The sequence below is a fragment of the Seriola dumerili genome, unplaced genomic scaffold, assembly GCF_002260705.1.
Source record: "Seriola dumerili isolate Sdu_G_001 unplaced genomic scaffold, Sdu_1.0 BDQW01000242.1, whole genome shotgun sequence".
Classification (NCBI taxonomy): domain Eukaryota; kingdom Metazoa; phylum Chordata; class Actinopteri; order Carangiformes; family Carangidae; genus Seriola; species Seriola dumerili.
Window position 1 is genome coordinate 7,061,080 of NW_019174497.1, and position 288,358 is coordinate 7,349,437.

The 288,358-nt window shown below is 41.3% G+C and overlaps 4 protein-coding genes across 14 annotated transcripts in view; 2 read left to right on the forward strand and 2 right to left on the reverse strand.

The window, feature by feature from the left end:
- The first annotated feature begins 14,369 nt into the window (after window positions 1-14,369).
- On the forward strand, window positions 14,370-170,974 carry plekha7 (pleckstrin homology domain containing A7). Of its 6 annotated transcripts, none has more exons than XM_022756028.1 (27): window positions 14,370-14,539; window positions 14,684-14,760; window positions 14,920-14,977; window positions 93,893-93,976; window positions 117,310-117,427; window positions 126,206-126,310; window positions 128,121-128,193; window positions 132,660-132,760; window positions 143,330-143,511; window positions 146,519-147,061; window positions 147,247-147,802; window positions 149,566-149,649; window positions 153,305-153,358; window positions 154,856-154,921; window positions 157,099-157,179; window positions 157,827-157,976; window positions 158,454-158,555; window positions 158,796-158,907; window positions 159,431-159,561; window positions 159,716-159,910; window positions 160,041-160,137; window positions 160,879-160,961; window positions 161,529-161,792; window positions 165,995-166,174; window positions 167,477-167,610; window positions 167,875-168,008; window positions 170,293-170,974. In XM_022756028.1, the coding sequence occupies exons 1-27, from the start codon at window positions 14,457-14,459 to the stop codon at window positions 170,313-170,315; spliced, it is 3,870 nt and encodes a 1,289-aa protein (XP_022611749.1). In that variant the 5' UTR covers window positions 14,370-14,456; the 3' UTR covers window positions 170,316-170,974. The 6 variants fall into 6 exon arrangements, with proteins under 6 accessions (XP_022611749.1, XP_022611750.1, XP_022611752.1 ...); XM_022756029.1 differs by having other exon boundaries at window positions 143,390-143,511; XM_022756031.1 differs by lacking the exon at window positions 158,454-158,555.
- A 100-nt stretch (window positions 170,975-171,074) lies between these two features.
- On the reverse strand, window positions 171,075-182,794 carry LOC111229628 (NLR family CARD domain-containing protein 3-like). Of its 4 annotated transcripts, none has more exons than XM_022756034.1 (11): window positions 182,721-182,794; window positions 181,360-181,412; window positions 180,994-181,146; window positions 180,073-180,228; window positions 179,768-179,822; window positions 179,355-179,583; window positions 176,338-178,162; window positions 175,631-175,798; window positions 175,371-175,538; window positions 175,215-175,264; window positions 171,075-174,127 (listed from the first exon to the last, which is right to left on the reverse strand). In XM_022756034.1, exons 3-11 carry the CDS (start codon window positions 181,119-181,121, stop codon window positions 173,583-173,585), a joined length of 3,324 nt encoding a protein of 1,107 aa, XP_022611755.1. In that variant the 5' UTR covers window positions 181,122-181,146; window positions 181,360-181,412; window positions 182,721-182,794; the 3' UTR covers window positions 171,075-173,582. The 4 variants fall into 4 exon arrangements, with proteins under 4 accessions (XP_022611755.1, XP_022611756.1, XP_022611757.1 ...); XM_022756035.1 differs by having other exon boundaries at window positions 180,994-181,149; XM_022756036.1 differs by having other exon boundaries at window positions 180,994-181,149; window positions 181,360-181,428; window positions 182,721-182,738.
- An 884-nt stretch (window positions 182,795-183,678) lies between these two features.
- cunh11orf58 (chromosome unknown C11orf58 homolog) lies at window positions 183,679-189,315 on the reverse strand. The gene is made up of 5 exons (XM_022756288.1): window positions 189,181-189,315; window positions 187,061-187,144; window positions 186,840-186,900; window positions 186,508-186,617; window positions 183,679-184,310 (listed from the first exon to the last, which is right to left on the reverse strand). The coding sequence occupies exons 1-5, from the start codon at window positions 189,232-189,234 to the stop codon at window positions 184,077-184,079; spliced, it is 543 nt and encodes a 180-aa protein (XP_022612009.1). The 5' UTR covers window positions 189,235-189,315; the 3' UTR covers window positions 183,679-184,076.
- Window positions 189,316-191,830: 2,515 nt separating this feature from the next.
- The window catches only part of LOC111229733 (transcription factor SOX-6-like), a 116,923-nt gene continuing 20,395 nt past the window's right edge, over window positions 191,831-288,358 (forward strand). For 2 of the 3 annotated variants that reach the window (XM_022756198.1, XM_022756200.1), the window contains exons 1-10: window positions 191,831-192,295; window positions 211,199-211,268; window positions 233,972-234,191; window positions 236,942-237,152; window positions 255,217-255,306; window positions 266,427-266,599; window positions 269,482-269,550; window positions 279,155-279,275; window positions 280,540-280,622; window positions 288,113-288,262. In XM_022756198.1, coding sequence (XP_022611919.1) covers window positions 233,973-234,191; window positions 236,942-237,152; window positions 255,217-255,306; window positions 266,427-266,599; window positions 269,482-269,550; window positions 279,155-279,275; window positions 280,540-280,622; window positions 288,113-288,262 — 1,116 coding nt within the window. In that variant the 5' untranslated portion in view covers window positions 191,831-192,295; window positions 211,199-211,268; window position 233,972. The remainder of the gene's footprint in view (window positions 192,296-211,198; window positions 211,269-233,971; window positions 234,192-236,941; window positions 237,153-255,216; window positions 255,307-266,426; window positions 266,600-269,481; window positions 269,551-279,154; window positions 279,276-280,539; window positions 280,623-288,112; window positions 288,263-288,358) is intronic. The other variant, XM_022756199.1, reaches the window with a different exon arrangement.

Here is a 288,358-nt window from a genome sequence, read left to right on the forward strand (position 1 = left end):
AAGAGACAATTTGTTTAGGAATTTCTGCAGCAGGGTTGTTGAAGTGTTTCATCAGACAAATGAGCACAGAGGTTTCTCAGTGCAGAGAGGAATGTGTAATCATCGGCTAAAATTAAAATGGGTTTTTCATGTGACATGACTGCTGTGTTCCCTTGAGCCTGTTAGTCAGTGTGAATACAAACAAAGCTCTTGAAAGATAGAGTGCGACACTCAAATTAGCTGCACGGACGTTATCCATCACATTCTATCATCCACATGCAAAGCCATCATGAGTGAAGAGAGAAAGAGTACGAACGGTAAATGGTAAGAGCTCAAAGTCCAGCAGACAAGAGGCTGTTCAGTCGACTCATTACATTACAATAAGTTAGCCACCACTGGCTGTCAATCTAAAACTCAGTATATATATATGAAGATTGACATTTAACTCACTCTTTATTTTAGTCAGTGTAACATGTAGACACAGCTGCTGCTGCTGCTGCTGCTGCACATATTAAAAGCTCTTACTGAACTCACGTGCTCCAGATCTCATCTTTCCAAATTGTTGCAGTCAGTCTAAAAGGCTCTGTGTGTCAAGTTTTGCTGTGATTTGCCAGGGCTGGAATATACTGGCTGTGACTCAACCCAGTACAAAGGGACTCAGTGGTGTTTGATTTGTAGTGTTCAATAACACAGTTTCTCCTCTGTCCAGAAACTGACAGTATAGGCAGATGTTTGAAGGGAGTTATTTGTTAACTGTTTACAAAGTGGGCTATGAATTAAAAAGTGACAAAAGTGAATGTAAATGAATGTGATCCAATGTTATTACCAAGAATCTTATCTGTGCTGTGCAAACTACTGCTATTATCCCAAAACCTCAGCTTAGGCCAATAGATTTATTGCATGATTTCATATTTTCCATCTCCCTTGTTTTATTCATTCACAATTCAAACTCTTCTTCAAAAATAACCCAAAGACAACTTGTGTTTTACTTTGTTGTACTTTTTACAGTAAAATCACACTTTTGCCTAAGACAAAAAAAAAAAATTTGATCTCAAAATTCAGCTGGTTTTATTGCGCTGTTCTGATATGTCTGATTTCATCCCTGGCTGGTTGCTTTTGTTTTTGTCCAGTGGCAAACAGCTGAACTGAAAAACTGATTTAACAAGTGCAGATTTTTCCTGCAGAAACAGCCTTCAGCTCTCAACAAACTGACATGTGTCTTCATGGAAAACACTATTTTTGGCTGGACTGCATCAGCAGTTATAGGGCCAGCCCTATAATCACGCACGTCCGTGACTGACTGACTGACTGACTGATAGAGTTGAGTGCTCATAGTGCCACCATTTGTCAGCTGAATGCCACGTGATTGAGTTGGAGTTTCCCCATTGGTCGTGCTTTCCTAAAATGAGCAGTTTCTATTAGGGGGGGCAGTCTTGTTAACAATGCATTTGTTACTAGATGTAGAGACTTGTTTCTTCCAAAAAAAGGACCTAGAACAAATCCAGCAACTTTTTGGACAAATGATAGCCACTTAGAAGAGAGTTGCCATTGAGCAGCAGTTTCTTGACCAGACTGAGGCTGTGAGCTGTGTGACAGAATAAGAAAGGTATTGTTTTGCCTCTAACTTTCTCTCTGAATGATCATTTTACAAGTAAATATAGCTGAAATCACAGCACAGTCTTTGTCTTTAACCAATGTGTTTGGTGATTTTGTCAGACGACATGACTGTCATAAACTCCGGATTTTAGCAGCAGCTTTTGAAATGACTTGGAAGTTAACACAATATTAATGGGCCGTGTTTCAGTCACTATTTCAAACAGAGAAACAGAAAAACTTGTGAGAACAGCTTCATTGTGTATTCAGCTGAATTAAATTATGTTATATGTGAGCACAGAGGGAAGAGAGATTTTCATTCTTGATTGATCTGTTGACTTTTTTTTTCATTAATCATTTAATTTAGTCATTAAATGTCATTAAATTGTAAAAAAGGAAATGCACAAGGTGACATCTCCTAACCTGTTGTAGTTTATAAATGTCCCTGGAAATTCTTCAGGATTCACTAGAGTTCCTAAAATAAGTTTCTTGTCAAAAATAGTTGCTTGAGCCAGTTGAAGCCTCAGTACACATGCATCTGGATGGTACCACCTCTGCCTCATTTGAGCCAAGAAAACCCCTGAAAGTGTAAAATATGTTGGAAATGACAAGAAAGTATTGCCTGTAGCAATAGCCTCTGTAAAGTTCCTCTGTTGTTTAGTCTTTTTTGTATATTGTAGACATTCATTGAAATTTGTCAGCTGGAAGATGACACCTGATGTCCAGTAGAGGGAGACAGAGTAATACAGAAAATGTCCCAGATGGTTTTAACAGGTTTTGACAAGAGGCTCAGTTTGATTTTCTAGCAATTTTCAGTTTTCAGCAACAGTGATTTAAATAAAAGAAAAAAAGAAAAACATTAAAATGACAAATTTAAATTATTAAATTATTTATTTCTGTTTACTTGAAGCTGATAAAAGAAACTATGTATATGTATTACATACGTATTATTTTGACAGCGATGTCTGTGACAGAATATTGTCAAGTCAAAGTTCCTTTAGTAGCTTTTTCCAGAGTCTTTGAGCATAACACACAGGCTTCTTCAGTAAATGGGACCTGCTCAGGTGTCATCACAGGATCCAACTGGAACTTTGGTCATGTGACACTATAGGAAATCCTTGGAAAGCCCTGGTAAAAGCTAGAAAATGAACCCTGTTCTCTTATTACTCAGTACCTCAAGATTGATATACGAACTGTCAGCTTTATTTTTGATTTTTTTATTTACATGCAATACAGTTAAAAAAAAACGGATTTCTTTAGCAAAAAAATGTATTTTTTAGTTGTTGAAAGTGAAAAATTAGGATTGAACTAACCATCTCTATATAACTAGATAGAACAAGAGGAGTCTTTTGCACTGTAAGAGTGTTTTTGTGTCTCTGATTGTTGTTTGGAGTCTAAAGGTTAGGCTCTGAATCCACCAGTCTCCCTCAGGTGATGAATGTAGTTTTTAAAATTAGGAAGCCTGAGCAGAAAGGGGAAAGGGTGAAGCTCTGTCAGGCCTGCAGGCTCTTACACAAGTCACAAGCTCTAGTATGGAGCCGAGCCATGCATTATTCACCCTGTATTTACATAAGGCACAATGGGGAAAACTGTGCCAAAAATGTGTACAGCTTAACTGTGTGTGTGTGTGTGTGTGTGTGTCTTATGAGCAGTGAGTGAGCATTTCTCTGAATTTCTATGCCACCTGAGGTTTTTGCTGGTCTGCCAACGAATGCTCACGTAATATGGACGAAACAAAACTCAAACACTTCCCTGAATCCCTGAAAGAGAGAAAGAGAGACTGTCTGATAAAGAATTATAATGTTTCTGCACGTTTATCTTTTCACCTCAGTCTCTCTGTCCGAAGGCTCTGTTGTCTGAGGGCTTGGAGCCAAACCAGGCTTTGTGGTATTGTTAAATAAACACAGGTTGGATTGGCCATGAATTATTTCAGAATTCCTTCACTGTGATGAAACAGTTGGGCGTCATACACTGTTCCAACAAATAACAATTATAAGACTTCAAATGCTACTTCAATTTTTTCAATTTCAATCATTGTCTCCTCTTGTGGTAAATTGGAAAGAATGTGAGTCAAATTGCTCAGTGACCTACAATCAGTGTTGGAGTGGTGAACTACATCTAATTAAACTAGTAGTTTAGCTACATTTTGCAGTAACTTGCTGGTAGTTCAACTACATTCATATGTGCATAGTGATTCAAGTAGTTAAGTTACTTTTTTTTTTGTTGCCATTTTTGTCGTTAGCTCCTGAAACTGGATGAATGAAGGATGAATCTTTGCTTCTCTACTGTAATTGACCAGCTCCACCACTGTGAGGGCAGCGCAGGCAACGCATTTGTCAGGCGGTCACCACCACCACACACTTGACCTTTGTGTAGTGCACGTTCAAAAGCCAAGGATGAGTGTTGCTCAGCGCTCACACAGTAAAAACATCATCATGGATAAACACTCCAGCACTTAATGAGGTGTGTTATTTTTTGGTTTATGTGTGACCTGTGAACAAGTAGACATTTTTTTTAAAGAATAAATGGCACTGTATTAATTTTGTATTATATTTTGTTATAATTTCATATCACATGTACATTGTCAATTTCATCAATTTTACAAAGTAGTTTGAACATCTTTAGCTTTAGCTTTAGTCAACTAAAGTAGATTCCTCCCTCTGGTGGTTTTGCCGCTGTTGAACGCCTTCCAATGTGAAGTAATTGGTAGCTTGCAAAGCTATGTTTTCAAAGTAGCTTCCCCAACACTCCCTACAATACAAGTTAAAGGCAAATAATAATTTGAAATAATCATTGTTTTGTTCTGGTTGGTTTGCCAGATGGGTTGAGTTTGTGTGATACATCTGGTGACCAGATCAGGTGATGAGATGAATCCGATTGAGCACACTTTTATAAATATATATATATATATATATATTTATATATATTCGTTATAAAGTGTAATAAGATGTCATCTCCATCTTCTGTTAAGTTGGCAGGTTCATACCATTCAAGGTTTTCCTCTGTTAATGCTTTGAGTTACTAAAATCACTGTAAATGAACTTTCACTCGGTGTAGAAATGAAGCCATGACACCAGTGCTCCCCCCATGTACCGCTGTTGATACTCGGCTGGGTGAGATTTTTTGTGTGAAACATCTAAATCACTGAGGCAAATTACAGGGAAACATTCAGTCCTCAGTGATTGAGATCTTGCAGATTAACCCTGTTTTCCCAAATCAGACTCTGGCATGGCTTACATCTTGTAAATAGGTCAGTTGTTGTTTGCTGTATTTACGGTAATTGTTTTCCCAATGAATTTCCTGATCATTTTATTCTGGATTGATTCAAATGTGACCAACTATAGTGCATCAACATTCATTAATACTACTACTACTAGCCTACTTACAAGAAATTAAAAAATAATACTAATAAAATAACTTATCTGAAGCTTTTATTTATATTTCACTCATTACAATTAATGCCCATCAGTGTTTGGGTCTAACCACTCATTAACAAAAATGGCCAAAATGTAATAGTGACTGATAATAAGATATTGAGGCAATATGGACATCCTCTATGGTAGTTTTACTGTAAGTTGTTCTTTTTGTAAATAAATGAGTTGCAACCTGATTACTTCATGAACTATTCATAAAGTCAGTCTAACATTTGATTTTGTGGACTGTGTGTAATGTCTAATGTGTGTAAACTCACCACTGTAGGAACAGCACAGACTCAGTTGTTTTGTTTTGTTTTTCTGGATCAAATTTCAGATAATACATGACATTACATTACATACACAAACTTATTTTTCAGTTCATCACACTGAAAAATGATCACTTCGGCAACTTATCTTCATGCTTGAAACAACACTGTTAAGCATAATGAAAACTAGAATTACCACCTCACAGTTGAATGCCTCCGCCATTCAGACTAGTTTCAGGTTACATCCCTGTAAAGAGTCCCTGTTAGACCAAAGTCGAATCAGTTTGTCCTCGAAATATTGTGTTCACATGGCCAACACCATGTTTTCTGAGGACACTGTGACCTTGACCTTTGACATTTGACCTTTAGCCACCAAAATCTAATCAAATTTGTACAAAATTTGAAGAAATTCCCTCAAGGCATTACTGAGATATCAGGTCCACAAGAATGGGACGAACGGACAATAATAAATGGACGTAATAAAAACCAAAAAACCAAACACCAATGCAGATAACATCAAACTGTCTGAGGGAAATGTAAAGTTAAATATATATTATGCCTGTTATTCATTTTTATTACTAAATATTTTTTGGAGGCAGAACAGATGGATATTAGTTGTGGTTGTGGTTGTGGTTTGATGGATGTGATGATATTGATGATATTGATGATATTGATACAGGTCAAATGTGAAGGCTATGGCCACATATCTCGTGATTGACCCACTATCCAACCTAACCAACGAGAAGGATCCAGAGGAATCCTGGCCACATGTGCCAGAGGACCGTCTGTTCAGTCACCAGGATTCAAGTCCACACAGTAAAAATGAATAAATAACGAAGTATACAATCTGCAAACATTATTGAAGTATTGAATACGATTTCGATAAGTGAGCGAAAAATTAAGGTAAAACTTACAAGGTTATTTATGTATTCTTGTTTTTCTGCTAACATATAAGCCAAATAATGGCACAGTTGTTTTACAGTAGTTCCTCTGCTGTGCACTGTAGGGAGTTCTCCCCTGACTGCTGGACACTTCATGATTGCAGTGGACCGGGCCATCCTGAAGGGCACTGTCCCGGATTTTGGCAATGTCCTTGACCTTATATTAGCAACATACCACTGCCTCAACATCAGTTATTTACCAGAACTGGCAGCCACTGTGGAATCCATGCAGAAGTAAAACATGAAACAACATAACAGCATGACGCATCATTGCTCACTCATTCTCTCTCACACCAAAGAGTGGAGGTATGGACACCTTTCTGACGCACAATGATTACTCCCGCCGATGATGACAACAAGACAATCGAGATGAAAGGATTATAGTCGACATTCCTTTTCACATCATGCTCTCATGCTTTTGTTGGGGTTGTAAATCCAGTGAAACCCTTCCTTTCCAGCGGAGTGCTTTCACCCCTCCGTGGACTCCCAAACCTTCTTTCAGCCAGGCTGCGGCATGTTTACTTCAGCCCAGTGTAAATGACAACTCTCAACTCTCGGTCGACTCTGAGCCATGTGTGAGCTGTTTTTCGTGTATGGCCTAATGTTGAAACGACACACAGCTGCACAATAGCCGAGTACCCAATTACTTTGAACCCCTAAAATTTGGACACTATGTGTTTAAAGGGCTTTATCTCCCACACAGTTCTTTCAATGTTGATGTTAACCCACTCAAATTAAAGCTGAGACTCTGCACTTTAATATAATGTTCATTATTGTATTTCAAACTGAGAGAGTAGAAGGCATCACAAATGCACACTCGCTCACACACTCCCTTTCATACACAAACGCTTCACAGATATAACCGAGTATGTTCCACAAACCATTTCCAGTTGAATTTGTTCATTTTGATATTAGTTTTTATGCTAATTTGAAATTTTTAGATGTTCAAATGTGCCATTGTAGGTTCATTCTGCTTCATTATAATTATTCTAAAAATATATAATTGTTTTTTTTAAATCTATTTGTATTATTGATTGTATCTTGGATAGTTAAAGTTGATGTTTTTATAATTGTTTTTGATTATGTTATGGCCAAAGTTGTTTTTTTCCCAGGGGCAGAAAATCACAGCTGTTGTTCCCACATTGATTCACTACCAGCAACTTTTAAGGAGCAATATTCTCTTTCATGTTACTCAATGAATGACTTGATGTTGTGAATCAATTAACACACCTTAAATATTGATATGACTACTTTGACCATTCAGTTTGTTTTTTTATTGGCATTACATACACTTTAGTGATAACTGGGTCTTCAAGTGCGTAAAAATATATAAATTTCAAACAGATGCAAACTGTGAATACTTTCTCGCCTGTAGGTGGCGCAGGTTGGATTGGAACTGCAAGTCCAGCACTGAAGGTCAGAAACTTCTGGCACTTGAACCAAACAACTGATGTCAGTAGCTTGATGGGTTGAGTCCGGCATCAGGTGCTTCTGTGTGTCTTTATCGGTATGAGGCATAAAAACACAAGCCGGGTTCATTTTTCTTTAGCTTTTCTTTTTTCTTTTTTTTTTTTTTTTTGGCATTGACATCCCATAATTTTCTCCCTTTCATTTACCTTCATCAGAAAACTCTGTTCCACTTCTCAAATGTAACATTTTCTTATTTTTCACTTACATATACTTCTTTCACCTGCTGTTTCTAATTGCAGCACTCTCTAATGGCAGTCAAAATGAGCCCCTGTAGGTTAAAGCACTAAAACAGTATGTATGTAAATTTATTGTTAATGCAGTCTTCTTTGTTGCTGTTTCTAGAAGTGGGGTTTTAAAGACCACACAATAGCCCTTTTCTGAAAAGGAAACAGAGCTTAGAATAAAGAGCTCAATGAAAACAAGACTAGCTAAAAACCTGTTATATGGCTGGACCACGTGTATGGTCAAATCCTGATTTTATAACTGTGATGTCAATGTTATGTTCTCTCCCTTCCTCTCTCCTGCTCTCTCTGCTCACTGTCTTATGATAAGTTATTCCTCTGCCTCCTTGAGTAATAATGATACATTTAATGTAAGTGGCTTATTTGCTGTAACAGAAGCGAGGCGTAGTGAACTGGAGGCGCTCCTCCGTTTACCTGCAGTTCCCGAGCAACCAGGAAACCAGGGCGGCTGGGTGACTGCCTGTAACTAGAGGTGTGGCCCTAACCCCTAGATTGGCACCGTTCCAGCCATGTACCAGGTTTATACCCAGTGTTGTTGCACTAAGTTGGCAACACTGCAGGCTGTGAACACCCCCTAATAGAAACTGTCTGTGCCAAACCATTTTGAAAGAGAAACAGCCAATAGGGAAAGTCCAACTCAGTCACGTGGCATTCGGCTGACCAATGGCGGAACTATGATCAGTCAGTTAGTCAGGGACATTTAGATTATAGGGCTGGACCCGCTGTTGGGGTCCAGCCAAATACTCTTATTCCTGTAGGGTGAGGGTCAAACCGTATCTGTCAGCATAACTACACAACAAAATCCTGATTATAGACGTGGATTTTGCTTCTGTTGTCAGTTTTCTTTCATATACCATCACACCTTTCTGCTCTGTCACATGAAACAGGCAGAATTCTCTCGTAATTATTCTCAGGCCAAAAACCTGTTCATAAAGTGGGAAATTGAAAATGTTTCAGGTCCCTTCACACACATCTGCATTTTTATCCCTCTTCTGGTTCTGTGTAGCAAGAAGCTCACCGTGTTTGCAGTGCGTGTGTGTGTGTGTGTGTGTGTGTGTGTGTGTGTGTGTGTGTGTGTGTGTGTGTGTGTGTGTGTGTGTGTGTGTGTGTGTGTATGTGTGTGTGTGTCTCAGCTGTCTCAGTTTCTGTGTTTGCGTTCTTTGTTTTCTCTTGTGTCTTTCAGCAGCTTCACACACACAACTGGAGATAGTGGATGTCCTGGTGTGTGTGTGTGTGTGTGTGTGTGTGTGTGTGTGTGTGTGTGTGTGTGTGTGTGTGTGTGTGTATGTGTGTTTAAAGCAGGATCTGTGAAGCAGGGAAGCAACAGGCTTAAGCTGATAAACACACCAACTAGCTGCTGTCTGCTTTGTGAAATATATTGTTAAATAGTGTAAAATGAGGCTGTTGTTTTCAAAGAGAGCAGTCAGTAATACGTTCCCCTGCCAGATCCTTGTAGGAATCAAAATGCTGTTCCTGGCATTGGAAAAAAGACAGAAAATTCAGTGATTGAGCACAGGAAGACAAGACAAACAGATGAAATGTCTGGAGTAAAAAACATGTTCACATGATGGAAAATGGTGAAATGCATGAAATGAAATTCAAAATAATTGAGATAGCCCTGATCCGGGGCGTGAAGTCATAGGGTAAGGGAGAGTGGCAATCACCACAATACTGTGTTTTTATGTTGCATGTGTCTTTGTGCATTAGGCATTATGTGCACTAATGTTGAAGAGAGAGTGAGAGAGAGAGAGAGAAAGAGAGAGAGAGAGAGAGTAAGACTGTGCAGAGGTCAGGATTTCTCTCTGGTTGGACCTATATATAATAATAATATAAATTGATACTGTACATCAGTGTGCATAAGCATGTCCCTGCATACAACCTCATATTATTTAAAACTATTATTTAACAATTGTCACATTTCTTTGTCTTAACTTGGAACTGCAGTGAGGAAGCCATGTTTTGTAGACCATATGAAAAAAGAACAACAGCACATGCAACACTCCTTTAATGAGCTTACTATCAATAATATGATTTATATTTAAATTAACAATGGATCAAATGACGATGTGTAACGGGTGTTGTTTATAGTGACAAACCAACAGATGATTATGACCTGACTCTGCAGTTCTCAGGTCTGTGGAGCATTTCAAGTGGTCAAAAAATCACTTCATGCAGCTTTAAGCCCAACTGGTCATTATCTGATTATGCAAATGTTGTGTTTTGTAGTGTTGTCAATTTATCAGTGAAGAAATTAAATACTAATTGAAAATATGGAACTGCTTACAAACATTATTGATGTAAAGAAATTTGAAAATAAATGAGAAACTCTTGTGTAGTATTAGTACAGTTTGGAGTTATAGCACATTTCAGTCCTGCATTTGAAAGTTTTAGTTGTGGGATGAATGTTCTGTTTACATTTGGATAAGAAACTGTGCCTTTAAGTCTGGAATTTATGTATACATAGTTGTGTGTGTGTGTGTGTGTGTGTGTGTGTGTGTGTGTGTGTCCGTGTGTCCGTGTGTCCGTGTGTCCGTGTGTGTAAGTGTTTTGGTTTGCGAATCTGCAGAACGAGTTCAACTTTAGAGCAGCAAGCACCTGAACACACACACACACACACACACACACACACACACACACACACACACTGCAGCACTAGTAGGTTTGATATACTAATGTGTTGGCCCATGATATCATAACTTGGCTGGATACGTCTCTCATTGTTCTTTCTAGTATGTGAGCACTTTATCTTTTCACACAAATACACTGGAATGGTAGAAGAAGAAGAAGAAGAAGAAGAAAAAAAAAATTCCATGGGCTCTCAGCGGTCGGGCTGTGTGTGTGTCGACCTCTACCTGCCCTTCAGCTCACTCTGCCTTGTCAGGAGTTTCTTTTGTTGTTGTTGAGGTGCCTCCAAACTGCGCGCTGCCAACTGAAACCAAACAAAGGGGGGAGAGGAAATCAAACACAGGCACACAAAAGTCACCAGATGTGAAAAATATGTTCACTGCTGGTAAGATCAGGCTGTTTTGGATAATTGGTCAAATTAAGCCTGACGATGGGCTGTCGGGAAGTCTGGCCGATCTGCCTGCTGAAAACAGGAGTCAAGCTGAAATTGAGAAACTACAAATGATTACATAACAAGGAAATCACAATCAAAAAAAGGAGAAAGCTGTGCTGCAGAAATGCTTTGTGTGTTTTCCATTAGAATCCCATGCTCCAGGGAGTGTTAAATGAAGAGCCTTGTGATGAATATCAACAGTCTTTCTGGTCTTCACACTGCGTTCCACCCTTTTGGAAATTACTGTTTTTGGCGAGGAAATTCCTGCCGACCGTGAACTTAACAACAACTCAGGTGAACTGTTTTTGTTCCAAGAGTGGATTTCAAAATAATAGGGCTCCATGGAAAACGTGTCAGGATGTTGTGATGAGCACGCCACCACACGTCTCCGGGTTATGGAGTCACTCTGGAAAAATGAAATTCCAGTGAGCTCAGAGCGACTGAGAGCAAACTGTGTCTGACAGCTGACAGAGGCTCTTATTTACATTAATGAGCCACTGGGGAAAACCAACAATAACATGTTTGCTGCGTGTAAACATTAGTCTGACTGACATACCAGCAGGCTGACGTTGCTGTTGGATATTGGCCTCCCACTGACTTAAAAGTATTGCCTTATGATATTCTAGTGCCTGAATGTTTGAATGCTGCTTCATGTTACAGGTCTGTAATTTTCTATTCATTTACTATAAAATCCCCTGCTGAGAACTTTGTAAACTGATAGAAATTAAAGGGAAATACTGGCTGGTTTAGTTGGTAAATTTTCCATTTACTTCATTGCAATGAATTGCTTGTAAACCAGATAGTCTTTTAGTAATTGCAAATAGGGAAATATGAAATAAATCATATGGTGAGTAGAGATTTCAATACAAAAATAACTTTCTCTACATTTCCCCTACATTTCATACCAAGTTATAGTTCTTGCCAGGTAACTTAAATCATTAGCTAATTACAGTCACCAAGTGTCACCGGTGCTTCATTGTTTGCAGTTTTATGTACTTTTGTTCTTTATTTTACAAAATGAAAGAGTCACATTTCTTTTAAATTATTAGATAGCAGACCATCAGAATTTCAAGTGAAGTTTACTTTTCAAAATATGAAAATTTTAATTTTAGAAACAAAGAAGAGGTTTCTGTCAAAACTTCACTCACCTCCAAGGTGCACGGGGAAAGCAAAAAGTCTAAAGAGGTCAAAACTCCAGCAACACTTGAAGTAAACACAAGAATTTCTTGTTAGACTGATGTGTTTTAGCTTGTGGGGTCGTCCTGAAAGGGTCATCTTTTATACTTTTAAGAATTATAGAGGCATTTTTATTTATCTATTTTCATTTATTATTTATCATAGTAGTGAAGCAAGAAAGGGTGACAATCCAACCCTTAAATCAACAAAATGCCACATTACCATAATTTTTCATAGTGATGTCTATTGTTGGACTCTTAAATATCCTCCCTCATTACACTTCTCTTTGATATCCAAATTAAAGGGATCGTTGCCAACCATGTTTAAGTTAACTGTGTTAAAAAAGAATATCTGCTTATACAATACTGATCCCAGTATGGGCCTCCCAAATCCAATCAGCTGTAAACTGCAGCACCTGCTCAAGTCATCACTTGCAAGTAGGCTACTGTGTGTTTAAACTGCACAGAGTTAGTCGGATCAATAGATATAATAAAGGAATTGGTTTCTAAAAGACCATTCTGGTTCTCATTTTGTGCATTCATGTCACAAAAGTTTCTCATAATGTCACATTTTTTCCAAATCATGCAGTTGGGAAAAAAATGACACAAATTATGACAGAATGACAAAGACAATCTCAACGAGGAAAAAAGAAAAAGAAAATGAATGCTTTAACAGGTTCAGTTCAGTCTTCAAATTCCCATACATTTACTACTGTCTGGGCTTGACTTTATTTGGTTTTATTTTCATTGCAACAAAACGAATCCACTGCTTTAATCCTACCTCTGCACATCAAGTCTCTAACAAGAGGCTGACTTGGCTGAGAATCAACTTGTGTTGCAGAGCACTTAAAATCAAAGCTTTTCTTAATGAGGTTCCTAATTGGTTGAAGGAAATCTTTAATCTCATAATCAGTCACCTCCCACTTAAATCACCTAAATGCTAAGGTGGCACGCGAGTCCAAATTCAGCACATTTTTCACTCACTCTTCCTAATCACTGCCGGGAAAAACACCGGTCAAGGCAGCTGCTCCTCTCTTCTCTTTTCTCACTATGGAATCCCACTGTTGTGATGCCTTCAAGTGCTGTCGAAAATCTCGTAACTATTTGAATCTCAGAAAGTTGTCTCCACTGATGTCTCAGTTGCAGAGGAGGATTTTTCTGTATTTCATGTATATACACGAGACTTTTCAAGATTTTTTATACTATTCTATAGCCTATGGTTTCATGTATTCAGACTGGGCACATAGTGACTGGATAACGATATGCATTATCTTTATTGAGTGAGCGAAAACAAACTTAAACTGAATAATATATTTTTAACCAAAAAGCTAAGACACCATATAAGAAACACCCGATTAAAACCCCAATTTAGAAATACAAACTAATCTAAATCACTAATTTCAGCATCCATTGAGTGATGATAGCTTTTAGTGAGCTCATTATGCCAGTTGAGTCATTATATGTCCACTTGGCCTCAGAAAATTAAATGATGTGTTGAGTCAGATTTAACAATACATTAATTTGAAAAATGCATTTGTGCGAAGCAACTTACATCTTACCTGTGCACACTGGTGCATACACATATCAGGGGCAATGTGGGGTTCAGCATGTTTGAAACGTGGACACAGGAGGGAAGGCAAATCAAACCACCAACCCTCTCATTATCACTCACAGATTTCTAAAATGTTTACTGACAAACATGGGCACAACAGCAAATTACTCCTCCATGTGCAGGGATGGTAAACCTGATTTAATTTGCATCATCAGGCCTATTGAGAGTATATCTGTTTTCATACACAACTGAAGCACCCCCACCACACACCTTCATTAATTGATCAGATATCAGATGCATTCTTAATAAAAAAGTCTTTTGGGCACTCTTATTATTGCACATAACTGGATACATTTTGTAAATGAAAATTGAATAGCACATAATAATGAACTACTATTTCTGTGGCTTTTAAATTATTACTCTTTATTTACATATATTTACAGTCAAATTTAGTTTTATTTTAAGTCATTATAAACCTCAAAATATTCAGAAACATAAATATCCACATAACAGAGCAAGCCAAACAAACAAAAAAAATTAATAAAGCTTTGTTGGCAGCTAATGTAACACAGAGTGATTCAAAACCAGTGCATTGTGTAATAATTGTTTTCCAGACATGGCAGAGACCTTCTTCAGCCTCGATGGTCAGATTTACGGGCTTTAGAGAAGTCCCTGAAGGCAGCGCTGGCACTGGCGGTGATCGTTGAGCTCCCCGGAGACTCCATGGAGAGGGAATGAGATGAAATAGGACTTCAGACCGGATCATGGCGGCGCCTCTCGGGCGGGACACCTTACCTGAACACTGGTCTTACGGTGTCTGCGGGGACGGCAGGGTCTTCTTCATCAAGTGAGTGGGATAACGAGCGCTTTATCGCTCCGTCTCTTTCGGTTTGACGGGAGTTGGCGGGGTCTGCTGGTGTTTCCTTCCCGGTGGTGTAACAGGTGTTTTTCTCCCCCCCCCCCCTCCCTTTCTCTCTGTCTGTGTCTGCAGCGATGAGACGCGGACCACCACCTGGCTGCATCCCCGCTCCGGTGAACCGGTAAACTCGGGACACATGATCCGCTCAGGTAGCTAGCTAGACTGGTTATGCGGGGCTGGTTGACCTGCGTTAATTTTCTGTTTACTTTCATGTTTGTGTTCGCTGCTAACTTCAGTGTACATTCAGGGCCCGGCCCAACGGGAGAAAACTTTCAGGTGTCACGAACAAATCTGTGTTTTTATTTCAGACCTACCTGGGGGATGGGAGGAAGGTTTTACGGACGAAGGGGCCAGTTACTTCATAAAGTAAGTACCTCATGTCAACTGCTGCTGCCTGTTATTGCTACGGTCACCTGCGCATTACCTGAAGTTACCGTGCAGCTTAATATGGCTCCTGCCTCTAATTCCCCGCTACTCGCAGGGCTAATTACCGCAGGGACAGTGTGGATTTAAACGGGTGTGACTGGTACTAACCTACTGACCCTATAATGACCCCTCCGCTGTGTTTGAGATGCAGGTGTCAGCTGTATGTTTCTCATGTGCTGCCTTGTCACATTTAGGTCGGTTATTGGTTGCTCTTACAGTATTTCCTCTTTGCCATTTGTGATCTTATACACAGGGGTTAATATGATGTAGATGATTGTATGTGCTACCTTCTTTGGCTCAACTTCATTTTTAAATTATTCTCTTGTTTTGCTCAATTCCCAGAACCACTTTGAATACTTGTTTTGCATACAGCCGTAGCTTGTTTACACATATTTGTCTGTGTATTACTGAATCCTGACCAATGCTGCACACCAACATTTAAGAATAACAGGTACCAAAATATTAGGTGATCTTTTTAAAATTTTGCATCAGGGGTGCAACTGACAATTATTTTCATTGTCGCTTAACCCTTTAAAATACACCCGCCCCCCCTAGGACACTTTGGCCTTGGTAGAGCTACTTTAAGTGTGTTTTGGTCTGTACTGGACTCACTCAACACAACCTTGACAAATTGTTTGAAAGCTCTATTTCTCCTGATTCTACCTGTGCAAAGCATTTCAGGATCCACATATTCCTGCAGCAGCTGTTGTCACAGAATTGGTTCAGACTTCCGGCTGTGGCTCCAAAATGTTTACACACAAAAGGTACTACAGGCCTTGTCCTCCCTTTTTATGCTAATTAAAATTAAAATTCTGGTTTGTAACTGTGCATCTGTCTCCAGTTTACCTCATAAATACTGCAACTGTTTCTTCAAAGCAATTTGTTGTTACTTATTGGTTGACGTAGATGCTGATACTGATATACTGGATAGTATATGTATGCAGTGAATAGGCCTGAATGATTTACTGGTTACTGTCTAACAGAATACACAGTTATGTAAGTCAAAGCAGAACCTTCCACCACAGCCCTCCTGTAAAAAACAAGCCCATAGGTCCTCTGTGCAGCAGGTTATTATGACCCGTAGTTACATTTTGTTGCTAGGCGACATCTAGTGGCTGTAGTAATTTTTACAGGAGCAAAGGGAAAAGTGCGGTGACGTAGTATAAAGAGCGACAAACACAGGAATATCACCCAGGAGAGTGGTGTTTGATTTCCATGTCAAAGTTAACAGTTTATATCGAGTCTTTTATACAAGTTAACCACCTTCTTATTATTGTTACCATGACAACAAAGGTTGTCAAATGTTAAGGAAGTACTTATTTTAACCCAAACTCTGATCTTTTCCTAAACCTAACCAAGCATTGACCGTTTATTATTGTAACCATGGCGATGAAGGTCCGGTACGCCGCTGTTGGTACAGACTGCGTGTTTATTATTGTAACCATGTAGGGGCGGTGTTTCAGGAAACGCTCCTATGGGTCTTACCAGAGGGTTGAAAGGGTTGGAGAACTTGTAATTTTGCTCTGAAGATTTCAGTAGCAGCTTGCAGTGTTTATATGCAGTGCAATTTTTAGTGTAATTTGTTTGCAGTTTGAATTATCAGTGTCAAAAATGCAACATATCCAATATCAAAGTAATTCACCAGAGGGTTCAGAAAATACAAACTGTTGTGAAGTGATGCTTAAATTGACTTAAATTGGAATGGGATTATGTGTTTATCTTTTTCTTCCCTTCTGTTTTCCTTATTTGCTCCTTATGTCTTGTTGCTATTTATTTTTTTATACATTTATTTTTTATCTTTGATCGTTGTTGGACTCATCTTTCTTCCCTATTCCCCTTTTTGTAATTTCCTCTTTGATTTTGGATGGTATAACTTTCAAAGACACAGTTGAAACAGATTCAGGAATAGTGCTGCTTAAAGCCATGATTTCTCTCCAGCTAAGTAAAGTTGATCATTATTTTTGTATGATTATTTATTTTACATAATTATCTCCTGGGCCTATACACTTATTGTATACCATTGCAAACTCATGGGGTGCGTCTTTTCTTCTCATTATGACTCATGTATGCAAATGCCTCATTGTATACTATAATGTGCTGTGTCAAAACTAATAAAATGTCCCACAGCACAGAGGGACAAGTGTTCAGAACAGTCCTCTGAGTTTAATATTTTGCAGTATACATTTGGACTTAGTCATACCTTGACATACCCGGTTGGCATTCATGTTTTCTTCTGTGTGTGGGTTTGTTTGTAAGAGTCCTTGGTGGATAATTGATTACCAGCTGTGTCAGTGAGCGGTTGGTGTTGTTTTCACCTTGTGACCGTGTGTGTGTCATCATGGTTAAATGTGGTCCTGGAATCACCTGCTGTAGCAGGAACTGCCACAGAGGTGCTTTTCAATACTTTTGTAACTGTTTGTATGTCTGTCAACAAATTTTGTCACTGCAATAGCGTCACAACCGTGCAAGATACAGTTGTGAATCTTTACAGGTGTGTAGTTGAGATCGAAATGAAGGCTAAGTTTGAAGATGGCCGTGGTCCAACCCATGAGTACTGAGTACTCATGTAATAATGTAGTAATGACTCCTGAACGTCAACATGTTGCCAGGCGTTGTGGCTGGTGTGGTCCCATCACAGAATGATCTGTAGTTTCTCTGCTTGTTGAATAATCATGTGTTTCTACTGAAGTGTCTGTAGAGGGAACTTTAACATTGTGACTGTTAGATTTGACGAGTTGATCAGTCAATCTGCTGTTTTCAGGTCCTACCATTTCCTTAAAACTCCCTCAGTGGGCTTTAGTGTTTTATAGCTTGTCTCTGCTGAGCTATTGTGCTGACAGAGATTTAAGTGTCTTTGCAGATAAGAGAGGGCAAGGGTTGGTTATGTTGTTGTTGATGCTTCAGCACAGAGTTTTTTTAAAAATTTTTTTTTTTTAGGGTGAAGCAGTTTTAGATTCAGAGTAAATACTGTCAGAATTCAGGCTGATTGCAAAGTAGCTTGTTGTGTTAGATGTTGTTAATTAAAATTCCTCTGAACCAATCCTTATTTGCTGTCCTGTTTTGCAGTGATGTATGACTCAGACGGTGTGTGTGCGTGCGTGCGTGCATGCGTGCGTGCGTGTGTGTCTTTTTGCTGGCACTCGTTGAAAAAATACATGAAACATGCAATTACTGTGTTTCTTTTTCAATGAATCCTGCCATTTATGCCATTCATTTTCCCTTGTTTAGCCTGATCATCTACCCAAAACATACTCCACAGTCTAATTGGCCATCAAGCACTTACCAGGCAGTTGTTGGTTTGTCAGATTTAATGTGATGTTTGGCTGAAATGTTAGCAACAAGTTAATCAACAGATTAGTAATTGAAAAACCTTTGTCTGGTCGAGGTTATGAAATGTGAGGATTTCTTGATTTTTATATCATGTATTGTTTTAAAATGAGTCGCTTGTATAAAATGAGTTTTGAAATATTTGTCTCAAAAGGCAAATAAACAAATAAATCAATATTACAACTTTGCTATTTAAAACAAGACGGTTGAATTCTTGTTCATAAGTATAAATATGGGAAAACTGAGATTAAATTAGTTTATTCTATAAATACATACAAGTCAAAACTGAGACTGAATTGATGCTGACTTAAAGTTAGGCTGGTCGTTAAGGTCTTGTTTAGGGCTGGGTAATTAACCCAAAAAGTATCAAAAGCAACATTTAGGACCTCTCATTGACTTAATCTTGTTCATGTCGGTTCATTCCGTTAATACTTACCCCAGTGCGTGCGTTTATGAACGCCCCCCTTAAAAATATTCTACCTTGTACGGCGTTCACTCAAAGTGAAGCTGGAGATATGGATGACAGGAGTGCAAACAGTGAGCCTCAGTCTACAGCCACGCTAATATGTTTTATGTATTTTATATGTTTTAACGGAGACTTTCAGAAATGCTGCTAGACCTTTTTTTTAGTTCGTTATTTTTAGTAAACTCCCGCCTCGCCTTGTGATTGGGTCTTAACTAAAGACCCAATCTAAACTGGTCACAACTACCAGACAGTGGTGAATACAACATGGATAGCGACCAAAGGTAACAGCACTAATTTGTTTACTCACCTGGAACACAGTCACATTGCCAAATATGAAGAGCACATGGCTCAAAAAAAGAGAGAGACCGATAAACACCACAGTAATCATTCATTAAAGCTTAAAATAATTGTGATAATGGTTTGAGGTCGTATCGTCCAGCCCTAGTCTTGTTATGCACCAGACTTACAGGTAAATATATTGCATATATTTGGCTTGCATCTTGATTTAAGAATAGCTTCATGTCTTCTTTCATATTCAGCAACTTCAGGTGTGAGAGGAAATCCAGAGCGGGGACACTTGTTTTCTGTGTCCTTCTCCAAACTTTTAATCGGCTTATGAATGGTATTTCTTGAACAGAAATAACAAGGTGAAGTAATAACAACCTTGAAATCCAATATCCTATTCACATCGAAGGGGGACTATTTATCTAGAGGCCATGTTTGCATAACAGTCCCCCAGGGCTCCACTGCTGTCTGTTCTGGAGCCTCTTCTATCTGAAAAATGTTTTTCATGTTTTTATTACCAGTAAAAAGAACAGCACAGCTCCCCCTGTGTCTCTGTGTGTTTTTCACTGCCCTTGCTCACTCACAGAGTTCTCGGAAGCAACTTATTCTGAGAAAAAGAAGCTCGGTTTTCTTCTTATCTCAGGACAGTGTCTGTTGATGATGTTGTATGTTACAGTGGACTGGGGATGGTTTCTCTGATGTTTTCTTAAAATCATCATTTCAATGCTGTTAAGAGTAAGATCCTCTTTAGATCTTTCTTATCTCTCATTTCAGATAAATATTTTTTGTTTAAGTGACGACGAGCTGACCACTTGAAGCACACCTTGATCTCCATATTACAGCTGCAGCTATTGCTTTCATTTCTAATGCATCTTATAATCCATCAACTTAACTTTTCTGTCAATCAGTTTCTTTAAATGAATTTCAGCCACAGGGTGAGGCAGAGCTCCTCTTTGAATTAACTTTCTGTTTGATCACTGTCATTGATGCGGACAACACTGATCCAGTTTATATCTAACTGCAACTGACGTAGACTCTGTTGCAACGTCCTGCTCTTAATAATTACTGAATGAATAAATGAATGAATGAATGAAATCAAAAGTAGTAAAAACACAAAAGACCCTAAACGCCTATAACCATTGTGGTCCTGTTAGTAACAAACAGGAAAACAAGAACAACATAGGGCTCGGGCTGAGTATCGCTCAAAAATCTTCGATATCCGCACTTACACCAGTATGTTGAATTCAATACAGATTCTTATCAATGTTTTTTGATACCAATTTAATCAAATTTGAGCAAACAAAAGAATTAAAGCACACATAATGCAAATTTTAGTTTTATGTTTGAGTGTGTAAAGAGATCGGGCTTAAAAGTGTTTGTATAAATAAACAGCCAATCACCAGCATTACTAGATCTTTGTCCAAGCATGCTGCATGCTTATTGGCTCACTGACGCTGATGAGATTTACTCATTTATTTCGTAAGCATCAAATGACGAGGCATTTTTCAATCCTCGATTGTGTGAAACCAATTCGGTCAGTCCGTAAAAATGTATCAAAGTTCGATACCCAACCCTACATAGAACAACTGCATAGATACCAACGATTGCAAACAATACCTGGAGTGGTGAAGTAGCGTGACCTGCATGTTCTGAGGTCACTTCTTCATGAAAGTCAGTTCATGAATTACTGAGAAACCACTGTGAAGTGACGAAGGCAGGTTTTGGCTTAAAGGAAGGTTGCTCCATAGAACAGCTGCAGACTAAAAGGATGAATTTTTACCCATCAAGGTTAAACTGAAACAGATAAAATTAGTTACACTACTCTTGTTGGTTAGCTGTGAGTATCTTTTAATGAATGAAAAGCCATTACTGCAAAGCAGACACCTGACCAATCAGACAGTCGCTGATGCACCTCATCTTGCGATCAATTTGGTTAGATGTTAGTCTACCACTCAACTGGCTTCGTAAACATGTCCTTTGCTTGTGTGTTTCAGGAAAGCAAAATCATTTCTCCTGACGTTAGTGGGTTGTTTTATTTCACTGATGCCTCCAGTACAATGCGCTACACAAAAACAGCTCTGCTCTTGTTCTTTGCCTGGGCTTGCTTTAATAATCCCCACTCATGTCCCCCTGTGGACAAGTGCGACGTAAGTATGAGTTTGGTTTGTTTGACAACTTCTTCCTCCGCGGGCTAAACCCACTCTCACATACCTCTCTTCAGAGATGAGGTATTACTTAGTGTGCGTATGACGTGTGTTTGTCTAAGAGTCTGACTCTTTGTGCCTCTGTCTTGTGTTTGCTCACACTCATACCTACGTAGATGCACACAGACAAGATGCGTGACTCGCTTCCCTCTGAGGGGCCTCCAGATGGGTCCCCCCCCCCCTTATCCTGCAGCCACTCCCAGCAGGGGGCTCCTGGTGCAGGGGGGTGGGGGCAGAGCCGATCAGATCCAAGGAGGGATAAACCTCCTGCAGGAACGTCTGCATGACTGGCTTCACTGAAGGGGATTGAAGGAAGGCAGGGGGGAGAAGGAGGGAGAAAAACACACACACACACGCGCACACACACATGCACACTGTAATGCAAAAAGTGACAGAGCTAAACTGAGAACAAGGGATATCAGAGATGACTGTTGGTAGTAGAGGACAGCTGGTTCAGCCCTACAGGCCTCAGCTCTGTCCTTAGTCATTATCCCACAGCTCCACTAATCTAGAAAGGTGAGAGAGACATGGTCCGTGCCCTGCTTAAAGGCACAATGACTAAGAATTGATCAACAGTCCAATCCATGCTCCAAACAAATAGGAGGCAGCATATTATCTGAAAGTTGGGGTCTATCGTGAGAAACAAGGAAATGCACTTTGGTCTTTGGCGTACTAGGACAGTGAACCTTCATGAAATCCATACGTTTTTACCAGCCCTCTCTTTGTACCTGTCATTCGAAGTGTTCAGCGAGCGTGTTCTGCTCACTGACTAATCAGAACCAGGTTTCAACCGCCACCCTCACCTTGAGCTAACGTTAGCTTGAATAAATCTAACCTCAGCGTAGGGCAGTTGTTGACATGTTGCTGAACCTGCATGGATTGGGAATGACATTTTCCACACAGGTTTACCTTGCATTCTGATTATGTAACTGGTAGGTTGTTTTCTGTGGTGAGTGTTAGACTCCTGATGATGATTTCACATCCCACTCTGCCCCATCAGAAAGACAGGGAAGATGTAATTGTGGCAGGAGTAGAGGATGAGCCACGGGAGATCGAGGAAGGTGAGGGAGAGGGAGAGCAGCTGCAGCAGCATCGATAGCTGAGCTTGAGAAAAGAGTGGAGGAATGTCGCCAAGAGAGGACGACCGCAACGCAGGTTAATAGCTACTCACAGTTACTACTTCTTCATCCTCTCATGTTGGACTAAGGGCAGACTGGATGCTGCAGTGACTCACTGTTGCCTCTTGATGTACAAAGTGGTTTTATGAGACGTGACAGGCAGGGACTAGCTGGTTAGCATTCAGCTTCTCACGTGAAGAGTTTCTTCTTTCCTCTGTTTAATGTTATTGTAAATCACTGAATATCTTTGGCATTTTGACTGTTGCGGGGAAGGCAGTTTGGGTTCTGAGAAATTGTTGACATTTTCACTATTTTGTGACATTTTATGACAAAATGATTAAATGATCAATGGGGGAAAAATCTACAGGATAATTAATGAAAAAACAACAAAAAACAAACGAGTTGCAGCTTTACCTTATCGCCAGATTCCTCTTAAATATGTTGAAGTGGATTGAACAAGAAGCCAAGTATGTTTCATTTATTTTATGTTACACAAGTACACAACTGTGTTTAAGCCCTACATCTCATTCATCTTCTGATTTAACAGTTTGGGTTGAGGAATGAATGAACCTGTTACTTCTAACCTGTGGAACTCTAAATCATCTGCTATGTGGCAAAAGCCGATATTTCCCAAATGAAACATGAGAGCAATGTGATGTAATGCTGTCAGCCAGAGCAAGAGATCACGTTCTTTTAGTATTATATATATATATATATATATATATATATTTAACTTGAATGAAAACAAAGGATGTCACTGATGTCATTTTGGACAATAAAGTTTGTTAAACTATATCCTGCTTTCATTACAAATCTTTTTCACAAATGTTTTTTATATATATATTTTATTTATATATATATATATTTATATCGGCCGATATATCGATATCAGAATATTTTTACTCACTAATATTGGCCTCGACCCCAAATATCCTATATTGGTTGGGCTCTAATTAAAAGCACCACAAATCACATCGGATCAAAAAGAAAATGCAAGATTGATAAGCTAGCAATAAAGAAATACACAGTAGATTAAAATTCTTCATAAAATCAATCAATAAAAAAATGTATGCCTTAATATTCCAACCAAATAAATAGTGAGGAGTCACTGACAGCTACTGTAGATTGTCTTGTCTCTTTATCCAAATTTAAATAAAGTTTTCTTGCAGCTCATAGTAGTTTCTTCTGAATGGCAGTGACACTGAATGACTCAGGGGTTTGCGGTCGTGCAGAGGTAATGCTCTTGGCAGAAACCTGAAATTGGTTGTGTGGTGATTTGAGCGCTGCATGATTGGCAGCGTACGCACAATGATAGTATCACAAAGCCGTGACAAAGAGGCTTATCTCAAAGAAGCTTACAATAATGTCAGGAGTATGGCCCTGCATGACTTAAAGCATTAAGTCTCTGTGTTATACTGACTGTAGATGCCGTCAGGACCACTGTTTTTGTGAATGACTTTCTTACACGTTTTAGAAGGTTTTGCTGAGCAGGTAATCTTTTTTTGTCGGCAAAGTGAGGGTTATATTTTTTAGGATTCAGGCCTTCAGACTGTTCGGCTCGACTGCAGTTTTGGTTGAAAAGACAAAATAGTATGACTTTTAATATTTTGAAAAATACACTGTCTGATTCTCTTTCCTCAGTGCACACTAGGATAGCACTGAATTACAATATCATGAAGCATTCAACCAATAGGAAAAATTACAAAATTACCGAAGAGTCCTGGCAGAAAATATTGCTCTGTCCCTGCAAAGGTGTATCACAGATGTGAGTTGGGCCATGTATAATCTTGATTTCGTGTAAGAGGCGTTTGGCCAGTAGGTGAACTCAGCACTGAATGGACCTAAATATAGATGTGCAGAGAGAAGGTCATGCTGCATTGGATTGAATCCACCTGAACAGCTGCTTTTGAGGTTTTTATTTATTTATTTATTTTATTTTGAAAGGACTTCATCTAATAGGTTACCTTGAAAAACATTTTTTTCTCTATGTGAACCTACTAATAGAACTGATGGCTCATATTAAAGGCGGAAGCACACAGGGTTGGTTTGTGCTCGCCGTCTAACGCTCTTTGTCCTCAAAAGAAAAAAGAGGCTTTGTTTTGCAGTGGAGCCATAGCTAAACCAAAGAACCAACAGTTCCCTGGCAGACAAATAAAGGCTGGAAGAGAAAGCTTTGTCAACAATAGCTTTTCTGTTGTTTTCATTGGTTGAAGGTGCTAACCAGTTTCTGTGTTTGCTTTCGGAACAGCAGGAAAGTTAAAGATTATTTCTAGTAAATGTCAGCCCAAGGACAGTGTTTATATCTAATGTTGTCTTCACTGGCTGTACTCCATACTTAATGATGTTCCCTCCAGATATTTGCTTCCAACACCTGCTTCCCCCACAAAGGACTCTGTTCAGAAACATATGCCAGGATTGTATTTAGCGTTTTTTTTTCCAGACATACTTTCACCTCTCTTGACTGTCATTCAGCTGACTTTAGATTACGAAGGTAAATTAGTAACTTCCAGAAGTGTCAGGTAAATAATTTCCTCACTCTCTTCTGGCTTCATTTCATCTGTTCCCACACACCTTAAAGCTTTTATGTGAAGTCCAGATTGCCAGAATTTTCTTTTTTTTTTTTTTTTTTTTAAACTTGTACAATATGACTTTGACTGCACTTGAAGTTTTAAATGTCACCTGCTGTAGACCTGGAGTGTCATGTAATGCTAAATGGAACACACTTCAGACTTTTTGGTGAATTAAAAAGTCACAGCTGTGTATTGATGCTTGTGGTTTGGCTGGATTGAATAGTTTCACATCACTTTGTTCTGCCAAGTAAAAGCCAAAAGAATAAACACCCTGCAGGAATGTCGGCTCATGACTGAAGTGAATATTTGACGTTTGTTCGCCTTAGAAGGTGAGACCAAGTAAAAGTTTTAAGGAGGATGAGGGAGTGTTTTTTTTTTTTTTTTTGTAGTGAATGACTTTGGAAATAAGATGAGTACATTTTCATCAAATCTAGGAACCTTCCCAAGAGATAGCATCTGCTGAGGCAGCTTCTCTCTCACTTACCCTTTCCCTCTCTTTCACACACTCGCTCTTCCCTCCACGCTCTGTTTCACACACTGTCTGTCGAAAAATCACTGATTTTTGGGCAGTCGTGTTCCCTCACTCTTCTCTCCTGCGTTTTATATGTCTTCAACTGTACCTTCACCTTCCAACTTTTCCTCTCTCTCTCATTTATTTTTCTGTTTTCTCTCTGAGAGGTCAAGAAAACTTGAGACATTTGGAGAGGCATTCCTCAAGTCAGTCCCGAAAGCCAGGACCAGGGTTTTGATCTACAGCTGTGTATCATGATTACAGTTTCAACATTTCAAGGTCCCATATAGTATAAAGTAGATAGATAAAGTAGATGTCCATGTCTTCTTTGATCATAAAGCAGGTGTAGATTCTAGTCCCGTTACAGTTTCATAACGAACCGAAAATATTTTACTATTTCAAACAGCTAAAACCTTATTTCATCGTAGAGCTACGCATAGCGCAGTGATTTGCTCAATCCCTCCTTGCCTGCTTTCTCTCTCACACAGGCACATTGACAACGGACCAACAATAACGCATACATATTCATTTTCATAGAGCGGGGAAGTGAGATCCGATCACAAGTGGTCACTGGAGACACATGTTAATATCAGGTGTGAACCCTCGTGCTTAAAGTGTGATCAGATCACTGAAGACGCATGTAAATGGCAGGTCTGAACAGGGCCACTGACAGTCTGACTAACATAACAATGTTAAATCACAGTATCAGCATTAAATCTAAAACTGAAGGCGTGGCCACCGTTCCCAGAAACACCACATTTTTAATAATGAGATGTAATTTCGTTGTGTGAAATTACATCATTGAATTGAGTGCAATGAAATCACGCAGATACACATGAATGTTTTAGACGCTTCTGATCTAAAGACAAAGAATCATAAATTAGAAATTGAAGCTGTGAGCTTCAGCTGCAGGTATCAGGACGCTCAGTGTAGGTAAGACAAGATGAGAGCAGTGAGTCAATGTTTATGTCTGACTCACTGTATTCATACTGAAAGGCCACAGGGACTCAGTCAGCATCACCACTGGCTAATGATTTATTAACAGTACTTTGTTTGTGTGTGTGTGTGTGTGTGTGTGTACTTAGACACATTCTTCTTTCATTGGTTCATAATACTGAACAAACTGAGATAAAGGAGAAACTGCTTGATTTAAAAGGCTTCTATTCTCTTTACTTCTCTTTAATAGTTTCATCTTAAGAAAAAGCTGTGTACAATTTCTTAATTATTCCACACTTAATATTAACAGCCTTGAAATTCAGCCAGGACTGGGGCTTGTATTTCAGCTGTACCTGATAAATAGCACTTCAGTTTTTCTTGCATTAATGTGTTGTTGCTGAAATGTAGTTAGAGAGTTTGTATTCTTAAAGTAACATTAATGAGAAGCGTCTTTGTTCATTGATCACATCTGACATTTTAGAACAAATTTCTTTTAATCATGTCTGCTTCTTATCTTGTGTCCGATATTTTACCTGTAGACAACAGACTGAGCATTAAAACCTTATGATGGAAAAATGTTGTGTTGTGTTGATTATGCATGCATGGATTTTCTGTACAACCGGTGGTCCTGCATTGTGAAATATTGATCTCTTCCCAGTGTGAGTAATCAACCCATGGGAGTACAGTAGTATAACTTAAAACCATCATCCTCAACCTAATATTTAGTGTCAGTGACAGTTGGTTTGTTGGTTTCTGAAGAGCTTTTTCTGAAGCTGTAAGTTGGCTGCTCTGCCAACGCCATCATGGCAGTGCATGATTAACTCCCGGCTAATCCAAAAATGGCCAAAGAGGTAGGGGCATGTGTGGGGCCGAGACTTCGATGCATGCCATTTAATAACTGTGGCAAGCACACACTCCATTTAGAATCGTTAGTTACAGCTGGCTAATTCATTTGATTGCTAATTAGCTGGTTAACAAGCTAAGATAACAAGCTAGGTATGATGAGAGCAGACACTGATACCTGCTAATGAGTGCTAACATTTAAATAGATATAATACTAGAATTTCACTCACCTCAAAAAACAGGAGCACTGACTGAGCTCCAACATCACTAACACATCCAAGAGGTCACGTTCAGTGACTTGAATTAGCTGAGGTCACACCTAGTAGACAGGTAGCGGCAAGACATTGAGTGGCTTGCCAACTGTGAAAGCACCCACCTGTCTCTCAAAAAAACGTCTGTAAAACTTAAACAGTTGTCATGAAGGGGAAAATAAGCTACGGAAAGAAGTATTTTGTACTAGGCTGTAAACATATTTATTTCTCCTGTAAAGTTGGACATTTTAACATGGAAGTCTATGGGGATTGACTCACATATGGAGTCAGCCTCAAGTGGCCATTAGAGGAACTGCAGTTTCTGGCACTTCTGTGTTGGCGTCATTGTTCAGCCCTGGACGTTGCTGCTTGGTTTGCTGAAAGCTTTTGTCCTAATTCTGATGTTTTAGTCACTAATGGCAGTTTCAGCCGCCAAGCCATCAGTCCGTCTTTTCCTTATCCCTGCTCACAATAGAACCATGTAATGAATAAATTGCTTGTGGAAATTTGCTGCTGATGCAGCTGTAAAGGGAAATATGTTTTTGGCTTTTTTTCCATTTGTACTATTATTTTTACTGTTTTTTCACAGCTGTTTCCCCTTGTTTCCTGTCTTCGTGCTAAGCTAAGTTATCAATTATCTATCACCACTATTAGCACACCTATTGATCTTTTCATCATCAACAGGAAAGCAAATAAGCATAGTTTCAAAAATGAATTGTTCTAAAGTGGAGTACAGTCTGATTTGTACATTTTATTATTGTCAAATAAATATCTTCTATCTCTTGCCCCTTTTCTATTGTCAACCAAACATAAAGTCTGTTTAAATCCATTTGGAAAAGATTCATTTGTCCTGAGTAGGTGGTAATTACTGAACTGTTGTTTTTTTGGTGTCATTGTGAAAGGTAGTGTTAATGACTTTTCCTCTCAACCACAGTTTATTTTCTTCACTGAGTAGCAGCTGTTTTTCTCATCAGTGCTGTAAACGCTGTGGTACTGATCCAGTGAGTTACTTCTGTGTCTCAGTTTATTTGTAGTTAATGTTGCAGATGGTTCGATTGAATGTTTACAGTTTCATCTGTGTTTGTAGAAGTGGAAACAGGAGGTTATTACTGCTACGAACACTCCCATACTAGTTCTATACACTCCAGTAGACTTCGCTCTGACTATTAGATGATGCTCTGCACACGCTGACATTTGCATCAAGTGTGTCGTAACAAAACACCTCCCTGTGGTTGATATGTCCGCACTGTGGTTGCTTGTTTCTTCTAATCCTCTTCAAACGGAGGCATTATTTGTGGAGACTTTTCTCTCTCTTGCCCCCCCCCTTCCTCTACGTCTTTCTCTCCTCACACTGTTATAGACACAAACATTACTCTATACACTCAATTTAGTCCACCATATGCAGATGTGTGTGTATGTGTGTTCAATACCTTCTTTGAAGTTAGTCTGAAAATTGATGTCTTGAATATTTAACCTTGCCCCGGGGCTGCAGTATTAATCCACAGACTCTCACAGAGGATCTGAATACAGCACAGATCTGTCAGGATGATATGTGCTTTATCGTGATGCTTGGTGGGAATGTGAAGGATTGTGGGACAACAATGGGAGTAAGTAGTTAATAGCCACTCGCATCCGAAAAGCTAATCAGAAAGTAATTAAGAGCCTCCCAGCATCATCCGAGATCTCATGAATGTGTTATTGGGAAGAAATGGCACAAAATGATTTTTAAAATGACAACTAGAAAAAGAAACAACATCTCCTATGAAAAGGATTATTTTCCACACCATGACCATGATAACGATATGTCTTCTGTGAACAAAGTGGCAAAAAACTTGTAGCTTGATCTTTGCTAAATGGTAATCCTGTGATATTCTTCTTGTTCTGAATGCACTTGCGTTTCTCAGTAGCAACTCTTCTCTTTGTCGAGTCAGTAGGTCGTGGCGCAGAGTTGAAAAGTTAAGTGCCTTCTTTCTATCATTAGAAATAAAAAAGGAACACCACTTTAGATAATGGTGAAAAGTCGAGTTTCCGTGACAAGTTGTCCTTCAAATAAATGTCAGTCCTGCACGTCCGTACAGAGAGAGGACACTCACACACATATACCATCTATTAAAATATCGGCCACGTCATGAAGAAAGCAGATTTGTGTGCACAACTACCTTGTTTCTCCTGATCGAGTGGGAACAGCTGCATCTGATTTCCTGCGTGTCAAAGGAGAAAGCAGAGTTATGCATGTTATTTCCCTCTCACTGTACTTTATCAACAGCTATTTTACATTTCAGAGAACATTAACCATTTACTGCTTCCTGTGTGTTCACTCTCAGTCTTAGTGTTTAATTCAAACTTGCAAAATTGGATTGTGAGAGTGACAGTGTTCACTGTGAGTCTGTGTGTGTGTCTGTGTGTGTGTGTGTGTGTGTGTGTGTGAGCACAGATATCTGCAGAGATGAAAGGATTGAGCTACATTTTTTACCCCCCATCTATCTACCTGCCCCACTGCCTGTTTGGTTGCTATGGTTACACCTGCCTCCACACTACCAGCATTAAAAATGTGTTTTTCTTTTTCTTTAAGTCCTGATGTCCTTTAAACATGTTTCTCTACTTCAGATTGCAGTTTAGCAAGTCATTACCACTGTCTTCTTTTTTCCTGGTGGCCATCATAGATGTGACATTAGCACTTTGGCATCAACACATCACACTCCATATGTCAGGAAGAACTGAAGAACCCTCCTGGATGAGAGGTGAAAGTTCTTCGAAACGCCCTTCTTGGATAATAATGACCTGATGAGAATCTTCACAGACATATGTCAAGACAAAGGTGCAACACAAATTGAAAGCTTTACTCTGATGATACACAAAGATGACAGCTCAAACACTTATTAAGTTGGACCTTTCTTTATCCGCTCACCATAAGCACCTGGACTGGAGTTCAGCAAATTGACCAAGCTGTAAAGCTTCAGGTTCGGGTTGTATTATTTTCAAATGTAACATAATAAGAATTGTTCTTCTCTCTCTCTCTCTCTCTCTCTCTCTCTCTCTCTCTCTCTCTCCCTCTCCCCCCTTAACTAATCCTCTGTGCCGACAAATGTCATGTGGTTAAAATAGATAAATTATGCCGTCTTCCCACAGGGAAGAGAGAGAGAACATAGTCGATGTATAAATTAGCATGACAAGCTAGCGATCATATAATATACAAATAAAAGAAAAAACTACCAACAAAATGTTTTCTTAAATTTGTTTATTGGATTTTGTACGACACAGAAATGTCAAAAGGTTGCATTATAAGTTTAATTGTACATGAACAATGTTATAGAAAAAGAAAAAGTAATATCAAAAGAAAAGAAAAGAAAACTAAACAGAAAATGTATACGCTGGTCACCAAGTAATCATTATATATAAATATAAAATTCACAAGATAGAAGGGAAAAAAAAGGAACATCCCAAACCCATTAAGGGTGCATTAAAGTGGCTGGAGACTTGATTAAAGCTGTTGAACTGGAATAGCAGCAAAGGTCCCCATGTTTTATTAAATTTGGCAAGTGAACCGTTAATAGTACATCTCATTTTTTTCATTTTACAAAGTAAAAAATGTCCTTGATCCATAAAGAATGGGGGGGGGTGGGGGGGGGGGTTACAGGTGATTTCCACTTCAGTAAAATCCGATGTCTGGCTAATAAGGTAACAAGCAACAGGGGAGTTTCTTAAAAAGCCAAATGATTGAGGGAAGCCCGTTGCATTGTGGAAATGTAATGACCTTATGACAATAGATAACCTCACTGGCTATGTACAGTGTAGAGATTTTTGCGATAGCAAAAAAAAAAAAGTTACAAGAACAATGCTAAAACCATCTACGGTGGATTTGATTCTCTTCCTCCACAGCTCTGATCGAGCCTGCAGAAAGGTGTGTTCTTCCTGGATTGTAACCCAGTGGACTGTTGTCAGGTTCAGCTGGAAGAGATGTTTTGAATCTACCAGCCAGGCTGGAAAAGTTGATCCATTATTGGCTGCAAATGTGTTATTTTTGGATGCTATTCTGTTACATGCTGGTAGTTGACTGCCATGTGTGTTTTGCCACCAAAACTACGGCTTAGTGGCTACTACCTGTATATGTGTTGTGCTGCTGGGCCATGGCGCCTTATTTTGTGTTGGTTTATTGCCATTAGTCATTTTGAGATGTGAGGAAAAAGTTCCCAAAGCAAACGTTGGACTTTGTCTTTGAAGAAGAACTATCACAGTATAGTGTTGGTTTCAGGATCTGAAAGGTTGAGGTATGGGCTGGGTTCTGATCTCGCTTTTAGACCTGTGTAAAACCCAAACATACAGACAGGTGACAAATGGAAGAAAAAACGCAACACAATGTGTATTGGAATCTGATGCCTCCATATAGGACACGAGGAGTGTATTGAATGCAGAATGAGTATGAGATTTATGTGTGTATAGGAGTTTTTCGACAGTGGCATTCATTTTGTTTGACAGAATAATCTCAACTCAAGGTCCGTTTACCAGCTGGTTTTAGGGCTTTTTAAAGGATCTTCATCTAGTGAATGGAAATGGTTCAAGTGTCATCATGTGACCCATACATACATGGAACGTCGGTGAGGTTTACATGGTCTGTGGTGTTGGGCAGGAACGGCCTTGATTGGGTGAATACCTCGACAGTATCAGCCTCAGCATATGCTTCGCTCTCTTTGTGTTCATCGTGCTTTTGACGAACATGGAGCCAATGAAATGAATCCTTTGAGCTACCTGTGTTTCATCATGATTTTTTCCCCCTCTAACCATGTGTCATTTTTCTGTTCAGCCTTACTTCCTGTGGCTGTGAACAGTTGCGACATCTCACCCTCTCGCAGTCTTGTAAAGGATTAAATTCACTTCTGCTTTGCACACCACTGAGTGCTCTCTTATGTTCTCTGCCTTCCCTCGCATCCTTTGATTTTTTTTTTTTTTTTTTTTTTTTCAATCTTCCTCTCTTATCTGACTCTCTAAATAGTAGTTGCGTAACACTTGTGAATACAAGTCACACCACAAGGAATGAACATGAAACAGGCTCGCGGTTCACGAAGGAAGCGTGGCAGAGTAAACAAATCAACATGATCTCTGTCGCCCAGCTGGCTCTGACCACAGGGACTTAAATGTAATGATGAAAAATGTGTTTTTATATCTCCTCTGAATTTGCTGCTCAGATTGCCACATGTCCTTGGTTTCACCTTTTGTGCACTCAAAGTGTGGCTGAATCAAATATCCATATCAAGAAACTGTATAGTGGTTTTTGTAAATAGAAAAGGCGCAGTGTAGTGCAGTAAATCACTGAATTTCCTCTCCAGACATGTTTTAAACTATGTAAAAATGCTCTCTTTGATATTTAATATTTTTTTTACATGGTTTTCCCACATAAAAACTTAAAAAAAAAAAAAAATCAAAAACTGTGGCTGGAAGCACATCTACGCTCACTTCCTTATTGAGAGATTCTGGCTCAGGCCTTGTGCCCCGCCGACCACCGCAGGTGAAAGAGCAGAGAGTATCAAGACGGTTAGAGGACGAGGAGTCTGTTGAGACCAGAACCAGAGACTAGCAGACGTATCAGAACAGTTAGCATAGTTATCATCTTTTATTTGTTTATGTTGTTTGTTAGCTTGTAACTGGCAGTGGCTGACACACTGTTAGCGGTTTTGCTAATGCTAACTCTCCTCTTTGTACTGACATGGTTTCAGATACATAAGTCAATGCAGTTCAAGGTGGAAACACTCAGTCATAGCGTTGACTGATTATTTCAAAAAGAACATCATATGGACATATTAAAAAGGTTTATTTTCATTGGAGGGGGTCTTTAAAGAATTTGCATACAAATTTCAGATATTTTATAAAGAGGCTGTTTTTATTTCAGATGTGTACAGTGGTGTTTTCTCCATGAAAAGTCTGGTACAGCAGCACATGGCGTGCTATGAAAACAACAAACTTCAGATAAGGGAAAAATGCTTGAAATGTCGAGCCTACAAATGGAAACATTGCCCAGAAGCTTTCTGCACTCGTTGAATTTCTCCACACGACAAGCCCACGCATCTCCACAGTGTCGTCTCGCTCTTCTCCACATGACTGGACCAAAAGAAAAGCTTGGCATTGGAAAGTGTAGGGGGTCCATCTGTGCTCCACACTGAGCAAAAGAGGACAGACACAAAGGAGGGATTGAAGGACCCACGATGCAAACAGCAAGTGAGAGAAACAACAAGATGGTTGATACAATGTTGTGGCCCTCAAAGTCTGGCTGGTCGTGGGAGACAGTAGCACTTCTGTCAGTGTAAGGAGGAGGGCGAGACTGCCAGGGCCAGGCCACCAAAACATTAGTGATGCAGCTCAGAGAGAAATCATGTGAGGAGCACTGGGGAGGTCGGAGACAAATAGGACAGGGGGAAGAAGGGTTGACACTGGATGGGAGGGAACAGTGGTGAGAGAGGAGCATGAAGAGATAAGTCAATGTTTAAATACCTGAAAGCAGTGAAAGAGAGAGACTCAACATGTCTGCTAGGCTCTTCCCAGTGTCGTTTAATTGAGATTCTCCTAATTGTAAAATTGGGAGAGAGAGCAGCGGACAGTGTAGCAGGACGACATTCACAGGTGATGAAGAAATCCTGCGAAAAACAGAAGCTAAATCAAAAGTGATCCGCAACTACAAGTGAGAGAGGTTTCAGAGAGACAAAGTCTCCAATCATCCAGCAAAGAGGTTGCTTTGTTGTGGAAGGATGGGTACCTGCTGCAGCCGTGACCCCACACAGGAGGCCGGCCACGAGCTGGTCCCCATCAAACGTCACGCCGCCTGGCCAAGGACGGCCAAGGTGGTCACTAACCTTGACGATCATGAATTCTCCACGTGGGATCTGACGTGTGACATGAGGTAAGCCCACCATGAAACACTGATCCTCAGCACAATGCGGCTAACCGCTGACATCTGTAAGTGTCAGTTTATGGCGGCAGATGTTTTCAGGCGCCGCACCAAGTGGATTACAGCTCGTTAGCTTCTGTGTATCCAGCAGAAACTCAGTTCCCTTTGGTACAGTGCGTAGACGCGAAATAAAACAAGTTGTGTGTGCCGTAGTTTGTCAGCTTTATGGGATTGTAACGGGACACAAGAGACATAAAAGTAGACACACACTGTGTAAGTTGTGGGTGCATCTGTTAGTGAGCTTTATGCTGCTCCAAATGTACACAACTGAATGTGCACACATCCAAAAACACACACACATACACTGAGCGCCAGTTGTGGTTGTGTCAGGGTTTTACTGTAAACACAAACACATACACACTTGCACTGATCCCCAGCTGAATGCAAACATAAGTTTAATTCAGCTTGACAAGGGGTGTATGACAGCTTTACTGGCATGCTCAGCACTGTCCTCAGCCTCACTCAGCTGGGCAGACTGTAAAGAAGGTGGATTGACTCCTGCTGTGGGACACAAGCAACCCTGAGGAAACGGATGACAGAGGAGGACATATTGTCCTAGACATGATTGACTATTACCTGCATTAATCTCTCATTGTCTTGCAGCCAAAGTTGTGACTGAATTCTTAAATCCACACTGAACCTATCATCAGTTTGGCAGACACCCAAGCAAAGTGTTTCTTGTTTTCAGTGCTCGGATGGCTAAACAGAAGCTTTTCTTAAAAATAGATGCTGTTTGTTGTACAATGTAAGAAAAAAAAATCTGGGCCAGATGGAATCTTAAAAAACTGCCCCCAGAAACAATTTGAATTTCAAAACACCTGTGTGAGGATTTGCATCAAACCCAAGTAGCACTATTTTACATTTAGAAAGCTGAACATAGTGAATATGCAGGCTATACTGAGAGGCTAAATGTGCCAGCCAGCTTGATGACCCAGCTCGAGTGTGAGGTTTATTTATTCTTAATCAAACACAGTGGATGGAAATGGAAGTGTGGCAGAGAGCTGCAGCAGCAGTAAGTGTTTTCTTTTATGCAGATATATGAAAGGTAAATGAATGTTCTCTCTTGTTCTCTTTTTCAAAAGCAGGTTTCAAATGATCCAAATGCATAAAAATATTTCATGAAACTAGGAACTTATTTTCAAAATTTAAAATGACAAATTATTCAGTTTGCTTTATTCAATTAATAATATTTGTATTGTGACTCAATATTCTTTTGTGAATCAAACTACTATGATTTTTAAATGTTTAAATTAACACCTTAATCCAGCAAATTAATATTGCATGTCTATAGTGAAAAGTATTTTGACATTTAAGCCTTTATGGTCTCCAAAACTCCATTGCAGCTCAATAATGTCCTTTAATTAAACAACAAAACACACTGTTTGTCTATGCCCTCTAGAAAAACACTTTGAAGCATTTTCAGATATATAGGATTAGAATAGTCTCAATATTATTTGTGTGAACAGATCGACAATCTGTGTGTAAATATGCAATTTGTAAATATAAAACACCTTCCACAAATACAAAAAATACATTTGCAAACTCACAAAAATATCTTGCAAATACACAAACAAATTCTACTAATAAGAAAATATATGTGAATACATTTAATTAATGTACAAATAAATTAAAAATGTTTGTGAATATCTTCCTCACATTTACAACTTTCAAGCAGGCATTTGTGAATCTTCTGTTTGTAATTTGAAAAAGCATCTGTTTGAGTTTTGGGACAATATTTATGTCAATCTGAAGGAAAACCACTTTCAGAGAGCACGTGATCGCCTGCTGACGGCGCCATGTTTGCTTTTCAAAGTATTCAATTAGCAGTTTTTTTTGTTTTTTTCTCCAAATAATGAGCGACAAGTAACTTGCACTATATTAATTGTTGTAAGATAGGACAAGTGACAGCACCCTGTTTGAAGGTCCCATATAGTATAAAGGTCTCTGTCCATGTGTTCTTTGATTATAGATCAGGTCTAGCTTCTATATTAATACTGTGAAAGTATCAAAGCCTCAGTCCACAGAGAAATGCCACAGCCTGTGTTCAGAAACTGAGCCTTAAAACCAGCTGTCAGGACTTCTGGAACTTTGTGATGTCACAACAAAGCAGTCACTGCTCTCAGCGATGCCCCAAGCCCCGCCCACCTGGACCCACCATCCAACCTTGCAGGACTTGGTTTCTCTGAGTGTTCTGCTATATTTTTGTGTGATCACTCCGAAATCAGTGAGCCAATCAGAAGAGAGAATCAGAGCCTCCTCTCTTCTGATTGGCTCACTGACCTGTTGTTACTAGAGCTCCAGAGAGAAGCCTGAGAGAGGAGATGAAAAACTACATTGAGATAGTTTTTGGTTCTTTAAACCACAAATATATGATCATATGATCAGTCGTGCTTATGAAATGACCTATTCCAATTTTACTGTTGATTGTTAATATGTAGACTTAGCTAACATTAGCTACTAAACTGACATCTGTTGGGGCTGTTGTTTGCTGGTTGTTTCTAAGAATACTCAGTTATTGCTGAAATATTAAGTAATCGCACACAAACCCAGTTTAAATTGTAGATGTTCAGCTGACAACCCTATTCACTGTAACTCAGGTGTTCAGCACACCTTGTTAGTAATCGACCAGACCCTGCATAAATTCTTCACTGTGAAAATGTGTGAAAGCAGAAATATTGCAGTAAATATTTAAACCAGTGGCTGACACCTCACAACACGATGGTTTCATGTGTGACATCGGAAACGCTTTGTTCTCTGCTCTCTGGTGGAGGGAGTGGCTCTCTGGAGGCATCTAACTCTGTCAGCTTGAGTGTTTGTCATGGGCAGAGAACTGTTGCTTTTGTATCTGGAGACGTTAATTATTCAGGAGGAGGATTCAGCTACTTAATTCTTTGTTGATGTGACACCACTGCTCATTACTGTAAAAATCAAAATGGGAAGGACTTGATAAGGGTAGATTAGACCTTTGTTATCATAATGGTCAGAACGATGAACATCTGTTTAGCAGCCATTTGTGCAGCATAAAAGAAACAGATCAATAAATACAAGCAAATATAAACTCAACTTTCATTATGATTTCTCACATTCACCCACCCCTGGCACCCCTGTGTAAATCTGTCTGACTCACCCACAATAAAAATATTGATTTAATCATGACACAAATGGGAACTGGTTGTCATCAAGTCTCCCTGAGGGGTTCAACCTGGTTAGATGTCAGATTTGTTTATGTAGTCACTTCAGCATATGAACAAAGTCCCCGCTGTAGTCGTTCTCGTGTGTGGGTGCTGACAAATTCCTGTGGAAGATCAAGACTTCACTGACTCATTCTCCAGTTTCTCCAGAGGCACGTTTATTTATATAAAACACATCACACATAAAGACAATTAAATGATATTCATACCTCATAAAAAGACATTTAATATAGAAACACAGCATAAGATTCTCAGAATATAGATTTAAAAAGATACGAGAAACAAAAAGATGAGTGTAGCATGCAAGCACTGGGTTGGTAATGGGTGAATTAGAAGTAATCGCAATTATTTTTAACCTGCTTTTAAAGGTGACTAGGTCTTTTATCCTCTAGATGTTTGTTCCAACTTTGTCTTATAAGTAAATGCAGCTTCTTGGTGTTTTGTATGGTTGAGAGAACAGTTAGCAGACGGCTAGCAGATGATCTGAGAGCGTCAGGACTCGAGCAACAAGCTTCTGAAAGAGGTGAAGTTGCCTAAGAGTGTTTTTCAGGAGGACCTGACTGTTAAAGTTATATGTCGTGAAAATACAAGTGTGGATAATTTTTTTTTTTTTAAAAAGAAAAAAGTCTTAGTCTCCCCATAATCCTCTGATTCTATCCTCTTGTTCTAAGAGCATAGTAGGCAGAAAAAGAATCTCAATACTCTAGAAATGGTAATGTCGGTCCGTCAGTCTGTCAGTCTATCAGTCTGTCAGTCTGTCAGTCTGTCAGTCTGCCTGTCTGCCTGTCTGCCTGTCTATCCACCACTTTGTTCCAGACTGAAACATTTCAATAACTGTCAGATGGATTGCCATGAAAATTTGTTCCCAGGTTCCGAGATGATGAATTCTACTGACTTTGGTAAACCCCTCCCTTTTCTCCATGGACTTTAAATAAAGATGGATGTAGCCTTGGTGACATCACCCACAGATTTCTGAGGAGTGATTTTGACACTTTGACACACTGTTGCCACCTTGGGCAGTGCCTGACTCCACCTAACTCCTGGTTAATACAAAAATGGCTAAATAGGTGGGGGTCATGACAGAGAAAGTTAGTTATAGAGACTAAAACTGCTTTTGTACCAGGCTGTAAACGCATTTATTTCTGCTCTAAAGTTGGACATTTTAACATGGGAGACTATGGGGATTGACTCACTGCTGGAATCAGACCCTAGTGGCCATTTGAGGAACTGCAGTTTTATCACTTTTTCGTTGGCTTAATTTTTCAGCCCCAGAGGATGCTGCTTGCTTTTCTCTGGCACCTCTATGAGGTTGACATTTTGGATTTGCAACAACTTTTGTGACCCCTTCAGTTGCGCCTGCACAATACTTTGGTTTATGACCAAATGCATGTAGAACAAATTAGATTCCCATCAGCCTCAGCTTATTTTGATACACAAAGATGTGTGAGTTATTACCACACAAGTAGGGATGGGAATTGATAAGATTTTATTTATACCAATACCATTATCGATTCTGCTTCTTGGGTTGATTTTTTTTCCCTTGATGATTCCTGATTTCCTGTGTGATTAAATAAAACAGGCCTGCACAGGTTTTCAGCGTCAGTGCAACCGTTTTATTATCTGTGAATGTGAACATAGTGTAGTAAGAGTAAGAGTAGGAGAAAAGCATGCATGCATCTGTTTCTTCCTCTCCGCCATGACTCCTTGTTTACAGCAGCATAACATATGAGTTTAACATCATTGTTTTGCATTGTTCCACTGTCAGGAAAACATGCTGGCATTGATAAAAGGAATTGATAAACTCAGTCCTGATGGGACAGACAATTTGGACTGATATGATAGATAGCAGATGGAGAAAGGGACAGTTTTTGCATGGGCTGTACAGTTGCTCTGCTCATGAAAACTGTTGTAGAAATTCTAATTACCTCTGTCAGAAATTAGAAGTTACAAAAAACATTACTGGCACTTTGACAGGTGGCTGTTTTACATTATAATTATTGCAATATCTGCAGAGGATGTTTCTGCATTATCGATACAGAATTGATACAGTTGCCTGCAACACTCCAAAAAGCCTCTCATGTACTGTATGTCGTGCAAAAATAGTTCACCAAGCAACCGAGACACAGAAACATCAGTCACACGTTTCAGTGTCAGTGTTTTTGCCTGACAGGCTGTCTACTCATTGGCCTGCCTGCTTGGTATTCAGGCCGTGAATCAGCTCCTTGGTTGCCGCCGAGCTCTGTGTGTTTGACTGAATCAGGTTAGCAGTAAAAAGCAGTCCATTAGTAAAAGAACTGCTTTTGTCCAGTCCCCTGGGGTATTGTAATGATAAACCAAACACTGTGGCAGCAGCCAGTTAGATAGAGACATGTTTTTTTTTTTCCAGTTTCATTCCGTGAATTTTTACACCTCAGAATCTATAAAAGTGATAACAGGATGTTTTGAAGTAGACTTTTTAAAATCTTGACTGTACAGCATACAGCGTTCACAAAGGTAACAAAATAGTGGCTGTTCAAATATGAATGACCACTATAACGCACCATATTGCTACCATGTAGTATGTAGTATATGTACGCTTAGTTAGGGGTGGACGATTTGGCCAAAAGATCATATCACAATCTTTTTAGGTTGAATCCCGATCCACCATCTGAATCATGAGTCTCCCCACAGATTTTATTGAGTTTGTGACCACATGACTAGTCACTTCAACTCAAAGGCCCAACTCACAAATCTTTGCATTCTGGTTCCGCTCTGATTTTATTCTGAAAGTTCTGACCAGAAAATGTGATTTGTATCTTTCCATCGCTTTAACACTTTTTTTTTTTTGATGTTTGTCTACTCGCTGCTACTCTTTGCCTTGCCTTGTGTTTGCCTGCCTGGCAGGTCTCTTGTCCAGCAGACAGACTGCAACTCCACCATCTTGGACTGCAGCTGGTTACAGTGGTTCTTGTTGTGCTCTGGTGGAGAACTGATACATGTGCCTCTATGCCAAGCTTGCAGAGGCTCCAGAGCAGAACAAGGACCGGCGTCTCCAGCTGCAGTTAGCGGGCTCGCTGTTAAACATTTAACTTTGGGCTGGTAAGCAGTGACTGAACTTGAATGAATATCTAAATATAGCACCTTTTAACGACTCAATCTGTTCGATTTATCTGAAAAGTAGATGCTATGCCAAAGTAAGATTGTCAGTGCTGTAAGATCGTCAGATCGCCCACCCCTTCCTGCCAGTTTATTAGTCACACATAGCTAAAAAATAATGTTGTGCAATAAATCCAGCTTCATGAAGATTAGATTATTCAGTTGTTGTTGAACCTGTTTTAAAGAGGTGTTAGTTCAACAATTAGTTTACTTTTGAGGCTATACATATTTGTCTGCCCTTATTGATATAAGTAAAGAGGACAAAATGTTGAAGAAACTCTGAGTGTAACACAACAGAATTAAACAGCACACATTCACACTACAGCCTTCATCATGACCACAAGGACTGTTGTATGAACTGCATCAGCTGTGTTTAGGTGTACTTAACTGTCAACTGAGTGACTGACATGTATTTGCTGACTGTCAGCTTGTAAGCTGTCATAATGCAGTGTATGATGTGGAGCAGCAACTGCTCATTAACTGCTCATTAACTGATCGATCCGTCTGTCAGTAAAATGTCAGAAAATTGTCAAAAATGACCCTCTGTTATTTTCGGTTTGACATATTCATGTTGCTTGTTTTATCTGCCAAACTTAAGCAAAAGGTGTTTAGTTTACAATGATGTGAAACAGAGAAAGTGCACCGGAGAGGTTCACATCAGCAAAGATTTGTCTGATCTTTTCAGCTATAGTACAATTCCTGCTCCTCTATTCATCCAGCATGTTATCTATAGATGGCACTGACACACAGTGATGCAAAATCTATTTCACTCACTCACCTCAGGAGATAATGGGTGTGTTGCACATGACTTAAGTAAAGTTGGTTGTAAAGCACTTCTGAGTCATCAGTTTTGTAATGAGGATCTGTATGGTACCTTTTTTTTTGAAAGGCTGCAGTCACCATCTCCATGCAGCTATTCTGGTATTGACTCTAGGACATAATGTGTTTGCTTTACTGATTGCTGCACATGCAAGGTATAATGATAAATGCAGGTTGCTTCTGCTGATGTATTTTGTGACCAAATGTGTATTAGCATTTCATTGCACACAATGGCTCAAACTGGTGCATATAGAATTCATCCATATGAAGTAGGAATGAGTAGGGAAACGGTTTGAAAGAAATTGTGTGTAAATTAATTAGTTGGTTCGTGGTCCATTTGATGAAACCGTAAAAGTTTTATTTCCACCCCCAGTCTGAGACAAAACTCCCATTTCCCTGATTGAAGTGCTGAAGATTTGCTCTGTTTGTCTTCATGAAACTATCTGTCACGGCCACTTCTTCACTCACAAGAGGTGGTGAATTGGAAACGTTGTAGAGAAATAAAAACTTCCTAACAGCTTGAGTGTGTAATTTATGCAAGAAACCTGGAGTTAGAACAACAGAATTCTGGCACTTCTTGCTGCTGTGATATATTTTGGTACAAATCATCACAGACTGGCTGGATTGGTAAACATGAATATGCAGTTGATTGATTTCTGGTTTAAAACTTTTCACATACTTACTTTACTTCTCGTTGTTAGTCCTCCCACATTTAAATTAGCCTACACCTTACATCGTCTCTATTTCATCAAAGGACAATCAGATGTAGAGTTTAGCTTTATTATTAAATAATAGCATATATATGGTGCTCCACTGCAAATAAAAAAAAAAAAAAAATACTGATTGTTGATTATAAATTGTGATTGGCCTGTGACCCCAGTCCAGGCAGCACACTCCACGCACCCTGAATGACAGGCACACAGAAAGGCCTGGTAAAGAGACAGACAGAGACAAAACTTTATGCAAGGTGCACTGGCAAACTGATGCTGTGGGGTTTATCTTGGTGCTCCTGATGACCAGTCCAACTGTGACAGATGGGTCCGTTGTCAATGTGTTTGAGAGAGAGAGAGACGGAGGGGGGAGGAAGGGCTGAGTGAATCAATGCGCTGTGCACAGCTCTACAATGAAATAAGATTTTACTCAATTGAAATAGGAAACAAAAAAGAATAGAAAATCAGGACGTGGGGTGGCGGGCTGCCACAAATAAATCAATGTATGGGTCTGTTTCATCTTTGACTGATGTGCATGAACCATTTATTCCACCCTGAGTAATGTCTGCAGGTACTTGTTCAGGCTTAAGGCTGAATGCAGCCACAGTAACCTTTACTAATAAGATAGAGCAGCCTTTATGTGGCCTGAAACTCAGTAAAGCACTTGCTGCTGATGGTTAAACTCTTTGCTTTGAGCACAAGGTCCTAACTGAAGGTGACTGAGATGAACTTATCAACATTTGCCTTTAGTCTGATCTTCTCTCAGAGAATGATGTTCAGAGCAACTTTAGTTAGAAAGTCAACCTGAAACAATGAAATCGAGGGGGAGAAAAATAGAATATTGAAAAGTGAGGAAGATATGCCTTTGGATCCATTAAAGAAAAGAATACATTGTCGTTATAAATTGTATGTTACAGATATGCATTTGTCCCAGTTTTTGGCATTTTAAATAGAAAGTACAGATGTCTTTTTATGTGTTCTCTGTCTTTTAGTGACTGTTGGAGACATTTAAAGCGATGAACCAAGACTTCTCCACTAAGCAGTTCTGCCTTTTCAATTTGCCTGCGATTAAAAGTCAAATATTGACCTTCACTGGATGACCATGTGACATTTCCAAACAATGGGGAGGCGATGACAGAAAAGATGAGCGAGTGGAGAATTCCCCCGATTTTTTCCTCAAAGCTAAAGGCTTTGCTGAGCCTGAATGCTTCCAGAAACACTCTTGGCCTTTGTTCAGGTGTAATTCTCCCTGCCTTCTCTTACAGTGGTGCAATTTTGAATGCCTCATTACCACAGCCGCCACCCAAAAACAGGCTCATTATAGCGCACACTGAATGGTCTTTTAAAAAATGACACCACTTAACAAATCCTATGTGCAATTTAATCAACAGAGAAAGTATTTGTTCTCGAAACCTTACTGTATTTATCCTGTCTTAAGTTGTAAACACATGATTACTTATTTTGCACTTTTGGTGTTATTGTAATATTTCTGCTCTGTTCTTTTATTGTCTTTATCTCAGTCATACAGTTTTATTATTCTACTGATGATAACCCCTATATATCTGTCTGTCTGACCTCCTCAGTGACACGTTTTCACACTTAAGCGGAAATAGTAAAGCTCAACCTTGAATTTCCATTCGTGTCACCACTGCCAGTGATGGACTGACAGTGAGCTCTTCTTCTGTTCCTGGCAGTAACTGTCGGGCCATTCACTGACAGTGCCCTTTGAAGGCTAACTGAAAGGGGTCACTTTTGGGTGGGGAGGTTGAGCTGCCTCGTTCCTCACTCGGAGAGAAGCAGCGAGGGACCGGTCATTACCATTTCAAAGAGAGTCAAAGTGAATCCAGTTCATAAAGCAGAATAAAGGAGATACATACGATATAATACCTTTTTATAGTATTAGTTCAGATGCAAAGTTAAAGGATTGCAAATGATATCATTTTCAGATGCTCTTATCTACAGCACATCAAAAAGGGCATGGTTTTCAGATACCACTGCAGAGTCAATAAGCATTGTGAGAGCAAATGAATCTTCATCTTTTGTTTAATTGTCTCCATTGGTGTAAAGAGATAATATTCAGTGTGCAATCACTGGTAGTATTTAGAGAAGCTGTGGTAATGTTAGTAATTTGTAAGGCATGATTTTAATGTCTGCTTCCTATAAAGGGCAATTTTTCATGTTCCAGCTTCAGAAAGTATTCAGACACCTTCACTTTTTGCATAATTTATTGTGTTGTAGGTGTAATGTCTATATTAACCCATCCATCCCCTTAATGTCAATGTGAAAACATGTTTTTAGAAATTGAAATGTCTCATTCACAGAACTTGTGGTCAGGTGCATCCTGTTTGAATGAATGTTTGTATTTATCTACCACCTTTCATGCAAATAATGCAGCTTTACAATGGGGAAATTAAATTGATTGGACATAGTTTAGTGAGGCACATAAGGTCCCACAATTCACACTGAATGTCAAGACAAGAACCAAACCATAAAGTCCAAGAGCTCTCTGCAGACCTCTTCGATAAAACTGTGGGGAGACATATATCAGGGCAAGAGTATAAAATCATTTCTAAAGTTGTGAGTGTTCCCAGGAGAACAGTGGTCTCAATAACTGTGAAGTGGAAGAAGTTTGAAAATGCACAGAATGTTCCCAGAGTTGGCTGTCTGACCAAACTGAGTAACTAACAAAGGATTGCAACTAACAGAGCTTCAGAGGTCCTCTGCACAGATGGGAGATCCTGCCTGAAGGATGACCATCTCAGGAGCTCTCCATCAGTCAGGCCTTTATGGTAGACTGGCAGCTAGACGGAAGCCACTTAGAATAAAAGGGATGACAACCAACTTGGAGTTTGCCAGACAGCATTTAAAGGAAGAAGAGACAAAAACTGAATCCTTTGCAGAGCTCCAAACACTGTCTGGCGAACACCCAACACTGCTCATCACCTGACTAACACCATCCATAAGGTGAAGCATGGTGGTAGCAGCATCATGGTACGGGGGACCTGAGACTGAGGCGATGGTTCACCTTTCAGCATGACAATGACCTGAAGCACACAGCCAGGAAAATGATGGAGTAGTTTCAGGACAAGGCTCTGTCTGTCCTTGAGTGGCCCAGCCAAAGCCCAGGTTTAAACCCCATAAAACATCTGTGGAGAGGCCTGAAGAAGGCAGCTCACAGACACTTCCCAGCCAATGTGACAGAGCTTGAGAGGATCTGTCAGGAATAATGGGATAAACTGACCAAATCCAGGTGTGCAAAGCTTGTAGAAACTTCCCCAAAAAGACTTGAAACTGTAACTGCTGCCAAAGGAGCCTCCTCAAAGGACTGGATTAAGGGTCTGAATACTGAGAGATTTTAGTTTTTGATGTTAAATTAATTTGAAAAAAATTCCCAAAAATGTTTTCACTTTGTCATTACGTGCTAATGCGTGTAGATTGATGGAAAAATGTAGTTTTATCTATTTACAATTAAATCTTACACCAAAAAGTGTGTGCTTAAAGTGAAGGGTCTGAATAGTTTCTGAAACCACTATAGAATAATACAACAGAATAAAATCCACTCCAGTCTAATTTAAGTAATTTTATTAGAATTACAGTAGCAAGAAGTAGAGTTTTCAATTACCCTAGCAGAATGACTAGAATAATTATGCAAGTAAAATACATTTTAGAAATAGGTGTTTCGATACAGTGAGTGTTTGAAGGGATTTTTTTTCCTTCCAAGATAAGATCACATTAGAAGTAATAGAGAGGAGGAATGAGCCGATGGAAATGATTTCAGCGCTTGAATAGATTAGATTCAACGTTGATGGAGGGAGCAGAAAATGAACCTGCTGCCCTGTCTGCAGCAGAACTGCAGGGTTACAGACACACAGCAGCCCCAAATAAGCAAATGCTGTCTGATAGCGATGTGTGACCGGGGCAATACTACAGATTATCTCAGGCATATAAACTCTGCACATCTCCAGTTCCATCAAATTCATTAATTTTTTGATTAGTCATTAAGATCATTTGTTCCCCAATGAAAGCTTCATTTAAACAGATGAAATAGGCTGTTTGTGGCCACCATGTGTCTAGGATTTGAAAGTTTCTTTGGACACCTCACTGTTGTACAAATAAGACACACAGCAGTACATGCTGCTATCACCCAAACCGTGTCAGTTGGGTTTTGACTGATAGAACATCAAAACTGTATTCTACTGAAGTCAGTTTTGTACCTGTTCACTGAATCTGAATTTAGAAAGAGCACATACTCCGGCTCACCTGGTAGAGCTCATACCATTTAGGCTCAGTCCTTAATGCAGCAGCCGGGTTCCAATCTAACCCGGGCCTTCATCCCCTCCCTCTCTCTCCCCCAACTTTCCTGTCTCTCTCTCACTCTCCCTATCACAATAAAGGCAAAAATGTCCCAAAAAGTAACTTAAAGAAATGGCAAAAACTCCAAAATCCCATTGAGACTTGCTATTGTTGGTTGACAAGGCAGAGATACCAAAGCTGACAGCTGAGATTACCCAATCATTAACTAATTATTAGCATCCCTAGTTTTGTTCATACATCTGACACATATTTATACAAAAAGTGACAGAATTGATGCCACTTTCATGCCTCTGCGCCGTCGACAGCCAGGGCCAGAGGTATTATGTTTTCGAGTTGTCCGTATGTACGTACCATTCTCACGAACGCGATATCTCAGTAAAGTCTTGAGGGAATTTCTTTAAATTTTGCACATGCATTGACTTGGACTCAAGGATAAACTGATTAGATTATGGTGGTCAAAGGTCAAAGGTGCAGTGGCCTCACAAAATACGTCGGGAACTCAACTATGGAATTCCTTTACATTCAGCACAAATGTCCACTGGGAGTGAAGGATGAACTGATTAGATTTGGTGGTCAAAGGTCAAGGTCAGTGTGACCAAACAAAACACTTTATTATAATGAAATGTCACACAAATGTTTAATATTTTATATGACTCTGGATAAACAGGGATGTAATCTGAAACTAGTCTGAGTAGGGGGGGGGGGGCATACAACCACGAGGTGGTAATTCTAGTTTTTTCTTTGTTAAAAAGAGGTGGTGTAGTGATTAGAGAGCTCCTTCTTCACCAACAGCAGTAGTTTTGGCCACCGACAGCTTCCCTGCAAGTTCTCACACAAGGATCAATGTGGCGTTATGTTTCCGCTTTCTTATTTCTGAAACACAGTATTATAGCTGCAGGAACTGAGCGAGCTGTCGAGGGGTTTGGGGTTTGGGAACTGATCAGGATCTGGTGGTGCCGTTAGCGACCTTTCGCTCCAAACCCAGACCAATCAGTCAAGCTCTGAGTGACAGCTGGGTTTCAGAAGAAAAAAAATGAAAAAACGCCTTGACGCACAGAAGTTCCACAGCAAATACAGTCACTCAAGTTTCTGTGTGTGATGAAAATTCTTAAGTAAAAAGCATTTTTTTTTGCCAGGATACAGTGAACTCTCCAGTCTGTCTGTGTGGCTGTAAAAACTCCTGAACCTGAGCCACTTTGTAGAGCAGGAATGCTTAAGTGCTTTGATTATCATGAGAGGAGAGTCCTGCCATTTCTCTCCTTTGTGTATTAGATTCTGAGTGCATAAAGGGATGTGTGTTATTTTTGGTGTGAAGTATTGTGCTGTGTGCTGGAGCGGAGAAATATGATGCACATTAGTCTGCTATTGTGCCAGCAGCTGATCTCATTACGACGGTCCACACCTAATAAGCTACACCCATTCAAACCTTCACACATACATTCCTACATCTGCAGTGTCTGTGATGCAATTATCCTTTGTATCTGTTAACGTGTCCCACAGGTTGATAGGCTGCTGTTCATATTCTATTCCCCTTGTTGTATCTCATCACTGTTTACTGCTGCGACGCCCCAATTTTCTCAACAGAACAGAATCATTACAGTCTCATTCTGTCTTTGTGGACCACGCATGCCTCGCATACCAATAGAGCTGTTCACTGTGTGTGTGTGAGTGACGAGCTTGTTGTCAGTTTTGCCAATCAAATATGATATAGCGTCAGAGAGACGTTATCAATAGAGGCAATAAAACTTGAAAAAAGTGTAACAGCTAAGCTACATTTCCTTTTCATCTCGAGCTGAACAGATGGTTTTTATATTAAGAGCGCTGTGTTAAAGGCCTGTGATTTTAATCATAACTGGTATTGTCAACAGTGTTAACAAGCATATAACAAATATTGTCCTGAAATGTTAAATTTTAAATCAGCGGTTTGCAAAGTAGGGTCCGGGGACCCTCAGGGGTCCTTGAGGGGGTTCCTGGGGAGTAATTCATTTTCATAACACAGTGAAAGAATGTACGGTTTCAAACACTTTCGGTAATGAAATATCTAAAAGCAGAACTCTTCTCAGCTGGGGGTCTGAGGTCTGAGAACCTCTGCTGAAAACGATCGTCACTGCCACTAGATGTCACACTAGACCACCAAAATCTCAGACCTAAACAAATGCTTCGTCGGCCGCGCCTCCGGCCTTCGTTCCGACAGTCAGTAAAAACTTTAAAAACTTCTCGGATGTCTCCTTCTTTGTCGGAGGAACTTTTTAGCCGAAAACATGGTTTCTTCAGTGGAGGAAATTCTTGAAGGTCGCTATCGCCTTGTGTGTCCCTGCGTCTTTATAAACATTGGGGAGAGCCAACGGTGTAACAGGAGGGACTCACATGCGCTAACATGAACACCTACATGCACACGCTGCCAGACCGGCTACCAAAACAAAGAAGAGAGAAACTCGGATTACAACGCACACAGAGACTTTGTTCAGGACGCCAGTACTCCACTATGTGTATGCTATGCATGCTGTGTGCTGCTGTATTATTGTTTAAAATCTCGTTTACAGAACCTTTAAACCCGCTCTTGAAAAATAGCAAAGTTTATTTTGAAGCACAGTTTCAATATTCTTTTCATGTAGCAATTATGCGATTATGACGGGTTCACTGTTTTTAATACCGTTTCACCACTTACCTAATACCCTCAACATTTCAGCTCTACCTTACTCTGCTCCTTAACATGACAAATGTCGCTAACAGACAAGTTGTCTCGTTTCCTCTTAATATTCTTCTGTTGTTTGATTTGACGACGCTGGGATGAGCCTCAGGGTGTGACTCCTGTTGTTCAGCACCAAAGCGCGCCACGCTAATCAGATACAGGGAGACAAATCAAATCCAGCAAATCCAAATCTTTTGAAGAAACATGTCTTTGCATTTCTCTCTGCACTCTGGATCGGATCCAGCATATGAAGGATTTCTCCTAATTGTGGTGTCGTACTTTTAGCTGGTGAGATGGAGAGATGCGAGGCCTCAAGACACGATGAAAGGAAAGAGCTCAGAGGAGGTGTATTAATAGTAGGGCTGCGTCTTGTGTGTTGTGTGTGTGTGTGAGACTGAAGATTGAAGAATCTGGATCAAAAGGTCCCCTGGGATATTGACACACACACACACACACACACACACATATGCGCGTGCACACACAACACACATGGATACACACAGAAGTTATTGCGTCATTCGAGCCAGCAAAGCTTCTCCCAAGACAGTTGAGCACGTTCTTGAATTATATGAGGCAGATAATAGTCCATCCACTAGTGGAGTTCATCCAGCTTTTCTCAGTGACAACACATGTAGCCCTCCATCCTCAAACACACATACATGAGGATACATATCTCCTGTTTCCATAGCCCCTCTCCGGACTCATAAATATACTTTTTTTCCAATGATTTTTTTCTTTGCTATCTGTTCATTTTTCATCTAGAGACATGCAGCTCATGCTGGCCAGCTCAATGATTGATCAAATCCTCCTGAGAAAACTAATATGGAGTCCCACCAGGTGGTGACTGAGCACAGGCGAGGTGGAGGAAAGGAAGGAGCTAGAGAGTCTGTGTGAGATTGTATCTCATTTTAGAAAAGGAGAGAGTGTGCACGGGAGAAAGTGCGGAAAAAAAAAAAAAAAAAAAAAAAAAAAAAAAAAGGCCTAAATGAAACTTGCTCTTGGCAACTTTTTACAATAGTAGTGGGAGTAATTGCTTAAATTTTGCAGGACCTAAGCAGAATTTCTGCTTTTTTAGCTGCTGGTGAGGGGGGGTGATAGGTATAGGAGGGGTTTACTGAGTCCATGTCTTAATGGATGATGTGCTCACTAGAGTTTTGTGTTTGAAATATTTTACAGTTTTTTTGTGATTTCTGAGGGAGAGACAGGCAAATAAATGATGTCAGGTCCTGGAAGCTTTTACTGCCAAAAACAGAGACTGGGCTGCAGAGTCAGATTTTAAAGCCAGAAATCTCAAGTTATCACTAAATCAATGGTATTGATCAACAATTAGGTCTGTTATGTTTGTGCTGGTGGGCAGTAGTTTGCCCTCAGAGAGAGATGGAGAGAAGGAAAGAGTGCAGGGGAGTCTTCTTCTTTTTTTTTTTTTTTAAGTATTTTTTTCAGAAGTAAAGGCCCAGATGTGACCTTGACAGTGGACATAAGGAGGTGTGTGTGTGTGTGTGTGTGTGTGTGTGTGTGTGTGTGCGTGTGTGCATTTTAAAGGTGAGTGGCGATGGAGGGGTTTAGGCTGTAAAAGCGTGATAAGCTGAACCACAGGCCCAATCACACTCCTGCCATCTCACCCACTGACATAATGATTCAATACCGCTGTCAACTGTCTGCAAGACGACATCTGCTGAATGTGTGTGACGCATGTGCATGTATGTGTTTGTGTGTCCTTGTGCATTTATCTGTCATCTCTTTGCATGTGTGTGGATGGATGAAAGTGTACATTAATAGTGAGGCCGTGCAGAAGATTGTTTGTGCATGGGTGGATTGGCGAGCAGGTGGAGTCAGTCCACCTGCCTCTTCAGACAGGGAGAGCAAAGGCAGAGACAGAGGAGGGTGGAGACAGGGAAGGTAGCAGGGTCCCCTGTGTTTCCTAACCCTGATTAGATTGTGCTGGAATTAAATTTCACAACAAAAACAAACAGCGGGAGACGGGCAGGCCCAACACCCCCTCCTCTCCTCTCTACCTTCTTTTCATCCCTCCCCTGCCCTCCCCTCCCCTCCTCTCCCCTCCCCTCCCCTCTCCTTGCTTTTGCTTCTCAGCCACCTTCCTCTTTTTTTTCCTACCTGTTTTTCTCTTTTTGTGTTCTCACCACAGCAAAGGGGTATGAATTACACCTCAGATGATGATGATGATGATGATGATGATGATGTCCCTTCAGGCGATGCTCATAAATTCAAGTCTGTATGATGTCAGAGGTCAGCAGGCATGGATGTTCGACTCCTCCCACACAGTATCTGGCAAACTGTGTCAGATGTAGAGCAGTTACCAGTTTAACCCTGTTAATACTTCTACTAATGGCACTAACCAAAACATCTGGAGACCTTTGATTCAAAATTAAATGTGCATAACTATAATATGAAGAAAACCAGCTACCAGAGAACTGATTCATCTTTCTAAAAAAAACTATTTCGGCAGTAACCCACAATTATTTTCATTACCAATGAATCTGCTTTTTATTTTCTTGATTAATTGATGAAAGCTCCATATTTTAAACTTGTCCTGTGTTTTATTTGAAGTGTTGATCCATAAGAAGATATATGTTTTGGTTTTAAAAAACAAAAAACATCTCAAAGTAGTTTCACATCTCCTCTCTCGGGATTCTCTCTGGAGCTCTAGTAACAACAGGCCGGAGAGCCAATCAGAAGAGAGGAGGCTCTGAGCTTCTCTTCTGATTGGCTGACTGTTTTCTGAGTGATCAAATAAAAATATAGCAGATTTCAGGTAAACACTCAGAGAAACCAAATCCTGCAAGGTTGGATGGTGGGTCCAGGTGGGCGGGGCTTTGGTTATGGCTGAGAGTGGTGACTGCTTTGTTGTGACATAACAAAGTTCCAGAAGTCCTGACGGCTGGTTTTAAGGCTCAGTTTCTGAATACAGGCTGTGTGCATTTCTCTGTGGACTGAGGCTTTGATACTTTGACTGTATATATAGAACCTAGACCTGCTTTATAATCAAACAACACATGGACATCTACCTTTATACAACATGGGACCTTTAATGGTGATAAGATGACACTCTTAAGCTGCTTTTTTCTTTGTTTTGTTCATGACAAAAGCAACTGTTTGTCAGTTTTACTTTTGAAAATATCCATGATCAAAATAGTTCCTGATAATCTTTTCTGCTATTGAAGCGATGTGTCCTTGCGACTCCCCTCTATCACCCATACGTCAATAAGCCATGAATAGTTCCATCAATGAGTGACCTTTAGATTGTTACATGTGAATAGTTTTCAGAAGCCAAAGAGAAAAAACTGCTCACAGATACGCTAAGGTCAAAGAAAAGTCAGAAAAACTTTTGTTCCCGTTGATCACCTCGTGGCCTCCATGTTGGAAGCCACTGTACGTGACTTTTTGTGTTCCTTGCTCGCCATATTGAGAAATCGATTGGTATGATTGTTACTGTTACTTCTGTTGGACTCTCTGTGAAATATCTTGAGGGAAGATCTGCTCCATCAGTGTGTTTTTATTGGATAAAATGAGTTGAATTCTGCCTGAGCTGGACACTTATGAAAGCTTCATGATGCTTTTTGATAATGACTAAAGGTTGTCTGGCAGGTGACGAATGCCATGACCAAACTTTCCCATGCTGTGTTGGTGTTTTTTTCCACAGCTGATTGGAAACAGTCTCTTGCAGATGTGACTGCCAGAGGCTTGTGAAATGAGCCCCTGCTCTCATTAGGCTGAGTGATTCTCACTTCACACGGGACAGTGATGCAAGATGATAGTAAGAGTGTCAACGCAGGGTGTAAGATCTCCTACATGAGTGAGTAGACATGCTCCAAAGGGAAAAGCTCAACCGGTAAACATTCACTTTTCCACTTATTATCTGGGAAGACTTCCTGTCACGCTTCTGCGCTAATTAACAACTTTTATCATCAAATTATCAGGGTTGGGAAACTAATCCAGTGGCTACATGGTTTTAGCTTTTCAAACCACTGCATTCCTGTGCGAGCCCTCTTTTTATATCAGATTACATGTCTGGACTTTGACCTGCTCTGAGTGAAGCTGTCATTTTGCCAGCACCGCGGCCGTGTCACTCTCCGTTCCCCAGATGCGGCAGAGTCGTCCTTGCAACAGGGTCACGGCGGTGCTTTGCTTAGTAGGGCACTGGAGTAGTCCAGCTCTCCGGGGAGACAGCACAGCTCTGTTTAGCTGCACAGAGGTGACCTCTCACCTGCAGGCCTCATGTGCTGATTGGGAGGTTTAAGTCAGGCTGTGAATAACCTGCTGTGGATGAAAACAGACCGACTGTGTCTGCTTTCAGCTCGCGTTTCTGTTTATCTGTCTGGCTTCTCTTCCCATCAGAGCTTCCTGTACTGCACCTTCTCTGTCTCTTTAATTTGTTTTTTTTTTAGCTTTTTCCAGATGGACTGCGTTTACATGCAATCGATAATGTGACTTATTAAATATTCTGTGCAACTTTTAGGCCTGAACAGTGTCAATATCATGATATTATCAGTAGCAAGATAGTATCTCTGTGGTATCAGTGTATGTCAGGACATGGCAAAGGTTTGCAAAATCACTTATAATGGTGATTTTCTGCAAGCGCAAAAAAGGCCAAAATTTAATTTGGCAATGCCTGGTTAATGATTATAACATAAAATACATGATATATAAATTAAACTGAGATGACAGTCCGTTTCTCAGTTTGCCATTTTTCTTTGCGTTAGTGAGAGAAATATATGTTGGGTGGAGGAAACAAGCAAACTGAAGACATTAGGCTTTGAGAAATTCTGGCGGCCATTTTTCACCAGTTTCCTACATTTTATACACAAAACGTTAGATTTATTAATTGGGAAAATAATTTCAGATGAATCACATGGAAGTAGTCGTTGCAGTTGTTGCAGCTTTAGTTATGAAGATATCAGATGAAACTCTTGACCAATACAAAACAAAACATGCTTGGTTGTTACAGACCCCGACAAAAATCGCATCATCATTTTCATATTTTTTTTAGTGAAAGTGAAAAAATGACCAATGTCACTAAAATCGTCACTTATATCCCAATCGCGAATAACTGCCAAAATAATTGCAATATGATCTTTTTTTGCACATCGCTCAGCCCTGCTTATTAGTTTATTAGTTTATACTTGTACTCAATGTAAGATTGTGAAAACAGTATGGTTCTGTTATTGGGACAGAAAGTTTCACATGATGAGCCCCAACCTTAGCGCCTGGGGTTATTAAGTTTTATCATCTGATCTGCATCTTCCTGATTGAACGAGTCTGTGTGACAGCGACTGTTAAATGCAATTAAACAGGTGCAGGTTTAAATGTTGATTCTGGCCTCAGTTTGCAAAACCAGAGTACTCAACATATTTTACTGTGATTATGTAACCACACCTGACTGCAGTCATAATTGCCCTGGCAAAGGTAAGAGCATGTAAGGTGTTAACATTCAGCTCTTAAACTCTACTGTAATCGCATTGTTTGTGGTTACAGTGTAATTACTTCACTCTCGATCACTGTGCCCCCCCCCCCCCCCCCCTTCTCTCTCTCTCTCTCTCTCTCTCTCTCTCTCTCTCTCAAGTCAACTTTTATTTACTCTACACAGCCCAAAATCACAAAATTGCCTCAAGGGGCTCAACAATCTGTACAGCATACGACACCCTCTGTCCTTCGACCCCTGGAATCGGACCAGGAAAAACTCCCCAAAAAACCCTTTAACGGGTGGAGGAAGAGCAACTGAGGAGAGATCCTCCTCGTGGACGCACAGACATGCGGTAGATGTCGTGCGTACAGAAGAGAGGACAGCATTGTCTCTGTCTCCCTTCCTCCTCTCAGCGGTGTGTATCCTGCCAGATTAGCATGAGGCGGGAAAAGGAATGCAGCTCCGCTCTGTTTACCTCTCCCTCGTTCTCTCTCACTCTTTCCTCTGATACTCTCACTCTCTCACTGCCACCTCCCGCGTCTCTCTCTCTCTCCCACTCTCTCTCTCTCTCTCTCTCTCTCTCTCTCTGTGAGTATGCTCAGTCATTCAGCTCCGTGCACCGCTGTTGTTTCGTGAGGCTGGAGAGCCGGTGGGGAGCCTGTGGTTGGGGAAATAAGCGCTTGTGCCGGCACTGGCTACCTCAGAGACAAACTAGACACAGAGGAGGGACGCCGGGACTGTGGATTTTCACCTGCTTGTGTCAAGAAGAGATGGATTTGGGGTGCCTGTGAACTTTGGAGAGAATATACTGCACGTGTAATAGACATAAACAGCTCCTATTTGGCAGCAGGGGTTGCTGGAGGAGAGGAAGTCTCTGAAATCTGCTGCTTATCCTGAACACGGTCTGATGTAGATCTGCGCCCGAGAGGTCGGAACAACCCCTGGAAGTGTGAGTGACATCACTGAGATGTAAGGTGGAGATACGCGTGATTTAACAGGCAAAAGATAGAGCTCAGCAAGGTTAACCTCAAAGACATCTGTTCTACCTGATCACACCTGAGACGTGAGGGGGAAATGACTGGCTCGAGGCGGGATTAAAGGAGCAACCTGTGATGTCAGACTTCACCTGGGGCAGTTGTCTGAGACTCTGCTGAATAGCTGTGGTGGTGTTGAGGGGGAGGGAGGGAGGGAGGGAGGGAGGTGGGGGAGGCAGCGGGAGCAGGCTTCATTTTCCAGGTGTGTAAACCACATCAGACTTGACTCACCTGACATCATCTCCTCTCTCTTGTTTGGGCTCAGCCCCCCTCGTCTCATTCTTTCAGTAATCCCTGCTCTCAAACCCACCGCCGCCTCTCGTTTTCTCGCCATGGAGCCGCTGGAGAGAGGAGACGCTGATTAATGTTACTCCCAGCAGCCTGAGTCTGATTCCACGGCACTAGAAATAGAAAGCAGAGAAGAAACAGCCTGTGAACACTTGTGAACTGTCATCACGTGAAACAAGAGAAGCACCATGTGGAATCAGTCCGGATACTGCAATCACATACCTCACGCCGGATATCCCTTCTACCATGCACCCTGCAGGTAATCTATCAATACGCGTACCCAAACTCTGCCTCTACTTTGCTGCAACTTGTTAAAGTCGCTTACCTCTTGTTTTGAAGGCAGTTTGCTCAAGTTTTCATTATTTTTGCATTATATGGTGATTAAATTGATTCTGATCACTTTAATCTTTGGTGTCCATCAAGGATCCACACGTGGACTGCTATTTTTTTTAATTTTTTTTGCATTTTGGAAAATTGTTATTGCCATTAGGGACAGCTGTTGATCCAGTGAGTCTGGTTTGTTGTAGATCAAGGCAGGAAGTTTTAGTATTTTCCAAAGCTGAGGTTGGGACCAAACTGGTTTGTCTGGAATATTGTTTTTAACAGAACCAGGAAACTGGTTTTACCTGTGCAGAATAATAGTCGGTGAATAGGCAGGTTTGTTGGTCAATGTGACAAAAGAGGAAGACAGTGGTGCAACACTGATCTGATGTTAACCTAAAAACACTCCCACAGGAAAAGTGTCAAATGAACAAATGACTATAACCTGTTTTTGTCTTGTCTTAAAAACACTAGATTCCAACAGAGATTACATAAGATTTTACTGGACCTCTTCCATTATGTCCACCCCCCCACCCCCCACCCCACCCCCACCCCCTTGCAGCAGTAATGACATCATTACATTTATCACACGGTTTCAGATGTGACCCACTCTCAAATGAACACCATCAATCCTCATTCCCTGGGGGGAGAGCAGACCCCTGCCTACGCCTCTTTTTCTGTCGGATACTGTAATAGTCTCCAACCTCTAAAGGCTGCTGGAGCTCAACCACCAGAATACTGATTCACCATTGTTAGTTATTTATAAAACCCCTGTGTGTTTCAGTATAATGAGGAGATATTTTAAACATGAATAACATGATAAATGACAAACATGTAACATGATAGCTGCTTTTGTGCTATTGTGTATGTGAGTTCACGTGCATTATAAAAACTTGGTACTTGTATATTTTTGTCTTTCCATGTTGTGCATATAGTTCATGTGAATTTGCTAGTCAGCCACAGGAGCAGTAGGGGTGGTCTGCACCAGGGGGGGCATAGGGATTTAGCTGATGAGTGAGTCACACTTCAGACCACTGGGCAGGTCAATGACCTGTCAGATCAGCCAGCTCACGGCAGAGAGAGAGAGAGAGAGAGAGAGAGAGAGAGAGAGAGAGAGAGAGAGAGAGAGAGAGAGAGAGAGGTAGAGAGTACACAGGAATCCAGGAAAGAGCCCTGAGCTCCAAAACAAACTAACCATCGCTATTCCACTCCCACTCCAGTCTCTTATGGTGAAGCACTCTGACTCACACTATGAATGTTCCACCTGTAGCCTAATCACCTCCTGGATTCAAGTCATTTTTTTTACATTTTGCTGCATAAATGCGACATCTGACGTGCTTAAGATGCAGTAGAGATAAACTGGATGGCTGCAGGGGATTCTCTTCTTCTTTCACTGCTTATTCTTGTAAACAAACGAGTGTCCTCCTCGTTGCTTCATTGTCATTTGTTGTGTGTTTCCCATCGTCTCATCTTGATTTTTAATCCTCTTTTTGGATTTACTGTCCTTTGAGGGGATTTTCTGTTCACCTGCACATGCTTCCATATTGGAAAACTGACTGCTGTGTAAAATATTAAGGTTAACAGCGAGGAAAGAAAAGAGGAAAAATCTTTTTTTTTATATATACTCTTTATTTTATTTCTTAAGTAGCACTCCCTTACAGTAGTTATTTCACAGAAATGAACAAAAGGAGGTAACCACTTTGTGATAGCTACTGTATATGTCCTTCCCACCCACCTCTCAGGAAAAAAATCTTCTTAGTTTTCAGTTAGGGTTAAAGGTCCTTTATAGTCTAAAGGTAGATGTCCATGTGTTGTTTGATTATAGATCAGGTCTAGGTTCTATATTAATACTGTGAAAGTATCAAAGCCTCAGTCCACAGAGAAATGCACAGGATTTGGTTTCTCTGAGTATTTACCTAAAATCTGACATATTTTTATTGGATCATTCGGAGTGAGCCAATCAAAAGAGAGCCTCCTCTCTTCTGATTGGCTCACAGACCTGTTGTCACTAGAGCTCCAGAGAGAAGCCTGAGAGAGGAGATGTAAAACTACACTGAGATGGTTTTTGGTTCTTAAAGCCACAAATATATCTTCTTATGGATCAACACTTCAAGTAAAACACAGGAGAAGTGTAAAATATGGAGCTTTTAAGGGAAGTTTTTTTAGGACATGAGGAAGAGAACTCCACCTAAATAGGTCCTTGTTTATCTTGGGGAAAGAAGTGATAAGGCTTCAATATTGCATTTGCCACTCCAATAAAATGATAAAGTTTTATTTATGAGCACCTCTCTTAACTGTCAAACCGCCGCTCATGTCAATTCAAAATGCGTTTTTTGTAAATAATTAATGTTAAAAATGAAAATAACACATTGCACGAGAGAGATAGAAGCACTGGCAGGATAATGAAGCTCGCTCTGTGAACTCAGTAAAAGTTCAGCAATCCCTCGCTCATGCCGCTCTAGTTAATGATTCCCTCACCTGTCAACAGGCGCGCCATTGACACCGCCTGCTGGACTCCACCTCCATTCTTCTGCTTAATCCACAGTGTTTACATTCAGGTGACAGGTCGTTCATTCGCTGTTTGAGGAAGTCCTTAGCCGGACTCCGTTGTTTGGTTCTGCAAATCCAGCATAAGCCAGCAGCGTCAGTCAACCATGGAGGCTTGAGGTGAGCGTGAAAGCTTAATGAGGCCCTGCGTGTGTTTGCCTCAGAGTATAGATTGTATTTGTGTGTGTGTGTGTGTGTGTGTGTGTGTGTGGTCATAGCGTGGCGGGCTGGTAATTGAGTGTCGTGCTTGCTGATTGGGTGTGTCTGCTGTGTTTGACCTATTGATCAAAGGTGTCAATATGGTGGAAATATGTGTCAAGTGTCAGAAATTCTACTGTGATATGATTTCACAGATGAATGAGTTATTAGTATTTCCATACTGTATGTTGCAGTGCTTACAGAGAGTATTCAGTGGGTAGAACCAGAGAAAATACACAACAATGACGGGGAGTGACGTCTCAAAGGTCATGGCACAGATTCAAACTCGCAACACTGCGTGTGCAGAGTTACCCAGATACCCCAGAGGTGTGTGCTTTCAAGCTTCATGAGAGGATTTCACTCTGTATATACTGTTCTGTGTGTGTGTGTGTGTGTGTGTGTGTGTGTGTGTGTGTGCGCACGCGTGTGTGCGCAGGGCTCTCAGCCTCACGACGGCTCAGGGATGTAAATGGATTTGGGCTGGTGGCACAGCAGGGGGTGAACAGAGCAGATTGTCTGAAAGCCTTTGCCTCATTCCTACACACACACACACACACACACACACACACGCAGACATGCACATGCATACAGTACACTGCTATGCTTGTTCCTACACCTTTACATATACACGCACACACACACAATCATTTCATAATGCAACTTTCAACAACTCATAAACGACTGGTTTAACTTAAAAGCCGCTCTTAACCTCTCTCAAATCTTTAAAAGTGTGTATGTGTGTGTGTGTGTGTCTGTGATCGCCTGCTAATCTCTAAACGTGGACGGAATAATGTGTGTGACAAATGAAACTCAGCAAGAAGAAAATCTATTACAGTGGTGCCATCCCTGTCAGCTTTAGTTTAGGTCATGAAATAAATTTGCGTAAAAGGACTCCTTGCCTGTGAAGGAATGAAGATGAAGCTTTGAGTGTTTAACTTCATGTGAAGGCAGAGCAGAGAGGAGAGTGTGACAGGTAATAAAGAGAGAGACAGTCTAATGATACGAGAGGTTGTAAGGTGAATGAGTGGGGGGGGGGAAAGAATGAAAATGGATGCTCCTGATGATTCAGATGACTCTTTTTCACATTTTTCCTCTGTGAACTATCAAATATTACCATATTTGCTCTTTATCACAAGCCACAGTGCTCCGCAGTAGGTGGTTCAAATGAGCATTGATTGAGATATTCTTGCCCAGTGTGTTCAGGGCAAGAAAAATGGCGGCGTTTGTAATAAGGAAACAGCTGAATACTTGGCCTGCAGCAGTGTAAATGTTGGCACAGTGCAGCCAGGAATTAGATAATGTGCCGACCTCACATTACCAACCTGCATAAACTGTCGATAAGACGATTGAGAGCAAAGATTATTTTTGGACAAAGAAATTGAGAAAACAAACTTAGATGCTTAAATCAACCAAAAATCTGATTATGTGTGTGACCAAAAGTTGATTTACCAACCTGATACACACTCACACTTGAATGCCTCTTGTATTTTCTGTTTTGGAATAGCACAGGAAATATGCAAAGAAAAGGGCACAGTAAAAACATCTGACCAAGCATCTTATCTCTGGAGCCTCCAGGAGAACCTGTCATTCGGTCTCTAGCTGTCCTCTCCTCCTCCGGAGCGTTGGCACTGAAGGGTGGATGCGACTGACACTTAGACAAAATGAATTCCCCACAAGTCACTCTGAGGGTTGGCGCCCTTATGTCACAAAGTGTCCGGCTGTCACAGCAGCACGCTCGGATGGAGCTGCACCGAAGAGAGACAGCTGTCATGGCTGTGGTTTCTTTGACACTGCGGTTTGTCTCTGGCAGCGGTGATTTGGCACGAAGATGCGCGAGTTAACTGGCAGTGTTCGAAACAAAGTCTGAAACCACAGGAACGCAGCACTCCTGGTTTCTCATTGAACAGGAAGATGAAAGCGACAAAAGCCGCTGCAGAAGGAAAATATAAGACCTTATACGTTGTAAAGACAAGACAGACAGAGAGGTGATGTATCAAGAGGTAACAATTCATTATTGTTCGACATTTACTGGTTTCATGTTGCGTTTGTAGTGATGAGAGACTTCCTGATAGACCGAAAACTTACAAAAGTACCAAACATTTGCCCTTCCAGCTTCTCACATGTGAGGATTTGCTCTTTTCTTTGTTTTGTATCATTATAATTTGAACATGTTTTGGACTGTTTGTGAGACTCATTTGGGCTGTGGGAAAGAGTGACCTCACCCATAGGTTTCTGAAGAGCTGTTGTGAAGCTCAGAGTGAGCTGCTTCACCAGTTTTTGGCTTCATTTTTCAGCCCTGGAAGTTGCTGCTTGTCTTTTTTTGCACAATTTTGCACAAAGACTGAATTAATCTAAAATTTAAAAAAAGAAAAGAAAAGAAAAAAGAATCAAATATTTGATCAATAAAGAAAAGATGCCTGACCAGTTGTAGCTTTAATCAACTTATTCTACAAAAAAATTGTTGTCCAGTAATAATTCTGAGCTATTTTGAATAAAAATAAAATATGTGTTTGTTTGGTTTTTTAAGTTTTACTGATAAGAACTTATATTAAAAATATTAGCAGTAACTTGATATTGATGCCACCCATAGCACCAGTGGTGATCATAGACTCTGGGGGGCCCCGGGCAAAGAAGCCCATAGAAGAAAGCCCTCCCCCACATGCAGACTATTGGCAGATGCTGCAATTTACAGATGTTCCCTGAATGCCTTCTGTGCAGGCGATGAGTAGACACTAGCTACAGCACACATCATCAGGGGTTTTGGGGCAACAGCAGTGCACTTAATGGGTTTCTTTATGGGAGGATAGTTGTCATTGCAAGATGTGTCAATATGAGGGGCCATCAGGGGCCCTTTTCTAGCCCGAAGCATTTGCCTGGTTTGCCTCTCCTGGCGGTGCGCCTCTGCATATCACCGTGACCTGCAGTGTAAAGTATTTTAAACGGAATCAGAAGATTTTGATCAGTGTATTATCAGAGTGTGAATTTGCACAATGAAGATTTAAATTAGTTCCATTATGTGGATGATTTAGCTGCTTCTCTGGAGTTGGTCTAACATTGTTTTTGTTGGGCCTAAATACTGCGTAGTGTTCACATCGGTCGAAGAGCCACAGAGCCGCCTGTGGGGGGAAGAACGTAAACCCGGAATTCTAATTAAAACATAAATGACGTGGCTGACATTTTTTTCTAATGTCAGCAATTTCCCTGCGCTCATTAGTCAGATTAACTCAGTTTACAGACAGTACATTGTGCTCGGACAGGGTGGTAAATTAGCATGATGTTCAACCCTACGAGCTCATTTCACATTCTTAGATGGGACACTGCCCAAATGTCATCCTTCTTGTAATGCTAGACTTGTTCTCGTTTCAGCCTGCCGCATTCATGAGAAGTGGGAGGAAATAAAAGCAAGCAAAGTTGTTTCCGTTACATAGCAGGGACATGGGAGAGTTCACTGAAGGTTTGGTGGCTAAATCCCGCCCAGAAATCTGCTGGTGGCGAGTGTAATCTGTGTGTGATTTTTAGTTTTTTTTTTTTTTTTTTTTTTTAAAGCTTCATCAGCTGTAGTGTGTGTGCCGTGGCAGGAGTGAGAGGATCAGGGCCGGAGGGTAGAAAACAGCTGTGAACGTGAACAGTTTGAATTACAGCGAGGATGAGAAGATATCTCTACCATCCTGTAAAACTGCCCCTAAAATCTTGCAGGATATGGGTTCATTAGAGTCAAATGGTGGCGTGCAGATGGAGGGACGGTAGCCGGAGCACCTCTCCAAGGCTGCTGGCTTCAAACGCTTCACATCTGTTGATTTTGGCTGAACTGGAGAGCAGCAGAGATGCTGAGTACTTGTTGGGGAAATGTGGGCGTCTGTTTGGGCCTCGGCCTCAGAAGGTAGGAGAGAACCAGAGTCAATTGTCAAGAGCAATATCGGTGCACATCAGGATTCCTGGTGTCAGTGGAGATGTGTATGAGTCATGTAGGCAGTGTATAGTAATCGTTCAACAGTGCAAATCTTGGCTGGCTCTTTACCTTCATTATCTTTCATCATTACATTATTGCAAATTATTATCTTCTTTTGAATCGCTTCTAAAAACACATTTCTCTTTTGAAGAATCTCTTCAATATTTCACATATTTTTACATTTCTCATATTTATTTTTCTTGTTTTCCTTCTGAAGACGTGTTTTCTTCACCTTATCCCCTCAGTTCTCACTCATTTGTCTGCATGTGTTTGTTGCTTGTTTTGTAGTTTTATCCTTGTGAAGCACTTTGTTAGCTGTGGTTGTGATAAGTGCTGTATAAGTAAACTTTATTACTATTATTATTATAGAGGTGTGTGTTTAAATGAAAGGCAAACAGTAACAATAGATGGTGAGAAACTATGAGGAAAGTGTATCTTCAATGAGAGACACAGATATTTATATTTTAAAAATCCTTTTATCCACTCAGCCCTTTGTAGGAGAAAACACAGCACGGCCTCATATTACATCACTTTTGATGATGGATAATCGCCATATTCAGATTTAGTAACTTTCATGGTTAACACTCCTTGCTTGTGTGCGACCACGGTAAACTGATGTGCCACAGTTTATTTTTAAACAAAGTGAGGACCACAGTGAAGAAGACTACACGTGAAACCTGAGAACTTGTTGGCAGGGTTTGTGTTATATGCTGTATAACAGCTGATATTAGCCTATTGGCGGTATTAGTGTTGGCCAATAGAAATATCAGAAATAGATACTTACAATTGCGATAGGAGTCATTGTTTCTGTTGGAATGGTCATTTTTAAATCTTTTTTACTGAAAGAAATATTAAAAAAAGATGATGATGTGATTGTTGTTGGGGTTTGTACCAAAGCAGCTTGTTCCTTTACATCTGTAGAATGTGATTTGTAGGCCGGGGCGTCTCTGTACCAACACAACGCTTCATTTATGGTCTGTTGTGACACACAAATCGCAGCTCCTGTGATTTGGATATTGCACTTGCCATATTGTGATTTTGATCACTATCAGAAATATCAGTATATTCATGTGTGAGGTCATTCAGAAACAGTGTCCCCATCACACAGTTTGTCCACCAGCGAAGCACTGACGGGTTTTCAGACAGTAAAGTTCAGGTTCAAAGTTCCAGGAAACCTAATGCGTGTTCATGTTAAAAAACTGATATTGACCAATATATTAATTAGTAATTCAATTTTCTTAATTCTCAAATGCTTTTGGTATCATCTTCAAAAGTCCAGTTTCAGTCTCACTCCAGTTTGTATTAGGGATGCAATGATCCCAACCCTGTAAGGATAAGTGGTATGGATGATGAATGAATGAATGAGTGATCCCATGCTTCACCGTCAGGGTATTTGTAAATTCTGAATTCGCATCTGATTTATGTGCTCTTTGTAAATTGAAAATCCTTGTATCACATGATGTGAAACTCAGTTGGACCATTGTCGATAACAGGAGCTTGTAACTACGCGTAACTTATGAAATAGAGACGTTCATTCATTCTTTAAAAGCTTTTTTGCTCAAATACGTTTGTGAAAGTTTTAGAGCAACTTTTTTTTAAGGTAAAATGTCTCATCTGGTCGACTCCTGAAACTATTGATAAGTTCATTAATGGTACAGATCCAGTGTTCATAATCGCTGCATTAATTCATTCATTGTCAGTGTGTAGAGCAGTGCTGTGTAAAGTAATTTAGATTGTGAATGCACATTCATTCTGTTTTGTCTCATTCTTTTGTAACTCAAGGGTTACAGTCTCAGGGGAAATTAGACTAAATTGTATTTTTTTGATGTAGTTATCTTATTAAAGAGTGACTGGTGTTCACACACTGATAATGTAGATGGAGTCCACAGAGTCTGCGCTCTCTGCAGAGTAGCAGTTTTATCAGTGATGTGGGCTGGAGAAGAAGCCATCCCATGCTTCCATCACAGAGCTGGAGGTGTGGGATTTTAGATATCAGCCTGCTCCCCATTCTCTAACTGTGTGTCTCTGAAACCCTTTGAGCTCGCCAATCCCTCAGGTCTCACATTACATCCCAGCTGGCCCAGTCCCTGTCGGCAGCACAGCTCTAATCCCTGCCTAATCTGAGACAGCTTTATGTGTAATCAAAGAATCAACTGTACATGCATGGAGAGGCGGGGCTGTGAGAAACACACACACACACACACACACACACACACACACACACACACACACACACACACACACACATGCACACATACATGTTACACACTATATGGTTCCCATTTTGATTTTTGTATAATGTTGACTTTGTAGCCTTCAACAGACTCAGTAATAGATTTGAATGGAGGTCCACTAAGTGACCGTGCTGTCTGTACCTCATATGACCTTGTCTGTTTGCAGTATATACTTACAGACATGTGAAACCCCAGTCCACAACTGCCGTTAATGCAGGTTGACTCATCATTTCTTTATATAAATGCTCAAGAGTTGGTACTTGCCAGTGCTGTCCACTCTTCAGCATAACCAGGACTGACTGTACTGACTGTACTGACCAATGAATATTTTATAGTCATAAACACCATCATTGCACCTGATTTCAAGTGAGTACTTCATGTTTTTGTTAAATACAAATGTTCACTTTACCCTCAACATTTCCTCTCATGTCTGTACTTCCAGGACAAAGCTGGAGTGTGGATGTGTTTAGTCTAGTTAGAATTAAAACTATAAATAAAGGGCAACAGCAAATTTGGCTCTGTCCAACGTGAAAAATAATGGCAGTCAAAACTTCACTGTCTCTCATGTTAACCTGGCAATTATCTTGTTGTCCATCAGTTGGCTGCTTCCACATCCATCAGACCTGCGGCATCATTAATCATCATTCTTTTGGACTCATTTTAAAATTAAGTACAATGTTTCCTTTCCTTTTAGCTCTGCGGAGGACTCCTGTTCAGTCTCTGTTCAGTATTTTTGGAACCATAAGCGACTCTTTTACATTAGAGAGCAATTTGATTCAGTGTTAATATCAAAATGTATGAAATCTGGTTTAAAGATGAATTTCACATGTGTTTAAATGTTTAAATGTCTGAAGTTTGGTGGACACCCGTCAGGTGTATATGCCGTATAAAACCATTACAGCTATTTTTATGTGTGCTTTCGTGAAGCCCATGTTAGTATGTTTGGCACATCCGCTGCAGAGAAAAACAGTTAAGTAGGACAAATGGGACAAACCCAAACACATTTCCATTGCATGTTTTTCACTTCCCACATTGACAGCTCCAAATAAGAAGAAACAATTGTCTCGCTACAGTCTCAGCGGACCCGGCGAGGGAAGCGTGGGCTGGACCAGAACTGGAGAGATTCTCCTTAGTGTCAGTGGGCAGAGCGGATTCCTCTCTCCACCCCCTAATGAGGCATAAAGTGCCATTGTATACCTGCGTTTTGCCACGGAGGTCCATACCTTCTAATATTTCAGCAGCGGTTGCTCCTAAAAATAGATTCAGAGCATTGTATCCAGTAAATTAAAAAAAAGAACATGTGCAACCTGAGATTCAAATGATTCAGAGATGGATTTATTTTTAGTGGCTCAGTTTCTCTGCTGCGTTCTAAAACTTTTTTTTTTTTTACTGCAGTTTAAAGGCACATTTGCTTCCGAGGTTATGAATGCTGCTGCAGGTCTGTGCGTCCCTGGTGGCGGAGGAAATGTTCACGTCTTTTGAAGCCAAGTTTCAGTGAAGTGATGAATGATGCCGTAGTGGCCAGCAGTGCAAATCTAACACTGATAAAAGCAGTAATTTCTGCTAGTTTTACTTTGAATCATGACTTAAAGTTAATTTTGGATTTTATACTTTCTTGTCTGAAGAAATGTGAGGGTTCATATTTGGATTGTAGCCTGCTGCTGTCTTTAACTTCATCTTGTAAGTAGAACGGACTTGTTTCATTCAGATTAGTGCAGCTGACTACAAACTATCAATTTACATACAAAAAAACTGGAATACTGTTATTTTCATGGATTACACAAGTAGCTGATGGAGGATGCACACAGCCCACAAACATTTCTGCTGTTTTCTCAGAACCTTCTGCAAAATTTCACACAGCCCCGTCTCACCAACAATCACTCTGCCATTCCATGAGATTTATTTTCTAATTCTCTGGCTTCCTCCTTCTTACTCTTCTCCCACTGTGACTCACAGCCTTATTTTGCAGTATAGTGCTGATCTTACATCTTTTTTTCTACATGGGCTTCACAGCAGATAAAGCACGTTGGCAGCACAACAGCAACAGCTGTGAGTCCATGTCTGTCCTGGATCTGTTTGGCCACAGTACTGCATCCACAAATGTGGTGACAGAGCTCACACCCCAATACACAGGAATAGATTTAAAGTGTTAAGAGATGCTTTGGTTTGCAATCGCGCATGGAAGCATGGCTGAAGCGTGAGCTGAGGCAGCTGCAGACAAGACAGCGTATTTGTCCTTAAGACAGACGTCAGGTGGACTGAAAAGCGTGTGAAGTGTAAACATCTTATTTGCTCTGGTACGTTTGTGTTAAGGAAGATCAGTGCGGTTGCGCTGCTAAACTTTTAAGTGATATATTTTACCCTCTATTAGAGGTTGGATTTTCACTCCTGTCCCATCCCACTCCCACAAAAATAATCCTGTCCTGCCCCAATCCCATGACAGAATTAAAAAACCTGTCCCGCCCAATCCCGGAAGAATGACTCCTGTCTCATCCTGTCCCATTAGGGGGACTGTGACTCCATTGTTGGTGGTGGCATTTTTCCGTCAGATGGTGGTGGGCGGTGCCGTGTGTGAGCGATGTGCATGCAGAGACTCGTGCAGTTTACAGGGGGAGACTGTAACCAAGGTTCTGTAGCTATAGTTTACAGATGTCCCCTAAACGCGTCACATGGCACTGCACTCAGAGAAGCCTCTAGTCTCCACGTGTGAAGCGCAGCCAGCAACCCAGACCGCTGTGGCCAAAACTTATGTTTCATTTAAAAAGAGTGAAATAAGGTTCTGATGTCAGATTTGTTGGATTTGTTTGTTCGGTTCTCGGTGGCTGCACCACGTGTCGTCAGTCCACACGTCATGCACCAGTCAGGTGGCTGCCTCCAGCCAACCAGCCACCAGAGCAGACAGGAGAGAATAAAAAAGAATTTAAAAAAAAAAAAGACAAGAGAATGACTAGTATTGTGTTAAAGATAAAAGAAATGGCATTTATTAATATCAGAACTGCACATCTATTTATAAAGATTGACCTATTTATGATTGCTGTCCCGCCCGCTCCTGACATGTGATGAAAAGTGAAATTGACTTCCATCCTGCTGGAATCCTGAAAAATTGTCAGCCTCTACTCTCTGTCGCGCTGGGACAGATTACACCATATTTGTTATAAGTCAGAAATTTGTTCAACATTATTCTGTGCCATGACAGACATTTTAGATGAGGGACCCCGACCAATCATGACTTTCCGTCTTTCACAACTTGCATGATGTACATAGGTGATCTTTCAGGTTCCAGGGACACCACCAACTGACAACAAGTGATGTCATTCGTAAAACTATGATGAAAATGTAATCATGGTTTTAAGCAACTGTGATACCCAACACTCCTTTTTCTTGTTCCTGACGCCCCATGTCGGGCGGGTAGTGCTGTTATCAGGCTGGTATTTGGTAGATCAATACAGTTTATAAGACAGCTGGCCAAAATTGAAACACCACATAAGTGTCTGACAGCCTGAGCCTTGATTGTTCAGACAGTCATGTCGAGTTTGTGACCCTCCTCGAACCGATCAGAAATAAATTCTGCCCAGTTCTATAAATCAGTTCTGTAATGAGTCTGGGTTGAGTAAAGACGGGCAGGTCGTCACTGCTGATCATATATAATATTTAACCAGCCCAGGTAACCACCTCCAGGCTCTGATTCTGAATTTCTCTTGAAGGTTTTGGGATTTATCGTCATCACTCATTGAAATTTCAACGGGCTGATCAGTTTGGGTTTGTTTATTCTGTTTGTACGGAGCATTTCTAATCTGTTTGGGCTTTTAAACCCATTATAATCTGCAAATTAGGCTCCTTGTAAATGTACCTAGTAAGTGTATACTCTGTATTCAAGTGTCTTGTTATGTTCAGAGCCTGAGGTGAAGCTCAGAGAGTTTCATTAATATTTGCTTTGTTACTGCTCTGAGATGTGGTGTTACGACTTCTAACCACCCAGATTAAGCGCACTACATTACCTGAATGAGATGTGGGAGCCAGTGGTTTGATGTAGTCATATTAAAATGCCACAGGGTTCTGCAGAGTCAGATCAGGGTGTCGCTCCATGGCATTTAGAAGCATTTCTCAGCTAAATCAATAACATGCACGTCAGCTTGGCCTCAAGAGGGAAATGTCTGGGTGTTTGTGTGGGCGTGGTCGTGTCTGTCTCCGTGTGACTGAGTTGTTTTTATCTCTGCCTCTCCCACTTTATTGTCCGTCTCTCATTGCACATTAAGCTCTATAATCTATGCCTTTCTCTTGCACACTCATTTAAACACATGAATCAAACACTGCCTCTGAAGATACCCATCTGTCTTGAATAGCTGCCTCTGCTATCTTGGAGCTTGAACCGGTGCCTCAAACACATTATTTTCTTAACAGGTCGCTCCATCGTGCCACCATTTTCTCGTCTGCCTCTCTCTCATTCAGAGGCCGCACACCTTGGTGCATTTCTGTCACGTCGTTGAGCCTAAAATGCGCCGGCCCTCTCAGATTCTGTTGAAACCCTTGTAACAAGAAATGTATATTTCTGGCACCTTTTGTTACTCAGTCATTTTCAGGGACGACTACAAAGCCAAGTCCTTTCAACAAGATTTTCAGAGCAGATTTCTGATGTCCTGCTCTTACATCAGAAACTCAATTATACATGTGTTTTCATCTGGAGATTGTGTAGCTTCGTAGTCACAGAAACTGTCACAGGTTTGATACTGAACGTTGCTTTATATGCGAAGGATATATGGAACCTGTTCGCCGGTTGAGTTTACAACCAGTGACCAGGTTTGGCTTCCCTGTTTCACCACTGATGCAATCATAGAGTTGGGCAGTGTGGTTGACATTAATGCTATGATGTACTGTATGTCATGATATGGCAAAATGTGTGAGAAATCACTGACATACTGTACATCACTAACACTGTCACTGCTGTTCAGGCCAGTGAATGGGATTTCGTGGCTTTTATTTCATAGAGACAGCAGAGACACACACAGGAAGTGCAGGAAGAGACGTACGACAAAGATCAGTGAATGGAGTTGAACTGGGGACAGTGTAGAGCTGAAATGATGAGCTGATTAATTGATTAGCTGATTCATCTGTACCTATTTTGATAATGGATAAATCCCTGAAGTTACTTTTCAAGCAAAAATACCAACCATTACCTGGTTCCTGCAAATCAATTGGGAAGATTTTCTGCTTTTTAATTTTTTTTAATTATATTTTATCGAACAAATGATTAAAAATAATATGTAATTAACTAATAATGAAAATAATGATTAGTTGCAGCCCAAATGAGATGATGTGCGTCTTAACCTCAGAAGATGTAGAACAAAAACAATATGTAGTTTGCTTGGATCACAGGACGATACAATATGGTACCATTCCAGTCTGATCCCAGTGAAAGACGATAAAAGATATTGAATTATATTGTATTACTGACTATCACAAGTTCACTCTGAAATATAAGAAAGAGCTCAGCTGGAAAGAATTCTGTCCGATATTTTTAAGTCATTTTTTGAGTATGTTTGTGATGATTTGATAGTGACAGTAGAGAGGTGTTGTATTTTAGTAACATTACAGCTCTGCATGTCCTGTGTCCATGTATTTGTTGTTGAGTTAATTAGTTAAACTGTTTGCTTTCCTCTTTTTTTCTTTCTGTCTTTTCTGCTGGCTTTGAATCGACTCCCATTAACACTTGGACGCGCGCGCACACACACACACACACACACACACACACACACACACACACACGCACACACACATGCACACACACAAAATCTCTACAGGACACTGTCAAGTGTTTTGAATGTGAATGCAGTGTGGACTTGTCTTCCATTAGCATGCCGGGCTGTCAGCCTCCGTGTCGACTCTCTCTCTGTCCGGCTGAAAGCTGCTCTCCTGTTGTATGTACACACACACACACACACACACACACACACACACACACACACACACACACACAGTTTTAGAAGAAGTGCTGCTTGCAGTAAACACTCTAATCTCATTCTTTTGCAAAAGCCCACTCTAAAATCCCAGCGCTATTTGGCAATATTTATTGCAACGGACAAGAGTGGGGGCTTATTTAAAGCCAAAGATGGCCATATCTCCATGTTGCCATAGCAACAAAATGTCCCGAAGCAGTCTCTTGAGGGCTTTGGGGGGGGGGGGGGGGGGGGGGGGGGTGTTTGCCTCTGCCTTGTAGCATCACCAGTAGCAACAGAGGTGGACGCCACTCTGTCTGCTGTCTGATTGGTTGTGATGGACGTATCTATTACACCACCAATTCACCCCCCCACCGCCGCCATCACCCGTCCACCCCACCCTCCCAAATACAGACACAATCAAGATGGAACAGCTCATCAGGGTTGAAGAATCCCTATCCTGCTACTTCATGGGGCTGCAATTAACTGTCAGGGCCGCTTTGTAACCCGTGTGTCTCGTCTGGGGAGTGTCGTGGAGGGAGGTGGGGCAGCAGCTGTTGCGATTGGACATAAAAAGAAAAAAGAAAAGAGTTTGAGTTTGTTGAAAAAGCATTCTTAAATAAGTGTTAAAAGCTGGATGTTGAGGAATGTGAAGAAAGGAAATGATGTAAAGATTACAGCGTGGTCAGACGAGGGCAGTGAAAGAAAGGGGGGAAAAAAAGGACTAAATGAGAGAGTGGGAAGAAAGGTCGTGAGCTGCAGACGACGGCTGCGAGGTAGCGTTAGCCTGCCAAGCTGGCCGGATGCTCTATAAATAGTTCTGTCGACGCACTTTTGAGGGGCACAAAGGTTGATTTTGCTGGAATCAATGAAAATATGATCACCTCAAAGAGAAGGGCAACATCAGTGACTCATGTGGCACAAGAGATTTAATTAACGTGGTTTTAGAGGATACTTGTCCTGCTCATGTTCTGGACCCGAGGAGTGAACACAAGCTGCTATTTCTGGCTGGGACCCACACAAGCTTTACAATACTTTTTTTTTATTTTTTTATTTTTTTTTTACTTTCTTAATAATTTGTGATTTTTTTTATTTAGCAGTTTGCCTTCATTTGAGAGCTGACAGTGGAGAGATGGACAGCAGAGAGCTGGGGAGATGATATCGGCTGAAATCAAACAGTGACTGTTGTTAATATGGATTTCTGTGGGAGAAAAAAAAGATTGAATGTATCTGTCTCAACAGAAGTGAATGGCCACATTTCATTTCTCTGCCGTTTGGAATTTAGGAGTCATAGATGTTAAATTAGGTTGTGCCTATCATCAGTATTTCAAGTTGTCAGTGTGTCAGCTGGATCTCATGGTATCTGCTGTAATATTTTCAGTATATATATATATATATATATATATATATATACTGAAAATATTACAGAATGGCATTCAGCCACTATGCTGCCCACTGCTGGAACCAGCTCTCAGTGGATATCACATCTACCCAAACTGTAACTGGCTTTAAGAAGCAGCTAAAATCTGCTCCATTCTCCACTGCCTTCATTTAATCTTACACTACACTATAATCTGTTTTTAATACTGTAGCCTAATTATGCTTTTTACTTTTATTTTTTATGCTTCTTTAACTTCTGTTAAGCACATTGAATGACCTCTGTGTGATAATGTGCTATACAAACATATTTTCTTTGCCTAGTGTAGCTAGTAAGTGTAGTACAGCATGAAAACTGAAAATGAAAATGTGAAAATGTCTGTTTAGTAAAGTAAATCTTGGGAGTCTCAACTCAAAGTCCACTCGCTATCTTGCTCCAGAACTTTCCACTCCATTATTCAGTCTTCATCTTCAGATAAGGTTTGCTCAGTTGTCATGGAAGTAGATCTTCACTACTACTTTCAGGATCTTTTATCCATAAATTCTTGCTGTTTGTAAGGTCAGTGTTTAGTCAGTGGAAGTCAAAATGCTGCTGAAGTTTCCATAACAGTTATTCATAAGAGCAAATGTAGCCTATAAAAGTTCTTTCATTTTTCCTTGGGGAACTCCTGTGAGAACTGTGTAAAAAAAACCTGCACTGTAACAGCCCCTGAATATGATCTACATTTAATATGACTACTGCTGTATCTCTGTCAGTTCCCTCTGTTTTTCCTGTTATGAATATTTAATCTCCACATTGAATTATTCATGTATTTACTATTTAATCATCTATGAGATGTTATCTAGTTATCAGTTGTAGGCCGTTGTCTCTGCAGTTACAGTTTTTGTTGTCATCGGCATGTTTGCATCAGCTCTGTTTACTCTGATCCCTCATGTTTGTCTGAACAGGAGTTCTCCCATGTCCACATGCTGTCAGGACAGACGGGATGAGAGATGGTGGAGCGAGATACTGTAGATCAACAGCAGTGCAAGTGCTACCTGTCGTTCTGTCAGTGTGACTGATGGCTCTGTGGTCTTTTCTTCTTCTGCTCTGTCCGTAACAAGCTGCTCAGCAGCCGGAGAGATCACAGGGAAGAGAAACAACTCTTCACTTTTAATGATGGTCATATTTTAAATATGGTACTATTTATTTCATTATTGTATTGCCATGCTTCACTGTATCTCAACAACTATTGGATGGATTGACAGGAGGTTTTGTGCACATTCATGTTCCTCTCAAAATGAATTGTAAAAACTTTTTTTTTTGTTTAGATGACTTTTCATCTTGCACCAAAATTGAAACTTGTCAAATGAAGCAAATACCTGAAGAATGACATTCCCATTAGCCTCAGCTCTACTTTGTGTTTTGTGCTAATTAATGTGCTAATGCTAACACTAAACACATGGTGAACATTATATCGAGTTCCTGTTCGGAACATCTTCTCGCCCACTATGTAGTCCACTATATAACGAACCAGCCTTTTTATAGGGCTGTAGAAGAAGAAGTCATTTCGCTAACAGGTTAGGCACCAACGTTAGCTGCTAGTTAATGTTTTAATTCATTACCGGTTGATAGGTGCCTGGCTGGCGAGCATAACACTCCTCAGACATCTTGACCCTCCCCGTGGTTCATCTCCTCCTCAGCCTGAGCAGCAGGATTCCAAAATAAAACGCCTATCAGGACCATATTTGAAAACAACACAAACAGACAAAAGTAAAGATTGCTCTGTGGACGCAAATCAAAACATAAAAAAGAAACCCATAAATGATGCATAAAAACTGCACGGCTTGTTAGATAGCTTGTGTTTTAATGTATTTTGTGTCACACGATGCAGATGCTCTCGTTTGTTTATTTGTCATGAGGTTTTGGTCCTGATGGACCGCAGCCTCCTGCCAAAGGGGAGTGACTTAAAAAGTTTGCGTCTGTGGTGGGAGGGGTCAGCTTCAATCTTTACTGCTCGCCTCAGGGTCCTGGTCCTGGAGGTGTCCAGGTCCTGGAGGGTTGGCAGATTGCAGCCAATCACCTTCTCAGCGGAGTGAATTATACGCTGCAGTCTGCTCTTGTCCTTGGCAGCAGCAGCAGCGTAGCAGGTGGTGATGGAGGAGGCGAGGACTGGCGGTGTAGAAGTGCACCATCACTGTCTCCCACTTGAGGTCCTGTGTGAGGATGTTGCCCAGGAAGCAGAGGTACTCCACAGTGTCCACAGGGGGAGTCACACAGGGTGATGGTGGCGGATGGGGCTGAGCTCTTCCTGAAGTCTCTGCTGCTGTTGAGACTTCTAGTGAGTTAGCAGTCATTTAACTCAAAGCACCATTGTGCCAAAGTGTAGTGCTCACAGAGCTGCTATTGTGGGTAAAGACTCTGTACATTATTGTCTTACCTGTAGAGAGAAAGCCAATAAGAATAAAGCCCGGCTGCCTCTAGCAATTATTCTCAAGTTTTAGTTTGATTTTATTGCAGCATTAAACTGCATCAGGTGCCCTTCAGCAAACCCCTAAATCCCAGCCCACTACAGCAGAGCTTTTCTGTAGGTGTCCAAACAAAAAGGGAGTTTGCCAACAGGGATCAATGAAGTATCACATTATGTTATTAACCCTGAGGACTGTAGGCAGAAATCCAGCAGCTCTGAGGCTCGGAACAACCGCTTGTGCCACGGATACGGCACCACTGACACGTTTTTCCCTCTACTTTACCTCTCGATGTTGACCTGCGCCCACATCGCCCAGGCGCAGCTGAAGAGCAGCCAGTGGATGGGATGCCTTGTTACTATGTCGATTATGTTAACTTGGCACTTATGTCCTACATCCTTGTCCTCTGTTACTTTACAGTCCTCACTCTCACCCGGTAACTGATGGCCTTATTGTCTGAGAGAAGGTTTGACTCATGCAGAAGTGGTCTGTAATTATAAAACCCATAAACGGCACCTCTTTTCCAACATATTCTGTGCCCCCTAAATAGCCTCCCAAAATCCCCCCCTCTCACAACGGATCCTATTTGCTGTGAAGGCACAAACCGCCGTGTGAAGGCTGATTTTTTTTTTTTTTTTTTTTAGTCGGTGCAGGCACTTTCGTAATGAGCCTAAGCATTGTTCACTCTTCTGCATGCTCTCCCCAATCACGGGGCTCCATTCCGCTGCCATTCCTGTTTATGCTAATGCAAAATATTTTCATTATCTCTGCAATAAGACATTTAATAGGCACTCTGCTCCTCAGCCCGGGTGGAGAGCGGCTATAAATAGAGTGAGCCAGGCGCTGAGGCAGGGGGCCAAAACGTCACAGCTGATTTGAATGTGGACAAGTGTCGCACAAGCAGGGATCTGATTTCCGTAGAGCTATCAGGAAATGCTCCTGCAAGTGGTCTGGATAATTAGACTGGGTTTATTCTCAACAGTACAACAGCAGATGTGGTAACATAAATGCGTACTGTGTGTCATTCTGTTCATTTTAGATGTCACTCTACCGGCATCTGTCCTGCTTTAGTATCACAGCCACAGTTTTGGATGATAAATTGGAGTTTTAATGTTAAACTTTGAGACTTGAGACCTACAGTAAGTCTTAGTCCTGGACTTGGATTTGGACCTAGTTTTTTAGTCATGCACGAAACTAGAAAACTTTTTTTTCTAATGGCACACCTTAAGGATGGAGTGATGAGTCACATTTTTAGTTTTAGAACGCATCTGTTTTGCTACGTTTACGCCTGGCGTCCACACTACTCTGGAGTTTCCAAGCTCCTAAAACAGACTCTTGGAAACGCTGGCGTTGTGTTGTGTTCTGGACGAGCAGAAACGGAGACCTTTGGAAACGATGACGTAGACTCCCGCGGTCGCTCCCTGATTGGGTCTCATCAGCCTCGACTACCAGTGGTGAATACAACATGAATAACGGATCACAAGCGTCACTGACCTTGTTGTCTTTGCTGTTGTGCAGTTAAATTCTGCACCTTAACGCCGCAACTGCCTTTGCTCTTCCTCGTTTGTAGTATTTCCTGCAACTAATTCCTGTTTACACTGGCTCATGCATGTAGTGTACGTGAATGGTCATGTGCTGTATGTGTAGCGTGTGTGTTTGCAGGTGTGATTGTAGGGACAGACATCTTTTCTGATACGGAGCTGAAACGCTCGTCCGGGTGGAGATCGCTTTCATTTTATCAGTGTGGGTGTAGCCTGAGTCTACAGCCATGCCAGCAGCTCTGAGACTGTATGTAGGCATAGTACAAAGCAAATTTTGACCTGATGAACCTAGATGAAAATTCATTGGAAGCACAAACGTTATTATACACAGTTCATCCTGAGGGTGACATGAACGTCTGCACCAAATTTCATGGTGATCCATCCAATAGTTCAGCAGGCAGGTCCCTCAAAACTAAAAACAAGCCATTAATGGCTGAAGCTAATGGTTGCAATGGCACTAATGGCCGCGGCAACCATTAGCGTGGTAGAAGAAGCTGGTTGTTTATTGCACCCACCTTTTCCGCAGCAACAAAAATGAGTCCCCTCGTTCACTGCAGAGGACGATAGAGACCACGTCTGTTCAACCTGGAAACACAGATGATTTAATCCAGGGTTTGTCAAATGAGATTCAGCGGGAGGACAAAGCTCTGATTTAGGCAAAACTGAACTTGAGACGTAAAACTCATGTGTTGCGGATATGTGAAGATTAATATGTGCACTGTCATAGCTGGAACAAAAACAACTGAGATCTGTAGTAAATAAACAAAAATGAAAACTGTGTGCAGCCTTCATGTGCTGATATTTTACTCTTTCAACATACTTTTTCTGCACCTGCAACCATGTGCTGAAAATGAAACCAGCTTGTTAACATTTCTTATTCCAACAGATGAGCGCTGTTTGCTCCAAGCCTGTTCACCCATTGCACCCATTTTTAATAATGGATACTGGTCATTTTCTCAATCCATTTTTGGGGGAGGGGGATGCTTTGTGGCAAATGGAAACATATTTATCAGAACGTTCAAAGTGTCATTGAGGATACTTTCAAATTCTGCTCATTTGTCTTTCAGCTTTTCTGAAGGCGTCTGCAGTGTTGAGTTACTGTGGAGTAAAATGTGTTGAAAAAAGGTTTAACATATGCAGTGGAAAATAAACATAACATGTGTTAGTGTAGCAGTTCTATAAAAACATGCATCTCCCTCTCATATGGCGCCAGGACTCTTTTTGTCGCCATACGGTTTGTGTTGTTGTTGAAAGGCTCCTCTTCAGCCGCGCTGTCAAGTCTTTACCTTTCGTGGCTGTCAGCACAGAAAACGATGCATTGGTGACGTGTTTGTGTTGTGAGAGAAGAGCTACAGCTACAACACAGGGCTGAGAGCGTTTTTGTCTGACACTGTGACTTTGGCTGAGACCGAGGGGAGGGGTATCAGTGTTACATCAGTATCAAACTACTGATGTATGTTCTGGTTTAACTTTGTTTTTGCGGAATAATAAAGATTATTGTAAAGTTTTATGAAAGAGGGATAATCAGGCTGGTGGATTTCATTTTCTTTATATTATTATTTTTCATATTTTAAATATCTTGTGAGTATGTAACAATACACCTACAAGGTAATAAACTCAATACAACTAACGGCCATGATATGATTTTATTTGCCAAATGTGTATAATTCAATTCAACTCGATCCATATTAATTGTAGCTGAAGTGTTTCATGATTTTAATAAACTTTTTATTAGCGATGGAACTTGTTTTCCTTTAGTCGTGAACACGTCATAAACCTAAACAACGTTAGAGTCGTGTCAAGTGCCTAATAAAATGTTTAAGGCAGATCTCAAAGTGAGTTTATTAAAAATGAAAACGGAATGCAACATTAGTTTGCCTGATACTGTATATTGATCTCATAGTTATATATAATAGATGGTGTTGCAGGAACATTTGAAATATTGCTAAATATTAAATGAGTCAGAATTACGTCCCTAATATGCTGTGTCATCGCTGTTTATTCTGCTTCCCAGCTCTGTACTGAAACATCTGGACTGTGTAGGTTGTAATCTTTCTTTTTTAACCTGTACACATCATAATAAACAGCTACAGATGCTAGAGCTTGTATTTTTCCTACCAGTATTGTTTGCAGTTATCACATGGCTGTATACCTCATGTCAATACTTTGTAATCCAGTAGTAAATTACCTGTTGTAGAGGGTACGAAAGGTGGCATGTGGCGCTCGTGTCCATTAGGGCCTTGGCAGCAGGGTCCAGTGATGTCAGCGATGGTCGTGTCTGCCTCTCCTTGCTGCTGGCACCGCGTTGTTCTCTGTCTGCCAGCGGTGCCCAGCGACCGGCCTGCCCCCGTCACTCCCACCTCATCCCCTCTGTGCTGCTCGAGATGCTCTTTATTTCACCGGGTCACGTTGAAACCAGAGATGGGGGGGGGGGCTGCCTGGCAACATAAAAGCTCTGTGATATATAATGATGCTTTGTGCATCAGCTGCTGGGGCCTCGAGGTCACACACACTGGTGTTGTAGCAGTGTAGCACTTTACCTGTAGTTCCCGTCTGAAGGATAAATAATTGGTGGAAGCTGAGGCAGGGGCGCAGTCTGTGATGAGTTGAAGAGCAAACTGCATTATGCAGGCTGCTTATGCATCTCTAGTTAGTCATCTTTGTGATAAGACTCTTGTTGTATGTGGACAAGGGAAAAACTTCATTTGAAGTAGTGATGCTTTTTCCAATAACCTCCACTGGCACAACTTAGAAAGCCTTGCACAATTTGTGATAAAGCACCAGTTTTATGTAACTTAAAAGCTTAGCTGTCACCACTGAGAGGGAATTGTGTCCAACACTTTCCAGGCACAATGGGTATTAAATAGGCCTTGTTTATCAGCCTGATAAACTGAAGTGTGAAATAACAGATGTATAAAACTGCCTTTACGCTGATTTCCGTGCCGCTGGGCACACTGGTAACATTCAGCTCTCACTCTGTCAGATACGTCTGGTTTCGCCACTTAACCTGATGAAACCTCTGCGGACTTGTATGCACTTTGATTTAATCACACGGGGAGGGTCTCAATGTTTTACAGCCTGAGTGGGAGTGAAGGGGGAGAGTGTGAGATGGAGATGGAGAGTGTGAGAAAATGACATGAGCGAGGCTGTTTGTGTTTGTGATGTGGGTGGGTAGGTGGTAGATGTGGCCGTTGATGGCTGTGAAACCTGAACAAGTGATGGTGGCAGCAGCAGCAGCAGCAGCAGCAGCAGCATGCAGCTGAACCAAATGTGTCACTGCCTCATGGGCCGAGGAAGGAATTTACTGGCAGCAGCGGCCTGCTAGGAATCCGGCAGGGTGACTGTGTGTGCAAAGAGTGTGTATGTGTGTGCGTGTGTGACTTTGTGTGTTTGTAGTGGTCAGATTGTATTCCATCTCTTTACCCCCTGGCCAGTTATAAGCTAGCATGCCGGCACTCCCTCCTCCTTGTTACAGACAGGAAGAGCTTGCAGAGCGTGCTGCATTCGTTCACATTCACAAGCTTGGAGAGGAGCAAAAGTAATGAAGCCACAGCAGTGACAGCGTGGACACAGGTAAAAAAAAAAAAAAAAGAAAAGAAAAAATTACAGAAAACTCTCTGCGCTTTTGTGTTTCCCAGCTTTTCATGATTCTGTGGAAGCTTCCTGCATCTTTTCATGTTTTATTTTTGCAGTGGCAGAACAAGGTGGAAGTGGACTCTAATGTTACAGCAGCAGCACTGAGCTGCTGCCAGGGCCGCTCTGTGTCCACTGCCAGTTTACTAACACAGCAACAGTGTCTCGCAGATGTTGCTTTGACTGTTAAGAGTAAGGTGCTTAGTAGCTCTGTCAGTGTGAGTTTATATGATTTTGTGGCGCTGGCTGTGGGTCATATGTTGGTGGAAAGTCACATTTCACTCTTGCTGGTTACTCTTTAAGATGTAGTAACTGGAGAAATATGAAATCTCATTGAAACATAAACTGAATTAACTTGGACTGTGAGAGATGTTTTGCTTGAGCTTTGTAAGATGTTGCATTAAATTGATTAGACATGGTTTTAATGCCCCACACGCTTCTGTGTATAAAAGTGAGTTTTGATGTATTGTGTGCCAGGTTTTCACGGACTGGTGCAGTACATTTTTGTCCAATATATTATTTATCTCACTGAAGTCCATGATCTTTTCCTTATCGTTTATTTATATATTTTGATTGTGATATGAGTCACGATTTCAGCTGCATTTCATTTCCACTGAAAAAAATCTAAAAATAATGATGATGATGTGATTTCTGTTGGGTCTTGTACCAAACAAACATGTTCCTTTACATGTGGAGAATATGATCTGTAGGCCTGGGGACCACCACGCTTCATTTATGACCATTATGATATTTTTGATGAACTATTCAGTCCTGATTTACAGTGATGTGAATTGGAGAAAAACAATTAAATATCATGTATTGTGAAGCTGTAACAGCAAGTGTTTGGTCTGCTAACTTGATATGTAATTTAAATGTAATTTGATCATTAAAATTGCCCCTGATTGAACATATTACTAATATAAACTAATTAACAAGTTGCCTAATTGTTGGCGCTGAGATTAAGCAGCTGCAGCTGCTCTGGGAATCTTGTTAATGTAAAAAAAATATGTTTGAGCCTAAAGTTCACGTGTGTGTTGAGAGCTGGAGGCTGAGCATCATCAGGGAGCACTTCGGACTCTCGGTGGCTGTTAAATAATCGTGGCTGCCGTGCCAGCGGCTCGCTCTGCACGCCGCCAAAAATCAACTCTGATAATGTTTTAACCTACTTCTGCTCTGCAGCCAAATCAACACCCTGTTTTTGCAGCTATGGCAATGTGTAACTCAATTAGGTGATGTTTATTTAAACATTGGGCCGTGCACCAAAGTGTCATTTAGTTCTTGGCAGCGGGGTGTGAGTGTGTGAGTGTACATCCCTATGTGTGTGAGTGTGTTTTCGAATCAGTGAAAAGAAGTGACCGGTGTTGCTCTGTGAGATTTTAAATGAAATTCTTTCCAGAGAGCACATTTAGTTGGCTCTCCATCAGAGACTAAAGCCAGATGAAATGTGGAGTTGATTCAGTGTTTGGGTCAATTAGTCTAGAAGAGAAAACTAATGGGGCTTTAGATTTTTTTTATTTTTCCAATTATAGTTTAAAACCCGTCCTCAGCTTTTAGATTTGAAATGGAAAAGGTCACATGTAGCCGTGTTCTTCTTAATGAAAAGTAAATTAACTTCTACCTGAGCGTATTTTAAACCAGATTTTTGCAGCTGGGATGTTTGTTCAGAGTAAAAAATGGGGCGGCTGTGGCTCGAGAGGTGGAGTGGGTCGTCCACTGACCAGTCCACTGGTGGTTCGATCCCATGTTCCTCCAGTCTGCGTGTTGCAGTATCCAAGGACACTAAATTCCTATTGTGTACATGCGTATGGGTGTGATGTGTGAGTGAATGGGGGAATGTGGCAAGTATTGTAAAGCACTTTCAGTGGTCGATAAGACTAGAGAAGCAGTAAGTTAGTATCTGTGATGGCAGTTATCACTGATTGCAGGATTACTCATTGCAAAATGATAACTTATAAGAAGAAGAAAAAGATCATTGACTTCCATGAGGTATAGATACATTTTAGAAAGTTCAAGCTTTTTATAGCAGGGTATTAATGCTGTTCCTGTATCTGACAAACAAACACACACTTTTGCACTCTCACTCACGTACACTGCACATACACGCATCTCTGCTCTCCCTCTCTCTCTCTCTCTCTCTCTCTCCCCCCATGAGACCACTTTCTCAATAGGGATGGGACGCCGCTCTCAGACTTATGGACCTCACTGTACGTTGCTAAACATGTACAGTGTACTCTGAATGGGAATGACCTTGCCGTGTTTCCCCACACTGCACCGGCAGCGCTCCTCCCTCGCTGCACTTCAAACACATTTCGCGTGGAAAAACCCTTTAAATAGACGTGACCTTTGACTGAGAGAACACCCACTCACCAAATCATCCAGAAACACTCTCAGTCCGTTAAAACACAGGCGGGGTGAGCAGCGGCGAACCTCACAAAGACAGTTCATCAGAGATCAAAGCCGACAGCTCTGCGTCCTGAAGCATCAGTCACAGTCAGATGGAGGTGTGGTTCATCAGTGACGGCGACACATGCATCAGTCCATCATCGATAAAATGAAAATGTCAAAGCGCCATGTGTCGCGTTTTAACTTCAGGAAGTCATTGTCAGAGTCATTAGATAATACATGAACACAAAACACATCTGAGGAGACGGGCAGCCTCACTCAGCCTCTTACATAATATAATCATCTGGATTTCTTTATCAACTTAACCTGCTTTTGAACTTCAAGTCAGACTGTCTCACTCTAATGATGGCTCATTAGTATCAAGTGCTTTCACCGGCTTTCATCTCCCATGCTCTTCAAAATAAATCCAAGAATACTTCGGCAAATAGCAACATCCTGTTTGTGTCAAGAAGCAACAGGGTTTCGTGCAAATGTGACTGATCTTGGAGACTCTTCTCAACTTCAGATGAGTGATATTCATGTTAAACAGACTATTATTGAATTTGTTAATGTGTTGTTGCGGCAGATTGTTGGAATATATTGGCAAACCACCTATTGTATATCTGTCCTTTTATTTTGGGAACGTGACAGGTGGTATGAGATTTTATGTCTCCCTGCTCCTCTTAGGTCTGTTTATATCTTAGATTATGGATCTCTTATGGCCTCACTGTGCATGTGTGTGCACAGCTATGCAGCCGACTGCCTTTGTTCCGGGAAGCAACAACTATTTGACAGAACGCACCAAATTCAGTGATAGTGATTACACATCGTAAACGGACCTAAACAAGGCGTATGAAGTGGAATTATTACAGTGACAAGGAAAACTAGATCCACTAACTGTCAAACTAGCTTTGTTCCTCAAATTCCTTTCAAATCTCTGTAGAAAGTGCAACACGGTAACTTTCTGTGCACTCATATTTATTTTATGCAATTATATTTATTGGAGCTTATTTAGTGTTTTATGCCATGTTGGATTTCTGTCTGTTGCTACCGTGTATTTCATTTCTCTTGCTGTGTGTTGTAAAGTGTCCTTCAGTGCCTTGAAAGGTGCCTATAAATGAAATGTATTATTATTGTATTTATTATTTTTAGTAAGTAATCTAGGAAAGATGCACATATGAGAGAAATCCACAAGCGTTAAAAAGTTAAAAAGAGTGAAATCGAAAGCTAAAGATTACTGTGTTGAAACCACTGAAAACACTAGTTATGTTGTATTGAGACCTCAGTACCTCTCAGTAAAGATTCACAGCTTTAAAGTGAGTTTCATAGTTTGTAGTTGCAAATCAACCTCCGTGTAAAACAGATCTGCATGAGACATTTAGGTTTGTGCATTTGCGGAAAAGATTTTTACATTTACTTATCATCACCATTTTGTATCATCACTGACAGCTGTTGAGTCGCACAGCTGTAATTTTAACATCTATAAAATGCAGAGCTTTGCATTGTGGGATTGTTAGCAGCATGGCTGGACACCACTCCTTTAGTTTCATTGTGGAATTAAACTGACTTGACCTGATCAACTATACAGTAAAAAGTGAGTGATTTCCTCCTATCAGTGACTTCTGTGTGAGTCTCAGGCTGCAGTTATATTCCGGCTAATGCCCCAAAAAAACATGTAAATTTCATTTGAAATGACATGAACTTTTGGTCATTATATATTTCAATTTAATCGAGTCAATATGGAGCAAAAACATTAAACTGAAGAAATACATTGCTAAAGTGGAATAAACTTTACTCCAAATAAATCCTCTTTGTTCCTTCACCGCCCAAAAACCAAAAAGAGTTTTGTAATGAGCTTATCAACAGACAGTTAGAGAGATGATGTCAGACCATCATGAATCATAGTGTGAACTACCAACAGAGTAAATATCTGAAAAACAAAAGAAAAACAAAGCCCCGGTGACAGTTTGGTATCTGACCATGAAGGTATTGGCACAGTTTCACTCAGGCTCTGAGCGGACATTGATTATCATGACATGCCAACAGTTTCTGGCAGCAGGACGGAGAGGAAGAAAGAGCCAGAGACTTTCATTTTGTTTTAGAGCTGCGACTAATGATTATATTTACTACTGTAAAATCTGTCCATTATTTTTCTGATTCTGAAATGTCCATCACAATATAATATCTTCAAACTCTTCAATGTATAATGATACAAACCAGCACTTCTTCTTGATAACTACAATTAATAAATTATCAAATGCGTTGGTGATTACTTTCCATTGGGTTGACTGATCAGTTAATCATTACTTGGTTTTATTGTAACATGGCTACAGGGACAAACAGGAGTAAAATAACCGGACCTCCTGGAGAAGAAGCGTGACATCCAAGTCATATGACACAGCAGGTGCACTGTGCACTAGTGAGAGAGATCATGTGTGGTATGTGTGATCATGCGTGTTTACACGAGAGGTGTGTTGTGATGTGTGAGTGCTGACAGTGGCGTGTTTATGTAACCTCCGCAGGTTTTACTGCCCGTCCTTCATAAATGTCATGTGGATACGGACGGGGTCAAAAAAGTCAAGCACAGAGGCTCAGAGCGTACCAGCTGACTGCAGGCCAGTGGTCAAGACTGTCTTGTAAGAGGAAAGTTCAGTTTAATTCCCTAATCGGTTGTGTTTGAGTCAGGGACAAAGTCTGCCTCAGCTGCAGGGGAGCTGTTCTGATGAATGCAGATCCACAGGGCGCCAGAAAAATCACAAAATTGAAGCATTAAACTGGCCCGAGAGGCAGAGTGGTCTTTGGATCTCTGCTTTTTCTCAGATGACAAAGTAATGAGCCGTTTTGTGTGAACAGCTTGTTTGGGTTTCAGTGTTTGGTCAAGAATTATATGGCATGAAAGCGCTAGTTATATATCTTCTTTTAGATCTTTCAATCTCGTGTCACAAAACCTCAAATTAATGTCTTGGTGGTGGAGTGGGTGCTGGTGTGAAAGGGAGGGCTTCTCTCAGACAGCAAACTAACGAGCCACTTTGTCTGAAAAGTTTATCTATGTTCTATGTCAGAGTCCTGAATCCTGTAACACGAGCTGCTGTATCACTGACAAAGTAACGTGATGGTTTGGTGGTTGTGATGGTTTTGATAGAGGCATATGTTCCGTGCTGGGATCTGCGCAGGAACAGATGCCAGAATCACAAATAAATCAATGGACTATATACAGTATGTCTGAGCTCAGCTGATTGTTGCAGTCACAGTCTCCTGTTGGTTCCATCTGAGTGACCATGCTGAAGCAGATGGAGCTGAACTTGTTGTTATAAATCTGGCTTTTGGATTCGAGAATTCAAACGAACGCTAATGATGAAAAGAAGCAAGTTTGATTAATGTTGTTGATTAATATGTTGCAGACAGCCTGGGGGAAATGATTAATGCTAACTTGTTTTGTGTAGCAAGCTTGACATCTTTTTTATGAGTGACAGTCTTTGTGTATGCAGTAAAACTGATGGAACTTCTCTTCCCATGGGCTGTAGGGGAAATGTTATTCTTGCTTGTAAATCACACTTAGGCTACGTGTTGTTGTGTTTGGGTTTCACATCATTGCAGCATTGGTTTCAGCCTTAAATGAACCAATGTGTGCCATCACCAACCTATAGTTAATGCAGAAACCCATTAATGCATTGATCCTGCATTACAAAATATTACATGCATTTCTTTCTCGCAGATGTTTTGCAGTTGAAACTAATTAACATAAAAAATAAAACTTTTTAATTGCCCTGCCCCATATTTTCCCAAATTGTTGTTGCACGGCTGTTTGTCTTCAGTCAATGTTAAAACTTAATGGTCCTGCAGATTTCTGTTCTGGTTGATTTTGAGAGGCCCATGATTACTGGTCGTAACACCATGTTCCCACGAGCAGCTGCTCTGTCAGAAATACAACAAAAGAGATACTGGTGCATTTGCCCTTACAGTGCAGCCAAACAAATGCATGTTGTTTTAATCAAGAAGTCAGTCAATAATTAACCTTTTCCCATCTTGCCATTAGCAGTCCTGATCTGATTTCATGCTGCACATGGTGTGAGTAGTTTTCCACCCAACTACAGGAACAGGAAGTTACCCTACTGAGATATCACTCCCTGTAGTATTTAAAACTGATCCTATTCCCATGTTCTGTAGACTAACGTTGTGGGAAATACATTGGGCTTACTGTGACTGCATCACAATTAAAGCCTTGTTTTGCCAGTTGAATGCTTTTAATGTGAAGCGGTGGCAGAAAGTAATGTTAGGTTAGCATTAGCTGTCATTTAATACAGGCCTGGCGTGGCTGTAAAGAGTAAACCTGTGAGACGGTGAGTGAACTTTGAGACCAACAATAAAAACTACTATAATATAGAGAGAGATTGGTAATCACTGAATGTAAATACTCTAACAGGTTATTGTAGAATAAGAGGTGGAATTATAATTTCACCACTGAGAACGTTGGCTTACTTGTTAGATGAAAAACAGGGTTTTTAGGAAAAAGTTATATTTAACATTTTTGTTCAGTAAAGTATCCAGAAAATGTAGGATATATATATTTGTACATAACTTAAGTGTAACTTAAGTATCGCATCAGCACTACTAAAACTGTTCAAACATTAACCGGCTCTATAAACATATCACCCTCTTCTGTATTGGCATGCTGGGCCTCCTCTGGCCAGTCTATATCGTGGAGCTGTCATGCCTCCTGCCACCCTGCAGGTGAACACCACAGAGTGTCAGCATCAAGTGAGCTATTTTAATCAGAGGGTGTTGGGCTTTTTTGAGAGGTAGCTCTTTTAATGTTATTGTTGTTATGCAAGTCTCTCATAGCTGGAGGGCCAGCAGGAGAAGGTAGAGTGGTGCCTCATTTGTCCTTGGAGTTGAAAGTTTACGGGACACCAGAAATGTTTGGTTGTTTGAGTGGAATACATTTTTACTGTTGCATTGAATGCTTTTAGCTGATGCTGTGTTTGAGGTGCACTTATACCTCTCAGCCACAGTGAGCTACAGAAAAATAATGGGAGATATAATGCATGAAGAACACAATGAAAGACTGAGCAGGGTCCTTGAATTCAAATCCTTCAAGCACTTATATTCCGATTTGAGCCACATGCCCTACATTTTGTATTGTCTGTTTATCCCAACTTCATTTCTACTTCACTAAGTGAGACAATGTGAAATGAGATAATGTACCTTATTAGCACTCCAGGTACTACCACATAAGAGGACACCACTTAAGAGGACACGTCACACATACTAATATTGAAACTTGAATACAAGGATATGTTCTGTCATTTGATAACAGTCAGTCAGCCAATCAGAAGAGAGGCTCAGCTTCTGATTGGCTCACCGACCTGTTGTTACTAGAGCTCCAGAGAGAAGCCTGAGAGAGGAGATGTAAAACTACGCTGAGATGGTGTTTGGTTCCTAAAACCCCAAATATATATTGTTCAGCTGTAGTTGTGGCACTTGTGACTGCAGGGTCAGGTGATATTTGTCTTTTGGTTTGTGCAACCCCTGCCACAGCACACATGGTGATTTGACCCTCTGTTGATAGAAGAATATTGATTGGTGCAGTTTTAACTTTTTAGGTTATTCCCTTTCCTTTTCCCTGCCTAACGTACTTCAACTTCAGTTATTTACCAATCCCCAGAGAAGGACAGTGAGATGGATAAAGACAACTTTAGCAACTTTTTCTATACAGTACATCTTGTGCCTGTATTACTTTCTAGTCTACTGATATTACTCTTGCGGTTGATTTTTTTTGATGAATTTCCTTTTGTATGACCGTGTAGAAGGTAGGAGGAGAGGAGGAGTTTTAGACACGGATATTTCTATTATCCAACTCTGCTGAACCTACACTGGACACATCCCTCTATGAAAGTGAGACTAAGAAAAAATACACAAAATTCACCACACAGCAAATGGACCCAGAGATGTAAGGCAGATGAACAGGTCTTTTATAGCGAGTGTTAAAGGGCATTGTTAAGAGGGTACTATGTAAAGCTTTTAGTGCTACTTTTCAACATTTTTCGCTCACAGCTCAGGTCAGCGTTGCCCCCGCTCTCCTGAAACGACACTATCACGTCTATTATATCTGGTACTATTTTGAACCTTGCTGCAGAATGAAATCACAGCCGCTGATAAACAACCTCTCACGACACTGACACGCTGTTCCCATTCATATTATGTGAGCAATCAGAGATTGATATCAGTTTTCCAGGAGAAGTGCTTCACATATCAGCCCCGAAATAAACAGACCTTTGTTTTAATTCGCGCGATCAATATCTGCATTAACTGAGAGAGTGAGAGGAGTCATAAATACCTCATCATCATTTAATAGTCTGGCAAAGAGATCGGGGTTAATAGGTTAACATAAATAACATACTGCATTTCATTTGATGAGAATTCTGCATGCATCTGATAGTTCATTACACACTTGTGTGAATGAGAGATGGTCTTAATGGCTGTCATCACCACATAATGAACACAATTTTTAATGCATGTGTATCACGTGTTGATTTATTGTCTTACGTCACCTGGTTTCGTGTAATATTTCATGAGACAGAGTTGTGTGAGCGCGACTTGCCTCACACATTCACTCTTGGAGGATGGTCGCTGTCCTCTGGAGCAGTGCCTCACTGAAGAGCACCGCTTTTAGTGGAATACATTCAAATTAACATAATAAACCATTAATGTGATAATGACATTAATGGTGTGTTGATCCTGTTCCATAATTTCTTACTAATGTAATTTAGTTCCCATTTATGTAAATATAAATTTCCTACCCATGTAATTCAAATCTTTTAATTTAATCCATTTTCATTATCCACCGAAGAACCTCTTCCATACATATTCGTCCCTTTTTAAAATGTACCACCATAGACAGACAGAGTTGTGTTTAATGTTTCTGTTTTTAGAGTTATGAGTTATGAGTTATGTTATTTTCCTTTTTGGAGGAAGAAAAACTAAGGAAAGTAATGGTAAGAAGTCTTAAAATCTAGTGACAAATGCACTAAGTTAACAACACTGCAGGCTGTAAACGGCCCCCTAATAGAAACTATTCACTTTGAAAGAGCAACGACCAATGGGGAAACTCCAAATCAGTCACATGACATTCGGCTGACCTGGAACTCTGATCACTTAACTATGTCACTCAGTCAGTCACGGAAGTTTGTATACGTGTTTGTATTTTAAGTCAGCCAGATGCATGAAATAATACACGTGAGAAAGTACAACACTAAAATGTGAAATGTTTTATTTGTCTTCTATCATTGATATTAGATAAAAAGAAAAAATCTTTAAAAGAATAAAGGGATTGTTGAGATAGATGAATAAATGGAGTGCTTTGTTAATCCCAAAGAGCAATAGTCATGTTGCTTACAGCAGCCAATCACATGTAAGAATCAGAAAACAAACAATATAAGGACACTCAAAGGGAAAGATAGGAAAGAAATAATGAAAATATCATTAACTAAAATCTTGACAATGATTAATGAAGTCTAGAAGATACTACAAACTGTAAATTGATATGGCAAGGTATACCACTGAAATAGTATAACCATTAAAATATAAACTTTGTAATTTTATCTCGGCCTTTTACAACTGTTAACAGGTTGTAACCACTTCCTGCAGATTCGTAACCATAATGCAAATAAATGACATCACCCGCATCGACCTTGGTGGGTGTTTGTCAGTGAAACCGCACTGACACACGGCTGCAGTGCATTTAGCATCTGCTGTTGAATTTGTCGCAGCTGTGTGAGGAGTCATAACTCACGGCTCATAGGGCTGTCAGGACGATCTGTTTTCCTTTTCATGCTACAACTGATCAATTATAACTCCGTCCTATTCAGACAGTTATTAATTCGTAGAGCTTGAAACAGTGAGTGTATCCCCCTGACAGATGTTACTATCTAGAGCACTTTTTGTCCAGTAAGACTCACTCCTCTGACAGCATGACTAACACCATCTCCAGCACTGTGCTGCTCTCCTCCCTCATGGATTGGGAGCAAAGGTTCTTCGTGCTCCTCAACAGCCCTTTTTTTGCATTTTACTCTGCAGAGATTTTTTATGGCCAGCTGTCAAACATTCATGTGTAAATGTGAGTACAGTCCCCTGTAGGCAGCTGTAGGTGCTTCATCTGGGCTTAAGAAACCTCGAAATTCTTTACATTATGTACTGGATGTGCTTGTTGTTTTTTTTTTTTGTTTTTTTTTGCTTAGTGCCTGACAACTAAACACACAGCCTGTGCACAATGTCATTGTTGTGCTGCCAGCAGTACTGCTCCAAACCACAGTAGAAACAAATATCATACAAAGAAATACAGTAACTGGATAGTTGGTGGAACACCTTTTGTGAACGTTAAGAGATCTTTATGCCTCCAGGCCAGCGACAGCCAGGGCGGAGACATTATGTTTCTGGATTGTCCGTCCGTCCGTCAGTCCGTCCCATTCTGTGAGTGTGAGGATTCAGTAACGCCTAGAGGGACTTTCTTCAAATTTGACACAAACATTCACTTGGACTCAAGGATTCAGAGGTCAAAAGTCAAAGGTCACTGTGACCTCACAAAACACATTTTTGGCCATAACTCACAAATTCATACGCTAATTGTGACACAGTTGAACTCAAATATCTATAAGGATAAAATGAAGTGATGACATTTTATATCCAAAAGGTCAAAGGTCAACTTCACTGTGACATCAGAATGTTCTGCAAAAACACTTCTGGCTGTTATTCAGTGCTGTAACTCAGAAAGGAGAGATTTATATTTCCTGCAACTTGGCTGGTTGGTAAAGACAAACAACCACGAGGCGGTCATTGTAGTTCATGTTGTGTTAGTTTAAACCCTGCTCTCTAACATACATTTCCGTCTCTTTTTCTGACTGGTGTATATTCTCTGTCTTGTGTTTACTGTGTTTAGTTGCCGCTCCTCCTCCTTGCCTCTAGATATTTGCTCAGAGAAAACTTTAACTAACTCACAACTGTCATTCTGCACATGAGTGTCTCAGTGTTTTAACTCTCTCATTTTCCTTTTTAAGATGCATATTGGTTAAAGATGCTTACATCTTAATGGGACCTAAAGGGGTAGTATTCTTGCTTTCTTCATTGACAAGTACGTCAGCCTCTCACACCCACATAAACACCTACTGTCAGCAACTGTTTTTTCCAGTTACTTGGAAAAAACAAGATTGTGGCAAGCTGTTAATTCAACACAAGGCAAAATGTTCCTTAAGTAAGTAACAGACATGAAGGTCGTGTTTTTTTTTACAGCCTCTGTAAGTGTTACTGTCGTTAGCGCCAGGATTAATAGAAGTAGTAGTAGGAGTAACCCACCTGACAGGAGGGAACAGTGCATCAGCATGAGCTAACGAGAAGGCGTCTACATGGAGTGCATTTAGATATAACCAGTTTCATTTGGCAAGTTGTGTTGAGGTCTTGTGCTGTGAGCTAATAATGGCAGTGTAAGTCCCTGTTGTGGAGCCTGCTGCTGCCATGTCACTGGGTCTCCTGGGAAACCTCGCTGCCCTGTGGGGTTTGATCTTCTGCTACATCAGGCGGGAATTGGTACAGCGTGAGTAATGTGAGCTGCAAGTGAATGGAAAACAGTGTGCCTACGTATTGATTGTTGTCAGAGATGGGAAAGGGGCTCTGAACCTTTCAACACATGCGGTGTATTTGCTGAGCGTGCACAGTGCTCCTCGTCAATGTTGTGCTTCTGCTGGTGACTACTAAGCAGAACTACTGGAGAACTTTAGAGGGCAGGAACTTTTCTCAGAGTTTGTTTGTCTGTGTCACTAGAGATTCTGCTTCAGGCTGCAGCACTGAAGCTATTTTTGCATGTTTGTGAGGCCCTGTTGCCCCTGCACATAAAATTCTTGACGATGTGAATACACTCGTCTAACACCACTGTTACACTAGTATCTAAAGGGTGTATATTTATTAAATAAGCAGGAGAAGTGCTGATAGACTTTCTGCCTTATTGTGACAACCAGAGCTTATTTATATGATCTCATATTTTAGGACAGGTACAGGTTGTTCTTACTAATCTTTAATTTGTTGATAATCTTTACAATTAATTAGTTGAATTTCCATCTCTTCTTTGATTATAGATCAGGTCTAGGTTCTATATTAACACTGTGAAAGTATCAAAGCCTCAGTCCACAGAGAAATGCACACAGCCTGTATCCAGAAACTGAGCCTTAAAACCAGCCGTCAGGACTTATGTAACTTTGTGATGTCACAACAAAGCAGTCACCACCCTCAGGCATGCCCCAAGCTGGCTATATTTTTATTTGATCGCTCAGAAAACAGTCAGCCAATCAGATAAGAGGCTCAGAGCCTCCTCTCTTCTGATTGGCTGACTGACCTGTTGTTACCAGAGCTCCAGAGAGAAGTCTGAGAGAAGATACATTAAGTACATTAAGATGGTTTTTGGTTCTTAAAACCACAAATATATCTAAAATATATAAAAATGTCATCATGTTAACAGTCGAGGAAGCATATCAACTATCCTTTATAAAATGTCTTTTTCTTTTGTTATAACTATGTGCTGTCACTCGTTGTCTACGAGGTGTCTGTTTTTTAGAGATGAGAAACTAATTTAGCCCAATAACCTCTGTGTTCATTCACATCAGAGCTGCTGAAACTTGATTATAAAGATCAAAAGACACAGCAGTCTTTGTCAGCTTTCTCTTAACTCCCCAGCACACACACCTACACAACAACACACACACACACACACACACACACACACACACACACACACACACACACACACACACTGTGACCCTCCATGCCTCCCTGTGTTGTTTACCCAGCCAAATGCTTTTACACCCTGGCTGAGGCTTAGAATGACTGACTGACTCAGTCTATAACTGATGGAGGCCCAGGCCTGCGCTGTCCAGCATTTTGTGCTGAGCCCAACACTTTCATCCACACAGGCTGTACAGGACAGGCTGGGTGGGGTTGAGTGGGTGGTGGTCCTGCAGTCACCCCTCACATTCTACACAAGGCTGGGAAAGTCAGGGACGAAGGCCCATCAGGGTGTGGAGGTTGGACAGATTCTCCTAAGCCTGCTACTCCTCTGGGGAATGATTGGCCTGTGTGTGCTGTACTTGTGAACAGAGTGGGGGGGTGAAAATCCAGGGTGATGCCTTCACCGTGTTTACAGTGCAACCGAGGTTGCTAATTTTGTCTCCTCTCTCTCCTCCCTCTGTCACTTCAGTCATAACCAGAGGACCACGGCGTTTCGCCATCCTGTGACGGGACAGATTTCTCCAGAGAACGTGGATTTTATCCTGCAAGAACAGTGAGTGATTGACTTCTTTACTTCTCTGCAGCCACATCCATCCATCCAAAAAAAAAAAACTCCGCTGTTGAAATAAAAACATTGATTTGTTGTCAGATCCTTTGGGCTACATTGACTTTCTCCTGCTGTTTTGAGATACAGTATATCAACACTAAAATTGGCTGAAGTTTTTTGTTTCTGTCTTAATGTTTGGGGTGAATGTTATAATGTGAGCTATTTATTCACAGTCTGAGTCTGAAAAAAAATCCACAGCTCTTATAGTGAGGACTGTTTTATGGTTTGTTATAGTCTCTGTTATACTGCAGTTGTCTGACCTTCTATTTAACTATGCCTTTGAAAGTATCTTACCTATACCTGTCAGTTATCACTGACATATTTTCTTATACATCTTTACTGAGTGGATGGAGAGCAGGTTCTGTGAAAGGCTGTCTGTTGATTAAGTGAAGATGTGGGTGTTTCATTTCACCAGGGCTGCTTTTTGAACTTTACAACACAATAAGGAAGTGAAAGTAGGAGGACAAACAGAGCTGTTGGAGCGATCTCACTGTCTGATGGTGTTATAGCAGGAGTCAGTCAGGTCTGTCTCTCTCCGTTAGAGTTGGAAAGTGCAGCTAAATGTACTTTTAGTTGCATCTGTTTTTCTTGTCTCCTTCCTTGCCCAGAGTTACAGGAGAAGATTACTACCACTCACACATTTTTCTGTTAAATATGAAAGCCAACAGCTAGTTAGCTCAGCTTAAGATTAAGGCAGGGGGAGACAGCTAGCCTTGCTCTGTCCTAAGGTAAAATACATTTGCTGGTTGCCTGGTAACCTCAAGGTAAGTCACTGCAACTTGTCAGAAAATAGTACAGCACATAACCCCCTGTAAAATCACAACTTGTTGCTTGAAGCTTTTTTTGTCCAGATTAAACAAACTAGATGTAATGTGTTGATTCATAATCTTCAGAGGTGCTGGTTGTCTGATTTTTAACCTTTGGATCGAGACAGGCGTTTCCAGGCTTTATGCTAAGCTAAGCTCACCTGCTCCTGGCTGTACTTTCAATCTTCTCAAACTTTCATCTATCTCTTGACAAGAAAGTAAATAAGTGTATTTCTCAAAATGTGTAACTATGAGACTCTTCCTTTAATCCTAAACTGGAGGGAGTTTTTGTGTTAATGCTAGGTTCGATTCTCTGATATTCAGTTATATTGAATATTGTGATATTTCCCAATATACACAATGTTTTTCATAATATCAAAACAAAAGTTGTTGAAACATAAAATTCGATGATATAATTACATTTTAACCCCCTCCCCCCAGCAATAAAATTGTATATCGCGATATTTGGGCTGGGCTGTATTGAGATAATACATTTTGGATATCGTCCAAGTCTAGCTTAGTTTTGTAAAACCAATAAAAACAAATTTGAATAAATAAAAATAAAAATATTTGAATAAAAAAAATCAGGATGGAGACGTAGGACACCAAGTCACCACGTGGAAATGTTTTATTCCAAATTTCTTATTGTAATTGCAGCTGAGACAAACACAAAGACGTTGGCTTGAGTAATAATTTTAAAGTTGCACTTTGACACATTTGTTTGTTTGTCAGTGAGAGGAATTATCACCTTTACTCCGCTATGACAGTGTAACCAATTAGGTTAACTGCTCTCAGCCTTCTGATGTTTACCATCACTTGCCAGCCCATGATGCTTTGTCACTTTAAGAGACCTGACAAGTGCAGGTCTCTCTGGGATAAACAAGTCAGAGTGTTCACTCGCGCCTGTTTAGTCTACAGTTTGTATTGCACTCTAAGGGCTTTGTTTGGGCAAAGATTTCCTGCCAGTGACTAAACCCGACACCAGACTTTCTCCACAATAGCGAGACTGTCTGAAGTCTCAGTTACACGAGATGGGACACTCTTTTCTCTCGCTGCCCCAGATTGTGATATAGGTCAATACGACAGGTGAATTAGCATGAACACATCCTGTAGCCTGAATATAGAACTATCCAAAAACAAACAAGATAAAAAGTCAAGCAGAGTGTAGCTTCACTTTTAAGAGCTTTTTAGGCACATTTGCACAGGGGGGTCTGGTTTGTTTAGAGGCTGTGTGCATTCATTGGCCCTGCGAGGAAAAGTAATTCCACATCTTGCTCCGGGCACTTTTCTGTAAACCAGTTTGGGAAGAATATAACTGAAAATGCAGTTATATGTTTGTCAGTGTTCCCATGTTCTCAGATGTTTGTTTTACAGCTTTAGTGGACTGTCTGGAACCAGACTGCAGCTCTGATTATTCCAGTCCTCCTTCCATTTCTTTTCACTCTTCATACCCACCTGCATACACCCTTTAGGTGAAGCTGAATCTGAATGTCAGCTTGCAGCATACATTTGGTAAAAGCATAAAACTGGCACAAAAGAAAAAAAATCAATGCTGAATTCATTCCTTTGCAGCAGTCATATGGTGCAGTGGAGCATCAGTGCACTTGGGTCAAAGCCCAAGGTCACTGACACTGTTTATCACGACTGTCCTCCTGTAATAAACAAAGCCATAGGTTGTCTGTGTAGCAGCTTATTATGAAGCAGCTTATTACATTTTATTGTTAGATGACCTCTAACTGCTGTAGTAATTATGGAAAGAGCAAAGGAGGAAGTCAGTTGACGCAGTGTGTAGAGCGACAAAATCCGCCTGAGAAGGTGGCTGAGGTGGATAGGTCAACAAAACACAGGAGCGTTACCCAGGAGACCGCTGTTGGTTTCCCCATGAAACATTATTTCTTGTATCCATGACCGTTTCACAGCCTTTACCGTCTGTTTATTATATATATATATATATGTATATATATATATATATATACTGTATATACTACTGTATATATACTGTATATTACATTGAAACAGGTGACTGGTTTTAATGTTGTGACTGATCTGTGTATTTTTTGCCATGAAGCCGTGAAAAATTATTGAAACTACACATTAAGTTTTAAATCAAATTACTAATGGTTCAGAATGAACTCTTAAAATAATAAAAACAATTACTTGTTTTAATGTTGTGGCTGATTGGTGTATGATAGTAACCATGACAACGAAGGTCCATTAAGCCAAACCACAAACCTTTCCTCAACCTAACCAAAATGTGACCAATCTTCAACCATAACTGTATTTTATTAGTGTAGGACTCCTTGGTTTATGAGACACAAAAATACAGCAGCAATAAAATAAAGCCGTGTTCTGCCCGGTCTGTTGTCATAGTAAGATAACTGCTTTACTGAAGTCTTGTAGCTCTTGTAAGTGACATTATACTCTGTTTTGATAAGAGGCAACATTGTACTGCCCTCTGTGGATCTGTCTATGGCTGTTAATGCCACCATATCATAACACACTGTTTCACAGCCAGTGTAAAACATGAACATGTAGTGACACAAAACAACCTGTAAACAGCAAGTAAAACAGACAAAGGATTGTGCATAAAACCGAAGCATGTCCCAGGAGAAAAACACTAAAAAGTTATGATAATGTATTTCCATAGTGGTCCTGTTCCTCCCCAATCAACGGACTGCTGTTCCCCTGCTACATTACTGACTGAAAGGTGTGACATGCAGATTATAGCAGACAGAACATTACTCATTATTCATATTTCACCCTTCAGCTCCACCACAAACCTTCTCCAGGCTGCGGTCTGTTTTTACTGACCTGCAGAACTCTTTCATTAATGTAATTAGAATGGCTCGTGTAATTAATACACAGTGTTATGAATACAGAGCAATTGGTTGGATTAAAGATTCCTATATCACTCATGGCGAACACCTCACTTATAACTAAAAAATCAAAAACTGTGTGTATGTGAGTGTGTGTGTGTGTGAGAGTGAAGTGATTATTTTGTTTAACTGTTTAGTCATGCTGTGATCTTCTGTGTATGTAATTTTCAGGCAAAATAAATAATGGGATTTCCTGAATAAATAAAACTTAACATAATGGTCTTTACTTATTTTGGCTGATGAGACCTGTGTGAGTGTGAACACACCGTGGGACAACTCACAACCTAATGGGTTTTTTTTTGTGTGTATGGAGTTTGGCAACTTCAGTTTCACTGATCTTAAACCTGAAGTTCTCATCAGCCAGAATAACTGAAAACATCATCACCTTTTGCAGGATCTTTAACACTGTACAAGTGTATCAAATGACAGAATAGCTTTTATTTCAAGAGGGCCAGAGGAGACTTTCATGTGACTCCCTGCTTCAACTTTCACTTCACCTCTGTCTGGATCTAAGACCCAGCAGCTCCAGTGAAGCTCCGACCTTCACCTGCAGCTCAGGGACCTGAGATCAGTGCTGTCAACCTCTAAAAGACCTAAAGGCCGAGTCCTTCACTCAGCCTCAGAGCTTCAGAGGACACATTGTTACAGGGTGATATTTCTAAATTAAACTCCTCTACCAGACTCCTCACAGAGCCTGTCATTCAGTTGAGTGAATACTCCGAGTGTTCTTCAGATTCAATAAATGAGTCTTGATCATTTATATTCATTAGGTCATGGCTTCATGATCAGCTCCACAGTTTGGGAAGAAGTCATGATTATTGTTGCTGATGATTTTAGGAGTTAAAGGAGCTATTCGTAAGTTTAGCTATTGCTGTATAGCTAACATTAGCATTACCAGCTGTTTACTTACCAGTCTAGAAGAAACATTGTGAGTTCATAATCAAACTTTATTCCTTTACTCGCCAACAGCTGTCAGCAGAGGTGGAAAGCAACACCAGTTGTCTTCTTGTCTTGTTTTGTCTGTCTCTTGTCTCTATCACACCTTTTCTTCTACTGAAGTTAGCATGCTAACCAGCTAGCCCTAGCCTGTCTCATCATCATTCTTATAGCGACTCACTGTAGCCTCCAACCTGCCCTGAAGGCATAGCACTGCTCAGAGGGAGTTTTATAACCTTTTGTCTTGTAAACACAAAGATGGCTGAAGCTCTTGTCAAGAGACAATCACCACCACCTGCTCCCACCGAGAAACCACGTTCGGCGGCAGAGAAAACTTACACACAGCCTCTTTTAACTGTTTTAAACTAAAACAAAGATAGACTAAATTAGTATTTTTTTTTTTAAATATTACTGCTATGTCAACATTCTGTTTGTGGTAAAATGAAGTTGTGCCATCAAATGGACAAGGCATCACCTAATACATTACTTATGACCTTTCTCTTCTCTTACATTCTTCATTCACAACCTTTTGCTGGCATTTTGTCATTCTTTTTAAGAATCTGCTCTGACTGTTGCCTGTTTGTTTACTTGTAGGAACTGTAGAGAATCCTGTTGGTGCTTTTATTGCCTTGGATGAAACATATTATCCCATATTCAGAAAGTGTTTGAATGAAGGAATGCAATTTGGCTGCACTTGACACACGTCACTAATGCACAAGTTTTTATGCCTCAGCGCCAGCGACAGCCAGGACTGGAGGCATCACGTTTTGCTGTTGTCCATCTGTCTTGTGAACGCGATATCTCAGTAACACCTTGATGAACTTCCTCAAAGACACAAATCTCTGATTAGATGTTGGTGGTCAAAGGTCAAGCTCTGTGTAACCTCACAAAAAACAGTTTTGGCCTCTTGAATGTGATATCTCACGACCAGCTTGAGGTCATTTCTTTAGATTTGACACAAACATTCCCTTGGACTCAAAGATGTAGGCCTGCTGAGTAGATTTTGGTGGTCAAAGGTTAAATGTCACTGTGACCTCACAAAACATGTTTTTAGCCAAAACTTAGGAATTCATACACTAATTATGACACAATTTAACACAAATGTCAAAGAGTTAAAATGAAGTGATGAAATTTTATATCCAAAAGGTCAAGTTCAACTTCAATGTGACACATAATGTTCTGCAAAAACACATCAGGCTGTTATTCAGTGCTGTAACTCAGGAAGAGGAGACTGTGAACATATTTCCTGCGACTGGTTGGCGGAGGTGCTAATTTTATATATTTATTTTAAACAAAACACAAAAACTATACAATAAAGCCTATGGCCAAACAACAGCATGGAAGAATAAAACTGGAAATATATTCTTTGTGTTATGAGACTTAATTATTTCAGAGATTTAAATCTCTCACAGAGAACCTCTCACTGTGGTGAAAAGCATATAAAACTTTCAACATCCACTTTCCCCCTCAGAACTCAGTAAAAGGAAGGTTTTCAGCACTTGGGGAACAATTATGAAAGAAAAATGATCATAGTTATTGTGTGTCCCATTGTAAAATCTATTTCAAAGTGTTATTGCAGGTGCACTGGACAGTAACATCAGCTTGTCATGTTTTAATTCTTCTTGAGCAAATTTGAGCCAAATTCAGTCGCTAGTTCAGTGAAGAACAATTAATAGAGCTTTTGTAGCTGCTAATCTAATGAAGACACACATTAAAATATAATGAAGTTTCACTGCAGAGGCTCCATTTCTAGAAACCTATTTTCCCTTCTCATTTTTTCCCCTTTCGGTCACCATCTCATTGTTTTTCCATTTCCTGTTCTCTCTATTTCCATCAGTCCCACCCAATCACTTCTTCTGCCATTTTGCTTTTCCTGCCTTCCCTGCTTCTCTCAGTACTCTGCCTGCTTCATTCTCATCTTCAGTCTCACCTTATTTACACCCCTTTATCCCTTGTCTTTCTTCACATCTTGCCGTCGTTCTGTTGTGTATAATTTTGAATGTATCAAGTTAAATCAATTTAAATTGACTCATTAATGCAGCCTAACTCAATGTTCTTTTCATTTTGACGTGCGTGGTACATGAGAGACAATAAATGTGAACTTGTCACTCCAGGATGGATCTGACTAGTGTCAGAAAAACATTGAAAATCACACATAGATGCAGTTTAAAAAAAAAAGAAGCAGTAATAGAAATGTGTATTATTGATGCTCAGATGAAACCATGTCTTATTTGGTGGCAGACTTCAGTGTACCTGGCTTCCAGGCAAGTGTGAGTTGTTTCCTTTTCTTTTATTTTTAGCATTCAAAGTCTCTTTTCACATGTGAGCGTTTCTGCCAGCCCTCCTTTTCTGGCGTTGTGTCTTTTTCATGTATCCACAGTGTTTGGTCACTGAGCTTCAACACCTCTCCCAGTCTGATGTTGGTCTCTCTCTTCACTCTCCTTTCTGTATCTTTTTCTTTTTTACTTAATGTCCTTTCTCTCTGCATCACTCCCCCAGACTCTCCTATTTTTTTTTTTTTTATCTGTCCCTCTCTTCCCTCCATCTCTCTGTTGTAGATGAGGTGGGTGCAGGTTACATTTCCCCTCGCTATGTTCTGATGGATCTGTCTTATTAGCAGCTGCGTAGGCGTGAAGCAGGCCTGTCCAAACCACTATGATAATGTGTCGGCTATACACACACACTCACTCACACACACACACACACACACACACACACACACACACACACACACAAACACACACACACTTCACCCGTGTGTGTGTGTATATTTGGCTATTATACTTGCATTATAGTCTGTCTCAGTGTAATATTGAGGTATTACACTCAAGGATGTTCTCTGCTGTAACACCTGCCAACGTAATAACAGCACACAAACGTAAAACAAATCTGAGGCTTTTAACGTAATAATCGCACAAATGTGATACCTTTCCCACAAACGTAATAGCGGTTGCCTACTACAAACCTAATACGGAATTCTACATTTGCAGGGATTTGTTACTTTTGTGGGACGGTGAAAATCTTCAGCTTTCAAAATTGTAACAACATCCCACAAATGTTCCACTTTCTCTGTCATTCTTTCTCTCTCTCTCTCTCTCTGAAACACGCACGCTGCTTTATCATTCCTTGTCAGTTCACAGAACTGTTTTGAGGCACGTAAATATCTTGTTTAAATAGATGTTTTTTTCGCCTCTTGTAATGCAGATTTCTCTGCAGCAGGGTCATCTGTGTTTCAGTAGCCTACCTGTCCAGCACCACGGACAGCGCACGGACAGGTCGAGACCCTGACAGGCTGAGAAGCCTCTTGTCACACTCTTAAGAACATTCAGGTCAAGCTCGGGTAGGATGGGTGCGGGTCTTAAAAACCCCTGACATCACTACTTTTGACATAGCCTTTTCTCGTATAGGTTCTTGACTGTTTAGACCCCATCACATCACCTGCTACTATGTTTGTGGGAAATTTATTATGTTTGTGGGATTATTACATTAAAAGCTGCAGATTTGCATTACATTTGTGGTTTATTACGTTTGTGGGCTGTTGTTGTTAAGTTGGCAGATGTTACACTGTCACTCAAAATACCAGCTTCAGAAAGGAAGTCGTCAAGGGTCATGCATTATGGGTTCATTAGACCAATTAAATTCACACGTGAGTATTCAATACAGAATCTACCAGAAACAAGCAATTCATAAATCTAAATCACAATGTGTCAGACTGATGGGCTGGAAATTCAGCACCGGCTCTATATTTAATTGAACTGTTATTTTATGTTCATAGGTTCAAAAATGTGTAATGAAGATGTACAAACTGTCCTGGGCTACATTTATAGAAAACAAAGCTTTAACTGAACCTTTTCAGCTAACCTGGGTCATTGCTCATGGTATACATGAGATACTTGGACTGAAAAAATAGTGTATGCTTGTTTTTAAGAAGCCTAATTTTATGTACAATATCTGTGACATAAATTGTAAGCTTCAGAAGACCTTAGATCATACTTTGCAAAGTGGTGAGGACTTGGAAACGTAAATTTATGGCATAGTTACAGTATGCTCAAATTGGTGTATGAATCAAAGTAAATATTTCTCTGGTACGGTGGCCCTGAGAGCTCAACACATTGCAAACGCAAGAAAACACATGCAAATAGACAAAAAAAAAAGAGCTCATTCAAAAACGTGCTGCAAATACTCACAAAACCAGCAAGTCCCAGCCTGGTTCATCACGTTTTAGTGTCCCCCGGAAACACTTGCATTGTAGTCTGTGCTGCTTGATGTATGCTTCTGTATTTGCTTGTGTTGTGTGTATTTGCAGCACATGTGCTGTCAAATTGATGAAGATGTTTTCTGAATTTGCTTGTTTTCTTAAGTTGCAGTTACTCTTGAGATGACAGTGACAAATATAATGATTCTGAATATACAGTATAGAAACAGCAATATATAAGAATATAGGAAGCCTGGAGCCAGAGGGCTAATAGCTTAGCATTAAGACTTGTATCAGGGAAAAGCAGCTGCCAGAGTTCAAAAAGATGCCCAACAAAACCTCTAAACTCACCCATTAACTAGTGTTTCATTTTTTAGTCCGCACACAAACAAAACTGGAAGTAATGTGTCAGAAAATATCGAGCCAAGCTAGCTGTTTCCCCGTTTTCAGTCTAAGCTAACTGCATCCTGCCTCTAGCTCTATAGCTAACACACATAAGACATAAGAGTGGTATCGATCTTTCCATCTCTTTGAAAGAAAGCGATTTAACATATTTCCCAAAATGTCAAAGTTTCTTTTAAATTGAAATTTGTTTTAAGTTGTATTTTGTAAATAAGACTGCCAGTCTTGATTGCCTCCTCACATAGAGGAAATATTGAACCTGCTCTTAACAGACACTTCTGTTGTATTTGAGTCTATAGAGCTGAAATTTGAATCCAGTCTTTTAATCACATTAGACCACCATTGCCAGTAATATTTAAATTCGATGATCTTGTGTGTGTTATTGCTATTGGGTTTTAGTTTAAAACTTCTAATTTCCCTTCAAATAATTTGTGCTTGTGTCATTCATTCATAATAATGGATGATAATGTTTTTATAATGATTTCCATGTTTGGTTATAAATACTCATAACATGCTTCTTAATCAACTACAATGTACCTTTCAAAGCAAAGACTATTTACTTACTGTTAATGTATGTGGGAGTCTGGGATTATTTATATCCACCTTCTGTTAGCTGTGAACCCTAATTATCGAATTACCATCGCACCACTGCAAACAATGCAATAGAAACCATTTCAGCTGTTGCCCCAGGTGCTATCAAAAACATCTGCTGTGCTGTTTATTTAAAGCTTCAAAGAGGCCTTGAAGCACGCAAGGAGGCCAGAGCTCTTTTTCAAACTTTTATATTCATTCAAGGATGGAGCTTTTTACTCAACCAAGCTGGTCTTTTTCAGCATCACCCTGCTTCACCTTCATGTACTTACACACACATTCATTCCTTTTTTCTGTCGGCCACCGAGCCTCTCAGCTGGAGCTGAGCTAACCTTTGAGATTACTGCTGCCCTGTCGACGCCACATGCTGGCACATAAGTTGTGGAGTTCACTGGAGCTGATATTCTGGTATATATATGTCATCTCCACCATCTCCAGCATCGGCTCCAGCTCCATCAGCCAGACCCCCACTCCTTTTTTTTATTTTTCATTATTTGATGTCAACGTCAACTTTGATGGCGGCATAAGCTCACAGTCCATCAAAGCAAAGATGAAACTCCATCTGAGAGCGTTACTAGCAGCAGGGTGCGGCGTGTATGTGTGTGTATTGGGGCTGGCGTCAGCGGGCCTGCTCACGAGGGGTTATCACGGATTAAAGGGGCTAAAGTGTCAGGACTTTACAGCTCCTAGGAGTGCGTTATCAACTCTTATTTTGGCAGCAGGAGAGATGGAATAACTTCCTTGGCTGCTGCTGTCTCGGTCTCAGTATCTGTCTGCATCTTAAGTGTGTCTAAGTCTATTCGCACCACGTCTGTCTTTCCTCTCGTCAGCGGCTTTAGGGTCGTGGAAAACCTGGAAATTAGCATCATTGAAACAATTGGAACGTTTTGTTTTCCTGGATAGCCCGAGGAAATGTCAATTTTAGGTTTCTTACTGTGTTCCCATACATACTGTGTTATTCCAGGCTTTATTGATAATTCTAATGAAGAAATTTCTTTAGACTTTTTAATTTCCTGCACAACGCTGTGGAAGGGCATGATTTAAATCTCTCATCTCCTGTTTGCCATGCACTATACTCTAGATCTAAAGAGAACTTTTAGAGGAAAAAACTATTTTTCCATTAATATTCATATTGTTTAATCTTTCATGGTGGTTTTAGCTTTTTAAAAAATGTTACTGGCTCAGCTGCTGAACTGATTTTCCTTGCAAGCATCTCAGGAAGTTTTTGTCAACTTGTCATGTTTAAATAGTAGCTGAGTTTCACTGACACAGGGCCAGCCTGCCTGGTGTAGCTCCTCACTATATAAATGGAGATGAACTGAATTCCTGGCTGGCGATTGGCACGTCTCTTCCCTTTGTCACATTTGTGTCTTTCAAGTTCTTCCTCCGTGTTACTCCCCTCTGTCCCTCTTTGTGTTCCTGTCTGTTCTCCCTCTAGCTCTCCAGATATTTTACTGTCTCTGACCCTTCCCCTGCTCATTGATATGGGATCTGGTGATTTTTAAGGAAGCTACGCCAGCAATGTGATGAGTGCTTCGCCAGGGGCGCAGCATGGCAACGCTTTGGTTGACTGTTGCCATAGCAGCAGTGTGGAATTGAAACCGAGGGATACAGTTGTAGATGGAATGTGTGGTTGGGTTAAAGAGTGCCTCTCTCACTCACTCTGAGTATTTAAATCATGGTGAGCTTGGTTAATGTAGCTGCTTGCTTTTCTGGTAATCTGACAGTGGTTACAACAGCTAATAAGCAATCTTATTTCATCATTAACTATTGACCATTTTGATGGTGCACAGATGTGTTTAGCCTAGCTTAGCATGAATATTACTCTAGCTATACTCTGCATAGGTTTCCAGCATTATGGGATGGTAACAATGGTATCAGTGTGACAGACTGTAGAAAACGAGCCCTGTGCAGCAGCTTGTTGGGGTGGATGGATGGGTCAACAAAACAGCATTTCACTCAGGAGACGATTCGACTCCTATGCAAAACCAGCAGTTTATGTTTCTATTATCCATGACCATCCCACAACTGCAACTTCATTGTTATTATTGTAACCATGACAATGAAGATGGTCTAATCTTAAGGAAGTATTTATCTTAACTCAAAGCACGATCTTTTCCAAAACCTAAACAAGTAGTTTTTGTGGCTAAAGCTGTCCAAACCATCAGCGTTCCATAAGGTTAGCTGCATGTTTAACCAGGGTCCAGCACACCTGCTGCCGTAGCGGCACTATTTTAGGAAACACTCCTATGGGTTGTATTAGAAGGTTGGAGCAAACGACCTATATCGTTGTTGAGGTTGGAGGAGTTTTACATTTCTGTTTAAGTACAAACAAGACACAAGATCTTAGTTAGTGAGCTCTTAGTGAGGTAGTAGTCGGCATATTTTTGTTCTCCACGCAGAGCTGGTTAGCTGCTTAGACTAAACTCATTGCTCCGCGAGATTGATATTGATCTTCTCATATTACTCTTGGGTGAAGAAAAAAAGCGGAACTTTTTCTTTCTTTCTTTTTCTCTTTTTTTCTGACACACATTAACTCATAGATCTGCAACCATCAGAGACAAAGAAGTTTTAAAAGTATTTTAGATAAACTGACTGAACAACTGACAGGCAAAACGAACCACAAGTAAGTCACCAATGAAAGACTTTCCTGCAGCGGAGTGGGCATGCAGCATAAGACAATTTTGCCCCATCAACATCATGGAGTAAGATCACACTGAAGGATTTGTTAAGACACAAGTGTCAGGGAAAAACACTTTGTGGGAAATGGAGATGTAGATGTGGATTTTTTTTTGGAGAATTGTTATTCCAAGTAATATTCTTCTGAAATGGGGACCCTGGATCTCCTTACCAACATATTTAAAAGGAACTTTTTAAGTTCTTACTGTTGGTCCTGACATAAAATTAGGGGGACTTGGGGTTAACAGTGTGTCAATGCTGAAATAATGATCTCCACACTGTTTGGATTTGGGGTACCTGTGTTTTTCTTCCAGAAAATCTATTGTACCTCTGAATGTTTTGGTCTGCAGCATTCGTCAATTCATACAGCGAGAGTGTGACTGTATTTAAATGTCAGCTGTACCTGTGTGGGCTGCCAGCTACATATATATTTTTTTCTCCGTATTTTTCCACATTATTTTTTTCAATATAACACCATTGCTGTTATATGTGTGTGTTTTACATGTGGCTGTGGTTGTGGGAGTTTGCAAAGTTTTTTAGTGTCTTGAGTGACTTTAACTGTTTTCTTGAGAGTTATCATTAAAATACAGGAAAAGCCTTGTTGTAAAATGTCAGAATCCTTTCGACAATTATTTTTTCCTGCATGACTAAATCTTCCTCTCGGCCTTCTTTGTTGTGTGCATGGCCGCTTTCTCCTCCCACAGACAAGCAAACTGCTTTCCTACTGAGGAGACAATACATGACCTCCAACCCATACTGTACCGTCACTCTTGACTCATGGCCAATATCACTGAGTGAGATTAATATGCAATATTATTGGGATCTGGGTTGCTGCCCTGTCGTGTTCTCACTGAGGCTGCTAAGTGCCCATTGTAAGTGTTGGTCGTCCTTATTTTCAGTAATGTATGCACATCAGAGTTGGAGAAGCACTACGCACATTTCCAGCGAGACCAGAAGGAAAATGACTTAAAGATTTTTTGCAGAAGCTGAACATGGTGTTTTGCACTGTTTGTCTTGAGCTGTCATTAGTGATATTTGGTCCCATATTTCCATGTATTTTTTTTAATGATGGGCTGTGAGTATTAGGCTTGCACAGTTTATTTTCAAGCTTCTAACTTTTGAAGTCACTTCAAAGGATTGTCTTTGGGTTGGGGTGAAATAACAGCCCAGTGCATTTTGGGTAGATGAGTTGATTTCTCTGAAGTGATTGCCCCATTAGGTTCCATCCCTGCATCACTTCCTTTCATTTGTCAAAATTCGTCCTTCAGTGAAGTGTTATTAAGAGGGTTCTCCAGTGATTTAGTATTGCACTTCAATGAAGCTGTGTGACTCTTAAGAGACAGATATTAAAAAAGAAAAACTGAGGCAGCAGAGAATGAGATCTTGATTTTTATGCCTCTGGTCCAGCAACAACCAGCGGCATTACGTATGTTCTCAAGTTGTCCATCCATACGCCAGTCCATACTAACATACGTCCGGCCCATTCTCATGAACGCGATATCTCAACGCCTGGAGGGACTTTCTTCAAATTTGGTGCAAACATTCACTTGGATTCAAGGATGAACTGATTAGAATTTGGTGGTCAAAGGTAAAGGTCATTGTAACCTCTCAAAAGTCATTTTAGCCATACCTCAAGAATTCATACACAATCTAACACTAATGTCTAACAGTATAAAATTATGACATTCTATATCCAAAAGGTCAAAGGTAAACTTCACAGTGACGACATAATATTTTCCAAACCACTTCTGGCTATTATTCAAGAGAGAGATTCTGACCATATTTCCTAAGACTTTACTGCTTGGTGGAGACATACAACTGCAAGGTGCTAATTCTAATCTCTAGTATTGGTGAAACTTAAAAAATGTAACACATCTCTATATGGCCTTGGTTTCAAGTGGTTTCCAGAGCCACAGAAGATGCTGATTAGTTAAGTACTCGATTAGTTGCGATGAGTGAACTGAACTTCATGTATAAAATCAGAGCTGTCCCTTTAAGTTCAAGAGGTGTGAGCCGCTGACTGTGGCTTTGATGGCGTAACAGGAATATACAGCAGCACCTTCCAAAGACAGAAATGGTGTCATTTGTCTGTTTGCTATTACCTCTCAGCTCTCTGGTCTCCTGCATCCATCAGTCATCAACCAGAGGGGGGTACGCTGCCTCGATAGGCAATGAAACCTGCATCACTGCCTGCATTGTCTTATGTTGTTGTGTGCAATGGAAGCATCCAAGCTCAAAGATTGTCTGTTTCACTTTGTAATTACTGATCTTCATGATTATTTCAGTTTATTACACGGCTTTGTTGATGCCTACATTCTGATTGGATGGCGGTGGATTCTGTTTTGTTTTACTCAGCGACTCACGACTGCTGTCGTATCTGAATCTTGTTGTTGATTTCTAATCAGAATAAACGCCCACACACTGAACATGTGACTGTGTCACATGGAGACATTGATAGAAAGGCTGTAAATCAATTTAACTTGGGCTTAACTTGTGTGTTTGTGCCCTGAGGTCAGAATTGCTGGATTGTAACTGGATATTTTATAGTTTGAATAATAAGACCAGCTGGGAAAATCATAGCAGGGAAATAAAGCATATCAAGCTTTTGCCCCCAACTGCATCTACTACAATGTTCATGCCCTTGAGCAGAGTACTTAAATCAAAGCTGCTCCACTGGAACTGCTTTGTAAACTCCCCAAGTGCGATTTTAAAACTTACCGCATGTTGACTTACTGAATGATGTCTCACAGTGCAATCACCCAAACTAGAAATTTCATGTCTTTTCTATTTAAACAATCAGAAACTCATTGTTGATTCTCCTTGTTGGTTGCACCACAAGGACAACACTTATTTGAATTATTGCAGATTGAAGACATTAAACTGATATTGTTTTGTCTAGGGTGGACTACAAATTTTAACTTTTATAGCAGTGAATTAAGGATATGATGGTTAATCAATTTTTTAATCAAACTTCTTCAGACACAGCACACAAACAAACAAAAAGAATAAATAACATTTAAAGTAGGCTGACAGAATTAAAAAAAAAAACATAAATCATTAGTGAGGACAAGACACTGCAAATAACCAAGACTTGCTTTGAGAGGCTGATTGGTTGAACTCCTATATAACTCCTTGACATTGACATTGTGCCATTCAAAGAAAGCTGCCAAAGCTTTAAGAAACTGATGTCTGGTGCATTTTAAAGTGTCAGACGCACACACCACAAATCAGCAAAATCAACAAAGTCTGTATAAAATGTCAGACTTTTAATGTGTAATTTCCAAGCAGCAAAAATGAAGCCAACAGTGAGTCAATCCCCATAGACTCCCATGTTAAATGCCAAACTTTACAGCAGAAATGTTTACAGCCTGGTACAAAAAACAGTTTTAGTCCGTATAGGAAATTTCCTCCTTCATGACAACCGTACAGGGGGTAAATTATTATATAACTCTCCTGTTCAAATTTTTATTAAGGCTTAAAGTTATGCATAATTGAGGGGGTGGCCACTTTGAGTGACAGGTGGGTGAGTCTCGGCTCCGCACACGCTCCACCTCTTTGCCCATTTTTGGATTAGCTGGGAGTTCGGCGGAGTCAGACGCTGCCAAAGTGGCGATGGCAGAGCAGCTCGCTCTGAACTTCAAAACTGCTCTTCAAAAACCTGTGGGTGACATCACAGTGGGTCCGCCCATCTCTATTTACAGTCTATGGTAATGTCATGCTCTGATTTTTTACACAGTGGAAAAATATAAAATCAGTAGTGAGAGTACCACTTTTCGATCTGCTACTCTTTCATAATAAAAGCACTCTGCGGAGCAGCTAAAACACTGATGGAGCCTGAAGCACATCGTGTTTAGTGGAGTGTGTCACTCTCCTTTCGTGCTGTCGCTCTTGAATTACTCAATCCCTTCGTCTTTTCCCTTTTCTTTTCTTCTTTTTACTTCTTCTCTTGTCCTCAGTTGAATTTGTTTCACTTCGATCAGATTCAGAGAGGCTTGTTAGCTCAGTGAAAGTTGCCTAAATTGGTTTTAAAACCAGCAAATAGACAGAGAAGCCCATGAAACATAATATAAAAAAAAGAATTGTAAGTAGTTGAAAAATCTGTAATGAAAGCTGGGTTTAAATAAAGGGATATAGTCCTGATTTACTCTTCACTGTGGCAGGTTATAGTACGATGGATTGTCACTTATTTTGCTTTCGCTCTTGAGTCCCCTCTTTGAGCTCCTTCTAGCTTTCTCTATTTATCTGCAGGTGTTTCCCTCTGTGTTTCTTTCTCTCCTCTTCCTCCCTGTTTGCTGCAAAGAGGTAAACAGTTTACCACCAACAACCTCGTCCTCTAATGGCATTTGAAGTAAATGAGTGGGTTGTGTTGTTTTGAACCTCCAGGAACTTTGTCACATATGAATTAATTCATGAAAAGAGGAGACCTGCAGTCCTCCTGAGTGAGCGCTAGCTAACACTCAAAGGCTAAATTGTCTCCCTTAAGACTGAGCTTCAGGATCTGCTTTTTTCTTCAGTGAAGGAAGTTGAACTCACGTAGGAAACTCCCAGTAGAATCTGTCCTTTATGGCAGACAGAGAAAGTGAGCCTTGTATACTAGAAAGTAAAAGTCTAATTTCTCTGGTTTTCTAATATTTCTGTGCAGAAATCTTTTACTTCATCTCGCTTTCCATCTCGGTCTCTTTGTCCAGAAACACTCTTGTCGTTCTCTTGCTCTTGCTCTGCAAATGGAAGCACATCAAGAGCTGAATAATATTACAAAATGTCCCCAAAGCCTTAAACAAAAAGAAAAAATTATTATCGGCCAGCAGTGCCTGACTATGTTTTGCTGTTTGGAGAGCGTAAAGTTTGCCCAACATTAGCTCTTAATCACAGAACAATGACTTTCCCTGATACCAGTCATTTAAAAAAAAAAAATCACTTCTATTGAAATCTTTCCAGTGAATACATTATTTTGACTCTGACTTTGATGAAAATGCATCTAATTTACATTTAATAGTTCCTGACCTTTCAAAAGTTTGCATGAAATTCTCTTGACAGCAGAATGAAAACAGAGCTAATGTCTCTCTCTCTCTCTCTCTCTCTCTCTCTCTCTCTCAACCCACCCACACCACATTTGAGAGATTTACATTATGCAGCTGTAGATAGACGTTGGTAGTGGGCTGAAACTGGTGGATGTGTCAGTGTGTTACAGTGCAGCCTGTAAATATGGAGTGCGGAGATGAGAGTGCATTCAGTCTGTTGATTTGTGTAAGAGAGAGAGAGAAATACAGGGAGGACGGCTGCATCGTACATCAGAATCTTCTTTACAAAACAGACCAATATTTCAAATAATTACAAAAATATCTTTAAATCAGACTAATTAGAGCATTTCTAAAAGAGCAGTTATCAGTAATAGAGAAGCCTCAGAGACAGTCAGATGAAATAAAGCAGCTTCAAGTAAGAGTGATTTATTTGAAAAAGATAGAGGAGTCTGTGTTTGAGAGAAATAGAGCTCTAGGTAATTAGGTTTGATTCTTGCATGGAGGAATGCATTACATTGCCACCGTTTTCCCCTCTGAAACTAATCAGACAAATTTATACATATACTCCGCCTGGTGTCAGCCCGCTGACAATAAAAGATCCAGCTCATCTGTCTCAGCCGCCTCACCACAGTGCGACAGCAGCAATGACGCGGCTGTCATCATGCACAGAGACACTGAGTGCTGCCAGCGAGCAGGCAGTCACGTTTTTGGTGGGATTTGTTGTGTGTGTGTGTGTGTGTGTGTGTGTGTGTGTGTGTGTGTAGTCTAGTCAACCTGCACCGCTCTATAGTTATAATGTTCAGATGTCATTCACAGTCGAGGGTAGATAAGTTGTAATGAAAAGGTAAAATAAAAGAAGAAAAGTAAAATAACCAAACTTTGTGATATTCATCTGTCTCTGTTTCTATAACATGAAAGCAAGAGAAGATGAAATGGTTGGTTTGTCATTTTTTTATACCACCATAAGTCAAATACTCATTCAGTCACGATTTTCTCTCATGATATTGACTGTGTATTAGAAGTGAACGTGCTCTTACATTGAAGAAGCCCACTGTTCTCCTCATCCTGTTAATGCTTAAAGACGTCGAGAGCTGCACGTGGTATGAGTCTTTATGTGACTTTTAGGTTTCTTTTTGTGTCTTAGGACATATACGCAAGTAGTAGACATGTATATGTATCTCGTGGATGTTTACTATTGGTTGTAATCATAAGCTGATATTTAATCGACTGATCTCTGTTTGTTTCTTTGTCCCTTGTTCTTCGTTCTATAAAAAGATTAGCCCTCTATTGTTGGGACAAGGAACCCTTATACTTGCCAACTTTGTGTGAGCTGTGTCCCCTTATTGATCAATATTAACCTTATTATCAATCTTTGGGTTGATCAGTGTCTGAACTTCAGTGGAAAATCCACCACAGTAACATTTTGCACTAGTACTTTACTAGTTGAAACACGCTCCTTCCAGTGGTATAACTATATTCAGGCTAGACTTTGCCATACATGGGCAATATGCACTTGAGATACAGTTGTGAAATCATAGTTTTCATTTTGAATTCCTCATAAATCACACATTTTGATTTCCTCCAGACATGCACCTAGTTGCTAAGAAAGTACTGTAACATGAGTATTACACATATAAACCAAGCGGATGTGTTTCAGCGGGAGGATCCAGTGGGCTCCGAAGGATGAAAGATTTTTTTGAATACAGTTTTCATGAAGTCATACATTCGCAGTTATGCAGCTGCAGGCGAACCATTTTAGAAGTTAAAGACATCTAATATTGTGAAACAAACCCTGAGAATTTCAAACACGCAGCATGAATAGTTCAAAAGTAATGACTTGTGGAGCGTTGCAGTTTTTTTAGCAACACATTTATTAGGGCCACAACCTCTTTTTTTTTTTTTAAAGACTCTATATCTATATCTCTATATCTCTATATCTCAGAAACTGAAGAAGATTGAAGCCAAAAATTCTGCACACTAGGTGTTGGGTACAATGACATTATTAACATAAAGCATGAAGCAAATCCCAGATGGTCAGTCAGGAGGCCTCTGTTGATGCGACATGCAGGGCCTTCTGAGGGTGAAGTTGCACTGCTCCATCAAACATTAGGAGCTCACAGCTGTCTGTTTGAGTTCGCTGTTAAACTCTATCGATGCCGTTTATGAAGAATCTACAAATAACAACCGAAATAACTCATTAATTCTACGATGAATTTGAAAACTGAAACATTTTTATCAGTAAGTCCAACAGAACTTAAGCCTGTCTGAACAATTTTTGTGTCTGTCACATCTGACAGACACATGATCAGCATTGTACATGTAGAAGAGTCACTGCTCACTGTGGCTGCGTACACTTCAAGATCCATACAGTCAATTCAGTTGATACTGCTGATGTGTCTTTGTCCTGTGTTTGGTGTAATGTCTTTGATCTGTGTATGATGGACGCTCATCAGCAGGCGATGCACAGTCAAGTATAAGAACCAGTGAAAACTCTCATTTAATGGAGATTTCCAAATTGTTCGCAGGCGAAACAAATGAACATTTAATCCAATTATCGTGAATTTATTGACAGATGATGAAATTTTCCAGCTTTCTGGGCCTCAGTGGATCTGAATGATAATCCAGCTTCTAACAAGAACTCAGTGTGGTTGATTGTCGGTAACATACAGATAAATCTGTCTAAACATGAAGAATTAGACAGAGGTATTATTGTGTAGTTGTTGAAGCTGCCAAGCTGTTTGCTAATGAATTTAAAGGCTTTCATTCTGTACCTGTATCCTTGGAAACCTGACCAACATAACCATCCGTAACATACCATAAAATAAATAAGACCATATTCTCCAGTGAGAGTTGGTTTTTCTCTTTTTGAAACAAAAGCTCAGTAAGCAATAGAAAAGACAGCAGACAAGAGGATCTGTTCATTTTTTATTGTAGCCTGTTAGCAAGTCTGTTTGAGGTGACGTTTGTTGGATGTTGCTGTGAGCTGTGCACATAAATCACTGGATGTATGTGTGGGAAGCACCTGTTGAAAACCAGTCTAAGATTAGCAGCGTGTCTCAGACTGAGAAGCAAACGCATGAACAGAAAGACTGAACCTCGAACCTGAACTCAGACCCAAGTTGCATTTACGATTTTAATGCCAGGTTCTTCTTTTTCTTTATAGTCGAGCACAATTCATGAAACCGCTGTACAGGATGTTTTCAGAAAGGTCTGGGTGTCACGCTTGTTACTGATCCCTCAATAGTTTGTTTTGTGGAGCGACTCGTTCATTCACAGTCCTTTGATCACAGCTGACGCAGCTCTGGAGCTGTTTGTACAACCTGTTCTGGCCTCACACCGCTCGCATTGCTCCCTCACTTACTGTGCACTGTCCGCATGAATGAAATGCTGCATATTCCTGCTCACATGCAACAACATATGCAGTCCAGTTGTGTAGTCTGACGTGCTTTTATTTGTGTTAATAATGGTCGCATGGTCCTCTACGGGCTGAAAAAGTAAAGCGTGAGAAAATTTGTTTGTTTTTTTTTTTCTTTTTTGCAGCAATGTTTTATTCGAAGCTATTGTGAGCTTTTATTCTGAAACGTGTTCTGGCAGGAAAGTCCAAAGGTTCTGTTGCCTGATTGACGGACCTTTAAAATAGCAGACATACAGTACGATGTGTGATATAATGTACGAATATGTGACTGTGAGCGACAGCGCTACATGTGAACAGTAACAGAAAATTCCAGTTGCATTTTTATCAATCAATTTCTTAAGTGAGATGAGATAGGACACTGGGGAAATGTGCAGTGTCACAGCAGCAAAGTGGACAGTACAAGAAAGAAGAACTGCAAAATGACAGTAACAAATACTTAAAAAGATAAATAATAGATAATGATATTATATGTACAATTCCTAACCCTTTACAAAAGCAGCATATGAGGTATATTGCACATGTGTGTTGCTTAATTAATTTGATTATGTTCTGGCCTGACATCTAATGGATTAGAAAAAAAATTGCCCTGGGGGCCAAACTTACTTGCTGACCCCTGACGCAGACGACCTGATCTCATCTGTTGAATTCATAATAATCAGTTCAAAATCTGCCCACTGCTGTCACTGTTTCAGCAGCTGATTGTAAATCTATGGAGGGAATAGACGTTGAAGTCGTAGCTGCTGCAGGCCAATGACGCTGTTCACATACATTTACTTATTTAATGATGTAATTGGGGGCAATTAGGGCAAAACTCTTTGTTGACTCAGCATTCCTCTGTGATGTCCCTGGTTTGAGTCTATACTCTGGCAACAGTCACCTCTCCCACCTCTCCTCATATCCTCTCCTGTTCCTCTCTGTCTGAGGCATAAAAGGCTTAATGCCATGAAAACACTTCCTATTTCCATCATGAAACATAATACAGATTCAATCCAACACACCAGTCATTTTGGAAGCATCAGAATAATTGAAAGAAAACTTCAGTGTAGAGCCTGGTGCTAATTTCTTTTTGAAGTACACAGTTATATAATGCAGTCTCCTGCTGTGTGCGCTTTTATTTTTCTGCTGTGAATCTGGTTTGTGAGTAAATTTATCAGCCTCCTGTGAAACGGTCATGTAAGGTAATAGGTCTGCACCAACCTGAGGGTGGAAAGGCAAAATAGATCTTGTGCACACATGCACACACGCGCACTCACACACACACACACACACACACACACGTAAACACTCACAGGAGAGACTTTATTCATTGCCCTCCAAGGTGTGTGCTGTGGGGACAGGGAGAAAATTTAGGCCGTCCTGGCTTCAGGTCATTCAGCTGCCTCACTGTCAGATGTTAGCTGTCTGGTTTAGACACACACAGACACAGACACAGACACACACACACACACACATGCTTGTCTTATCTCAGTTGTGAGGACACTCATTGACATAATGCGTTCCCTAGACCCTTACCCTAACTTTAACCATCACAAATGAATGCCTAACCCTAACCTGATTCTAACCTGAACTCTAGAAGCAAATGTTAATCTGACACATCCTCTGTCCTGACTCTTCCTCTTCAGCAAACCTCACGCATTTCATTTTACCTCCTCATTGTTTATTTCTCATACTTTATTGGAGTCTCTTTGAATTGTGCCTGATGATAATGAGCTGTCATTGTAATCACCAAAATGACAAGAAAATACTTGTACAAAAGGTCAGACTGAGTTTTCTCTAACAATAAAGATGCAGATGATTGTGAAACATGAGTGGAAACAAATTACCATACACCCCCCCCCCCCCAAATAATAAAGTTCCAAACGAAGCTGAATAAAGGCAGTAATCAGTCACCACACCCTCAGTGGGTGTAACCATGGCTGTAGACTGGATAATAGGCCGAGCCACCGAACACTTAAAAGAAAAAGTGTGAGATCATGCACTGAGCCATAAATATAAATCAAATTTGAAAAAGGTTTTTTTTTGTTTGTTTTTTTTGTTTCAATATTTGTTTCGCTGTTGCTGTTATGATTTTGTTCTGATGTAAGCTAATTATGGCCGCTTCAATCTGTCACTGCTGTATTAACACTGAATGCTATTTGTGTTGTAACAAAAGAGTACAGTTGAAGTTCAAGGATATTAACAGTGCTTTTGGCTGACGTTTAGAGTTTAAATTGGTTTGAAAGGGTCAGAAATGATTGGTTCACTCGTTTGCTGGTTTAATACTAGTATTATGTAACTTTTCATATGCTAATAAAAAGGAAAAAAATAGCCTTTTTTTTGTTGAAAAAGCTGTGTTTTCTGTGCTGTGTTGTTGTCTAGGCCGCAGGGTGCTCGCATGATGTCCAAACCGGCGGGCGAGCAGCTCTCCAGCACCACCATCAGCGAGGCCTCCACTGCCATCACCTCCTCCACTGTGGACACCACCTCCGCCTCCAAGGTTAGCCTGTGTGTGTGTGTGTGTGTGTGTGCGGGGGGGTGTCTCTGTCTGTGATTCTATAATGTTTGTGTACATGTGTGCATATTGATAATTTATTATTAAATCGGTGGCAACACAGTGAATTACAACAAACATAGTATGGGTCTAACTTTGAAAGAAATAAAATTATAATGTGTTATTCTGTCAGAAAATCCTCTGCAGCTGCACCTCAGTCATTGATCATGATCATGGCTTCAGCCAGTGAAGAGAATGATACACTGGACTCAGTTAAATTAGGTTTTAAAGTCTTTAAAGGCAGAAAATAAAGCTTTGTGTTAAACACAGCTTCAGGTTGTTGAGACATTCTTTAACATTCAGCTCTGTCACACAAACCACTGTCATGTAGTTGATGAAATATTTGCAAGAGCAGAACACATTTAAATTCATCAGTTTCCAAACTGAGGTGCAAATGTTAGAGCCATATCTGTATCAGGGGAGTAGTGTAAGACAGGAAATCACCACAATAACTGACATGAAGAGGTCAGTTATCGTCCAGAGTTTAATGTTGGTTTAAAAAGACAGAAGAGAGCAGAGTAAAGAAAGTCAGGGGCAGGTGCAAAATGGTCTTTGCTCTGACATTATATCAGCTGTCAAAGGTTGCACAGATCCTTTGTATCACTGTCTAACACACACAATGCAAACTTTAAATGCAGTGTAGAGGCAAGCAGAGCATTAACAGTCAGCTCAGCGCTGGTCTTGGTTGCTAACATTAATTGTTTTGATGGGTGAAGTCAAGTGGACTAATGTGGTAACTGCTGTTAAAATGTTAAACACAGCACACTGTTTTAATGAGCCGGGTGGAAGCCGCAGACCCTCTCAGTCTTCTGACAGTGTTTTTGCCCTGAAGCCGGCAGCTGCGCCTCTGACATCAGGCTCTTTAAGCAGTGGGGAATCAAGCCTGAGGTGCTTCAGCCAGCAAACATTCTCACCTTTAAAGCAGTGAATTAGGATCCAGTCATGCATTCACTTTATTTATTCATTTTGCTCTCGTTTGACCTCGTTTAACCCCAATATTCTTAAATGACTCTGTCCAACTGTCTCCTCCTGCTCCCCTTTGTTTTCATCTTCAGATGAGATGCACAGTATAAGAATAAAGTAGTCACCCTAAACACACAGTGTGTAACCTCTTCTGCCTCTAGGGGTGTCTCAATTAAAACTATAACAAAAAAACGGCGTCGGGTGACTTCGTGAAAGTAGCATGGGATGATGGGAGTTGTTGTCTTCATCATCATTGTTGTCAGCTTCTCCTGGTTTGGATTCGTTCAGTGTCAGTCGTTCAGGAGGTTTTTACCACAGAGGTCTCCTCCTCTCCGGTCATTGTAACCGGCAAAAACAATCAATAAAGCAGTTTCACATTAAAAGTCAGTGTTTCGCCGACGCTGTACGGCGGACAGAGACATCGGGGAAGGGTCGGGAGCTGAGACTGGTTACCTTCTTCGACTGTTTCTTTGATAACTTATGAACCAGACGTTCAGGAGGTTTTTAACAGCAGCCGAAGTATCCACAAAGGTGTCCTCCTCTCCATAACAAACGGACTACAAGATTAAGACCAGTAGAAGCCCTGAAAAAAGCAGTTTCATGTTAAAAGTCAGTGATTCACCGATGCTGTTCAGCGGACACAGGACGTCTCGGAGGAGCTGGGAGCTGAGCTGTCTAACATTTGCTTGGCTTTTTTCTTTGATAATTTAAGATCCAGATATCTGATGGCTAAGATCCCTCATCTGGTTAAAAAAACATAGTTGAAAACAAGCGAGGTGTAAAAGCGTATCTTAAGCATGTGGCTTAAAACTGGATAAAAGTCCATGCTGAGCTTCTAGCAGGCAACCACAACACTGACACATGCAAGTAGGGGATATGATGTCACTGATTTCATTAAAATCAGGTACTTCTCTAGATTGGAAAATTGCTGGAAAGTACACAACTCAACAAAATCTATAACATAGGTCCAGTCATTTTTAGACATATTAACGTGTAACAGTTGCATGTAATAACTTGGCAGCACTAAAGCCTTCGCTCTTTCTTCGTGGCCGCTGTCTGACCTGGTTAGCTGCCGTTTTCAGCCGACTCATGCCAGCCGTGGATGGCGGATGATGATTATGATGAATGGGGGTTTAGAGGTCTTCTGCAGTTGACCGAGATCCCTGAGAGACTCGCAGGAACCAGGACGCGAGGCTTAATTGGAGAAAGAGGTGGAGGGTTGGTGACGGTGGGGTCAGCGTAGTCTCTCAGTTGATTAAAGCGGGACTCAGAGCCCGGCAGGTGACGTGATTATAACGGACTGCTACCTGCCTGTCATACAGGAAGAGAGGGGCAGTTTCAGCATAGAAGGCTGCATTGTCTCAGACTTTTCATTAAGTGAGCTCAGTAGCTCCTGCTTTTTTTTTTTTCCAACAACTAACAACTAGTAGCATTAAAGTTGTACTCAAATGTGATAAGCAGTTATTTTGAGAGTTATTTACAACATGCAGCTAATTACAGATTGATGAACCTTTTCAGTGTGTTGCATTAGAAACCTTAATGATGAATAGATTTGGTTTCAGTTTATCAGTTGAGGAGGAAAAAAAAGGAAAATCTTCCATCTCTGTTCCTCTCTTTTTCTTTGTATTTGTCAGTGTATGTGTGTGTTTTTTTTTCTGATTATATTCACACTGCAGATTTTCATGCTGAATTCTAAAATGTGGCTCGTGTCAGACTTGCTTTATCTCACTGCTCATATCAACTCTGGGACATAAGCCACACACATTTCAATATCAACTGACAGTGCCAGCAACAACAAACAAAAGACGACACAATTAGATTTGTTTTGGAGCCTTTACTTTTCTCTCCACTCTTCACCTCGTGTCTTACTGTCCTTCAAGCTGTCATTGTCTCAGGCAATTTGCTGTTGCTGCCAAAAATGATGAAACTCAGTGAAGCCGCTCAGTGTAAGTGATGCTGACGAATTCCAATTTCAGCTCCCAAATGCAGATCTCATGTAGGTTACGTTACTTGCGATGGGGGATAGATGGCTGGATAGGAAGTGAAAAGCCTCACTTCCTGTCTTTGGTATAAATCCTCTCGTTTTCAGTGGCTCACTCCTTCTCCTTGTCACTTTGCTTTCTTCCAGTCTATATGTCACACTTCCTCTCACTCACTCGCACGCATGCACACACACACACACACACACACACACACACACACACACACACACACACACACACACACACACACACACACACACACACAGAGCTCCACAGTGGCGTGAAATCTCATCCGACCCTATCAACAGGTGCCGCGGGACTAAGATTGAACATGTGTCATCGGGTGCGGCGCAGAGATGACAGGGCATCCATCACAATGGCCCGTTGCCGTTTCCACGCCTCGCGTTTTTTTCCTGGCCGGCAGCCCTCCCAGGTGCTCTGGCTCATCACCCCTGCCATCGAACAGCAGGAAAATAGCGCAGAGGCCTCGTTCTGGCAAGAAAAACTCTTAACAAAAGAATCCTTGTCTCAGAGGAAAGATGAGTCATTCGTGTCCCCCTTTGCCGTTGCATCAAGAAATGAATCCACATTTTGAGTAAGTCACATTCATTCCGCCTCTGACACAACATCAGAGGGAGCGCCAAGGCAGAAATCATCCCGTTTCTCCCACGAGTTATGTGTCACAATTCTCCTTTGAGCGCTTTGTGTGTCGATGGATGCATAGTTAGTGATGTTCTGTTCATACCAGTCTTCACAACATTCGTTTAGGAGATCCCTCATGTGCCTTTACGTGCCCTCGTCGCTTCCCTGCCTCAATAATTGAAAATAGTGTTATTGGCTCTTTAACGTTAAGTGCTGGTTTGAGCATTTAAACACATGATTAGCCAACTTTTTGTTGGCCAGAGATTGGTTAAAGGATTGGTTTCTCACTTAAAGGTCTCTAACACTCCCTTACCTACTGCCACTAAGGAAAGGCTCTTCCTTCCAAATTCTGTCCCGTTCTTCAGTCCGACCAACTCAAATCCTTTATCAGTCATCCTGCAGCCGATTTTCTGTTTCTGGTTTGTGATTTTGTTCAGTTTGGGGAGTTACACATTCACACAGTTAAAAACGGTGACAAGTAGGAGACTGTTTGTGCTGAGCAGCTCACATTTGAAAATCCATTACCTATGGATTTTACCTCTCATCACTTTGTGTTCCTGACTCCAACTTTTAAAGTCTTGAATTAGGCTGTTTCTAAGCCCTGCTAGTGGCATCGCTCCAGGGTCTGTGGGTCCACCACTTTGGTCCAGACTTAAATTTCTCCACAACTATCAGGTGAACTGCCATGAAATCCAGCCGAGGTATCCATGGTGATATCCAAGGATGAATCCTAATGACTTTGGTGATCCTCTGACTTTTCTTGCAGCGTCACCAGCGGATCAAACATTTCACTCGTACTATCCAGTATCTCAACATCTACTAGATCTAATTCATCATGAGAAATACAGTAGATCAGCAAGTCATTTCACCACTGATTAATCTGTCAGTGCTTTACAGTTAAACTTTTAGTCTATAACAGAGGTCACTGATAGGTGGACCGCGGCCCGGATCGGGACCCAGATGCCATCCTGTCCGGACCAGGACCTATAGCCTGTAAATGATTGAGAATCGTTCAATTTTGACGAAGCATTTCAATTTTAACAGGCACAGTTTCTAGCCTTTACAGAACTGGTCACGTGACACTACGCAGCCAATCATTGCCGCTCTTGTCAGTGTTGGAGAAATAAGTGGGGAGACTGGGATATAAGAGGGAAAGAAAGAGAAAAGGAGGTGTCAAAGCTTTTCAGTTGTAGGGATGTGTTGAGACTGTGAAGATGTGAAATGGAGTTCACAGAAAAAAAAGGAAAGTCAAGCTACAATTTTTAGATCATTATTGAACACTTCATTTGAAGATGCACATTTTTCAAAAGCTCTCTGTCTTGTACTTATTACTTATTACAGTGCTTATTTCCTATTTCCTTGAAATGAAAACAAAAATGTAATTATCACTACAGTTTCACACCAGTCGGTGCTCAGGCCCTAATTGTTATTAAAGTTAGTTAAAAAGTTATTTATAATCCCCCCAGTTCAACCCCTCCCCCCGACGTTCTGGACCTCGGCTTGAGGACATTTTGCTCAACTGAGCCTCTTTGAACTTTTATAAAACTTAAAGGAAAAAAAAGTTAATATGCCCATCACGATCTCCAAGAGCTCAAATTAGGTGCATTTCCATTTCCAGCCACTGTTTTTATGTGCATTTGGAAAAGCCAAAAATTAAAAAAAAATGGTGTATGATCAAAATGTGACAAACTGTTTTGGAAAGAGAGTGACTGTTTAAACCGTGAGGTCAGATCAGATTAACACATGAAACAAACAGAAATGCTGTATTTTATTATTATTTAGTTAATTACATCATCTTATTGTGCGCTTTCCTTCTGCACTGGTTTGCAGTGATCACATTCAAAAACCCAATGATATTCAGTTTACATTAGTATAAAACACGGAACAGTAAATCTTCTCATTTGAGAAACTTGAACTAAATAATCTTGTACAACTGGGTGATCAGTTCAGTAAAAGTAACCCAGAGTGACTGAGCTGTCATGTTCCACTACACTCAGCGGCTGTTAGCCACTGATCACATCCACTTGAACAGACTGGGATCAGGTGTCTGATCCCAGTCTGTCAGTGTAAGTACACCTCAAACACTTTTCTAAAGGGAGAGGGGGGGGGGGAGCACCGCTCTCATTTAATTACCTCACCCTCCCAGATCGTTCTCGTCCAGCTAGGGATTTGAACCGGCAACCCACAGGTCTCAGACAGGGCTCTTCAGGCTTTTAGGTTTGTCTGATGGTGAAGCATTAATGTAACAAATAGCTGCTTTGCACCCTGAGTGGCTCACCTACAAGACAGAGTGCTACTTTGCAGCAGCAGGGACCACAGCCTGTTCCACAGACTTACCCTCGGCCTAAAAATAGACCACTGCATCTCACACACACACACACCCACAACCCCCCCCCCCCCCACCACACAACACACACCACACACACACACAGACACACACACACACTCACACACAAACACACACACTTGCAGACACAAACATACAGGCAGAGACAACCATATTAAATATGCACGGACATACACCTACTGTACATTTACAGATGAGGGACTCCAATGTGACAGTGTGGGAGCTGCTCTGTGTGTTTGCATCATGCTTGGCTAACCAGCCTCCCTCTAATTAGTGAGTGTGTTTGCTGTTTTCCAGCTGTGAATGGCTCCCAGTGCTGCTGCCACTCCATATACACACTCATGCTGCCGTCACACCAAATCTTTTATTATGATAACAGTGAGAGGGAGGTGGCAGGGGTTGATGTGTATGTGTGTGTGCGTGCGTGCGTGCGTGCGTGTGTTTGCGTGCACAGCCAGGGGGAGCTGTCTTTCTTCAAAGGTCTCAGAATAGAGGACGGTGTAATGAGATTTCATGAATATGTGCACAGTGTATGTTTGCTGGCTTATACAGCAGGCAAGCACACACCAACACACCAACACAATAATAACACAGTAATGTCACGGTTTGCTGAGAGAGAGAGAGAGAGAGAGAGAGAGAGAGAGAGAGAGAGCGAGAGAGACAACCAGCAGCCATGCATCTTTTAAATGTCTGTAATGAAAGATGAATCAATGTCAGTGCCTTTGTACAGTTGACACAATTATAGCTCAATGGGCCGGAACAACAGCAAATACAACAACAGTTAAACACTTCTAATAGACCTCAGCTATTTTTGTATTGACTCAGCTGACCCTTGCTAGTCCTGTTTTACAATTTTCATTTTATAGAATCAACATTTACTGGATTAATCCAGAAAAATAACAGTTTATAATAATAAAAAAATAATAGTTTATTTACTCATTTATAACTTATCTTTGGGGCGGTTTTTATTCCTTTATTTGATGGGCAAAGTGGAGAGAGGCAGGAAACAGAGCAGAGAGAGGGGGAGACACATGTAGTAAAGGGTCCAGCCGCTCAGGAGTCGAACTGGACTCATTACGTCCATATGGTACGTGCCCTAACCACTCGGCCATCGTGACGCCCCCCTGATAGTGTTTACATTTTTTTCTATCAAAAAAACAAAAAAAACAAAGCTTCCCTAGTGAAGGGGCAGGAATGTGGTTGTCATTAGTCAGGGGAGAAACTAGAGAGGATTCAAAATAAAATATCACACTTGCAGGTCCATTTTCCATTGTATCATCTGTGCCAGATGAAAAACATGTCACAACTGTTTCAATTCAATAACTTTCAGCAGAGATGTAGTTGGAGTTCATGTTTATGCACACATCTGTTCAGACTGTTCTTCAGAAGTTTCAGAACTTTGCAGTTGGACTACAACTTAAACACTGTTGTGTAATCCGAGTGGAGCCTCTCCTGATTCGACTACATGACCGAAAACATCTGAACGTTTACGGTCATGTAGTCAAATCAGCTGTATTCATCACAATGGATGTCACATTTAAAGAGAAATAGTCTTGTCACTGTACTTGAAGCCATTTTCCCTTCCTGTTTGTCCTGCTCTTGTGTTGAAGGCTCTTTCCTCCTTCCAACAGTGTTTTCCTCCTCTTAGACGAGTGCACTACTCTTCATTACATGCCGCATCTAAATAACTGCACAAATCATACACAATGCACAAAGAGTGGGTAACACGTGGGGGTCAACGGGAGCGTCATGCTTTTGCCCCCAGAGTTTGTTAGCCCGGCCCTGCTCTGCCCCTGTGTGAGCTGGGATAGGCTCTCCCATGATCCTGCACAGGACGGGCAGGTAATGATAATAGAGATATAGAAATTAATTAAAGGAATGAATTGCTTAAATAGTGACCTTTACAATGTCATTCAAACCTAAGCTGAAATACTGCAGTTGCACCAGTTCGTGGTGAGTCTGAAGGACACTCTAACATACTCTGGCTATTTTTGGAATTCAACAGCCAAAAGTTGGCTTCATCAGTAATGCTGAGCTTTTAACTTACAAAGTTAAATACATCCAATTCCACCAGAGTCTGTTACTGCTGACAGTGAAGCATTCTGGGAGTTATTGCCTCGCTCTCTTTGATGGCAGCCGTTTAGGTTCACTGCCCGGACCTTTCAGCTGGTGTCTGTGTGGCAGACGAACCAGTGAGCTGCAGGTCGCAGCCCACTTTTCTAACCTCCTACATGATAGTCCACAGAGGCTGACAAATGTCATAGCAACCACGGCTGGCACTGTCACTGAGGTCCAGTGGAAAATTGGCTGTGCTCAAATAATGGCTGTAATTATGTAACAGTTGGAGCAGAAAAAGATTGTAAGTAAGACTGAGAGGCGCAGACAAAAAATGAATATACTGTGACATAGGGAGCTGTCAGCTTCCCTAATCCCAACTTTAGCTCTGCTACAGACAGTACATCAGTTAAATATTACACATTGTCTTTGGTACCATCAGATTAGCATTAGCACTGCAGCTAAATGCTAACATTTGCTACTGAGCAAACTTTGTGTAAAAACTTACTGAGCAAATGTTTTGATTGGCTAATTAATTAAGAAAGTGACTCTATAACACATAACTGTTGGATGAGTCATGAAGTTGTCTTCTCCAGGTCCATATTTTTTTTAAAAAAAAGGGAAAGAAATGCCATTGAGCTCTTGTCATTTGTAACATTATCTGCTACTCAGCCATTGCTGTGGACTTTTCTTACACTCCATGAAAACCTTCTACACCTGTTTGTGTGTGTGCAGGGCTCCCGCTCCAGTGGCAAGGTGCACAGCTTTGGGAAGAGAGAACAGGCCATCAAGAGGAATCCTAATGTTCCTGTGGTGGTCCGAGGATGGCTGTACAAACAGGTGAGGACACACACACACACACACACAGTAACAACTCTGACCCTAACATACAGTACAAATCAAGATATTTTACTGAGCCATATTCCAAAATTAAGACTTTGAATAACAACTATCCATGCAGAAAATTTCTAATTTCTGAAGAAAGGTCTTAGGTTACAAGCATTAATGAATTTAGAGATTCAACATGTCCGTATGGTTATGTGTAGAGGTGGGGTGTGTTCACAGCTGGATAGCCAGTGAAGGCAGGTTGAGGCCTTAATGAACTGACCCCTGGCTATGAAAACCTGCACCGGGGAAGCTGAATGTCACCAAAAAGAAGAAGTAAACTTGCACAAAGATAACTGCACAGACGGATGTGCAGCAGTGTCAACATGACAGATTAAGGTTTCAGGCTGAAAACAGGAGGGAAACTCAATATATTTTTCTTTTTACTTTATTTTATTTCACCCGAATACTTCACTCATTATCCTCTTTCCTGGGAGCCCATCCCAACCTACAAAAGTCCAAGACGACATCCTCAAAAGTTGTTTTGTTTGACCAGCAGTTCAAAACACAAAGATTTTCAGTTTACAGTGATACAATGTAAAACAGAAAAATGAAGTTGGGGCCAGAGAAAATCACTGAACCAATTCACAAAATAGTTGCCATTTAATTTTCTGTCGATCAACTAATCAGCCAATCGCACGATTGATTAACTCTAAATTGAGCTTTTCTTCACAGTTATGTCAGATAATTGCAGACATGTAGCAACACAGCTGAAGCAAGACGCTATTACTATATGAATGGATGAATCAGGTACCTCCCTCTGGACAGAACTGACAGACAGTCTGGTCTGTTAGTGTCTCTTTTACACAGGAGGATGAGTTCCAGCTTTTTCCTCCAATGGCCTAGTTTTATTTTCTCTGGATGTTTTTTTTTTTTCTTTTCTTTGGCGTTATAGAGCACCTGCTGTTGATCACACACAGGCTATAACCGGAGACTGTGTGTTTATTTAAAGTTATCTGAAGTTGGCATCGTCCCACTGGAAAGCTGTTGGCCTCCATATTAGACAAATAGTGAGTGATGTTCCTGCGAAGCAATTATATTTTAATGACCACACACAGAGGCGCACGCACACAGATATACATGGTGACACAAGCAGATACGCAGACGCAAGTCGGTGCACAGCCAGAGTCGCTCAGATCCACACACAGTGCATGAAAACACACACACATGCAGTCTCACATGCACATAAGTGTACACGTAACTTGTGCGTGTACAAAAATGATCACAAACAACTACACACAGATGCACACACTCATGACCTAAAGGACTGGAAGCCATTTACTCCCTCTCCACACACACACACTGGGTTGCACGGTTGCAGCTTCATAGATCTGTGTTTGAGGTGATTTCATCCCTCCTGTATCTCCTCTGCTCCTCAAGCGGCACCATTACCAGCCAGAGAACATAAAAGATGAAATGGGCAGTAAAGCAGCAGTGGCAGGCCCAGCGAGCCAGCGAACGAGGACAAACGATCACTCCCACCCTCCGTCTCTTTCCTGTTCACTCTCTTTATCCCTGCTCCTCTCCACCTCACTCTTCCTTTCATTACCCCCATTTCCTTACTGCATCCGCTGTCTCATCACTACTCCTCTCTGTCTCTTTACTTTTCAGATTCTCCCATCATCTTTCTCATTACACTCCCTCTCTCTTCCTATGTATGATCTCTGTCTATTCTTTTTTTGTTATCGCTACAATCTGCGCTGCTTTCCATCTCATTATTCATTCATTCATGACTTACACTCTTTACCCCTCTTTCTCTCTGCAGGACAGCTCTGGGATGCGTCTTTGGAAGAGGAAGTGGTTCGTCCTGGCCGATTTCTGTCTGTTCTACTACAAAGGTGAGTCTGACACACTGTAGAACATAATGCACTTCAAAACAAAAACACCTCTAAGACTACGCGAGGTGGTAGAGAGGTTGAATCGTGTCACTAGCTCAGTTTGCTGCGATAAAAGTGGAATTCACTGTTGACTATTTTTAAAACCTCCTCCAATGAAGATCAAGTGTTTACCCTTGTTATCGTGTCCATATGATGTTTTTATATGATACATGATGAAACATCATGAGTGAAATAAACAGTCAACACCATGACTGAGTGTTTCCACCTTGAACTGCAGTGAACCAATAACAGTGTCATAAAAACAGATTCAGACCGCCAGGGTTTCATATGTCACAAACCTAAGGAACCAATCCTTTCAGGTTGCAGGTACAAGGGGGCGGGGCTAAATAAACCTGAAACCTTGTCAGTACAGAGAGAGAGAGTTGGCATTAGCACAACCACTAACACTGTATCAGCCACTGCCAGTTAAAAGCTAACAAACAACATGAACAAATAAAAGATGCTAACTACGCTAACTGTTCTGATCCGTCTGAATTTGCTGTTTGTCCGACAACAAATTCCTTTCCTCTACAAACTCCTGAGTCTGGGTCTGACTGAGGCTGAAACATGAAGCTGAGTCTCTCCGGCGTTAACCATCTTGATATGCACTGCTGTTTCACCTGTTAACCTAGCATAAACTGCAGTGGTGGGCGGGGCACAAGGCCCAATCCAGAATTTCTCAATGAGGAAGTAAGCATAGATGTTTTTTTGTTTTTTTTTTCACTTTTTAGTTTGGAAAACCACATTAAACAAAATATTAATCATTTTTGAGTATTGAGTATGAGTATTTTTCATAGTTTCATAGTCTGGAGAGGAACTTTAATGCTGCACATATCTTACGAAATGGTACTGTTTTTAGGACAAAATCTTTTTTTAATTTTCAAATGACACAAAAAAGTTTATGACCTTTACTTCAGTGATATTGTGTCATTTTCCCTTCAGCGACAGAGGATATTGTGGTTAACGTGCTTAATAAATGACAAGATGGCCAATGAGCAGTGAAGTCCAGTCTTGACACTGGAACTGAGTAAATAATCTTTACTCAAGGCCCATCTACAACCCTTTTCTGGGGCTTTCAGCTTCATATTATAGTCTTTATCAGTGAATGAGGTCCCCCACAGTGACTGTTTCACTTCACTTTGTGACAGAGTGACACTGGCCTACGCATGTACTTACATAACCTGAGTTACATCCAGGTTATCTCTGTTTGCTCCCGTGCATTTGCTATTTTTACATCGATTCGTTCACTGTGATACAGAACCGCCGTCACAGTAAGGGGAAGATCTGCAGTACAAATGGTTTTTCTAGATGTTACTGAAAAGGAGAAAACAAGCAGCAACTTTGCCTCCATGGCTCCTGGATACCTCTGATTTTACCAATCTGTCCACCACAGGCAACTGCTATTCACCTATAGTTTAACCTCATCACACTGCTAAATAGAGCAGGACACGATTAATATAGCAGGTTTTGTTAACTAGTATCAAAAATGTTGTTTATTGCCAGACAATCAGACGTTTCTCTCCACTGATCTGTTTCTTTTCTGCTGGTGAAGAGGTGTATCATTAAGGGAACTCGGGTCGGCTGCTGCTTGGTTTCCCATGGTGTGGTTTTGTGGTTTCTGTGGTTGCCATGGTCACACAGCAAGTTGTAGCAGCAAGTTGGAAAAAGTTGATCTGGTATAAACTCAGAAGGCAGCGGGACATGTAGCTGTGAGCCTAGATCACGAATCACATTTTAGCCTGAGCATTAAAGGTGATAACTCAACCATCTCCGTGACAACTGAGCAAACTACACTTGCAGATGAAGACTGTGATATGTGGTGAGAGCTAATGGTCTTTAACAAACTATTAAACGCACTACCAGAGGTAATATTAATGAAAATATGACAGCTTTCAGTTTGAATTGGGCTGTAATGATGCTGGATTTGAAGTGAGCTGCAGCTGCCACAGGAGCCACTGATTCAGTCTGGGTGGGCATTAATCTGATCTATCTCTCAGCGGGTTACAGCTGAAACACATGAACAGATATGGACATACACACACACACACACACACACACACACACACACACAGCTACACCACACTTCACCATCATTCTCCGTCCCTCGGCTGTCTTTATCTGCCTCTCCACGCGTTTCCTTTTCATCTCCATATTCTTAACTGAACCCTTTGGGACACACTCCTGCACCTCTTCGCCCCGTCAGGAGGATGAAATCAATCCTCAGTTGTTTCTTTTTCCTCCCTTCTCTCTATCTTTCTCGCTCAGTTCAAAGGTTTCTCCTCTCAACATGAACACACTTGATCTGTCTGCAGCACCACTTATCCCCTCCCTTCATCTCATGTTGTTAGACAAACAACCAAACCTCTTCACGGCATCTTTGTTGTTTTATTATTGCCTTTATCGATTGAGGCTTTCTGTTCACAAGGTAGAGGTCTTGTCCTGGAGTTTTTTTTTTTTTTTTTTGGTCACTACCTGAATTAAATTTTATTCCAGTATTTACACCTCTTCCTTATCCAACAAGACCTAAAGAAACACATGGATACATAAAAGAAGGAACAAATAAGGGAGGAGCAATTAATTGAGTAAAAAACAAAAAGCTAAAGTTTTTGGTTCTGTAGACGATTGTCACTGCAACTAGTTGTCGCACCAGACCTCCAGCATCTCATACCTAAACAAATGTTTCCTTGGCCACACCTCTGGCCTCCGTTCAGCTTATCCACTGGGACCTGCTGCATGAAAGACACTGATGGAGCAGGTACAGACACTGATGGAGCAGGTACAGACACTGATGGAGCAAGTAAAAACTTGATGTTTTGATGGTCCACTGGCCGACTGGCATTTGAGCCGGTAGTTCCCATAGCCTGTCTAGCTGTGCTCTGGTCGTATCCCTTTTTTTGTTGAAGGCTTTTTAGATGAAAAACATGGTTTGTTCTGTGGAGGAAATTCTGGAGGGTCACTTTCACCTAAACTCTGCACTATGCCATCTCACCTGTGGGCGGTCGCTGTGTGTTTAACAGTAACGGTTTAACAAGCACTAGCTCAGATCACAACACATATAGAGGGGGTGTGACTTCGTTCTCTGCTCAGGACGCCATTAATCTACTATACTGTATCTTTGCATAGATAATAGTTTCCTGCTGTTTTATTGTTTAAAATCTTGTTTACAGAACCTTTAATTGATGAGTCGATTGACAGAAAAATGTCACGACATAAAAGTAGCAACTATTTCAACTGATCATCTCAATTTGGTCATCTTTCAAGCAAACGTGTCACATATTCTTTGTTTCTCAAATCTTCTGAATGTCTTCGTTTGTTTGCCATATTTGACAGTAACCTGAGTTTCTTTTGCTTTTGGACTGATGGTCAGATAAAATAAGAATATGAAAATCCCACAGTTGGATTCATAATCTCTCAAAATCCTGGATACGATCTCGGTTTCTCTGTCTTACCTTGCGTCATGGGTAAAGTGACACGGATCAAGTTCTGCCATTCTTGTTCTGTTTGGATGTAATCTGACTCCACTTGTCTCGGTCTGGTCTGCTCAGTGTTTGGTGTGTTTACGTGTGTGTGTGTGTGTGTGAGTGAGACAGACGGGGCGAAGCAGATAAAAAAGACCTCACTTGTCTCACCCACCATTTAGGGAATGTCACCTCCAAAGGTCCTTGAATTATTTTTAACCAATTACCCCTCTAATCCACACAGTGCCGCCTTATCACCTCTCAGCCGAACACCCACACACACACACACACACATGCACAGGTGCCGCGCACACATATTTTCATACCATTATGACATTTTACATTGGATACACACACACACACATTCTAGTATGTATGTGCGAACAAAGACTTGGTAGATCTTTATTTATAGATGTGTGAACTAATTAAGAGAGGCGCTGTTCTGATGGCTCATGTTTGTACTATTATCTTTGAAAGGACAAATTTGAGTTTCAGACCTTGAGAGTGAAGGATGTTTTTATTTCTTCTTCAAAGAGCTGTTTCAGGGTTAAGAGGCTGGGGTTAAGGAAGGGTTGAGTCCTCACTAATATAGAAGAACGAGTGTGTTTTCAGCATGTATACCGGATAGACGGATGGAGGAATGGTGGCCGGCTGCCAGTCGGAGCAGGCCGGCTTTAGCTCTGTGACACTGGGATACCAGAGTGGTCATTTACTGCTTGGCACGGCACCGCGGTATGAATGACGGCATGTGAGCGTGTGGGTGTGTATGTGAGTGTTGTGATAGTGGTGGCAGGCAGTGATGAAATTAGTGGGTGATGAGTGATATTTATTCACTTGCTCCTTCCTTTCCTCCATATCTCCTCTCCTCCTTTTCTCACCCTCCTCACCCTGATAATCTACTCCCTCCCTCCCTCTCTCTCCCCCATTCTCTCTCTCTCTCTCTCTCTCTCTCTCTCTCTGTCTCTACAGACAGCAGAGAGGAATCGGTCTTAGGCAGTATTCCTCTGCCCAGCTATGTCATTTCACCCGTGGGACTCGAGGACCACATCAGTCGCAAGTATGCCTTTAAGGTACGCCTCTCTTTGTTCTACAGACTACTCTATGCTGTTTCATATTTTTTAATTAAATTCACCGATGTGATATTTTTTCTGGTGTGTGTGTGGTGTGTGTGTGTGGCCACCTGTATTTGCTGGCTTTGGACACAAAGAATGAATGATTCCTTCTGAAATGAAGAAATGCAGCACACATTTCCTGATTGCTCATTTGCAATCAGATGAGTTTCATTTATTTATTTATTTTTACAATTTATACCTAATAAACAAACAAAGCCATGTAAACTTTTTCAATATTTCAAAATAGAATTGGAACGAACAGCATTTAAATGTACCTCATGGCACGGAAAAAGTGCTTTTGAAGCTAAAACATCAGTATTCAATGTGATGATTAAGTCATTCCAACTCCAGGAGACTTGAAAAATATTGAAGAAGAGTGAAAGGTTTTATTCCCACTATTCTCAAAATGTAAACCCCTCCTGCTATTTAAAGCCAAGTGATTTATATCACTAATGACAGAGAAGTCCATTAGAAGTAATACACACTCCTGTCCAGCTAAAACCTGTTGGCTCTTTACTACAGAACGCTAGCTGTTGTATGACGAGGAGCAGGTTTGATGGCTCATGGCCAGTTGCCCTTGAGATATAGTTTGTAAAAGATGTTTTATGAGCCGTAAAACTTCGCATTGTGTTTCTGTTTATCTGGCGTTTAACACACTTGTTTCTGAGAGCCTTTTATAACTGGGGCTCACAACAGTGACAACATGTCTTTAAATTAAGTTTTTTTTTTTTTTTTTAATTCCTGCTCATTCAAAATGTATTATTGTTTTTTGATTCTTTGTGTTGTCAGCAGTCACTGATATGATATGGAAATCATGGCAAAATTAAAGACATATATTGAATAATTTCTGTTTGGAATGAGCGTAAAAACTGATATCGTCCCACCATCGTAACCTTGCCTATCCACCCACCCAGTAACCTCTCAGCTTTGTGCAGCGCTCGCCACCTGTTGTAGTGATGTCTGTGTACCACTGCATGTCTGTCAGTGTCTTTATTGAGACAGACAATCTCCTCTGGAATGAAGCTTCTCCGTCCCCTGAGGCCGCACGTCTCTCTGGGTTAAACTTTCCACACGAATATATTTCATGTTCCACAAACACAGACATTTGCTTTTCGCCGTCAGTGGGTCAAACAAGCTCTCTTTAACTTTTAACCTGGTCTATTCCATGAAGTCACATGTTGAGATTGCCTAGTTGTTAAAGGCATAGTCTTGGGAACAGTTGAATATTTGCAGCAGAGCAGCCATGTTCCCAGAGATCCCCCACCTTCTCACTCCTCACTTCTGAACGGTCTTTGGATAAGAAGGTTGGCTTCGGTGTCTGATCATTAAAATGTGAATATATTGTCCATTCAGTCACTTCAAACTGGACAAGCTGGGTATCTTCCAGTGGACTTGGTGCATAAAAATGGCAGCTGTATTGGATCCTAACAGATCTGGAGCCAGTGTTTCTCAGCTGATGTGAGCAACCTTAAACACATGAATGCATCTCCCTGTTCAGCGGCACATCCGTCACATCCATGTTGATACACCAGCCTTATCATAAGTAATCTGGGTTTTAATAAAGGTTAAACCAAAATAAACCCAATTTATTAAACTTTCTATAGCCATTTTTAGACAAGCATAAGGCTAATCTATTATAATCCTATACCCATTTAATCACATTGATATTATTATGTGAACGTTATGGGTATAAAGATATGTTTGTTGAAGGGAAATGCATGTTATGTTAGAGGTTGTTTACCTTATATTCATCTAGTTTGTCTTCCCTCTTCGCATACACTTACAACTGGGTCACTGCATGAATTCTGCTTGACTTGCTTAGACTTGTTTTTGTTTTTGTGCCTTTCTTTTATCCAGGCCTGAGGGCACACACTGTGTGCAAAGTATCCGTCAGTGGCCTGTGACCATCACTTTCTCCTGCCATTGTTTTGCACCTTGTTCATTCCGATGTTGTTCTTGGAACAATGCTGTTGTCTGACACTGTGGGACATATATTGTTTCCACTTGAGACACATTTCAGAAATGTTCTTTATACCAGAGTGTGAGAGGAAATACAACTCTGTGTGTGTGTATGTGTGTGTGTGTGTGTGTGTGTGTGTGTGAGTGAGAACTGGTCACCCTCATCTCACCTTCTCTTGTGTTCTGTACAACTCTCAGCTTTGTCCAGATGATTGTTGGTGTTTATTTTAATCTTTGTCTGCTGGACAGGAAGGAGTTTGCTGAAACAAACACTCAGCCGGCACTTCAACATCATATGGAAATTGTTCAAAATGGTTAGAGCCTCGGTTGTGGACTGTAGACTCCTGGTCATGATATAAGTCAAACTACTGTATCCTGCTGTAAACGTAAACGGCTTCTCCCCTATGGGAAGAGTGAAATCATGTTTTACTCCATCTAGTCGATGTAATTGCACAGTGAAGTCACACTTTTTGTAAATTAATAACATGAAAAATGATTCTATATAGTTTTAAACTCCTTTTATTTATTCTTTGGAAATTCTGATCATTTATGAAAAATTTTGAGCAGCTTTAAATCTCCTCACCTTGCTCCAGTGATGTAGAAGTGTACTCCTGGGTGTGGTCAGTACAACATGACATCACTGCTGGGTGTGGTTACAGGTGCAACACATCACACTTCTGACAACGCCCAGCTACACACGACTGTGATGCTGGGTGCTCTTTAATTCTGCAAAAAAAAAAAAAAAAAGAAAGAAAATGAAACGAAGCTGAATTTAAAATCAGGGCTCTGCTCAGTCTTCTCCCTGAGGGCGCTAACATCACTGACTCTGAAAGTGGCCTGCTGCAGTAAACTCCACCTGTCTGGTTCGCAAAGCACATTAAAATACTTTCACGACGAATGAATGGAAATGCTGCTCGGCCCTGGTCTGTAAACCCACAGCAGCTGGACCGCAGTTAGCCACGCATGCCAGCCGACGGTGGGTATTTGAGGTGTGCTGCACCTACTGACTTACCAAATCAACCTGGAGACATCACCACCCTACAAATTACACCTCCAAGCTGCGACACCCTCCCATCCTCTCTCTCTCTCTCTCTCTTTCTTCAATCCATCCGTCCCCCTATTCACCCAATCCTCTTCCCTCTCTTGTTCCCATTGGTTGGCTGCCCGACTGGGACTTCCCTCCCTCCCTGTGAGTGTGTCGCGTCGTCCAGTGACAGTGCTCCCATAAATAGGTACTCCACGCTCTCACTTTACCAGATGTAAACCTTGTTGTCTAAAGTTGCTGTGGCTTCTTGGGTCCAAACATGGCAGAATATACAGTCGCCTTGTATATGTCTGTGTTGGTTTTTGATGCATGTCTCGAGAACAGCGTGTCCTTTTTTGGCTGATGTGGCTGTGTTGTTTTTTTCCTTTCAGTGTTCTCTGTCTTATTAATTCGCTGTCTTTATCTCCCTCTTCCTCTCTCTCTCTTCTCTCTCTCTGTCTCTGTCTCTGTCCCTCTCTCCTCATCCTCGTTATCGCAGTATGGATCTCTGTATACGGCTTATCTGGTTTTGGGCTTATCGTTTATCATCTATGTGCCGCTCTCGCTGTCTCCTCCATCTGTCCCATCTACTGTACCAGCATGCAGTTCCCTGATGAAGTGGAAGAAAAACTTTGTTATTTGGAGCTCATATCACCTCACGCTACTGTTCCAGAAATGAAGAGCGGGGAAAAATATAAATAATAAATAATAAAAAAGCTGTAGGAGATCTTTGACTCTGCAACCCCACGGTCGCTCGAAAGCTGAAGCAGCTGCTGCTGCTTTAGGGAACTTTGAAGTAGAGAAACCTTTTAGATTCCAGCTTCCTAACACGATTTTTCTTTCTACAAAACAGTATAAAAAAATACCATAATAGCACTGAATGTTTTTTTTTTGTAAAGCAGGCGCGATTTAGAAATGAGACACCCACATACTATTGTTGTCTGATTTTGGTGTAAATTCAATTTCTACAGTTGCAAGTTTAGGAGAACGTACCTTATCAGCAGCTTTGTGGTGCTCTGGCTGCTGGGGCTTATCTTTATGAGCACAATGGCTCTTTAAATAGTGCCTGGACAAAGTGTGTGTGTGTGTGTGTGTGTGTGTGTGTGTGTGTGTGTGTGTGTGTGTGTGTGTGTGTGCGCGTCTGTGCGTCTGTGTGTGTGTTTGTCAGGGGCTGTCTACAGGAAAAGAGCCAACACTATTGTAAGCCCTTCTGAGTGCAAGTAGTGAGTGATATTTTCTCGTTTGCAGAAAAAGACAGGCCGAAGGGGAGAGAACACAGGAAGGGAAGGAAGTGATTAGGGTTGGAAAATAGCAGGCAAATAAAGAGAGGAAGTGATAGGGAAAAAAGAGAAGAGGTGGAGAGGAAGGAAGTGATGAGGGCGAGTCGCGGTGAGAGAGAGGGTAGAAAGAAAAGGTGAGAAATTGTTGTTTTTTTTCATAGCGCATGATTAAACCATGTGGTGGAGAAAATGAATAATCAGAAACGCCCTTCAAACTTCCACCAGCCCACCCCCCCCCCCCCCCCCCCCCCCCCCCCCCACCCCCCCCCCCCCCCCCACACACACACACACACACACACACACCGCAGAGACAAAACAAAGCTGAGCTGTGCATGGATCCAGAGTGTAGGTGTGTCGGTCATGCTCTTACAGCTGAATGACCCACTCAGCATTCCTGCTGAAGAGAGGCAGCGACTCCTAATGTTGTTTTAGACCGTGGTGTGTGTGTGTGTATGTGTGTGTGTTGCATTTTTGTCGCTATTATGTGTGTGTGTGTGCGTGCGTGCGTATGTGTGTGTGTATGTGTGTGTGTGTAGTCTGATGGAACTAAAATAGGGTAAATGTGAGGCTGGTGATTTGAGAGTGAAACCGACAGGGTTTTGAAGTGTGTGTGGTCTGATCATCTGAAAAATGGAGCCATGTTTTTGTTCATTCCTCACTTCAAAACACCATGGGAGCAGGATTTAGAATTAGGGATAAGATTAGAGGTAGAAAAGATTCTGTTATTTCAGATTACGCTTTGAATTCAGTTTATTCAACATATTACTGTGCAGATGTTACGTCTATGCCTGTGTGTTCAGTGCACATGCGGTATCTTCACCATGTGCCTAAACATCTGACTGTCGGCGCAGTCCTCTGTCTCTCATCAAGCAGCCTGTCCCATTGTAGCTCTGAGAGGCCGTCTGTCAGAGGGCTGATGGTGAGTGAGCCGGCGTGTTTTGACAGCTGCTTCCTGAGGATGCTGATATTCCATTCCTCGAGATTTTTTAGGGTGTTTTTTGGAAACGTCTACCGTTCGTTTTTTGACATGAGTGGCTGTTAAATAGTTTCCCTGCCTGTTTCCTGTCCTCTGATGTACCTAAACACCTCTGCATGCCTGACAGGGACAGGCTGACTGAGCCCTGTGGATGGTTCACATCTGTGGTTTCCCTCTGAGGAGCCCGGAGTCTGCAGACCTTTGTTTTAACCAAACGTTACTCCACCTGATTTAACCTTCAAGAAGATGGGATCAGACTCAAAATCACTTCTACTGGTGAAGTGTTCAGACAGCTACTGCACACAGCACCCCACATAACTTCATCAGTATGAGATTATAAACACAGGACATGCAGAGTACATGAACTCAGTATGGCCTGTTGGCTGTACTCTCCAAACTGAACTGATGTGTGCGTTTGCAGGCTGCTGTTAAATGCAACATTTCATCATGTAGCGTCATTATATTAACTGATCTAATGGACTTGTTTACAGCTGGTTTTATACTCCAGTGTGGCACTTGCATGAGTTGATCTGCAGTCTTGATTTTTCTGACTTGTAGCTTCTGTCAGTACAGCTAAAGCGGGCTGTCAGTTTAATGGGATGTTTAAACTGGGTGAAAGAATAGACACTAACAGGTGAGCAGTCATTGTCTCTAACAACTGCAGGGCTTTAATGTGAAAGAAAACTGTCTACAGTGTACAGATAAAACGAGAAGTTAGTTAAAAGGGCTGGTGTACAATCTTAAGCACCATTGCATGTAAGGTAAATAAATACATAGATATGATGCATTTATTAAGTAACATACAATGTTACAGTATGATCAGAGGTTTTGCAATAATAATATCGTTGGTAGTATTGGTAGTATTACAATAGATGGACTGGGGCTGCCACTAATGATACATGTTCATTATTGACTAATCTGCTGACTATTTATTCCATCAGTGGATTCATTGTTTCGTCTTTGACGGCCTGCTCCGCAGCTCTGTCAAAAGTCCCAAAAATATTTAATTTAAAATGATAGAAAACAGAGAAAAGCTGAAATCTGAGGAGCTGGAATCTGAGCGTGTTTGCAGTAATAATTAGTTTATTATCAAAGTAGTTACTAATGGATTTTCTGTTGATTGAGTGATTGATAAATTGGCTAATTATTTCATATCTGAAATTACCTTGTCAGTGAAACCATCTGCTGTAAGGGCTTGGTTGGAGTGGAAACCTGCATAGTCCTGGGTTGTGACTGAAAAAGTCACCTAGAACTACACTTTGTAGATTATGTGAGACTGCATTCATTCAAAGACACTAAATGTAACATTTTATCACCAATCAACACAATGCGGCTGAAAAATGAAGCCAACACTGAAATACTGAAAACTGCAGTTCCTCTAATGATCACTAGAATCTGGCTTCAGCAGTGAGTCAATCCCCATAGACTCCAATGTTAAAATCACTGTCACTTTACAGCAAAAATAAACATGTTTAAGCTCTGCTACAAAAGACAAATTTTCCCCTTCATGACAACTGTATGGGGATGAACTTTTAAATAACTCAACCATTCAAATTTTATTAATGCTTAAAGTTTTTTAGGGCGCTTTGAGTGCCTTGAGTGACAGGTGGGTGACTGTATTCTTGCCACAAACTGGCATGCACTGAAGTCTCTGCTTGACACACGCCCCACCTCTTTGCCCATTTCTGGATTAGCCGGGAATTAGGTGCAGTCGGACACTGCCAAGATGGTGACAGTGCAGCAGCCCACTCTGAGCCTCAAAACTGCTCTTCAGAAACCTGTGGGTGACGTCACAGAAGCTACGTCCATCTTTATTTACAGTCTATGATCGGCACATTAGAATAACCTCCTTAAACTATAAAGATCATTGCAGAAGACATATGCAGCCTCTGTTCACCTCCACACAGAATAAGTAAAAGTTTCTCAGTGCAGTTATTCATTTTCCTCATCATTACCTGAGCACCAAGATAGAGCCAGTGCACTTGCTCTCCAGACCTGGTCTAATCAAGCAAGAGGTGCAGCCAACTCCCTGATCTTAATATATGTATCAGAATCAGTGTCAAGTACATCCTCTTTGAGAAAATGATGTTTTAAGTCATTGTATTAGTTCTCAGTCGCAGCTTGTTTCAGCAGCCAGACAGCAGTGTCTTCAGAGGGGATGTGAGTTACTGTATCGAAGGAAACCTGGGAGGGACGTTTGTTTCTGTTCGTGTCTGTATCTGTGTGCCAGGGTTTACTCAGAGTTTACAGTAACAGGGATAGAATAGCAGGGGTTACAGACTGTCTTTGTATTATTCATGAACTTGCTCAGTGTATACATTAAACCACATGAGTGGGTGTGGTGTGTTTCTGATGTCACACCCATTTTATCACAAAATAAACCAAATCAAGAAATCACAGAGACGTTTCTGTGGATCCCACCACAACTCTCCACACACACTTATTATCCTGCATCCATTATTCAGTGAATCAATTAGGGTAGAGAAGATTTAGTGTTTAATTACTTTTCATTTGCATGCATCTGTTGTTAAGTGGGCTCTCTCATTTGTCTTCCAATCCCAGCCACCGAAATACTGAAGGAAGGAAGGAGGGAGGAAGAAAAGAGGAAGTAGGGTATTTATAGAACAGTGCTTTGCAAGGAAATCTTTATCAAGGGTAAAAGAAAAAAACAGCTATCAGTGGTGTACTGTTCCTTGGATTTCTTGGCCAGTTCTGTAGCTTGATGGTGTGTTTTCTTATCCCTGTGGAAAGCCAGCCAGTTCTAATACCAGTGACCTCATGTTTAGATATTTTCAGCACAGCTAAAAAGAAGTCCAGTAGGAGGAATATTTTTCAGAGTGTATGAATTATCAAACAGTAAACGTCTCAGTTTCAGCCTCTCAAGGCTTTCCTCTGGACTCACATAGTTCTACACACTTTGAGGCAGAAATCTAAAGTATGAGAAACTTCTCTGCTGATTGTGGCCTTGTGGATTAAAATGCAGTGCAGACACAAACTTGTTTTTTGAGAAAGGATCTCATTTTTATTCAGCTTTCTTGCAGTTACTATCAGTAGTTCTACTGCCCTCTCCACCGACACTGACAGAGTAACATTTTGAATGCAACTACTCCTCATGTGTCTTCTGGTGAACAGTGAAGGCACTCTGGGAAATGTAGGAAATCACTGATGAGAGAAAATGGGCACTGAAAAAAAATAATTTAGTGCTCTATTAATTAGTCTATTGGCCACAACATGGACGTATTATCACCCTAATAAGTTGTTATAGTGAAACACATAGCAAACAGTTGGTTTACATATCCACTAGACAAGGAGCAACATGAACACTCTGAGTTGTTTCTAGTCACGTGTTGAAAGTAACTCTAATATCTACTCTCCGTTTAGCTCTGTTTTGGTCATCACTGACTCCTGAGGGAATTATATGGCTGTTTAGCTGCTAAATGCTCCACTATGTTCATCAGTTAGTCACTAGATGGCAGTTTGGTTATGTTACCCTATGAGTAAGAGAGATGGAGCGAACCAAAGAGCGAGCGTGTCGTCATGCTCTCTCTCACTCTTTCTTGGATACCCTGAGCGATGACAGCACGTTGACAAATACATTTTATGACTATGTTAAATCAAAATTGTCACCACAAACAAAACATTAATGATTTACATTTAATATTCACAACATTCACAATGTTCACTCAAAATCAGCAGGGGGAGGAGCGTAGAAACAGCTGTTTATGGCTTTCATCTCTCTCTCACTGACTGTCCAAATATTCTATTTACGACCACGAAAAATCTGTCTTCTGTCTGCCTATCGATCTCCTCCACTCTATTTAACCACAGTGCTTCAATGACAGTCAGGCTGTGTGGAGTGAGTGAGTGAGTTGAGTGAGTGAGTGAGTGAGTGAGTGAGTGAGTGAGTGAGTGGAGTGGTTGTGGTGTGTGTGTGTGGGTGTTGTGTGTGGTGTGTGTTTGTGTGTGTGGTGTGTGGGGGTGTGTGTGTGTGTGTGTGTGTGTGTGTGTCAGTGTTGCAGGCATCCTTTGAAATTACAGCAGCGCAAATTAAATTTAACATTAACATAATACTAGAAATCCTGATAATAACAAGTTAATACATCAACGGGAAAACAAGTCAAATATCGTCTTGACATTGACAAAGGTGTAAGCCATCAGCAATCGTTCTGATCATCATTGATCACCGAGTTCATCGCCCGTCAGCGCAACCCTAGTCTGCGAAACAGAAAACCAGAACAATGAGCGCAAAGACACTAAAACCGTCTTTGTTGAGCTAAGTTAAATGATATTTTTCTGTAGGTTTCAAATGCAAGCTTGTGATGTGTCACACTGGACCTGAGACACAGTTTAAATCATTCAGTAATGTTGACTTACAATAGGCTGTTAAACATGAGCTCGTAAGAGCAGATAACTTGTCAGTAACTTGATAGAGTGAAAAGCTCTTCCACTGCTGCACTGACAACAGTTTATTTTATTAGCTCTACAGTATTGTTGAGTTCAGGTCTTGTTCTGCAACATCTACAGTGTGATACTCTTTGTATTCTACACACTGTGTCTTTAAATCCCTTTCCCAGTGATGAATTGGTGCAGCTGCGCTCCCGACTGTCACACCCCGACAGCAGTGTGTTAGATCACCTAACTAATAGCCTTTTTACTTTGCACACAAAGACATATCCATCTTAAGTTTGAATATGCCTTGTCATGAGCTCGGCACTTAAATCACAAAGTACAATTACCTTGTCATAGTGTGGAAGCGAATCAGACTTTGACCTCACACTGCCTCTTTTACGTTATTAGGACCTTATCTTGAAGTGTAGGAAGCATAAATTAAAGTCTATTATAAGATCATTGTGTGTTTGTAAACTGTCATCTGTCCATATATATGTTCTCAGTAGGTTTCTCTGCTGTAATAGCAGGAAGAACCAGGTTTGTGAGGAGACTTTGGGGTTGTGGGGGGGGTGGATTTTCCTGGTATTCATATTTTCTATTCTCCATTGTACCGAAGTATCTTTCCTCTCATTGGTCAAAAGTCCTGGCTTTGTTGGTTGTTATTGGCTGGCATTTTTGTCTCTGTATTTCTATTGTGTGGTTTCCTTCACTGGCTCTTTGTGTGCTGGTCGATGCTTATGTGGCCCTTGATGTTGTTTCTCTTGTTGGATGGCATGATGTCTCCCTGTCTCTTTGACCGAAGCTGCAGCTCATCTAACACATCGTCTCGTCTCTCGGCTTCTGTCTCTGCCACTCTCTGTGACCACGGCACTGACCCGGCCTCCTCTCTCTCCCTATAGGCTAGCCACACTGGTATGCGCTCGTACATTTACAAGCAGAGCTCTGTGATTGGCTCGCAGGCGGAGCACACTGGGATGCGGACGTATTACTTCAGCGCCGACACCCAGGAGGACATGAACACCTGGCTGAGGGCCATGAACCAGGCCGCGCTGATGCAGAACCACGCAGACGCTCTCATCAGGTACACACACACACTCACATACACACAATGTGTCTCACTGAACTGAACACCTTACACGCATTCATTGCCCCAAACAAGGCAACTGAACTGTACAATGTCAGCAGCATAAAAAAAGTCTGAGTCCATTACTGACAAAGCGTTAAGTCCTCCTCCTCACACCGTGAGTGCCCCCTTCTGTTTGTTGCTAGTATTTTGATTCCTTTACTCCTTCAGATGAACATCTTTAATCTTTTGTATTTCTGATTGAGATGTAAAGTTGATTAATGTCCTTCATACGTGGCTTTTGCTATCTAAAACCTGAACCTCAAATGTTAATCCTCCATCAGTCCATCTTTGGTGCAGAGCATACTGTGCTGTACAGTGCTGTGGTGATACTGTGGTACTACACTTCCCAGAGTCCACCTGGTAATCAAGCAGGAGGCCCATCACTGTTACATTGTCTTTTTGCTGTGTTTAACTAAAGAAGTGACATTTGTTTTAGTCTGCCTTGCTTAATGACATGAAACTTTATTGAATTCAGTTCCTGTCCAGTTCATTTACATTTGAACTGTTGTTGTAAAACGTTTGTTCATTCTAATACACCCTGCGGTTCTCGGGATAGTTTATTTTATTAGTTTGTGTTACGGCCACAGCAAAACATTTGACCCAACCTTGTGTCCAGCAACATATAGAGGGGACGCCATAGAAGGTCAATTATCACAAATGATTATTTTATTTACAAACTACAGCAAAACTTAACCAAAGCCAAGAGAGTCTGGAGGCCGGCCAAAAAGACCAAATGAATTCAGGGAGTCTGGGCCAGCCACCCAGAGCATCCCCCCTAAACTAACCCATAGAGAATAACTAAACTGACAAACAAACACTGAAAACAGGAGCACCAGACCTCCATCCTCAGAACAACAAAGAAAACAGAGGGCTGCTTCGTGTGTGTGTGTGTGTGTGTGTGTGTGTGTGTGTGTGTGTGTGTGTGTGTGTGTGTGTGTGTGTGTGTGTGTGTGTGTGTGTGTGTGTGTATGTGTGTGCAAGAGAGCTCTCCCTCTCCTCCAGTCCCCATTATATATGCTGTGGTGGGCGGGGCCATGCACTTATTCTCCCTTCACTCACACTTCCCCCTCTCCTCGGGAGAACCTGGGAACAGTTTGTTGGTTTGATTTCATTATGTTTTGAGATGTCATGACTGAGGTTGTGTCACGGAGGGGAGATACATTCACTCTCGGTGGCTGCAGCATGGACTACAACCCATCATGGCTTCCAGCAAAAGACTACAAAACCCATAGTCAGCAGGGCAGCCAGGAGAATGGGGGCTGCCCAGCTGAATCAGAGGAGCTGACTGCCGTGAAGGGACTCAGTGTATGAGGGACAGAAAAAGTCGTGTGATATCAATAAGACAGAGGAATAGACTTTTGTTGATCTTCCGACTAAAGAGAATTAAGTGGACCTGTTTTGAGAAGAGTGAATATCCTGAATTTAAGTTGAAACACAGGGGCTCACTGTCTCCATTTCCTGCACCCACGTCTCAAAACATCAGGAGAAAAGCTCCCTACCTCACACAACATCACAGTTTATTTATTAATGTGCAATTAAAGACATTTTCGTCACTTATAATCCCTGATCTATGATCCAGCAGATGTTTTAAATATGTTCCACTATATTGTTTATAAATACTTGCAACCCAACCCTGATTCTCACAGTCCATAAAACACCATCTGGGCTAAGTGATCGTGTGACATGACACTATTTGTCTGTGATACTGTATACGGTCCAGTTGGTATATGCTATAAGCACATGGCTTCTGGAAAGTGTTGCCATTCGATTGTCTCATATATCACTGCAGGTGATTCCTGGAAAACATCCCACTCTGCTGTTTACAGCTTGAACACATGTCTGTCAGTCCCGACGTTACAGCGTATAGCGAGTGTAGTGCGTTTGTTTATGTGCGCTCGCTCGCCTGCTTTTTCAAAGAGTACACTCTGACGCTGTGAAATGCTGCTTTTGAACGAGCACTGGCTTCCTCTATGTATTATTCATGTGTTGACGAGGGGAGGTGGCACAGATCAAATGCGTCCCGTCACTTCACTGGCAGCCTCAGACATCGGCAGCTCGGCGCTGCTTCGTTTTCATTTTGTGTTTTTGGAGAGAGAGAGAGGGGAAATCCCTCAAGACCACACGAGCTGTTAGTGAATGATAGGAGGGAAACTTCACAGTTTTAAAAATGAAACTATAACAGTAATCTTACTATTTGCTGGCATGTCACCCTCCTTTTTAAAGCGCTTGGTCACTTTAACAACATGCAAATGCTTTTTTAACAACCACTGATTGAGTGCACTTACACTGCAAGCCACACACTACTCTAAGACTGGAAGAAACTGTCTTGTTTGCCCCATTTAAAACAATCTAATGTGGACAGACCATTCATACCTTAGTGCTAATTTACATGTATAGTGACCATCTTCAGATACCAGCTGCAGGCAGCAAGTATGCGGCTGTTAATTCCTTTTTTAAAAGTCAAATTTGGTGCATGCTTCATTGAATTTCAGAGACCTGACTGTTTCTCGTGCTTCTTGTCAGACAGGATTTCATTAATGCATCTTAAAATCTTGCTGTGGTTACAAGGCTTTGCTCGTCGTCTGCTCTGATTTAAGATGGCCTGTGAGGTGCGTGTAGCACTGTCCCTGAAGTTGGGAATGAGGCTAAAAGTTTCCCTTTAATGTGACAGTCATCTAGTTTAAATTCAGCTCAGCACATTAGAACAAAGACTAAAACCCCTCAAATGGTGGAACATGCCGTCCATGGGAAATCGGGGAAGTGATCAAATGAAACAGAACTGGTGCTTATCAAAATAAACCCACTAAGATCTTTAGAGAAGTTTGAGCTGTCAGTGTAACTGCTGTGGTTAATTATTTTCTAGTTCTCTCAGGAATCTAAGTTGCCCAGTATTGAAGAGAAAGTTGCAAAAATTTTAAGGCCAGTATTTATCCAGGCTTCATGTCATTTCTGTTCTCCACAGACCATCTGACAAGTTGGAGAAGTTGAGCATGTTGCAGCAGCAGGCCGTCCCGCAGACGAACAACGTGAACCATCACAGGACCAAGACTTCAGACTCCGACGCCACCAGACCAATCATCCACGAGGTTCTCCTGGAGCCCATACGCCGCGAGGCAGAGGAGCGCTGCAGCTTCCACAAAGACTCTCCTGCCATCACCATGTTGGAGCACCCCATAGGAGGCGGCGGCCTGGAGATGGACACGCACACCTCCCTCCCTTCCAACCCCACGCCCTCCGCCCTCCCACAGTCGGAGCACGTTTCGGCCTCGGCGCCTGTGTCCAGGGTGCCATCCAGAGCGCCGTCGCGAGCCGCCTCAACGCTTCCCTCCAGCGTCTGCACACGGAACGGCCTCGTTTCCACGCCCAGCCCCATTCTGGAGCCCAACGGGATTGCAGCAGGGACGTACCAGAGGGCCCCTGCTGACACACACAAGCAGGTGCAGAGGAGAAGCGCCCTGGATCAGGTGGAGCAGTGGGTCCAAGTGCAGAAGGCTGAGTACAAAGGGTAGGTCACTGTCATCCACTGTGTGCTTCCCTTGAAAAGCTTCCTTTCATTCAGAACATATAAGGTCAAGTTATTGTGTCTTATTTTAAATAGAAAAACACTGATACTTTTACTCTCAAGTATGTAGATATTCTGTGTATGTGTATAAAAACATCCTCTCGTGTCCTGATGTTCCTGATCAACAGCCCGCCATCCAGAGAGAACACCCTCCCACGTCGCACGCCACCAACCCAGCACAAGTTCACCTCCGTGGACGCATACCAAACCCTGCCAAAGACTCCTCGGCAGAGTCCCCCTCCTGGCCGAATCGGTGAGTACAAGTACGCCCAGGACCGCCTGAGCCACTTCCGCCTCACCCCAGAGCAGGGCGGCCCCGGCTCCAACACCGTGTGGCAGCTGTACGAGTGGCAGCAGCGTCACCAGTTCCGTCACGGCAGTCCCACGGCGCCGCTCTACACCCCGGCCCCGGAGTACCCCTTCGGCCCCCGCCCACCATCCACTGTGCCTCCTTCCTCCTCAGCCCCCAGGTCAGAGGGGCCTCCTCGCTGCGTGTCGGTGCCACCGTCATCTGCAGACATCCCTCCGCCGGGGCCCCCACCGGGCAGCAGTCGAACTCTGTCACCCACGCGGAGGCCACACACGCCAGCTGAACGGGTGACAGTCAGGCCGGTGGGTGACCGGTCAGTGGTGGACATCCCGTTTACCGTGTCCCCCCGCAGGACCAAATCCCAGCTGTTCAAGGTAAAACTATGTCAGAAATCTCAGTTTTCTGCAAACAACACCAGGTGTAACTAACTGAAATAAAACTTCAAAAAGATTATATATACGTATATCCAATATATATAAAAGATTATAGGTAATGCTGTCATGCAGTGTCAGTAAACAACACAGGTTCAGTTTTACCATCCACGAACCGTCTGTGATGCTTCACTCATTCCTCGCTCCACAGCGCTCAATCAGCTGATTAATAATCTAGTGTCCCTAGAGTATATAATCAAGTAAAAGAGAAAAGAGAAGTCATAGGAAATATAGGCTGACCTAAGAGGAACAGGTGCTGTAGTGATAACATGTATAGATATTGCTGGTTAGTCGTGTCATATGGGTGATGAGTTGATTTCTCTTGTCAGTGCGTTCTCTTACCAGGATTGTGTGAAATTAATACCGTCTTGTTTGTGCTCTTCCAAAGATTAGACCATTAACACTTTTTTTTCCACTGCCAAGTGTAAAATATCAAATGGAATAATTTTTCATGCAGAACCACGTCAGTTATTCTGACAGTGTGGGGCGGATATTGGAACTGTGCTCCACTGAACAGAGTAATTGTTTTGGTGCCTCGGGGCACAAAGGCAGACGTATCCTGAAGTCTGTTAAATAATCTCAACTGTATCAGCCATCAGTCAAAAAGAACCTGTGCTACGTGTATGTATATTTTTTTCACATTTATGGAAAGTGATGCAACAACATTAGTAGCTCCATATCTTGTTTTTAAAACTGAGTGAGAAAACACACAAATATGCAAATTTCCACCTCCTCACCCACGACCACGAGGGACTTCATTTTGCCCAGAGATAATAAACAACGCATTATTTTGTTATCAAGGTCATGTAAAGCGTTGGGGCCACTCAAACAAGCCTTTGGTGATATGGAGCTCGCCTTGTTAAGTTCTGATAGTAGATTTCACTGGTGTAAGTACTCTGTGTGGTGAGACTGGCCTTAACTCTGTCATTTCTACAGACGTGTTACAGATTAAAGGAAAAACCTGAACAATAAGTGGAGAAACAGGATGACATTGTCCCATCCACAGGGCTTGAGGGGTCACTGAATGGTTTGATGAGTATGAATCATGATGTGAAACACTGCGGCCTTCACAGTCACCAGATCTAGACCCAGTTGAACACGTCTGGCAGATTTTGGACTGTCAGCGCTCTCCACCACCACCATCATCACAACACCAAAAAGAGGGAATATCTTTTGGATCAGTTATTCCCAACTTTTTCCAACTCTTGGCCCACTTGAAAATCTCAAAAATGTTTAACGGCCCACATTAGACCCAAGAACAATACAGATATGCAGTAATAAACAAAAAATTTCTGTTGTAATGATAACAATTGAACATTCAGGACTGTTCTGTAGAAAGCTCAATTTTTCTTTTTTGTTTGATGTGGTGAGAGTTACATTTTTGAACAACACAATTGTACTGTTTTGCAAATGATTTGTTGGCCCATTTGCAATACCATTGTGGCCAACGAGCGGGCCGCAGCCCACAGGTTGGGAACCACTGTTTTGGAGTAATGGTGTTCATCCCTCCAGTAGAGTTCAGATTTGTTGGGTCAACACCAAGGAGCATTGAAGCTGTTCTGGCAGCTCGTGGTGACCCAGCACCTAACTAAGACACTTTCTGATGGTTTTTCCTTTAATTTGTCACCTATATATATATATATAACACACATTATACATAATTAATTGATTAATTAACAGTGCCTATAAAATGTGTGTGTTGTCAGGCTGCCACTATCGAGAGACGGTCGATGCCTCCCTCTGGCTACATCACACACACAGTCAGTGCGCCCAGCCTTCATGGCAAAACGGTATGTTTTATAATAATTACATAAAACATATGAGTAGATTGCAAGTATTAACATTTAAACAAACATTACATTAGATATACATATATTTAAATTGCTTTGTTTAATTGAATGAGCTATTTGTAAGTTTTGTTATTGCTACATAGCCAACATTAGCATTAACAGCTGTTTACTTACCAGTCTTGCTGAGAGCTTCAGCCGTTGTATTTAGAAGACAAGAGGTTATAATGCGTATTCTGAGTAGTGCTACTTCTTCAGCGAAAGTGATGAGACAGGCCAATCAGGCCAGGGCTAGCTGGTTAGCATGCTAACTTAAGTAAAAGAAAGGAAGTGATAGAAATGAAAGGAAAGCAAGAGTTAACATTGCCGTCGTTCTCCACCTCTGGAGACAGCTGTTGGTGAGTAAAGGAATGAGGTTTGATGCTGAACTCACAACGTTTCTTCTAGACTGGTAAGTAAACAGCTATGTTTGTAGCTATGTAGTATAATAGCAAAACTTACAAATAGCTCCTGTAATATCTGTTTATCACAAACTGGAAACTGGAACTTTAGTGTTTAAATAGACTTTAAATTTAATGGAGCTGTAAGAAGTAATCACAGTCTCAGCATTGGTCAGCATTAAAGAAATCAGTGACCAGATGTGCCTTCATTCTCTGCTACCAGTAAAATGTGATACTGACCAAACATTAACCAGTTGGCTGTAGCTGAACTTTTGGGAGAAGTGCTTCTCACCAGCCTGTTGCTGCTGTGTGTCTCCCTGTAGCTTCAACACCATTAATCCTGATTGATCTTAATTTAGCTGCTTGTTCAAATTAGCCACCGGCCAGTGGCGTTACAAACTGGCTACTAGCGCTGTGAAAGGAAAGCTACTCATTTAAAACAAGGAAGTTTCACTGAAGCTTGGTGTGGTCGGTATCGAGATATGTCAGATTTAATGTCCTGTGGTGCCTGACAGCCCGAGGAGCTCACTCTGCTCCTCATTCAGCTGCGCCGGCATCAGGCCAAGATGGCCTCCGCACGCCAGCACACATTAACCCAGCTCCAGCGGCTCAACGGTCCCAAAGATCCCTTCCACCACAACCACCTCCTCACCAGTACCACCACTAGCACCAGCCCCCTCCTCAGCTCCGGCCCCTCTCCTGTGTCCCACCACGGACATGTGGGCCTCTCAGCTCCCATAGGCCCTTGCAACACCCAGGTGGGGGCCCCTGCGGCACGCCTGCCTGCACCTCATTTTACCAGGGGCTGGTAGAGGTTGCCATTAAACATAAGGCAGGGCTGCATTACACTTAAATTAGATCAGTATTCATGGCTCTGTGGATGACACTGTAAGTCAGTTTGTCCGTCTGTCATTCTGTCTGTCCGACACTGGTCCAGAGCGAAATGTACCAGAAATTATTTTGATGACTTTCCATGAAAAATTAATACATTCCTCACTCCTGTTGGATGAATTCTAATCATTTACAGCAGTGGTTTTCACATCAAGGACCCTAAACTAAACCATGGACCCCATCTGATAAGATTTCTGCTTTTAGATGTTTTATTACAGAAAGTGTTTGAAACCCATGACAGACATAGTCACACATGTCTGTCATTGTGTGAATTATGGATGGAATTATAGTGAAAATACGTTTTTCCCCTTTTTGCTGGGGACCAGGAACCCCCTCAAAGATTTTCAGAACCGCTGATTGAGAGGAGACCCTCACACTTTTAACTTTGATTTTTTTCACATTATTTAATTTTTGGTAATACATTTACTTTGCTGTGGTTAATCTTAGTCCTCAGCGGAAGAATCCTGATGATGTTTAACCTCCTGGCATTTCCTCTAGTGCCATCGCTAGGTCTGGTTGTCAAGTACAGAAGACGCTGTATGGTTTTCCATACATATAATGTCAAGTAACATTTTCAGAGAAAACAGATACCTTCACTGTAACATGTTTGTGCATCACACTGTCCTGCCTACCTCAGTCATCCAGCACCTGTAGCATCTCTGGGTGCAGGATGATCAGGATCTCAAACACATCAAATTTCATACACAGCAAACGAACAGCCGTTTTTTCAGCCTAATACAAAATAAAAATATATCATAACCTTTAAATTCAAAACAGCTCTGTGAAACAGGCCTGCCATTCCTTAAAAGCACTGTGTGTAAAACATTCTCACTGAAGCCTCCCACTGACTTCCATCATCCCACCCCTCCACCACCACGACCACGACCATCACACAACATAGGCCTTGTGCAGATCTCTTTAGACCTGCATTAACATCCCATCCTTCTCAGGTGATCCCATCACAAGTGGACAGCTGTAGGTGTGAACGCACTCAAGGCGCATTTGAGATCCGATCACTCAGTCCACATACAGAGGTGGTCTGAGTGATCGTCACGTGGTCACATTCTTTTAGCAGTGTGAACGCAAATGCATCCTGTCATGACGTCCTCTGCCACAGTCTGATTAGACCTGCCACTGTATTAATGAACCGAAAAACATTTTTACTATTTCAACTGGATTAAAACCTGATTGCACTGTAGAGCTGTGAGCAGTGGAATGATTCGCTCAACCCCTACTTGCCCCGTTCTCTCTCTCTCTCTCTCTCTCTCTCTCTCCCTCTCTCTCTGAAACACATTGACAACAGACCTGTGGGATTGGCTGAGAACAACAACACGTACATGTTTATGTGCATATAGAGCGGGGAAGTGAGATCCGTACACAAGTGGTCACTGGAGACACACGTTAATATCAGGAGTGAACTGATGTACTTGTGATCGGATCACCTGCCATAATTCTGCAAACATAATGTCATCATAAAGATGTTATAATCACATAAAAATTCAATACAAACTCACTTTCATATTCCTCACATTGCAGCCATATTCACTGATATTCACATCTCCATCCACATCCAGACTCACACCCAAACCTGTAACTCACACTTGATTCTGTAGTTTTTAGTCCGCAGCTGTAAACACATGTCTCAATGTGAAATAGTGCTGAAGAAGAACCTCCCCCAGGATTAAAAAAAAAAGACCAAACAGCTGCATCAACACCTGGTCACAGTATATTAGTGGCAACCTCTACCCAAAAGCTCCCGTGCTTCAGTGGTGTGACGTCGGGCATGGTTGATCTGTGAGCGCTGACCTGGCTGCCGTCATAGAACCATCCACCTCTTTTCCATGTGCTGTTTTTTTGGCTGATCGGTTTTCCATATTGAGCTTCTGGCGACTCTGTCCATAGCATGTTGTGCTGCCGACTTCTCAACATCCACAAAGCCATCCCATGCTTTGGCTAACTGGCTGGCTGTGGATGTGATGGGCCAGTTCGGTCTTCTGATTCCTAAAATCTCTCACATTCGGTCGTACTTGTTTGTTCTTTGTTGAGTGCTGTGAGCTGAATTCAAAGCTGAATTCAGTGACGTGTCGGGATCTGCTGCTTCTGATGGATCTGGTTTGTGCTGGTCTTTTTGTCTGTTGCAGTAGCACCTAAGCATCTCCGAACATAAGATAAATGCCTGATTTGTGAGTGTTGTGATGCATGTTAGCACAGACAGTTAATACGTCATACTCGACACACAAATCTAACTACATCCTCTAGACACATTGTCAGCCAAGCTTGAATCTCAGATAGTGAACTCACACTCACACACCTCTCTCACCTTCCAGGCTGACGACACCTACATGCAGCTGAAGAAGGACTTGGAGTATCTGGACCTGAAGGTGAGACATGGAGATGGACAGAGTTGATCCCCTGATCCTTGTTACTTATTTTAACGTCTCTTTTGCTTCAGTTCAGGTGTTTTCCTTCTGCCGTGCCTTTTCTGGTTTTGATTTCAAACTAACACACCTGGTGTTTCTCACTGACAACCAACTTGTAAACGCTCTGGCCCATGTTGAACTGACCCAAGACATTAGTGTGTTGCAGCTTCAAATGGAGATGTTCAGGCATCTGTGTGGGACAAAAAAACAAACAAATAAAAACAAGTTCTTGCAGTGATCTTCTAACTCTTGAAATGGTTTTAGAAGCATCTCACAAAAGCAGCCGTCATGTTGTGACTGCGGCTCTGTCTCTGTGATTTTTAACTCCCAGATCAGAGCTCTAGAGCCCCTGATCCTCGCAGTACACAGTTTACTACTGCACTGCACTGCTGGGCCACTCAGGCCTCTAATGAACGTAAGCTCTATGTGTGTGTGTGTGTGTGTGTGTGTGCGTGTGTGTGTGTATGTGTGAGTGAGTGTGTGTGTCTGTGTGCAGAATATGTCCTGCAAATTGTAGCGTGTCTGTGATTGTGTGTGTGTGATTGTAACGCTTGTGCATGTTTCTACAGTGTCCAGAATAGAGAGGCATGTGTGCAGTCTGTATGTGAGTGTGTGTGTGTGTTCCTGTGATTTAGAGAGTCTGTGTGTCCTAGAAAGACCATCCCATTGCTTACAGCACCGCATTCACAGCTTGGCATCAATTATCTTATCTCCATGTGACCTTTGACCTGTCCCCCCTCCCTCCCTTGTGGCGATGTTGGCGATGCTGTGGAGTAGTGGGCATGGGATGGCTCGGCAGTGCATGTGTTGTGGCTGTGGCTGTGGCCCGGTGGTTGAAAAGCCAGCTGCTTCTACCATCGTCTCTGAAACGCTGCACCTCCTTGACAATAACACAAGGCTCTACTGTGTCACCTTTCTACCTTTTCGCTGAAAAGGAGCACACGTACTCCTAAACTGAAAATTTCCAAGCACAAGAAAAATTGTTGATTTTGCACATGTGCATTTTAATGTTTTCTACACTATCACTAGCAGTGTTTTCAGGAGGTTACTCTAGCACTGTAGAACCCTTTCAGTAAGTCAGCACCTGAACTCAGTGTTAATAAAACAAACATTTTCCCATTCAGAAAAAAAAAAAAAATACAGCAACTGTTTTGAATGGAGGCGACATCGTGTACAGATGTTTTATGGATAAGTCATTTTGTGCAGGGCTTCAAAGTGTCCATAGCCATTTTGTTCTTCATGGCAAGAGCTGATTTTGTTTCGCCAAAACTCACTCATGTTGTCATGTACACGAGGCTAAGAGAATGTGTCACACATAGTCTGTCTCTGCCTCGTGATAGTTGGTAGCTGGTCTGTGTTTCTGTATTTCCTTTATTTTAGCACTAATGTACCGTGGAGTTGGACATGTTGTTTTACAATGTAGCTAACATCTGGAAATGTTTGTTTTCCAATTTCCAGGTAGCTGGAAGTCAGACACTGAAGGAGTCAGGGAAACCTGTCAAGGTCGCAGAAAGTGACGTGGATGTAAGTACAAGCCAAGTGGCAAAGCCAACACTGAAGTGCCAAAAACTGCAGTTCCTCTAATGACCACTAGAGTCTGGCTCCAACACTGAGTCAATCCCCATAGACTCCCTTGTTAAAATGTCCAACTTTACAGTAGAAATAACCATGTTTACTGCCTGGTACAAAAACAGTTTTGGTCTCTAGAGCTAATTTCCTCCTTCATGACAACTGTAACTCACCAGTTTGAATTTTATTAAGACTTAAAGTTCTGCATAATTGAGGGCGTGGCCGTTTTAAGTGACAGGTGGGTTAGCGTATGCCTGCCACAAACAGGCATGTACCGAAGTCTTGGCTCGACACACGCCCCTCCTGTTTGGATTAGCTGGGAGGTAGGTGGAGTCCGGCACTGACAAGATGGCGACAGTGGAGCAGCTCACTCTGAGCTTCTACGCCGCTCTACAGAAAGCTGTGGGTGACGTCCAGCTCCATTTTTGTCAAAGACATTATAACTGTGATCTAGTTGTTAGTTTTGTGGGAAGTCTTGAGAACATATTAACAAAATTCAGTTAAATGAGCAATGAAAACATCAGTTTTGTTGTGTTAGTTGATATTGAAAGGTAAGAAATTTTTTTGCTTTTGTTTTTTGCTATTTTCTCTGTTTGCTTTCATGAAAGGCCCCTCTGGAGAAAATCAAGTTTTTAACCTTGTTAACATCGTGAGCAAAATAATCAATATCATGACTGAGTGTTTCCACCTTGAACTGCAGTGAACCAATGACTCATAAAAACAGATTCAGACAGCCAGGTGCTAGTCTCTGGTTCTGGTCTCAGACTCCTCATCTGAGTCTGGGTCTGACTGAGGCTCAAACATGTGGATGAGTCTCTGATGTTTCCTCCTCTAACCATCTTGATGCTCTCTGCTCTTTCACCTGTCCACCTGGAGCAAGCAGGTGGTGGGCGGGGCTCAAGGCCTGATCCAGATTTCTCAATCAGGAAGTAAGAGGAGATGAGCTTCCAGCCCAAGTTTTCACTTTTTATGTGGGGAACCACATTAAACAACATATGAATCATAGCAGAGGATTTTTACAGAATTTAAAACATGTCTGGAGAGGAACTTTGAAATAACTAATTTAGAGCTGTTCTGTTTTGTTCCTCTCCAGACAAGTGAATATAAAATCGAGATTGTTTAGGGAAGCAGAACTGACTGCCATGGTTCGTTTGGGAAACAAGTGAGGGTAATTAAGGCTAAACAAAATATGGATGTTGTGATGAAAGTGTGGGAGAATGTGTTGAGCTTTTAGCTTTGAGGGGAAAACAGCACGGAGAGAGAGTGAGTCTATAGATGCCACAGCTCGTTCAGCTTGATAATCCAAACAATTCCCCTGCAGCTTCTCAAACAGTCTTACAAAAGTATGTCTCAGACTGAGCTTCATACACAACTGTTTAAACAATTTATGAGCGCGTTGTCTGCGATGAATATTTGATGTGATCCAACAACAACATCACCGTGGAGACGACAACAGGATGAATAATTTATTTGATGGAATATAAAACTAGCATCAAGAGTAAGAATTTGTGTGGGTAAGCGCTTTGTTCACACCAAACTGTTCACTTACAACTTACACGACTGTTGTGTTGTTTTACCGCAGGACGATAGTGATCCAACCTTTGCCTTGAAGTTTGCTGAGTTTAATCTGGGATTAATTAACAAGGCTCAGAGCCTCCCTGACACTGTAATTGAAAGTGTCAGGTGGGTCGCACCCACTTTGTCTAATGGGCTCACTCACAGTAATTACACCCGGATGAGTCCAGGGGAGCCGGGAAGCCATGAATATTAAGTGTTGCAAACTTGCATGCCTGCACTCAAACATTAAAAGAGGAAGAGATGTGTAGACATTCACATAAACAGATGTACACACACGTCACTATACATGCTCGCACAGTCACACTCCTGCATACACAAAGAGGTGTACATGCACACTTATCTACAGCTGCAGAGACAAGGGGAAGTTGTAATTAAGTAAATGAGCCACTTAATTATCAGAGGTCAACACACTCACACACACACACACACACACACACACACACACACACACACACTTGAGAGGCGTTTTATTTGAGAGAGCTGTACAATTCTTTCAATGCTCCTCCCTCTCTCTCTCTCTGCCTACCTGCTCAGCTCTGTGTCTCCCCCCACAGGTGAAGCTGAGTCGGTTATGTGAGCAGGACAAGATCCTGAAGGATCTGGAGGCGAGGATCAGCTCCCTGAAGGAGGACAAGGTACACCACTCTGCCGGTTACTGTATGTCGGCTGTCAGTCAATCATAGTGCTTCATTCTACCAGTTGAGCTCGGTCGATCGCATGAGTCAACAGTGATGAGTCAAACGCTGGGAAATTAGAAGAAATATTACATGATGGTGCCACATTCAGGGACAATGCTTATTTTGCTGAGTTACAGTGGAGTGTGCTAATAGAGGGTGATTCAGTTATCAAAGACGAGATAGCAGTAAACATCAGATTTCACTGTCACAGTGGGTTTCTCTCTAGATTTAACATTCACAGTCATACAGAGGAAATCCTATTGAAGGAGAGGCTAAGATACTGACGTCTCACACTCTGAAGACAGTAGACCTCTGACCAGAAACACACACAACCCCAACTGAAGGCACTAAGTTTACACCTGGGATGTTGAACACACCAAAAAAATATAGTATATTATACTACAAGGCCTGGACTAATCATATGCAGCTCTGGAGGTGAGTAAGAGGATGCTAAAGACCTTGACTCATGATTACCTGTAGAGACATGCTGCCCTCTAGAGGCAGTTTGGGAAACCTGCTACCTGCTGAGCAGTCACTTTCCCCATCACTGTCCTGTCAGTGAAGCAGTTCTGAGTGTCTCTGGTTGACCTCCTCGCCCTCTTCAGGACAAACTGGAGAGCGTCCTGGACGTGTCCCACCAGCAGATGGAGCAGTTCCAGGAGCAGCCAGCCCACGCTCACAAGATCGCCTATCAGCAGAGGCTGCTGCAGGAGGATCTGGTCGCCATCAGAGCCCAAATATCACGCCTCTCCACGGTCCGTATGCCTGCGTGTACTTTTAAAAGACAGTGTCTGTACATGTTATTTTGCTGCACACAGAGTTTGGAGAAATCTATCAAATCTTTTATGATATTCTTCCAGGATGAATATATACAGTGTCACTTGTAAATATCACACTATGGCAGATGAATGCAAAATCTCATATAATGTGAAAATTGCTGTTTACAAATAAAAACAAAATAATATTGAATATTGTCTAGTCCTCGTATAGATAGACCCAGTATCAGCATGTTTTATCTTATTGTTTGTGGGGGTGCATGTAGGTGTGTGAGTGTTTGAATGAATGCCATTATATGTGTGTGAACCATATAATGTGTTGCAGACTGTGTACCTTAACACTCCTGTGTACATGTAACCTAAGACTGTGTGTGTGTGTGTGTGTGTGTGTGTGTGTGTGTGTGTGTGTGTGTGTGTGTGTGTGTGTGTGTGTGTGTGTGTGTGTGTGTGGTGCAGGAGATGGCACAAGCCTGGGAGGAGTACAGCAAGCTGGAGAGATCAGTAGAGCAGCTGAGGATGGCGCTGCACACACACATGAGCCACAGCTCCACCCCTCTGGTGAGGCCTGAGTGTGTGGCTCAGAGCAGTCTCTATGCTGGGTTTTGTGCACAGTATCTGTCACAGTCTGTGTTTTGTTTCTCCTTAAGTTTTGAAATCTTACAGTCTTTATCTGCCACATCCTTTCTTAAGAAGATGAATTATCAAACGTGTGACATTGAGAAGGAAGTTGATCACAGCCAAAAGTGAAAGCTGCAAATAACGTTTGAATGTTTGCATCCATTTTGTGTCCAACTGTAGCAAGAGAAATCTGAGATGAAGCGTGAGCTGTGGAGGATCGAAGATGTGATGGCGGGACTGAGCTCCAGCAAAGCCAACTACAAGATCACCATTGACTCTGTGCAGAACCCAGGTGGGAAGACCACAGCAGCCCAGCAGTGTTTTATAGGAAGACGGCAAGATTGATTTACAGTTGAAAACAAATAGAAAAAGATGGAAAGAGAGTTTTTAAGATGCAATAAATGTCCTGATTTATTGATGTTGGTATTAATCTTCATTCCAGACATCATCCATGCATCTAAATAAGTAACTACCAGAGCTGTCACATCACTGAATGTACAGTCTCATAACGACTCTTATAATGTTTGAAACTCTCTGCACAAAATTAACAGTCAACAGTTTTGTATTGTCTGTGGTTACACTGCATTTATTATCTTAGATTAGAAATCTGCTCCTGAGAATCAGATTTTATGAGTTTTGTGTAGCTTTTGGCTGTATGTGTTGAAATCCAGATGTCTGTTTCTCCTCTCTTCTCAGAATGTAAATGTGTTCAGAAATTTCTTCCAGTCCTGACCGTTAATCCACATTAAAAACCCTGTTTACATTTAAAAACGAAACCCTGATTTCTCTGTGTTTGCACACACTCGTCCCACCAGAGAGGAAATTAGTGCCTTCGGTGTCGGACCCGGCAGTGCCTTCTCATAGCACAGAGGTCCAGCCTCCTCCTCGCAGCTCCATCCCCACCATCCTCTCCCATACTTTGCCTCACAGCAGCGTGCCAAAGTGGGTGAGTGTCGCCCTTCTTCTGGGAAAAAAACAAAAACAAAAAACAGCAGAGCTTACTTCACATTTGGTTTGATTGAGTTTAAGGGTTGTGCATCTGAAACCTTTACTTACTGTATTTCTAAAACACTTAATCCATTTGCCTGGTTTCTGTCCAGGCAGAGGACAGCGCCCCACCCCGCCCACCACTGCCCCGCCTCTACGACTACGAAGAGACGCCCCCTGTGGTGCCTCCTCTCCCCAAAGAGGCCTCGGTCATTCGCCATACGTCCGTGCGTGGACTGAAACGCCAATCAGACGAGAGGAAGAGGGACAGGGAGAGTGGGCAGTATGTCGTCAATGGAGACTGTAAGGTATGCTAATGTTTCCATCTTTAACTGAAGGACTTCATTTTTCTCCTCAGCTTTTTTACAACTCCTATTTTAACCGAAGACCACTGACTGAAGGACTTATCTTTAGAAATCGAACTTTCTCTGGTTTCAGGCCGACTTGCGATCGTACCTGAGTGAACCAGAGCTGCCAGGAATGAGTCACCACAACACCGGGTCTGAGGTTGACTACCAGTATTTCCCAGGCAAAGGTACCTGAGCAGTAACATGTGAAATAGATATACTGATATATATATCCCCTTTTTCCTGTTTCCTTGACCAAACCTTTTTTTATTAAAGCCAGTGATTCCTTGGCAGTAAATGATGTAATGTAAATATAAATACATACATGAGTAGCAACCCTTCGTACAATTTTTAATTTACACATTACGTTTATTGGGATGTGGTTGATTCTAACTGTAATTTTTCTCACATGCTATGTCGTTGTAAAAAGATGGGATTATAAGGAAATTTGCTTTCAGCAAGTTTTGAATAAATTCATTAAGACTTTAAATGTTCATGGACAAGTGTGTTTGTGTTCGAGCAGACACACACATTTTCATTAGAAATCCAATCTCTTCAGACCAGAGGATTCATCAGTTAAAACGTACTTACCTCTCTAATAAATTCTCCCTCACTAAATGAATTTATTATCACCCACAAGAGCAGCATGATGTTTCAGAGAGATGCTCCCTCATGTGGAACGTTATCCTATTTTTTTTTTTAATTCTGAGACATGATGTTATCAAATAAAGAATCTAAATCTGTAAAGATGATAATGTTTTGCAATTAAGTTAATTAGTATTGATACATTCTGAGAAGGTTTTTATTTCACCTTAAGGACATATTCTATATTTTTTTCCCTTTGAGATTCTTTTGTCATTGTCAGTGTTTTCTGCTTTTTTCATGATGCAACTGAAACCAAACTGTCCTGCTTCAACTTGGTCTGTCAGGCACCTCGTCTCATCTGAACCAGTCCACCTCCATCTCTTCCTACGTCACCCTAAGGAGAGGCCCCGGGAGCTCCGCATCCAGGGTGAGTCAAAACGGGAAGGATGGATGTGTCACAGCAAATACCTGTGACCCAGTGGAGAAACTCAGTTGGTTTTTTTTCACTGGATTTTTTTGGAGAATCAGTTTCAGTCCTATCTTAAAGGACAAGTTTAGGGTTTCAGCTCTTTCTTGATCACACTGAAAGATTCTCAACAGCCCTGATGGCAACATCCTCATGTGTTACAGACAATACACTATCTAATCATACAGTTAAGTCATTCTTAAATATATGTATGAGCCGTCTATTCATGGACAAAACAGACACTGCTGTTTCATATATGCAATACAAATATGAGGTACGGGCTGCATTTGATGTGCAGGTTGTCTTTGTGAGTGATGGTAGTGTTCTGAATCTGTCACTTTTATTATTGCTCTCTCATTTTTGTTTACACTCGTCTTCCACCACACTATCTCACTGCCCATATTCCTCTGTCGTTCTTCCTCCTTTCTTACTTTACGCCTGCTTTTCATCTTTTCATCTTCTCTCTCTCATTTCCATCCTGACGTTATTCCAATTCCCCGCTCCTTTCCTCCCTCCCTGTCTCACCAGGAGAGACCTAAGAGTGCCTTGGAGCGTCTGTCATCGCCTACAGAGGCCCTGCAGCTCCCCAGCAGCCAGGCTCGGGGCCGAATGACCGCGGAGGAGCAGCTGGAGCGAATGAAGCGACATCAGAAGGCGCTGGTCCGCGAGCGCAAGAGGAACCTCAGCCAGGGGGAGCGCTCCTGCACGGGCCTCTCCACCTCCACCGTCACCAGCCAGCGCTCCTCCTCCTCCTCCAGGCTGCCCTCCAGCACCTCCGATCCTCCGGCCTCCGTACGTTACCCCCCACCCCCGCGCAGCAGCAGCAGACACAGGGAGCACCACCTTCACCACCACTGCTGCTATGCCACCCTCCAGCCCCCAGCCACATAATAACCCTAGCAGGAATGCTAACACACTAGCACTCTCTGCCGTGCAACCAGTGGTTGTTGACATTAGCTGCAAGCACTAACAAGCTACAGGGCAGGACTGGCTACAGCTGGCTAGCTAGCTTGGTTAACGCTTTAAGAACAACGGGAGATGAAATGAGAACAGGGATTGAGGGGAATGCTCGGCTAGTTTTGGACTGGGACAGAGTCGCTCCCTGTTTATTTTATATTTTTAAAGGTTCAGGGGTCAAAGTGAACCTTGTTACCACTGCCCCCTGGTGGGACCTCACTGACACAATTCTGAATGTAAGTCCATTGAGAAGAGAAGGGAATGGGAGGCGTCGCTCTGCCTTCCTTTCTCTGTTTTTAATCACCAGAAAGTAGAGAGAAGAGCCCATTTATGTACATCTACATACCGTGTACTTGTACACTTTTATTTATTTACTGAGGGATATTTTCAGTATACAGTTGTACAGTTATATTTCGTAGAGATTTGGTATATAGAGCATATAGAGGAGAGGCGGGGAAATGTTGGAGAAAGAAACAAAAAAAGTTTTCAGGTTGATGAAATGAAGAAAGAGGCAACGCTAGTGGCACAAATCATGATCACACCTCCCTGCTTTCTTTTCTTCAGATGAAATCCAAGTGCCTTGTTTTGCTGATGATCCTTTTGCCTTTGTCCCAAATTTACCTCCTTTAATCAGCATTTTAGTTTGTTTAAAGCACACGTCTCCACTACAGAATCATAGGAACGATGCAGGAGCTAGCACTGAGGCTGCTTAGTCTTGTTACGTCAGGAAGATGTGGGGACACTGCTGCTTTTAACCCCGAGAGGACTGTCTTTGACATTCAAACTAAAGCTAGCTTACGGCTAGCTGAGCCCCTTGGTTTTAGTTAGGAATGCTAACAATGCTAACATGCCTGAGTGGGGGAAAAAAAGTAATACAGTAACATTCAAAATGTCGAAGTCTTCTGTTAACATAGCACGACACATAAGAACTACCAGATTGGTATTAGTATTACAGGTGACACACTCCATGACCAGACTGATGTGAGATCTGCCTGTAGTCAAACTACATTTCCCATAAATCATTCATATTGTATTTCCCTATAACAGCGAGCAATACATAGTCTGTCACATAGTTAGTGACTATAACCATAAACGCCAGAGCATATTTTTATTTAATAAACTCCACCAGCATAAAACATGTTTACACCATTTTATATTTGAATTAACATCCTCATTAATACAGCCTTCTCTTGTACGGACTACAAGGTTCTTTTTATCGTTTTACAGTGGTTGATATTAGTTACATTGCCACAATTAAAGTTGGAAATAGAAGCTGTACTCCAACCTGAGTACTTTTAAGTGGCCTATGCTGTGCTGTTTTATGCATCATAAATATACAGGACAGGTTCAAGCAACTGGGCTGAAATGCAATAAAAAAAAAAAAAGAGTATGAACAAGGAGCAGACAACTTTGTCGTGGGAAAGGTTTGACTGCTTAGTGTTCAACAGATTTGAGGCTGCAACAGTTAATGAAAGAAAAAAATCATCAATTTTTTGATTGATCTTTTTATCAATGTAAACTGAAAATTAATTTTAAAGGTCCCATATTGTGCACTTTTTAAAATATCCATAAGAAGATATATTTGTGGTTTTAAGAAGCAAAAACCATCTAAATCTAGACTCATTTTCAGGCTCAGTACAGGCTGTGTGCATTTCTCTCCGGACTGAGGCTTTGATACTTTCACAGTATTAATATAGAACCTAGACCTGCTTTATAATCAAACAACACACAGACATCTACCTTTATACTATATGGGACCTTTAACAGTTTCATAGAGGCCAAATTTATTATTTTATCCAGATGTGTTCACTTCACAATTTGCTCAATAAATTATGTAAACAATTATCAAAACTGTTAAATAATAGACAAATGGAATAATCTTTGCGGCAACATACATGTAGAAAATCCTTTTTCAAATCTGTGTCCGTGTCGTACTCCAGCTTTGTCCAGCATGGCTCCGCTGTCTGCTCCTTGTTTTCCTGATAAGTATTAATGTGGGGAGCTTTTCCGCCGTATTGCTTTTATCCTTCCACAGCTACGTACAGTGAATCAGATCACGGAGAGAAAACTAGTTGTAGGAGGTTGCTCAGCTGAAGAGTAGAATTACAGTAGAGAACTATAGTAGAGAAATGAACAGCTAATAACCACCTAATTCTGTGTAACTGAGAAGCAACGCACAACTCTTTCCCTTTTTTTCTTTTCTATCATGTAGAGATTTGCACTCGACAATAAAGAGTTTCTTGCTTCTGAACCTCCTCTTGGCTGTGTTCTTCCTAATCTGGTGGGGGGTTTGATGAGTCTGTGTCTGCATGGGGTTCTTTCTCTCTGTCCTTTTGTTTTTTCTTGTGTGTGTGTGTGTGTGTGTGTGTGTGTGTGTGTGTGTGTGTGTGTGTGTGTGTGTGTGTGTGTGTGGAATTGATTCTCCTGAGCACAACAAGGCATGGGGATGCAGTGTTTCTCAGAGCATGTGAACACACCAACAGATCAGACCCTGCTGCAGGCTACTGGAGTGGGAAGGATGCATGCATGGCTTTGATGCTCCTTGGATGGATACTCACAAGTACCCCTCACCACACACACCAACACACACAAACACACACACACACACATATGTACATTCAGGTGCTCATCAGAAAATCTGAAAGTATTTTTATAGATGCAAATGTGTTGGTGTTCACTGGGGAGAAGGATGTGCTGTGTGTATAATTACAGCTTCCAGAAACGCAGACTAATCATCTGCCCGGTCCCCTCTGAGGTGATTATACTAAACATCATCCTTTCAAATCCCTGGATAAACTTCTTGCTCTAATTATTTCTGGTTGCTCAGAAATGTTAAATTCATATTTGTCTCCCTCTACCTGAGGCACGGCTCACTGCAGTGACAGTATATATTTAACCAGCGAGCCCACAGCATACTACAGCATCTCTGTATGAGGCATTTACATGCCTGCGCCCCAGCGACAGCTGGGTCTGGGTCTGTTTTTGGGTTGTCTGTCCATCTGTGCCGTTCTCGTGAACGTGATATCTCAATAACGCCTTGAGGGAACTATTGGCACAAACATTAACTTGAACTCAAGGATGAACTGATAAGAAGTTGGTGGTCAGAGGTCAAAGGTCAAAGTACTGTGACCTCACAAAAGACGTTTTTGGCGATGACTTACGAATTCATAGGCTAATTATGACACAATTTAACTCAAATGTCTATGAGGATAAAACCAAGTGATGATATTTTACATCCAAAAGGTCAACAGGCATGTTCAATGTGACATCATAATGTTCTGCAAAAACCCTTCTGGCCTTTACTCAGTGCTGTAACTCAGGTAGGGGAGATTGTGACCATATTTCCTGCAACTTGGCTGGTTGGTGGAGACATAGAACTGCGAGATGGTAATTCTAGTTACACCAATACATAACAATGTAATAATTTAAACACCCTGTAAACTAGTGGGACTATGGTGAAGAAGCCCCCCCTCATTTTACAACAGTGATATTGTCAATGCTAGTTTTAACATTTCCCCATAAACCCCACTGCTTTCATTCACAAAGAGATTGTGCCCACCTCCTCTGACCTGCTTGCAACTGCTGCGTCTGGGTTTGTCTTTTCTTTCACTTGATTGAAGAGTAACAGGAGAACTGCATCTAGTGATTATTTATCATAAATAGCAAAAATGCTCAAGATGACTTCCTCACATTGCTTTTTTTAGTCTGCTCAACAGTCATAGAAGTTGGAACGACCAAATTCTTTGCATTTTTGCTTAAAGAATTGAATTAACTATCAGTTGAATAACTGATAATTGACTAATACTAAATGTTACATATAAGATAGACATGGTGGAGGCATGCTGTTCGCATACAACTGGATAATTAATTATATTAATAGCCGACATTAAACACAACAAATTTCTGTCAATATTAAAATGTAAACATGTCCAGTAACACTGATGTTTTCTACTCAAAGACTCCCATCTAAAACTGATATCAGCAGATCTGCCTGTCATCTGGCCAGCTGTGTAATCCTGACTCCTGCCCCTTTCCAGGTGTTTGATTGGCAGGAGGAGCGACTGGGGGCGGAGGGTCAGAGCGATGAAGGACGGAGCCAGGTGAAAGAGAGAGGCAGGATTCATTCTGATGAGTGGGTGAAGGTGACGGCGACGGCCGCACACATACGAGAGGTCGACGTCGAGCCTCTCGACTACGACCTGGATATCAGCCGAGAGGTAAACACACACCTGGCTGAGACACACAGAAGTGCAGGTGATGTCAGACAGTCGTTCAGTGAGGACGTCACAGGATCAGAGACACAGGAAGATGGCGGTCCTCTAACAGTTCCAGTGTTGTGAGGCATCAGGTTTAATATGCACTTAACATCCGTCACCTCACTTACTCTTTGACACATCCATGATCTCGCACAACATGGATAGGTGTAAATGTTTATTTTCTCCACTTCCAGTCCTGTTTGATCAGATCTTCTGATTAAACAAAGGATGTAAAGAATATTAAGCCACTTTTTTTATGCTGAATTTTGTTGAAAGTTATGATTTCTTACATCATCAGTATTTCACTCGTAAAAAAAATGTTCAGTACATGAAAGAGAATAAACAGCAGGAGAGCATTTGAACCATCAGACCCTCTCTCTGTGTGACAGGGCCTGTTCTCACTTTGCTGTGAAAGCGGCCACATTCCACTGCTTGAAAGTTTATATAGTTATTTTTGTGCCTCTTATCAACCTGCAGCGGCCGTGGCAGCCTTGATCAAGTCTCACTAATGCTGCCTTCAGAGTGACTTCTGGGTCTGCACCCATCTACTTGAATTCAATCATACAACCTTATGCTCCTTCTTGGCCACCGCGTTCCTCTAAGGAATGTCGTCACTCAAGACAATCTCAGTCCAGACTGATCAGGTCTGTGGTTCCTCGATGGTGGAACAAGCGACAGAACGCTATCAGAGCAGGGGCGTCGCTCTCTATCTTCAAGACTCTGTTGAAGACTCTTCTCCTCTGAGAACACCTCCTCTCACAACACCTAACACCTTAATATGTCTAACTAGCACTTAGTATGCACTTCTTTACCTGATCTCCTTGCACTTATTGAATAGATGTAGCACTTAGTGCTTACACCAAGGTCTCCTACTGCACTGAAGCTTTAGTGATGTCCCTCACTTGTAAGTCGCTTTGGATAAAAGCATCTGGCAAATGAGTAAATGTAAATATCTCTATACATGTAAATTATCAAAATGACAGAGAATTTCACTGTTCATACAGCAAATTTTGATTTCATGCTAGGTCTTTTTTCTAAAGTTTTAGCTCAGCCCTGAGGTATTAATGTAATAATAAAACCTGAGAACAATTTCCTCACTGTCAACATGGAAATGGAGCAATACATTACCAAGCAACCTGTTGTATTTCTCCACTGGAGAAAACAAAATTACGTCCAGTGTTGGTGTAGCATCAAATACACCATGGCTGGCCTTAAACCACGGGACTACAGTATAAGACTAACTACGTGTCTGTCAATGTGCAGCTGTCCAAACCACGAAAAGTTCCCATCCCAGAGAGGTACGTAGAGTCGGACCCTGACGAGCCTGCGAGTCCGGAGGAGCTGAAGGAACGCTCCCGCCGGGCCGAGCGCATCAAGAACCTCCTGGCCAAATCCAGGTAGACAACACTCGCATGATGACACCGGAGTTAGGATGATACTGCGGTTATGTTAGTTTTGGTTAGGTGTTTGTTTTGGATGTCTAAGTGGTAACATAAAATGTACAATAATGTCAGAAACATGATCATTTTACTATAATCAAACTACCACTACATTGATTCTCTCAGGCTTCTTTACAGTCCTGACTCCTTTTTGTGTGTGTGTGTGTGTGCGTGCGTGCGTGCGTGCGTGCGTGCGTGTGTGTGTGTGTGTGTCCTTTCCAGTGTTCAGAACATACAACCATCCGCCCCATTAGACTTCAGTGAGCTGGACTCAGCTCTGCAGCAGCAGGAGAGGATCATGAACGTGTCCCAAACACTCGCTGCTGAGGCGTCACGCAAGAGCAAACTGGTGGCAGGTTAGTGTTCTCACCTCCCCTTGGCTTTAACCTCAGGATCAACCCACAAAGACATATGCCTTCTCCACTTCAAATAATCCCAGCCTTCAACCCATAAGTCACGCCTCAAATAGCCTCAGTGTAAACCTCCAGTTAGTTCTCACAAAGATATAAGCACAAAAAGACAGTGACTCTAGTAACAAACACAAAGAAGAAAGCTATTTTCCCACTCCATATGTTTGCAGGAGAGGCTGCCCATGTGACAGTCAGCTGTTGTTGTGTAATATTGACCTTAGACTGGCAACATGTGACACTGTCATTGTCCCTGGTGTGTAGGGACTGAGTGGCTGGAGAGGCAGTGAGCATGTCTGGTCCAGGTATATCTGCCATTTCCCTTTGTGGTGGTGTGGATTCACTGTCTGGTTTCTCTGTCCGGGGCTCAGCTGTTGTTTTGATCAGTGTGGCTCTGGTGTCTTTGGTGAACTGTGGTGACCTTCTGTGTGCAACAGGTGTTTTGGTGTGAGTTGTGTGTTTTTTATGGAGATAAAAAAAAAATACTTGAACACTTGTAAAGTACACTGCTCAAAAAAACGAAAGGAACACTAAACTTCAGGGATATCAATCTGTCCATTCAGGAAGCACAAGTGATTGTGAATCAGTTTCACCTGCTTTGGTGCAAATGAAGGTGACAACAGGTGCAATGGAGAGGCAAAAGCAAGACAACACCAAAAGGGAACGGTTTTGCATGTGGTGACCACAGACACTTGCTCTCTCCTGATCCTTCCTGACTGATTCTTCTCTAGTTTTGTGTTTTGCTGGTGTCCTTGTCACTGCTGGCAGCATGAGGAGGTACCTGCAGCCCAAACAGTTAGTCCAGCTCCTCCAGGATGGCACATCCATACATGTGGTCGCATGAAGGTTTGCTGTGTCTCCTAGCACAGTCTCAGGAGCATGGAGGAGATGCCAGGAGACCGGCCGTTACACGAGGAGAGCTGGACAGGGCCGTAGAAGTGCATCAACCCAGCTGCAGGACTGGTACCTGCTCCTTTGTGTGAGGAGGAACAGGAGGAGCACTGCCAGAGCCCTACAACCTGCAGCAGGCTCCTGGTGTGCATGTTTCTGACCAAACTGTCAGAAACAGACTCCATGAGGGTGGCGTGAGGGCCCCATGTCCTCTAGTGAGACCTGTGCTCACAGCCCAGCACCGTGCAGCTTGAGAACACCAGAATTAGCAGGTCGGCCATTGGCGCCCTGTTCTCTTCACAGACGAGAGCAGGTTCACACTGAGCACACGTGACAGACGTGAAAGAGTCTGGAGACGCCGTGGTGAATGTTATGCTGCCTGTAACATCATCCAGTATGATCGGTTGGCGGTGGGTCAGTGATGGTCTGGGGAGGCAGATCCTTGGAGGGTCTCACAGACCTCCATGTCACAGCCAACGGTACCCTGACTGCTGTTGGGTACGGGGATGAAATCCTCCGAGCGATTGTCAGACCTTACGCTGCAGTGGGCCCTGGGTTCCTCCTGGTCCTGGACAATGCCTGGCCTCATGTGGCCAGAGTGTGTAGGCAGTTCCTGGATGGTGAAGGCATTGATGCCATTGACTGGCCCTCACGTTCCCCTGACCTAAATCCAACTGATCACTTATTATGTATCAGTTCATCCGACGTCGCCACAGACTGTCCAGGAGTTCACTGATGCCCTGATCCAGGTCTGGATCCCCCAGGACACCATCCACCGACTCATCAGTAGCATGCCCAGTAGTTGTTAGGAGTGCATACAGGCATGCGGGGGTCATACACATTACTGAGTCACATGATGAGTTGCTGTTATGAAATTCAAGTTGGATCAGCCTGTGATTTCAATTTTTCACTTTGATTTTCGCTGTGATTGTTTTGGTTTGGTTTCCATTGACCATTGTTACGTCATTTTGTTCTCAACAAATTATTCAATGAACATCAGTAAAGATTTTCAATTTGACTTTTTCGTTCATCTAAATCCGATGTGTGATTTAAGTGTTCCCTTAATTTTTTTGAGCAGTGTATCTTACTGCTATAAAGCAGTTTAGATCAAATGGGTCAAACAGTTGTGGTAAATGGATTCTTAAACATTATATTTGTGAATAACATCTGACCCAGGTATTGGATTTACCAAAGGACACACAACTATAAACTGTTACAGGGGACTGTCCTTGAAATCTGAATTTCTTATGCAAATTAAGTATATGTGTGACTTGCATAAGCTATTACACCTACGATGTCCTGACTGCAAGAAGTAATACTGAAGTTTGTGTTTTCTTCTCAGCCAAAGCTGCTGCAGAGCACTGACCCACAGCAACGACCAACAACATAAAAGAAGAGAGTCGTTGTGATGAGGAAGAGACGGATCTAATCATTTCTCACTCTCCAACTAATTGTTTTACTTGTAACAAAGCCTTTCCTATGACTGAGAACTACATACATGTTTCTAAAAGAGTGATTTGTTTGTAATTTTCAAATAAAATCAAGTTTCACTGCTTCTTCACAATTACATCATAATTTTATAACACAAGTAAAATGCTTTGTTTTTCAAAATCTACAATTACATGTTTTGCAGTTTGTATTTTTATGAGTGAATAAAATGAGTGAAATGAAAGCCAAGGCCAACATTCTTAAATTACAGTAGTAATGTTTTGACATGAATCTTTCATTACATTGTTTGGCCTGACATGCCTGTTCAATTTATTCTGTCTATTTTCTCAATGATCATGGTCCTGTCAATCAACTCAAACACATTAGAATATAATATCAATAATAGTTTAACACATGAAACAAGTCAAGTCATTACACACAATAAATATTAAAGATATTAAGATTATTTGTCTGTTTCCTTGAAAAGTTCAGACCACCTTTATTTCAAAAATGGAAAACATTCGTTTCTCAGTTATACACTCATACAAAACAGTTTTCATGAGGTGAATAAACTTGAACATAAACTTGTACTTGCATTCACTTGTATATTGTTTTATATCATCTGCTTTGTCCTGTACAGATAAAAAAGGACCGACACCGGTTTCCCATGGGAAACATGTTCAAACTGCCAGTACATAAGGATTTGAACTTCCAAGTATAAAATAAACATAAACAAACAAAATGAACAAGGTTTGACAAACATATATACAGTGGGGGAGAACTGCTGACCTCGAAGGGGGGATAAACTCAGGCAATGAAGTCCTGAACCCAGGTGGCAGCATGCTCTGTTGGGAGGCTCCATCTGAAGACTCAGGGAGAGCATAACAAAGAAGGGAGGTCCACTCAGTAACCACTCAACTAAACAAAAAACTTATTAAGGAGGAACTCAGCATAAGCAAAGTGGAACATATTAAGTCAGTGCGAGGAAAAATGTAAGTGCTAACCTAAATTAGCTGTAACATGAATTCAGGCCTGAACTAAACACAATCCAAAACCAAACTGGATTTCCAGGAGGCAGAGTGAGAGAAGGGGCACCCAGTTTACATCAGCTCCAAACAGGTGAAGCCAGTCCTTCACTTACACCGTGTTCCAAATTATTATGCAGATTGGATTTAAGTGTCATAAACATTTAATTTCTTGTTTTTCAATTAAACTCATGGATGTTATTGTGTCTCAGGGCTCTTTGGATCACGGAAATCAATCTCAGACACCTGTGATAATTAGTTTGCCAGGTGAGCCATATCAAAGGAAAACTACTTAAGAAGGACGTTCCACATTATTAAGCAGGCCACAGGTTTCAAGCAATATGGGAAAGAAAAAGGATCTCTGCTGCCGAAAAGGGTCAAATAGTGCAATACCTTGGACAAGGTATGAAAACATTAGATATATAATGAAAACTTAAGCGTGATTGTCGTACTGTAAAGAGATTTGTGGCTGAGTCAGACAACAGACAACCCGTCTGTGCTCTGTGCAGATAAAGGCATAATGAGGAAGGTTTCTGCCAGACAAATTCATCGGATTAGGAGAGCAGCTGCTAAAATGCCATTACAAAGCAGCAAACAGGTATTTGAACCCGCTGGTGCCTCTGGAGTCCCGTGAAACTCAAGGTGTAGGATCCTCCAGAGATTTACAGTTGTGCATAAACCTGCTATTCGGCCACCCCTAAACAATGCTCACAAGCAGAAACGGTTGCAGTGGGCTCAGAAAAACATGAAGACAAATTTTCAAACAAACAGTCTTGTTGACTGATGAGTGCCGTGCAACCCTGGATGGTCCAGATGGATGGAGTAGGGGATGGTTGGTGGATGGCCACCATGTCCCAACAAGGCTGCAACGTCAGCAAGGAGGTGGCGGAGTCATGTTTTGGGCCGGAATCATTGGGAGAGAGCTGGTAGGCTGCTTTAGGGTCCCTGAAGATGTGAAAATGACCTCGGCAAAGTATGTAGAGTTTCTGACTGACCACTTTCTTCTGTGGTACAAAAAGAAGAACTGTGCCTTCCGTAGCAAAATCATCTTCATTCCAGACGATGTACCATCTCATGCTGCAAAGAATACCTCTGTGTCATTGGCTGCTATGGGCATAAAAGGAGAGAAACTCATGGTGTGGCCCCCATCTTCCCCTGACCTGAACCCTATTGAGAACCTTTGGAGCATCCTCAAGCAAAAGATCTATGAGGGTGGGAGGCAGTTCACATCAAAACAGCAGCTCTGGGAGGCTATTCTGACATCCTGCAAAGAAATTCAAGCAGAAACTCTCCAAAAACTCACAAGTTCAATGGATGCAAGAATTGTGAAGGTGATAGCAAAGAAGGGGTCCTATGTTAACATGTAACTTGGCCTGTTAAGATGTTTTTGATTTAAATAGCTTTTGATTTCAGTAAATACGACCTCCTAATGCTGCAAATTCAACAAATTACCATTTTTGGTTTTTTACAACCTATAAAATGTTTTGAAACTCTGTTGTGCATAATAATTTGGAACAGTGCATTTTGACTTTTTTATTTTTGAAAAAATACTGTTATCATTGGGAGGTTTGTTCGATAAAATTTTAATTATATTCTAATGGTTAATGACTTGAAAATTATACTGACTGTCATTTGCATTGACTATTTAGGAAAATCTGAGAAAAATAAAATTTGCATAATAATTTGGAACGTGCTGTAGATGGGAAGGGCCAGCCAATCAGGAAGAACCTGAACAGGAACAGGCCAAAACAAATACTGTCATATGATCCTGGGCTGTCACAGCTTGCTGTCTGATGGAGGTAATGGAGTGAGGTGTCCGTTAATGCAGGTGTTGTACTGGAAGGTCATTGTGAAAGACCTGTGCCTCAAGGTGCAGACTTCAGATTCAGGTGTCCTTTGGCGGGGTGTTTGGTCTCACCCATTAGGGACAGAGAGAGCAGCCTGGATGTCCTGGAGGAGTTGTCATTGTAAAGCAGTGGTAGCTGGATGGAGAAACAACTCGCTGATGCTGATTCCGTATTTCTGCATGATGTTTGACATACACTATAACAATATATACACTTAACTGTCACTAGAGAGCCCTGCTAGAAAGCTGATAGGAACATAATTATTTACATTTTTTAAGTCTTGAATTATTCTATGTACATGTTTCATGAACATATACATTGAATATGGGTATTTAAGGGTATTCTAGCGGGCAAAGTGTCAATGAAGAATCTTTAAATCCGAGCCTGAAGCCTGGATACACGGGTTCAGAGAACTGAGTGTGGAATGTATGAAGGTGAGTCATGGTGTTTGAGGATATGGCATAGAAGGACAGAGTGCCAGCTGACCAGTCCAAAAATACTCCAGTCCTTTTGGAGTTGAAGTGGGGGACAGATATGGCTGCATCATTCTTATTGTACCAGGCGTTGTATTTACCTTGATGGTAGCGTAGACTCCAGGACTGATCGTTGTAGCCAAGGACACTATCATTACCTTTTGCTTTCCTGCTGATTCCTTTATAAGCCACTCCTATACCTGTCCATTCGCCGGTCCACTCCACTTCCCAGTAGCAACGAGCAGACAGACCCTCTTTACAAAGCACCTGTCCCCAGTCTGTAAATCTCTCTGGGCTGTCAGGATATGGCTGAGCTGTTTCCATTCGTGTCATTGTTTTGTTGTCTTCAGAAAAAGACAAGTGTGAATGAGCTGAATTCACCTCCATAGTAAGCTTGCATGCATCTGATGAAAAACAAACAAAAAAAAAAAACATTTAAAAAATTTTTTGTTGCCCTTCACCTAAAATTACATTACCATAAACACATTTAAAAAGGTTCTATAAATGAGACTTTAAACAATAATACAGCACGTACATGTTAGTGCATGTGAGTCCCTCCTGTTAAATTGTTGGTCCTCCACTAAACACATAGGCCCCGCCCAAACGCAGGATGGCACAAAACAGTATACAGCGTTCAAGTGAAAATTTTTCGGAATGTCCTCCACTGAAGACACCACTTTTTCGACCAAAAAGACAAAGAAAGAGACAGGAGCGCAGGTAGACTGGCTGGTGGACCATCATAAACACCAGTAAAGTTTTTTAAGTTTTTACTCCCCTTTACCGGCTCTGTCAGTCATTCCTGCGACCCCGGTCCCGGTGGGCAAGTCCGAGGCTTAAAATCCCTACCAGCTCGACCATGGTGGTAGTACTGGTCTGGCTTTACTGGTGGGACAACCCTACGGCTCCAGCTTGACTTAGAAGTGGCTCTTCTTCATCTCAATATGTAAGTAACTTGATGGCTACATACTGTTACATGTCTGTTATCATTAGTGACGGCATGATAAGTTAGCTAAATTGGTATTACTCTTATTTTGAATGTGCTCGGCAAATGTTGCTATTGCTAGCTGGCTAACTGTCAGCATTGCTGTGGTGCATGTCATGCGTGGGCTGACGGTTGTCGTTAGATTGTTTTTTTTTTTATTTTTATGTTGACCCGTGTACATAGGATAACTTTACTCAGTTAATCCTTTTGTAGTGTGTTTACTGGCCGCTTTCACTGAGCTCTGTTACACCTTGCTGACTGCGAACGTAAGGGGAGGGGAGGTTGTGGCCAAAGGGAGATCGGAGGTGTGCCCAACGAAGCATTTGGTTTGGTCTGAGACGCCGGTGGTCTAGTGCGACATCTAATGGCAGTGACGACCAATTACAGGACCTCGAAGCTTTTGACTGCCTGTGTCCATGGATTATAATACATCCAGACCTGTGTCAAGAAAAGTCATCCATTGGTTTGATTTAGTTGTTAAACAAAAAAAAAACAAAACAACAACTTACATTTCTTCTTCAGAGATGATTTTAAGTAGCACTCTGCATTGCCTTCCAAGCTAGAAAAAAAATACATATGTCATTTGCAATGTAAAAAGCCTGCTAAATGAGTTTACAGAAGAAATATAAAACAGCAAATTGTGATGTTTAACTCAAAAGTTATACCTGACAGTAAGGTGTTCAATGTTCTCCTGTACAGAGGACAGCAGCTCCATCCCCAGTTGGCCTGGATGATTGTAACTCAGATCCAGTTCCATCAAGTGGGTGGGGTTGGACCTCAGTGCTCTGCCCAAAAAGCCACAGCCAGTCTCTGTGATTCCACAGAATGACAATCTGAAATTGAAGGGTAAAACTAAATTAGACTACAGTTTCAATTGTGATTTTGTAATTGACTGTAATAAATGACCAGTTCAGCACTTCTGCACCTCAGTTTTTTCAGCTGACATGATGAACTTGCCAGTCCAGCACAGAGCAGTTCTACTCCGGAGTCTTGCAGATCATTGTCACTCAGGTCCAGTTCCTTCAGACATGGATAGCTTAGGACTTCTCCAAGTGCTTCACAGCATTTCTCTGTGAGGTTACATTCTTTAAGCCTTCAGAAGTGAAAAACAAGTTAACCTTATGTTAGCATAATTTGCTCAATGTTTGTTTCACTGAGACTAACTTACAAGATTTACTTAACTTACAAGCCTCCAAACACTATATCACATTTCTCTGGTTCAACTTTAGCAGGAAATCTGCAGGTCTGTTTTACAGCACAAAACCTGAAGCTGTTAGTGTCTCACAGCAGTAAGTGGAAAATGAGGGAATAATAAAATTTGCATGTTACACCGCTCTACTGTCTTGTACAAGAAATTGAAAGAAACCAAATCAAACAGTAAATGTGATCTTGCATTTAAAAAAAAAAAAAAAAAAAAAAAAAAAAATTAAAGCCTCACAATCCTGTACCCATCATGTTTATCAAAGTTTTACAATACATGTGGCAAAAATGTGTTGATATTTTGAAAGGTTACACATAGCACCCTTTCCAATAACCTGACCTCACTGTATCAATTTAAAAATTAATTATATATTAAAATGATATTGCCATACATATGACTGATAAGTGTAGAGGTTAATGTTCTTTACTCACACGGCTACTCTGGATTCTTTGATCACTGGTAATAGCCTCAGAAGACCCTCCTCTGATCTTGAATATTTCCTCAGGTCAAACTCAACCAATGCTTCCTTTGAGGTAAGCAACACAAAGACCAGAGCAGCCCACTGTGAGGGGGATAGTTTGGTCTCTGACAATCTACCAGAGTTCAGGTAGTTTTGGATTTCCTCCAAAAGAGACTGATCGTTCAGCTCAATGAGGCAGTGGAAGAGATTGATGCATTTTTCTGTGGAAGGATTTAGCCGGATCTTCTCCTTGATGTACTCAACAATTTCCTCATTTCTTTGTGGACTGATCTCCATTGTGGTCAGAACGCTCTTCAACAGAGACTGATTGGATGACTGCGAGAGACCCAGAAGGAAACGAAGAAAAAGATCCAGGTGTCCGTTCTCACTCTGCAGAGCCCTGTCCACTGCACTCTTGAGGAGGCTGGTTACTTCACTGGGAGCCTCTTGGACGCTGATGGTTTCTTCTGGTTCCAGCAAGTTCTGATTGAAGCAGATGAATGAGTAGAAAATGTACATGGCAGCAAAAAACTCCTGAATGCTGAGATGCACAAAGCAAAAGACCCTCTCCAGATGAAATCCAAAGTCATTCTCCGAGATCTGTGTGAACACTCCTGAATACACTGCAGCATCGTTGATGTCGATATTGTACTCAATCAATTCATTCTCATAGAAGATCATGTTGCCTTTTATCAGGTGCTCAAAGGCCAGTTTTCCAAGTTTCAAGATCACATCTTCATCAATTTCGACCCGGGACTGTGTTTCAGATGCCTCTTCTCCTGCTGGATACTTCCGAGTTTTGATCAGCGAGTTGTATACCAGAAAACTGGTGTACATTTGTGTCAGAGTGTTAGGCATTTCTTTTCTTCCTCCATCCTCCTCCGTTCCCATCATTTCTGTTTCTTTTAAAATCCTCTGGAGAACGGTGGCAGATATCCAGCTGAAGACTGGTATATGACACATGATATGAAGGCTCCTGGTTGCCTTAACATGTGAAATGACTCTATTGGCCATGTTTTGATCAGAGATTTTCTTCCTGAAGTACTCGTCCTTCTGGGGGTCGTTGAACCCTCGTATCTCTGTCATGCGATCAACAAGATCATTTGGAATACGATCTGCAGCTGCAGGCCTGGAGGTGATCCAGATGTGTGCAGAGGGCAGCAGGTTCCCCTTGATTAGATTTGTCAGTAGTACGTCCACTGAAGCTGGCTCTGAGACACCGCAGCAGGGCTTGTTGTGGTCAAAGTCCAGAGGAAGCCGACACTCATCCAACCCATCAAATATCAGCACAAGCTTATATTTGCCAAAATTTGAAATTCCTGATTCTTTTGCCTCTGCAAGAAAATGATGAAGAAGCTGTGTAAGTGTGCAGTGGCTCACCATCAGATTCAGCTCGCGAAACGGAAGATTAATTAAGAGTTGGATGTCCTGGTTGACTCTTCCTTCTGCCCATTCCAGATTAAACTTCTGTACAGAGATCGTTTTTCCAATGCCAGAAATTCCTATAGTTAGCACGGTTCTGATGAATCTGTCTTGTCCGAATAGGGGATTAAAGATGTCTTCACATTTGATTGGCTTGTCTTCTTCTGCTGGTCTCCTGTTTGCAGCCTCAATCTGCCTGACCTCATGTTCATTATTAACAGTTCCACTGACTCCCTCTGTGATGTACAGCTCGGTGTACACCTTGTTTAGGAGTGTCTGGTTCCCATGCTGTGCTGTGCCCTCGAAAATGTACTCAAACTTTCTCAATTTGTGTCTGAGTTTGCGTTGGCAGACATCAAGCTCACCATAAATGTCTAGATGGACAAAGAAAACAAAAAGTAAAATGTTATGTTGGTACATTAATTTCAGTGCTAAAACCTCAAGAGGAATTTGTAGCCTAGAAAGTTCATTTGGCAGAAAGCAGTTATAAAAACAGTACATTAGGCCTTGTGATATTTTCCGCCATAAGCAATATTTTTCATAATGTCAGTTAATGTTTTAACCCACATTTCAATGCCTTGTTTACTGTACATTGCACCTTGGCATGTGACAAACAAAAAATTACATTTACTCATTTGGCATATGCTTTTATCCAAAGCAGCTTACAAGTGAAGGACATCAGTAAGCTTTAGGGCAGTAGGCTGATATAAGACCATACTGGCTGCAGCATTCTGGACAATATGCAGGGGTTTCACTGTGCACAAAGGAAGGCCTGCCAGAAGATGGTTACAGTAGTTGAAGTGAGAGATAACCATGGCCTGGACCAAGAGCTGGGTGGCATATTTAGTCAAGTAAGGCCTGATTTTTCTGACATTGTACAGAGTAAAGCGGCACGACTGAGAGATGGATGCAACATGGTCAGAGAAAGAGAGCTGGTCATCAAACATGACACCCTGGTTTCTTGCAACTTAAGTTGGGGTAAGGAATGAAGAGGCAATTTTGATATCGATATCGTGATAAAGAGACTGACTGGCTGGGATGAGTAGGAGTTCAATCTTAGAGAGGTTTAGTTGAAGGTGGCATTCCTTTGCCCATGTGGATATGTCAGAGAGAGGCCGAGATCTGCTCAGAGTCAGTGGGAGTCATTTGGTGGGAATGACAGCAATGTGAACAGATAAATGGGCCCAAGGAGGTGGTGAATTTTGCATAGAGGAGGGTTCCCAGAACCGATCCTTGGGACACTCCAGTGGGGAGGGGATAGGCTGAGGACATTTTCCCTCGTCATGACACATTGCCCAGCAAGCTAGGATTTAAACCAAGAAAGGGCTTTGCCTGAACAGGAAACACCTGAAACAGGAAATACAATAATATAGCCCCCCTTCCTTAATCCTACAGTACAATTATAAATCAAATTCTTCCATCATTGAAACTTTGGGAAAAAAAACAAATTCATTTTTTAAAATTTGTTGTGAAATTGATCATATATAATAATAGGATAAAGCACAATATATCAGTTATTGGCATTCACAAATACATCACATATCATACCCTCCTCTTGGTACTTACGTTTCTCCAGTTCGTTAGCGAGCGCACTGTGGCCCATTTCCTTTAAGACATGCAGTGTAACCTTCAGAACCCCCTCACTGGCACTGCTGTCTTGCTTTTCATCTTCTGTAGTCAAACTTTCTTCATCCTGCTTTTCACTCACAGAAGATTGTGAAAGGTGTGGAAAGAGCATCCTTCTATACCTTTTCAGCTCACTCTGAAAAATCTCCATGCCCTGAGTTTCCACCAGCTGCAGTGGAGAAAGTAGAACACATAGTGGGTGCAGATCATTTTGACTCATTTTCCTCAAAAAAAAATAAAACTCACCAACTTCATTGTTGTTTCAGAAATGTCTATCATTACAATACTATTATCTTATGCTTAGTTATTTTTGCCATTATGGTTTTAGTACAGACATTAGAAACATAACCAACCTTAAATATGGCATTTCCATCCATCTCCGTAGATTCTGAACAGTCATATTGGTCTCTTGAGACAAATATCGAAAATGTTATTTTTAGATTTCAGCCTGTTTTAATAGAATATTCTCATTGACACAGACTGATTCAGTCATTGATGGAGAGTTAAAATATGAGGACTACTTCTGCAGATCTTACTAGATTTCTGTACCTATAGACATAAGTACATAAGGCGTACATAAAAGGTGTTGGACAGATCAGCATTTCAAACCCCAGAGCCACAGAACTATCACTTTTAATCAAGAATAGACTTTATGTACCTATCAGCTGCTTCTTTGGTGAAGTCATTGCGTTTCTTCATGGAGGTGTCACTTTTCATGGACACACAGGATGAGGCAGGCACCTGTAGCCTATCAGGAAACTGTTCACTCTCCTCTGCACCATCCACTTTGAAGGCAATACCTGTTTTGTTTTTTCTTAAAAGAAAAGTTAAATTTTGTGTAGTGGTTATACTCTTGGTCTATCAACATTTAATATTTAAAAGTTTAAATTCTTTAAAATTTTCCCAAATAACTACAGAAGCCCTGAAAGGCAAGTGAATCTTTTTTTTGGCCAGGATCAAGTTTTTATTTATTTTTTTTCTTCATCTGTTTAAATGACCCCTGAAGAGGCAAGAAAACTTAGAAAAATGATAAAATAAAAACACTTTTTACTTGTCTCTCTGAGGTTGTTTTCACAAATTAATAAAAAAAGAAAGTTCAATCTCACTTGACTGCCCAAAGCATTTCTGGCAGAAAGCCTTTGCTGATTAAACTACTGTGATGTTACATAACTTAAAGACACATTTTATATACCTTGTGTTTAGTGCATGTTGGGGGGAAGAAAAAAAAAAAAATCACCTAGAGTGTAATATGAAAGCTTGTAGTCTGATTTAGACTGGGGTAATGGTGAACTTCACCCTCTTCTGGCCAAAATGGTCAGATTTACCTTTGATATGCAAACTCACAAGGGATGCTCTAAAGAATGTGACTGACCCCTGTTCAGGGAGTATTTATACATCTTTGTTTATATGAATGCACAGCTAAATAATGTAAGCAGCAGAGAAGGATGGTTGCAAGAGAGTTCAAGGAAATCTAGCATGTACCTACAGACATAGGTACATAAAGGTGTTGGACAGATCAGCATTTCAAACCCCAGAGTCACAGAACTATCACTTTTAATCAGGAATAGACTTTATGTACCTATCAGCTGCTTCTTTGGTGAAGTCATTGCGTTTCTTCATGGAGGTGTCACTTTTCATGGACACACAGGATGAGGCAGGCACCTGTGGCCTATCAGGAAACTGTTCACTCTCCTCTGCACCATCCATTTTGAAGGCAATACCCGTTTTCTTTCTTCTTAAAAGAAACAAGTTAAATTTTGTGTAGTGGTTAAACTCAGCGTTCTATTTACTAAGTATACAAGACATTTTATTTTCACTTTAACACAACAATTATAATGATTACAATAATCAGTACACTACAGGTCTGTATTACTGAGCAGTTGAAATTCTTTACATTTTCTGAAATAACTGAACTGATCATGTAAATATTCAAAATTCAACTCACCTGTCCACAAAACTGGACTATGGACTTCTACATCTGGAAAAAGGGATGGATGCCTAGAGTGGGAGATAGCTATTTGATGATTTATTATAGAATACATCTTTTAAAAACTTTTACAAAAAGTTTTTTTTTTTTTTTGTTTTGTTTTTTATTTATTAGGAAAGGACACCAGTATAGTAAGACAATAATTATACTAAATACAAAAAATTAAGTTCAGATTGACATTTGATATGCAAACTAACAAGGGAGGCTCTATAATGTTCAGCCAAGAAAGGGTGGGACTGACCCCTGCATCTTTGTTTATATGGATGCACAACAAAATAATATAAGCAGCAGAGGAGGAGGAATGCCCCATGGCTGCAAGAGAGTTCCAGGAGATCTAGCAAAGTGTTGCCATGTCTACACCATTGACTGACTCCACTGTATTTTGCCAAGGCACTGTTTAAATGTTCCCCTGCCTTATCCTTTACACAAGACCTGTTTGATTGTGACCTAACTGCAGGACATCCTGATACGTTTTTCTGGTTATTCTTACATAATGAAATGTTGAGTTGAAGCTTTGTCCTGGCAGTAATGACAGGGTAAACGTTACAGTACATACATTAACATTAGGAATATTTAGGTTGCAGTGCCTAGTACATAAGTTTTCCTTGTTGGTCTTTTGTCATTTATTTATTTCTTCCTTTTGATAATAAAACATTTTCATGTGGTCTTACTATTCATGCATGTCTTCCTCACCTCAGGTCCACAGGGACTTTAGATTTTGTTCCTTTTGTTTATTTTATTTCATTTATTTTAAATACAGATATTCAAAAGTATTTTCAGCTTCCTTAGTTCAGTTTGTAAATATCTGTACTAATAGACAGCAATTATTATCAGTGTTAACACAATGCTCTCAGCTCAGTGGAGAGTATTTGTCCTTCTATTTGGATTTGTAGCTAGAGCAGAGGAACTGAACTCACCGGCAGATTAGTTCAAGTCCAGTTAGCTTTGTCTGCTTTGAGATTATTATTATTTTATTTCAGAGCAAACTGTGTAGCGGAGTGTTAATCCTTGTGTGTAGTTTGACACTGGCCCTTCTTGTTAAATTAACAAGCGGGAAAACCCACCTATGTGATCACTGTACTTCAGTTTAACATAACACATTTAGCGATTAAACTCTGGTTGTATTTGAGCAGAGCTAGGTTAGGTTAGTTCAGACTTTGCATCGACAGCAGTGTGTACTTTGAACATCTACATTTCTGTTCAATGGCTTCGGGAAAAACAACCGCAGTCGATCCAAACTACTTCAAAACTGATTCCGTCCTGGTTAACTGATGCAGTCATCTATTCTAATGACTTCTGTATGCAAAAATCTATTTTACCTGCGACGCGTCTCCGTCCAGTCGAAGCAGCTTCTTCCGCACTTTTGCTTTGACGCAGCTGAATTGAGCTGTTGTGACCACAGAAGGGTGTGACCGTCCATTTCCTTCAGCCGCGATTACTGATTCGACTCACGTGCGTCACTGCTTTGGCTTTTAAAAATGTTCATCTTTGATGGACTGTGTTAAAATAACGTATTCACCTACAAACACCCGGAGAAAGTGTCGATTAGGCCTATTTAATAATGCTGCTACCATGAAAATGCCAATGATTCAACCCTTTGGAAAATATTCATTATTACAACGACCCACTCGCTCAGAATAAACTTCTGTAAATGCATGTACATCACAATTCATCAGTTTTTTTCCCCCCTCAATGTGTTTTTATAAGTATATAAATATGTGATTATAAAAATAGCAATAATATTCACCTTCCTTTGAAACCTGAGGAAATACTATAAAACTGACAGATCATATTAAAAAACATGTTTTCAAGAAAAATATATTTTAAATGTCTTTCTGAACATTCAAATCATTTAAATTCAGATTTTTAGACAAAACTGCCACTCATCATCTTCCCTCTGATTTCCACAGCCCCTAGTGATAGTTTCCAAGTAAAAGATTCCATTTCCTTGCTGAATAAAATTTCCAACATACCTGTTAAAGTCAAATTGACAACCTCACCAGAGATCCACACAGATGGGGTTAAATGCATTTGGGATGATTTTTAACCTGACCTCCATTTCATTAATAGGGATTTTCTGAGCAGTTTACGTGACCCCTAGTGGACATAGTTCATTACATACAAATCAAGCTGAGAGCTTCCCTGCATAAAACAGACACAGTGAGTTTACTTTCAGTCCACAACGATGCATAATACAGAATGCAAAAACAGTCCTTCACAGAAACCATCTCCTTTGTCTGAGAGAAACTGTAGTTCAAGTGTTAGGAACGGCAAACATTACAACTGACACTTCCTTTTATTGGTTTTCAAACAAGAAATCACAAAATTCACAATGTGTAGACCAATCACACTGAATGGCAAACGATCCTTTTTCCTCCAACAAAATTCATGGCAAATACAGTGACTGCTAAAATGTTCAAACCAAATAAAAACTGGACCATTTGCCACCTTAACATGATATAACACCACTTAACCAAAAAGCTGAGGTTGCAGCCTGCTGATTTATATTTTGACAACATGCACACCACGATGCCGTCCTGTGGTGAGTGCTTGTGTAGAGAAACCATTTCTACACAGTAAAAGAACTAGAATGACCGACAGTAAAACAACTACGGTCAAATTGTACAATTTTGAGATTACAAAAACTAATGCCTCCCTGCCCGCCCCATCCAGGCCTACGCTGACTTCACAAAGGCCATTTTGTATTCTTGTTTCCGCTCTCCGCTCTTACTGTCAGGGCTGGGCTTGGCCTGGTCTGAGGTCTGTTCCTTAGAGATGGGATCGCAGCCTTTGTCCTGGGCATCTGTTGGTTCTTCACCTTCTTTGCCACTGGTGGACTTCTCTGGCTCAGTTTCTTTTGTCTGACTGTCCACTGTTGGAGCGGGAAACAACTCTGGCTCCGGCTCAGGCTGTGAAGAGAACAAAAACATCAGTTTTTTTTCCACTTCTGTCCAAAAAAAAAAAAAAGTACTAAAAGAGTACTCCTGTTCGACAACAGGATTTGTCAGATCTCTATATTTAAAGTGTACACAGATGAAATTAAGAGTAACGTCACAACACATTTGAAAATTGTTTTGCAGAAGATTGCCTTTTTGTTGAAGTGTTACTTACATAAGTAACAATGACAGCGTGTGTGTGTGTGTGCGTGTGTGTGTGTGCTCTTTGACAGTCACGCCCCGCTCTGTGCACACAATTTGACACAATAAAGACAAGAAGAGTGTTTTGCCTCAATAACGATTTATGGGTGAGACAAAAAATGGCGCTGCACAGACAGATGGAGGCAATACTTGAGATACGTCTGTCATATGAACACACTCAACCTCTCAGGTCATCTAGAAGCATCGGCTAACCAGTGCCACAGTTCAGACGACACATGGAGAAGCAGCATATGAATATAAGACTTTGACTCTTTTACATTCTCCACTGCCTTTAACAAAACCTTCAGTGTTCATTACTATCCATGCTGTCATTCTGATCTACCTCCTATTATTATCTCTGAAGTTTAAATGTTAAAATGTTTTTATCCTTTTGTGCTTTACTACCCATGTGTTTGAAATATTCTACATAAATACATTTCCCTTGCCATCATTTCATTTGTTGGAATTCTTGTGACGATTTACCAGTTATTCAAACTAGCAACACCTAAAAAAAACACAGTTTCATGTTAAAAGTAGTTAGCCATATGCTATTATATTGAAAGTTACGGTTTGCCGACTTAAAAAAAGCATGTAAAACACAATTTAGCAGAATATCTCTGATAGTGTTAAAGCTAGAATGCTGGACTTTTAAATAGAAATGAACATTTATTACATTTAAGCCTTTGCCTGAGTTTTAAATCTGGTGTGTGTGCACAGGTAGTGCTGCGAGTTTGCCAGAGCTGAAGCGGGTGTTCTGTCATATATGGGTACACTGTAAACATATATGGAGGCAATTAAGGTCTGGACACACAGCTGCATTATTTCTCAGACTTTTATTACGTGTTGCAACACAGAACATACTGAAGGTTCCTAGGTGAAGTGCATGGGTAGGAACCTTCAGCACAAGTACTGGGCCACAATAAAAGTCTGCGAAACGTGGGGCTGTCTGTCAGGTGCTTGTGTTGAGCATCCGGAAATGTTTCCAATGTACGTATTGACAACAGAACAAGGTGTGAGAGGGAACGACTGAAGTGACAGAGACAAAGCAGGAGGAGTATGGCGGAAAAACCTATGAGGCATCCAAGAAAAGTTTGTGAAGCTCCAGATAAAAAAAGAAACAGAGGAAGGATTACAGTCTAGAAAAGAAAGTGACTGACAGTAAGGACAGACATGGATTACTGATGGTGTGGCTTTTCCTGGTTGGACAGCTCTGACAGAAGAGAAGGGACTGAGACAGACATGGTTGTCACTTTACTGCTTTTCGACAGGTTAGCATTTGTAAAAAATGTAGTATACATTTTACCTAAATAATTTACCTAATAAATAATTATCATCTTGGAACTGTGAAAATTTCTCTGTATTCAACAGTGTGTAATTATGCTCCCTGCCAGAGGGGGGAGACAAAGGCTCCACACTGCAGGTTTAAAGTGAAGAACCTGTGAGCAAGAGCTGCTGGTAACTGCAAAATGAATGTATAGCCTGAAAAAACTGCAACTCACTACTGTCAAACACATACAGGTTATTTTTTTTCTGATCTCTGATGGTGTGTTGAAAGCTGCAGTCTTAAAACAGCCTCACACTTTATCTACCAGGGATTTAAACAATGAAAAGATGGAGATACTTCTTGGTTTCGTTAAAATAAGCACTTAGATTAGCACTTAAATAAGTAATTGCATTTCACATACTGCATTTACATTATTGGAAAATGAATTACATCATCTTTATTCTCCCTGAATGTGGTAAAACGTCATTCTTTGACATAAGAAAAAAAACTCTCACTTACTGTGCCTGTTTCTGACATCTCTCTGTTGTCAGACTAGCTTGTGAACTGGTTGTAAAGTCTAGCAGCCATCTGTTTACTAGGTGACTGACATATTATCCGTATAGATGTATCCGTATAAATCTGTATAGATACATTTAATCTCCATGTCTGCCATATTTTACGAATGTCCTCTATTCTGGGTCTCACCTCACTGAAGCCCAGGCCACAGTGCCTCCGGTTGCGGCCTGACAGCTTCCCATCCATGCCCTGCTGGTACTGCATCTCCAGCTGCTCATTGATCTTCTTATCTTCCTGCCCTGCAGAGGAGACACCAGTCACAGCAGGCACACCCAGCCGTTACAGGCCTATCCATGTGCGGATAGATCTGTGCGGCGGATGTGTAGTAAGGAAGGCGGGTTAATTGCATTGGGCATAAGGACAAGGCAGCATGGGTAAATGGCAAGGAACAGTAGTTGGGACATTTCTTACATAAGCAGAACAAATCCAGCCTTTTACAAAAGCTAAACAATGAAGCTTACCACTACGGAAGTGGGATGTCGACTTGTGGTCGCCAATGACAAGGCGTCCCGTGGGTTCTTTCTGGTGAACAGAAACAATCACATTTTACATCAACTGTCACAACTTCTCCAAAGGTCAGAGTGACAGTGGCAAGGACAAAAACATAGCTTTCATGACCTGGACTAGAGGTTTACAATATAGTGAACTGAATGTAAAGTGATCTAAAATAGGCAAAACAAACCTTGCCAGCACCCATCAACCGTAAAAACTTTTGTTTCCTTTCATTACTTCCCAGATCAGCTGATGCCCACTGAGTAGATCCATCCTGCCGAACCAAAACATTGTTATCATAAAGAATCAGTTCCAACAAAAATATAATGCTCATGTCATCAGATTATTTACTTATTGTACATTACATATTTACACTGTTTTTAACACAGTAGATGCTTATGCTGTTTCTAACCAACAGGGCTAGTCCTCTGATGACTCACACAATCTGGACAAATGTGTGGCGCCCTTGCAGCCAGAAAGATCAGCGGTTACTTCAGTCTGTTGGAGGGGTATGTTTGATTATATTTGTTCTGACCGATTTATCAGCTGACCGATTTTATCGGCCTATCACAGATATATCGATAACGGTGCATATATTCTCCGATATGTGCTGATATGAATACTTTTATTAAGAAGTAATAATGCAGTGGAAATGCTCGGGTCAAGTCAAGTTATATAGGCAGCATTTTATATATATTTGATCCTTTGTTTTTTTATGTAATTCCCAGTGAAGTTTAATGTTTCAGTGCACTGATGTAGTTTTGGACGATAACGTTTATTGTTAAACTGTAAAATATCCTAATATCCTGCTTTCTTTTCATATTTTTTTCACAAGTGTTTTTTACTTATTATTTTTACTCCCTAATATCGGTATCGACCCCAAAAATCCAATATCTTCTTCGGGCTGGGCTCCAATTTATTTTCATTATAAACACAATGTGTTTGGATTTTGTTTGCCTACTCTAAGTGAGCTTTATGTGAGTATCGGAAATCAACAGAGGAAAGAATACCCTTAAAAGTTAATAAAAATACTGGTGAACTTAAATGATAATAATCCCATTCATATCATACTTGCAGGGTAAAGCGGCTACTTAGATCCACATAATGTGATGTGTGTTATGTCCACTGTGGTCTGGGAGAGAAAAAGCAAGCAGCTTTTGTAAAAAGGAAGTAAAATGTATCCAAACCACATCACTTACAAAAAATAAAACAACAGTTACAGTTAAAAGCCTTCAGCATTCAAAACATAAAGGAAAGAAATAGACTCTTTTGAAGCAAATACATTATGTTGATTCTGCTGGAAGCTCCCAGTGGTTGCTAAATGCAAATATACAGATAGTCCAATTTGCCACTGACCACATAGTACTGTACTGTCAGTTTGAAAAGTTGAAAAAAATATCTGAAGAGGTTTAAAACAGTATACCTCAGTCCATTTATTGGTTGTGCAGAAAATTTGCAGTCATATTCTACCTTAAATACACTCAGTTGTCAGTTTATTGGGAACACACAGAAAAGGCTAATATGGTTTAATACGGCAGTCTTGCAATAAATCCTACTTTCATAAAGATTATAATGTTCAGTTTGTGTTGTAACTGTTTCAGAGGTGTTGATTCAACTGTACAATAATTTTAGAGGATGTAGTCTGTGGTGCTACTGAACTGCACTGTTGATATATGTTTTTTATTATTTTGTCCATCACAATGATGATAACGCAGGCCAGCAGCATTAACATTTTGGCCTTCATGAAGGTAGTATTTAATGCAGGACTGTATTAAACTGCTTCAGTTTCTACCTGGTGTTCCTAATAAACTGACAAGTGCGTGTGGTTAGTTCAAACTAACATTTTCAAACATCTTTCCTAACAGGATAGTGACTATTGTTTTATTTGGTATACATTTCAGGAATTAGAACAACGAAGGTCTGAAACATACATATTGCATTCAACTTTACATTTTAGTGTTTATGCGTCTTAATGCTGTTATTTACAATTGAGAATATAACATCAGATGTAAAGTAAAAGGCTGAAAATGTGTGACATACAGTCATTAATCCTTGCTCGGTAAAACATCTCCAGTTGAAAAAAACAATTTGATACAAAATGATATCATGTGCGATATGTTTTATGTAATTAATTTTTAAGTCAACCTAAAAATGACGAGTAAACTTTGTCCAGGACTTAAACAAGAAACGTGTTCAGGTTTCATGATAAGACTGAGACGTTAGCAAACAGGCGAACACGAAACTAGCCTTATCTAAGTAATTCATAGCTTTCGTCTGCGACTTATGCTCAGTTTTTATTATTTTACTCACTTGACTTGGAGATGCGGGTCGTTTTGTCCCATGCCTGTCCTCTGGAGAACTCATTATGAACGAAGGCTTTACTAAATTGTCAATAAAATATCATGCCACGGGACTAGCATAGGCTAACTGGGATTTGTCAACACTTCTCCGTGTCGTCACTTCCTCCTTTTCTTCTTCGCTTGTGTCCCAGACGGTTATGTCAACTCTCTGCTGCCACTCATTGGTGGACTTTTACCTAACTAAAACGAATGCAGTTTGATACAAAAGTCCTGCAATAACTCTCCCTTCACGAATGTTTGAATGTTCAGTTTGTGCTGAAACTTTCAGAGAGCTGTTGAGGCTGCAGTTTGTGATGCTGCTCAGTTATATAATGACAGGTGTTTCTGTTATTTTTTGCACTCCATTCATATCAATGAGGGTAGTCTAAATAACAGAAAGACACATAGGAAGCATTACAGCTCAACAGCACCACAAACTACATCCTCTACAATGTTCATGAATTGAATTAACAAGTCTCCAAAACAATTTCAGTAAAAACGGAACTTAACTGCATTTATTGCAGGACTGCTGTACCAGACTGCATTAGTTTTAACTAATAAACTGTCAACTGAGTGTATCTGAAAATCAGCTAGCAACATTACTACTAACATAATATTGGATGAAAGGAGGGGTCTTAACATTTCCACAGTTTAAAAAAACAGTGGTCACATTACAATGTCAAGGGACTGAGTCTTCAGAAGTATCAAGGAACAGGCACTTCTAGCAAAATAGTTTTATATAGTTATATATATAAATAAGAGGGTTTTTTTTGTGTGTTTCAAAAGGTGGCTAATATTTAAAGAGATGCTATAATCAAACATGTGTTTTGATTACTGTTACTGTGAACAGAGTTTGACACTCTGTCAGTCTGTTTTCACATCCAATTGCTGAAGAAGGAAAGTTTATCTGTGCTCATTTTAATAAGTGTAATGTGAATGTGATTTTGTGTCATCACTTGCAGCCAGTCATGGACCAATAGGCAACTTACACAAGTGTAATATGGCAACTTGAGCTTCCAGTGCACATACACTGAGAATGACCTTTACAGGGAAGTATGAGACATCTTGTATTAAGTAGTTAAACTTTCAAAATAAACAATACCCAATTTATATAATCATAGATTCTGGGATTTTCAATGAGAAAGGAGTAGATGAATTTAAAGAATTTTTAACTAGGTAATTGTACAATGTGAAGGAAAGTCATTAGAGACACAAATCATTCCAAGCAGAGCATTTGTATGTCTTAAAAAGACTGGAGGGGACCTTTAATATAATAGCTAATAGCCTAATAAAAGCTTTATTTGGCTTGACTGTCCTTGAAAGCGTCCAGAATCATCTGTCATTTAAAACACAATGACTCTTTATTTATTTATTTACTTATTTATTTTCTGGAATTATGATGTGTTTTCTCAGGCTTCAGTATGGCGTTAGAAAGTCTTGCAAAAAATAACTCAGATTTGATCAGCTCAGCATGTCAAAAAAAAAAGAAGCTAATTAATAATCATCAACAGACATCTAATTCTGGAATTTGGAGATTACAGTATATTTCAGTGGAGGATGAGTCAATAGCCTGGCACCATAATTTCAGTGTTGAACATTATTAAGTTGGAGCTTGAATCTTGAAATTTAATTTTTCTATTTTCCCATTAAATTACATTTAATTATTAAGATATCAATTTCCCAAAGCCCTCACTTTGTGGGGTCGTGGACATGTTTAATGTAAAAATGAACCCTGTATTGGATGACCTACAATAAAACCGCCAAAAGGTGGCGCAAGAGTAAGTGTAATAAAGGCAGAGCCCAGAGGAGCTCACACCTCTAACAGGACGCTCAAACTTCATTTCTGCAACACAATCATCCAGATATTAAACGAGAGACGTTTACGTTTGAACTTATTAGTCCTTTTTAATGAGCTTAACACACTTTGTCTAATTAACCAACATGTGTCTTGGTATTTTCCTGTATTCTAATAATTTTGATATGTTTTTTTCCATAGCAAAATGAAGAATAATCACTCGTTGGAGACTTTAAAATATCGACTACACTTCAGAGAAGATGGGAGAGGAAATTATCGAAAGAAAAGGTGATTTATTTTTAAGGTTTGATCTCAAATGAATTCCTTTCTCAATTAGACTTTTTAAAAAGTTTCAAAGACGAACCAGCACTGGTGAGAAATTTTCTTATTACACAAGCCTATAAAATATTAGCACAAAGAAAAATGTTTAATATGCATTTACCTGCTAAAACTGCCCACAAACATTTTTTTAAAGTCAGTATAAAACTAGAATCTACCTACATCATTATTTGTGCTTTTCAGCTTGTTTGATTTCTCACTTAAAATATGCCCATACTTAAACAAAATCAATATATTTTTTAAATTGTTACTCAAACTGCCGGACAGGAACAGGTGACCAGCACGCGCATGCATTCACTCACACGCCTGTGAAGCCTTTATGCCCATAGAGAGAAAAGTGGGAAAGACAGAGATAAACAGAGAAGTTAAAATAAGGAAGAGAGTGGGAAAAGGAAAATATTAAGTACAAAGTGAGAGAGATTTTTATGGGGACTGCAAAAAAGAGAGAGAGACAGACAGAGAGGGAGATATAAAGAGAGAGAGAGGGAGAGAGAGAGAGAGAGAGAGAGAGAGAGAAAGAGAGGGAGAGAGAGGAGGGGTTATCCTGCCTCTGCCTCTTTACCCGACACTGCCCCGCACTCTCACTTAACCTCCACATAGCGCTGGACGGGAAGTAACTTAAATTACTTTTTAAAAATATCCTCCAAATGACAGCTCCTCGGGCTCCGCGTCTCTTCTGACAACGACGCCGAAGTATTTTGTTTTTACTTTCTGATCGTCGGCGCAGCGCAAACAGAGGAGTTACCAAAGTCCCCGACACGCTCCAGCGATGGTGACTTTACGCACGGGATTTGAAGACTGTTTGAACTGACTCCTCTTGTTTGGTCTCAGCGCTGACAGCCTGCCTTCATCATCATCACCATCATCACCGTCAGCATCGTCAAATATAATCTCCGAATTTGTAGCGAGAAAAAAAAGGCGCAGCAGTGAGGAGTCGAATCAGCGGATCCAGGTAAGAGAAGTCCTGTTGCATCAGTGTGGACTTGCACCGGGACCGTCACCCGGCGCGTCCTCCGAGCTGCTTGTTTTGAAAGTCGGTGCGCGCACTTCGGTTATCTCTGCTGCAAAACAAACAGCGATGACAGCAGCGGATTCAGGCTCCATCAGTGGCTTTAAACCTGCAGCTGGGCCGTGATTAGACTCGGTCGACCCGAGATGACCCGCAATAACTAACTCTCAAATCTTTTTTTTTAAACTTTCTGTATCATTAGAGGAAAAAAACTTAAGGTTATGTTGAGTAGCTGATTTATTAACAGACTTATAATAAGACAATGTCACAAAAAACTCAGAGGAGTGTTTGTAATAAAACCATAACAATTTATAATAACCAGCAACCAATACCATGAGTTTATTGTCAACTATTGTTATTTGCGTGTTAGTTGTATAGAATGACAAAGTCAAAAGTGAAGTATCATAAATATTGATTATTTTCTTTTATAATAACCAATATTAAGTTTGTTGTAAACACACAGAAACAGTGTGGTGGAGAGATTAACCTCAAACTGAACTTCACCTAAGAATCTTTGCAAAAAAAAGTTGTGATTTTTCCGCTGAGACTTATCTTAGGGTCAGTGTTAAATATAAACATGGACCATTAAATCTGTGATCCTGCAAACATAGCAAAAATATGAGCACAAATCTGTCTTCAAAACATGCCTTCATTAATTCATTTTCTCTTCCTTCACCCACTTTAAGCTTTTAAACTAAATGAAAGGAAGTCAAGGTTAATTTCAGCCATAAAAGATGCAGCTATATTGTTCAAGAAAAGCAGAGAATGAACTGGAGTTTAACGGACATCCCTGTCATGCGCTATTAACAGAAGTGGTTCAGCGGCTCTGTAGCACCAGAAAACGCTTCAATAGGCTCACAGCCCATTTAAGAGACATTTAGGAAGAGTCTCTGAAGCACTGTGCGCAAATGAGCTTTGCATAAAATAGCCAAGTAAATTAAAAACTTTACAAAAGGCGCTGAACTTTAATTCTAAAGAGCCGTTTTTGAAAAAATGTCTTTCTGTAGTCATCGCATTCAGCTCCACTGGAGTCTGCGGGGTGACACTCAGTAGTTTCCTCATCGGCCACACAGCGGTAGCCTTCTGTCCAGGATCGTGAACGCCCCGCGCTCTGCCGGACCTCTGTGGTTCGTGTGTGCGCGTCCCCGGGCTCCGCGGCACCTCCAGAGACGCACATTTCAGCGGATCTGTGGTGTCCCGTGTTTCCCCCACATGTAACTCACTGGACTACAATAGAGAGAAATAGACTACAGAGGGGGAGAAGAGAAGAGGGGCGTCTTTCGGGCCCAAGTTAACGTTCCCCCCTCGGAGGTCACGGCGGCTGACCCTAGAAGAATGCGTGAGTCATATATTAAAATAGACTCGGAGCCCTAACGCGGGTCCATTGGGAGACAATACCGGGGGAAACAGGACAGTGTCCCAGCACGGCGGGAGAGTTGAGAATTAGTCTGTAAGTTTCCTTTTTCCCTCCTACATGATTTTCAGTGCGATCGTTGCCTTTCTTTCTTTCTTTATGTTGCATCGTTAAAAAGTGTGGAGCGTGCGTCTTGACTTTCTGGGCGATAAAAGGTGTCAGTTTCACTTGTCAGTTACGCAGCCTGGTAGAGTGACAGAGCTGCTTGTGTATGAAGTTAATTGCGGGTGTGTGAACTCGAGTCACGCAGGCAGGGACAGTTTCTTATCCCCGGAGCGAGGAGCCTGCAGCTCGGACAATCACTTTGCCCCGAGTTCACGGTGAGGATGTGACAGGGGGTACAGGAGGACAAGGCGCACGACAGCGGCCTGAAGGAGACTGATAGAGTCACTTCAGGGTGTTTCCCCACATTCAGAGCCACACTACACCTCCGAGATAAGACACTGCTCGCCTGCAGATAAGGAGCTTTTAGAGACGCAGAGAGAGTGGGAGAGAGAAAAAGAAAGAGGGAGAGAGACAGAGAGAGAGAGAGAGAGAGAGAGAGAGATCACACTCCCATGATAGAAATGAGTCTGAAAACCGCTAAAGAGGAAACGCAAAGTCCGGATAATTGTTCCACTGATTTCTGATTAATTTGAACAAACTGAAACCATTAGATCTTCAACACTTGTCATGTGTGGAGTGAGCGAGAATGCGCAATTTCCCAGCATCAGCTGTGCGCTAATTGTTTTTCGCATCCACATTTTTTTGTTTGCACATCAAATCACTCCTCTATTCAGGGTTATAATTGCCCGGCCTGACAGGTCCTCCAGTTGCCAGTTTGGACCTGCCCACAGCGGCTTACGCAGTAAATCACAATTTCCAACAAGTTGTTTAATTGTTTGGACTGTGGCAGAAACAATTTATAGACCACCACCACCACCCCCTCTCTCTTGTAAGTGAGAGTGTCTGTCTGAAAAACAATCCGAGCAGGGGAGGGGGTCGCCGAAGTTGATCTCCTATGGCATTTTGTTTTGAGCAGGTGCTGCGGGTTGAAGTTCCCTCATAAGGTAAAGTGGCATTAGAGTGTCCAAATGGCAGACTTATATATAGGCTGCCAATTCAGCACATTGTCCCGGGCTGCATGGCTGCGCTCTCCCCGCTGTCTGAGGGAGACCTGCAGCTTTTCCCTTTTTTTTTTTTTTTTTTTTTTTTTTTTTTTTTTTTTGCATCTCCTCTGTGGGGATCAGCGCTGACAACAGGCGGACAGACTAAACACAGCGGCCGGTCACTGTGTGGTCCATCAGGACTCTGTCAGCAACATGAAATCACCAACCGTGCGTAAAATGCGCATCATATCTGCAGCCAATATGAATTAATCGCCGCCTGTGATGAAATATAGATTAAAATACAACATTAAAATTATGTCTCTTGCAATAAAAAAAAAAAAAACTAAGGGTGGACTACATTTTGTGCATTTAAATCCCACAGATCCAATTACTTAGTTGAAAATAAAAAGCATCTTAATTTTTTAGGTCAGCCCTACAGATGATGATTTTATTAAATTTCTTTTGATTTTGTGATTTGATATAGGCAATTAAATTTTTTGATTACACCTCTATCTTTTCCAGCATCAACACAAGTTTGTCTGTTATTATAAATCACTAAAGAGGATTTATTTTGAAAATATCAATATCAACTCCTTTTTCTTTTTCTTTATTCCCAACATTAAGCCCTGAAAATGTGCATGCTGGTGTTAATGTAATGCAAGGCCAACCTCAGGATCTAATTCTCTGTTTCTTAGAAATCCAGCCATCGCTCACACGTCATGAATAATGTGCCACATATATTTCTTGGACCCTGAGAGGCCTTTTCCTCTGGTGTGGCGCAGAGGGACTATTTAGTGGCAGAAAGAGGGTACAAATGGGAAAGATTAAAGGATTTGACAGCTGAGAGAAGAAGAGAGTGAGATGAAGAGAGACATTGAATAGAGGAGGAGGAGGAGGGGAAGAAGTGAATTTGGAGAGTGAGTGTGAGCTTGCCTTTTATCAGACAACCTTAACAGCTTGATGTGCAAAAGAAACTATTTAATTTCATCTTGAGGATGCATCATGATGCTTAACCCCCCTCTGCAATACCGTTATTATATTTTCACTGTTTATTGGCCTTCTTTCATGTGCTGACCATAGTGTTATAGATTTAAGTGTTTCCACATGTTTGTTTTTTTTTTTTTTTTTTTTTTTTTTTTTTTTTGTGAGGATGTCAATTCACCTTCATCGGAAAAACCGTCGCTCCTCCATTTTAAGCCTGTGGCTGATTTGGAGAATCCTAATTATTTGTTGTCGGGCTCTTTGAAAAAGACACCAGCCCCGAAATTGGACATGTGTTGTACAAACACAAATTAAACATTTAGCCCTAAGTATTTCTCCCTGGGTCCTAAGTGCATATTAGTCAGCCTATACTTATCTCGGGCCCAACGGCACACCCAAATTGCAGTGTTGCTGCTGAAAAAGAGGCTGAGGCCCGCGAGAATGAGCACTTGAAGCACGCTGGCAGATGCCCATAAGTTTCTCAACCACAATGCAAGCCTAGGTGTGTGTATGTACAGTATCTGTGTGTGTGTTTGTGTGCGTCTATGGACTTTAGTATCTTTTGTCTTTTTGTGATTGTCGACATAAACCAACCTGTCAAATGTTCCTCTGCGTGTGACTCGGTGTGCTCATGTGCATTTAACATTTTATCCAGTGTGTTCGTACTTGTGTGCTATAGGCACGCGTATGTTTGTGTGTGTGCATGGGCTTACCTGTTTGCATGTATTCACGCGTGTCCTTCTGCACAGTAACTGTAGGTGTGTATAATATAAAAGCATGTGTCTGTGTATCTTGTTGTGTCCTCGTCTTGTGTGTCTACACTGGGTGGCCTTTCTGCCTTCACGTACTGTATGTATGTTCTTGACTCTGTGTGTGTGTGTGTGTGTGTGTGTGCCCCGCTGGGTGGGCATACTGCTCTCCTCTGTTCTCCACCACCACATAACCTTGGAAACAGCTTCCTCATTTTTCTCCAGAGCGGAGAATAACAAGACACAACGTTTATTCTCCTCTCTCCTCTTTTTCAATGGTCGGGGTAACCTTTCCTTTCTGCCGCCGATTCTCCACCACCTGCTCCCCACCATCCAATTACAAAGCCCAGAATGAGAGCTTACCTGACACACCAACTCCTAATGACAACACCCCCGCCCCCCCCCCACACACACACACACAAACACACACAAACACACGCAGTCACTCCTCCATCCCCCTCTTTATGCATCTTTACATGCATTATCTTTTTCCTCGTCACGTTGACTGCAGCTCAGATTTTTCGGCGTCTTGATGCACAGAGCAGCTGAAGTTCATGAAGTTCAACCTCCGTGCCTCTTTTCTCTCTCTCTCTCTCTCTCTGTCTGACTTTTCTTTCTTTAAGCATCAGGGTGTGTGTCAGCGTCCTCTGATGTCTGTCACGTTAACAATGACTGTTGTGTACCTGCGGAGGATTGAGTAAGATTTATAATCGTATGCTTTACACAAGACAAACGACAAATGACTGCTGCACTGTTAACACACTCACAGACCCAGCATCCTGCCTAGGGAGAAAAATAACAGGGCTTGAGTCCATATTAAACTTCTACCACTTTATTTTTCTTTGATTATTTGGAATGAATGTTGTCTGTAATGTTGCTTTTTTTCTGTTTTCCTGTTTGTTTTGTGATTTGCAAACGACTTGGCGCACTCTCCTCTCTGCTCTCTCTTTTTTTGTTTCCGCAAGTGGAAAAACTCACCATCACACTCTCCATCGACGCAGCACAGAGAGCTGCCGTTTGTCTGAGCTGTTGAGAGTCATTCATTCAAAACTAAATGATGAGCAGCAAAATGGCTTATGCTTTACTTTTCTTGTTGTCATATACTGCTCCCCTTTATTTGATCCCCTCCAGTATTTGCATTTCACATTGATCTGACTGTGCTAAAGAACTGTACTTAACTGTCCAAAAAAAGCATCCTAACTTTATAGTATAAGGGACAAAAAGGCACAGGGACAGGGAAATAAATAACTTTAAATAAATAATCAAAGGTCCCATATTTTAAATTTTCCCTGTGTTTTATTTGAAGTGTTGATCCATAAGAAGATATATTTGTGGTTTTAAGAACCAAAAACCGTCTCAATGTAGTTTAGTTTTACATCTCCTCTCTCAGGCTTTTCTCTGGAGCTCTAGAAACAACAGGTCAGTGAGCCAATCAGAAGAGAGGAGGCTCTGAGTCTCTCTTCTGATTGGCTGACTGTTTTCTGAGTGATCTATTAAAAACACTGCAGATTTCAGGTAAACACTCAGAGAAACCAAATCCTGTAAGTTTTTTGATGGTGGGTCCAGGTGGGCGGGGCTTGGGGCATGGCTTAGAGCGGTGACTGCTTTGTTGTGACATCACAAAGTCCTGACGCCTGGTTTTAAGGCTCAGTGTCTGAATACAGGCTGTGTGCATTTCTGGACTGAGCGTATTGATACTTTCACAGTATTAATATAGAACCTAGACCTGCTTTATAATCAAGACATGGAAATTTACCTTTATACTATATGGGATCTTTAAATAACTGGAGAAAAGGTTTAACAATGAACCACTTAAGTTACACATCCACCACATGAAGTTTAACTAATATCTGTGATATGTGATGCACAATTAATTAAATTAGTTGATCAATTTATTGTCTTTTGTCAAATTCAGATAGAAAGTAGATTTGGTAGTTCGAGCTAGTAGCTCTATTACAAGGTGGATTCTCTTGATCTTATGTTCGTGTAATTATTTTTTTCCCTAAAGAAATAGATTGCTTTTGAAAAAAATGATGTTGCATGCAAAATAGATTAGTCTCACAAGTTATTACTCACTGCTGCTTGGTCATGGAAATCTCATCATTGTCACTTTATCGTTTCATTTAAAGGAGTCATTCTAAAAAGACATAATTCAGATTATTTCTTTCTCTGCTGCACTTGATGGACGTCTAGGCTTCACCAGACAAAATGAATGTTAAAAATGTCCACTGCAGTCTATTTTCTGCTAAATTGTGGACATGAATGACAGGATTAAAGTGCTGTGGTTGGGCTCTTTGGCTCATCCAATCAGATTACAAATTTTTGGTATTTCTAACAAGACTATGGGGTGACCAGGTGACTGACACTGGTGCTCCAGTGGCTCTTTATCTGTCAGTCAGTCGTTGTGGCCTTGGACTGCAGCAGCAGCAGCAGCAGATGCTTTATCAATTACACTGCTCCTGATGATTTTTCAGAAAAGGGAAATCACATGTCTGCATGTCCAGGAGCTTTTAGAGCTTTTATTTCACCCCCTCCTCCTCCTTCCACTCTTTCTTTCAGGGTCTCTTCCTCCCTTCTTTTCGTTTTGGGTTACATTTAACATCCCAAGTGAAGGCCGGTTGCCTTGACAGATGAACTTAGAGCGGAGCTGGAACTCACACCTCACACTGAAACGCTAAACATTTGCTGCAGCCGCTCTTCGTTTTAGTGTCAAATAAGGACTGAAAAAAAAACAGATTCTCTTCTTTCAGTCAAAATGCTATCAGTGACTTTCATATCAAATAACACAACAGAGTTTTTATCGTTGTTAGAGCACTGCTTATTTCATTCTGACATGAGACTCATATGACAAAAAAGCCTGTTTTCGGGCTGTCTGTCTGTGAGCTGTTGTCTCGGCCTAAAGTATTTGTGTGGCTGTTTTTCAGGGTTGCAGTGTGCGACATGGTACTTGTATGGTTTGGGAACTTTTATGAAGGCTGAGTGTCATTCATTATCCCCTCAGTGCAGAGTTGTTCAGCAGCCTTGATACAGACAGATGTTTTGTTTTCCGCAGCACTGTTTTTTTTTTAAATTTTTTTTTAGGTTGTGCAATGAGAATGGGCTGCCGTGGTGGGTTTGTTTAAACCATCTTTGCTTTGAAAAGTGAGCTCTGGAGATTATCTTCTGTTCATTTTTGGGGTTGGGATTAAGAGGATACCCTCCATGGTTCATGAAAACTCACAGTGGTGATGCATTTTGGGGGATTTTGTTCCCAACTCCACAGAGAACCTGGTGTTCATCAGGAAATATTATTCCAACTAACTGCCCTAAGATGAATCCTTACTTCAGTATAAACCTGCAATGGGCTTCATATGATGCTATGAGTCAATATGGGAACATGGTTGTCATTAGCAAACATCTCTTGGTTTGTTTTATCCTTCTTAAGAACCAGATGGGTGGGGTTTGGTGTGTGAGATGACACAAGCGCCTGAAAGTTTTTACAATCGAATGAAAGTTATGATGATACATTTGCACATCTCTTGTGTGACTGACGGCCAAGCTGCCTCTTTCTGAATTGTAATGACAAACAAACCCCACCCCTCCGGCACTCCCTATAGATTAAAACAAACAGGAAAATTATTTGTTTGATGAAAGTCTACTGTTGATGTCGATGAGTCTCTTTCAGATGCTGTGCCTGTTAATATGATCACCATTTCGCCTCTTAATGACTGTATGACAAAGATTTATAATACAAGTTGTTTCCAGTACAACACTGCAAGTTTCTTTTTGAACTCCCATCATAAATTAATGTCCAATGATAGAAAAGAAAAAGGGAAATTTGCTAAAATGTTTGTGGTGTGGAAAACGTCTCCTGTGCTGCTCTCATCAGCCCCTTTGAGACTGCTTGAGCTGCTGCACGGTGCACTTGAGCCTTGGACAGTGCACACACACACACACACACACACAGACATTCTAAGGCGTACACACATTTCATAACAGATAAAAACTGAGCTGAGAACACAGTTACACGTAGCTTGTTTTCTGTGGTCCAAACCACAAAAAGGGAATTTATTTTGCCTTCTTCTATTCAGTACATGTCTCATTTCATTTCATATTGTTCAGTCATAAAAAACCTGATATTGCTGTGTAGTGTAAACAAGGTTAGGTATTAATTGGAAGATATAAATGCCTGGATAGGAAGAAGAGGGTCTGATACCGTCACAATGACAAGTGTCTGGGAGACATATATATATATATATATATATTTAGTTTGAATGTAAGAATGGAAGCATAAGGGGAAAAATCTTGCCAAAGTATTTAAAAGGCAACTCCAGCAATTTAGTGTTGCTCTTCCATGAATCGGGGACTTGTGAGGGAAAACAACTAACAAATCATCCAGATTGAAGCAGCAGTAGCTCCAATATCCTGACTTAAGCTTGAGCTAAAATTGCTGGAACCCTAAGTTTCCCATAATGCCACTCAATTGTGTCTCTTCATTAGATCCTGGTAAACTGCTGCATTTTCAGTCTTCATGTATCCAGATTGTAACGCTGGCTTTTGGTAGTATCCAAGCCTGACAACCCTGATGACATCACTCCAGTGTCATAGACTTTACACAGCTTCTCCTCCCCATCATCAGTAAACTGATCCTGGTGTGTGAAGTTGGTGAAGTGCCCCTTTAAAGGTCATGCATTTTACACTTTTCCTGTTTTATTTGAAGTGTTGATCGATAAGAAGATATATTTATGGTTTTAAAACCATCTCAATGTAGTTTTACATCTGTTCTCTCAGGCTTCTCTCTGGAGCTCTAGTAACAACAGGTCGGTGAGAGGAGGCTTTGAGCCTCTCTCCTGATTGGCTGACTGTTTCCTGAGTGATCAAATAAAAATATAACAGATTTCAGGTAAAGGAAGGTTGGATGGGTCCAGGTGGGCGGGGCTTGGGCATGGGTGAGAGCAATGACTGCTTTGTTGTCACAAAGTTCATTTTAAGGCTCAGTGTCTGAATGCAGGCTGTGAGCATTTCTCTGTGGACTCTGTGATACTTTCACAGTATTAATATAGAAACTAGATCTGCTTTATGATCAAACAACACATGGAAATCTACCTTTATACTATATGGGACCTTTAATTGTCCGTCTATGTGTAAAAAGTTATTGCATAAAAGTTATAGTTTGTACATGAGGCGCCCTCATGAAGATCGTTTTTCCTTTTCTACTCAACTCATAATTCAGCTTTTGTACCAGTTTAAGAACAGCGAATCAATCAGATTTATTGGTTATTTGGTGCAGAACCAGGTGCGTGGCATTGTTCTCACCTGGGTAAACAAAGTAAAAAAGATTAATAATCACTTTAGATTTTGAAAGAAACAACTGCAAACAATCCTGGTGTGATTTTCCTCTGAGCTCATGTTTACATAGCTTTTATAGTTTGATTCTTCCCTCCTCTAAAAGCAGGCAGGCTAACCTTCACTTTACCGCTCCGAGTGGTTTGGAGTAATGGGGCGTGGCGGCAGGGTTCGGGGTGCGAGGCCTCTGAAACGACCCTGTGGTGAAGTAGTGAGGGCCAGGATAGCGTGGTCCCACCCACCGAGCCAAAAGCCCAAATCCAATTGGTCGCCGGCCAGCTTGTCTACGCAGGGCGTTGCCATGGTTTCCAGGCCCCAAAAGAAGCCTTTAATCGAGTTGTTGTCATCATGAGATGGTGGTGAGTGTTTGGGCTCGCAGTGGAGAGATAGAAGCAACAGTGAGAAAAAAAGAGAAAGAGAGAGAGAGAGAATGAGGGAGGCTGAGTATTGACCGTGTGGCTCAGAATAGAAATGCGCCGCTTGACAGGCAGCTCTGAAGGCAGCCAGTCTTTTTGAGATACACACATCAGGTTCACTCCTGGTGTCATGAAGTTCCCAGGGCTATATAGCGCCTGGGAAAGTGTTCAAAAATGACATGCTCCTGACACACTCCTGGCTCATGTCTATTTGTATATGGTATGCTATGTTCTGAACACAGTGTTGGATTAGCAGGAGCGTGGAGTGCGGTGTTCAGTGATGACGGGGTGTGCAGAGGAGTGGCGCTGGCTTGGGTATCAAGCTGACTGGGCTCAGACCTCAGGTTTCCGCCACGTAATCCAACACACTTTAGATGGTGGGGCGGATGGCGGCATCATGGCCTGCTGACATTTGTGCCAGGAGGTTTCACACACATAAGATACACTCACTGATAGTAGCGCTGTGCATGTGTGTGTGTGTGTGTGTGTGTGTGTTATTGTGTGACCCATCTGAGGAGAATTACAGCCACACCATGGGACCCACCTCGTGGGCTTTTCCATGCATCTATTGATAACCGCAGGTTGTGGGAGCAAACTTTGTTTTACTGCTCAGTCTGAGATGTAACTACAGGGGAAACAACCAATCAGGTCAGTCGTACCACTGTATTGTTAGAGGTAGCTAATTTGTCTTGGCTCGCAGCCGACGTGTAACCGAATAAAATGGCCCTTTGCCACCGTCCCTCAAGATGATGGTTCCCTGTTGGAGGGCCTGCCATTGCAGAGGAGAAAATCGCTGCCTCAGCAGGCTGTTAAGTCTCATTCTCAAGGAGCTTACACTGTGTCTCCCTGTTTAATATGGGAAACATACGTAGGCCCGCCTGTGATGTCAATTGTTATTGCTGGAGGCCAGCTATAGGAAAAATCTCATTTGCCTTTTCTCAAGCACTGTAGTGAAAAGTAGCTTATGTCATAAAGACGCTATTGTGGCTGCTGCGGGGCCTGCTGTATGTTTCTGTGTGTGTGCGTGTGTGTGTGTGCGTGTGTGTGTAAGTGTCACTACTTTGACCCATACATTGTGGATTTCACGTGTGTTTTCCTCACATTTGTGTAGGTTTGAATGGACAATGGTTTCTGTGCCTGTTTCTTCATGGCGCACACAAAGGGAGTTAAGTGGCGGCCCTTTGTGCTGGAGATTTATGAATTAGAGCTGCTATTGTAGCTGCCACAAATGATTACATAGTTCTTGCGCCCGCCCCTGTTTGATTTTCTGCTTGTGTTTAGTCATTGTGCAGCTCCATGTCTTTTGCTGGTGGAGATAATAACGCCGATGATGGAAGGAGTCTTGTGTGTATCAGCCTGAGGAGAACAGAACATCCGTCCAATTTGACATAACTCAAACACTTACATGTGAAAAGAATCATGTCTTAAGAGACCTGTTTGGTATATCACAAATATCAAGTCTGATCTTGCCCAATTGATATTTATAAAATGTATAAGTCTTCACTTTACCATCCGATCTGCCAGAGTTCCACCTGTGGAGCTTTCTCTGCAGCCCACAAGGTTGTATCAGGACATTTCCAGCTGCAAATGTGTACATGTGTTAATCCATCAATTTCCCCCAGATTATCTAAGATTAAAAATAATGAGCTTTCATGATAACCAACTCCAAACTGAGATGGGGCATAAAATGTGAGTAGCATCATAAAATTGCAGAGGACTGAAAAATGTGGCTCCAGTCAGATCAATAACTGTTAGCCATGTAATCACTCTCTCAGCCTGAATCCCACAGACGTCTGTTTCAGCTGCGGACACAGCAGCAAAAATGCACTTATATAGACAAGAAATGTGGGGAAATGAAGCAAAGGAAAAAGTCTTGATCCTCAGTAAACATTTGCATCATGCCAAAGATTTCTATAAAATGAAATACACTCATTAATTTCTTAGGAAAACACGTCACTGCAGTGCAACAAGTCAGAACAGTGTGGGGAAGGGGAAAGAGATAAACTGTATGTTTGATTTCTCTTATGAATACAAATTGTAGACATATGGGGGAGGAGGGGATTGAAGTAAAACAGTTGATATTTATTGCCACCACAGTTTTTCTATCCGTTTTTTAAAGCCATTTCTGACAACCACCTCCTCCTCACCTCAACAAGCCTCCCCTCATGTTGGGCTTCTCCATGTTTTACAGAGCAGCAGATTTGTGTGCTGTCCTCTAAATCATTTCCCTCTCTCACAGATTGCTCCCTGCAGGAATATTGGCCTGACAGCCGTTTTTTCCTCACTCTGCTTCCCCAGTGGACTCATTTACATTTATGCATGCAGCAATTAATTACAGACTGGCGCTGGCCTTGTAAATTAGAGGGAGCCGAGGTCGCCCTCATTAATTGCCCCTGACAGTTAAAGCCTTGTTTGGGTCATGACAAGGCTGACTTCAGGCAGGGATAGTGAACGCTTAGCAGTGGTTGGCTGGTCTTCATACATCTGATATCACTTTGCAGCAAATGAGGAAAATTTACTTTATTGATGATTATATTATTTTGTACTACTGTGTTTTTTTTTTGCTGGATACAAAGAAAAAAAGTTTTGCAAACTTATGTTCTATATCCCAGAAAACCTTTCTCTCTACAGCTATAGGTTGTCATTCCATTCCTTGTGTTTTGTCTTTAGCGTGATGGCTTCTGTGTTTTTTTTTTTTCTTTTTTGGGGGGGGGGGGGGGGGTCTTTCATCCAAATACTTGTGGAGGGGTTTTTCTATAGACTCAGGAGTCAGGCAGGCGACTTCTCACGGTATTGGCCTTTTCATGCAAAGACGCTCCAACTTTTTCCGGCTGCTTCCCTCACAAGGCCCTCCTTTCTTCTCTGTCACGCAGCGATGTGTTTGTGCATACCTCATCGGCTTGACAAAAGAAGGGAGAGATCCTATTCACTTCTGCCTTTGACATTCACCTCTTGTTTTTACAATCTTTCCAAGGCGCGCTGTTTGCACAGTGGAACAGGCTTTGTCTTGAAGAAGCGGGACAATGGTGAGCGCCCTAATGTAATCTCCTAAGGGTAGCAAGCAGAGGGGCGAGGTCGAGACGTATGTGCTGGCGCTTGCCCCTACCAGCCCTCTCTCTCCCTCCCACCCTTCACTTGAGCAATATTTCATGTTAACAGCGACTCTGGAGAGAATACATGTTGTCACTTAAGCCTCTGTAATGTTCACCTAAGCCTTTTGTGAAGGAAACACAAAAGCTTTTCACTCATGCAAACATCCTCTTCACTTGTTGCACTTATTAAAGGTGCTCTGAGCAGCGGTTTGACCACCCACGTGTATATCTGCAACTCTGTCTCTTTATCAGCATAAACAGAAAACATTAATGGTGAAATATTATCCTTCCCACCTCCTTCCCTCCTTTGCCAAACAGAACTAAACACAACCAAACTAGATGCAGACCGCTCCAAGTCCTGCGTTTACACGCCCGACCAACCACGTTTAGATGAACTGGGGGTTAAGGGGGCTCTTCATCTCACAATTTCATTTTAATTTTCTGAAACTGACACCCCGTCAATCAAAACCACTTTAGCATGGGTACAAAGTTTAGAAGGTGGGCAGGACTGAAACGTCTCTCTGCTGCTTTAAAGGTCCCATATTTTATACCTTTCCATTGTTCTTTCCGTTTTTCAGTCTTCACACATCCAGATTGTAACACAGGCCGTAGTCTCCAAGCTTGACAACCCTGATGATATCACTGTAACACCATCAAAGTTATTTTGTTAGACTTTACACAGCTTCTCCTTCCCATCATCAGTAAACTGATCCTGATGTGTAAAGTTGATGGAGTGCCCCTTTAAAGATCACATTTTTCACACTTCTCCTGTGTTTTATTTAAACCAAAAACCATCTCAATGTACTTTTACATCTAAGGCTTCTCTCTGGAGCTCTAGCAACAACAGGTTGGCGAGCCACTCACAAGAGAGGAGGCTCTGATTCTCTCCTCTGATTGGCTCACTGTTTTCTAAGTGATCTAATAAAAATATAACAGATTTCAGGTAAATACTCAGAGAAACCGAATCCTCCAAGGTTGGATGGTGGGTCCAGTTGGGCGGGGCTTGGGACATGGCTGAGGGCGGTGACTGCTTTGTTGTGACATCACAAAGTAACAGAAGTCCTGATGGCTCGTTTTAAGACTCAGTTTGTGAATACAGGCTGTGTGCATTTCTCTGTGGACTGAGGCTTTGATACTTTCATAGTATTAATGTAGAACCTAGACCTGCTTTATAACCAAAGAACACATGGACATCTACCTTTATACTATATAAGACCTTTAGTTATTTTTATTTTTTCATGAATGAGTGCAACAGCACCAGCACTCTTAAGGAAAGTTTGTCTGTTTCATTTGAGTGTTTATTGTATTTTCACACTTCTGTATGTCAGCCAGGGTTTCGCCCTGCCTTCCAGCGTGGCTGTTCAGATCAGCTATAAACACTTTTGCCTTCAGACATGCCTGGACAACATGACAAACGAACTAGTTTGTTTCAAACATACCCTGGCATTTAAGGATGTCACTCCTCAAGGATTGGAATAAACATTGCCAGTGAACATAATCCAGCGGTAATTCTCTGAAACGTATTAGTGAAGCAGATTATTTTGTTATGAAACGCATGTTTTTATAAGATAGGATTGATATCTGAAGTTTGACAACCTGTCAGTCACAATTTCATAGTGTGAAATGCAATGAAATAGCTCAGTGATAACAGGAAGATAATTTGCTTGCAGAGAAACAGAGTCAGCGTGTGCTTTAAGCTCGTTATTTATGGGTCAACTCAGCCTCATTCTGGCTTAAATGCCCATATGATTACTTGGAGCCATACTCCGCTTCCTATGGTGCAGACATGGAAGTGGCAGCACGGAGCCTCATGTGGTGCTAAGCTCATTGAGAGAGCTTCTGTCTCATAGAGTTCCATTGTTCTTACTCCAGTGTGTCCACGTCTGCACAAGTGGCATTGACAGCTGCGACAAGACAACATTTGGGACTGTGCATATTTTGTTGCGTGAATGCATGCATTCATTGTGCAGGTGCAGGCCTCACTCTGAATATAATACAGTGTATCTCCTTGTTGTGCACCATATCTTTTACCTCTCCTGTTACAGTCTGCAAGGCCATGATGTCACGGCTTTGCTTTTGCCAGAAGCATGGCTCTGGCCTTTCGTTTTGCTTGCTCCAAGGTTGTCATCCAGACAGGTGCTCTTTTTTTTTTCTTGCTGCTGGCTCAACAGTAGGGCAACATGTGCCATTTTACAGCTGTTGGACAATGGGCCAAAAAGGTAGCTGTTACTTCCTGCAGTTGTCAGGAGGATCCTGAAATGGCTTTATAGCCCGCGGCTCCTGTGTCAGCTCCCCCTCTGAGGTGGATGAGAGGAGCAGTGGTTGAGACTGGACATGTGGGGAGATCATGAACAGAAGAGTGAGACAGAAAAAAGCCAACAACTCTATTACTTGAGTCAAAGTATAGATCCTCCTGGTTAAAAATTACTCCAATACTAGTGAAGGTTGTTCAGTCAGATTTTCACTTGAGTTAAAGTACTGGAGTACTTGATTTTAAAAAAGTATTCAAAAGTACATTTTTTCATGTCAGCACATTGTTCCACATTTACAGAACCTGATGACTCTGACACAACCTGCTGAATGAACTGACTGTAGAACCTGTCGAATAAAAAGCTTGTAGAATATGATACAGTCTGTAGAAGTCACCATAAAAACACACTTGAATCAACAAAAGGAGCAATTTCATTTTTATTTTTTCATTTTTTTATTTAGCATGCCCCACCCCTCAAAAAACAGCATGGCAGTGTTCTGGCCATAGGGTTCTGACACGGCTCTGGCTGTGTGTATGTGTGTGTGCACATGTGTCCATCAAACAGACAGTGGCTTTGCTCTAGATGCAGTTTACACAGGGGGGGAAAAAAACAATCATACCTACAGTAGTTACAGACCTCTGACTTCTAGCATAGCCATCATTAGGCCACTGCCAAGTTCTAACTGAGCTGTTCAAAAATGCAACAGCACAACATGATTGACAGGCCTGTTACATTTTTCAAAGTAAAATAAAATTCATTCCACTGACTAAAAGCTTTGCTTCAAAGTGACGAATACTTCATAGAAATGTAGTGGAATCAAAGTACAATATTTGTCTTTTTAAGTGTAGTGGAGTAAAAGTCATTGTACTTGAAAAATACACTTAAGTAGAGTACTCAAGTAAATGTACTTAGTTACTGTCTGAGCGTGTGTGGCAGCTTGTCTGAGTGCTGACTGGTTCCAGTAACTCAATGATGCCCATCTACTTCCAGAAGACCATCTCTCTTTTTCACTCTTCAGGTCTGTGAAATCCCTCTGTAACATATCACTGTATCTCACAATGTGGCAAATATTTGCAAAAATCACATATTCAGATCAAGTGTAATGGCTCTAATGTGTAGAAGTTCCTTTTTAGTAGCACTTCAGAAGAAGTACTTAAATACTTATGTGTAAAATGAAAGTCTACTTTAGTATTACAATAGAATTTATTAAAACAATAGCTCTACATCATCATATTGTGAGGAAGCTGAAAGACAATGAAGACTGAGTTATTTTTTGTTTCTTTGGCTTCACCTTATTAACATGGACGTTGCGGCTCACGGAGGGTTAATGTGTACATGTAGAAGCTTGAAAATCTACATGGGCAGGTAGTCTATAGTCATGAACTCTCCTGCCACACCTTCAGTGCATTATAGCACCACTCCTACACACAGATAGTTACAGAAACTGTATAACGTATTATTATTTAAGACCGTGTCATCCTAATCTACCCTGCACCACACCTGTCAGTGGATTGTCCAGTGGGTGGCTTGTACATACAGTATTACCAAAGTGGAGGAGCTCTTTATAAACACAGGGCTGTATGCCCTGTGTGTTCACTGTATATCAGCATATGCAGAAACGCAAGGGATGTTTTGTGCAGAACGCATGCATGTTAGTGTGAATGTGAGTGTGAAGGCTGTGACTGAAAGCGTGTGTGTGTGTGTGTGCGTGCGTGCGTGCGTGCGTGAGAGCATGTGCGTTTTGCAACTACTCTCCTCTACTGGGCAGCCAGCTGTCTCTCTGATTACCCAGCATCCTCCAGGTGTCAGATCTGCCATCTGCAGATGAGTGGCAAGGCATGTGGAGCGGAGGAATGGAGGAGGGAGGGAGGAAAGGGGGGGGTTGAGGGGGTTGAGGGGAGGTGGGGGGTAGAAGAAGAGGAAACAGAATAACTGGTTCTACAGACATCTGGAACGTGTTCAGACGGGTCAGCGAGCACTGCAGAGTGTGAACAGCACTCAGGGGATTCCAGCTCGCAGTCACTTGATTGAAAAGGTGGCTTCTTTGAGTCTTTGGTCTTTTCAGCTTTTGTTGGGGAATCCTGCTTCTTCTACAAAGAGAGAGAGAGAGAGAGAGAGAGAGAGAGAGAGAGAAAGAGAGAGGAGAAAGAAGTTGCGTCTTACAGAAATATTTGCAGGGATGTTTCTCCGAAGTGTGTTTTTTTGCCGACTATTTGTTATAATTATTATTATCACAAGAACTTCTTAGCGTACAAGTCTTTGAGTTGTTCTGGTCAGAATTGCCCTTAATTATGCCCTGAGAGAAAAATGCATCCAAGAGAATCATTTGCTTGATTCAATACATGAATAAAAGATCATACATGCCCAGTGTTGCCTTTTTTCTTCATTGTTCTCAATTAGCCTCAAATTGTGGAATCAAAGGCGTGTTTATATTGCGCTCTTTGTACAACTTAGATACTGTGTTAAGGCGCGGTCACGATACATATAGTGCTCTGTATGTTGTGTTGCCTGTGTGTCTGTGAGCACAGCCTCTCTCTTTAACTCTGTCCTCATCCTGTTCAGCTTCTTTCTTTCTTTAATTAGCGGCCTCCCACTCTCAATTAAGACTGCCTCCCATCCTCTCTCAATTTGGGGCCCTCTGTCCTGAGCAGTGCACCTTCAAAGCGGACTATCGGCAGTTTGACCTCTTTGATGTTATTATTTGTTTTTTAGGACCTTGGTTTAGCAAATGGCTGTTTGTAGTGTGTGCTTGTGTGCGTGTGAGGCTATAATAAGGCTGACTCCAGGTTAGCTCCTGGAGTCAGAGTGGTCTGTTTAAGCCAGGCATCCAAGGAATGGCAAGCTGTCCACTTGACAAGCGTATTTGTTCCCGCTCTCATCGGGACAAATTTTTGAAAGAAAATATCAGGCATCACTAACTGTATTAAGAAAGATTGTGGCCAATTTTTTTTTCGACTTCAAAGCCACGCACAAGAATCGCTCTGTTTGTCATTTGTTGGGCTTTGCGTGGCTGAGTCGGTGCCGTTGTTTGTGCAGCGAAACTGCTGAGAGAGAAATACAGTGATCCTCTGTTGGCGCTGCTGCGGACTTCACACAGGACCTCTGTTCTGTCTCGAACATCCACTACAGAGAGACCTCAGGTGGGCCCAGAGTGTATTCACTGGGCTCCAGAAACACGTTCCAATTCAAATTTTCATAAGTTGGCATGATGCGAAGAATTTAGTCCGTGTTTGTTAAAAAATGTTTCCTGATTCACTTAAAATTTTGGTTTTGCTTGCCCAGATTTTAGGATTCAGTCCTGGATAATCTACAGAACACATGTCAACAGCTATTTCATTGTAGTTACACCCCCATTGTATTTGGGTGGAGGAAGAAGTCTGAGAAACAAATAGCTCACAAAACTGTATGGTTAGACATCATTAGACATAAAAAAGAAATTGAAACTGATCATTTGATTAATGGTGATGATGACTACTACACAATTATTATTGGAAATACAATCATTTTCTTCTGTTTTCCTCTTTTTCAGGTGACGTTCATGAATTTTAAAGTCATCCACAAGTGAGAAGAGGGTGCTGGAGTTGAAGTCTCTTATTTCTGTAAGTTTCCCCTCAGCAACATGTATTTTCTGGTACACTAACATGGGCCTCTTGTGTGTGCCACCGTTTGGCACTCTGGATGTTTACGTCCACCAAATGGTAGATTTTAAGCTCTAATGGAGAACACATTATTGTTTCCTCCGTGCAGAATGGAGCAAGTCATGGTGGTGTTTGAACATGCCACGTTTGGCACCAGCAGTTGTTTCAGCAGAGCAGCAGTGTGTGTGTGTGTGTGTGTGCGTGTGTGTTAGTCCATGCTAACAAAACTGTAGCTGACTTGTGTGCATGTCCACTACCTCTCTCCCCTCCATCAGCACATACAGAACGCTTTTGATTTGTTTCGCAGCAAATGCAGACCTCCACTCCAGTTAGTATTCTGCCCTGTGCACCCTCAATAGCTGCTTTCACTCGGGTGAAGAAAGGGGTCTTTTAAAGACTCTCACAGGCATCACTCCAGGAACCTTTCAGCACCGGGACCTACAGTATGCCTTTTAATGGACTTTCTCTCTGTGAGCAATAAAGATTATATCTGGAGTCAAACAGTGCTGTAGGTAACACTAGCCCAAATTACGCTGGTGAGGCTGCAGCGGCCGATCTGGATGGTTTCAGCAGAGGCGGGAGACATGAAATGTACAGATGGGAGTGGTTGGAGAAAAGAGTGATCTGACCATCTGGCTAATCCCCCTGTTTAAGAATTCTTATTAAGGCTCTCTGTAGTGGCCCTTGAGCCGTGTCACTGCTGGGTCAACAAGTGGCCTGTGTGATTCTCGCTGGCATCTCACTCGCAGAATGGACAGATGAGCGTCAGTGTTTTGTTGTGGGTGATAATCTGTGTTCTGCCAGTCGGTTGGTCGGTCGGGGGGTTCAGTTTCAAAGTCTTGATTTATGGGTCGTGTAAATCGTCTTGTATCACAATCTAGAGCTGTGGTTTTCCACCATGGGGTCATGACGCAATTAAAGGGTTACAACATAGAGCTTTGGGGTCATTGATGATTGATGTAGGAAGCAGAAAGAAACATTTCTACTGCAAAAAAAAATCAACTTTCTCAAAGGTCCATATAGTATAAAGGTCTCTGTCCATGTGTAGTTTGATTATAAAGCAGGTCTAGGTTCTATATTAATACTGTGAAAGTATCAAAGCCTCAGTCCACAGAGAAATGCACACAGCCTGTATTCAGAAACTGAGCCTTAAAACCAGCCGTCGGGATTTCTGTAACTTTGTGATGTCACAACAAAGCAGTTACCGCCCTCAGCCACAACCCAAGCCCCACCCACATGGACCCAACGTCCAGCCTTGCAGGATTTTGTTTCTTTGCAATGTTTTTATTCAATCACTCAGAAAACAGTGAGCCAATCAGAAGAGAGGCTCTGAGCCTCTCTTTTTTGGTTCTTAAAACCACAAATATATCTTCTTATGGATCAACACTTCAAATGCAGGAAAAGTTTAAAATATGTTCTCTTTAAGATGTTTGCTGGGATTCTTTAGTCACTTACTCAATATTTTTACCCCTCATCCCTCTGAAATGTATTCAAATATAACAACCAGAGAAGGAGGCATCAGTCTTGTTGACCCGTACTGAGAACTGTGACAAGATGCTGCAATTATATATAGCTTTTATAGCCAAAAAAAAGAGCAAATAAGGGACCTCTTATGACAGATGTTTTTAGATCCTTTGGTAGATGATTTTTATCAAACTGCCATTAAATAATAAAAACATCCCAGTAATTTATAGAGAGCCTTATCTATCTTTTCCTCTGTCTAACTGCGCTGTGTTTGAAGAAAGGAATTGTGTCACGATTGGGGAAAACCGGACCACTTAGGCTCACTTTTAATTTCATCAAACTCCCTTAATTTCATCAGTTCATCCCGAAACTCGAAATCACATTATTGTGTCTTTTAACATGCAGTTACTTTTCAAATGTAATTACATTGCGGTGAGTTGACAGGTGGACCCTCATAACAAAATTACAGCCTTTATAGGGCACTGATCCTGTCGTGACAGCAGCAATTTATGGTATCTTTGTTTTATAAGACTTTGGAAGGGCGACCGCTGCTGCTGCGTGTTGAAGGATCTGCAAAATCAAGGGCTTGACTTGACTGTATATATCTAATGATCAGAGGAGCAGGCGTGTGTGTCATCAGACAGAACACAAAATCTGTCTTGAAACAGGTTCTTATTGGTTGCAGTGTATTTACCTTTGAAGCGTGGAGAACTGGATCCAGATTTTTATTTGTGTATCCAAAAACTGTTTAGTGTTGGATTAAGAAAATAAGATCACGTGTGTTTCTCCAGCACGGCTTTTACTGATACAAGCATTTTCCTCGCAGATATTATAAGCTTGAACCTGCAAAGTCCAAGTTTTACATGCAGCTGTAAGTAGAAGCAGTGAAGAAGACTTTGAGAGAAGAATTCAGCCTAATTGTGGAGCTTTCTTGTTACACATGGTTGCTGTAATGGCAGTCATTTGCAAAGAGTTAGAAAAGTGACCTGACAGCAAGCAGCCATTGGGATGATTTGTGATAAACTAATGAGCTAATGAGCTAATGAACCCACTGAGGTTACCTGTTTGGCTTCCGCACAACAATGTCCTCCTCTGCTCCGTTCCTTGTTGCCTCAAGTTTTGTATGTGAACTTCACAGCGTTACAGTGTAAGACGGATCAGTGCGGCTAATGGGCAGCGTCTAACAAAATTTAGTGAAGTTTCTCAGTGCTTAACCTTATGTTAACAGTGAGCTATTATGTCCCCTTGACCTGGGACGTTTAGTTAATTGATCTGATTTGTCCACACATATGAAATGTCCACTTAGGCCTAAAGTGGACAGAATGCCTTGCAAGTTTGCGGCAAGGAACTTATTTAACGGTGGGAAAAGAGGAGTGAAGTTCAGCGATCTGCCACGGCCACGCTTCAAGTCAGTACATTCGTTCATGCATGCCAGCTCGCCAGCGCATGCGCGACCAGTACATATGTTTGTGTGTTATGTATTTAGTTGTTTGTCAGGCCGAGTCTGTATCGATTTATTTGTGTTTGTGCTTGCGTGCATGTTTGTGTTTTGCACACTCATGCCTCATCAACATCCCGTCTGAGGCCCATCTGGTTTGTTTTGAAGAGGCTCGTGGAGCTTGCAGCGGCCGGGGCTTTGAGGCAGGGCCGGGCCAGCAGCGGTTCCTCCCCACTACACATAAATCCACGGTGCGAGGCCCGCTGCCAGTAACAGTATAGACCGACCCTCGTGGCTACTTCCCAAACCACCCAAGCTCATACCCCACTTTCTCTCTTCTATTGCCCTTGAAATGGGGCCTGCTCTAAATATTATCTCCCCCTGTGCTTTATCCCTCCATTTATCCCTAAGTCGGCAGAGAGAAGAAAGGAGCCGTGGGGCTGAGTCACTTTTTCCCCTCTCTTCTCCTCTCTCCAAAACCACAGGCAGCGGCAGCGGCTTCCTGGAGATGAGCGCTTTTGTCTGTTGTGCGACCGCTGCGGCTTTAGGCAGATCCTCCTCTGATGAGGTAATGCACAGGCTAGATGAGGAGGCAGAGTGAGAAAGGAGGGAGGTGAGGGAGGAGAGCAGCTTGGAGATGGATCTATATATTTTAACCTTTGATTTATCCGGGGAAAGCGTTTTCGTCAGGGGGTGCTCTTTTTCAGTAACACCCTGCTTGACATGGAGGCCACACGTTCACACCTCCTTAAAGACAACCAGTGAGACCAGTTTTCAGCTGGGGGCTGCTGCTCAGCTCCACAGCATCATCTGTGGGTTCTGGACTTTGATGAGGGACAGGAACAGAGTACTACCTCACCTGTGGACAAGCTCTGGTGATCTTGTTTCCCGAACGGCAACGATTTTAGAAAGAGGCATTTTCGGGAGAGGGGTATGACAGACAGCAAGGTTCTCCAGCTGGACCTGATGTTGCATTTACTGTATGTGGTGTGCACTGTAACTTATATGGATCTATGGTGGCGATAAGTTTTAGGATGAAATATGCAACTGGATGGCACAGAGGAAAAACAGTGGACAGTGTCGGCAGGTGGGAAGACGAGAAGGGAGCACATTCCTGTGTCCGACTTGTAACTCTTAGTGGTTAGTGCTTAAATAATATTCAAAACTTCAAAAAAGTCAAAATGAAAGTAATTCTAAGAAGTGTCATCAGACCGGTCGTAGGAGGCTAATGACGGGAAACTTTGAATAAGTGCAACAAATGTTCCTTACAAGTATTTACATCACTGCTGCCCTCACGTGTCACACAGCTGAATATGACGTCATTGAGTGAGATAGCAGTTCACGTGCAGTAACCAGTGTGACCAGATTATCAAAAATGATTAGGAGACATCATGATTCCTTCCTCCCCTCCGTCCCTCCAACGTCCTGTTAATGGGACATAAAGTCCAACCTCTCCTCTGCTGACGTCTTAACCTTCTAATGGCGACTTCAGTGCTGGTGCCTTGGAAAAAGCACATGACACACACACACGCACGCACACACACACACACACACACACACACACACACACACACACACACACACACACACACCAGGCCAAATGAAGGAGTTGGCAGTAGAGGGACCTGTAGTACACAGGGAATTGGCGAAGCTAAAATTGGAGGAGAACAGGGAAAATGTTGAAGAGAACTGAGAGTAAATGTGTTTTTTGAGTTTGTTCTTACATCGGAGTCTGTCGGTGAGAAGCTGTGCTTTATTTTTTCAGGAAGGTTAGTTATGTAGTTTAACCTACTGATTTATGACTATAAACATGTGTTTCATTTGTTTTGTTCTGTGCTAAAAACAAAACACCAAACAAAAATATATAACACCATAATTTGAAAATCTGTAATTTTACTTTAAAGTGTCCTAAAGTTTTAAGACACTATTTCATTATTCATTCAGAGTATTTCAGTTGCTATTTAAGAATTTATAAAAATATTTTTTGTTATTCCAAGGAAAGTTTCCTCCCAGCTTTCACAATTGACAATAAAAAAGTTGGATGAAAATCCAGGTTGAGTGTATCTGCATGTGTGCACACACTATTCAGCTACTCTAACAGTCTGTCCACGAGTACATGCTCACGTCTTTTCTCTCATTTCTTTGGTGGCAACTGTTATCTGCATGGTCTTCAGGCTTCTTGTTGAGGAATGCCACAGGACCTGCTGATATTCAGGATAATTGCTTCCTGTTTTAACTTTCACGGGTCATCGAGGTCAGGGGTCAGGGTCAGTTTCAGCTGTTGTGCTAGGGGCTACAGGGGACACCGCCTGGTTCTTAGATCATGGTGATCCAGCCCATCATTCCCTCCAAACAATATACCTCATCACCTTTTTTTTTTTTTTACATTCTTCAACAGGTTGTAGCTGGAAAGAGGTTATTTGCAGCTGTTTGGCTTCCGTCAACACTTCATTAAAAAAAAAGCAGAGGGTTTTTAAATAGCTTGTGCTTGAATGCAGTGTCGTCCATGTAGGTAGAAAGAGGGAAGGTCAGAACACAAAGTGCCGTCTCTGCAACAATTACCTCTGCTGCAAAGCTAACACCTGTTTCCAAGAGACTTGTGGCAGCTTCCCATGTGTGACCACTCTTTTTTTTTTACTGACCCTGAATGCAGTTCACTACCAAACACCAACAGCCCCGCATTGTTGTCATTACAGTATTCTCATTACAGTAAAGAAAAAAAAAATCCTGCATCTCATTTTAAAGCTGCCATCAGCTGAAATTAACTGGCCTTAATGGCTGCTGATCGCATTCCTACACCCAACGCCTTCATTTTTAGTGATCGGTTCGTTTAAGTACATGCTAGCGTAATTGCGGTCTCTTCCTTGATTAGATTTGCACCAGCTTTTAACAAAGCCTGCTCGAACTTAATCCAATGAGCCCCATTGTAGCGAGAGCCGAGGGATGACATCGCTTCTGGTTAGCTTCAAAATCAACCGGGCCGTCGAGCAATTATAGGCTGCGCTGATGAAGAGGCCGGACGGCTAAAGCGAATAGCGTGTTTCTCCGAGCTCACAAGATAATAAGTGGCCAATTGAGCCATAATTCATACCATGAATTACCTTTTTACTTTGTGAAGATGCCAACTTTTCAGAAAATGTTCTGCAATGGGAATTATTTCCATGAATTTAGGCTCAAGGTCTTTAATTCAATTTAACAGTTAAAAATGTTTTAATTAATAATTAGGCATGAAGCAATAAAGCAATAAAGAAATAAAGGCAGTGAAACACGGTGCCTGGTTTATTCAGTCAGGTCCATCAAACATGGGCCTGATCCGTCTCTTCTGCTTTTGTCTTGCTGACACCGGTTGATGTCTTGTAGTATCACACAGCAGAGCCCGCCCCGCTGGCAACTGGAACGGGGACGAGCAGCCCAGCAGCGTGTAGAGGTGTCGGCTGCGGCTGCGTCCTCCGCTGACACCTGCTCGTCCATAATCACAGTTAGAGACTAAACCGCCTCCTGACCTGTGGCTGTGTGTCACACGCTCAATCCCGTAATCCTCTCCTTTGTTCTCTGTCACCGTCAATTAGTCATGTACCAGGAGTCAGCCGGAGGAAAGCATGTGTGTGTGTGTGTGTGTGTGTGTGTGTGTGAGGATACATGCCCCAACCCGAAATGTTTTAATTACACTTCACTGTTACTGTAACTGAGAAGTTGGTTTGATCTATTGAGTGTGCAAGTAACCGTCAAAGTTGTTATTTTTGAGCAAAAGTGGTAAAAAAAAAAAAAAGATAGTAAATTAAATATCCTTGGGTTTTAACTGTTAGTGGTGCAAAAAAGGCAATTAAAAGGGGCTTTTTCACAATTTTCTATCACCATCATAGACCAAATAATTAATCAAAAAATAATCAAGAATTAGAATAATTGTTATTTGCTGCCTTAAAGTTATTTTGTAGAAGGTGTCACTTTTTTCTAATTTATCTTTTAATTTATATTTTCAGTTCTGTTAAAGAATGTTATAGCCAATGCTTAAAGTGCTATAACTTAAAGGAAATCATAGTATGAAGTGAAAAATAGGCTGTAAAAAGGCTGTAGGTTTTAGTTCTTTCCAGACACACACACAACCTGAGGCAGATCTTGTTAGTGATATTTATCCTTATGTCACTTTATAGGAATGTACAGTGTCATTAGTATTAGTCTAAGTGATCACTTCAGATCAGTGTCTAGATTAAGAACAGGAAGGGTTTCGAATGAGCCAAGATTCTCTTTCTCTTTCTTTATCTCCTCTTCCCATCTATGCTGTGTCTGCAAACCCTCCTCTATTCTTAACAATAGGATTTCATGCTCACTATAAATAGGCCTGAACAAGTTAGAGCTCACCTGTTCAAGCTGTAACTAATCCAGAACTATTTCTATAGTTCCCTTGAGGTTCAATGATCCGGCCCGTAAGGTGCCAGGGGATGAGCAGGCATGCTGGTATGCTGGAGAAGAGAGAGACGTCGAGAGAGAGAGAGAGAAAAAGAAAGAAAGGAAAATGATTTTGGATGCAGGCCTGGTTCATGAAGGGCCGTTTTGGAAATCAAAAGCTGTTGATTGCGGTTTCAGGATGTTTTTGCAGTGCGTTTCGAATGTTAATGTAATGTATTGAGCTCAGTCATTTGGTCTTGGCAGGGCAGGAATAGCAGGTCAGAGATGGTGGATTAGTGAGCTCGTGGTGCGCTAACAGAGCATTACTTTTCTTTGACATGAAAGAGTTTACACACCACCTTATCTGGTTCCTGTGTTTACAGACGACTGTTGACAATGGCTGATATGCAGCGTGATAAATGCAGTTTGATTTACAGGGGAGACAATACAGCATTATGTGAGCCAGGGACACTTAAGACTGGAGTAACTGTGATATGAACACAGGCCAAATTTATGTGTGCGTGTTGAAGAGGGCAAACAGCTCCAGAGTATGTTTGTCAAAGCCTTTGGATGAGGCTCCGAAATGCTTGGCTCCCTTTCAGATGCTGGATCACTCGCTGATAATAGAGACACAGTTTGGATGCTGCTGCCAGTTTGTGGTTATTAAAAGATACATATTCAACAAAAACTGCAGCGTACAGAAAAAGAAATATATACAAATGCAAATGATTTATCATCTAGATGCTGTTAATTTAACCTATGGAATCTCATTCAATAATTAATATCTATTGGCATATGACCCTATATGCCATACAGTAAACAGCATGTCTCATAACTATGTATGAGATCTTGTAGTCAGCTAATATATGGCTGAAAGGCCCAGAGACAAGCCCTGGGTCTTAATAAATCAGCCATATCTAATGAACCCCCTAATTGTGATTTACAGCCTGCAAGCCCAGTGCTGCGATGGAGAGAGACATGGCTTAAAAGAGAGAGAGAGAGAGAGAGAGAGAGAGAGAGAGAGAGAGAGAGGGAGGGAGGGAGGGAGAGAGGGAGAGAGGGAGAGAGAGGATGGGTGTATCCTCGTCCAGCGCAGCACCAGGCAAAAAAGAAGCACTGCTTTATTAAAAGCGCTGCTCCCTTCCAGCAACTGTGAAATTCTTGCGTGAGTCTCATGAGAGGTTTGTCCAGATATGATACTTAATGCGATAAAAATCAGAACAGCTGGACGAGTAACCGTTACACTCACAGCCCAACCATCGACAGAGAGACAGAGGAGGGCGGGGGGGGGCGGGGGGGGTATGGATATTTATATATTCACTTACAGTAGTACAACTCGTCCCAGGTTCTTCTTTAAAAAAAGTGCCATTTATTGTTTGTGGTGTTGTTGAGTTGTTCTGTTGTTGGTCAGTTTTTTGCGCTGCTTTTGCCATACAATTCTTCTCCTATTTATTCCAAGCTGTAACTCAAAACATGCGGCGCGTTGTTTCAGTGCCAGAATATTTTTCTCATTAAAGAACCATCGGCATCGGCCTTTTTATAAACCATTCGTACAATACAGTCACTTCTGTTTTAAATGCTACTGTGTTGTTTCTATTGATGCAACCCAGCAGCAGAATAGAAAGTTATTGATATGAAAGTTTTACTGCCTGATGCACAGTTGCCAGACTTTCCACTCTTTACGTCACGTCATGTTGGGCTGAAAAACCCCACCTTAGTCTTAAACATTTGCCCTGATTCAAGGGCTTAGGCCCATGTGAATAACAGCTGCTGTGATTGGCTAGATTAACACCTTACATGGCTCGGTCTTGTGAACAATGTATATTCGCTGCTAAAGGACAATGGATACCTTGTGCGGTATAGAGAGACTCTGACCTCGTAGCACACACTCTCACTTTTCCACACTCAAAGCTGTGACAGTGTGTGTATGTGTGCTTTTACATGCTTTTTACATGCTCTTGTATGTAAGCATGACTTATTCACTTTGCCAACCCCGCTTTTTTTCAGCCAGTGTGAACTGGCCTCAGGGCTGCCTCTTCAGTGTTTCTCTTAACTGAATATAGGCTTCTTGTCCACGGTATCAGATACATCTTATCAGCTCACACATAACTGTTTCGAATCACACAGCATGTTTCCCATAATACACACATACAGCTAAACACACTCACATACTCTCTATAATGTCTGGGTTCAACAAGACCAGGGGACACGCCGTGGAAAGGATTAGTCTGGATTGTGACAGCTCGACATGCCGAGGGACACTGACATGCCTCCTGCCGCCAAACAAGACAACTGCTCCTGGACAGGAGAAGTTTTAATGGTGCTCCACTGCTGGTTCAGCATTACCTCCCACTTAGTAGCCTCTCTTGTCCACAGTTTATGACTGGGAGTTCAATAGACAGAGCTTCAGTTCTATCTTATATCATCATTAAAACAAACCAGGATGTGACAACGGATAAAGACTATCATGTGATTTTGTTCTTAAATATTTTCAGATGTATCAGAATAACCAAAGTTAATTTTCTAATTTTTTAAATTGGAGAGTTTTATCTTTATCATTCTCAGTTTTCTCCCCTCTTTGGTCATTTGCCTTGCGGCACAAGGGAAAACCTACAAAACTGATGTTAAAAATGCAAAAATAGAGCTCTCAACCTTTTAACAAAGCAAATGGAATAACAACGTTAGTTATCAAAAAGCAGTAGTAAAAATTTAACTGCCTCTAGATCTAATTTTGCTGTGTTGCACTTACTGTAAAACCATCTGGGCAAGAGTGTCACACAAACTCGTGATGTGTTAAAAATGTAATTACATTCCTACACATCCCCCCCACCCCCACCCCCACCTCCTCCTGACATTTCTGTATATGTGGCAGAGTTATACACTGCCAAAATGAGTGGAAATTAAATCTTGTGTTCTGAGCACAGATGACTTGTTAGAACCATCTGTACACATTACAGATTCAGGCCGGTCAATAATTGAATAAAAATATGTTGTTTATCAACCAACCAAAAGTAGCATGCCTCTGAATAATGCAGCCATTTCATGCTAACAAAGCTGAGGAAATCCTCAAAGCTCTTTCTCAGATAGGGAACAAAGCTCATTGTCAGAGGATAGAGAGGCAACTGGGATTACAATGGGGGCATCCAGTGAAACGACTTGTCAGTCCTAATCTGGGATTAGCAGGCTTTCGCGCCTCCTGGGCGCTCTAAAAGCCACCTGTTTGGATGCTCCTGCAGATGATGTTACACCCTAGAGCTTCTTGTTTGATTCTAATTCTTTTGTTTACAATAAAGTTTTAGATGAATTTGTTTTTATGTTATGAAGATTCAAATACATTCAAATGAATTCAAAAATCTAGTTTTTGTAGATTAGTTTGAATTTGCTAAAAATAAAAGTTGTGCATTCATTAATTCAGTATTTATTAATTTCACTCTACACCAGAGGCTCCAGTAAATTCCTGTACATTTGTTGCCCCTTTAGGATTGTAGTGATTTTTTTATTGTAATTAGGAACATGTGAATGATGCCTTTACTTTCTTTTATGTTTGTCACCAAATCAACAATTGAAACTAAGAATTGAGATTTATTATAACTGCTCTCTACTTTTGTGTTTGAGAGTGATTGAGTCCCTCTGTGCCATCAGATCATCTTAACTCAACAATCCATGAAGTATAAATGTGAAGCAGGGATGGACAAATGCAGTAAATTAACAACGCTGCAGAAGAACAGTAAACATGGCCGACTGATGATTGTTCTCAGCTGCAGTGAGACCCATGAGTCCTGTAATGATTTATTGAAACTCACTTTTTTTTCTGCTGCTAGCCTCAGGGCTAATGCAGTCACTCTGAAAAATGTGTGAGGGCAGCTGTCGTATTGCCACAGGCTTCTATCATGACTTTCTACTGTTGATGTCACCCTGAAATAGACTTCCAATGACACTTCTGGAACTTAACCCTTTGCAAAATTATCCTGCTCTCATTGCTTAATCAGCTTAATCTATTTGACATAAAGCACAGCAAACATAATTACATTGCTTTGGTGCTTTATAAAAATATCCACTTGCATCTTCTTTTTTAACAAATATTGATTTAGATTCTTTTCTATACTTTTATATTATATCATGTATCTCAAAATCATTTGATGTTTTCCTTCCCTGGAAAATGTGTAACCATAGTTTTGTCTCTTTTCTTAAGATAATAGGATTTCCTCTTGTTTACAGCCTCTGTCAATATTTGTAGAGGTCCAACACAGCTTAAAACTTGTGTAACAAGCTTATTTGTGCATCACAGTAGCATTATGTTCGTCCCCAAAGAGGTCAAAGCTAACCAGTGTGATAATAAGGATAGTAGCTTGAAGTGAGAGGACAGGTGGCGGTCTGGTACTACACTTGCTCCTGCTGATAAACAGCGTATTACCTCCAGTAAGATGTTTGTACAAATGGCGTGCTCTGTGCACTTTAAGCTGATATATATCAGAGGTGAAAAGAGGTGAGGAGAAAGAGATATGATAGAGAGAAGGATAGCAGAGTGTCAATGTAAAGATTTAAATGAAGAAAGAAGACGCACAAGATGTTGACTGTCCATGGGCTTTTACATCATTGTTGATGGAATAAAATAAGGAATAAAAGATCCCTCGTGTCTTTTAAATGTCCTATCGTTGAAATATTTTAGTAGCTTATTTATTTGTTAGTTTATAATGGCTTCTTATCCTCAAAGGTTTTTTTTATAATCGTTATTTTATTTCATAAATATTGTTATTTATGTTCAAACCCTCTTCAAGAAAACTTTCCAGTCAAGGTTGGAGACGGTGGCCTATTCGCTGATCAGAAATTACACTATAAAGTGTAATCACTGATGTATGTCTAAACACAGATGATGTCTGATATACTTTTAAGGCATCATTTAACCTTTACTCATGGTATAGGTATATATCATTTTGAAACTACTCCTGATTGGTGTAAGTATTGTTTTCAACAATTCTTGAAATAATCACTGGAGTTCCTCAGGGTTCTAGTGTTGGGCCTCCTCTATTCTCGGTGCTACTGTTCTATGATTGTTTTTAATCCATATACTATATCGTGTCAAACAATTTCCACTTGGGTTTTTCTTTTTATTGTTATGCTGGGGTTATATAGATGTAATAATACTATATCACTTGAACACTTCAGTGATTTTATTGAGTTAGATACTGATTTAACCAAGGGGATGTTCTTTGGGTAAAATGCAAATTGAGAACATATTTGTCAAGCTCTAGTCCCATTGAGTGTAAACTTCAAACCAGAGGTTCCACAGATTAGCAACATAACCACATGACCCATTGGAGCTAAAATCTCCAAGACTCCCCACCAGATAGTAGGATTCATAAAATATCTTGCAAGTGGCAAAATGTTTTTAAGAGCAATTTCATGCATCTTTGACCACCTATTTACAGATATTTTTTTAGCTATCAACATACAAAGATATCTTGTGCTGATTCGTTTTTTAATTTATATTAAGTACTGTTCTATGTCTGCTGTTTTATGATGTCTGTTTATGTGTTGGCATATCTACCCGGACAATGTGGTCTACTTTAAGGATTAAGAGACAAAATGTTCACACTGACTAGGTCTTCTAACTACTGTGGGCAGGACTTAGCAGACAAACAGTCCTTTTGAGCCATTGAGTGTTGACTTTGGTCTTCAATGGTTTCTTCAGCGGTTTACTCTGTATCGTTGCCATGAAGTAGATAAATGTATATGTGTACTGTATTTGTGTTAGCTAGGGGTGTGTTCATGTGCCAGGAAAAATAACAAGCACAAGGGAGGGTGTTGGTCAATAAGGCCGCTTCTGGATTTCTGGGGGTCTGCGGTTTTGGTCCAGCATCACCCTAGGTACAGAGCCTGAACACAGAGACCAAGCATAGTGGTGTGTGTTTACGCCCACTGTACAAACGACGCATTCATCATTTTTTGAGTGCTCCATCATTGGCTTTAATTGAGATTTTCCATCGGCAGGACTAATGGAGACATCAGACCCCATGTTTGCTCCAGGTGTCCTTCTGATGAGAGACAAAATCCTTAAATTACAAAGTTTGTACGTGTTATGAATAATGAAAATTCTGTGAATTTCTCCCCACATTTCCCCCCGTGGTACAAGGAGTATGTTGTTGCAATTTTCTATCAAGACTTATTTCAAAACAAAATATTATACCACCTATTTCTATCAAAACTTTGACTTGCTTTATAGGAGAACCCAGAAAACAATATTATGAATGCTATTAGCCACCTTCAAACCTCTGCTTGTATTATTTTAAGAATTGAACAGTTTTCACCATTATTGCCTAATAAAATGTTATTATCTCAAAATAAGAACAAATTTTAAGATTTACCTGACAGGAGTGTTGGGTGATGACCATTCTTTGGTGCCATCACCCTGTGGAATCTAGTGCAATGTGGCTGTACCACTGACCTAGTGACTAACATGTTTATATTGGTGTGGTGTGTCTGCCTTGCACCTCCCAGACATTACGTGACAGTCAAACACAGTGGGTAGTACTGTGATATCTTTTTCCTCTAATTTAAAAATCTCTGGTCAGCTGTGGCGACTCTTAGGGGTGAGCAATACAGATCAAAATTTCTCTCTATCTATGGTTTATTTAACTTTAATACTAAATTTCACAAATTTATACTTCCTGTAAATTTAATTTAGAAACTAGTTATTAATAAAATAACCAAATAGGAACATTTGCCTAATATAACAGTTCCTCTGTTTATTCCAAACAAACTCTTGATGATGTTGATGATGGAAACATGAAATGTAACTCAATCATTTATGAAATATGAATATTTGGTTATTTTAGAAGGAACTGTAGAATTTATTTAGTTAAAACAGAAAAACTACCAATATTAAAGTTTTTCAAATGGAAACTGTTTCATAATGTCATTGTTTTTGAATGAAATTGCTCAGTTCATTAATAGTTAATTCAGTCATGCTCTCTACCGTGTCTGAATGCTTCCCCTGCCCATCCCCTCTGACTGCCCTGTGGTTGTAAATATTTTCTAATGAGGTCAATACATAGAGCTCCTCAGTGTAACATACTGATTGTCACACAATGACTTGTGTTTACCTGAAACTGGTGAAAGGATTTGGTGTGACGGCTGATTGATGTGCACACTTTTCTGACCCGACCATCTTGCACAGCATCCGCCCTCCTCTTACCTCCCTTCATTGTTTCACTTAAGTCATGAGAAGGTCAGAGAATACCCTCAGTTGCATGCGATAAGCACCTACAGCTTTGACACAGAGCAGCTACTTGTTGGCTCTGCTGGCTACAGAGCTAAAGAGTCCATGTTAATGGGCTGGAATTTCAGAAAACAAAACTGCTTTTCTTGCCATTACGGCAGTGACGCAATGGGCCAGTTTGGGGGTAACTGGTGTTGCTATTGAACGTGTCTATTTTGAGCAAAAGAGCCGGGACGAGCGAATCTCTAGGAGAAAACAGGGCACCGTGTGTGTGTGTTCACATTCCACATATCTGACCTATGACAGTGCCCTCTGTTTGCAGTGCTGTGCGATGATCTAATGAGAGTCCAGACAGACCCAAGATTTAGTAGCTGGGAGAGTCGTTCTCATACGAGGCCAATTCTCCTCAAGCTTTTTTTTTTTTTTTCATTTAGCCTATTTATCCAGGGAAAGTAACTGAGCACACATGTTCTTTTTAGCAGCGCCCTGCTGCTTGTTCACACCTGGGAGTCGCTCGGTACAAGACGCACAGACGTCTACTGATGGCCCCAAAGCAACATCACTGCAGCAATTACATCTGAAAGAAGTGGAGGCAACTTGATAGATGCTATCAAGTTGCATCATGGGAAGTGTAGGATAAATCATTTTCTATCTCTAATTAAAGCTCTGAGAGAACATCAGGATATCTCACCCTCGGATTCTTCAATTTTGACCTTTCTTTTTTGACTCTGCCTGTTTTGAGTCCTTCAGTTTACACTCAACTGCTGAAGTATGTCCCTTTAAAAATGATTGTGGTTTATAACAACTTTAATCTTGTTTTTGTAAGTTTAGCCATCATTTCAGTTGGTTATGGTACCATTGTGCTCAAAAAAGTAATTGCTTATATCTTGGAACATTGATAAAAAGAAGTCTGATGGGACCATTACACATGTTTTAAACAAACCTCTGCAGGTTAGTCAAACTTATTAGGGCAAGAAAACATCAGCTAATAGTAAAATTATGAGCCAAACTGTGAGCTGTAAACAACAGCTGCATTTTAAAGACTGACTTCCTGGTTAAACTTTGACCTATCGCACTTGCCAAAGTTTGCTTGCACTTTTTTTATGTAGTGAGGGATTATTTCCAACACAATGGGTGTGTTCATTTTCCAAATACAATGATAATATTATAGCTAAACAAGCTGACAGCTCACAGACTTTGTCAGAGCAATTTGACTGTCACCAGATCTCAGCAGTTAGTTTGGTGAGTTTAGTGTCATTGGTACAGAGAGGAATGACAAAGCTGTTGAAATAAACCAACACTACCTACCTAAAAGCTACCTAAAAAGGATTCCACCCATAATATAATATTTTTCAGTGGTTTAGCATGTGTTGCTACAGTTTCTGCTAGCTAATACAGAGCGCTCCTCTGTGTTTCTATTTAAACCATAAACAGCCTCTCTTTGCTCTCTTTCACCATATTTTCTGTCCAACAGACAAACAATTCCAAGGAAAAGTCCTCGGTTTTCTTTTTCCCCGTATTCTTTCTCTCCTCTCATTCTCTGTCTCTCTTTCTCTTTGGTATTTCCCACTTCCTCAGTTCTATCCAGCTGGGACGGCTGGAGATTTTACACCCAATTGGTCGAGTCGGAGGCCTTTGTTGGAGCCCTCCTCTCGCTCCACAAGTGGCAGAAGGGACCTGAGTTGTGAAAGGCGCTTTGTGTACTGTTTTTCTAAGAGGGGGCCCTCTCTCTCCTGCTCTCATCTGTCACAGGTCCCTCTCCGTCCATGCTCCACAATGCCTGATTGTTTCTGCCAAGTCGCCAGGTTCCAGGCCAGATCTGAACAACGCTTTCCTGCCAAATTCTGACCCCGGTTTTCGTTTTTCTTCCACTCACAAAAGGATTCTAAGTTGCTGTCCATGTTTTAGAGGGAGACTTAGCCATAGCTGTCCACCAGCAGCAGTGTGCTCAATGTGTCTCTGAGTTAAGATTTCTCATAGTCAACAAAGGGAGCCAAATGCTCAAAGAGAACAGTAAGTAATATTGCTGAGAATACTTCATCATGATTGTTTATTACTTTATACAACGTGCATTCAGCTTGGATTTTCTCATCAGGCTGCTAACTGTGCTTGTGGGATAATCTTCCAAACTTCACACTCATAAAAACATTAAAATGTATGAGGATGAAAAATCATAATTCTTCCCTCAACAGTGCGGACTGTGTTCAGTTATCAAAAAGGCCATCTCACCAGTATCACTTTCCAAGAAATATTTTAGACAGGACAACGGCTTTCAGGGGAAAGAGTGGATGTTTTCCTAGATGTCTGACAATATGAAAAGACTTTTGGAGAGCCTCAAGGCAGTGTGTGAGAAAAATGAATTTGTTTTTCAGCTGTCAGTGTAACATCATAGTCACATTACTGTTTTACTGAGAGCGTCTCCGTGTATCCAAACTCATGCTTCAGTTGGTCTCGCTGGGAGAAAGTTGCCTCCTCTGCTACAATCGCTCAATTTTTCCCTGTGTCTCAGTAGGGAAGCACCTGATATTGCCAGGCATAAGAGATGCAGTCAGATTTTTTCAGAAATTAAGACAAATAAAAGCTTATTTACTTATGCATCTTGCAGTATTATATCAAAGGGAACATCGCTTCACCATAAAATGCTGTTTAAACTAACAATCTGAACTGTTGTGTTGTTGTATGTTTCTGCAAATGGTACAGTTGTGTTTTAGTGGTTGCTGACATTGCAAAATACAGAAGAGTATCTCTGTTTTTCTTCATGTCATGACAATAACAGCTGCAGGCTGATGGCAACACATACAGCAAATGGGCTGGATGGGACTTCCTCTTGTTATTTTTGTGTTGATTTATAGTTAGCTTTTGTCTTTGTCCAAACTTGTTTGCTGTATTGAAAACACCTCATAACCATTCATCCTAAACCTAACAGGTCATATAACAAAAAACTAGCAGCTGGTAAACTCAGTCCAGATAGATTATTGTTAAAGTTTAAAGGTCCCACCTTTACAGTGTTTTATTTGAAGTGTTGATCCATAAGAAGATATATTTGTAGTTTTAAGAACCAAAAACCATCTCAGTGTAGTTTTACAGCTTCTCTCTCAGACTTCTCTGCTCTTGTAACAACAGGTCAGTCAGCCAATCAGAAGAGAAGAGGCCTTGAGTCTCTCTTCTGATTGTCTCACTGACCTGTTTCTGAGTGATCAAATAAAAAATATAGCAGATTTCAGGTAAATCGCTCAGAGAAACCAAATCCTGCAAAGTTGGATGGTGGGTCCAGGTGGATGGGGTTTGGGGCATGGCTGAGAGTGGTGACTGCTTTGTTGTGACATCATAAAGTTACAGAAGTCCTGATTGCTCGTTTTAAGGCTCAGTTTCTGAATACAGGCTGTGTGCATTTCTCCATGGACTGAGCACTTTGATACTTTCACAGTATTAATATAGAATCTAGACCTGCTTTATAATCAAAAAACATGGACATCTACCTTTATACTATTTGGGACCTTTAACATTTCCCACAATGGAGTTAACTGTTCTTCTTTGCCTGATAATGAGTGTGTGAGGTAAACTGTTTTCCTGTAGCAACCAATCACAAAAGGCCTTATGGCATGCTTACCAACAAACCCCGGTGCTGTTGCATGATGAAACCATATCAGTGGCAGCAAGTTATGAGGCTGGGCATTCCTGGCCATATGAGACACCAATTCCAAGAAACCAAGTCTTAAGCTCCCCTGTAAACACAGCACCAGCAATATTGTCAGCTAAATATAGGCTCTCCTCTGTCTTCTCCCTCCCCCCCTGCTCCCCATCGCTCTCTCATCGCTCCAGTGTGGATTGCACGACTTGATCGTGGATTAGTGATTTGCTGTTTGTTGGTTGTCTGGGGTCTTATAATCTCATGTACTTATGCCACTGTGTAAAATAACGAAGGTCTGGAGAAATTCAAACCTCTGGCCGACAGCTGCCGCTATTTCAGCCATTCAAATCAGGCGTGTGGGTGGAGCGTGGCACCGACGGGAAGTTGTAAAAATAAATAAATACATTATTTCCCAATGAAGCTTTAAAGCAAAAACATGCTAAAACTAATGCAAAGTCAAACTTAGACTTCACAAAGACATTAGAAGACATTACTCTAACTATTTGTTATCACTCCCAAGAACAGCGGAGGTCTCATCAAGTGTTGAAGTCTGGTGGTTAAAAAAAAAGAAAAAGAAAGAAGAGCTTTTTTTTGTAACAAATCCAAAAATCTGTCCATAATTCTAACTATGCAAAAAGTCAAAACATGCTCAACAGAAAAAGCATAAAACATCTTATTGTTATGTGATTATCCTGCTCCAAAAGGCTGAAACTTTACACACATTTCAGTAGTGGTGTCAAGTTACTTTCAGTAATACAGTAATTCTGAAACTTGTAGGATGCTGAATTGGAATTGTAACATCAGTAACTCCTCTGTTAGATTTCTAAAGAGGAAAAAAGCTGTAGACACAACACAGACATATTAGGTGTGTCCCAATTTAAGGGGCCGCTTCCTTTGGAGGCTGGATAAGAAGACCGATGGCGTCACAGCAGCATGACTAGGCTGTCCAATTTCGAAGACTCCTTCAAATGCAGCCTTCCTTTCCTGAGATCCAACAGGTGGATCCTTCGTGGCCCAATTATCCCAAGAATTATTGCACGCCGGTAATGAAAATAATATGGCAACAAACAACACTGACAGAGATCTTGAGGATTACACTTTTAAATGTAAATATTGGGTTTCAGCTCCGTTCAACAGCTAATGGTACAACTGTTAAAACCAAGGGCCTTAAAACCTCAAGTTTTTGTGAAAAAAAGAAACGTGGTCAAGGTTGCTAGGCGACAGGAGCTGAGCTTTGTGACGCAAGGGTAAGGGCGGGCACAGCTGGTGTCTCGTTTCGGTTCAGCCTTCGCAGTCTGTATAGGCTACGAATTGGGACACAGCTGTTGTAAACTTGAAGTTAATATGGAGAACTTGTTAGCGAACAGTTGCTTACTTACACATTGACGAGACAGAGCAACATTAGCATTCATTCAGAGTTTTTCTGGCCACCTGATGAATGGAAAGTCCATTATTCTCTCTCTTTTTGTCTCCACCAACTCCCGAGGGAAATATCTGGATGTTTCGCCGCTATGTTCCACTTTTTTAATAGTTTTTCACTCAAAACAGCTGCATCTGGAAGCAGCACTGATGAGAGTCGACCAAAACTGTGTGGCTGTAAAAATCAAAACAATGAGCTGAAAGATGCTAAAATGTTCCAGAGAGCTGAGAGGAACTGCAGAGCCGGGTGATAATCATCTGTGGGTTTGTCCTTATGAGGAAACTCTTTCGTGTGCAAGTAGATATTTGATCCCTTTTTAATATAAAAATATTGATTACAGCAGATTTGAGCTTGTGCTGTCGTTTGGGCCAACTTACAGTGAGGTAATGGTGGAATAAGCTTCAATCCCCTTACGTCCAACTTTGGGAACAGTGTAGCATGCAAAGGTCAGAATCACAGTCATCCAGAGGCCCTGTGACGATGACGTTAGAGAGAAATACTGGAAACTGAGTATAAATGAGAGAAATGATTGGGATTCTTTCTGCAGAAGAAAATAGTATCACAGATGGTTTTCGATCTAGAGGAGGAGGTGACGTAGTTAGGACGGTGCACTATTAATGGTTCTGCAACATCTTCAGGTCACAGTGGAGCGAGTCTCAGCTTTCATGCCATGACTCGATCCTGCCCTCGTCTGATTTAAGCTGCAGTCTGACACAGGTAGTAAAAGACAGAACATCATGACCCTCAGAATCACTTTGAAAAAAAAAAAAAATTTAAATAAAAACCTCACATGGAAATGAGCTTTTTCATACGCCGCATCACAACTCATTCACTCAAACTGTACATTCAGATGAACAAATAGCTTCTTATGTGAGTTTTCTCCAGCAATTAAAGACCACACAGCTTGCACACACACACACACACACACACACACACACACACACACACACACACACACACACACACTTCTCCTGCTTATTCACCTTGATTCAGTCTCTATTGTGCTGCTTTTATACATTTTCTCTTCATATTCATATTTTCTCTTTCAGTCTGCTTCACTGTGGCGTTTGGTTTCACTCTGTTATCTCACTCTTTATCAACTCCAACTTTAAATGATGTACCTTCACCACAGTGTCTGTGGGGGGGCCATTCTTTCTGTGGCCCTGCTCTTCCCCCTCAGACATTTGAGTGAGTGTCAGATTTATGTTGAAGGGCACCCAGGAGGCTGCATTTTTCAGAGATTGACAGCCTGCCCTGATTTACTGAGCGCTTACACTGAAGTAGAAATCTGTTTAACTTCACAGAAGGAGGTTGTGTGTGTGTGTGTGTATGTGTGTATGGGAGGTGTGTGAGAGGTGTGTGGATGGGGGCACTGTTTTCAGGAATCAGAGCAAAAACAATTCCTGTCAGTCTGACACCCTTTTTGTTGGAATATCTGCTTTGTCATTTATCACTTAGTAATCTGGTGTGGATGTGTGTGTTTTGGTGGAGCTGTTTGTGTGTTTGTGTTTGTGTATTATCACTAACAAGGACCAATTAGCGTCGTAAGGACAGAAAGATGAGGGAAATCCTTTAAAGTTGGCCTGTGTTTAGGTTTAAAATTTGAATTTCGGGTTGAGTTCAGCTGCTGCAGAGGAGAGTTTCAGGGAATAAAGGAGGCCAATGAAAGTCCTCATAAGTATAGTGTAACAAAGGGAAGTCATTACAGTAAATGATGTATTAGCCTAATGACACTCCCAGCCTGCGGCTTACTTTAGAAAAAAGAGAGATTTTTCCACTGAATCTCAGCAGCTCAGCATCTGCTTTTTTAACAGCTCTGAGGTGATGAGAGGCCTTGATGCTGCTCAATAGATTAATAGATTATCCCTATGGCAGGATGTGCTGAATGTGAGTGTGTGTGAGAGAGGAAGATTCGTCATCAGTCGTTACTATCATTTATTTAGTATTATATAAATGTGATATATACTTTAAGTTTAGTGTGTGTGTGTGTGTGTGTGTGTGTGTGTGTGTGTGTGTGTGTGTGTGTGTGTGTGGGCTGTAATCACATCTTCAGCAGTCATGTTTGCTTGGTTGCTCACTTGTTAGAACGCATACCATTTAGGCTTAGTTCTTGCCGCAGGGGCCCAGGTTTGAGTCTGGCCTGTGGCCCTTTGCTGGGTGTCATTGCCCCCCACCCCCACCCCTTCTCTCCCCAACTTTCCTGTCTCTCTCTCTCACTGTGACTACAATAAAGGCAAAAACCCAGAAAAAAATAACTTAAAAAAATGTGGTTCTGAATTAACTATTCAAATGCATGTTTGTGAAGTCTCCAACAATTTAGTTGTGGTCTGACTCAGCGGTGAACAAAAATGACAAAGTTAGGAGTAATATACAGACTGTTAATTTACTATAACCCAGCTGCAGCAATGGCAGCAGTGAAGAACAACTCTTTTATACAGCAGACGTTACTATTGGCCACAATTTATGAAGCACAGTTTATGAAGATGATTATAAAGTCCCTCCATCTATCCAGTTACAGACTAAAACAACACACTTTTTACAACCATTTATGGAAATATTCTCAAAACTAGTAATAAATAAAAATCTACCAAGTATGTTAAGTATGTGTTGAGTCAGATATATATTTTAATGTGTGTGTGTGTTTTTTTTTTTAAATAAAATTAAACTTTAAACAGTAGAACCAGCAATTGATAAAAACACAGAAGCAAGATACTTACAGCAAATGCAGCAGATTAACGTGTGATTTGACTCAGGTAAAAATGCAGGTTTCCTTTAATAACTGCACAGCTATAGACTACAGTAAAAATTAAGACTACACTTTGACTTGATGCACAAAAGCACAGAGAAAACAAAATATAGAAATATGTTAACTGTAAAAAGGTAGAGACATACAGTACTTGATGTGTGTCAGTATCTGTTCAACAGCCCCGTCAAGGCTTCAAGGAGGGTTTTGGTGACAGTATCACTGGCGATCAATTTCTCTCACTTGTTATCATTATGAGATCAGCAGCACAAGTTTAGACCTCCTCTCCTCTCCTCTCCTCTCCTCTCCTCTCCTCTCCTCGCCGCTCCTCAATTAAAATGTTCATTTTTTTCTCCTTCACAGAATGATGTCTTCCATGCGAGCAACGCCTCCCTTTCACCCACCGTCTGAGGAAGAGGAAGCGATAGGTCAGGACAACGCGGCCTGGGCCAAAGAAGAGCGAGAGGGCCCGAAGGAGACGCCGTCGCCCTCCTCGCATGACCAACCCCACCCCGACGAGCTGCAGCCCGTCAGAGAGAAACCCACGGATATTGAGTGGGAGAGCGTCGGGCCCGCTGCGATGGTGAGGAGTGAATTACACACGGAGCTTAGAAAGTGACCATATCTTATCTTGAGATATGTTCCTATAACTCAAATCCATAAAACAAACGTGGTTAGTGTGTGTACACAGTGTACACACTCAGGGCACACGGCTCATAAAGCACTCATGGAATACATGCAGGAGTTCACGGGGTGTGCAAATTCCCATGCATAATGATGATTGTGCACAATTGAGTGCACACACACACACACTTAAATGCATTTATACACAAACACATACTGGACAACCACAAACTCACACAAGAGTGGTTCCTCTCTGGTATGTGTGCTGCAGGCAGTGCTGCAGCCAGCCCAGTGAGAGTTCTCCTCCAGAGAGATATACCCCATGGTTCTTCTAATCTCCACAGCCTGTTGTGTGTGTGTGAGAGAGAGAGAGAGTGTGTGTGTGTGTGTGTGTGTGTGTGTGTGTGTGTGTGTGTGTGTGTGTGTGTGTGTGAGAGAGAGAGAGAGTGTGCGGTGAGGTGTTCTTGGCTTTAGTTTCTGTTTGTCCCTAATGGACAAGGTGTGTTTGACTTCAAGGGAAAGTTCTGAGACTAAAGTTTCCTTAAGTGTCAGTGTTGTGAGAGCAGGGCTGTTACGATACACCGGTACTGACCATAACTGTGATATTTGAAAAATGAAATATTGATATTGTGTTATTAATACACATGATAATATGGTGATAGCAGATGGTAGGCCTCGTTGCTCTTTTGTCATCTGGTTATCTTTTAATGATCCATTAAAGGAGCTATTTGTAAGTTTTGCTGTTGCTTCATAGCTAGCGTTAGCATCAGCAGCGGTTTACTTACCAGTCTAGAGGAAACGCTGCAAGATCAGCATCAAACTTCATTCCTTTACTTAAAGCAACAACAGTGTTACATGCTAACCGGCTAGCTCCAGCCCATCTCACCATTTTCCGATAGCGACTCACTGTAGCCTCTAACCTGCCCTTAAGATGTAGCGCTGCTCAGAGGGTTTAACCTCTTGTCTTGTAAAAGCAACAATGGCTGAAGTTCATGTCAAGCAACAATCACCACCATCTGATCCTGACAAGAAACCATGTTCACAGGTTTAAACATTAGAAATTGTCAGGACCATGAAGGCAGGAGGAGGAGAAAATGGCAGCACCACACTTATAATAGAATATAAAAGACTGAGATGGAAGATGGAAAACGTCATAATTTCTCTGTTTATCCTTAAATCACCTGCCTCAGTGTAACAGCTCATACACTGACCCAAGCTTTTGAAGTAAATATTTTTCATTTTGACATTAAGTTTACCTATTACCTTTACATCCACTGTGAGATCCAGTGAAGCGACCAGATCAGGGTTTAGTGCCTTCCTCAAGGACAATTTACAACATCACAGGTTTAGTCATGTGCATGCATTGTCTCCTGCACAGAGTGTATATGTGACCTTTGGGTTTATAATTCGATCTGACCATCACACTGTCCTGCCTGCATCATGCCGCTTGTGTAACTCCGGGGCGGCGTTATGTATGGACCTGAAAACTCACACCTGAACAATCCACGAGTGACACACTATCTTCTAATCCTCATTACAGAGGCATCTTCCGCTTAAAGACAAAGTGCACAACAGGGCCTCCTGGAACCATTTCAAGGGCGTCTTAAGATCGTGCTGTTAGCCAAAGCCCCTTGTCTTTGAAACATAAGCCTCCTAAAGTTCTTGGAGATCCCCCCCACTCTGTAAGGGGAGGAGAAAGCGTCCAGAAATAGCTCTGGTGTTAGAACACCTGTGCTAAAGTGTCTGTTGTGTGGGACAATGTGGTCGTCCTGAAGGGCTTATCGTCTTGGTAAATATAGACTCCTTGTGCCTCTTGCTTAACTCATAACCCAGTGGAGCAAACAGCAGCAGGGAATAAACACTGTGGTCATGCAGAGCAAAATAGAAAGGACCATTAAATATCTATCATCCACGATCAACACGTCTGAAGTTACTGGCTTTGTGTTATCTTCACTGAAACAGGAAGTAAACAGGAAAAAATGTCTTGTCTAAATGTTCAGTTACTTCATATTTACAGACCCATGTCTAAATTATAGCATATGTCAGTGATCAATTCAGTTATGTCTTCTAGCAGGTTAGTGCGCCCTCAGACAACCGTCTTTAAATGCTGAGCAAGAGCCAAGCTAACTGTGATTCCATTATACTTTTTATTTATTTTATTCAAATTATTTAAATCGTTTAAACCAATTTACTTATCTGTGTATTTGTGACACCTGTGACATCCTCAGCTTTTCTCTCTGTTGGCATTTCTTACATTTGTGGTGGGCGTTTTACAACTTTATTAAAGAGCTGCAGGCAGAGAGACGACAGGAAGGGAGGGAGGAGAGACAGGGAATGACTTGCAAAATGACAGACATGTATTTTTAATAATAGAATAATAGATACAAGAGTAGGCCTTACCCCTTTAAAGGAATGTAATGAAGTGACACTACAGAGATAGATCAAGTACCGTGATCGTACCGTGATCAACACGTTCTGTCAGTAGCAAAATGCAATCTTAAACTTGACCTTTCCACAAGTCACGCCAGCTGGCCCCTGCTAAAGTGAAGCACAGCGAAACATGCGTCCACTAAATCCATATGAATACTGTGGGGATGCACAATAAAGAGGTGTAAGAGATGTTTGATGTTTGTTTTGGTACAAAAATCTAAAATCAAAAGCCCTGCACAGCTTCTGACTGTGAACTCTCGCGTGCTGATTTTTCCCCAGGATAATGAGAGCAGTAAAGGCTGCTCAGTCTACTCCTACCGGACTAACTCTACCTCTCCGCACAAGCCAGAGGAGTGTTCCCGTGATCGCGGGGAGCCCATGATCGGCCTCGCGTTCGGGACGCCAGAGCGCCGCAAAGGAAGCCTCGCGGACGTGGTGGACACGCTGAAACAGAAGAAGCTAGTGGAGCTGACTAAGACAGAACAAGACGGTAAGAGGAGCTCTTCAGTTCAGTATGTGCGCATGGGTGTTTGTTACGGGTTTTGACTGTAATGTAAGGCAACACACGCATTTCAGCACTTAACATTCATACATTTACATCAGCTCAGATCTGGATGCTGCAAAGATTTAGCCACTCTTCCACCTGACAATGTTACTGAAGCATGCCGCTGTTCTCAAGTGAAAACCTTGGATCTCCAAAATATGAACTGTGAGAAAGACAGTTTGGATGGCAGTGCATTTTTTTTGGCTTCATCTAAAGGGCTTTAAGAGAGTTTTACTGGATTATAAGGTTTTACAAAATGACGTAGCATCGATCCTTCAACTTATTTGGAAGTAAGAAAATTAGTTAATGGGAGTCAGTGGCAATTTTGGACTAAATGCATCCATTTGAAGGCTTTTTTGATGTTGAAGGAAGAGGTTATATTACTCATTCATTTTACACATTTGGATTTCCCTTCCTGGCACTGAAAATCATAAACCTTTAATTGAAGTATGTTTGGCTTTTACATTTTAGGGAGAATAATTTATTACATAAGAGCAGAATAAGCAAGTAACCGGAAGTCGCACTTGTTGATTCCTCAGTGACAGTTTTTTCGTAGTTGCTTGGAGAGCTGTTTGTTCTGTTGTGCAGCTGAAACGATTGTTACAGCTGTTTTAAAGTATATCAAGTGTTACAGATGAAATCCATTAACAGAACTGACACTGGAACTACAGCGAAGGTGGCAGAACAACCAGAACAGTGCTTTTAATGTCATCCCATCTTGTTGTGTGTTGACAGAACTTTAGATTAATTAATATATATTAATATATCCTGAAACCAACATCTTCGATTTAAGTCATACGGTTACTCCTTAAAGTAGCAGAGGATCATGGATATTTTGTGATACTGAAGTAATTCACTGGCTTTAATTTATATTTGTGTGATGACAGCTTTGGTTTGAACAGACTTTATTTGCACTGTTGGCCAGAAAGTGAGAGCAATCAGACTGAAGAGCCGCACATAAACAGCAAGTAAATGTGCTGGTCCTCAACTGATAATAGTATTTTAGCAAAATAAGATACAGATTTTATCTTTAAAATAACTTTTAACAGTGGCAGTTGTGCTATGTATAGGAAGAAAGGGACTGAAACAGTTTATTCCCTCATATCTGATAGACAGGATGTCGATCATTTACCCCTCACTCGCACTTAAAGCGAAAACAACCTTACCTGTATTTTGTTTTCCCTCTGCGAGCACATCCTCTCCAGAGGATCTTTGAACATCTTAAATTACAACTGAAAGATCCCTAGCTCGTTAGATCACAATATCAATCAGTGAAAACACAGGTTTCCCTTTCTCCTCTGATCTCCACCTCTAACATAGGAAAGCGCTGGAGTCTCCCAGCATGCCTCAGCTTGCCCCTTCCCAACCCCACAGCAAGCCAGATCTAAAACCATCTAACACCCCTCTTTACTGTTATGTGCACATAGTAATTGTGATGATATCAGAGGAGCGCTTGATCTCTCTCATTTAGGGGTTTTACTTTGTTATTGATACAGTGAAGTGGGCCAGAATGGGACAGCCGGAGGCGTAGTACAGTACACAGTGTCTTTAGTTGAAAGATAGGTAGCTTCGCCTCTTATCTACGGAAAATGGTTTGAAAGGAAAAACTTGAGTGTGTGTGTGTGTGTGTGTGTGTGTGTGTGTGTGTGTGTGTGTGTGTCTGTGTGTGAGTGTGAGTGTCTTCAAAAGTGTTGTGACATCTTCCTGTCAAATCAAAGGAGATGTGAGTGGAAAAAATGCTGGGGGACGACTGTAAGTGTGTGTCTTTACAGTCACATGTGTAGGTTTCTCCTTTCCCACCCGAATAACCAGGTTCGACCCTGCTCAGTTTATCTTATTGCTGGTATCTGCACACAGTTAAACATAGTGAAAGGTATCACAACTAGTATTCCTGTTTGCTGCTGTTTGTCTTGTGCAGCGTTATCCAGTCCACCACTGTAAAAATCAACTAAACTTCATTTAGTTTTGTTCATTTTTAAATTATTTAAATTTTTAATTGGATGAGCAAGGCAATACACACTGTACATGTCATGTTCTAAACAAAGGTGATCATCATCAATGTGTTTCCTATTCTCTTGGCTTGTTTTAGAGCAGTGCTTCTCAAAGTGGAGTCCAGGGACCCCCAGGGGTCTTTGAGGGGGTTCCTGGGGGTTCCAGGCAAAAAGGGAATTTTTTTTTCTTTATAATTCTATCTCTATCCATGAGATCCTTTTTTTTTTTTTACACCTTTCCAGTGTTTTATTTGAAGTGTTGATCCATAAGAAGATATATTTGTGGTTTTAAGAACCAAAAACCATCTCAGTGTAGTTTTACATCTCCTCTCTCAGGCTTCTCTCTGGAGCTCTAGTAACAACAGATCAATGAGTCAATCAGAAGAGAGGAGGGTCTGAGCCTCACCAAGCATTCATTGTGTGGCAAAAAATAATGAAGTATGATCCAGATCCAGAAACTAGAAGCATGGTGTTGAATTGAGGTTTCCTTCTCAATGATTTGAGACAGCTTTTAGCTTTAAAATTTAAAAACAAACAAAAACACAGCTGTAAGATAACAGAATATATGAATAAAGAATAATTCAAAGAAAACGTATGCACTGTTCACTGGAGTCTTTCCTGTCTAGTGTGTAAAAACACAAGCTCGTTGCTAGTTGTGCACAAATCCTAACAGATCAGCAGTGGGTTTAACACACACAGATCCACCAGCAGCAGCACAGCCTGAAACATTCCATCCAGTGATGTCCCCAAAAAATGGTTGAGATTTCCTGCACATTTTCCCTCCTCCTTGCAGCCTGCTATTGAGTTTGGCTCATCCTTTGCTAATTAGTGAAGCTGCTATCCCAGAGGACTAACAAGTGGCATTGATCACCCTGCAAACACTTAGCTAAGACAAAAACAAACGAGATAAACATGTGCGATACAGCCAGGCGCACTGAATCATACGCTGTTAGCATGAATAATAACTCCTGTCTGTGGGCCTTGTAAACGTTCATGTGAATTGCTGAGATCCTTGAGGACGCATTGTAAAAACGTCTTTCATGCAGTGCTGTGGCGGTGCGCTTCATTTTGAGCCTCGTGTACTCCTGTGTATAAAGACAGGTACCTCTGCTTTTTTTTTTTTTTTTTTTTTTCCTAATGAGTTTAGTTAAAATGGGAGGAAGTGATCAATAGACGGCTGAGGCTGAATGCTTCATTAAACTGAGTTCTGCTTCACGATGAAAAAGCTCCACAGCCTTAATTTTTTTCTTATTTGTTAATTTGTGTGACTGATTCTTCTTCATTTAATCACACCTTTCTCTCCTTCTCTGTGGTGTTGTCTTTAAATTTCCTTTTTGATGGGATTGCTGTGTCTTTCCCCCCCTTTCTCTTTCTATTCTTCAGCTCCTGCAGCCTTTCAATCCACTCTTGGCACATTTTTGGAATCTCTCTTCAACAGACAACCTTGCTCACGTCCTGATTTAAAGCTTTGTTGTGTGTTATTGGTAAAGGCAAAGCTTTCCAAATTCATAAGCTGTTCGATTTTTTTTTGTGTTATGTTAAAGGAATATAATGCAGGAGTGCAAGGCCATCCTGGTAAATAGGCTTATGTATTGATTGCTGGTGTGACACAGATGAGAGATCATTTTGTCTTTCAAAGCTCCTCGGGTTTTGCTCCCTGTTTGTCCCCCCCCGACTCTTGAGTGGCATGTGTTCACTTAGACTGACACTTAAAACATGGTTTTGTTCAGAGTCCTCTTGCAGTATGACCAGATTTGATCATCGGTACTCACATGGCAAGCACATTAAAGCCTGAACAATGCCGTCCCTCGCCTCGTCCACTGCCTCCTGCTGAAAAGGCTTCAGTCAGCTGAGCTCTCCCAGGTTAGATTGGCTGTATGATCAAATAGAACGGACCCTATTAGCCACTGAGCGCTCACTTAGCCTAACATGGCTGACCCTTTCGTGCACTGTAGCCAGGAGCTAAAGTGTGGATGATGTCGTTGTTAGCCTTTGTGCTGTACTCACCCCCTGTCGGCACACTGTTAGCTGTCCGCCGCTCACAGGAGCCCTAAGTGCCTGTGACAGTTCTAATGAATAGACATGGCCTCGCTTTGCAATGTGGGAGATTTTTTTTTTTTTTTTCCACCCAACTGCCGCCTCAGCTTTTAAAAGCTTTACCAAGAACTCTTTAAGACTCTGTCAGCTAGCTGTATTACCACAGCTGGTTGCTGCAGATACAATCCTTTTTGCCTGTTGACTTTCACAACACACAAGCCGAGAGGGTGGAGGTCCGACGCTTTCGTGACAATTTTGCATTTATGTTGAGTCGTGCCTGTATTGTGCGAAGGTTTAGATACAAAGGCTTGCTGCATACAAAGGGCTTACTCTGTACTGTTAAAGCGCTTAAACTGGTAGGTTGGTTATTGAATAGAGTGTTCAAGGCCAGGATGAGGGAACATCAGGAGGAAAAATGTGGGCACCGGACATGGTGTTGAATGGAAACGCTCCTCCATCCTCTGTCATTTTGTAGCTAAAAATACGAGATAGAGAGGATGGTAAATAAAAGCCTGGAATAAACAGAGAAACAACCCAAACAATAAGCTGTCTCTTAACATAGATAGTCGCCTTGTTAGCATCATTAATCTGAATTCACCTTGTCTCCTTGAGCCCTTCGACACAATGAGGGAAAACGCGGTCAGGAGTGGACACACTTATCAATCCAAAGCATTCTGGGATGCTGCCTGATGGACATTAAACCCAGTGAAGGGTGCAATCAAGCTTCCTTAGCTTGAAATGACTGAATTACAATTATCTGTATTGTTGTGCCTCCATGGGGCCGACCCGCTGATAACGGGGCCCTGGCATGAGCGCAGTGCCCTCGTGCCAACTTAGTCAGCCATCTAATGTGCCTAGAGCAGCTCTGGCGCCTGGCAAACACTTAACATCACTCTAATCCCCCCCCCCCCCCCACACACACACACGCACACACACAACCCCTCCTGAGCCAGTATGAATTACTGTAGAATTCATGTGTTTCATTTGCAAATGAGCTCAGGCTCAATTACATCCCGACTGTACCGCTCCAGAGTGGTTATAAAACAGACACCTGTGTGATTCATTTATGAATTCAACTTAAGTAGTTAGTTTTTAGTCTCAGTCTTAAGGACACATCCTTCTTCTAAAGTTCTAAAATATGATATAAGAACCACACTTTGCTTTTCAGTAGAGAGGTTAAAGCGTGTGGAGGGACAGGAAGGGACGAGGCTTCAGTGCACCGCTCACAGATCGGAGGGGACGTTGCTCTCTCATGTTTTTTCATGATTGCTGAACATTGGCAAAGTTGACAGGCAGTCAGACGCTGTTTGACAGTTACCCATCAGCCTGAATACAGATTTGCACACCATCATTTGAGTCCATATCATTATTTTGTTTTTTTTTACCTCACCTCAGTCCATACACTAGATATTTATATAAACCCCAACTACAGTTTCAGATTTGTGAACACCACCAGCTGCCCCTCCCGTCATATGGAAACAGGCAACATCACAGCCTCCAATCTGGTATTAGCGGCAACATGATGATGCATTTCTAGTATCCAACAAACCCAACTTTCCTTTCATAAGTCATCATGACATGTCTTGAGTTGATTCATCGTTGTGGAAACTTGAACTTATAATAACTTTACATAATCAAGTGTAAAACACAAAGCCTTTTTCCATTTACTGTACTTCGCCACGTTTTTTTTTCCTACCCCAGCATCCTGCGTCAGTCTTAAATATGTTTAAGACTGATATGCAGGATTAAAGGCAGTGACACGTTTCCTCAGCTTCTAATGATGAGAAATGGGGTCCGACATCAACACGAAAATCTGATCTGTCTATTTCATGACAGATTTCTGTATTTGTGCACATGCTCTTGTCATTGGTTTAAAATGGGAGGGGCTTGGTTGGAAGAAGGTGATGTCATAATTTCACCAATCAGAATTTAGCCGTATTTGACAAAGGCTGAGGAGCTTCTCACTCGTGTTTCCAGGCCACTGTCAATCAAATCTGATCAGACCACACCCACACTGTCCTGAAGAAGAGTTTTTAAAGTGGTTAATTATCAGAATAATCAAAGCTTAGTCATGAGTAATGAATGATAATAAGAAAAACAGGCTTTGAAAACAGGTTTAGAGTTACTGTGTCTTAACTATGTTTAACAAATGAATAACTCTGTGAACTACAGTATACAGTGAGAGGAACAAGTTTGCAGTTGTATAAATCTATATCCTCCACACTTGTGTTGTCTTGAGACCAGTTGCAGCTTCGTTTGCAGCTACTGTTTTATGAGCCTTGTCATTGCACTGTGTGTTTAAGCCTGCCTTGTCCAGTTCAGAGGAGTCTGCACTGTGTCTTGAGTTGAGGCCAGGCCAGAACTGGGCACCCAATCGCCCATATAATGGCTTCCCCAGCTGGAGGAGGAGGTCAGAACGAGGCCAAGCCTTCCTCTAACCCTGTCGCTCTGTGACAATAGAGACATTCTGCCAGGCTTCGCTTTGTTCTCTCTCGCTGCTGAAAGCCTGTTTCAACATCTCTGCTGTTACCGCCACTCAAACTGTGCAGTGTGCTCTCTCCTCTGGAGGGGGGTGTGGTTAGCTGACGGGTTAGGAGGGATGTGTAAACATGTGCATCCTCTCACTTGTCTACCTCTTCAGCGTAAACACCTGTGCTGCAAAAGTGATGCTCCATCTCCACCTAGAATATAAACTGTGAAGTTCTTCATTTGTTACAAAAGAACAAATAGATCTTTATAAAAAAAATTAGCAGCTTAGCCGTTAGCCCAAGTCTGTCAGTAATACTCTTTGAAGGTTAAATCATCTGCAAGCCTTTTAACCTAAGCTGCAAATGAAGCTATAGTGCATGACCAAACTTTGAACTTACAATGCCTGTGAGCCATGTGTGCCTGACCTGTTTGTGTGAGTGTGTGTGTGTGTGTGTGTGTGTGAAGGCTCATGGATTCATACACTCAGGTGGAAGTAGTTGTGATGACAGCTTAACAGCCAAGTTGGGTCGGCCCCGAGAGTTAAGCTTATTGGCTAATTAACAAGGTCTTGGCTCTGGCACTATGTTTGCTTTCCTCTATGGGATTGGCAGCTTGAGCTGTGATTGTGTATAGGCAGAGGCTTTGTGTCTGTATGTGTGTGTGTGTGTGTGTGTGTGTGTGTGTGTGTGCATATAGAGCAGCATTTGGGACACTGATGAAGTCCTCTCAGAACTATGAGGGGCACAGAACAGCATGGTGTGTGTAGAAAGGCTTTACTCTACCCAAACATAAACGTCATTCTTTTATCTTGAACTTTTAATCTACACACTGAAGCTGCATGTGGTGGTCAGCACTGCTCTCCTCGGCTCTGCCAACAGCCCAACTCCCTCCGGACTCCTTGTGGTTGGTTTCAATCTCCTCCCCTGTAATTGATAGGGATCTCTTTACTAATAATCAGCCACAGCCTGTTTGTCTTGAATACAAATACAGGCAGAGGGATATGCCTGGTAGCCCTCTCCTGCTCAGGTTGGCCGCTGGCCAGCCAGCATATGGTGTGGGCGCATGCAATGTGGTTTGTCGGAACAGTTTTGAATCTCGTCCAAAAGAATCATATTAAATAGTGATTTTATCAAGTCCTCATTTTTTTACTAGGATTTCAGTGAGATGCCAAATTGTTCACCTGATAATTTTAGCATCTGGCGAAGGCAGACATGATATAACTGTAATGAAAGATGGATCAGGATGGACTTAAATCTGCTGAAATACAAACTGTTTCCAGTGAACCGTCACACGCAGGGCTTTGATGCACATTACACTGTATCTCACATTTACTTTTCATTTTAAAAAAATGCAGTTTTTTTCTAAAACAAGTATCAGCTGTTAAATGTAATAATGCAACAATACAAATGATATAGAAATATAAAAAACAACATCAGCAGCACAAATAATTTCTTTTATAAATTAATCTGAAGGTCTCTGGTGCATAAGCACAACTGATGCTGTGTCTCAAATCGTGCACTGTCACACTCACACTTTTTGAGTGCATAAGTGCGTTCACATTGACAAGTACAGCAAAATGCAGTGCACTGTAAGCACCTGGATGGTGCGCTCAAAACAATCAAAAAATTGGACAGTTTCCACCCTCAGTGGTTGCCATCTTGACCACGTAGCATAAGGGGAGATGCCTCGGGCGACCAAGGACGTAGGACACATGGTCTGGGCCAGTGGCGGTGTAATTTCCATGCCACATGACACAGGAAAGTAAAACATTCATTTTCAAGTCAAGTGAGCAAAGCAGCCAGCAGATATTTTTGGCAAGTGACAATTGAGGTCACATGTTGCGATCATCATTTCCAGAGAGTGCACAACAGCAGCGTTAGATTTGGGACATCACTACCTTGTCAGACGTCTTGCGATATGCCACTGAGCGTACGGTGTACACAGTGAACTACATGTGAGTGTACTGACCGATTTGAGACGCAGCACTGATTTACAGTTTTCAGTACAGCTCTGAACTTGAAACATTAGACTGCTGTGAGCATCGTCTTCTGATCACTGAGAATGCAGCAACATTTCGATTTGTGGGCACATAAAAATTAATTTGGAAATCAGTTCTTCTTAAAAAAATAGGAGCGCTTTTCAAAGAAAAACCAAATGCCAGATAATTCTTGAGTTTTGCAAAACTATTTTATGGGGAAGCATAAAAGCATTTGTCTGTTAGAGTTTCAAGAGATGATACAAAGAGCAGAAGTGTCACATGTATATTCTCCCTCTCCATCTCATCCTGTCCACTGTTCTGATGTGGACGTGTCAATAGGACCATGATTGGGGCAGTGTGGGGTGGTCAGCTGAGGAGCGACCCCCCTCCCACCCCCACCCACATCTTTCCTCTGTGACCCAAACCCACGCCAGCTCCCCCGAGGGCCCGACCCAAAACAACGATTCTATTGTGTCTGAACCGCACATTACGCTGTGTGGACGTATGTGTGTGTATGTCTGTGTCGATGTGTGTGCGTGCTAAGTAGGGTAGGGTTTCATGTAACATGCCTAAAGTGGAACCAGCAGCCCGGGTCTTGAACTGGTGTTTTGGAAGCGTGCATTTGACAAAGAAGCAATTTTGCACCCTGGATGTGAGGGTATGATTGTTTTATTTATTCAGTATCAAGACATAGTTGAATTCAAAAGTATCCAAGTTCACTGATGAAAAGTTTTTCTCCATCCAATCTAAATACAAGAGAGAAAGGTCACTTCTATTCACAAACAGACTATTTACATTTATTTAAACAAAAAAAAAAAAGAAGAAAAAAAAAGAAACCCTGAACAATTTTGAGCGGACACAAAAAGAAATAAAATAAGTAATAATATGAGCGCTCCATCATTAACCAGTGAATAGATGTTTTATTTAAATGAATTAAATAGTGTGAATTTATTTATTATTTTAATCTGTTTGACCTTGTTGCTGCTGTGGCGCGTCATATGCCCAGGCTACAGTAGAGTTTTTAAAGCCCGGCAGTCGCTCCATTGTTCTCCAGCTCTCACACAAAGAACTGAGGTGGAAAATATCTGTGAATGTCAGGGCTTTCATTTCCTCTTAAAACAAGTGACAGTTGAGAAATGAAATCGGCCACTAAGAAGATGAGCCATCTGTCTAAGTGTTGTCTCAGTCAGAGCACCTTCATCAGGCCTCATCTTAGCTTTAGTCTAATTTCGAACTCCGTGTCTTTCCTCGGTGGACAAACCTTCACCCTGTGGTTCCTTGAACGCTCAGTGGTGGTTGGTGTGTGCGCTGTACTGTGAGGCGGGTCTGACCTCTCAGGCTGCACAGTGGGGATCAGCAGCCCGGCTTTTCTAGCATTAAACTCACACCTTCAGTAGAAACACTATCCTTTGTCCTAATTCATGGCTGCAGGGCTTCAACCCTGCGCCTTCTCCAGCGCAGCCACCTCATATCACATACACACATACACACAGACACACATACACACATACACACAGACACACATGCACACGTACACGTACTTTACACTGCTGGGAGAACTGTAAGTATTTTTAGCGCGGGTGGCCCATAGTGGGAATCAAAGCCCCAGCCGGTCGATGCTGAGGCCTGGCTTAATTCTCTAATCTGGAGGTGAAATAAATATAGTGATTACATTTTGTATGCATTAAAGGTCAAAGGTCATAGCTTCAATAACATATCAAGTAAACTCACTGTAAACCCAAAAATGCTTTTAATTGATCTTCAGTCTCTACAAAATGTTTTTTTTTTCAGGTCAGTAGATTAAAATACTAAAATAATTGAAATAACCTTGCATTAATTTAACCCAACATGCTCGGCAGCTTACAAAACTATTTTATGAATTGCCTTTTAAACATGTTGTAGGGATCCAGCGTGATACAGTAAAGTCAGTGTAACATTCTTTTTGTTGTGGTTCTGTTATAAGCTTCATAAATGAACCTGGATTAGAAAACTGGCTGAACTTTTTAAGCTTCAGCTGTGTTTGCTACCACAAACAAATAAAGACACCATACTCACCCTGACTCACTCCAATATGCTCTCTCCTGCAGTTTACCAGAGCATAAACAATAACAAAGATAACAATAAGACTTTTGATTATCGATTCATCGCTGGAGTCATTTTTAGAAAAACCACTGGTTCCACCTTCTCCAGTGTCATTATTTGCTGGTTTTTCTTATTCTTCTGTGAGAGTGACCTGAATGTTGTTGGGTTTTGAAGTGTTAGCCAAACAAAACAAGCTATTTCATATATGTTTTTTGGGAAACTGTGATGAGCATTTTCACTGTTTTGAGACATCAGACCAACCGATTAAATGAGAAATTGAGAAAATAATCGGATCAAAAATAGTAATACTACATCCCTCCAAGCTTTTGTAGCCTTTTATTACTTGTTATAGCACAAACTCCCTGAGTCATGGGAGTGTTTTGTCACATCAGTTTTGAGAAAACTGTAATATAATGGTAATATTCTTTCCTAGAGGAATTAAAGTTGATTCTACTGTTGCACAGTTTTATTAGGTCAACCTGAATTAGAGCATCGTGCAAAGAAAACATGTGGCTCCTAGAAGTGGCCTGCTCTGTCAGGATAGACTGGGGTTAACACGCGCGCACGTGTGTGTGTGTGTGTGTGTGAAGGGGGGTGTTGTATGAAAAGAGGGTTACACAGGACCCTACTATCTCTCAGAAACCCACCTTTCCCCCCGCCTTTCCCCCCGCAGCCAGGAGGGCAGGCTGCTTTCTCAGGCCATGTTCTGCGACAAGAGAGTCTGGGTGTCATCTGACAGATGAAAATAGTGTGTGTGAAATGGAGACCGTGCTAACACGCAGCCAGGCTAACCACTCTGCAGTTTAATGGTTTTACAACACTGAGTGAGCAGCGCGAGACCGTTGAATGTGTGTCTGTGTTTGTGCGTGTGTGTGTGTGTGTATGTGTGTGTGTGGTATGTGTGTTATAAACCCTCTCTGTGGCATTAAACGTCTCGGCAGTGTAGCGGTATTCTTTAATCAGTGTGTGTGGTGCTCATGTATGTTCTTCAGTGCAACAGTATTCTCACATCAGTGTGAGTGTGTGTGTGTGTGTGTGTGTGTGTGTTTCCTCCTCCTGGCTGGCCTGTCTTCTCATGTTTGGACATATGTTGAGTTTTATTTCACTGAGACATCAATCCTGCTGGCCAGCTGTTAGGACAGCTGCTCTCTCTGTGCCTCTCTTGCTCTGTTTCTCTCTTTCACCCTCACTCTCACTTTATCTCTGAATCTTTCTCTCTGTGTCTACCTCTTTCTCATCCCTTTTTCTTTAAATCACTGTCTTCCTATCCTTCTATCCTTGTCTCTGTTTGTTGGTTTGTTTGTTTCTTTTTTCTTTTTTCTTTCTTTCTTTCCTTTCTTTCTTTCTTTCTTTCTTTCTTTCTTTCTTTCTTTCTTTCTTTCTTTCTTTCTTTCTTTCTTTCTTTCTTTCTTTTTCCTCCCTCTCTCCGATGCTGTGGGGTTTGCAGCTGAAGTCGCACCACTGACATAAATTTGGAAGTGCAAAGTGTAGCTGTCAGCTTCCATTTACACACACTCAGTAGCGAAGTGAAGACACAAAATGTTTTTTTTCCGCCGTGTGTGTGTTACACAAACATCAGGCACCTGCTAGAACATTGGCCTTTGTTATTTTTAACATTAACTAATTTTTCAGATTAATGTTTTTTTCTCTTTACCTTGGCTTTCGGCTGCAGACTCCGCAGTTCCTGAGCCTCTGGCACAGTACAGCGCGTGTGTGTGTGTGTGTGTGTGTGTGTGTGTGTGTCTGTGTGTGTTTGTGTGAGTGAAAGAGACACTGTTTCCATCCAAATGTCAAGTGAATTATAAGGAAAGCTTTGAAATATCACCAAATATAAAACAGATAAAACAGTCAAATGGATTGGCTTCTTGCTTGAAAGAATTGTTATTGTTCTCCCTAATATTGAAACGAAGGTCATATTTCCTGGCTGCACCTGAAGTCAAACACAGAAAAATAATCTATAATGACCATACAACCACAGTGGAGACTTGTCTCGTCATTACATATCAGAAACAGCTTATCTGATATTTCAGAGAAGGTGTGCTGACACTTTCAGACACAGTTCAGCTGCTTGATGACATGGACCCAAACTTTACAGAAAACGTGACAAGAAGCTTGTCCACTGCAAAGAGGTGTAATAACATTATCAGCTGCAATAGAGAAGAAAAGTTGGCTGAGTTATTTTGTCCAGTTTAAAAGTCCAGTTTATTTTCTGCACAGACAATGATAAGTGGGGCACCACTGGAACTTTATCCCAGTTTATTCATCAGTGCAAGAGATGAACAGCTGCATTTGAAAACATGTGGTTCTGTGATTTAAAGTCAAAGATACACGCCGTTCTAAATAAAGAGAAGTTATAGTAATAGTTTAAAGGTCCCATACAGTCTAAAGGTAGATGACCATGTGTAGTGTGATTATAAATCAGGTCTTGCATCTATATTAATACAGTGAAAGTATCAAAGTGCTCAGTCCACAGAGAAATGCACACAGCCTGTATTCAGAAACTGAGCCTTAAAACCAGCCGTCAGGACTTCTGGAACTTTGTGATGTCACAACAAAGCAGTCACCACTCTCAGTCAGGCCCCAAACTCCGCCCACCTGGACCCACCATCCAGCCTTGCCGGATTTGGTTTCTCTGAGTGTTTACCTGAAATCCGCTATATTTTTGTTTGATTACTCATAAAACCGTGAGCCAATCAGAAGAGAGGAGGGTCTGAGCCCCTCTTCTGATTGGCTCATTGACCTGTTGTTACTAGAGCTCCAGAGAGAAGCCTGAGAGAGGAGATGTAAAACTACACTGAGATGGTTTTTGGTTCTTAAAACTACAAATATATCTTGTTATGTATCAACACTTCAAATAAAACAATGAAAGAGAAATATGGACCTTTAACATTTTGGGTCATTATGCTAAGCTAAGCTAAGCTAACCACCTGCTGACATCTCTCTCTTCATATTCAGCTCACAGACATGAGTTCCCAAAATGTTGAACTATTTCTTTAACTCCAACTTTGGTAAGAAACATCTGTGAGCATCAGTCGAAGATAAATATTATGCCTTCAAACAAACCAGATAAAATATTCAGCAATTTATCCAGTTCACTTTCAGATTCTGAGGGATGAATTTGGCAACTATGACAACAAACTTCTCCATAGCAACGACAGCTGACCCTTGCGGCTGTTGAACCAAAGTGCTGGAAAAACCACAATTTCCCCAAAATTAAAATTCATATAAGTAAAACTGGTGGCGGTAACTTAAATCTTGTTACCAGGAGAGTCCAGTGATTATTGTCTTGAGAAACACTGCGGATAACATTAAAACTAAATGTCGACATGGCACTATTCTACAGCTTTGCTCTACTTAGGACATTTTACTGAAAATTCGTTCCATGAGAAGCTTCTGTCCACATGGAAACAGAGAGAGAGAAAAACAGAAGGAGGGAAATGCGAGAGACTCAGTCTGAGTGGAAGCCTGTGGCAGACTGTGTTGTTCTTGGCAGTGGCTGTTTGGGAGTGTTGATGCTTGCCCTGCCACACACACACACACACACACACACACACACACACACACACACACAGTAAGTTGCCTGTGGCTCATGTAAAACACCCATAACACCGTCTCTTGGCAGGTTGGCGTAGGGACAGGTGATAAAAGTGTGTTTACCCCAAACACTCGCCGCCTCGCTCGCTGCCTCGGCACTGATTTACTACGACTCTCTGTCTTTATCAACTTCTTATCTCCTTCACCTTTCTTCTGTCTCTCCTTCACTTTATTTTACTGCTCGCTTATCCTGTCTTTCTGGCTCTTCTTCCCGTCTTTCCCTGAAACCATCTGGTTTACAACCAATTAGAAACTGATCTCTGGGTTAAGGGTTACAAAAACTTTCATGTCCAATAATTTTTCATTGAGGAAAATAAAGCAGTTGCCAAATGTTAAAAATAAAACACTTTATCATCAGCATCTATTGGTTTATCATTAATGTATTTCCATGTGTCAATATTCGTACATCATTTGGACGTAAGGCTCCTTACTTTCTTTTTCTCTTATATTCCCTCTTCTTCATTTCTGTACCCCCCCTTTCATTCTTCTTTTCTAGCTCATAACACTGAGTATTTATGGAAGATGAAACAAGCATCTTCATCATCCTACTCCTCAGCTCACCTACCACATCGTTGTATCTTGCCTCTCCTATGTTTTTCCCACTTCCTTTCTTCCTCCGCTCCTCGCCCCATCCCTCCTCACTCCCCCTGCTCCTCTTCGACTCATCCATCTCCGGCATTTCTCCTTCACTTGATAAAAAAGCCGGTGTTCGGACAGCTAGGAATTTTTATCCACCCTCCAATCTAAACAGTACTTGATCCCCGAGTCGGTGGTGGGGACAGATAGCGAGCCATCTAGGGTAAAACATCTCCCTCTCATCCCTCTCTCTTCTTTTACCTCTTCCTCATCCCCCTTCCCCATTTACATCTCACCCCTCCCCCACCCTCCCCACTGTCTCCTCGTCTGATCTGTTTATTGGTACGGGGGGTATAAATTGTGAATCAGAGTACACACAGGCCTGACTTATGCAGATGTGTCTTGGAGTTACAGGTTGTATTTTCCTCCCTAAGTGCTCCCATAAATTGCGGCTCCTAATTTTGTTTTATTCTAGGCCCCGCTGAACGAGCGCACTTTAGGTCCCGTGATGAGAAAAAAAAGCCTCTCATCCCAGCCCCATCCTCCAGCCCCCCCCCCTTTACAGGCTGTAAATATCACCAATTGAACCAAATGTACACAAATACATATCCAGTGGAGCCACTTGTCCAGTAAATCTAAAAAGAATCTGGTGTTTTCCTTTGTCCTGAGGGGAAATTGTATTAATTACCTTATTTTACTGCAGCGAGAGCCATCTGTCTGGAAATACCCGCATGTGGGAAATCATCAGAAATCACTGTCATTTTCAAGTTGTGTCTTTGTGTTGTAGCCGGTCTACCCCCCCCCCCCCCCCCCCCCCCCCCCCCCCCTCCCTCCCCTTTGTTTACATTGATCCCATGTGATCTGGACGGCTGCATTAGCTTATTTACAACAATCAAATCCTACTGTAAACATGCAAGGCTTTAATGGACTCAATGAGGAAGTTGTGCTCGGGCCGGTGGACGGCATCTCATGACTACACAATGGGCCCATACGCACAAACCAAACATTAAGCCATTCACAATAGGCCATGTGCCCTTATGAATGCCTATAGCGCCTTTTGTCAGGATAAAGGCGCCACAAATGAGCTATTGTCTGACTTAACCATTCTAAATCAGGCAAGACCTCAGGGGCATGTTTTCCACACAGCGCCGAAGAATGTATCCCTTTTTGTGTGTGCGTGTATGTGTGTGCGTGTGTGTGTGTGTGTGTGTGTGTCTGTTTGTGTTTTTTGGACATCCTTGGTGACTGAGGGGCCCTGCGTGACCGTGACACTATCTGTGGCGCGTCCGCTGGCATGCAAACCAGAGTGTCACCTCAAACTGAAGTGGTTGAAGGAGTAGATGAATGTGTACAGCATATACAGGTTAAATCCTTAAGATTTCAGTCCTGTTGACTTGGTGTCACCTGTCAACCCTGAAGTTGTGTTCATATACAATTAAACTGTTTTCTCAAGTTACGTTGTGATGGCAACGCATTCGCTAGCTAGATGATGTTTAGAGACGATGTCGGGGTGGATGGTGGGTGACCGTCACACCACAGAACAGAGTTTGCATCCACAGTTCTGTCTTTTTCAAGGTTGAGGCAACAAAAGCACTTGAGTTAAGATTAAGGAAACTGCAGTTTAGGTTGTATTGGAAGTTACTGTGAACTCTTTCTGTTTTAATCCAGGCCAAGATCTTTACATCAGCCTTTAACAAGTGCTATTACAAAGTGTAAAAATGCTGTAGTCACTAATGGATACTATCCTGTAAGATCAGACATTTTGGCTGAAAACAAATACATTGGCTCTGAACATTGTACTGATATGTTAACAACATATCCTATTATATTAAGATAACGTGGTTGCAGTGTTTTCTACAAAATTTACTTGCTGTCGCAAATTAGTTGTATATTAACATAATATCTCGGAGACACCTGCGTCTGTGGTAACTGGCAGTAACTGCAGGTGTAGGTGAAGTGACACATGTACTGACCGCTGAGGACAGCAAACACACCTACTCGGTTGGACGTGCAACAGAAGAAGAACACCTCATGTGCCTGTTTGAGGCACACCTACCAGGAGCTGGGAAGAGTCATTGTGTGTGTGATGTTGTCTTAATAAAGAAGACAGTGACAACGTCCGATGTTATAATCCTCTTCGTCACGTGAAATACATGCATGCATACACTAGGCTTCATCCAGCATGCTCATGCATCATTTCCTGTGAATCTTGAGCCTGAATATGTGACTTCAATCTTGCAAGTGGACACTGACAGGAGCAATGGAATCTTTTTACTTTTACGGCCAATTCTGAAAATTGTTGAGCATAAAAATGATTAAACAGGGGTTGTAAAGTTTTTTGTTTTGTGTATACAGTCTTAATCTGCAAAGAAACTGGTAACTATACCTGTCAAATGAATGTGATGGAGTTAAAATTACAATATCTCTGTGTGAAATTGACTGACGTGAATGTAGCATAAGATGGACAAATGTAACTAGTAATATAAATGTATTCAGTTACATTTCACTACTGACACCTGTCAGCTTGCGCACTCCACTCTGTGCACATCTTTCTGTGTCTTCACGGACAATTCACTCTCATCACGCTCAGACTCATGCTCGTACATGTGCAGATGTGTATGTCTCCGTTCGTCTCTCTGCCATCCGCCTGGTGAAGAATTGAAAAGTTCCCATTGTTGGAGTAAAGTTCACAGCAGGACTCTGACTGAACAAATGAGACCTTATGAATCTTATGAGACCACGTGTCTCTGATGTCTATTATCCTGAGGCTATGAGACACATTGTGAGAAAGAAAACAGCCACAAATAAGACCCTGTGTCAAAAACAATGCAGACATTCTCATTTGGTCAGCTGGATGGCTGCTGCGTTTTTTTTTTTTTTTTTTTTTTTGAGGACAGGAAGGAGGAGGAGACGGTTCCTTGTTTTTATTTTTGGAAATCGAACAATTCATAGGAATTGGTTCTTTTCTCTCTTGTACTTTTTATCTGTCTCTTCTTTTTCATTGCCCACTTTATCCTCCTCTGTCTTTCACTCTCTTTAGTGGCTTTAACAGTTTTATGCTTCATCTTTTTAAAATACATCAAATCTTTTTTAATTACTTCAAAACCATTTACAAATCTGAACAGTTGTCATTTCAAGAATGTGACACTGATAAATTTGGATTTTTTTCGGTTGATGTCAAACTTCATTGGCCTCAGTGACTATCAGGTCCTTGATGAGTCGGTATGGAAAGCTCTTTAAAGACAACCGAAAGTAAAGGCGATTATTTTCTGTCTTTGTGTAGAACCATCTTGCATGGAGAGGCTTCTGTCTAAAGACTGGAAGGAGCGTGTTGACCGGCTGAATGCCAACGAACTGCTGGGGGAGGTCAAAGGTAAGAGTCAGAGAAAAAAATGCACACCAAGGCCACAGCTAAAACTAAAAGAAAGAAAGAAAGAAAGAAAAAAAGATGAAAGAAAGAAAGCTTTAAAAGAAAACTTGCATATCCTCAGCAGGGGGAGGGTCCTCTGCTTATTGTCTGTGCTTGACCAAAAAACCAACATCATCATTAGAAAACAAGCAAATGGTATGTGCACAGAAAAAGGACACTGTTCCTCAAAGCTAAATTAGAGGGTAAGAAACGGTCAGATGTGCTGTAATTCTCTCCTCCATGTGTACACGTACATTGAGCATGCTTCTGCATATGAAAGCAAGAGAGAGTAAACGGTCTCCAGGCCTCCTACCTGTCACTATAGAAAGAGCAGTGGCGGCTGCTTTAAACAGCCCAGGTTGCAATTGTAACTTTGATTAAAGGGTGTGTGTGTTTGAGGGGAGAGGCTACACTTGCTCCAATATTTTTGTCCGCATCAGCAAATAGCGTTTATGAAGCTATAAATCGCAGCAAGGCAAATGTATTCTTGACCTGCTCTGGTATTCAAAAGTGAAAATAGCAGCATTGTGGGGGGAGGGGTCTCATGTTAAAGTGGAGAGCGAATGAGATGCATGTCATCCCCTGAAAATAAAAGAAGGCAGTCATTTTTAATGATATGACTAGAAAGAAAAGTTTATTTTTTGTCTTACTCTCGTCATGTCTGATTGTTTTCTCTTGCCTGTAAAGTGTAGGTATAGGTAATTGGTGTATTGATTACTTCATGATAAATGCTGTACGTACAGTATACAATTAACTGCATCACCTCTATATATTCAATTTTTTGTTTTTAAGCAAAAAAACAGGAGACTATCATTTTTATTTTAAACACTAAAATGATGTAAGTCGCATTTTTTTTTTTTTAAATTCAATTAGACAAAAATGTCAGCAAAACACATTTTACAAATACCATTTGCAGAAACTGTGTGGTTTACTGATGACTTTCACCCGAACTGGTGAATAATGAACCACTCATTTCCATTTTCTGTCAATGCTTTTTTTTTTTTTTTTTTTTTTTTTTTTTTTTTTTTACTTTCTATAGTGATTAATATTCTTAATCATCCTTGTTACCGTATTGCACCGTATTGTTTTCTTCCTTTAGTGGTGAATATGTGAGAAATAAAATTAGAATTCAGTTAAACTGAGCTGCTCTTTTTAGAAACCTGGGTCGTTGTTTTTTTCATAAAAATGACATTTAAAGGCAGTGAGCCTCAGGCAGTGATGCTCACTGTTTCTAGTAAGTGCTTGCTGCTTCTAGTAAGTGATAGGAAAGAGAAAACAATGTTTGTTTGATATCCCACTCATTTCCACTGAAATGTTATGTTGAGGTTTTTGTAACCATGACTCAGTTTATAACTCAGTCACGAGCAGAGAATCACAGCAGCTGCAGTTTTCTTGAATTATGATGATCATCAGCGATTTTCTCTTACACCTGCTGAATGAAAGACAATTAATAGACAGAGGTGAAATACATGTAACTTTATGAAACTGAGAAACGCTTCCTGCTCCCTGAGCTCCAGTGAATTCTGTCTAACATTAGTTGGTAACGGCTCTGCAGTCGAGCTCCACTCAGTGAGAGAAACCGTTTGTGATCGTCTCCCGTTAAAATGAGAAGCATTTCCTCTGTGGAAAGAGGGAGAAAGAGACTACAGAGAACCTCCTGCAGCAGAACAGCACTGACATTGACTCTCACTCCACTCTCTCTCTTCACACTGACACCCTCCATCTGCACACACACAAACACACACGCACACACACACACACACACACACACACACACTTAATTTATTTCTTTTTTATGTTATATTTTTTTGCCTTTATTTTTGATATGTATGGTGAGAGAGAGAGGGGATGACATTCAGCAAAGGCCCGTGAGTCAGACTCAAACCCATGGCCGCTGCAGTCAGAAGTAAGTCCATGTGGTACACGCTCTACCCCCCCCCCCCCCCCCCACTCAAACACCTTTTTCGAAGCATCACAGGGCTAATCTGTTACAGAGCTCATCNCGCTCTTCTCCCCCCCCCCCCCCCCCCACTCAAACACCTTTTTCGAAGCATCACAGGGCTAATCTGTTACAGAGCTCATCACTCATTAAGAGACAGTCTAGATTAATGTGCCAGAGAAGAGTAGAAACTATATCGTTTTGGACTAAATTGTAAATTGAATTCATATGATTTATTTTCATTTAAAAGTTGTAGAATATTTTAATGTGAATTTGGAGCTCTAATCTAAATCCAGGTCAATGCTGGATCACTCTCCTTACAGACCTTTACACTTACAGTTTTCTTTTTCTGTTTATTTTACATGAAAGTAGAGGAAATGATAGGCTTTTTTGTTGGGTTAACCTTAAATCCATCCTGCTGACCTCTGTCTCTCAGACTCCATTAAATATCTCTTAATACATTTAAGTTTAAAAAAAAAAAAAAAGTTTTGAAGTTGAAGTATTTTTCAAGACAAAGATAACATGCACACTGGAAGCTTTTTATTCAGGCTTTTTGCTGTAAATTAAAAATGCAAGGTCATTCAGTTTTCCACTTATATTTTAGTGAGTCTGTTTATGTCTCACTGCTGTAGGTTTTATTTTCTTTTTTTCTATCAGCTCATAAAAAAAAAAAAAAAAAAACTAGACACACTTTTTATTTATTTATTTATTTGGTGTGTGTTTGTGTGTGTTTTTGCTTTGCAGAGCTATTGCAGCTCTTGTGACTTTTACCCACTTAGAGAGGGCAGGTTACTTCTTATCCCTTGTGAAAATTTATTTGCCCCTGAAATCTGTAAATAAATCACTAATTTATTCCTGATAAGCTCTCAGATCATCACTCATATAAAACACAGGTTAGCTGATACAATTTGACTTGACTTTTCTCTCAAGTCTGATGAAGATCAAGAGGAAGAGGCAAAAACAAAGGTATTAAATTAGAGGAAAAATGCTGAACTTGCACCCTGAGTTGAGTCTGTCAGGAAGTACTTACTTCCAAGTGCTGTACAGATTTAATGTCTGTCAGTGGGCGTGGCAGAGAAGAACCCCACCTATGGTCCTATTGTATGTCTAACCCTAAGTAAATATGTCTTAATATCTTAACATACCACTTGGACTGGTGAAGCATGTGTGGAGATAATCTTATCTCCTAGAAATGGTAGAAATTAAACACATCTAAAGAGCAAAAGCAAATATGTTTTGAAGGGAACGTAATGCAACAAGTCCTTAAACCTAAACAGCCATTTATCATCTATACCTATGCTACAACCCGTAGGAGCGTATCTGTGGCAGGTGAACTGGACCTTCATGCTCATGGTGCGGTTAAGGTTCTAGAATGGATGTGGTTAAAAAAAATGAGTCATTGTCAAAGGGGCAGCGCCCTCTCGTATCGGGGTCAATCGTTTTGTTGACCCACCCACCCCGACCTCCATATGTGGACTTTGTCACCAGCCTTCTTCCTCTGTTCCTATAGTAAATAATACAGCCCCTACAGGTTGCCTAACAATGAAACGTAACTGGGTCATAATAAGCTGCTTGCACAGATGACCTATAGGGTCATTTTTATAGGAGGACAGTCCATGATAATGTTTTCTGTTAACATAGGGAGGAACTGTTGTTAATTAACAAATCTGGCAGGTTGCAAAACACCTCCCTGTGACTCTGGTGTGGTAGATAAATGCAGAGTTTCATTCACTCAAAAAAACATTGCCCCTAAACATAATCCAGCCAGCAATTAAGTTTGTCACCACAATATAATTGAAAAATCATTCAATCAATATAGTGATATATAAAGTTGATTTCTAGGAGACAGGGTTGGTCAAAGGGGCACATCCTGGATTTAAGTGCTTCCTGAGAGGCTTAGGAATGGGCAAGAAAGTCCTGATGAAATGACAGATGAATTCTGACTATATTTAATATACAATGATAATAGCTAGCATTACATGCTCACATGAAAACACATGATCATTTTTATTGTGGTAAATACTAGCTTCATGCTAGCTTCTTTATGCGTGTAATTCAATATTTCTGTTAAAAGTAAATATATGATATTATATTTTATTTTATATTTTATTTATTTTATATATTTTTATTTTTTATTTAAGTACATTTTGACTGAGATTCAGTGCTGGCAACCAGAACCAAGACAACAGCATACTTGTCCTATACATACACCTGAAATGTGCAGTATATCAATTTCTTGTGTGCTAATTATATAAACATATAAACATGCATAAATAAAGCATGTACCCCTTACATGCATGTGCAAAAAGGATCTCTCTGACACACACACACACACACACACACACACACACGCATACATCCTTTCTTTACTATATTTGTGGGGACCTGTCATTGACATAATGCATTCCCTGCCCCCTTACTATAACCTTAATCACAAGTGAATGCCTAACCCAAGCCTAATTCTAACCTGAGTCCTAAAACCAAGTCTTAACCCTGAAACAGCCTTTTAAACTTGCGGGGTCCAGCATTGTGTTCCCCACAGTTCTGTCTGACCCCATAAGTATAGTGTGCTCCTTTGGTCCCCACAAATATAGTAGAACACACCCACCCCCACACACACACATGAAAATACACACACAGGGATGCCTCTGTTCGTCCAGCTGTGTCCTGACCAACGTAACGCTCTTATTGAATTCAAGCGTCAAAGTCTTTTATTTCTTCTTCTTGATGGCTGAAATGAAGCCCGGCCTGACTGACCTAAATACACAAACTCAACTGTTGCTCTGTGTCTCCTCAAACAACAACCTGAACCTATTTGTTCAGTGGCAGTTATTTTTAGGGTGAGGAAAAGCGATGACCTCCTTTTTTGCATTGATACATTCATCAGCGATGACAAATGCATTTCAACACATTTGTAATGTTCAGTATATACATACATATGTATCTATATATTTTTAAACTCTTGCAGTGAAGACTTGTAAAGAAACATGCTTGTATGTCCTGCTTCACACACACACAAAGTGTTGCACACATCTGGGTGTGTGCCCAGAATGACCACACTCTCCTACTGCAACCCCGTGTGCAGCTCCAACAGGGCAACTGTGGGAACCAGGTGACATTTTCACACTTCACTTCAGTTTTGTGATAATTTTCTCACTTTAGCTTTGTGGTGATGATGTTAGCTGCTGTAACCAGTCTGCTAAACAAATCTGTTGCACTAAGCTTTATTTGTTCCCTGTCATTCTCTTCCCTCACACCAGTGCTGTGTTTTTACTCATTTACGGTAGAAGTTGACTGAATATTTTTCATTTTTTTGCTTATTGCAATATAAAACCCTAATGCATAAAAAATAGTTTCTGATGGTTTGTTTAAGTGATATTTCAAAAAACATCTATAAATCAGCTAGTATAATGCAAATAATGTACGAGGATGCATAAGTACCACCAGCTCTTATATAACTCATAAAATTATATAAGTCTAATATGCATTTACAGTGTGTTATAGTCATAAATGAATTTGTTTCTTCTACTTACACACATTTTTGTAACGTGGCATGGCAATACAGCAGTGATGAATTTACACTGAAGATATAAACATGATAAATTATGGAAATAAAACAAAAAGCAGATACAAAAGCAGCTTCATCATTTATTCTGAAACAACTTTTCCATCAGCTAATATTAAACTTTCCAAAACTACTTCACATCACCACAAAAAAAATTAGAAGGTGTTGGATGCAAAAAAGAACAGATGGATGGAAAGTGTCTGATTCTACTGACAGATGTTGGAGCTGGCACATCTGGCAGCAATAATCACACTGACATTCAAGAGTCACTTAAATCAGGCATCTTATCCACTGCAACTTTTCATATATATGCTGCTGGCTGTGTGGGAAAATGAGCTGTTTGTGCGCAGTATGCCTGACTGTGTACAAATTAAACTTGATACTAGGCTATTCTTTGTGCCCTGCTGCCCAAAGGAGATCGTGACACTTGTTTTGACAAAATGATCGTATTTGACTTGGGGCCTGTGGGCTGATGGGAAGCCGAGTGTCAGTGTTTGTTGTGGTGTGACAGCGAGGAGAGGGTTTAGTCATCCAGAGGAATGGTGGGAGTTTGGCGCAGTCGGCATCATGAAACATGACGGTTTGGCAGAAGCTCAGGGCCACATGAGAGTTTGAGGTGTGATGATATGAGTATGTGATGGTTTCTGTTTGGGTGTTTTCATCTGTGGTTCTTGTGCTCGAGTGTGTGTTTTGCGGTGTGTGTGTGTATGTGTGTGTGTGTGTGTGTGTGTGTGTGTGTGTGTGTGTGTGTGTGTGTGTATTTGTGTGTGTATGTGTAAAGGGAAGTGGCTGAGACAAAGTTTTGTCATACATACGTAAAGTGTGTAACTCCAATGAATGAATTAACATATAACTGAATAACAATAAAAATACTCATCCATTTTTTCATACCTTCATTTATAACTTAATAACTAAATAAATATGAATGACTGACACATAATACACACATAAACATAAAGTACACATATTCATAAATAAGCTAATGAAATACATGATATTCATTTTCTGGCTTTAGCAAAATCCAAGCAAAAGAGAAATAGATGTACAATAAAAATGTGAGGTTGTATAAAATACATTGATTACAATGTTTTTAAAGGTCCCATATTTCACACTTTTCCTGTGGTGTGTGTTTTGTGGTTTTAAGAACCAAAAACCATATCAATGTAGTTTCTCTCAGGCTTCTCTCTGGAGCTCTAGTAACAACAGGGCAGTGAGCTGACTGTTTTCTGAGTGATCTATTAAAAATATAGCAGATTTCAGGTAAACACTCAGAGAAACTAAATCCTGCATGCTTGGATGATGGGTCCAGGTGGGCGGGGCTTGGGGCATGTCTGACTGCTTTGTTGTGACATCATAAGTCATAGAAGTCCTGACAGCTGGTTTTAAGGTTCAGTTTCTGAATACAGACTGTGTGCATTTCTCTGTGGACTGAGGCTTTGACGCTTTCACAGTAGTAATATAGATCCTAGACACACGGACATCTACCTTTATACTATATGGGACCTTTAAGGTGTAGCAAAACATTCATTTGCACTTTCTTAGTACATTTTCTGCTGTGGCAATAACAATTTTATTACTTGTGATATTAATACATATTATATATATTGAGATGAAAACATAAACAGAACAGAAAAGCTGGATTTTAATCCCATAAATCTACATTGTGTAATTAGGCATTAACAACTCATGCAGAAGTGAGAGTTTTGACATAAGTCCCGAGCATCCAAACAGACTGAGAAAACACTTAATGGCTTTCTGTTTTGGCTGCTGCCCTCAGCAGGTGTCGGGAATAATCCTGATGGATGGAAAACGGAAAACGTCGGAGATGATTATTGGTGCCAGAAGCACCGAAAGAACGCAAGGCGTCGCGTTTGGAATGCACAACCCATAATCCACGAAGATGAATCATGGCGCTGTAATCGCAGTTGTTGCTATTACACAATAGGCTTTACTTCACTGCAAGGAATGTAGGGAAATAGGAAGAAGTTTGTGTGTGTGTGTGTGTGTGTGTGTTTGTGTGTGTGTGTGTGTGTGTGTGTGTGTCCTGAGGCATGACAGGATTATAAAGTATCCATCAGTGTTGCAAGACTAAATTGGCCAAAGAGATGTAGGGAGGGGTGAAAAAGGAAGAAAAAAGGGAAGAGAAGAGTTGTGATAAGATGAGATAGGAAGAAGTAGGGGAGGAGGGGAGGAAGTGATGAGGAGCGAAAAAGGGAGGAAATGGAGACGAGGTGATTGAGAGCGCTGATTAGAAAAGAGAGGAGGAGATGTGAAAGAGGAGAGGTGATGAGGGGAAAGAAGAAGGGAAGATAGATGAGTGAGTAAAGAGGAGAGGAGATGAAAGTAGGGTGAAGGTGATGAGGGTGAAGAGGGAAGGAAGGAGAGGTAAGATGAGAGGGGAAGAGGGGAGAGGAGAGGAAAAGTAAAAGAAAGTGATGAAAGCCAAGGAAAAAGGAGAAGAGGAGAGGAGAAAAAGAATAAACAGAGGTGAGGAGAATATGAAAGGAATAAGGAGAGGAAAGGATATGAGACAAGTGGAGTGGAGGAATTAAGGAAACAGAAGGAGAGGGGAAGGAGGAAATAGGATGAGAGGAGAGAGGAGAGGAGGTTCTGGACTTGTAACTGATGGAGAGGTCGTTTGGGGGAAACTGAAAAAAGAAGGAATGAAAGCATGAAAAAAGAGACAAGAAGAGGAGAATGTTGCCTTTGATACAGGGGTGCTGAGGGGTAATTTCTGTTTTTGTGTGTGTGTGTGTGTGTGTGTGTGTGTGTGTGTGTGTGTGTGTGTGTTGGGGGGTGTTGGGGGGATTGAGGGGGGCCAGTGTAGGGTACAATAGTGGCCTGACAGGACTACAATGGAGACTCTGTTAGTATGCAGGTAGTGTTGGGGCCACCCTGCAATCTCCCTACATGGCCCCAGGGCAAGACCTTAAACACACACACACACACACACACACACACACACACACACACACACACACACACACAAGAACAAGAACTTCTAAATAATATAAACTTTAGTGTGGAAGTGTTTGAGTTCATGTCCCCTACAAGCATACGTATACACACACACACACACCCACACACAAAGAAGATGGACTTGCGTGTGTGTCTGTAGTCCTTCACATAAGAAGAAAACTCTTTCACATGCACTGACAAAGAAAATCAACAACTTTACAACATGTTGACAAAAACAAAAAGAATCACTCACACACACACACACACACACACACACACACACACACACACACACACACACACAACAAGACCAACAGTAGCGTCATGGTCAGGCAGTATTGTGCTTCCTATACTGCAGCTGTAAAGGTAAATTAGCCAGTGGGAATCTGGGGTTCCACCATTAGACTGTGTACTGCTTCTATAAGGGATGTTGTTAACTCTCTGCCAACTGGTGGCAGCTCTCAACAATAGAAACCAGTCAATTCAACATGGATTCAGGGCAAAGGGACACATAGTTTCCTAATGTACAAACATTTTGCAGCTAAAATGTAAACCAAATTATAACTGAGTGCTAGAACTGTCCCTGAAATCCACTTGAATTTTAAATGCATTATAGCCTTTTGTCTGGGCCATGGTCAGCTTGACTTGCAACACAAAGCAAAATAATAGTAAACAGTTCTGTTTCGAGCCACAAGCAGCTACATTAAGAGATTTTAAGCATTTAAACATCAGATCAAGGAGAGCAGGGAAGACTTCTACTTCTACCTTGTCCATCTTTTTTGTTTCTGCTCAGCTTTTACAAATGTTTTTTTTTTTTTTATGCCAAACTATTTGCTATAAATGGTCAATTTATGACTTATTTGTGACAATTTGACTGAAATGTTTTTGTCTCGGTTGAGGCTTTGACATAAGGGTTGTGGTGCATTTGAACTGCAAATGTCTCAGGAAGAGAGGCGTATGGTTTCCCAACCTGCAAAGATCCGAGGCTTTACTCTCAAAAGTGTTAATGGGTTCATAGATGGGAAGCCAGTGAGGGATCATCTACTTGTCTATGCAAAAGGAAACTGGTACACTGATGTATAAAATCTCAGTGAAGCATCTTGATGATGACGCCATGCGTACACCCTCCCAAGGCCAACAGTTGTGTTAGAAGTGATGAGAAGTGAAGTGTGGAGAGAATGTTGTGAGAAGAAAAAGCTTTTAAAAAGTACAAAGAGTAAAGAGCACAGAGGTAATAGGGAATTTCACATCTGACACTGATACTGATCTGACAAGAACTGCACTTATAAAGTACACATACTAAATCCCCAGCACGGTGATCAAAGACTCTTAACATGCTAGAAATCTTAATGAAATTAAGTGAATAGGATGAACATAAATTAGCCATATCTATTTATCTTGCCTTAAAATAAAAGGAAAATATTACTATCACTGCCTGATACCTTCGATGTAGTCTAGTTACCAGACAGTCTTACTAATGTTGGTCCTTCTTCCTGACTAAAACCTCCCAAGAATGTCTAAATCATAAACCTGACAAAAGCCTGTGACACCTGCTTATTTGCAAAGGTTAAGTCAAACTGATTTTATTGTTCTTAGGAGCAGACACTAAGTGATAAACACTTATGGCATGTGGAGACAAGACAGAAGATAATGAGGCGTAAGATGTAACTACAAGTCAGGTGATATATGGGACTTTGGGAATGAGCGTTTTTAGTGAATGTGAATATGTCTTTCTTTGTGGTGTGTGCAGGCATTTGTTGTTGGGGATTTTGTTTGAATTAAAAAGTCCCAAGGTAACTCAAACCAAAGAAGAAAATGTATTGCATTCACTGAGTTTGAGTGTAAAGTGAATCAGTTTTTGTTCTATTAACATTAACACATTAAAAGTCCCATATAGTATAAAGGTAGATGTCCATGTGTTGTTTGATAATAAAGCAGGTCTAGGTTCTATATTAATACTGTGAAAGTATCAAAGCCTCAGTCCACAGAGAAATGCACACAGCCCATATTCAGACACTGAGCCTTAAAACCAGCCGTCAGGACTTCTGGAACTTTGTGATGTCACAACAAAGCAGTCACCGCTCTCAGTCAGGCCCCAAGCCCCGCCCACCTGGAGCCACCATCCAACCTTGGAGGATTTGGTTTCTCTGAGTATTTACCTGAAATCTGACATATTTTTATTAGATCACTTAGAAAACAGTGAGCCAATCAGAAGAGAGCCTCCTCTCTTCTGATTGGCTCACAGACCTTTTGTTACTAGAGCTCCAGAGAGAAGCCTGAGAGAGGAGATGTAAAACTACACTGAGATGGTTTTTGGTTCTTAAAACCACAAATATATCTTCTTATGGATCAACACTTCAAATAAAGCACAGGAAAAGGGTAAAATATGGAGCTTTAACAGAACTAGTGTCAACAAATTTTGTCCTGATTTTCTGACTGTGGTGAGAAGGAACTGAACGCCCCATCCACCTTGCTCTGACCATGGACCAATAGTGAACCAAACCTTTTAATTCTGGCTATAAACCATCCTCCACATTCATTACTGCATTTCCATCAAATATGCCTTTATTTAAACAAGTGCTAGCTGACCCAATTTCTAATACTTCCTAACCTCCTGTCCAGGTACGCCAGAGTCCCTGGAGGAGAAGGAGCGCCAGCTTTCTACCATGATCGGTCAGCTGATCAATCTGAGAGAGCAGCTCCTCGCCGCCCATGACGAGCAGAAAAAGATGGCCGCCTCACAGCTGGAGAAGCAGAGACAACAGATGGAGCTGGCCAGACAGCAGCAGGAGCAGGTAGGGAGGGCTGCAGGATCTGTGTGTGTGTGTGTGTGTGTGTGTGTGTGTGTGTGTGTGTTTGTGACTGTGTTAGAGTTGGCATTGGCAAATGTTGTATTATCTGAAGTAGATGTTGTGTAAAGAGAAAGAAGAGGGTGCGGCTAGTGTACGTACAAGGGCTTTATAGACAGACAAGCCTCATAGCAGCTGTATGTGGTTTGAGTGAAGGGATTTCTTTAGTGCATTTTTATGTGGTTTGATAGCACCAACAGTAGTTGTATAGAGAAAGTGGCAAAGAAAACAGAAAGTGTGGAGTGACAGGTGTTAAAGTTGTCAGTTTCCTATTATAAGTTGAAGAGAAGAAGGTGCAGAATAGTTTAAATTCAGTTCAGTTCAATGCAGTTTTATTTGTATAGCGCCAACTCACAACACACATTACCTCAAAGTGCATTACAGAGTGAGGTCAACACTCAGTACAGTATACACTTACAGTATAATAGAGAGAAACCCAGTTCATCAGTTCCAACAATGAGGAAGAGCAAGACGACAGTGGAGTGAAAACTCCTTTTAACAGGAAGAAACCTGCAACAGAACCAGATTCAGGGATGGGGGAGACCACGAACAGCTGTTGTATTAACACTTTGGATGTTATAGTGAAAATAATAGTAATAGTACCCATATCTGTAATGGCGTTATCATTAACAGCAGCAACAACACCTGCCAACTCTGTCTTTTTTAATGGCCATTAGGTTCTGTTGCTCAACCTGCTAGGTTACCAACAACTAGTTCATACTTACTTACTGTCACTAGTCACTGGTTAGATCAGTTCTTCCCATCCTATATTGCTACTGTAACCACTTAAAACAAAGCAGTGTGTCCTTGTGAACAGCTGTGTATTAAATGTGAGAAATTCTTTTGATTCTCTCCTCATATACTGTTTTACCTAAAACTATACACTACTTAAAAAGACAAAGAAAATATTAAATAGTATTCATCCTGTGTCTCTTAGATTTGTCACATGACCCCTTTCCTGACCACTTGTATCCCTCGCCTTGTTAGACTTTGTTCTGGTTGTGTTCCTGATGACCCTGGTTTATAAAATGATTTCATATCTGAAATTAATGACGGCCAAATTTTTCACAGTTGTGAAGTAAAAACAAAATTTTTCCTTAACATATGTGTGTGGCTTCAAAAGTGGTAGCAGAAGTTCCTGCTGCTGAACCATGTCTTCAGGTGTCAAGCAGAGGTAAAAAAAAATAGCATGTTTTAGAGAGAGAGAGAGAGAGAGAGAGAGAGAGAGAGAGAGAGAGAGAGAGAGAGCCTTAGCAAAGAGGTGTTTAGGTGAGCTGCTCTTTGTTTTCGCTGTTTGCCGACACGTTACTGTAGGTCGGCATACGACAGGCTCTGTTTGGACAAGTCCACACCTCCCATCACAACACATTCCACCTTTCACAGCTTCACGGAGGAGCGGGGAAGATGGAGAGAGTGCAAAGAAAGACAGATTCCAATATCAGCCAGTCATTTGGCTGTTGAGACTTGATAGGATAATGCCCTACAGACAAACCCTGAGAAATCTGCCTTTAATGAAATATGACATGTGTGCAAATGGGGCGCCGCCTCCCATTCAGCAGCCTGTAATTACATTTCAGAATAAATATACTAAACGACTCCTCAAGAAAAAAGAGAGGCAGCTGCCTCAGTTTTCTGGCTCAGGGGGGGGCAGGATCGAATAGTTTACATACTGCCCCTTAAAGATTTTATCTCCACATGACTGGCCGGTCCCAGCTGCCCGTCAACACTTTAACGCTTGACTTCAGATGTTTTTTCATAAGACTATCTCACATCAAAACAACAGTGGAAGAAATAACTATGATCGCCTCTCCTGTTGATGGGTGTGTGCAAAGGTAGAGGGGGGGGTGGGTACCAGAGGCATGCTGGATGTTGTTGGTTGGCCTAGTAAACATGTCAATCTCACAGATTCACTGTCGGTGAAGAGAATTGTGCAGGAACTTTCCATGCTGCTGATTACATGAATAAGCTGTGCCATCCTTCACACTGGGCTGAGGCCCTTACAGATAACAATCTGAGGTCAAACAGACATTTGACTCACTGCCACTAGAACTCCTCTCTGATTTACTATACTGCATTCAAGGAATTTTTGACCTCATTGACAACTTTCAAAACAGCCTCACTTCTCTCCCTTTGTAGGTCAGATACATCCCGCCTGAACGTAGCAGGACCACCAAACTTTTCTCTCCACACGTCCCTTTTCTCTTCTCAGAGGCCTTGAACATTTCTCCCCTCGGTGATGAAGTGTTGTCATATTCTGTTGTAGTCGTTCTTGCTCTCCCATCCAGTGCCAAAACTCTTTTTAAAAGAAGCAGATTGGTTTGAATCCAGAAGTTGTTTCTTGGAGCAATAAGAAGCTGCATGCCACACATCTGCAAGGGTTATCATAAACGAAGCAACAACTGGTCAGCAGAGTGTCAGGGCTCCAAGACATATATTTTAATTTGATTTCATGTGCTGATTTTATGATGCTGCAGCAACCTTGATCACTAGTCGAGGATACCTGATAAATATTTACTGTCAAAAGCTCTGGTAAAGAAAGATTTCAATAGGGTTCAGAAATTCCGTGTGCAATCGCCATTTCTTTGATTTTCACCCAGATTTCCCAGAATTCCCTCTTATTTATTTTTAAAAAGTAACGTAACAATAAACACAGCAATTTGCTAGTTAAAGTTCATTCTTTATCATCTCAGAATTAAGGAAAGCACAATATACAAATAATGCACCTTGTCTTATTAACTCTCATTTTCTCTCCATCCCATTGTGTGTGTGTGTGTGTGTGTGTGTGTGTGTGTGTGTGTGTGTGTGTGTGTGTGTGTGTGTGTGCGCAGATCGCCAGACAACAGCAGCAGCTCCTGCAGCAGCAGCAAAAGATAAACATTCTCCAACAACAGATCCAGGTTAGTAGGCAGACGCCCCCCCTCGCACACACACACACATTCACAAATACACACACACACACACACACACACACACACACACACACACACTTATTTCATATATTCCTCACACTGGCTGCTGACTGCTCCTGCCCTTTGCAGACTCTCCTCACCTCCCTGACGCTGTCGTCCGTCAGGATGACCTAAGTGTCCATTTTCTTCCTGCTCCATTATTATTGAGTCGTGAGCGATTGGAAGGCGACAGTAACACGAGAGGTCGTGACCTTTTCTATTATGTTTTGCAGTTACAACGCAACAGTCTTGCTTTCATACGGAGGCATGCAGATACACACACTCACACCCACACACACACACACAGTAACACACAGCAGTGACCCGGTAATTGCCCTGGTTATGGCTGAATCATTTACTTTTGCATTGATCACTCAGCGATCGATACTCCAGCCTCCTCTGGGCTTCCTCCTACTCTTTCTCTTTCGCCAGTTGTCTGTTTATCAACATGTGTTTCCTCTCTTCACCCAAGCATGCTCTCCTCTCGCTGCCTGTCTCAATCAAATGCTTTATTTTGCCTTCACATACACTTTTTCCGCTCAGCTCTGTAGTGCTTTCTTTCTCATTTACTCCATTACAATGAAATGACAATAACAAAATGTTATTTATAGACACACATACAGATAAAAAAAAGATATCTTGCTGTTTCTCTTTTTTAAATTTGCTGTTTTTTTTCCTTCCCTTATTCCTACATCTGTTCCACCTGATGCACTGCTCTGTATATACATACACATTCACCAAGAAATTACCACCAGCTGTGAGCCAAATGCTGGTAAATTTGCACACTGTACCTGATAGCCACGTGTGAAGTTAGCCAGCTTGTATTTCATCAGTTTATTTTTTTTTAAGTGGTTGGATGGTAGCTGAATTAAATCAACCTGTGAGACAATCTGAATCCACTTGCCACTGTGACTGCTTGACTCTCATCCCCCCATTGCTCTTAAGCTTTGGATCTCCCATTCCTCGCTTGCAATGTAGTTTAACAAGGGCTTGCCCTCCACCCCCTCCTCCTCTTCTTCTTCTTCGTCTTCTTCTTCTTCTTCTTTTTTTTTTTTTTTTTTATAACAAGGCCCCACCCTTGGATCTTAATAAAGCTCGGATTGGACTTCATTAGGCCTCTGAGCCCCAGGGGAGAGCAAGACCATAAAAACCAGCTCCTGCTCGGATCCTCTTCCACGCTGTGAGGCTCGGATACTGTGTCATGTTTGGTTTTGAGGATGAAGGGATATGCAGAAAATAGCTGTTCAGAGCAGCATGTTATCATGTAGAGCTTCACAAGCATCTGCTGTTGTTTCGCACTTATGCTGGATTTGATTTGAAATTGCCAGAACTACTTATCTACTGTTAAGTTAAGGTGCAGAGATGAATACAGAAAAGAGACTAAAACAATTTATTTAAATGAAATGAAAAGTTGCTGAATATATAAATCACAGCCGGGTGTGCGCAAACTTGTTATTGAAGTTATTTTTAAAACAATAGCCTTTCTTGGCGAACAAACCCAGCTTAGTAAGGAGCATATGGTCTATCTACTGTACAGAGGTTTAGAATTATTATGGCTAAGCTCCAGGGCTTAGTCACTGGGGTACGGGCTGTTTACGCTGTGTCGGATGTGTGTTGGCCTTAAACACACAGGCAGCGCTGCACCGGTCTGTTTCCACTTATCAAATCCAGACCTGAGCTCCTCTCAGGCCAATACTCTGAGGAGCTGACCAAATGCTACTGTTTCAGCTGAGAAGAATAGGCCTCAGTGTGGTGAAACCACTTTTTAGAAGTGCCAGTTATTGTTCACGTCTTAATTTGAAACACTAAATGTTGTCCAGATGGAAAAAATAAGAAACTTTTTTTTTTTTGCTAGAAAAGTGGAATAGTTGCAACTCCCCGATGTGCAGTACTCAGTGCACACATGCTATCTGTTCCATCATCACGACAAATAAAGTTAACCAAAGCTTCAGTGCTTAAATAGCATTAATTTTATGGCTAATTATCATAGTTTAATAGATCAGCATTGATATACGAGAAATTGAGGCTCATCTGTGTCTGATACATGAACGGAGACAATGAAAACCCAGTGAGATGCTGCTTTTAGCCCATTTTTTCCATTTCTGCCTCTCGTTGCTCCGTCGTTCCTCTCTCTGCATGCATGGTGTCAGTGTGTTTGTCAGCAAGTGCAGTGCAGTGTTGTTGTTGGGGGAGCGGAGTTCAAAGTGACCCAGGTTTCCTGTCATGTGGTTTTAAATGGTGTGGAGAGCCAGCGGGGGATGTCCACGGGTTAAAGAAACGCTTCCGAAGGCCCCACTCTGATAGATATGGTTTCACACACACACACACACACACACACACACACACACACACACACACACACACAAACAGACACACATACAAAGGCACCAAAACATGAGAAGGAACAACAGATGTTCATACATAAAATGTGCATACTCTCACATAAACAATAATATAGCTAACTAAAAGTAGAGACAGTTTACATTAATGCAAAAATACACATGGGGACTGTTCATATTCCCCTGACACACACATGCATGTGCACAAACACACATGTAAGCATACACACACACACACACACACACAGTGGTGGTGGGTCCTTTGTGTGCCGTAGGCAGAGCGGCCCAGCCCAGCCTGGTGGCTGACAGGCATGTGTCTTTGTTAAGTCAGTTCTTATAATGGCTCTCATATGTGGCCCATTTCCTTCAGGCCCACAAAGGCACAGGCCCTAACCGCACCGCCCGGGCCCTAGCTAACGGGCTAATTAATGACTGCAAAGCCGCACTCCTCCTCCTCCTCCTCCCTCTCTCTGTTCTTCATTTATAACTCCTCTGTCTCCTCCTCTGCCTGCCCTCCTCTTTTTCTCTCTGAATTCTTGTCCCCCGAGTGTTGTTTTCTTTTTGTTTTTATTTCTCTGTTTAATCCTGTCGTATTATTTTCCTCTGTGGATGATGTCGTCAAAAGCCTGTTCCATAATTACAGAGTGCTGCCCCCTGTTGAAACACCATTAGCTGACTGCTTTTGTTGTTTATGTTGTGACTGATTAAAGTATATGGGCCTATATGTTTTGACCAGCATTCTTAATCTGAGTTTTTGATGCACAGTTTGCACTACAGTCTGAAGCAAAGCGCTGATGTTAGAGTGAGGCTCTCAATTTTTGGGTTTGGTAAACCTGTGTTAAGACAAAGAGGCACAAACACAATAATCCACACACACACATATACACACTTACGTACATATATAAGAACTAATGGAGCACACAAATGGCCATTAGATAGACAGGCAGCTCCTACGTCAGCAAATACAGCTTCAGACACAATGACTCGGAAAGCCATGGAAGGCCCATAACGTCAAATGGACTCACCAACTATGGAGAATGGCTAACTCTTGACTTTACAATGGCCCTCACTCCACTGTATTAACCTGTGTGTTAGCCTATAGAAAATGGTGTAAGCTTAGTGGAATTGTGTGTGCTTCAATTAAAATCACCTCTAGTGTCTTCACTGTGCTCATGGGGGTGAAAAAAAACAGCTGAGCAATGTAATTATTTGAAGGTATATAGACCCATCTGGAGTGGACGTCACTTTTACGTCACTGCAGTTGTAAGTGCATTGTGGTGGCAGAAAAACAAGTGGACAAATACCTGTAGTAAGGAAAAACAATGTCTTGTTGTGCCATTAGATGTCAGAAAAGGAATGAATAGAAAGGTGACCATTATCATCTTTATAGAATACAGTCATCAAAGACACTAAAGCTTAGTGCTAAACTAAACTGATGAGATCTCCACTGTTTATCACACAAAAAGGCAAAATCAATGATGTAGTTGATAGCAATAAATTAGTAACAGCAGCAACCACAAAGCTGGCATTCTCAGTAGGCCATTTCATAATGGTAAACACTATTGACCAACCTTAGCAACATTAGCATGTAAGGAGAGGTGGCATGTAAACAAAGTAAATTGCTCATAAACAGTTTAGCTATAACATCACTCAGTATGTATGCAAGATTGGATGTGGCATACAGTGATATTATATGTGTGATATGACATTTACTTTAGACTATAACTGAACACAGACTTTGCTAAGCCTTAGGACCACATAATATTGTTGGTGTTATTTTTATGTAGGGTGAGCATGTGTTACCAGGAGGATGGACCATGGATCCACAAAGTCCAGACTTTCATTGTTCCCTCACTGCTCACTTATTCACGTACTTAACGTCTTCCTCTGGCAAACCATTAAAATCACAGGAGAAGGCATCTGATTGATCCATATTCTTATGTTGTAAATTACCAACTGTCACTGTCTGCCACCATTTCAGCTCCGCCCACAAAACACATTATCAATTTTACAAACTCTATTGTGTTCTCAAAGCTGCGCTAAGTAAATTCTGGCCACTAGGGGGCACCAAGACAATAAAACAAGCTAAAAGACGTCAGCCCTGATACACCACTAGCTTATTCAGTTGCTATGGCTAATATGTTAGCAAACAGTTGCTACAAAGACATATTGTATATTTTGTGTGTTTAGCTAATGTTTGGTCCACTAATTCCTGAGAAAAATATGTTTTTAGGTACCTAGATACTTTCTTCAGTAGCAAATGCTGTTTCAAGCTAACATTTTCATATTTGCCTTGTTTGAGCTTGTTTGCTGCAAGCAGCTGTTTATGGTTTTGAATGAGAGCAGTGAGACTGGCTGGAGAACTAAAACAATGAGCCAAAATGACTACAAGTGGTCAGAAAGTGGCTAAAACCAGCTGTTAGAACTTAAAGTGTCACAGTTGGGTGTTAACTCTAAGCTATTTGCAGCACTATTCCAATTCACATTACACTGACTCATTTGATTTAGTGCTGAAATCAAAAATCCTCATACTGCTTAATGGAGCATGGAGCTTTATAATACATATTGTGGTCTTCTATATGACTAAGTAGGCTACAGAGTTGTGTTCTTGAAGTCGTTTTCCATCAGTCAGGCAATTTGAACACCCAAAAGCACTTCTCACTGGTACAGACATAAATTATTTTTCATAGTTACAGTATTAGCCTTTTTTATTCTGCTTCCAGTTACTGTGTAACAATGAAACTTGATATCTAAAATTTGGAAGAACCAGTGAGATTTTGTCAGCATCCATGGCACCAGGTTGTCATTGCTGTGACGTTTCCATGCAGAGATCCCCTGCCAGTGTAGAGGGTTTAACTGGCACCACAATGTTATAGTAACTGGGATGTAATAATAATTGGTGCTTGATTTTTTTTTCATTTAATGCTAGAGTCAAAGAACAAGTCACTAGAATCACTTATTTTCATTTGGTTACAGAGAGTAATTATCTATGAACTTGCAGGTTTCTACCTCAAGTCAAGTGACGGACAAAATCAAGGGACACACTCACTCACATCCACATGTGTGCATACCTGCCAAATGCACAACCAGACGTTTCTTTCTTCCTCCTCTATGCCTCCCAAACACATCAACATACAGACACACCACATACGTACTCATTGCCCCCTAACCCTGCTGCCCGTACACAAGACGACCATTAATTCTGAGTGTGTGTCTGCGCGTGTACACATGTTCCCTGTGCCTAGGTGTGTATGTCGATGTGTCTGGTGGGCAGTTTAGAGGAAGGGGGCCTTGTGTTTTCTTAGGGGCTGAGCAGAGCGGGGGCCCTCGCAGCACCACCTTCCCCAGTCCATTCATCCAGCGCACCCCCACCCTCCCACCCTCCCCTTGGTAAAAGGAGATCTTTGTGTGTTTGCGCTAGTGAAGCAGCCCCAGTCAGTCCCAGTGTTCCCAGAGGAATACAATGAATGGGAGCATTTTGTCCCACTCTATAACCCCCCCCTCCCACCAACACCACCACCACCACTTCTCTCTTCTTCTTCGTCTTTTTTTTTTTAGCCATTCGGACACAGACTCGTTTTTCTTCACTCTTCATTCTCTTTTCTGCGTGTCACAAGACGTCAGGACACTTGTCTGAGTGTGTGTGTGTGTGTGTGTGTGTGTGTGTGTGTGTGTGTGTGTGTGTGTGTGTGTGTGTGTGATGAGGGCTCCCGAACTATCTGGCCTTTTTGAAGCGCTTGTCATGTGCTTAACATGTGTAACTCCATGCCATCTGTGGATAATACAGATGTTTGATGCATTGTTGTGGCAGAGACATGAGCACACACACATGTGTGTGTTGTGTGCACACACATGTGCACACAACCTAATTTTAACCTTGACCCTTAAACCAAGGCCTCAAACAGGCCTTTGAGGAAGTGAAGACCAACCAGAATGTCCAAAAATGTCCAAAGTGTTGTGACTCTTATGGTCCTGAACTCTGATTGGTCAACATAAAGACAAGTACAAGACAACCCCACAGATACACATCCACAGCGCTTTTCTTTTGATGGATTTCAGTTTACTGTAATTGTTTAGACACAAACTAGTTCTACAGTCTAATGATTTCACAAAATATCTCCCCTCCACATGAACATACAAATACAGCAGCAGTCCTCTCAGCACTTACATGATTTATGTCCAGCAAGGGTGGACAGTAACGAAATACATGTACTTGAGTATATCTTCCAGTATTTGTCCTTCACTTGAGTGGATTTTTTTTTTGTTTGTTTTTTTGGAAACTAATGACTTTTATTCCACTACATTTAAAAGACAAATATTGTGCTTTTGACTCCACTACATTTATATGAAGTACTCTTACTTTGAAGCAGGGCAGAGGTCAGAGGAGTGAAATTTTCTTTTATTTTCTAAAATGTGATAGACCATACACTGTGTAAAACAATCACAGTCAACTCCTACACTGTCAGTCCTGTCGTGCTGCACTTTTGAACAGCTCAGTTTGAACTTGGCAGTGACCAAACGATGGCTACGTTAGATAAAGATGAGGACGAAGATTCTGGTCTTATCTTAAGTCCATATTTGAAGGTTTAGAAAAAAAGAACGATTCATTTAACGTTAACTGTTTGCTGTGTTAACCACGACCAAACTTCATCACTGCAAGAAATATGAAAACAACAATAGCTCTTTTTGTTTTTTCAGTTGTGTGTTTATGGCCATTTCAGGCTTTGTATTATATTTGACAGTCTTTTTATTCTACAGGCTCTACAGTCAGTCGGTTCAGTCAGTAGGTTGTTTCAGTCATCAGATTCTGTAAATGTGGAACAATACAACAATGTGCTGACATAAAAAAAATGTACTTTTGAATACTTGAGTATTTTTAAAATAAAAGTACTCCAGAACTTTAACTCAAGTAAAAATTTGACTGAACAACTTTCACTTGTACTAAAGTAATATATGACCAGGAGGATCTGTACTTTGACTCCAGTAATGGAGCTGTGTACTCTGATGTCCAGTGTCAAGTGTCAAACACACAGTTCATCACTTACATATTCATACACTAGCATCACTTCATTAACTGTAGTGCTTCAAAATAAGAGTGTGGAGGTAGTGGAGCCTGAACATGTACATTTGGCTTTTTGAAATATTTAACCAAAAAGAAGATGATGATGTTTCTCGCCTGAACCAGGTACCATGCTGTAATTTCCAAGAGAGATACTGTATGAATAAAACAAGCCCACAACCCAAAGATATCCCCTTTACAGTAACTGTTGTTGATCCTCTTATTGATCGACTAATTAATACAGTCCCTCGGCAAACACGCACAAGTGAAGGGTGGCCCCGTTCATCTCTCTCTCTCTGTTTAGTCATGCTCTTTGAACCTCCCAATCACAAACGCTTGGACCCTGCCTCACACACACACACACACACACACACACACACACACACACACACACCATAAACATCCCAGAGGACGGTCGTCTTATTCAACTAATTCAGCAATGTAACCACGCGGTACAAATGCAGAGAGGAGTGCTGTGAGCACACAACATGCTGATGGCGTAAATTTGGGCGCTAATGATGAACTGTCCCAGGAGGACAGTGGGAGGGAGGCCATGTGGTTAATGAATTGGTAGTAAAGGAGATGAATGGAGGCAGACAGCATTGAACGGAGGGAGGAAATGGAAAGGGAAGGAGGAGGTGTCAACAAGCGTTCATCTTAGAGAGTAACAGAGGAAAGAAAAGGAGAAACTGGAGAGGAGGTAAAACATGATGAGAAAACAGGAGGCATATAGAAACAGAATGAGAGGAATGGGAGAAAAAAAGGAGGAAGTGATGGACAGCTGTTGCAAATAGTTATAAAATCTTATTAAACATGGTCAAATGTAAAACATTTTTCTATAGAACTAATCTGAAAAGTTTTGTCAGCTGACAATGTGTCCTCTCCTCGGCTTAAATAACCTCCTCACATCTTCTAAAAATCTGCCAACTTTCAGACAGGAACTGTGAGAGTGAGGAGACAGAAAAAACACAAAACAAAAGAAATTAAGGCAGAGAGAAAGAAAAGTAAGACAAGACACGAGGGGGAAAGAGACAAACAATTTTACAACAGGGAAGAAACTGAAGAAAGGAGAGGAGAGGATGAGATAAAGGGAGAGATGGAAGTGAAGAGAGCGATCCAGTCCAGCCTTAATAGATTCCCGCAGGCTCATCTTTGATATGTTCTCCTCAGTTGGAGCCCTCAGCGCCTTAACTCAGTCCAACCAACAGTTTTTATGAGTCTTTCAAGCCGACATGAAAGGCAGCTGTTAGCTCCTCTGTTGTTTTAAAGACATTTTGCTTCACATTTTTACACTTGTCTCTCAAGAATGAAACGTCTTTATTTGTTGTTTGGTCCCTGCTCTTTAACTTTGTCTCTTCAGTCCCGATGATCAGTTCATTCTTACAGTCACTGGCTGGGGTAGTGTACGTGTTTGCTTGTGTGTGTGTGTGTATACGTGTGTGTGTGTGTGTGTGTTTCTTTTTCTGACTTTATTATTTCTTGTCTCTTTGCTTCTTTATTTCTTTTTATATTCTTGGTCCCTCGTGTTCTTTCTTTTCCTTTTTCATCTTAATTTGTTTCTCTTCGCTTTTTTCCTTCATTCTTTTTTTTTCTCTTTACTCCCTTTTGAATTTTCTTATCTTTCCCTCTTTTTGTTTATTCACTTTTCATTTGGTGTTTTTCAATTATTTCTTTACTCTTTGCTTCTTTCCCTTACATTCCTTCTTTTTCCTTCTTATCTCTCAGACTATCCTATTGCTTTCTTTTCCTCCTCCATCTTTCTCAGTTTACTTTATCTCTTTATGACTCCTTTATTTCTCTCCGTCCTTCATTTTTTTCTTCAGTTTTTCTTTAGTGATTTTTACAGGTTCCATCTTTCTTTCCTGTCTCTCTAGTTTGCTGTTGCTAGTGTTATTGTGTAATTTGTTTTTTTTTGTGTGCGTGTGTGTGTGTGTGTGTGTGTGTGTGTGTGTGTGTGGCATTTGTGTAGATAGGAGTGGTTGTGTGTTCGTCAAGGTTTTTTTCAGTTACCTCTTTCTTATTTCATGTTTTACAAGACTACATACTACAAACGTGTGTGTCTCTCTCTCTCTCTCTCTCTCTCTCTCTCTCTCTCTCTCTCTCTCTCTCTCCCTCTCTCTCTCTCCCTCCCACTCTCCCTCTCTCTCTCTCTCAGGTCCAGGGTCACATGCCTCCTCTGATGATCCCAGTGTTTCCTCATGACCAGCGGTCCTTGGCTGCTGCGGCTGCTGCACAGCAAGGCTTCCTCTTCCCACCGGGCATGTCCTACAAGCCAGGTACAGACCCACACACACACACACACACATTGAAAAGTTGCCCAAAACAGATTACTCACTGGTGAAATGTATGTTTTCTGGATAAATATTCACCCCCCTCAGATAAAAGCTCTATGACTGTCAAATACAAAAGAAACAGGTCTCTCTCTCTCTCTCTCTCTCTCTCTCTCTCTCACTCTCTTTCTCTCCCTCTAAGACACACACACATGCACACAAACACTGGGATCCCAGTCTATGTTAATGAGGTGTGTCAGGTGAGGAATGTTCTGAAAATGAGCGGAGAGATTTACCAGCCCTGCTTGTTCACGTCGGGAACAATACATTGGACACAGCGAGGACTGGAATGTCTCTTTTATGGCGTGCTGAAAACATGTCAGTTGCACAACACATCTGCAACATGGAATTTCACACTTTCTCACACACACATGCACGGACTCTTATGCATGTCCTCCTGGTGCTCCCCGACCCACCAGTGCACACATAAGTGAGATGTAGACAGACAAATCACATGCATTCCCCAAAAACCTTGCACGCAAAACACAATAGAAGGTGTGAGTGTTGCGTGTTCCAGCAGGGATTTTGCGCCACAACAAAACACTGGAAGACACACCTACACACACACACACACACACACACACACAGTCGTCTTCCTGCAGGATCCCCTGCACCACCTGCTTTCTTCCTCTCTCCTTGTCCTTCACACATTCCTTCCTTCCATGCATTCCTCCCGGTGCTCGTCTGACGCTGCACCACACTGACCCTCCGTACTTCATACAGAATAATCCATGTTTATTCCTACTGCGTGAGCACACACTCCCGTGAGGGTGCAAAGAAAGGCAGAAACGAAGGAAAGGATTAAAAAGCCATTATTGTACATTTTGCTTTGACTTTGGCCTGTTTTCAACAAAGGCTCAGACATGGAAAGCCTTTTAGGAACAAACAGTAGGGGTTATTCACGGTACTGGTATATGAATTTATGAGTGCATCCCAATGAGGGAGCTCTGGATGTGAAGTCTGCTCACTCTGGTCTCAAGTACCCGAGTGTACCGACACTGAGCGTTATTAACCTTCGAATAAAAACGCTTGTGACCCTTTACATCTCATTTGACATGAATAAAAACATGAGAGGATCAAGGGAGGAGACAAAGAGCGAGACAGAGAGACAGACAGAAGCTGAAGGCAAAAAAAAAAAAAAGCAGGTTAGTTCTTGTGCAGTAATCTGCTGCCACCTCTCTCTACAATATGTGTTGTTTTCCTTGTTCAGCAGGTGAGAATTACCCCATGCAGTTCATTCCATCGACAATGGCAGCTGCAGCGGCATCTGGACTCAGCCCGTTACAACTACAGGTAAGACTGAAACACCTGGTCTCCTGGAAGTTCATCAAAATCAGCACTGCATCTTCACCAAACCAGAGCTTCCTGCATGGATAGAGTCACATAACTGGGCTGAACCGACCCTTTAAATGAAATTGCACAAAAAGAGTGAGTCATGTCCTCCTGCCACAAAAGGATCACATGTTGGAAACGAGACAGTTTGACAATGAAGTGGTGAAAAGTGAGGGTGAGGAGTTTCGTGGGCATGTGTGAGATATGCTTCAGTGTCACCTGGATTCACTTCTCAACTCATGAATACTCAGGAAATAAGAGACTTTATAACATATTTGGCAAAACATTTTCACATTTAGTCATGACTAAAACCACAAATTGCTTTTGTTGTCAAAGACATAACTCCCACCTAAACCAAATTTGGTTTAGTTAAACCAAAAGGAAAGGAAATGTTATGTTGTCATAGTGTTGGTTGTTAGAAAAAACTAAAAAAAAAAAGAGTCATATAATTTAGCAGTTGGAGACTGTGTCAGAGCAAATGCCAGCAAAGCAAACTAAAGAAGTGCCTCTTCAGTATCTCTGATGATAACTTGAGTGAGTGTTTCACAACCAAATAAACAACTGCAGCAGAGACAAAGTTTCAGAACAGCAGCAGGAACAAAGACAGAGCTATACACTGCTTGTACACTGAGGAAGTACATATGGCTCTAATCCTGAGGGTGTAACCAGCAGGCCAGAGCCCCAGACAATCGTACAGAAGTGGGTAGATAAATAGAAAAGACAGTCAAGATAAGAAACATTGGCAAACTAAATGAAACTCCTGTTCACTCTAACCTCGCCCTGAGTTCAAGTGGGATAAAACCAGCAATACTTTTTATAGAATAAAAGACTTTTTAATGCTTCCTATCCATGGTGGACTCAACGAACACAATGGTAATTTAATGTATACCTGGTGCATGAAACCTTTTATATTTCTCCTGTTATCCGGAGGCCAAGGCCGTTGTGATTCAGCATGTCTTGTGAGTTTTTACCTGGGAAAAATCTCAACGTTGCGATCAAAAGGAGAAACTAGGTATTTTTCTTAAGAAGTGGTAGCTGTCATGACTGCACAGTTAAGTAAGCCAGCGTCACTGACAGAAGGTCTAATTTCAACAACAGAAAATCAAAGACAGAAGCCCCACACTGCGTGACTGACAGGTGATCTGTGGAAAGTGCAGACTGCCGGCTACAATAATAACACTGGAGGAAAAAAATAAGAGTTGCCTGCTAGCATTACTTATTTCCTCACTTTGCTGCAATATCCTCAGCTGCAGTATATGTTCATAAATACACCAGAACAGCCGTAAAAGCAAAATGAATGGGAAGTACAAATGGAAGCTGGAGGAGGCCCAGCATGCATTAATCGGCTCAGATCACAGGCTCGTTCCTTTAATGAATATTAATGGAGTTAACTTCTCTCAATAAAACAGCATGACACGTCGGGTAAAGGATGAAGCTCTATAGGCCGACGCTAACGTGCTAGCCTGCTTATCTGCTGCCTGTCAGCTGTGTTAAACAAAAGCTGTTATGATGAATCACAGAGGAATTCCGCCCCACCAGCACAACACCTGGCCCAGGCAATTCATCAAATATTTTATTGCTGCTTGACACCTGTGGTTTGAGAATGGCACGTTTCCATAATGGTTATCATAGAACATATTTGCAAAGAAAAAAAAAAATGAAAAAAAGAAACGAAATAGAAGAAAAGAAAAATTAAATCTTTATTCCCTTGAGGCGGTTTGGGATTTCACAACACGACCCCGTCACCCCTGCTGCTGTACCTACTATCAGAGCAAAGAACAAAAGCCCTCATAAAGCTTTTTCACCGGCAAACAATACTGCTTCATCATGTCAGTCGTTACCATAGCATGGCTTTTGGATGTTATAAGAATCCTTATCTCAGTTTATTCAATTTGTATTGTGGTTTTTGCTTATCAAGGCCCTCATTAGCCGCTATTGACTTAGCAAAGCGCCGTGCTGCGCTGAGGGGGATCGGAGTCGCGGCGCAGCCTAGCTCCACTCTCGCCTTTGAAATTATCAAAAGAGCCGTACGGTGAGTGAGAGGTAAGAGGATGAATAATGTCGGAGATGCAAACTCATTCACATTTAAACACAGCCTGAGACGTGGAGGGGGGGGGGGGCAGAGAGGAACCTGAATGAATGAGGAAGCTTCTCATCACGGCTGGAATTGAGTAGGAGACTGGGAAAAGGAGGGAGACTGAGAGAGAGAGGGAGAGAGAGAGAGAGAGAGAGAGCGTCGGTGGAAGTGTTTATGAGAGAAGAAAAAAAAAAAGCGCGATTATCTGAGGAATTTTTGTGAGACGGAGGCGCCGGCTTCCAGCACATGTTTGGACATTGTTTTGACAACAATACCAACGCCAAAAGCAATCATGATGAGAGTTATGAGTTTTACTTGTTGAGTTATGTATCTTCATCTCAGACATTTACCAGCAGCTCTCTTTACTACAGAATTTATATTGGATGAACACAATAAAAATAAAAAATAAAAACACCTGCATGGTGCTCTGCTATCCAGCCTTGAAATAAATACTTACTGTGTGAAGTTGGTATGGTTTATCAACCCCCTCATACTACATGGGTTGCATCTTCTTTGAGTGTCCTTGCTGTGTATGTGAGCTGCTTGTTTGTGTGTCGGAGGCAATTACAGTGTTTCCCTCAGGATTAACAATTGAGCCACTTGCCTTCACCTCTCCTAACACTGGAGCATATTCCTTTGGTTAATGACCAAACGGTGAACACGTTTGGTGACAGATCGCCTCATGGTCGGTTTAGTTACTGTATAGTTGCCGATTTCATCACAGAGCAGTGTGATGTAGCACCTCTGCTGGTTTACATGAGTCTTATCATTTCTTCTGTCTGCCGTTAAATGCTGCAGGAAACCCTGAACTGACGTGACTCCGACATAACAGGTAGAACAAATGTGATGAGTAGAACAGAAACATTTATTTCTCTTCTTCCTGCACTATCTTGAGCCCTTTGGCCTGCATGTAGCCACTGCGGTTACGCTGTAGTGCCACAGCGGCTCTCTCTCTCTTTCTCAGCTCTGGCTCTGCTTTCTTTATGGGCTCTGCCTTTGGGAGGTGAGGGACAACTACACCATTGAAAACCTGTTTTGTTTGTTTGTTTGTTTGTTTGTTTGTTTGTTTTTTTCACAATGATTGTGAGAGGATGTTTTTTCACCTGGAGCCTCACTGACATATTTCCTCTAACTTTTCCTGTCTTTACTCATCACTTCTTTATCTTGCATGAGAACTCTCTCTCTGGCCTCGCCCCCTGTACTTTGTGCTGGTTGTTACACTGGTGTAAAAATTGTATTAGACGACCACATACAGAACACAATATGGAGTGTATATTATAGGATGATAAGATTATTAATTAACGGGTGACTAACCATCATTCATAATCAATAGAGTGTGTTTTTCTTTTGTCGCTGCTCGTTTAGCAAATGACATGTGCATTTGGTGAGTCAGTCAATCGGGATTTAAACAAGGCTGCACTGTAAAGTCCTGTGTAGTGTCTCAGAGTGGCAGTGCAGTGCACACACTGAGATCTTGTCTGTTTTTAAGTGTTTTTTACTTATTAGTCTCAGTCACACTTCACTTCACAATGGCCTTAACTCCAGTGTGTCAGACTGTGCATTAGGGTATAAAAAAGCATTGTAAATACACAATTACACCATGTTAGTTCTACATTAGCCGTCTCAGCTACATACTGTAGTCAAGTACACGCCAGCTGCTATCAAACCTCTTTTTAATGGCTCAGGATGGACAGATGTTGTAGCCAGACTGCTCCAGATGTTTTAAAGTTGAGCCCTGTAGGACTCTCTCAGACAGCTGGCTGGCACTGATGGTCAAGCAGGCATGAACTGGGTTACAGAAAGAGCATATTTTCAAGCAGGGGAAATGAAATGAACCTGCACAGGCTAAAAGACGACTTCCACTTCTCAAAATCATCGAAGAGGACAGAAAAGACTCGATCACTTCTTTTGTTTTACGGTTTAATCAGTCCGAAGAAAACAAAATCAAATCAAGCAGGGTCATTTGGCAGAAGCTGCCTCATTGTGCACGACTCAACTGACCTAACAGTTTTTGATAGAACAAATGTCGTGCTATCGGCGTGGGAACTTGATCAGGCCAATTGTTTCCAGAGCCTCGGAGTAGACCCCTTCACAAACAGTGGATTCCTGCTGAAGAAAGGCCCCCTTTGTGCACGGCTAATGCGAGGGAAATACAGTTGCTTAGCAGACATTCTTGTTGAAATCATAAGACATCTCCTGCTTGTCTGTCCCTGTGTTCTGCCTGTTTCTCTCTCTGTGTCTGAGACATGCAGACAAAGGTGAGGAACAAACTTTTGTGCCCCTAATCACCAACATACAGTAGTTAGAGCAGAATGGTTTTCTTCTGGAAGGAAATCAGATTAGGTTTTTCTTTATTTAAAAATCTGAGCATTTGCTCCATGACAGAGAAGTGGAAATGAGATGGTTGTGTATGCAGCTTGCCTCCCTGTGTATCTTTTCCACTGTCTTGGCCACAGCTAACCCTCCCAGTGCAACACTTACCCTCCATCCTCTGTGTGGGCCAGCTCAGTGGCAGTCGATCAATTTCAGCCTCCTCCTCCTCCTCCTCCTCCTCCTCCTCCTCCCCCCCTGCAAACCTGCTGCAAAAGACAAAACCTCATTTGTTTTGTGTACTCCTGAGATCGATAGCGGCTCGACACTAAAAGAGGCCAGCTAGAGGGATTCTCCACTCAGTTCTAATGGGACAGGCCGGTCTGAGCACAGAGGAGGCTGTTGACGGGCCGGTCCAGACGCTGCTGTCCACAACCCAGACCACAACAACATCCCCTCCTCTTTGCTTTCTTAACAATTACACCAAAGTAGGCCAAGGCTATTAAAAAAAATAAACCTGCTGGGTGATCGGGAGGATCAAAAATGATTGACTAATCATTTGGATTTTAGTCAAATTAGCACTAACATCCAGGGGCCAGTCAGATAGTCTGGACAGCTGAGGCGCAGTTCAAGGCCCTCTTTGTCAATTTGTAATTTAGGAAATTGCGGCATTGTCTTCCCTCGGGGTTTGACTGAATGGCGAGAGCTCTAGTTGGGGTTGTTTACGTTGCACATTGGCCTCCCCAGTCACCAATCAATCTCAGAGTGTCTTTAAGAAACAGAGGGAGGAAAAAAATAGGTAGAAGCTCTTAATTTCAGGCTTTTGTCTGTTCAACAGTTCCCTTCTCTTATTTGGAATTGCTGACGGAATCGCTGTTAACAGCACAATGGCTGTGGGTGTGTTTGCACAAAAATACCCTGTGTATGTGTGTGTGTGTGTGTGTGTGTGTGTGTGTGTGAGTGTGTGTGTGTGTGTGTGTGTGTGTTTTTTTTGTGCAGGCACAGGGTGCGAGAGCTTAACTGTGTGTTTTACCTCAAAGACTCGTGTGTCTGCCCCAGCTCCCGCTCCCCTCAGAGCTGTAAGAATATCAGGCATCACCAGAAGTAACTCTGCGGTCGGTGTGATTGACGCGAGAGGCCTCACCACCAGCCATTCAAGGCACATTCTTACGGGGATCTCATATCGCCAGGGGTTGGCCCGAGCACTCCTGGTGCCTTCCAAGGAAAATAAGCGGCGTGACATCAGGGCTTTGTCTCAACGGCGAGGCCCCTTCTGTTTGTGTTTAATATCGCTCCGAGAGAAGTGGAAAGAGGGCCAGCCAATTTCTCTGGCCCCGACCGCTGAGCCTGGGTGCTTCGGCGGTGAAGCGACGGTGATCTCGTGTGTCTGCAGCGCAACGCTCTCTATCCCCCCCCTCTTTCTTTTTCTTTTTCTCTGTTGCTGCACTCTCTTTGCTTTTGGATCTCTGGTCCCAGGAGGCTTTGCAGTTTTGACTACAGGGAAATCAGATCTCACAACACTGGGGGCCTTTTAGGATGAAGGGGGCAGAGAGTAAAAACAGAGAGAGACAGAAACAGAGGTGGAAACGGAGATGCGGGGAGAAGATGTGAGGAATGATTTTGGAACAAAAACTGAAAGGCAGAAGAAAAAGGAAGAGTCGGAGGGAGATCAAAAGAGAGGAGGACAAAAGAAAGACAGAAACATAGGAGGGGGGGGGAGTATAGATGAGGTGAGAGTAATGAAAAATGAGAGGAAAGTAGGAAAGCAGAAAAGAAAGAGAGCAGGGAGTCTTAAGTGAAGGCCAGCCACGTCTGGGTGGTTTTCCTGAGGACAGGCTCTTTGATACTCCAGCACTCACACTCCAATGCATTTAGACAGGGGTTGACAGTGGTTTCAGGCAGCGGTTTGTCTGGCCAGTTAGCTTTGATTTAGAAGACCCTGGACCGAGGGCTGAGTATTTGACTCTTTGATTTTTGTTAAGTACCTTGGATGGAAAATCGGTACAGTTTTTTTTTTTTTTTTTTTTTTTTTTTTTTTTTACTACGAATTTAATGTTCCCATCTCAACCCTAGAGGCAGACGGCTTATACTTTCCAAGTCTTTTATTTTAAGTTTTCTATTATTTTTATACTATTTTCAATAGACTCACATGCCCAAGATGTAATTGCAATATGACTACACCTACTTAAACATGATTGCACCCTATTGTCTTTGTTTTGGATTGAAGTCAAACTCAGTTGTCTGAACTGTTAATGTAAGGATTAACCACATGTGACAAGATGAGTCTCCAGTGTTTTTTCGAGACTCATAAAGTATTGTTTGAAAACCTAATTTGATTGATTTTATTTGACTCTTACCATGTAAAATCTCAGCTCTGCTGTAAAAGGCAAAACGTAAGAAAGAGGTCAAATTGCCAGGACAACAAAAAAAGCCCATGTGGCTTTTTCCCGTTGTGGTTCACATTGTTATATGAAAAATAAAGGAAACCAGGCTTTTATTGTTAACAACACTGAGCCAGGCATTGTCTGAAAAGCTTATTTCATTACCTACTGTAAACTCTCATATTTGTGCAGAACTGAGTATTAGATATCCCATTTTGTCAATAGTCAGAATTAAACTTAAGGAGGATTCAAGCGAAATTTCTTTAGGTATTATCTGGATTTATTTGTAGATGCAAATCGATGCACAAGCTGCTTCCAGCATCTGCTGAAAGAATAACTGTCAGAGACGGATTGTAGATAATTTAAAATGAAAATGTTTTGCTGGAATGCCTCTCTGATAAATACTCAAACAAATCTTCCATTTGTGTGGGACACTCCTGTCAAAGTCAGATCTAGGTGTGTGTGTGTGTGTGTGTGTGTGTGTGCGCGCGCGTGTTTGTGCGCGTGTGTGTGTTTGTACGTGCACATCTGTTTCCATAGGAGTCCTGTGTGTTTGGCTCAGACACGCACACACACCCATAGAAGAAGAGAGGAGAGAGAATGAAAGAGGAAAGCCACTGACTAGCTGCTGGCGAGCAATGTTAATAGTCTGTCGGTTTTGCTGGTTTCTTCCCTTTTTGCAGCAGCTGTACGCAGCCCAGCTGGCAAGCATGCAGATCTCACCAGGAGCCAAGATGGCTCCCCTCCCGCAGGCTCCCAACTCCTCCGGTCCGCTTTCCCCCTCCGCCCTGAAGAGCGAGAAGCGAGCATCCAGTCCTGTCGCTCAGATTAAGGTGAGCCTGTTGCTGCCGATGATTTTGTAAAATGGTTTATGTGGAATCACAGAGCGGTTTGAATGATTCAACGGGATATGTCGGAGCTGGGAGGAC

Bases quoted from the DNA above. Each gene is read 5' to 3' on its own strand.
- cunh11orf58 (XM_022756288.1), bottom strand. From the start codon at position 189,234: ATGAGTTCTCCAGAGGACAGGCATGGGACAAAACGACCCGCATCTCCA. The intron at 187,145-189,180 runs GTGAGTAAAATA...TTGGTTCGGCAG, and splicing joins GACCCGCATCTCCAAGTCAA to GATGGATCTACTCAGTGGGC. The intron at 184,311-186,507 runs GTGAGACCCAGA...TTCTCTTCACAG, and splicing joins GTGGCCTGGGCTTCAGTGAG to CCTGAGCCGGAGCCAGAGTT.
- plekha7 (XM_022756028.1), top strand. From the start codon at position 14,457: ATGGCGGCGCCTCTCGGGCGGGACACCTTACCTGAACACTGGTCTTAC. The intron at 147,803-149,565 runs GTAAAACTATGT...GTGTGTTGTCAG, and splicing joins CCAAATCCCAGCTGTTCAAG to GCTGCCACTATCGAGAGACG. The intron at 160,962-161,528 runs GTGAGTCAAAAC...CTGTCTCACCAG, and splicing joins CCGGGAGCTCCGCATCCAGG to GAGAGACCTAAGAGTGCCTT.
- LOC111229628 (XM_022756034.1), bottom strand. From the start codon at position 181,121: ATGGATGGTGCAGAGGAGAGTGAACAGTTTCCTGATAGGCCACAGGTG. The intron at 180,229-180,993 runs GTACATAAAGTC...TTTTCTTTTAAG, and splicing joins ACCAAAGAAGCAGCTGATAG to AAAAAACAAAACAGGTATTG. The intron at 179,584-179,767 runs GTTGGTTATGTT...TCTCCACTGCAG, and splicing joins ATGGAAATGCCATATTTAAG to CTGGTGGAAACTCAGGGCAT.